Source organism: Lactuca virosa, chromosome 9 (assembly GCF_052849685.1).
Source record: "Lactuca virosa cultivar CGN04683 chromosome 9, Lactuca_virosa_CGN04683_v6, whole genome shotgun sequence".
NCBI classification, from domain to species: domain Eukaryota; kingdom Viridiplantae; phylum Streptophyta; class Magnoliopsida; order Asterales; family Asteraceae; genus Lactuca; species Lactuca virosa.
In genome coordinates, this window is record NC_136434.1 from 194,731,258 (window position 1) to 195,019,615 (window position 288,358).

The following is a 288,358-nucleotide window of genomic DNA, read 5'->3' on the forward strand; positions in this document are numbered from 1 at the left end:
ATAACACTTTGAATCAGCCTCATCTTTTCCAACTCCGCCTCCACTTCAGCCTTCTTTTCTTCCTTAGATTTTTCAACAAGAATTGATTTCCCTTTATCTTTTGAAGCAGGATTTTCAATTGCCTCTTTTGGCTTCGAACCACTCCCACCAGTTTCCAAAGGTTTACAATTACAATTCCTTTCAAAATTGGTCTTGCAGTTGGCATTGTTGTTACTACAGTAGAAGTCACCTGTTCAGCAGAAACAATAACATGCTTTGTTGATGGGATCTTCGAAGAAAATAACGTTCCCACCACTTTCGCATCTTCTTCACTTGACTTCCTTTCTCCCCCTTGCACCCCTGTGAAAACAAGAGGGGCAGTTGTTGTGGGAAGAAGACTTGATATGCGAAAAAGTGGTGCAAGTTGCTTGTTGAGGATGGCTTCGAAGTGGATAAATTTCTGAGACAAAAATTCAGGAGTTATCAATGGAGACGAAACTGGCCTTTCTGAAATCTCCTTCAACTCCTTAAGCAGCTTAAGCATCTCCTCAAAGCTTGTTTGTTCGAATGTTGAAATTTGAGTAAGTTGTGGACTCAAATTTTCATACAACTTCACAAATCGTGTGACTGCATCACAAATGATATCAACTTTCTGATGTAAAGAAGCATAATCTTTTTGAAAATTGCCAATTTCTTTCTGCATGTCTTCGCGGAGTTCACGAATTTGCATGTTGACATCTTCGCGTACCTTCTTAACTTCTTGAACAAAAAGAACATGTCGTTCTTTTGTTATGCTTTTTAGATTCTTGATCTCACCCATAAAATCAGATCGTTGAGATTTAACACGAAGTTCGTTATTCTGATCAGTGTAGTCAACCTTCTCCAAAATTCGAGATTCTGAATCATTAATCATTCCAGAGAATTTGCTAATAACTCTGGCTTCAAGCATTTTTAACAATGAATCAACCTCCAAACTTGAAACTGATGAACCACCCCCTATATCCGCTTGAGATTGAATTATAGAATTCAATTTCTGATTCAGAATTTTGAACTGCTTCATGGTCATTAGCATATGATCTGGAAAATTTTCTTCTTCTTCATTAAACTTTAGATCTTCAAAATTTCCTCCAAAACCTTCGTTATCAGTTTCATCCTCCAGCATCATTATATCATCGACAGGTGAAGTAGGTTTTGGTGGATCAGTAGATTGTGAAGAAAAGATGGAAGTGAAAGGTTGATCAGGAATATGTTCGAATGTTGGGGAATGTGTGGTTAATGTGAGAGGAATAGAAACAATATGTTCAAAAGTAGAGGTAGTATGACCTGAAGCTGCATTTTTCGAACTGTCGTCACCCATATCGACATTTGCATCCGTATCAGATACGTGTGCAGGGATGTCTGAAGTTCGAACCGCCTCAGAAACTGACTTGGTAATCGAATCTTCGGGTGGTACAATATGTGTTTGCTCAGGAGTCGAAATCTGATCATGAATAGTTGGTTCAGGAGTTTCAGAAATTCGTTCATTATCATCGTCAGTCGACTCAGTAGAAATCACCAGCTTTCGGGTCTTCTTCTTCCTTTTCTTTGACAACCTTTTGTCCATATCCTCAGCCATTCGTTTCTTGGATACTGGAGAAACCGGTGATGGCACCTCTCTAATTAACACACCTTGATGTGTAATTTGGGGTTTTCGAATCATTTGTGGTGTAGGAGACTTGCGTTTATGGGTAGACTTCATTTTGATCCTTCGAAACATTCCAGTCTTCGAAGGAATATTGACATTCTCTTGAGTTTCTGCAATGATAGGCTCAATCACTTGGGTTTCAGCAACAGATACTTCAACAACCACCGACTTCTTCTTCGGAGATTTTGAAGATTTTGATTCAGTTTCAGTATTCTTCGACTTCTTGGATTTTGTTTCATCGATATCCAGGAGTTTGCCAGTTTCAATTGTAGAATCGATTGTCTGCAAATATGCTACCAAGACAGAGTTCGAAGGATCAACTCTTTTAAGCATAGCATCTGGAATTCTAGCAACTTATGGAAAAATATCAGCATTATCAGTGACATCCTTCGGATAGTGGTATGGTTGGAAAACTGCTCTTTCTTCATCATTTGGCACCAAAATTCCTTCCTTATTGTAAAAATGTTGCAGAATCAGACTCCAGTATCTAGCACACGAAATACCGTGAGTGGCATTCATGTGTTCTACTCCTTTTTGAAATTCCTTCCATAGTTGAGTAGAATAATCTACTTGAAGATCATAATATATACCAGCTACCATGGCATACACTTCCATCCTTCCTTTATCCAGACCAGCAGAACGCCCAGTTAAACACCTTAGAAAGATCCCAAACAGGAAATTCCAGAGTCGTGGAAGACCAGACTTTTTAAAATCACTTATCTTGGACAATGATGGCTGATAACCCATCTCATTGAACATATGAACAATTTGGGGAAAAGTAACAGCAACATATGGAGGCGTATTCGGGATATCAAGAATTTGACAGAAAGTTTTCTTGGATAACCTGACCTTTTTGTCGTTCACAAGATGAAAAGTGATCGTATTAGAAGCTTTGTTGTATGTTGCAGTTGATCCTGCTTGTGAAAGCCAGGATAATGGAACCGAGAAAGAGTTAAACATCGCCTTTGACAAAACAGAATTCTTCAAAGCAACGATTAGCATCTTTATCTCTTCTGGGTATTGAGAAACTTCACCCTCCAAGTAGTAGTTTGTAGCCTGAATCTTCATGATCGGTAATGAAGAAGCATCTTCAGTGGTATGAGAATCGACATGAGCAGAAGTCACCATTGTTAGGGTTTGAGGATGATGATGAACAAAGAATTTAGAAATTTGTTTGTTTTGATCGCGTAAACTGAAAATTAACCCTTGAATCCCCTTTTATATGTAACCCTGATTTTTGAATTTGAAGCGGGATGCATTTAATGAGATCCGACGTGGCACCTTGAAAATCGGACCATTACTGCGGAAAGGTAGCCATGCGTCAAAAAGTATATGTCACATCACCTTGAAAACCGGACAGAATACCATACGTCATATGTAGACAGCCTGTATTGTTATCCCCAAGTTGATTTGTAACCGTTATGACTCTTCGTATGGAAGCAAGGCTCTTTCACTTTTGGGTTGAAAAGCGAAGTCATACGCCAGAAGTTCGAAATCATCAGCCTGAGTTGGTATTACTTAGAACCTCAAGGATTTCGTGAGTGCAGTGTTCCAAAGAATATAGACGAGAAACAAATATAAGAAAAATATGGGATAATGTGATGTCAAACCATTGACACAAAAGCAGACTAAATCCCGAGCAAAGATTACTTCATTAATCATTAAGAGAAATGATCAATTGCTTGTGTAGGTTCCCGTGAATTACAATCGAAAACTTGTAGATAAGTTTCGAAGGGCATCTTTTGTAAGGCTACATAGGTGGCTTAAAAAATTTCGTTACATATCAACCTTCACATAAGGTGATGAATTGTAACAGAAATTACTTGTTTGACCAGTGTAGTCAGTGACAAGTTGGCTTTGATAAATTTTAACATGACTCGAACATTCGAATAAAACTCACACTGAAATCATATTCAAAAAAAATTTGTGTGCTGGATCTTGTTGGGTAACAAACATCGTGGGTTTCGAATGTTTGATCAAGACCACTCATTCGAAATGAATATGATTTGGAGTTTCGAATTTGGGTACAGAAACAAAAAGTTTCGTGAATATTTGGAACTTAGTTCCCCGTCAATTCCTTAACAAGATTATGAAAATTGGGTTTCACTTTCATCACGGTGTCATGATGTCAGATCATAAACACAGATTGTTGATATGTCTAAGTCTCGATTGGTTTGATCAGAGACCTCTCGGACATATGTCTTCGTGTGTGATCGTGTAAGAACTTTTGGGTGAAAAAGATGGATTTAAGACATGAAAAGTACCTCTGTTATTGTTGGACCAAACATGAAACTCTTAACTCATTTTGAGAAGAGTCAGGTAGCTCAGAGACTAATATGAATATAAGCCTGATTGGGAAGAAATTTTCGTATGAAGAATTTCATTAAGGCTTTCGTACACACACATTGAGTCATTGGAGGCTTTTTGGACAACATGCAGCAACATGCTTCTAGGGACAACTTAACTAGTTCAAAATGCGAAAAATATTGATCAATTCATACGAAAAAATTTACCTGACCCTAGAACTGCCAACATATTCCATCTTATATCTTCATGATATTCTGCAACAAAATAAAACTGAAAATATTTATGTTGTTTTGAAGTTTTCGAAAATTTAAAATACAAAAAAAATCTTTTTGGATTTTTGATTTTTCGAAAATTTGAAAGACAAAAACAAAAGAAAATCTTTTTGTATTTTTGATTTTTCGAAAATTTGAAATACAAAACAAAAGAAAATCTTTTTGGATTTTTGATTTTTCGAAAATTTGAAATACAAAACAAAAGAAAATCTTTTTGGATTTTTGATTTTTCGAAAATTTGAAATACAAAACAAAAGAAAATCTTTTTGGATTTTTGATTTTTTGAAAATTTGAAATTATACTTGTTGCTAAACACGAAATTTTATCATCCCCTGAGTAGTGATTAATATACGAATTCGAAGGGGTCGAAGCGTTGACTATGAACAATAACCACTGACTCGATCCTTAAAATAAGTGACAAACGTGCGAATTCGAAGGGGTCGAAGCGTTGACTATGCACAGTAACCGCTGAATGCTGAATTACTTTGCGTTATTTTTTATTCAGCGCCTCTGATTCATTCTTTGTCACCCTTCATTCTTCTTTTTCGCATGGAACTGAATTTCCATCGATCATTCCAAGTCCTTCTATAATTCGCACAAGAGATTTTTCATCTAATGCCTTCGTGAAAATATCAGCTAACTGATCAGTTGTTTTCACAAAATGTACTTCAATATTCCCATCCTCCACGTGATCTTTGATAAAATGATAACAAAGAGCTATATGTTTAGTCTTCGAATGCTGCACAGGATTATGACAAATTCGTATTGCACTTTGAGAATCACAATATAATGGAATATTTTTCATATTAATTGCATAATCACGTAATTGACTTTGAATCCATATTATTTGTGAAGTGCAAGCAGCAACAGCCACATATTCAGCTTCAGCTGTTGAGATGGATACACATGTTTGCTTTTTCGATTGCCAGCTCACTAATTTGCCATCAAGAAATTGACATCCACCACTTGTACTTTTTCGATCAAGATTACAACCACCCAAGTCTGCATCCAAATATGCTTGGACGAAGAATCCAGTTTTCGAAGGATACAACAATCCTAATGAAATTGTTCGTTTAAGATAACGAAATATGTTCTTCACAGCAGTGAGATGTGGCTCTCGTGGATTAGACTGATACCTGACACAATTACACACAGAAAACATGATATCAGGTCTACTTGCTGTGAGATAAAGTAATGAACCAATCATGCTTCGATAAAGAGTTATATCAACGGCTGGTTTATCTAACGACGGTGTCAACTTTATGCCTGTTGCCATTGGAACACGTAACTTCGTGTTATTCGTAAATCCAAACTTTTCGAGCAGATTCTTCGTATATTTTTCTTGATTGATGAAAATTCCATTTCTATTTTGACGAATATTCAATCCAAGAAAATTATTGATTTTGCCCATCATGCTCATTTCGAACTTACTTTTCATCAAATCCTCGAATTCCTTAGACAAAGTAGGGTCAGTTGAGCCAAAAATAATATCATCAACATAAATTTGAACAAGCATTAGATGATTCCCAACTTTCTTTCGAAATAATGTGGGATCAACAGATCCTTGTTTAAATTTAGATTGTTTCAAAAACGAAGTTAGAGTGGCATACCATGCTCTTGGTGCTTGTTTTAAACCATAAACTGCCTTATCTAAAATATAAACATGATTTGGATATTCTTCGTTAATAAAACCTGGGGGTTGTTCCATATAAACAGTCTCTTCAAGCTCTCCATTTAAAAATGCACATTTCACATCCATTTGATAAACATCAAAATCTTTATGAGCTGCATAAGCCAGAAATATTCGAACAACCTCGAGTCTTGCGACAGGGGCGAAAGTTTCTTCATAGTCGATTCCTTCTTGTTGTGAATATCCTTTAACAACAAGTCTGGCTTTGTTTCGAACAATGTTTCCATCTTTGTCGGTTTTATTTTTGAAAATCCATTTTAACCCGACAATCGAAACATTTTCAGGTTTAGGAATTAATCTCCAAACCTTGTTTCGTTCAAATTCAGACAATTCAGATTTCATTGCAACAACCCAATCTGAGTGTTCCATTGCAACCTTAATTGTTTTTGGTTCAATTTTAGATATGAAAACATTGAACATGCAAAATTTTTGATGAGTATTCAATACCTCATTTTTTGCACGAATTTGAGCTCTTGTTAAAACTCCCTCTTGTGGATTCCCAATTACTTGATCCTTCGGATGATCCCTTGTCCATTTTTCCATTGGTGGATATGTTGGATCAAATTCCAAAGGAGCATCTTCGTATATATCATTATTCTCAGAACCTGCAATCGAACAAACATCATCAAAATCATTATTATTTGCAATATTTTCTATATGCTCCCCCTCAAATCTAGGCTCCCCCTCAACATTAGCATTCAATCTTTCTTTTTCCCCCTCGAAAGAATGCACTTCGTCATTTAAGGTATTCGAATCCAAGTTCTCCCCCTCCACTGGATTATTTTGCATACTTTCGCCTTCTTGAGGAGTTGATGTTGATTCATCAGTAAACTTCGCAAATTCTGGTATGTGATTATCAGGAGCATGAATTTCAGCATCGATTGCATGATCTGAAATTCCAAAAATCAAATCATAATCAATATCATCCATTTGTAAAGATTCAGTTTCAACTTGTATGTCTTGTAAAATTGGATGATTTGCAAATTTATGCTCATTTTGTTTAACATAGTAATCATCGAATGTGAGATTGAAAGTTTCTTCCACTTTTCGTGTTCGCTTATTTAACACACGATATGCGACAGAATTGTGCGAATATCCAAGAAAAATCCCTTCATCAGCTTTTGCTTGAAATTTCGAAAGATGATCCTTGAGATTCATAATAAAGCACCTACATCCGAAAACATGAAAGAATTTCACATTAGGTTTACGATTATTCAGAATTTCGTATGGTGTAATATTAAAACGCCTGTGTATGAAAGATCTGTTCTGAGTAAAACATGCAGTGGATATTGCCTCAGCCCAAAGATATTGAGGTAAATTCGCATATGCCAACATGGTTCTTGCTGCTTCGCACAGTGAGCGATTCCTTCGTTCTACAACACCATTTTGTTGTGGTGTGTATGGAGATGAAAAATTATGCGAAATCCCTTTATCCACCAAAAATGAATCAAGAACATTGTTCTTAAATTCAGTTCCATGATCACTCTTGATTTTTCGAACAAGCTTCTTTAATGTTGTTTCCATCTTTTTGATAAAATCAATCATGATTTGTGCAACTTCGGATTTAAGCCTGAGAAAATAAACCCACGTAAATCTGGAAAAATCATCAACAATAACTAAAATGTACTGTTTCTTGTTGAGAGTTGAAACAGTCGAAGGACCACACAAATCAATATGTAAAAGCTCCAGAGGTGCAACAATTTTCGAATCTATCGTAATTGGATGACCTTGTTTATGTTGCTTGCCAACTTCACAAGCTGCACATAAAGAATCATTATCAAATTTAAGTACAGGTAAACCTCTTACCAGATCTTGTACCACCAGTTTATTGATGTTTCGAAAGTTGAGATGTGAAAGTCTTCGATGCCATAGCCAGCTTAGATCAGATGTGGCTTTCGAAAGAAGGCATACAGCAGGTTTGCCTACAATAGGATTGATGTCCAGAGTGAACATGTCACCTTTCCTTTTGGATTTCAGTAACACTTCGTTTGTGTTGACATTCGAAATAATACTTCCTTCTTCGTTAAAGAGAACTTGATTGCCAGTGCCCACAACAAGTTGAGAAACACTTATCAAGTTATGTTGTAGACCTTCAACATATGCAACACGATTCACTGTGAATTGTCCATTTGTGATCTTTCCATATCCTTTGACTTGACATTTTTGATTGTTCCCAAATTTGACTACTCCAGCATTTCTGAGACTTCGAAAATCTCGTAAATTTTCCTTCTTCCCAGTCATATGACGAGAGCAACCACTATCAATGTACCACTTGTTATCATATTGCTCGTCACATAGTACCTACAATCAGTGGAAAATTTTAGGTACCTAAGACTTTTTGGGTCTTTGGAAATTAGATTTCAACATGGAATTAAATGAAGAATTTTTGACCCAGTCACATACTTTAGTTTTGAGACTATAAATAATGTCCACATCATCATTTGTAGGAACCGAAACATAAGATTTTGTTGATTTCGGATGTTCACTGACTTTACCCTTCGCATTTTGAGTTTGTGACTGAACTGTCTTCGCTTTTGTGACTGGTCTCCAAGCTTTGATGGAGATGTTCGAATCTTTTGAGGATGAACTTCCATTCGAAGAAGTATTGACATACTGTTCATAAGCTTCGTTGATTTGTTTTTCTAAGTATTTGTTGGATTGATAAACTTTTCCTCGTCCTTCGAGCCAGTGATCTATATTTTTCCTTGAAGTTATGCCTTTTTCCCGTGAAACCTTTAGTGTTTGTTTCTTCGTATGATTAGGAAAATTTGGCTTTTGAGGAACAAAATTAACTTTGGGATGAGCATATGATGTATCAACAGTTGATTTAAAATGTTGATTTTGAAAGACTTGTTGATTTGAATTATTTGAAAATGCTCTTGATTTGTTAGTGTCAGAAACTTTCGAAAACTTTGGTTGCTTATTCTCTTCAGACCTTGTATGCATAGATTGAGATGAATGTTGAGTTTTTGTTGAAAAAGAAGAATTTTTAGCTTTGAAAACATTTTTGGTTGATTGTGATTCAGACAATTTTTGAGACTCAATATTTTGCCAAAATATTTTCTTTCTTGCTTGTCGTTTTGAAATGTTGTTTTCCTTCGAAAATTTGTCAATTTGATCTTTAAATTCCTTAGAGTTTAGTTTGACAACCTTTTCATTTTCCTTTTCAACATGTTTTGTATTCTCTTTTTTAATTTTTGATTTTTCAACCCATTGGCTTTGTGGTTTTTGTCGTTGAAACACATACAAATTCTTTGTTAAGTTGTTTTCAACTGTGTTTTGATTTACGAAAAAGCCTTCATCAGTTGTTTTTGAATTATCCTCCTCAATTAATTTCTTTAATTCGGGTTTGATATTTTCAACATTTCCAGTAGTTACGAAAACTTGATTTGGAAAAATGATATCATCTGTACATTTGAAATTTGGATAAACCACTATATTTGTTTCAAGATAGTGTTCACCTTTTTCATTCATTACTTTTTCGAACTTTTGTGTATCTCCATACACTTGATCAACTACTATTCGAGGAGTTACCTCTTCTTTTGTAGTTTCCTTTTCATTCTCAATGTTCTTTTCTTCTTCATCATCACTATCATCTGTTTGGCTGTCTTTGACTTCCTCAAAGTCCACATCACAAACTTTCGAAGTTGAGGGTTGATCAGTGTCACTCTCAACCAACAAATCCTTACCTTTTTCTTTTCCTTTAAATGATGATGCAACATTTATAATAGACAACTGAGAACAATCAACATCCTCAATCTCACTGATTTCACTGATATTGTCAGAATTATCCTCAATATCAGCAAAATTAGATTGAGAATCAGATGTTGAATTCTCAGTCTTTTTCAAAATGTGAACTTGTTCAGACTTAGTCAAAGTGTCATTTACAATATTAACCAATTCAGTTGAATCAAGACATTCATCTACTTTGACTATTCCATATCTATACTTATCATTTGGAACTTTGTTAAAATCAGCTATTTCTTTTTCACAGTCATACGAAATGTTATCTACTGTAGCTCTTTCATAAGCTAGAAATGGCAGCAATTTTCTATGTTGTTCTTTACTGATTTCGCATGAATGATGTAGTTCAGTTAATTTCCCATACAATCTTTTAGCCGAATTACAGTAAATGTTCCTCTGGGCTAACAACAGTTTCGTTTCACTAGACAAGTTATCCCTATCCACCATGATATTAGTTATTTGAAGTTCTAAACAATCTATCTTAGTCATTTTCGAATCTAGTTTCTTCTGTGTCTCTAGCAACTGCATAGACAGCTTCTTAGCCTCATTACTAGCAGATACCACAATTGAATCAAAATAAGTAACAATTTCATCGAAAGATACTAATTCAGAATTATAAGCATGTATTGGAATATTGAAAGATTCAAGAATATTACGTACCTTTGTGGTCATCGGAGATTTGTCAGCGGCTTTTGATACGAAGCATCTCCCATGAACTTCGTATGACTCCTCAGCTGATTCTTCTTCCATCTTTGCAAACATTGATCCATGGGTAGGATTTCGCATCTCCTCATCATCTGATCCTGATGACCAAATTTGATAAGTTCCATCTTCTTCTTGTTCACCACGAGCAACTAATGAAAGATTCTTTGCCTTCGCACGCACCTCCTCCAACTTTTCCACATAGTACGCTTCATCCTTCGTCTTATTCTTTTTCTCATCTTTCTTCCTTAGCATGCAATCATTAGCTAAATGATTAGCCCCGTTGCAATAATGACAATCAATCCCAGCATCTCCCTTTAACTTCTTCTCTGTTTTTCCCTCAACAAACTTCGTATCTTTCTTCTCTTCCTTTTTCTTCTCATCCCCAGCACTTTCTCAGAAAATTCCCTTTTGTCTCAGATGACTTTGCCTTCGGATTGAATGGCTTTTAGAAGAACTTTTAATACACGATTGTTTGAATAGAAAGCAATCGCCTCATCATCTGAGTTCATGATGAACCCTTCGTCTTCGTCTGAAACATCTTTCTCAGCTTCCCTTTCAGAGATCTTCGAAACCAAAGCTAGTGGACCTCCCAAACTTGCCTTCGATTCTTCAGCAATTTCGTTCACTTCGCTTTCATGAGATTTCAGCTGATTGTACAAGTCATTCAAAGTTGACGGATCAAAGCTCTGTTGATTCTTAACCATCATACTCACACTACGCCACTCCTTACGAAGACCCATAACAAAAATTAAATTGAACTCCATGGCTGATCTGGTGATACCATATCGATTGCATCGATAGATTAATTCATTAAGACGATCATAGTAAAATTCAATCGTTTCACCATCTTTCTGTCTGAAGTCCTTCAGTTCCACTAAGCATTGCTTCATAGAGTTCACTTTTGTCTTCTCACTCCCCTGAAATTTCTCCTTGAGAATGTTCCAGATCTCCTTTGCAGTTATACAACTCCTCACATAGTTGTAAACAACTGGAGGCAAAGCACCTCTTAGTTCTCTCACGCATCTCTTCTATAGCTTTTTCAGACGATCAGACTGATTCTCAACTTCGGAACTTCCAGAAGATGATCCAATTGGTTGAACATTCATTGGTGGATTGAGATTGCCAGAAATGCAATTCCACAGTTCTTCATCCAATCCGTTGAGATAATCCTGCATACGATCAACCCATTGATCGTAATACTCAGGAATTAGCATAGGAATTTTGGTGGATGATCCTAGAAGATGAGAAAATGAAGTCATGGAATTAAGATTGAAAGACGCCATTAATGTACGGAATAATTCCTTGAGAATTTTTGAAGAAACTTTGAGAATTTGACAACAAACTATATGATTCAAATCAGAATCACTAGCAGAACACTCGATTCAATGATTCAAGTGCAGAATCGAATTACAAACTTAGATCCAATGAATTTTTCACTTTCAAAAAGTGCGGAATTTCTTAAACCAAAAAGTTGATTTAAAAACTTTTGAAAAGATGAAAATCAGATCAGAGATATGATTCCTGCTCTGATACCAATTGAAGAAGCAATGAATCGAGTATGAAATGAATTAGAGTTAAATGATCAAAGTAGGATTGCGAGATTTGAACACAGATGTAAATATGATCTTGTTTTAGCTCTATTACGCTCTCAAGTTTTACAGAGTACAAGTGATAATTCTGTAAAGACTCTCTCCTATGACTCTAGTAAACACTCCTATTTATAGGAGAGGAAAGCGTACAAAAAATATACTAAGGACTATGCGTTAAGCTTCGAATACAATTCCCTAGTAAAATAGATTACATAAGATACGAAGACTCAGTACATTCGAAGATATGAAACCCTTCGACTAATTACAACACAATTTGCCCATACAAGTAAAGTCCTAATTCACGATTTGAAAAAAAAAAATTTAAAACTTGATTTTTTTTACAAGACTTTAATGTATATATTCATTTCTTTATTTATTTTATAATTTTCCCTCTAAAATCTCATGTCTCAACGACACTCCTACCTTAACATATTTTTTCTCCCCTACCGATCATCACAAGAATCACACTTTCTCAACCACCATCATCACCATTCTCATGGATTCCAAATTCCTTCCTTTCGTCCTCCTCTTCCTCCTCCTCCTCCTTTCTTTCTCCATAATCTCCGCCGCCATTCCGGTTCCTGAAGCAGTAATTTTCGGGCAACACCTCACCTCCGAACCCACCACCACTAACGACTTCCCACCCTCCACTTTCTCTGAAGTAATGAAACCAATCCAACTCCCAAACACAAAAGCCTGCTCAACTCTTCTTCTACAACATGATTTCGGAAACAGTTATGGCAGCCCACCAGCTTCCGTCCAATATACCCGACCCTCAAATTGCTCATCAACCGATTTTACTAAAATTGTTCTCGAGTGGAATGCTACATGTAAAGGTCGTCAACTCAGTAGGATTATTGGGATTTGGCTAAGCGGTGCTGAGCTGTTCAGAAGCTACACAGCTCAACCTAGAGCCAGAGGGATTGTTTGGACTGTGAAGAAGGACATTACTAGGTATTATTCATTGCTTATGTCCAATAAAACACAAACCCTCGCTGTTTATTTGGGAAATAAGGTTGATAATCATACAAATGGTGTATACCATGTGAATGTTAGTATTCATTATTATCCCCCTGAGAAGAAAACCAAAACCAACACGAAAACGACAACTCTACATGTTAATTCAGATCATGTGTTTAAGGAATGGGCTGATTTGATTATACCCATTTCACAAAACTTACCACCATTGAACGATGCATTATGGCTCAAAATCTATTATTCAAATGATGTAAAGACAAAACAATTTGCGATTCCCCCAAATGTATATAGGGTTGTTCTTGAAGTGTATGTTTCAGTTGATGAAGCCGATCAGTTGTGGCCTAAAAACTTCCCTAATGACTATCTTTCTGCTAATAATTTAACTGGGTACCCTGGTAATGGACCTTTTAGGGAGGTTGTTGTAAGTTTAGATGGAAAAATAGTAGGTGCAGTTTGGCCTTTTACTATAGTTTCCACAGGAGCTATTAATCCGTTCTTATGGAGACCCATTAGTGGGATTCGAGCATTTGATCTCCCTTCATATGATATTGAAATCACTCCGCTTCTTGGATCGCTTTTAAATGGAAAACTCCATGATATTGCATTCAGTGTTACAAATGCTTTCAATGTTTGGTTAATTGATGCAAATTTACATGTATGGTTGGATGCAAAGAGTGAAAAGACAAAAGGGATGCTTTTGAATCAAACCATCTCTCCACTTCATAATTCTGTCAATTCCAATTTCACGGGTTTTGTTGGGACATTCGTTACTAGTGTCCAGAGGTCAATAAAGTCAACCGGATGGGTAGAAACGTCATTTGGGAAAGTAGTAACCGAGTCAACTCAGGATTTCAATTTGAGTAACATCATGGTGATGGGGCATGAGGGGGGTGCACAAACTGTGAACCAACAATTGAGTTTAACGACAGTGTGGATTCCAAGGTTGCATCTTCTGTTCATAACACTAAATCTTTAAAATATTTTTATTTTTATTTATACACAGATGCAGTGGACAATGAAGATGGAACCGATGAGGAGGTAGAGAATGTTACTTTGGGTTTCAATGAGAAAAAGATTGATAATTTCGGTTCTAAAACTTCATCAAGTGTTCTTGAAAACTTACAAAGTGGTCAAGGTTCGATGATTTTGAGGAATAATGTAATGGCTAATGGTATGGGGAATAGTCAACAAAACTATAGTTATAGTGATGATAAATTCTGCTATTTTAGGAACATAAGTCGCGCAAGTTACACAATTATTTATGATAAAGAGGGTGATACATGCGATAAACCGAAAAAATCAAGATTCGATTTTCAATGGGTAAAAGTTGGCATTTTCCTGCTTGAAAAAGTTTTCTAGCATCGAATCATCATGCAATTTAAAAAGGGTATCATCAAAATCAATATCATTATGGATTGGGTACCCCTTTATTTGTATTGTTTCCTTGTTGTGTAATAATTAGATTTATGCAATTATGACCTCTTATGCAAATCTCCACATCCATACACACATTATGAAAATGGTTCCATCTACATCAATCTTATATTAGATAAAATCATAAATTGACATTATTACCACTGTTCAAGTCCACAACAGGACTTGAACCCTCGACCTCAAGGAGAGAGGACACGACATGCTACTGTTGGGCTAGAAGCCCTTTTGGTTATTCATCTTCTAACTAGCATCCTAATTGGTAGGTATATCTCATCTTATCAAACAATCTCCCATCAAAATTTGTGCACTCGTCATCACAAATATTTCTAGCATCTTATCTTGTTAAACAATTTATGTTGGTATGATTTTTTCCTCAAAACTTAAACAACCAATATTGGATTTGGAGTTGATATAATCCGATTGACATCAAAATTTACAACTTAGATTACCATTTTACAATGTATAATGTCTCATCGTATCTAGAAGAACACTCATGTGGATATATAATGTCTCATTGTTATTCGTCAATCTGTTATAATTTGCTAAAAGTTATTGTTTTGGGCGCCAAATTCGAAGAATCCTCAACAAAATATGGCATGTTGGATATACATGCTCAGTAAACTATTCAATGGAATGTCTATGACAAGACCAATTGATCTAGAATTACATGTTTGTGTATTTGTATAACATCCGAATTTTTTTTGCTCATTGCGACTTATGTAAAAATCTCGTTAGTCATTTCTTCCTAGCTGCAAGGTTGGTTTTTCAATCCATTGAGAATGCCAGGCTCATACATCACTTTAGGATTAGTTTATTTTTAAATTACACAAAGAATTTCATGTTCGATTAAGCTTTTCAAGTATTGGAAAAGCTCATGATTTCACACTCATGAAACCTGATAGTAACACAAGTTTTAAAGGATTGTAGTAGATCTCGGTTTGCTAACATTGGTAAAATGATGCATGTGCATTTGGTAAAAAATGGGTTTTGTGGCGGATGCTGTTATACCAGTTTTTTTTTTTGTTTTTTTTGTTTTTTTTGTTTTTTTTTGTTTTTTTTGGGATGTATGCAAAATGTGGTATATTTCGTTTAGAAGTCCATGTATTCGATGAGAAATCATTGGAGTTGTTTAAAAAGATGAAAATTAAGATGATGAGTGTGAATCAGATTTTATATCATTCACAATAGCCATGTCCACTTGTTTTAAGCTTTTGAATCGTGAAACTGGTAAGGAGATTCATAAAAAGACATTAAAGGGGTATATCGGTCAACTGATAAAAAAAAAGATTTAAAATGATTGCAAAATATTTAAAAATGTTAAAAATAAGAATATGGGCAAATATGATATTTTGAAAACTTATGAAGAGTAAATATGATATTTAAAAATTAGGTTAGTTATTGTGTTAAAAAATTAGTCAATCATGGTTATATATTTCTATACATTTTCCTATTCTGCCTCCTGATTGTTAGCTTGTGGCAATCCCTTGTGAGCTTGCGACAATCGCTTGTGAGGTGTCATGGGATGTTGCAAAATTGACAAAAAATTGCTTCTGTACAATGTCTTACATGTGTCACGACTACACATAAATCTTGTTTCTATCTCTCAATTATGTGATACTAACCAAGTTTCGGTGGAATTCTTTCCATCCCATTTCTTTGTGAAGGATCTGTGCACGGGGGCGCGTCTAATGCGAGGCGAAAAAACTGAAGGGGTCTACCATACACACTTACCTTCAAAGCTCTACGTCCATGATACTATCAAGAAATCATCGCTTAACCTTCATCAACTACTTGGTCATCCATCTCTTCAACTTTTCAAATCCATCACTTCAATTAATAAAAGTCATAAATTTCCCTTTGGTCCAAATTCTTTTGTTGCAACCAAACCACTTTAACTTATTTATTCAGATGTATGGTCCTGTTCATCAATCCATATACAAATTTAGTTACTATGTCATATTTGTCAATTATTTTACCAAGTACATCTGGTTGTATCAAATGCAACATAAAATTGATGTTGCCAAAATTGTAACATCACAAAAGTTAAGGAAAAAATTTTGTTTTTCAAAACCATTTCAAATCTATATGTTTTACAAAAACAAAGTTTCTAAGAGTCACAATCATGTATCAGAGTATCCCAAAATCATAAATCATATAAAAGTCCAGGATGATGTGCACGATCAGGCCTTCGCCTTACCCCTGTCCTCTGAAGTACCTGAAACCATAAATTCAAACCGTAAGCCAAAGCTTAGTGAGTTCCCCCAAGGTATCACCACACAAACATATAACATCATGCATCTGGGCCCACAACCATCATATTGGATTACCCCTGAGCCCACAACATGAGTCTGGATTGCCCTCTCGGCCCACAACTCATGTACGGATTGCTCCCGAGCACACAACATAAGTCTGGATTGCCCTCCAGGCCCACAACTTATGTCTGGATTGGTCCCGAGCCCACATCATAAGTCTGGATTTCCCTCTCGATCCACAACTTTTGTCTCGATTGCTCCCAGGTTTATTGGCTTCCGCATTAAGCAATATTACCTCAACTCAACGACACTATGTCGACATATGCAACAGATAAAACATATAATAGTAAACAGATAATCATGCAGATCTAACAGATCACTACATCATAGCAACATCCTATATACTAGGATACATAAACTAGTGGGCCGATATTGGTGCCTTCGACCCATAAGTACAGTGAGGAAAACTCAGCTCACAGTCTGAAAGATAGCTGAACTGATCACTGCTCCAAATACTGTATCTACAGGTCACATATAAAATAAACAAGGACCCAATCTAAATATACTATTTAATTTACCCTAAATGACCTAAAGTCAAACTTGGTGAAATTCAACGGTCAATGGCCGAAAGTCAAAAGTCAATTTTCCAAGTCATGCTGAGTACGCCCTACCTACTGCATCTCTACGCATGATGTAGAAAGTTCCTGTCCAAATTACAGGGCTTCAATCTAGTACGCGTTGCGTACTCCTATGGTACGCCCTACGTACACAGTCAGACCCCAATATCCTTAGTAAGTGCGTATTCCCTTAAGTCCTTACATTCAAATCTCAGATCTAACCCCAAATAACCTCCTTAATCATAAAGTTTCCAACGTTATGACTTTACATGACTAGAAAATGTCCAAATCTAAAAACCCTAACTTATCACAAGATTCTAAGCCCCAATACTCATGCGTGGATGAAAGGAAAGGATCAAGATCACATTTTTGTGACTCCATGCACTTCAAAACATCTGAAAAGGCTATTCATAAGGTATGGAGTAGCTCATACTCAACTAAACCAAGATTATGGGACCAAAGTGCATAAGAACCTTAGAACTAACATGATCTAGTGAAGTATTTATCATGTTCAGAACTTTATACCTTCTGGAGGTTGCTAAGGAGATGAAATATACAGATCCACAAGGCTCGAAGATTCCCAAGTGCACTCAAATGATCTTCTTCTTCAAAGATGAACACAAAACAGTCAAATAGCTCAAACACTCAAATAAATATTAGGATTTACAAGGGGTCGTTTAGGATGATGGAGGCTAAAGGTTGAAGGGTTTATGTGAGTTAAGGTTGTTTAAATAGGACCCAAACCCTTAATATTTGGGTTTTCTCATCAGCCGAATATGCCCTAAATACTCATTGTGTACTGTCACACCCCAAAGCCGGAACGACGGAAACGTTCTAGGGTGGAGGACTTCATGTATAGTATCACAACAATGAATAGTAGTAAACAAGCAACAACATCATCCATTGCATTAATAATATAATTTAATACAAGTGTGTTCTGTGATAGTTATAAGACACTAAAATGTAAATCAAAATAAGAGATGGGTCTTGAACGAGCTCCATCTTCTCAAAACCTGGCATCGGTACCTGTTTACTGATGACCTGAGAATACAAGTTATTTTGAAAGAGTTTATCAGCATTAAAGATGGTAAGTTCATAAGTATTTTAGTGTCATTGTTTGTTATGAAAATGTTTGTATGTGTTTGATGTATAAGTTTGTAAATGTTTTGTCAATGTTTGCAATTGTTTGTATCTCCTAGAAAATCCTATATTTTCTACTAAACGTAGCCTTCAACCAAGGCATCAAATGAAATGTATGTTTGACTCTTGTAAGAGTGTATATTTTCCCAAGTATGACTATCATTAACTAAATATAGTTATACATTAATGAGTATGTGATAAGATCACAACGTAAATGTAATAGGGAAAATAATGTTTTACCTCAGCAGTGACACTGCTGATTATAAAGTGATAAAATACAGACTCCAGGTAGTATTAAATGTACAATACACCTCGGAGAGTCTAAAGTAATAAAATGTAGACTCCAGGTGGTATTAAATGAACAATACGCCTCAGAGAGTCTAAAGTAATGAAATGTAGACTCCAGGTGGTATTAAATGAACAATACGCCTCGGAGAGTCTAAAGTAATAAAATGTAGACTCCAGGTGGTATTAAATGAACAATACGCCTCAGAGAGTCTAAAGTAATAAAATGTAGACTCCAGGTGGTATTAAATGAACAATACGCCTCGGAGAGTCTAAAGTAATGAAATGTAGACTCCAGGTGGTATTAAATGAACAATACGCCTCAGAGAGTCTAAAGTAATGAAATGTAGACTCCATGTGGTATTAAATGAACAATACGCCTCGGAGAGTCTATTTTGCCTTTAATCTTAAGTCGGTTAATTAAAGGTTTAAATGTGAACTCGTATGTAACCATGCTGATCGACGACTGAATAAAAGATGACCCTCCGATGTCATATGTAATGAGGTAACATTTTGTCACCCCTTGGCCTTATCGGCTGGGACTTTAGCTAGCAGTCAGGGTGTGGGAGTGTCTGTCCCGTATAGATCTATACACAAGATGCCCGCTCTCCCTCCAGGAGACTCTGGTTACAAATTGATACAACACAGTGTCGTTGTATCCTTAAATGGTGTGTCACATTGTTTTATCGTATAATAGTGTTTGTATAGTAAGTCATAATGTAGAAATGTTCTTTCTGTACTAATGTATAGTATACTCTCCTAGTTTATCATAATAGTATATATTGACTCATGTATGAACTGACTCTTTGGATGTTTCGTTGTTCTAGTAATAGTATTAGTAACTCCTTAAACTATACCTATTATAGTTTACTAAAAATGTTGATTGTATGAATGAACATGTTTGTATACCTTTGCTACCCAAAGGCATTGAACTGAATGAAGGAACCTTTATATCTATATACATATACATACTATATAAGTAAGATTCAAACGACCTTCGGACAAACAATTGATACCCTAAGTCCACAACCAAACAAGGAACAGGAAGTAAGGTGAGTTATCAGTCCTAAGTCCTTTCAATCTTACTTATACAACTATATCTATATAGATATGCATTTGACATCATATAAGTTTAAAAGACAAAGACGTTTTGTAAAACCTTTTGAAGAGTTTAAATAAGTATTGAAGACTTGATGTTATTTCATAAAATGATTTGACATCAGTTTGGCATATAGAAACAAGTTTGATAAAGAGTTTAACATGTAAAAGAGTTTGATAAACATTTTGAAGTAGTTTGTTTGATAACACTGTTTGAAAAGTAGTAAAATCCATTTGTTTGATAAAACGGCTAACAGTGTAGTAAGATCCTTTTGTTTGATAAAACGGTTAACAGTGTAGTAAGATCCATTTGTTTGATAGTTATTAATCACATGTGATTGATATAATAACTAGAAGGTTTCAGCTTGTATTCCCCCATAAAAGCATTTAAAAAGCATTTAAAAGGTTGATTAAGGGGTATGAACTCACCTGTAGTGAGTGGTTTGGATGAACGGATGGTATAGGATGCTAAGTGTCAAGTGAAGACTTGAGCACACACACAGATCCTATTTAACATATAATAACACATATATGTATCCAATTAGTCAATTAACAACTAATTAATCAAGTCAAGACACCCTAGGACATGGAAACCACTTTGATTCAAGTGCTAGAAGTACCAATGGTTGCATCTAAGGGTTGTATAGCCACTTAAAGGAGTTTTCGGTCCAAGTAGTATGTTTCTTGAGGTTTTCGGCCCAAAGGGTTTTCGGTCCAAATGGTTTTCGGTCCAAAGAGTTTTCGGTCCAAATGGTTTTCGGTCCAAATGGTTGGCTTTCCACAATCAATGAAGTGTTCTAGACTCAATACTAAGTATTAGGAAAGGCTTAAAGTCATTTTGCACCCTTTATAAGGGTTTTCGGTCTAAGGAGATGCACTAGACCGAAAACACCTTTTGTTCTTGGATAAATGACGATTTCAAGGCCCTAAATCAAGAGTTTCAACTAGATAACAAGTATAGGGAAGTAATACTTACGATTTAGAGGCTAATAGAGTTGATTTTGGACCAAAACACTAGTGTGTGTTCTTGGTGTTCTTGAAGATCAAACCCAAAAGATGAAGTTAATGGATGAAATCGAAGGGTGTTACTAGTTAGGAAGATCTAATAACAAATCAAGGGGAAAGAAACACTTACATTTTCGAGAATTTGCAAGAAGACTTTATGATACTTGAGAGAGAATGGATGTTTCTAGCTTTGAAAAGGAAAGAATGATCCAAATGATCATGAAATATATATGTAGGATGGGGTTTTTGGTCACCTTGACCGAAAACTCTAAGGTCTTGACCGAAAACTCCTTTTTGAGGAGGTTTTCGGTTTGCTTCATGACTAGAACTTCAACCAATTCATCCTAACACTGATTCCTTTGATGTACTAAGTTTAGAATACTCGAATAGACTCCAAATAGGGCTAAAAGTTAAAAAACAAGACTAACTCTGATAAATTTGAATGTTTATACAAGATAGAAATTTCGGATTGTCACATGTACGCCTTGCATACTCAAAGGCACCGACACCACCTAGTAATGACCTACGCCTAGAGTACGCCCAAGTATGCCCGATGTGGGGACCATTTTTGCAACAATTTTACATATAGAGTCATGACGGAAATTACCTGATTAAGTTGGGTATTACAGTTCTCTCCCACTTGAATCAGACTTATCCTCGAAGTTCTATGCTATGAATAACTATGGGTAGTGCTCCTGCATCTCTGCCTCGGGTTCCCATGTCCATTCGGAACCCTTCCGATGCTGCCACTGAACATTGACCAATGGACCCACCTTGTTGCGCAAGGCCTTCTTCTTCATATCCAAAATTGCCAGTGGTCTCTCAACATAGTTCAGGCGCTCATCAAACTATATATCGTCCAAAGGAACCACTGCTGAATCATCAGCTACATATTTTCGTAGTTGAGAAACATGGAATGTGTTGTGAATCTGACTAAGCTCCCCAGGTAGATCCAGTCGATAGGCTACCCTACCTACCCTAGCCACTACTTGAAACGGCCCGATAAATCGGCGCCTCAACTTGTCCCTCTTCTTGAAGCGTATTAAACCATTCCAGGGTGATACCTTTAGTAAAAGCATATCACCAATATGGAATTCCAACTCAGATCGACATCTGTCAGCATAACTCTTCTGCCAACTCTGAGTTGTCTGTAACCTCTACCTAATCTACTGGATAAGCTCTGTCGTCTGAAGGACCACCTCGGTTTTCCCCATAACCCTGTGAATGACCTCTCCCCAACAAACCGATGTACAAACGAGGTTACGGAACATGCAGGGCTGTGCGACTTAGTTCATTGATCACAAGTAATTGAATACACAACACAAGTACGAAAATAAACAAACAACAGTTGTATTTCATCTTGAAGTTTGAATACTAGGTTCTTACAGATAACGATAAAATACACTAGTTCCCTTAAACAAGGTTCTTAGAGATAATGATAAAATACACTAGTTGCCTTAAACAGGTAGTCATATATAACAAACAAAAAGCTAGTAAACTAGATTGCTAGGTCACCTAAAATCCATGACTAACCTTCTGTCTGAAAGTTTTCCTACTGATATCCTAACAATACATGTAATTTTTGTCACACCCCAAAACCGGAACGGCGGAAACGTTCAGGGGTGGAGGACGTCATGTTTAGCATCACGAGATATGTATATGGTAAGCAAGTAATGAACAACCATTTCTTTCGAAAGAAAGTGTTTACAATGCGTGTGTTCACAAAACATAGAATTCATAAACAAATAACAAAACAAGACTGGAAGCTATAATGCTTCATCTTCTGAATCCCCAGCACGAGCACCTGTCTAATAGTCTCCTGAGAAAACAAGTTATTGAAAGAATTGATCAGCAATTAAGCTGGTGAGTTCATAAGATTTTAGTGATGTGAGTAAGTTGTAAAGTGTTGTTTTGAAAAGTTCACCTGTTCCTCTAGAAAATCATATATTTCCTACTTTGATGGAAGTTTTAAGTAAAATGACACTACAACCCATTCTATGGGTACTAAGTGGGTAAAAGTTATATAAGACTTAGAGTAAACAAACAATCGATTGTGCATCTGCCTCAAGCTCACAACCAAACGAGGAACAGAAATTAAGGCGGATAGCACACATTCCATTGTTTGTTAGATCGTTGTCATATATAACCCTGGTGTATTCACTTGTTACTCATGGAGTTAATTGTAATGTTTCCTTTATATCCAATGAAGAAGTTCTTTTAAGAAAACCCTTATTTCTTATAATAAAATAGTGACCACAGTGACTACTTTTATAATAGCTTAGTTTATACTGCTATATATAATCTGATATCGGATAGAAAGTTAATTGAGCGAATCTGCCCTAAGCCCACAACCAAACAAGGAACAGGAAGTAAGGCGGAAAGCACACATCCAACTACCTACTGGGTATTAGTTTTATATATAAACATGATGTATAAACTAAGGTATTATAGAGTTACTCACCTAAGGTCTTTTAACTTGAACTGGTTTAATAAAATGGATTAAACCCTTTACTGGGAGGTTTCTAGTTTTGTATACCAAAAGTACTGATTTTGGAAAGTATGTTTTGTACTAGAAAAACCGTGCTTTGACTCTGTGTCCTATAACCTGACCCATACCTGGTACCCTTATGATGACTTGATGTATACTAAACATACATATATATAGAATCGGGTAGAAAATAGATTGGGTGAATTCGTTCCAAGCCCACAACCAAACAAGGAACAGGAAGTGAAGCGGAGAGCACACATCCTATTACCTGTCGGAACCTATTAGTATATATATATATATCCTGTGGTGTATACATTAAGGAATCATAAGGCTAGCATTATGGTCCTATCTTTTAATCGTATCCTTCTACCAAGGCATCTTCTGTTATGTGCTAGACTCGACTGTTCCGTTTGTCGTTTGTAAGAATGTATATTTTCCCTAGTTTATAACTATCTTGACTCGAAAATAGTTTGAATTGGACTTTCAAGTGGTACTGTCACTTTATGAAAGAAAGGGAAGTGTAAGTACACAGTTGTCGTTTATAATGACATGCGGATGTACTAATAACCTAAAAACATATTTGTTTTATTACGGTTATAATGTGAAGGCTAGAACCCTAACTATACGCTCTCCCTGTCAGGAGATTAGGGGAACTAAACACGACCACTACAAATTCTTGCAAGCCATGTAATTCACATTAAAGTATATGATCATGTATACCCAATATAACTATCACCTTTTGTTTAAAACAATGATTTAGTGATTCATTGGTATAATTAGATCCTGTATGTGTTCTCATGCTATAGCAACCTAACTTGTTTGTTTTGTACTGTATATTGTACGTTCTCTCTGTATGGTATTGTGTGGTTCTCTTCACTATATGTTCTGTATGGTATTGTTTGATTCATGTAAGAACTGACTCTTTATGTGCTTCATTGTACTAGAAGTAATGAATAGCATTCTCCTAAACTATACCTATTATAGTTTACTAATGTTCTACTTGAACTGTTACTGGAAAGACTCGTTTATCTATTAAGTTATGTTTGTACATTAAAAACAGAGTTTTGTATAACTATAAAGTAACATAACTTTTAAAAGAGTTTTTGAAATGTTTTGACAACTTATAAATAACATAAGTAACATTTTGAAAGATGTTTATAACAAACATTTACACAATTAACATTGTGTTCAACTTGTATCCCCCCCTTAAACAGTTAAAACAGTTAAAAGATTCATTACGGGGTATGAACTCACCTATAGTGAGTGGTTTGGATGAACGGATGGCATAGGATGCTAAGTGTCAAGTGAAGACTTGAACACACATAAGGATCCTAGTTAACATATAATAACACATTAATCAAGTTAAGACACCCTAGGACATGAAAAAGACCTTGATTCAAGTGTTATAAGTACTAAGGATTGCATCTAAGGGTTGTAGGGCCTTGCATTTGAGTTTAAAGTCCAAGGGTAAACTCTTTTGGAGTTTACGGTTTTGGGACCAACTCTCATGGAGTTTACGGTCGTAAACCCATGAGTTTACGGCCGTAAACCCATGGTACTTCTACCATTTTGTGGTTTCAAGTTTCATAAGCCATAAAGAAGCATCGTACTTCAAGTCTAAGCCTTAGGAAGTGATTGTGGCATCATTTCACCCCTTTATGGAGTTTACGGCCCATGGACCATTTCTCCATGTGTTTACGGCTGTAAACTCTAATGGTTCATGGTATTTTTGATGTTTAAGGTCCTAAGCACTTCAAGGATGGGATCTAGACTAGTATCCAAGGCTTGGTAAGGGACTAGGGCACCCAATGGCCCTTTCATTAGGGTTTACGGTCCAAGAACATGTTTGGACCGTAAACACCTTTGATCTTGTGTTTCTTTGTGTTTTCTAGATGATTAAGAAGTGTAACAAGCCTTATAACAAGCCAAGGTAAGAGTACTTACTATATAGAAGCTTGTAAGGGTGTTAAAAGTCCAAGAACACTAGTGTGTGTTCTTGGTGTTCTTGGTGAAACTAAGAACACTTGAAGATCTACACAAATGGAATGATTTCACGGATGGAATCATTTAAGATCACTAGATTAAGTAAGATATCAACTTATTAGGGCAAGAAACACTTACACAGTTGAAGATCAAGAAGGAAAATCGGATGATACTTGAGAGGATCTTGAGTTCTAGTCTTGAAAAGGTGAAAAAGTGATAAAAATGACTAAGTGTCATATTTATACTCCTTAGAGTTTACGGCCGTAAACACCATGTTTAAGTCGTAAACTCCAAAATTTTGGAGTTTTGGGACTTTATTGTTGCATAATAAACCCTAGGGCATCCTCTCTCCAGTTTTCTCTTGAAGTACTAACTTTAAAACACTCAAACTGATTCCAAAAAGCTTGAAAGTTAGCAGAAATAGTTCTGACTTCTATTGAAGTGAATGGTTGTACATAATAGAAATTTCGGGTTGTCACATCATCCCCCCGTTAGAAGGAATTTCGTCCCGAAATTAGCTTTCTTAGCATTACTACTGGGGTTGCTCTATTCTGATTGGCAGAATACCCACTCGTAGACTTGGCAACTTTGCCCTTCTGTTCATGATAGGATTCGTACTTGGTCCATCTATCATTACCTCGTGTATACAAGTCGTATATAATTAGGGTTAGTAAGACGGTCGGATGTGCGACTCTGCCCCAGGTCCACAACCAAACAAGGAACAGGAGATAGGGCGGAAACACACATACTAAATCTGCGTAATCAAAATCATATACCACCCTCGTGTATACACTGAATAGTAATAGGTGGGCTGTATTCGTCCTTAGCCTCTGTGCTCGAACTTGGTCTGCTGGACGAGCGGTATTTCGTGACGGTCTGCGGATATCTGACGATAAGGCTTCGGAGGACAAAGTACTCTTCGCATGAGTACTTCGGGGTTTAGAATACGAAAGATAAAATCGAGGTTTAGGTCGGACTTTCGATACGAAGGACGAAAATTTCGAGAACTTGCCGATCGAGGCGATAGAAACATATGAACTCAGTATGGTGAGGACCACGCCAACTCATGACGAATAGAAGCAACAGACTCTTTACTGAACAAAGGTTTGGTCAAATGAAAGAAACGTCTGATATACGACGATGTATCCCTTGTATGTTCGATACTGTACTCCTAGTATGTTCGACAATGTACTCTTGTAAATGTTCCCGTGTTTCCTGTTTTCTCTTTGAAGTTAACACTCCTACGTATCGTACCGCTATGTGCGCATACATACAAACAAAAGTGCTCTACTAACTGGTGGGGATACTTTATACCATAATCCTCTTTGGTACCACTACAATCGCCTACCATATATAAGTTATGAATATTTAAGATGAACAAGGCAATCGACTGAGTAACTCTGCCTCAAATCCTCAACCAATTAAGGAATGGGGACCTAAGCGGAGTCACTCACTCTAAGTCTGCAACATCTTAGTTGTGCACAACCCTGATGTATATGGTAAGCCATAATAGCTTCTCTAAGGGATATTTTAGTTCTCTTGAATACTGTGACCTATTTCAACATGTGAGTTGTTATAGTTACTTTTAAGTGTTATCCCCAAATTTTAATCTTATATGAATATAAATTAATTTTTAAAAGTAATTACTATTTCGGAAAACGTAGCGCCACTCGTCGACGACTCCGAGGTAGATTCTCCTACGGTGATCATCAGAATGCGTCCATCCGCGCCTGAGTTCCTTATTATCGGACAGTCCCTCTGAAAATGTCCAGTCTCACCACAGCCATAGCAAGCTTGATTTTCTTCAGCTCCGAGGACTTGGGAGATCGGTTGAGCCGGTGACCTACAGAAACGGACTGTGTGTCCCTTTCTGTGGCAGTTCAGACACTGCATTTCCCGGCATACTCCGGTGTGGTGAAAGTTGCACTTTCCACACTTCGGAAGGTTTCCAGCATATCGACTGGCAGGTGCTGAAGCAATAGGCGTCGTAGCGGCGTACATAGTACTCGCTCGTTGCTCTTGCAGGGTGTCTTGTGTTGTTCGCTTCTTCTTCCTCTTGTTCCCCGACTTCTGATTATAGTCCTCGTCCCTCGATGGTTCGGGAATAGGGACTTTTACACCATGGCGGACTCCATGGTCGATGAGTCGCTGTGTCAGGCGTTTAGCACTATCGAACGTGGTTGGGTTAGAAGACAACACATTTCCTTGGGTCGGAGCAGTCAGACCCCAAATGTATCTTTCTATCTTCTTGCTCTCCGAGGTAATCATCCCGGGGCATAGAGCTGCTAGTTCGCTGAACCGGTCAGTGTAGGTCACTATGTCTGAGCCGACCATAGTGAGATCCCACAGCTCTTGTTCCAGTTTTTGAATTTCGCCTAACGGGCAGTATTCCTCCTACATTAACTCTTTTAGGTTTTCCCAGCCTATTGAATTAGCCACTGATAGGGTCAGTGACTTAACATGGCTGTTCCACTATGTTAGGGACTTGCCAGAGAAGGTGCAGGCAGCAAACTTCACCTGACTTCCTTCTGGGCATAAACGGATTTCGAATATCGACTCTGTTTTCTCGAACCATTGCATGAGGGCAATGACTCCTTCAGTCCCATTAAAGGACAATGGCTGGCATTTGGTGAAGTCCTTGTAGGAGAACTCTCTCGAGCGCACGAGGACCTCACCTCGAGTAGAATCAGTAGGCGTTCCACCTCCACTGGTACTGATGGAGTGATATTGAGCCATGACTGTTGCCACAGCCGCAACCACTGCAGCGTTTATAGCTGCCATATCGATTTGCGAAGGAGGCGGTATTGGAGTTATCGGAGTAGTGCGTCTGATAGATCTGCGAGGAGGCATCTTTGCTAAAAGAACACAAAGATGAGACAGAATAAGTCTAAAGCAATGGACACAAGCCGAAAGCTGAAAAGACAAGGTTATCCTAGTTCTGGATGTATCGGGTCCTGACTTCCACAGGGTTCTAGAAACAATTCATAGAGAGTCTATACCTAATAAACTCTATGAATTTGAAATGACTATCCTCGAATGAATATCTGTTTCCTGAATAACTGTTACCAGCTGCATGTAAGAAAATAATCTTAACAAATAATGTGAGCAGTGTTTCCACTCGCTCATTAAATTAACCAGATTATTATTTATTAGTGTGACGTGTAATACGTTTTGGGTATTTCGGTTGATCCCTCTTTGAAAACTTCTCATGAACTTGTTCTTGTTCCTCCTGGACTCTTCTGTTGTCTACTATGAGGAAGTGGTTACATCTATCTGGATTTGTCGTGCGAGAATGAAAGTGACTAAAGAATCTATGAGCATTAAGGTAACTTTATGGGGTGATCCTTAAGGATTCCTCCTATAATTATACAAGGTACACAAGTTTGTATATAATTGAAGATTAAATAGACCTTCGAATAAGTGATCCTACTCCAACACTACACCGTTAAGAGGAATGGATAGCGAAGCATAGGCCACAGATTCTAAGTCTATAAGATCTTAATTATATATAAAACTTTAGGAATATGCCTTGCAATATTATAGACTTATCCGTAAGGGTCTTTTTAGGTTATCACTTAAGTTATTTATATGGACTAAAATACTCCTATAGTATTCTAACTCTGGATGTACTTGTTCTGGGGTTCTCTTGACTGGTGTTCAGGTAAGTTTTAACACTGTTGCAACACCACATCATTCCCAAACACATGTCGGTCACATCTCGAATGAATATAGTTGATCAGGCTATATTGATCCTAGCTATGATTACATAACTGTTCAGGTTGACGACAGTGTCCAACCTTTAAATACTTTAGTTCTGTTCTCCTCGTGATACTAGTTCTATTATGTCCATGTATAAGCATGTAGGTATATTTTTATAACCTATAGTTTTATTCTAAAAATATATCATTATTCAGAGCACTTAAGCCCCATTGTATTTATAATTGTATATCTTTTATCGGTTGATATACTTAGTTCACTATAAACAATGCTCTGATACCAATCTGTCACACCCCAAAACCGGAACGGCGGAAACGTTCAGGGGTGGAGGACGTCATGTTTAGCATCACGATATATGTATATGGTAAGCAGGTAATGAACAACCATTTCTTTTCGAAAGAAAGTGTTTACAATGCGTGTGTTCACAAAACATAGAATTCATAAACAAATAACAAAACAAGACTGGAAGCTATAATGCTTCATCTTCTGAATCCCCAGCATGAGCACCTGTCTAATAGTCTCCTGAGAATACAAGTTATTGAAAGAGTTGATCAGCAATTAAGCTGGTGAGTTCATAAGATTTTAGTGATGTGAGTAAGTTGTAAAGTGTTGTTTTGAAAAGTTCGCCTATTCCTCCAGAAAATCATATATTTCCTACTTTGATGGAAGTTTTAAGTAAAATGACACTACAACCCATTCTATGGGTACTAAGTGGGTACATGTTATATAAGACTCAAAGTAAACAAACAATCGATTGTGCATCTGCCTCAAGCTCACAACCAAACGAGGAACATAAATTAAGGCGGATAGCACACATTCCATTGTTTGTTAGATCGTTGTCATATATAACCCTGGTGTATTCACTTGTTACTCATGGAGTTAATTGTAATGTTTCCTTTATATCTAATGAAGAAGTTCTTTTAAGAAAACCCTTATTTCTTATAATAAAATAGTGACCACAGTGACTACTTTTATAATAGCTTAGTTTATACTGCTATATATAATCTGATATCGGATAGAAAGTTAATTGAGCGAATCTGCCCTAAGCCCACAACCAAACAAGGAACATGAAGTAAGGCGGAAAGCACACATCCAACTACCTACTGGGTATTAGTTTTATATATAAACATGATGTATAAACTAAGGTATTATAGAGTTACTCACCTAAGGTCTTTTAACTTGAACTGCTTTAATAAAATGGATTAAACCCTTTACTGGGAGGTTTCTAGTTTTGTATACCAAAAGTACTGATTTTGGAAAGTATGTTTTGTACTAGAAAAACCGTGCTTTGACTCTATGTCCTATAACCTGACCCATACCTGGTACCCTTATGATGACTTGATGTATACTAAGCATACATATATATAGAATCGGGTAGAAAATAGATTGGGTGAATTCGTTCCAAGCCCACAACCAAACAAGGAACAGGAAGTGAAGCGGAGAGCACACATCCTATTACCTGTCGGACCCTATTAGTATATATATATCCTGTGGTGTATACATTAAGGAATCATAAGGCTAGCATTATGGTCCTATCTTTTAATCGTATCCTTCTACCAAGGCATCTTCTGTTATGTGCTAGACTCGACTGTTCCGTTTGTCGTTTGTAAGAATGTATATTTTCCCTAGTTTATAACTATCTTGACTCGAAAATAGTTTGAATTGGACTTTCAAGTGGTACTGTCACTTTATGAAAGAAAGGGAAGTGTAAGTACACAGTTGTCGTTTATAATGACATGCGGATGTACTAATAACCTAAAAACATATTTGTTTTATTACGGTTATAATGTAAAGGCTAGAACCCTAACTATACGCTCTCCCTGTCAGGAGATTAGGGGAACTAAACACGACCACTACAAATTCTTGCAAGCCATGTAATTCACATTAAAGTATATGATCATGTATACCTAATATAACTATCACCTTTTGTTTAAAACAATGATTTAGTGATTCATTGGTATAATTAGATCCTGTATGTGTTCTCATGCTATAGCAACCTAACTTGTTTGTTTTGTACTGTATATTGTACGTTCTCTCTGTATGGTATTGTTTGATTCTCTTCACTATATGTTCTGTATGGTATTGTTTGATTCATGTAAAAACTGACTCTTTATGTGCTTCATTGTACTAGAAGTAATGAATAGCATTCTCCTAAACTATACCTATTATAGTTAACTAATGTTCTACTTGAACTGTTACTGGAAAGACTCGTTTATCTATTAAGTTATGTTTGTACATTAAAAACAGAGTTTTGTATAACTATAAAGTAACATAACTTTTAAAAGAGTTTTTGAAATGTTTTGACAACTTATAAATAACATAAGTAACATTTTGAAAGATGTTTATAACAAACATTTACACAATTAACATTGTGTTCAACTTGTATCCCCCCCCCCCCCCTTAAACAGTTAAAACAGTTAAAAGATTCATTACGGGGCATGAACTCACCTGTAGTGAGTGGTTTGGATGAACGGATGGCATAGGATGCTAAGTGTCAAGTGAAGACTTGAACATACACAAGGATCCTAGTTAACATATAATAACACATTAATCAAGTTAAGACACCATAGGACATGAAAAACACCTTGATTCAAGTGTTATAAGTACTAAGGATTGCATCTAAGGGTTGTAGGGCCTTACATTTGAGTTTAAAGTCCAAGGGTAAACTCTTTTGGAGTTTACGGTTTTGGGACCAACTCTCATGGAGTTTACGGTCGTAAACCCATGAGTTTATGGCCGTAAACCCATGGTACTTCTACCATTTTGTGTTTTGAAGTTTCATAAGCCATAAAGAAGCATCCTACTTTAAGTCTAAGCCTTAGGAAGTGATTGTGGCATCATTTCACCCCTTTATGGAGTTTACGGCCCATGGACCATTTCTCCATGTGTTTACGGCTGTAAACTCTAATGGTTCATGGTATTTTTGATGTTTAAGGTCCTAAGCACTTCAAGGATGGGATCTAGACTAGTATCCAAGGCTTGGTAAGGGACTAGGGCACACAATGGCCCTTTCATTAGGGTTTACGGTCCAAGAGCATGTTTGGACTGTAAACACCTTTGATCTTGTGTTTCTTTGTGTTTTATAGATGATTAAGAAGTGTAACAAGCCTTATAACAAGCCAAGGTAAGAGTACTTACTATATAGAAGCTTGTAAGGGTGTTAAAAGTCCAAGAACACTAGTGTGTGTTCTTGGTGTTCTTGGTGAAACTAAGAACACTTGAAGATCTACACAAATGGAATGATTTCACGGATGGAATCACGTAAGATCACTAGATTAAGTAAGATATCAACTTATTAGGGCAAGAAACACTTACATAGTTGAAGATCAAGAAGGAAAATCGGATGATACTTGAGAGGATCTTGAGTTCTAGTCTTGAAAAGGTGAAAAAGTGATAAAAATGACTAAGTGTCATATTTATACTCCTTAGAGTTTACGGCCGTAAACATCATGTTTAGGCCGTAAACTCCAAACTCTTGGAGTTTTGGGACTTTATTGTTGCACAATAAACCCTAGGGCATCCTCTCTCCAGTTATCTCTTGAAGTACTAACTTTAAAACACTCAAACTGATTCCAAAAAGCTTGAAAGTTAGCAGAAACAATTCTGACTTCTATTGAAGTGAATGGTTGTACAGAATAGAAATTTCGGGTTGTCAGAATTTTGAGGGTCAACACAAGGTTGGTGAGAGTTACAGGTTTTTTGCCAACAACAGTAGTGATATTTTTAAAATGATACAAAAAACATTTGTGTTTGTAAGTAAAACCATGCTTGAAAATGAGTTTGTAAAGAGCCTTTTAATGATCTTTGAAAACCAAAAGTATTATTCCATAAGTAACCATACTTAAACTGTTTTGAAGTGAGAAAAACCAACTCCATGGTTTATATATATATATATATATATATATATATATATATATATATATATATATATATATATATATATATATATATATATATATATATATATATAGAGAGAGAGAGAGAGAGAGAGAGAGAGATCTAGTTAATGCTTATAGTAAGTCCTATAAGCGAACTATGTGACTAGATATAACCACTAGAATGCTTCATTGGACGTCATAGGTAAGGACTTAAGATATTTATACGGATAAAGTTGTATGGATGAAGTTATACAGATAAACGGATATACATACATATAGATAAAGTTATTTGCCAAGGTTGTAGTTAGCAACCGCAGATACAGAGAAAGTTGTACGGATATATGGATAAGGTTATTCCATAAACTTTGACTATAAAAGTTATTAACTAAGGTATACGGATATAAAGTTATACCTTAAAGTTTGACTATATAAGTCATTAACTAAGGTATACAGATATAATTGTACGGATAAAAGTCGAGTATGTTCGAGATGTATAAGCGTAATAGTGTATGATATTGTAACAACCCGTTATTTTCTACCTTGTAAAAGTCAACAAAAGTCAAACATATGTCAAACATATCAAATTAAAGTCAAACTTATTGATTTGTTAATTTGATAAAGTTAAATTAATAATTTATATATATATAAACATTTTAGTAAATCAGTTATAAAGTTTGGAAGTGGAATTACTCTAAACCGAGAAGTCTCGCATGAGAAGCTTCCCAACCGCAAACCTTCGCAGTTCCCTTCTTTTCGGACATCAAGCCTCGGACCGCAAACCAGTTATCGGCCGCAAACTCCTCGGACTACGAACACGTTTTCGGCCGAGAACCTTGGACCAAAAACATGCGAGACCGACTCAACAGCTTTATCTCCTCAGTTTAAGTTCCTTATCTCCTCGGTTTGAGTTCCCAACCGAAAACCCTTCCTTGGTTTGTGTTCTCGGCCGAGAACCATTAACAGCCGAAAACCCACCTTCATATATATATGAGTAAACCAAAAAACTTTCCTCATTCTTACATATTCAGCCGAAAACTCCAACATTTCTCTCAAGGAATCCAACCGAAAACACCTCTCTCCTCTCAAGAACATGTGAAGCCTCTTATTTTCTTGACCATCATACGAAAATCACTTGATTCTTCTTAGAACATTACAAGTATCAAACTATTGATCTTGTTTTCATTGCAAAAGCACTTTCCAATCTTCAAGTATTGGGCCGAAAACTCATAAAATCGCTAGCTTTCTTCAAGAACACGAAGAATACGAAAAACACCCACACCCTATTCTAAGGATTATTGTAAGTCTTTTTACAATAATTAAGTGTTGTTTAACACTTTAAACTTCATTATATTATCTAATTTATACTTAATATAATGTTAATATAAATTAGGATTCGGTTTTTATCGTGCGTTCTAACTTGTGGAATTAACGCTACTACACCGTATCTACAACCAGAAACTCACAAAAGGTGAGTTCATAACCCTGCATTTTTACTATTTTTCTCTGTTTTAGGGGGGGGGGGGGTACAAGTCTAACACAACAATATTGTGTTTACAATCAAATGATTTCTAAATATTTCCAAAACAACTTTAAATTACTGAAACTCTTTTAAATATTGTCAAACTCTTTTAAATGTTTTAAAAACTCTTTTAACTTATATTTGGCCAAAATCATATATTATATATATATATATATATATATATATATATATATATATATATATATATATATATATATATATATATATATATATATATATATATAAGATTTAAAGGGCTTAGGACTAATAATTCCCTTTATTTCCTTTTCCTTGTTTGGATGTGGGCTTAGGGTAGAATTATTTGTCCGAATGTCGTTTCAATTTTAATTATATATATATATATATATATATATATATATATATATATATATATATATATATATATATACATATATATATATATACATATATATATATATATATATATATATATATATATATATATATATATATATATATAAGTTATTTCAATCAGATTCATATTTCCTTTGTAACATGTCGAGCAAAGGGAGTACTTTCATGAATATTAACATACCGCAAACAGAACACACATATAAATTATAATAGGTATAATTTATGGAACTCTCATGCTATTTTCATTAATCAGTTATACAAAGTTTAACGGTATATTCTCGTACAAATACTTTTCATTCAAGTATACTAGAAAAAAGGACATACTATCTGTTCATTTATTTCAAAAATGACTTTTCATCATTATTATATACGTAATCGTCAATATGGTTTTTGTGAGACAATGTTCAGTTGTTGATTCATTTAGGCAATACTATTAAAGTGCTGATGTTATAACCAAAATCTCTCGACAGTGAGTGAGACAAATGTGTATAGATCTATACGGGATTGACAATCTCGCACTCAAACTGTTCGCTACAGTTGGGCTGTTATGCCTATGAGTGACAAATGTCGTTCAGGTTTGGCGCCTACAAAGCGTCATATCAGGCCATCTAGTCTTAACATGGTTATAATAACTCACAAAAACTTATGAAGAAATACAAGTAGTGTATAAATAAGTAAACCAAAGAGTACGAATACAAAGTACTGGTTTTACAATAATACCATTTACAGTATTACATTACGATTTACAATTACAGCTGGTGGAGCCAGGGATACTCACTTTTATAGGGTTTTTAAAGAGTACAATTATAGAACTTGGAAATCATAAACAATACAGAAAACATTCTTGTTATATTTTTATTGAATTAAAACTATGTTACACTACTTTATAGTACAACAATACTTATACATAACGGTTTTATAGTATTAAAAATACTTTTTAGTTATATTAGAAAATATTGGATTTTCTGGAACAATAAACATGATTACTTATTCAAGAAACAAACAGAAAACTTCTAAACATAAATACTTATGCACTCACCAACTTAAATGTTGATACACTCTTTTTCAAAACACTTGTATTCTCAGGGAACCAGTAAATAGGTACATCCTCAGGATTTTTGAGAAGACGGAGCAGTATAGAGTCATGTCTTCTAGCTTTTGTTATATAACTTTTGATATCATATGCACAATAGCTTGAAACTATGTAAAACTTATACATTATTAATGCAATGGTTGTTGTACTTTGATTACTATGATGCATGTGTTGTGATACTTAACATGAATTCATCCACCCCCGGACGTTTCCGCTGCTCCGGTTTGGGGGTGTGACAGATTGGTATCAAAGCATTGTTTATAGTGAACTCAGTATATCAAATCATAAAAGATATACAACTATAAATACATTAGGGCTAAAGGGCTCTAACTACAAGTATAATTTTAAAATATAAGTATTTTATAAGAAGTATACTAACACTCATACATACAAGAATAAACATCACTGTCGTAACAACATAAAAGTATTTGGATGTTGGACACTGCAGTTAAACCTGGACAGTTATATAATAATATCTAGGAAAATATAGCCTGATCAAATATATTTATTTGAGATACAACCAACATGTGTTTGGGAGTGATGGTAGTGTTGCGACAAGTCTAGAACTTACCAACTCTACACATATAGAAGAACTCTAAGAACATAACATAAATATTTAAATACTATAGGAGTATTTTAGGCGCTATAATACTAAGAACCAACTATGTGAAAACAAAGGACTCTTGCTGGTATATCTATAAGTACTAAGTGTATATATTATGATTATATATAAATAAGGTATTATAGACTTAGAATGTGTGGTTTAGCTTTACTTCCTTTTCCTTGTTTGGATGTGGATGTAGAGTAGGATCATTTATTCGAAGGTCTATTCGACCCAAGTTATATATAATTAGTATACACTTTGTGGTTATGGAAGGACCTAGTGTGAGTCATACTATACAGAATACATTAATTGTTAACTATAAGTTTCTTATAGAGAAACTTGAAATTGATTACTTGCTTTTAATAAGTCTATTAGATGTCTCTTACATCCCTATTTATCGTATAAACAACATGGATGGATTTCATCTACCGGGAGACCTGTACTTTCCCAATCAAGGAAACGGTGGTTGGATTGAAGCCGAACCAGAGGATGACCCTATGGTTCCAATAGAAGAAGATTTTCCTGAAGATTCTGACTCGGAATCAGAAGCTTATAACCCACCTCAAGTTGCGCAAAATCCCAATCCTCGACAGAATTTCCATGGCCTGACACCGCAGTGGGCAGTGAACTTAGACAGGTGGAGTCATGAGCAGGTTCAGGACTGTCCTTACAATGGAGACCGAAGCTTCTACGACCTTGACGAAGGAGGCTCGGCTGACAGATCCCTTCCAGTGTTAGTTCGTCGTGTTGCGCATAACGATGAACAAGGAAGAGTTGCCATCGACCGAGTCATGCAGGTTGATGCTACCACTAGAGTCAACACAGTTCGCCTTCACCACGTTATTGAAAACCATGGAAAAACCAGGAACCTCACTGAAGCCTTGCGAAGGGAACTGGCTGCAAGCCGAACTGAAGTTAGAGAACTTCGGGAACACCAAGTGTCAATGGAAAGACGCATGTTTGAAACAGAACACCAGTTGGATAAATTCAAGGCTGAAACTAGTAGGAAACCAAACAATACTCCTCGCGAGTAGAGCATACTCTACTCACTCTTTTGGATATACAGATTAAGTCTAAGTATTTACACTAGTGATGTTTTCATGTTCATAGTACGACCTCGAGATTTCATTTCTCGATAGGTCGGTATGCTGTCAAGTTTTCCGTTAAGTTGGTATATTGTAGACCTCTTACAAGGTCAAATTTTCCGAACTCTATGCATCTAATATACCAATGAAATTGACAGGCATCTCATTTCCTTTGAAAAATCACTATTCTATTTCATATAATCGCTTTGCAAGTCATTTCTTGTGGTAGACTTCTATTGTAACTTCCTACCGTCTACATGTTGAACTAGTGTATTTAGTTTAAAGACATCTGATTCATAATCACTATTGATGTCTTACCACTTTTAATCTTTTAAATCTTAAAGAAAAAGATGCCTCCAAGAAGGAATCCTAGGCGTATCAATGTCAATGCAGCACCAACACCACCACCACCGCCACCTCCACAGTTTGACGCTGCTATGTTTCAGGTAGCGGTCACTGTAGCTGTGGCATCCGCCATGTCACACATGAATTTAACCGGTGCCAGTGGATCTGGGAGTGGTGCTCATCCCTCCAATCATGGTGAAAGTCATGGACACCCACCGGAGTGTTCTTATAAGGACTTCACAAATGGAAAACCTAGAACCTTTAATGGGACTGGGGGAGTCATGGCTCTAACTCAATGGATCGAGAAAGCTGAAGCAGTCTTTGAAATTTGCTCGTGCCCTGAAGGGAGCAAGGTGAAATTTGCTACCTGCACCTTTTCTGAACGAGCTCTCACCTGGTGGAACGGTCATGTTAAGTCACTGACTCTTACAGTGGCTAATTCAATGAGCTGGGAAAATCTGAAATCGATGATGATGCAAGAGTACTACCCAAGGGGTGAAGTACAAAAGCTCGAGCAAGAGCTTTGGGGTCTTACCATGACAGGTACAGACATAGTAACTTACACCAATAGATTCGACGATCTAGCAATCCTATGTCCTGGAATGGTTCCTCTAGAGAGCAAGAAAATCGAAAGGTGTATCTGGGGACTATCACCTCATATCCAAAGAAGTGTGTTAGCTTCAAATCCTGTTACCTTCGATAGTGCCAAACAATTAGCACATTCTCTAGTAGATCATGGAGTCTGTCAAGGCTTCATGACTGTTGCTCCAGAACAACCCAAAACAAACAACAACAACAACAACAATAAGAAAAAGCCCTGGAACAAAAGGAAGGGTCAATCTTCCCAATAGCCTTCCAAGAAACAACAGATAGTGACAGTTCATGCTGCTACTGTTCCTACTGCTGTTCGTGCTACCCCTACACCAGCAAAGCAATATGCTGGTAAACTACCAAAGTCCAACAAGTGTAATTTCCTTCACAATGGAAATTTCCGTGAGATGCAATGTAGGAACTGCAACAGAAAAGGGCACACTGCCCAATTCTATAGGTCACCACCACAACCGATCACTCAAGTTCCTGGCGTTGGAGTAGGACGGGAATGTTATGAGTGTGGTGACACTGGACACTAGAAAAGGGATTGTCCAAAGGCGAGGAATGCCGGTGGAGTAGGAAGAATACTGGCTATTAGTCATGAAGAATCCGTGACAGACTCTACGGTGGTCACGAGTACGTTTCTTCTCAACAATACATATGCATGCATTCTATTTGATAGTGGTGCAGAGAAAAGCTTCGTGAGCCATAAATTCGAACACCTACTTAAACAAAATTCTCAACCACTAAAAGATAACTTTACCGTAGAAATGGCTAATGGGAAAACCGAGAACACTAACGATATATACATAGGATGTACCCTTACTCTAAATATTTTTTCCTTCCCAATAAACCTTATGCCGGTCTCCATAAAAAGTTTCGACGTCATCATTCATATGGATTGGTTAAGTCCTAATCATGCCGACATCCTATGTTACGAAAAAGCCATTCGCCTTAACCTACCCAGTAACGAAACTCTTATCGTTTACGGCGACAAATCTGGCGTGAACCTACAAATCATTTCATGTATCAAGGCGCAAAAGTATCTTCGCAAGGAGTACTGTGCTTTTCTAGCTCACTTGGTAGACAAGAAACAAGAAGTCAAGGACTTCGAGAGCATTAACAAATTCTATAATTCCCCAGTCATTTTCTGCGATGATCTTTCAGGAGTCCCACCTGAAAGACAAGTCGAATTCAGAATCGACTTAATCCCTGGAGCTACCCCCGTAGCCAAATCACCTTACCGTCTTGCACCAGTAGAAATGCAGGAACTATCCAGCCAGCTGAACGAACGTCTTAGTAAAGGTTTTATAAGACCAAGCTTCTCACCTTGGGGAGCACCAGTCTTGTTCGTCAAGAAAAACGATGGATCTTTCCGCATGTGTATAGACTATCGCGAGCTAAACAAACTTAATTACCATCAAGAACCGATACCCTTTACCTCGTATTGATGACCTGTTCGATAACCTACAAGGTGCAAGCTACTTTTCAAAGATTGACTTAAGATCCGGGTATCACCAGTTACAAGTTTTAGAGGAAGATGTTCCCAAAATGGCCTTCCGAACTCGATATGGTCACTACGAGTTTGTAATGATGCCTTTCGGATTAACCAATGCGAGTGCTGTGTTTATGGACTTAATGAACAGGGTGTGCCGTCCATACCTGGATAAATTTGTGATTGTCTTCATAGATGATATCCTTATCTACTCACGAAGTGAGGAGGAGCATAGTTAACATCTCCAACAAGTCTTGCAAACATTAAGAGCAGAGAAGCTATATGTGAAGTTCTCAAAGTGCGAATTTTGGATTAGGAAAGTAGATTTCCTAGGTCACATGGTTAGTAAAGAGGGCATACATGTGGACCCATCCAAAATAAAGGCAATCGAGAACTGGTCAACACCCAAAACGCCTACAAAAATCCGCCAATTCTTAGGTCTTGCTGGCTACTATCGCAGATTCATTCAAAATTTCTCCCGAGTTGCTAAACCGCTTACCACTCTGACTCGGAAGGGTGTAGCTTTTAGCTGGGGAGAGAAACAAGAAACAGCATTCTAAATGCTTAAGCGAGCCCTGTGTAGCGCACCTATTTTGTCTCTAGCAGAAGGGAGAGAAGACTTCGTAGTGTACTGCGATGCGTCTAACCAAGGGCTAGGTTGTGTTCTTATACAGCGAGGAAATGTCATATCCTATGCCTCGAGACAGCTTAAGACACATGAGGTCAACTATACAACGCACGATCTTGAACTGAGAGCAGTAGTATTTGCTCTGAAGATATGGAGACATTACCTCTATGACACGAAATGCACAATATTCACGGACCATAAAAGTCTTCAGCATATCTTCGGCCAGAAAGAACTAAACATGAGACAACGACGTTGGGTGGAGCTACTAAATGATTACGAATGCGAAATTTGTTATCATCCCAGTAAAGCCAATGTAGTAGTTGATGCCCTTAGCAGAAAAGAATACTCGGTACGTCGAGTAAAGTCGTTGACCATGACTATCCATTCACACATGTCTACACAGATCAGAGAGGCTCAACTTGAGGCCTTGAAACCCGAGAATGTGGCAGGTGAATCTTTAAGAGGAATGAAAAAAAATTAAGAAATCAAAGGTGATGGTGCCCGATATCTCATGAACCGAATCTGGACACCAAAGTTCGGTGGGTACAGAGAGGTTGTCATGAATGAAGCACACAAGACGCGATACTTCATACACCCAGGGTTAGATAAGTTGTATCTGGACCTTAATAAACTTTATTGGTGGCCTAACATGAAGGCTGAGATTGCTACCTTTGTGGGAAAGTGTCTTACTTGTGTCAAAGTCAAGGTAGAGTACCAAAAGCCTTTAAGTCTACTACGGCAACCGGAAATCCCAGAATGGAAATGGGAGCGGATTACGATGGATTTCATAACTATGTTACCCAAGAAAAAGGGTGGTCATGATACCATTTGGGTAATCGTCGATAGATTAACCAAATTTGTGCACTTCCTACCAATAAAGGAAACAGACAAGATGGAGAAGCTAACTAGAACATACACCAGAGAGATAGTTAGACTACACGGTATACCCATATCTATTATCTATGACCGAGATAGTAGATTCACCTCACGATTCTGACAGTCACATCAGAAATCTCTGGGAACCAGGCTGGACATGAGTACAGCCTACCATCCATAAACAGACGCACAGAGTGAGAGAACGATTCAAACGTTAGAAGACATGCTAAGAGCATGTGTGATCGACTTTGGTAAAGCATGTGATACCCATTTACCACTAGTCGAGTTCTCGTACAATAACTGTTACCATACTAGCATTAAGGTTGCTCCATTCGAAGCCCTCTATGGTCGCAAGTGTAGATCACCTGTGTGCTGGGCTGAAGTGGGTGACATGCAACTGGATAGAGGTCAACTTCCTGACAACACTCTCACTGGTCCGGAGATCATTCGAGAAACTACTGAAAAGATAGTACAAATCCGGGAGCGACTTAAAGCTTCCAGAGACAGGCAGAAAAGCTACTCGGACAAGAGAAGAAAACCCTTGGAATTCCAGGTTGGTGACCGCGTCATGTTGAAGGTCTCACCCTGGAAGAGCATGATACGCTTTGGAAAGCATAGAAAACTTAATCCAAGATACATCGGACCATTCGAGATTCTTGCTATAATCGTCCCAGTAGCTTACAAACTCAAACTACCTCAAGAACTTTGTAACATACACCCTACCTTCCACATTTCTAACCTAAAGAAACGCTTATTCGATGAGACTCTTGTTATTCCACTAGATGAAATCGAGATAAACGAGAGCCTTAACTTCGTGGAAGAACCAGTAGAAATCCTACATAGGGAAGTCAAGAGAACTAAACAAAGCCGTATCCCGATAGTGAAGGTTCGCTGGAATGCAAAGCGATGACCTGAATTCACTTGGGAGCGGGAGGATCAAATGAAACAAAAATACCCGCATCTCTTTCCCTAGTCTTACTGTATCTCTATAGTCTTAATTTCAGGACGAAATTCCCTTTAACGGGGGGGGGGGGGGGATAATGTAACAACCCGTTATTTTCTATATTGTAAAAGTCAACAAAAGTCAAACATCTGTGAAACATATCAAATTAAAGTCAAACGTATTGATTTGTTAATTTGATAAAGTTTAATTAATAATTTTGATATATATAAAAATTTTAGTAAATCAGTTATAAAGTTTGGAAGTGGAATTACTCTAAACCGAGAAGCCTCGCATGAGAAGCTTCCCAACTGCAAACCTTCGCAATTCCCTTCTTTTCGGACATCAAGCCTCGGACCACAAACCAGTTATCGTCCGCAAACTCCTCGGACATCGAACACGTTTTCAGCCGAGAACCTCGAACCGAAAACATGTTAGACCGACTCAACAACTTTATCTCGGTTTAAGTTCCTTATCTCCTCGGTTTGAGTTCCCAACCGAAAACCCTCCTCGGTTTGTGTTCTCGGCCGAGAACCATTAACAGCCGAAAACCCACCTTCATATATATGAGTAAACCGAAAATCTTCCCTCGTCCTTACACATTCAGCCGAAAACTCCAACATTTCTCTCAAGGAATCCAACTGGAAACACCTCTCTCCTCTCAAGAACATGCGAAGCCTCTTATTTTCTTGATCATCATACGAAAATCACTTGATTCTTCTTAGAATCCTACAAGTATCAAGTTGTTGATCTTGTTTTCATTGCAAAAACATTTTCCAATCTTCAAGTATTGGGCCGAAAACTCATAAAATCGCTAGCTTTCTTCAAGAACACTCGAAGAATACGAAGAACACGAAAAACACCCTATTCTAAGGATTATTGTAAGTCTTTTTACAATAATTAAGTGTTGTTTAGCACTTTAAACTTCATTAGATTATCTAATTTATACTTAATATAATGTTAACATAAATTAGGATTCGGTTTTTATCGTGGGTTCTAACTTGTGGAATTAACGCTACTACACCGTATCTACAACCATAAACTCACAAAAGGTGAGTTTATACCCCTGCATTTTTACCATTTTTCTCTATTTTAGGGGGGATACAATTCTAATGTAACACCTGGTTTAATTTGGAAAGGTTTTATGCATGGACTCAACGAGTTGGGAGACCAACTCGTCGAGTAGGGTCGTGGTATCATGGAACGCGGAGCGGGACGGACTCTGCAAGTCGGCGGGTTGACTCGGCGAGTCCGAGCTGTTTAAAGAAAACCCTAAATTTGGGGTTTGCGCCCTATATAAACAACATTATACACCTTTGTAGCCTACCTTAGCATCATAAGAGAGCGTTTACGGCCGCAAACACTTGGGTGTGTGAAGTAAGAGCTTTGGGAGCTTAAAGCTTGGGATTGTGGAAGGAATTCCAAGTTTGAAGAAGAAGTATCAAGGGAAAACACTAGATCTAGCATCTAGTTCGTCTTGGGCATTAAATTAAGGTATGAATCTGTTACCTTAAAGCTTAGATTCTATTTGAGGGTTATGACAAACTTTGAGGAAATGGAAGCAAGCTTAGATTTGGACCTATCACAAGGATATGGTTCCAGATCTGGACCTTCTTAGGTCCCAAATATCATAAAGTTGCACCTTTTATTAAGCTCATTCCCTCCCCATGCATGAAAACCTTGTTGAAGGTTAGTTTTGGGTGTTATAGCCATGTGAGGCCTTGCATGCACGTAAAGTTTGCAACTTTACGTCTAATCCACACTAGTAGAGTATAGATCTGAAGTTTGGGACCTTGAGTCCCACTAGGAGAGGTCATAAACGTAATCGACTAATAGGGACTCGGCGAGTCATGCAAGAGACTCGGCGAGTCGAGAGGTTTTACGGCCAAGGGCTTACGACCAAGGGTTTACGGCCAAGGGTGTACAGCCGTAAACATCAAGGAACTCGACGAGTCCCTCGGGTGACTCGGCGAGTCGAAGAGTTAAGCAGGGAACCCGACGAGTGACTGATTGTACTCGACGAGTCAAGGTCAATATGGACTGTTGACCTTGACTATAGACTTTGACTTTACTCCTCGGGGTATTTATGGGATTATGCTGAGTTTTTACTCATTGATTATAGACAGTTTGGGAGGAGCAGCGTGGGATATATCCGACTACAGTTTTCCTGTTCAGCCTTTGAGAGGTGAGTTTTCTCACCATACCAATGGGTCTAAGGCACAAAGGCCGACCCATTTTGTGATATTTGGTTTACTTGTTATGTAGAGGTGTGATATGTATGTGTGCATGATATGTGGTAGAGATAGCCTTCGTGGCTAACAGTAGAGATAGCCTTATGGCTAATGGTAGAGATGGACTTATGGCTAATGGTAGAGACATCCTTTATGGCTGATGGTAGAGATAGCCTTTGTGGCTAACGGTAGAGATAGCCTCATGTCTAATTGACATGTGATATGTGGTAGAGGTAGCTTTATGGATAATGTGATATGTGGTTGTGTGGGGTATGCTCTGGGGGACTCACTAAGCTTTCAACTTACCATTTGTGGATTTGTTTCAGGTACATCGGAGTCCAAGGGTAAAGGCAAGGCGTGATGACTCGGCGTGCACTCTATCTCTCTTTTCTGATTTGGTTTGGGGGACACTCTGATGTTTTGAAAATAATAATGTTGTAATGTTTGTGGTTTTGAAAACAATTATTGAAATCTTTATGTTTTATGAAAAATGGTTGACTAATTAAAAATGAAAAATTTCTTTGTAAAATTTGGGTCGTTACAAGTTGGTATTAGAGCCTTGGTTTGAGGGATTCAGGCATACCCTCGGGTGTGTCAGGACTCAAACTAAGGAAATGGTAAATTGTTTTAAAAAATGACATAAAAAGCTTTTGAAAGAAGGAAAAGATGAGAGTGCAACGCGCGTGATCAGCCGAGCCAAGTAAGTAGATCCCCAATATGCTAGTCATGCTATTCTGATTTTGAACTTGGATGATCATATGGAAATTTGCTATGTGTATGCTTTTAAAATTATATACGTTTAGGAGCTTATAGCCTTAGAATGATCGATTTGGCCTTATTTCCTGTTCCTTGTCTGGTTGTGGTCCTAGGTTAGAATCTTTTATTCGAAAGTCTATTTGATCCTATTATGTGTATAATTTGCATGCATAAATGCAACCTGTTATGATTGGTATGTTATGATTGGTCTGTTATGGTTGGTCTGTTATGATTGGTCTGTTGGATATGGGTAGAGAAATCTTAGAACAGTCTAGGATTTGGGTTATGCAGTGGTTGGTAGTATATGGTTTATTTGGGACGAATTGAAGTTATCAGGTCGAGTCTTGGGGAAAGGTACAGGTAGGTGTGGAAGGTAGTATTGGGCCCGTACTACTGGAAGCACAAGATTTGTACCCGAGCCAATGTTAGATCTGACAACTTCAAGGAGGACCGGTGTGGAGAGATCCGTTTTATGGAAATCCTGATCGTTATGATTTATGACATTCCAGTTCAGCCTGGTAGTGACACGTTTCGGAACGGGAGGATCAGGATCGGGATCTGGATCTGGATCTAGGAATGGATCGGGTGACACTACAGATGACATAGATGAGAGGCTTCGCGAGCTTATTGCAGCCGAGGTTACCAGGGATATCCTTGACGCTACCCCAGTCATTTTTGATGGGTTTTGAACACTACAACATTCCTATGGTGTACATGCAAACCCTAAAGCTTTGGATCTAGTTTGTCTAATGAACATGCAATAATCATCCAAAGCCATAAACCCTAGATCTAGCATGTGATAATCAATATAAACATAAAAATAGGGTTTAGATCTTACCTTTGATTGTTATGTAGCAATAACAATCTATTCCTTCTAGTAATAGGCTTCTAAAAGCTTAGAGTCACACATGTCACTCCTCTAATGGCTCACAAACACCAAGAGCAAGAGGATGAAGAAGGAGAAGAGGAGAGGCACTCAAAAACGTCTAGAAACCCTAAGGAATCAGTTAGCCACGTTTTTGGTGCCCTAGGGGTGCTTAAATAGTGAGGCTATTAGGGTTATCTAACAAGGAAACCCTAATCTGACTGCTTAGGCCCTAAGCAACCCATGGACTCCTCCTTTAGAGGCCTTGGACGATTTCTAATGGGTTTCCCCATAGAATTCGTCCACCCCTCTAATAAGAAGTCCATTAGCCCAATATTCAACTATCACACAATTGATAGTTCTAGTCCCCCTAAGTTTAATTAATCTCTTTTAGCCACAAAATTAATTCTTAATTAATTATTGACTAATATTAATTAAAACAATATGATTTCTCCTCTAATATATTATTCTCATAATATATTAATAAATCATAATTAATCCTCTCTCTCCATAATTCATCCTATCAAGTTGCGTTGGTGAAGGCAACCCAAAAGGACCATGCACCATCGGGTCAAGTACATACCAAAATAGTTATGGGCTTACACACTAATCCAACAGTCTCCCACTTGGATAAGTGTAATAACTATTCTGCGTATGACTTCAGATCCTGATAAGCAATCGTAGCTTTCAAAAGCCGCTGTCAACTCTGATCTTATCAGATACGCGTCCTTTAGATAAGGGATCATATATTCCTCCATTCTAGATATCGTATAGACGTGAGACATGGATTGAAATCATTCTCTCAGTCTATGTGTCGTTTCCCGATTTATTGATTTATGACAACTGACTAATTGAACAAATCAAATTAGTCCTGGCCCGGTCGAGCACTTTCCTTTGTCATCACTAAATCATCGAGGGGCCCACATATATCGCTTTTATCCCACTTTGGGTAAAAGGAACGAATAAACTTCGATTCAATGCTCGCTTGTACTCACTCACCAAATCACACACAATGATACGTTTTATAACACCAAGTTACTGGTGCGTTTACATATTATCAATGTGTAACCAACTCGCAAGATACAACTCACACATCTCGGTTTCAAGAATATAAGATATTATCGTCTCACCAATCACTCGTGATAAAATCCATGAAGCGATCCAAGTGAGCGTGGGTTTAATCCAATGCTCAAATCATATTCGTAAGCACTCATGAACGTTGTAGCAAACTTTTGCTATGTCTAATACACTTTAGACAATCTACACACCAATTCATGACAATCTTCTTTCATACTTACTCCCAAAGTATGAGCGACTATGGAACGTTCAAATAATTCGATTATTCTCAAATAACTCAATTATTTAGGAAGTCAAAACATGCAAATTGAAACACAAGAATAATACTAATCTCATATGGCCCCAAACTTTTGAGTATAAATAAGACATTTTTATTTAATCACCATATTGATTACTCATTATTTGTTGTTTCGGGTAATCAACTTCTTACTTGAATTATAACGACAATTGTCCCATGCTCTTAGCATGCACACGATGTTTACTTATGGTCCTTACTCTGTGAAATAGTATAATTGAACAACATTTTCAATCACACTCATTTTACAATTCCCAATCCTTATCACAAGTGTAAGAATATCAAATTCTTGCCACTTATAGAATATGTTAGATTCTAACACTTTATGCAACAGTCCTTTTATAATGTCATGACACAAAAGTCACCAAGACTCGGCCAATGAAATTACAAAATGCTCTATTGGAGATTGTTACAAGACAATTCCATAGACATGAAGTCTCACATTCAAAGTACATTCCTTTGAACATCCTTCTTGCATAAAAGTTTTTCTAATGTACACATAAACTCTTAACGTCCAACTCCCAATAAGGAAACATTTCCATATTTGCCATATGACAACTCATTATTAATATAATCATATCTAATAATAATAATGTCAATATGGTTCTTCCATTACTATACTTCCAACTGTTCACAAGCGACCAATCCTTGGCAAACTTTAGATTATCCTTGACAGTTGTTTAACTAATTCAGTCAAATCCGATTCTAGTCCTCTTTCCCACTTAATGCCCTAGGCATTCGGAAAATATTAGAACAGTCGAATATTACAATGACATGATACTCTCCCTTCTTCTTAGATTGGAGAAACTTTTATCTTTCTGTCTAACTGATTCTTTTTATTCGTTCTGCTATTCATTGAAACCTTTCAATGATTCAGAATTACACTTAATCTTGTAAGTATAATCGCGTTTACTAGACTTTTAGTAAATCATGACGAATAAACTTATCCTTCTTTGTGGTGGACTTGACCAGTGCATAATATTGTGTACCAGATCTCTTAGTCCTTCACTTGACTCACATACTTATGTGAACAAAGAGTTAGTTTCAATTTCCCAAATACGAAGGTTTTCATTCATCACACAATACCAGTTGCATGATTCCAAGTTTCTGTCCAATTGAAACTTGGGTGATGAGAAACTTTCCTCATTTGGTAAATTTATGACATTTCCACAAATAACATAACTAAGAATCAAATCCATTCACAATATTGCTAACAATAGAACCATTCAAACACCAATTTTTTTATAAAATCCATCGCAAGGAAACATAAATAAGATAAATCAAAATTTAATTTATTGCGGAAAAATATTGTCCTTACAACGCGATTACAAATGAAAAACTATGAAAATATTATTTAGCAATCTATCCTAACTCTAAAGTAGTAGCTAAAATAATCCGATCTTTGAATCATGCGATCAAGATCCACTTCTTCATGATCAGATTTAGCTCACTTCTTTCCTTTTAACCTTCCTTTTTCTTCAAAAACATCAAAATGCAATCTTATCACATCATGTATTAAGAATCTCCAAATAGGAACTTAATTGAGTTAGATAGTGGATTTTACCTGAAGCAGAGTCATACATCTTGACTCTCCCATCTCTTAGATCTCTCAGGTATTCAGGGAAACTTCGTAACCAATGCCCTTTCTTTTGGCAGTAGAAACACATGGATTCTTATGAAATGGTACACGGGACTATCTCAGACTCAGCCTTTCTCTTGCGTAGAGAAAATTTTTCTGGACTTTCAATGTTACCATTGCCCATAGAGGGTTGGGATATTGATTTACCAGACAAATTTGCTGACCAGTGTGCCAAATCAGTTCTGATTCAACAACAATAAGCAAATAAGTCAAATCAATAAGGGTCATGTCGTGGTCCATCATATAGTACTCTCTAACGAACTTACCATATGATTCGGGAAGTGACTGAAGAACCAAGTCAATAGCCAACTTCCTTTAAACATCAACACCTAACAATCCCAATCTATCAATATGTAACCTTTTATCCAAGACATGAGCACAAATAGACTTTCCATTTTCCTGTCTTTTGCCAATAGGGTTTGAGTGACCTTGAACTTTTCAAGTCTTCGAACACGTGGGTGAGGGAGAATTATTGGAGGAGGTGGAGGAAATGAAGCATGATTTCCATTTCCACAATACAATCGTGGAACATCATCTTCACGTGGAAAACTTTTTCCAACGGATTTAGGAAGACCATAGTTGTCAGACTTTGACATCTATGAAACGGGAGAAAATTCAAGTTTAGTTGATTGAGTCCTTAATAAAACACCCAAATGAGATATTAAGGCTAGGACCCAGCACAATATCCTACAAATTGGAAGAGGGATGCCGTAATCCAACTCGCAGAACATTTGAAGGTAGTTAAATTACGATTTACCAATTTCCACCTTGAAAAACGAAAAGAAGGTTAAGTTTTAAATGAATTGAAACTCCTATATCTTTTGAGATTCATTGAACTTTTCAATGTCATGTTTAATCTCGATTATGCCCTTCATTTGTGACTAGGATGCCGAGGATCACAAATAAGGTGTGAATAACCATGCGAATGTACGTGGTGCCCTCAATGTTACAATCACCTAATCGACGTGCCAGTTAACCACACACGCTCCATCGATCTATGACAAACATCGAGTCATCCTTCACTACCAATGCCAAACCCAACTTAGTGTGCCGGTTAACCACACACGCTCCACTAATTGTCTCGACAAGGGTACAAAGTGTAATTCCATGGAATTGCATCAATTTCACTTTTTCCTAAAGTAACTAAGATTTGGGAATTTAGTAAAAACATTTAGTTACTTTATTCATTATACTTTTAATGAGGAGAGGGGGTTGCGCTATCCTACCCGTTCGGCTAACGACCCTCCACTAGTCAAGAGTGCGGTGGGTAAGACTGGATATCCATTCAATCGCCATATTATAGGCAATTTCCTTAAACACCCCTTATAGACCAGCTTCGTGAATGAGGCCTACTAACGGTAAGACTAGCAGTTTAAGTTATATATATATAATACTAGACTTTTAATGTTATATATAGTATATGGTGTATTTTACACTTTTAAAATACTAGGTGGTTTAATTTTATAAATTACACTTTTAATTTTATTATATATAAACCATATCATTATGGATTTATTAACTCTCTTTTAATTATACTATTAATTAACTTAATAAAACCATAAGGGTGTAATTTGAACTTTTTCAAAAAACTAGGGTTTTTAGAATTTAAAATTTCAAAAAATTAAACTTTTAATTAAAAATTTAAATTCCAAAGCTTGAGGGCAAGTCTTGAAACATTTCAAAATATTAGGGTTCAACTATTTAAATTTCAAAACAAAACTTTTAAAGTTCAAATTTAAACTATAAAACCTAAAGGGAGAAAATTGAAACTTTTTCAAACTTTATCAAGAACATTCTAGATCAACAATTCAAATAAGGCAATTAACAATTAATTATGGTTATCTAATTTTGACCTAGTCCAATTACTTACAAGATAATTCACCAAATAACTAAAATAATTAAACATTATCTTATAAGGCAACAAATATTTGATTAACTGGCAATTATCTACTATTTTGGCAAGGATATTCACCCAAAATCAATAAAAATCGGATTTCACTAATTAAAAACGTTTATGGTAAGTATCCCAAGCCAAAATAGCAACAAAATCGCAAAAATCAAGCTGCCAGACGCTTTGACTCGTCGAGTCAGGCCTGGACTCGTCGAGTACAGCCGACTCGGCGAGTTCACCCAGTGACTCGGCGAGTCATGCAGTCAGAACCAAAAAAATTTCGATTTTTCAAGCATTTTTCGATCAAATAAGCATCAATTCATTAGCAAACAGCCCTAGGCTCTGATACCACTGATGGGTTTTGAACACTACAACATTCCTATGGTGTACATGCAAACCCTAAAGCTTTGGATCTAGTTTGTCTAATGAACATGCAATAATCACCCAAAGCCATAAACCCTAGATCTAGCATGTGATAATCAATATAAACATAAGAATAGGGTTTAGATCATACCTTTGATTGTTATGTAGCAATAACAATCTATTCCTTCTAGTAATAGGCTTCTAAAAGCTTAGAGTCACAAATGTCACTCCTCTAATGGCTCACAAACACCAAGAGCAAGAGGGTGAAGAAGGAGAAGAGGAGAGGCACTCAAAAACGTCTAGAAACCCTAAGGAATCAGTTAGCCACGTTTTTGGTGCCCTAGGGGTGCTTAAATAGTGAGGCTATTAGGGTTATCTAACAAGGAAACCCTAATCTGACTGCTTAGGCCCTAAGCAACCCATGGACTCCTCCTTTAGAGGCCTTGGACGACTTCTAATGGGTTTCCCCATAGAATTCGTCCACCCCTCTAATAAAGAAGTCCATTAGCCCAATATTCAACTATCACACAATTGATAGTTCCAGTCCCCTAAGTTTAATTAATCTCTTTTAGCCACAAAATTAATTCTTAATTAATTATTGAATAATATTAATTAAATAATATGATTTCTCCTCTAGTATATTATTCTCATAATATATTAATAAATCATAATTAATCCTCTCTCTCCATAATTCATCCTATCAAGTTGCTTTGGTGAAGGCAACCCAAAAGGACCATGCACCATCGGGTCAAGTACATACCAAAATAGTTATGGGCTTAGACACTAATCCAACAATTTTTGGGACAGTCAAGGAGGGCATAATGGAGATCATGGAGGAGAGACTTAGATCATTCAGGACTGAGATTGTTGCGGGCCATTTGGGGGACCGAACTCCCTCGTTCCGGGAGTTCAAGGCGTATGGGGCGCCAGAGTTTTTTGGGGTCTGGGACCCCATTGTTAGCCGACGCTGGGTGGCGGATATCGAAAACGCCTAACGCACGAGTTCTTGCCCGGATGTGGCAAAGGTTGGGTTTGCATCTTGCATGCTGAGAGACAGAGCCCGGGATTGGTGGGGAGAGGTTACTTGACAGGTGGGACCACCCGGGGTGGCTGAGATGACGTGGGTCGAGTTTGTTCGGAGATTTGATATGGAGTTTGTGCCACCCATTAAGGTGCAACGATTGGTGTGAGAGTTTCCTGATTTGCAGCAGACCATCGAGACTGTGGCGGAAATCACCGCCAAGTTTCGGGAACGAGCTTTGTTGATTCCGCAATACACTACCGATGAGGAAATGAGGCGGATCCGATATCATTCCATGATGAGGGGCGATATTCGGGAGTTTGTGAGCTTTACGGGGTGTAAGACCCTGAATGAAATGGTGGAGAAGGCCCGGGAATGGGAAATGGGGCTGCAATCCCGCACGAAGCGAAAGCCTGAGCAGGCTCAGGCAGTAGTAGGACAGGCTAAGAAGCCTAAGACGTCAGACACTTTCAGCAAGGGTCAGCAGGGTCGGGGCCGATGTGCCAAGTGTAGCCGGGTACATAGTGGAGCTTGTCGTATCGCAGGCTCAGGATGTTATGCATGTGGTCAGCAGGGCCATATGAGCAGGGACTGCCCCGCGAAGGGCTTAATCTGTTTTCACTGCAACCAGACCAGCCATAAGCAGGTCAACTATCCGAAGTTACAGGGGGGAGGAGGAGCGGTGGCGGCGCCTGTGCCCGCCACAATGAGGATTACCGATGGCCGCCCTGTTAAGGCGGATGCTCCAGCGGTAAAGAGTCGGGCATTTCAGCTGACTACCGAGGAGGCACGGGCAGCGCCATACATTATGGCTGGTACGTATTTATTCTTCTCTACTCTATGGTTATGTTTCGCTTTTGTGTACTATATGCTTGTATAGGGACCTTTTTGGTCAATGGTATGTCTGCTCACGTCTTATTTGATTCGGGTGCTACCCGATCGTTTGTATCTCTTGCACTTAGCAAGAAGTTTCGGGATGCGTCGGGAACTTTAGATTCCCCGCTCGAGGTGCAGATTGCAGATGACCGCACCATTAGTGCTGCGAGTGTGTATCGGGATTGTGTCCTGAATGTTCTTGGTGAGAGATTTTGTGTCAACCTAGTCCCGATACCATTGCTAGGGCTGAAAGTGATTATTGGAATGGATTGGTTGGGGGCCAACGGGGCCATGATTAACTGTGAGCATCAGTTGGTGAGGGTTCGAACCCCAAGTGGGGGAGAACTGTTGATACATGGTGATAGGGCATCGCAGGGGCCGATCCTCTACTCGGCTGCGAGGGCTAGGAGGTTCCTGCAGCAGGGTTGTTCGGGATTCCTGACTTATATCTCGGATACAAGGGTAGAGATCACAAAGGAGGTAGGCAGTGTGCCGGTTGCTCAGGATTTTCGGGATGTTTTCCCTGAAGAGTTACCAAGAGTTCCTCCGGAGAGGTAGGTGGAGTTTTGCATTGACTTAGTGTCCGGTGCCGCTCCGATAGCAAAGGCACCATATCGATTGGCACCACCAGAGATGCAGGAACTCTCTACGCAGCTTTAGGAGCTACTAGACCGAGGGTTCATTCGTCCGAGCAGTTCCTCGTGGGGAGCACTGATTCTTTTCGTGAAAAAGAAGGATGGATCGCATAGGATGTGCATCGATAATAGGGAGCTGAACAAGCTAACAGTGAAGAACCGTTATCCGTTGCCAAGGATGTATGATTTTTTTGATCAACTGCAGGGTACGTCTTGGTTTTCCAAGATTGACCTTCGGTCGAGATACCATGAGATGAGGATTCGGGATGAGGATATACCGAAGACGGATTTCAGGACTCGGTATGGGCATTATGAGTTTGTAGTATTGCCGTTTGGGCTCACCAATGCCCCACCAGCATTCATGGATCTTATGAACAGGGTGTGTAGACCGATGCTGGATCGGTCGGTGATCGTTTTCATTGATGATATCCTGGTCTATTCTAAGACCAGAGAGCTGCACGAACAACACTTCAGAGAAGTGTTGGAAACCCTAAGGGCGAAGAAGCTGTATGCCAAGTTCTCCAAGTGTGATTTCTGGCTGTGAGAGGTACAATTCTTGGGGTATATCGTCAACCAGGAGGGTATTTCGGTTGATCCGACCAAGGTTGAGGCTGTGATGCGGTAGGAAGTACCAAAAAATGCATCAGAGATTCGTAGCTTCTTGGGTTTAGCAGGTTATTATTGAAGATTTATCCAGGACTTCTCCAAGATTGTTGTGTCATTGACCCGACTGACCAAGAAGAATGTGACGTTTCGGTGGGGTATGGATCAGCAGTTGGCCTTCGAGACATTGAGGCGTCGATTGTGCGAGGCTCCGATCCTTGTACTGTTGGATAAGATGTCTAAGTCCATAACTATTTCTGGTATGTACTTGACCAGGTTTGGCATGATCCATTTGGGTTGCGTGGCATCATGCATTTGGATAGACTAAAATGAGAGAAATAAAACTTATGGTTTATTAATATATTATAAGTTCTAATATATTAATAATATTATTTAATTAGTATTGATCAAGAATTAATTTGTAATTAATTAAGTGATCAAAAGGAGACTAATTAAATATATGGGTTGATTGTGTAAATCATCCATACTTGTATAGTGGGCTAATGCTCCATGGATTATCAAGTTGGGCTAAAACCCATAGGATGCTCCATGGATGCTCCATGGTGTTTTTGAACCCATGGATCCAAAAAATGAAAAGCTATGACAATTAGGGTTTACATGGTGTAACCCTAATTGTAACACACTATATAAGCCTCACTTTGTTCACCAAAATCGGCCACTAAGTAAGAATTGTGAGGGCTAGCCGATTTCTAAGTGTTCTTCATTTCTCTCTAAGTTATTCCAAATGCATTTGGTGTTTTGTGAGACATTTGAGGCATCACACTTGAGGTGCTAGGCTCATAAGGTTCTCAAGGAATCCAAACAACTACAAGGTATGTTTTCTTACTTACTTTTATGTTTAAAAGTTCCCCATGTATGCTAGATAGGTTATGAACCTTGGAAAAACAATTTTGCATGTATCATATTAAAACATTTATCCAAGGTTTCTAGGGTTGCATGTACACCATAGGAGTGTTAGAATGCTCAAAACCCTTCAGTGGTATCAAAGCCTAGGCTTGTTTATTTGATACTTGATGCAAATTGTTGAAAAAACTCAAGTTTTCTGCATTCTGCAGCATGAACTCGCCGATTCCATGGGGGGACTCGACGAGTCCATGAGTAAATTCATCCTACTCGTCGAGTAGGTTCGTGCACTCGACGAGTAGGAGCCCCCGAATGCAGATTTTCAAGTTTTACTGTTGGAAATGGACTAGAAACATTACCCTAAACTGTTTTGGTGTTATAAAACTTGTTTTAGATGGCGTAATGGTTATGCTAATCCATTTTCAATGGCTATTATCAAAATTTCAAGTTTTATATGGCTTATTTATGATTCTTGAAATTGTTGATATGAACATTCATGAAGTTATGAGTTAAGAAGATCATAGGAATTATTTGTAACTGATGGGTTTTAAGCATTCTAACACTCCTAAGTGTACATGCAACCCTAAATACCTTGGATCTATGTTTTCTCTATTATACATGCAAATATGAATATTCCAAGGTATTACCCTAACTAGCTTACAAAACATTGATACTTGGGTAATAATATAGATAGAAAAACATACCTTGTTGATGTAGCTTGACTCCATGATGCTCGAGAGCCTAGTGCCCGAAGTGTGACACCTCAAATGGTTCACACAACATCATGAACTCTTGGAATAACCATGAGAAGAAGACATACATGTTCAAATCGGCTAGCCCTCAAAATATGTATCACTAGTGCCAATTTCTTGAACTAAAGGGGTTCTTATATAGTGTGGCTATTAGGGTTACACCATGTAACTCATGACTTTACCCATTCCTTATGTTCCATGGGGTTTAACCTCCATGGAGTATCCATGGATCACCACATGGGTTAAACCCAACATAAAGGAATCTTGGATCATAAGCCCACATATATAAGAATGAATGATTTACACAATCAATCCCCATATATTTAATTAGTCTCTTTTTGATCACTAAATTAAGTCCAAATTAATTCTTGATCAATACTAATTAAATAACATGATTTCATATTAATATATTAGAACTTATAATATATTAATATGTCACAAAATGTCTTTTCCTCATAAACGGTCTATCCAAATGTTCTGATGCCATGCAACCCAAATGGACCATGCCGAGTCGGGTCAAGTACATACCAATTATAGTTATGGACTTAGACACTAATCCAATAGTCTCCCACTTGGATAAGTCTAAAACTATTATTGCGTATGACTTCAGGAACCAACTGGCAATCGTAGCTCTCAAAATCCGCTGTCGAACTCTGACCTTGTAGATGAACTCTGACCTTTGTCAATGACTTGTCCATTAGATAAGGGATCATATATTCCTCCATTCTAGATATCATATGGACTGAGACATGGATTATAATCATTCTCTCTGTCCATTTGTTGTTTCCCGATTTCCGATTTATGACGACTGACTAATTGAACAAATCAAATCAGTCCTGGCTCGGCCGAGCACTTCCATTTGTCATCATTAAATCATCGAGGGGCCCACAGATATCGCTTTTATCCCGAAGGTAAAAGGAATGGATAAACTTCGACTCATATGGCTTGTTCTACTACTTGTTGAATCATACACAAAGGCACGTTTTATAACACCGAGTTACCGAATGCGTTTTCGTGCAATCAATGTACAACCAACTAGTCATGTACACTATGTTTTCTAAACACTAGTCATGCCATACACCAAGTATGCATACTATGTTTGTCTATGATCTTCACTTTGTGAATTAGATCAATTGAACATAACTCCAATGATCCTCTTTCACAGTCCCAAATCCTTACTGCAAATGCAAGAATTCCAAATTCATGCCATTTACTGAAATCTGTTAGATTCTAAACTTATATGCATTGATCCTCCTGTAATGATTATGCACAGAGTCAGAAAGACTTGAAAACAACCATTACAGAGCATTCCAAAGGAGATCAGCTCCTTGGAAATATCCTTCTTGCATTAAGTTTCCTAATCTTACACAGATTGAATAATTTCTAACTTTAAAACATTTCCAGATTCCATTTTGACTATCACTTCTGAACAAGAGTTGCCTCCTTACAGATTATGTCAATATGGTCCTTCCAGAATTAACACTATACTTCCAACTGTCCTTGAGCAACCAATCTTTGGTAAACCTTAGATTGTCCTTGACAATTGCTTAATCCTTTTAGTCATATCCAGTTCTAGACCTTTTCCCTTCTTAATGCCCCAGGCATTTGGAAAATTTTAGAAAGGATAAATATAGCACATGTAATCGATCCTATATCCGAAGCATATGGGACTCGAGTCATGATGTCTCACATAAAGACTAAACCAGTCTTTTGCTATAACATTTCCATTTCTATTTGCCAAGTTCTCATAATTCAGATTATGAAAAGGGATGCCGTAATCATAATCGAATTTTAGAACGCAAATAATGGACCCATATATAGAATTTCCTTATGTTGAGTCATTCCAACATGAAATTCATATATATATCCTTGACTAAATACGACTTAAAACCTCAATCTAAGCTTTTAGAATTGAAATGAAGTATAATTTCTTCTCCCTTAATTATAGCAAAACAACTTTTTCAACCCCTGCAGCCTCACGAATTGAAACTTTTGTTTTCTATAATTAACATTGCTAACTTGCAATCTTTATCATAATTATCATGCTCCCACTAACATGGTGATTATTAGCATAACACTCATGCTCCCACTAGCTTTGACATGTAATTTGAAATCAGCTGGACTTCTAGAAATCAATACTTTATTGACTTTCTTACCAAAGTTCAGATTTCTGATACTAGATTGCTTTGATAAAACTTTATCAATATCATACACCTTATCTTAGATAGCTCACAGGTGTGTCTAAACAATTTTAAGAACTATGAAAAGGGATGCCGTAATCATAGTCTCGATTGTTTAGACCTTTACCACTTCTCACAAGTCCATGTTAGTGTGCTGGTTAACCACACACGCTCCACTAACGACTTTGAGAATGCAAATATCACAATTGCTATCTAGCTAAAATCTACTTAGTGAAAGTGTTTCCTCACCATCATTTTCATGACTCGGAGAGAAACCTTATGACACTTAGATTTTATGGTGTATGAGTTCCTATCCATATGAATTTTTTCAAAACCATAATCACAAGACAAGGTTACTGACAAATCCACACTTATATGGATTAAACTTGTGCAATCTTAAATTCTTGCCATTTGGCAGCTCAAGGGCCTGCCATTGCTTCCAAGTAGCTGTGCAACCAATTGAGAACTCTCAGAACTCCTATGCAAAGCCAACTTGAATAGGCACAGACATGTCGACACGATAGGTTATAAACGTCAAGTCGTGTGCTAGTGAAGAACTTCAGGTTTTATTCTTGATTAGTTCTTGAGACTTTCAAGACCTTTAAGACTCCCACTGTCCTCTTGACATATAAGACTTTCTTGTCAGATATTCAAGAGATAGTGTGGATTCTAATCAAGACAAACACTTCACACAATTGGCCTTAGTTGGTTTTTGTTTTATCCAAAACATCACAACTTACCAATTTCAAATGTACAAGAGTAGAAAACTTTTACTCTTACATTTGACAAGTGTTTTAAACCTTCTTTAAGACATGTCACTCAAGTTACAATCTTAGAGTATAACTCTTAGAATTGTTTTTGGAACGAAGTATAAATCATCTTCTTGATTTAACCACTTCAACAATTCATAGCTCCTCTTCTTAGCTACCAGAATGCACTTAGAGGATGAATTGTGATAAGGTCTCTTAATCATTAAGATGATTATATAACATGATACTAAAGTACTCTCCCATCTTTTCAGATTTGAGAAACTTTTATCTTTCTGCCTAAGTTGATTCTTCTTATTCGCTCTGCCATACATTGAAACCTTTTCCAATGTCTCAGAATTACACTCAAGCTTGTAAGTATAACCATATTTACTGAATTTTAGTAAATAATGACGAATAGTCTTAACGATTATTTGTGGTGGGCTTGATCAGTGCACAAGAATGTGTACTCGATCCTTTACTTGACTCACACATCCATGTGAACAAGTAGTTAGTCTTAATTTTTCCAATGCTTGAAAGTTCTTATTCATCATGCTATACAACTTGCATGATTCCAAGTTTCTATCCAACTGAAACTTAGGTGATGAGAATCTTTCCTTATTTGGTAAATTTAGACACTACCACAAATGAAAGAATCAAATTCATATTTCCACTCTTGCTCTAAATGGAATCTTATAAGCAACAAAAGTTTTCACAAATGCCATTGTAAGGATATTTTAAAATAAATAAAATCAAAAAAAAAATTCTTTTATTTTAAAACTTTGCGGAAAAACTATCCTTACAATGCAAAAGCACATGAAAACTTTGTTGTTATTTATTCCTAAGCAATATATCATAACTCTTAAGAAGTAGCTCAAGAATCCGATCTTCAAACTATGCGATAGAAATCCATCTATGCCATCAGATTCAGCATATTCTTTCTTTAAGTTTCTTCACTTTTTCTTTGATTCTTAAAACATCAACATGTGACCCAGTCACATCATGTATCAAGAATCTCAGAATAGAAACTTAGCAGAGTTAGATAGTGGACTTTACCCGAAGTAGAGTCAAACTTATTGACTTTAATATCCTTAGGTAAATTTGGCAGCTTCGCAACCAATGCCCCTTTCTTTGGCAATAGACCCTTGATAATGGGACTATCTCAGACTTAGCCGTTCTCTTTACCATTTGGTCAACCGAGTTGACTATGGCCGATCCCTTTCCATTGGGAAGAGAGAGCTTTACTGGATATCCAATGTCATCATTGTCAATGTCCATAAAGTTTTAGGAAGTTGATCTTAGCAAATAGATAAGATCATTAAGGGTCTTGTCATAGTCTGTTTCATAGGAGTCCCAAAGGAACTCACTATGTGACTTAGAAAATAGTTGAGTCACCAACTTTCTCAAGACTTTGACACCCAACTCTCCCGGCTTGTCAATATCTGACTACATCTCCAAGATGTGATCACATATAGACCTTTGCTTGAGTGACCTTAAACTTTTCAGGAACTTGTGGATTAGGGAGAATAATTGGAGGATGTGAAAGAAGTATGATTTCCATGGGACATCATCTTCATTTAGGAAAGCTTGTTTCAAGAGATTTGGGAAGATCATCTTTTGGGAGATATTCAAGAGAGTTGATTTAAAGTCCTTAATATAACACCCAATATGAAATATCAAGGCTAGGACCCAACAACCTATTTATAACTGGAAGAGGGATGCCGTAATCCAAGTTATAAAATAGTTGAAGGTAGGTAAATGACGATTTACCAATTTCCACCATGAAAAACGAAATATAATTAAGTTTTAATTGGATTTGAAACTCCTAGATCTTTTGAGATATATTGAACTTTCAATGGCATGTTTGAATCTCGATTGTGCCCTCTCAAGTTTGTGACTGGGATGCCGAGGATCACAAACAAGGTGTGAATAACCATGCAAATTGACTTGGTACCCTTAACTTTATCACCTAATCGATGTGCCGGTTAACCACACACGCTCCACCGATCTATAATAGAGTCAAGTTACCCTTTGCCACTCTTACTAGTCCTTATTAGTGTGCCGGTTAACCACACACGCTCCACTAATGACTTGGTAAGGTACAAAGTGTAATTTCATGGGTTAGCACATTTTCACATTTTCCTAAGTAACTAGGATTGGGAATGTACAAGTGTTTAGTTACTTAGTATTTATCATTAATACTTTTAATGAAGGGAGAATTATAGTCCTTTCCTACCCGTTCGGCTAACGACCCTCCACCAGTCAAGGAAGCGGTGGGTAAGAGTGGACACCCATTAAACTGCCATTTTATAGGCAGTAACCTTATACCCCCCTTATAGACCGGCTTCGTGAATGAGGCCTACTAACGGTAAGATTGACTTTATCTTATACATATCTATATAATTAAAATTATAATAATAGTATAAGGGTTTGAATTTTAACTTTTAAAATTCTAAGGGCTAACTTGGAATTAAAGTATTCATAAGAGAAAACTTTTCAAATTCCAAAACTTGAGGGCAAGTTTTGAAACTATTCAAAACTAATTAATTCCATAACTTATGTGTTTAAAGTAGTTTTAATTAAAAAAAACTCTTCAAGTTCCATAACTTGAGGACAAGTTATGGAAGACTTTAAACTAATAAAAGAATGTAACTTTTCTTTATTTTGTAATTTATGGAATTAATTAAGGTTACACATTTTATTACTTAATGAAGTGACTCTTGAACCTCCATAACTTGAGGACAAGACTCTTTATTTTTGTAACCATTACCAACTTTTATGAGTTTTATGAAACTTAAATGTGACTTTTCATATAACTTGAGGACAAGCTACAAAAACACATTTTAGAATCAACTCTTAGATTAAAATGGATTGAAAACACATAATCAATTAACTTTTCTATTAATCTAAGCAACTCATAAGAACAAGATAATTTAATCAAACTTTTTCATGTAATTAGCCTAATCACTAAACTAATACAAAACATGAATCTATTGACAATTATCTTTGAAATTGGATTAGTATGAACATTACCACATCAAAAACAGGATTATAGGTTCAAAAACAGCTTATGGTAATGTTCCTAGTCCATTTCTAGCCAAAAAACTCGAAGATATGCTGTCAGGGGCTCCTACTCGTCGAGTGTATCAACCTACTCGCCGAGTAGGATGATTTTCTTCATGGACTCGGCGAGTTCATCAGTGGACTCGGCGAGTCCAGTGCCCAGAATGCCCGAAATTCGACTTTTTCAGCATTTTTCAGCAATTTGCATCAAGTATAATTGAAAACAAGCCTAGGCTCTGATAACACTGATGGGTTTTGAGCATTCTAACACTCCTAAGTGTACATGCAACCCTAAATACCTTGGATCTATGTTTTCTCTATTATACATGCAAATATGAATATTCCAAGGTATTACCCTAACTAGCATACAAAACATTGATACTTGGGTAATAATATAGATAGAAAAACATACCTTGTTGATGTAGCTTGACTCCATGATGCTCGTGAGCTTAGTGCCCCAAGTGTGACACCTCAAATGGTTCACACAACATCATGAACTCTTGGAATAACCATGAGAAGAAGACATACATGTTCAAATCGGCTAGCCTTCAAAATATGTATCACTAGTGCCAATTTCTTGAACTAAAGGGGTTCTTATATAGTGTGGCTATTAGGGTTACACCATGTAACTCATGACTTTACCCATTCCTTATGCTCCATGGGGTTTAACCTCCATGGAGTATCCATGGATCACCACATGGGTTAAACCCAACATAAAGGAATCTTGGATCATAAGCCCACATATATAAGAATGAATGATTTACACAATCAATCCCCATATATTTAATTAGTCTCTTTTTGATCACTAAATTAAGTCCAAATTAATTCTTGATCAATACTAATTAAATAACATGATTTCATATTAATATATTAGAACTTATAATATATTAATATGTCACAAAATGTCTTTTCCTCATAAACGGTCTATCCAAATGTTATGATGCCATGCAACCCAAATGGACCATGCCGAGTCGGGTCAAGTACATACCAATTATAGTTCTGGACTTAGACACTAATCCAACAGTAACTTGCTTGTTAGTTTAATTCTTGATCATTATGTGTTTTAATGGAATCCATAATTTGTCCTCAAGTTATGGATTACACAAATTCATTCTTTTAAAGTCCATTATTAAACACATAGGTTACATAAAATGAAAAGTCTCTCATTTTATTAACCCATTAACTCATAAGTTATGAAAGATGAAAAGTTTTGAAAGTTACAAAACTCGTCCTCAAGTTTTGGAACATGTAAAGTCACTTTAAAAACTTTAGTTCCAATCCTTAGAATTTTAAAAGTTAAAATTCAACCTTTATACTTTATAATATTATAAGTTAATAATATATATATATATATATATATATATATATATATATATATATATATATATATATATATATATATATATATGTATATATATATATGTATAATAACAAGTCGTTTTACCGTTAGTAGGCCTCATTCACGAAGCCAATCTATAAGGGGGTATAAGGTTGTTGTCTATAAAATGGCAGCTTAATGGGTGTCCACTCTCACCCACCGCTTCCTTGACTGGTGGAGGGTCGTTAGCCGAACGGGTAGGACAAGGACTTTAAATCCTCATTAAAAGTATGATGGAAAATAATGTAAGTAACTATTTTTAGAAATTCTCAATCCTAGTTACTTTAGGAAAATGTGAAAAAGGTGCTAACCCATCACTACAAGAAAAACGTGATTTTGATACGGAAGGAATCCGTTGCGAAAAGCTGAAATTCCGTTGCAAAAGAAGAATAGCGACGAAATTTGCAACGACCTATTTTTGTCCCTAAAAACGCCGTAGCGAGGGGTTTGCAACGGAAATGATAATTTCGTCGCAATTGTGACAACGAAATGAAATTCATGGTAGATGGTATTCCGTCGTGTATTCCGTAGTAGGTTTCCATCACAAATTCCGTGGTAGTTCTTCCGTCACAAATTCCGTTGTATTTAATCCCTAGCAAAATCTGTGGTGATGAATCCCTAGCTAAATCCATTGTGATGAATCCCTAGCTAAATCCGTGGTGATGAATCCCTAGCGAAATCCGTGGTGATGAATCCCTAGATAAATCTGTTGTGGTGAATCCCTAGCTAAATGGGTTGTGATGAATCCCTAGCAAAATCTGTAGTGATAAATCTCTAGCTAAACCCGTTGTAATGAATCCCTAACAAAATCCATGGTTTATATTCCATAGCAGATTCCATAGAAAATAACATAGAAATATTTTCGTTGCAAAGCTGGATAGCTACGAATGGATAATTAATTTACAAATTAAATCCTAATTATTTTGTAGTAATATATATAAACAAAAATAAAAAAAATCAAATAACATTTATATCATAAAATAAAACAATAAATATGTATTACATTGGAAAATGAAAAGGGGTTAATCTAAAATTAATACTTTGCGATAAACAAATCAACACTCTATTATCTATTATTTTTGCAGTTCTTTAAAAGACTTAACAATTTTGTTTGCCGATTGTAGTTGTCATTCAAGCTGCTTACGTTTTGTGTTGTGTTGTTGATCTTTAGCTTTCATTATTTCCATAAGTTCTTCGTTTTCCTCATTTTGTTTACTTGGAAACTCTCTCAATTCTTCTAATTCATCATTTTTTTCCGAAATATAACATAGTTCCCTTGTACCGTTAATCATCGGAATCACCTTTACAAATGAGCCAAATACAAGTAAAATACAATTAGCATGTAGCAGGAATGTAAACGGAATCAAACTAATAACAACCACCTAAAAATCAATTGACACATCTAAATTTAAGAGCAACCAAACCTACTCCATTGTAGGGACAAATAGCAAAACAACATTAACTTTTGGGGCTTCACCAAAAAAGCATCAAACCAATAAAGCAATGACCTGCATACAACAACAAACAAATTTAATATACGATCCAATCAAAACCCACAAATTTTGATGAAAACACCTGAACAAAAACATATCCAATCATCTCCAATGAAACCATTTAAGAATGATATCCCTACATGCTAATTTACAATACCATTGACCCTTTCAATGGTATTGTAAATTGTTGACTCCACCAACATTTGAAACTAAAAAAAGCAGCAAGCACCTGCATTAAGAAAAATAAATATATAAACTCCATAATTATCTCATTAACAATCATGTCTTGGATACTCATACACTATGACACCTTTCTTAATCCATTAATTTTTTTTGCCATGTCCACTGTACCCTCGCTTAGGCATTTAAAAAAACAGTTTGTATGCATATCAATGTTCCACAAGGTACATATGAAATTAGTACCTTCAATGAACCCGTGTAATTAGATGTATTCCAATCGAGCAATATAAACATGAAGTACATGAAAAATGCAAAATAGGGCAGCAAAAAAATACAACCTGTAAAACAGCAAGCAAAACATATGAAAAAGAATTTCAATAGTGAAAATAAATCAATTGAGAATATACAAGATACCCAAGAACCCTAATTTATCAATCAGCTTAGTTAGGGTTTTGAAATTACCTCGTGTTTTTTTTAAATTAGCATAACAGAGAACTGGGTAGACATATCTAGCATCAATCTCAGTCATTGATGACCAGCGCCTTCGTGAGTACCACATCTGACACCTCCCCCAACCGCATTTGTATCGCCTTCCCGAACAGCCCTGCTCCTACTCTCCAACTCTCTTCGTCTTCATATATGTGATATCTCTGATTCAGTCGATCGAACACACACAGTGTGTGTGCTGTTCGTTTCTCCCTATCGCAGAGAAAACACACACGCATATCTTTATTTGTTTCTCTTTGTTTTGCCCTCTCTTGATCGTTTTATAGGGATAGATTTAGGGAAGCGGGGTTTTAAATTATTTTTTTTTTGGTGATTTTCATTTACGAAGGAGGGAACACCGAAATATTTTAAAAATATAGGAGGGAATATCAAAATTTATAAAAATTTATCTATCTTAAATTTAGGAAAAAATTTTAATAAATAAAGTTTTTTATTATATAATTTTTATTTTATAATATTTATTATTATTTTTTATCTTATAATTAATAACTTTTTAATATAATCATTATTTTAAAACTTATATATCTATTAATATTTATAAATTTTGAATGATAATATAAATATTTTTATTTTTCTACTCATGGTAGTTGCTTATGGTGTCCATGGATGACATATGGGTCATTGGTCAACATGGTAGTTGCTTATGGTGTCCATGGATGACATATGGGTCATTTGTCAACATGGTAGTTGCTTATTGATGACATATGGATGACATATGGGTCATTGGTCAACATGGTAGCTGCTTATGGATGACATATGGATGACATATGGGTCATTTGTCAACATGGTAGTTGCTTATGGTGTCCATGGATGACATATGGGTCATTGGTCAACATGGTAGTTGCTTATGGATGACATATGGGTCATTGGTCAACATGGTAGTTGCTTATGGTGTCCATGGATGACATATGGGTCATTGGTCAACATGGTAGGTGCTTATGGATGACATATGGATGACATATGGATGACATATGGGTCATTGGTCAACATGGTAGTTACTTATGGATGACATATGGATAACATATGGGTCATTGGTCAACATGGAAGTTGCTTATGGATGAGATATGGATGACATATGGGTAATTGGTCAACATGGTAGTTGCTTATGGATGACATATGGGTCATTGGTCAACATGGTAGTTGCTTATGGATGACATATGGGTCATTGGTCAACATTGTAGTTGCTTATGGATGACATACATATGGGTCATTGGTCAACATGGCAGTTGCTTATGGATGACATATGGATGATATATGGGTCAATGGTCTACATGGTAGTTGCTTATGGTGTCCATGGATGACACATGGGTCATTGGTCAACATGGTAGTTGCCTATGGATGACATATGGATGACATATGGGTCATTGGTCAACATGGCAGTTACTTATGGATGACATAGGGGTCATTGGTCAACATGGTAGTTGCTTATGGATGACATATGGATGACATATGGGTCATTGGTCAACATGGTAGTTGCTTATGGATGACATATGGGTCATTGGTCAACATGGTAGTTGCTTATGGATGACATATGGGTCATTGGTCAACATGGTAGTTGCTTATGGATGACATACATATGGGTCATTGGTCAACATGGTAGTTGCTTATGGATGACATATGGATGACATATGGGTCATTGGTCAACCTGGTAGTTGCTTATGGTATCCATGGATGACATATGGGTCATTGGTCAACATGGTAGGTGCTTATACATGGCATATGGATGACATATGGGTCATTGGTCAACATGGTAGTTGCTTATGGATGACATATGGGTCATTGGTCAACATGGTAGTTGCTTATAGATGATATATGGATCACATATGGGTCATTGGTCAACATGGTAGTTGCTTATGGTGTCTATGGATGACATATGGGTCATTGGTCAACATGGTAGTTGCTTATGGATGACATATGGGTCATTGGTCAACATGGTACTTGCTTATGGTGTCCATGGATGACATATGGGTCATTGGTCAACATGGTAGTTGCTTATGGTGTCCATGGATTACATATGGGTCATTGGTCAACATGGTAGTTGCTTATGGATGACATATGGGTCATTGGTCAACATGGTAGTTGCTTATGGATGACATATGGGTCATTGGTCAATATGAAAGTTGCTTATGGTGTCCATGGATGACATATGGGTCATTGGTCAACATGGTAGTTGCTTATGGATGACATATGTATGACATATGGGTCATTGGTCAACATGGTAGTTGCTTATAGATGACATATGGGTCATTGGTCAACACGATAGTTGCTTATGGATGATATATGGATGACATATGGGTCATTGGTCAACATGGTAGTTGCTTATGGATGACATACAGATGACATATGGGTCATTGGTCAACATGGTAGTTGCTTATGGTGTCCATGGATGGCATATGGGTCATTGGTCAACATGGTAGTTGCTTATGGATGACATATGAGTCATTGGTCAACATGGTAGTTGCTTATGGTGTCCATGGATGACATATGGGTCATTGGTCAGCATGGTAGTTGCTTATGGATGACATATGGATGACATATGGGTCATTGGTCAACATGGTAGTTGCTTATGGTGTCCATTGATGACATATGTCTCATTAGTCAACCAGGTAGTTGCTTATGGATGACATACGGATGACATATGAGTCATTGGTCAACATGGTAGTTACTTATGGATGACATATGGATGATATATGTCTCTCTATATTTAATTAAGAATTTTATTTAACTTCATCTTTTTAAATTTAAACTGTTAATTTGTTTACAAAAATGCCCGTAGGTATTTACAAAAATACCCTAACCATTTACGTAGTAATCTTTGTTAATTACTTAAAGGGAAATTATGTAAATTCACAGTCTACATATTTAGGCACCATAATTTGTAGTCAGAGTCATGTCGTCGATTCAGTTTATCGGCGATTGATCATCTACATTCCATCCCCAACAGTCAAAATTCCAGCATGTTGATCAATAAACCCTAAATTCGTTGTTGTTATCTAATTTGAATACATTCGACGCAGTTCAACATAATGGCAGCGAGTTGTTCATCAAAAAGAATGCAAACAAGACAAAGAGGAACAAGAATTACTGCTCTGCCATCGCACTTGATCGAAAAAATAGTGATTACGGTTGGAGGAAATTCACCAATCGATGCTTTTAAGTGCCAGTTAGTGTAAGTATGATGTGTATTACTTATGTTATACTTATATACATATTTAATTTAGTGGTTAATAGATTAACTTTGTTGATTTGTGTGAATTACAGTTGCAAACTCTTTAGAGATTCTATAACATCATACACAATATATAAAATCATAGACACCAATCGACTACGGTTTCGTCGTCCCTTTAGTATTCGACAGTATGAAGTCATAAGCAGATGCAGAATGCTGAACAACCCACACGTACTCTTCAACGATGGAATGGTAATTTCTTTAAGCAATCGGATAATTGCGAATTCAATTAGTTTTCTATATTTGTATTTTTCAAATTGTATGATTACTTATTTGTATGTCAGACGAAGTATTTTACGTTAGGGGAAGAAATAGCAGGGAAACAGTTGCTTCAAAATGCAGCCGATCAAGGGCAGTTGGATGCGATCTTCGTTCTGGGAATGATGTTGATGGCCGAAGGCATTGAATGGAAGCAAGAAGCTCTGATCATGTTAAATAATGCCTACGTTAATACTAGAAGAAGTTTGAATCTAAGGCATACCTGTAACAAGGTTCAAAACCACTTGGTAAGGAAGTCAAAGCAGATAACATTCCATGGCTTACATAGAAGTTGTGCAAAGCATCCTTCTGTGAGCAGTTATGTAATAGCTTTTATGAATCAATACAGTTGGTTGTTGAATTGTGAAATTTGTTTGTTGGATGCAGTTTTTGTGAAGTTTGCTAGGATGTTTGACATTAGTTTAGAGTAGTTATATATATATATATATATATATATATATATATATATATATATATATATATATATATATATATATATATATAAGATAGTTGTTTGATTCACACAATTAGTGATGCATATTGTATGTGTATTTTGGTGTTACATTTGATATGTATGTATATATATGTTACTTTTGATATGTATGTTATTTTTGTCTTTTCCATTTTACTAACCAAAAGTTCATTGTGACCTATTTGGTTAGATTTCAAGGGCAATTTGGTCTATTTGCAATTTATAAAGTGAAGGCGGCATTTTTTTTATGGAAATAAAAAAAATTGTTTAATCAAGTCGTTATTAAGGAAAATGCTATACATATAGAATTTATATTTTAAGTAGATGTATATTTATATTTATTATGAATGTTATTTAAATTAATAATTACCCGTATACTACATGGGTTTTAACATGCTATTGAATAATATCGACCCAATAATATGACCTAGTATCCATCCAACACATTGAAATCTAGGGTTGTCGAAGGTTCCGGAATCGATACACGCTCTATTTGAATATGTGTTCTGCAAGTGTCGATCTCAATTAAAGCATTCTACTAATATTCTAAGCTATTATCCAATTACAAAAGTTGTTCAACCATTCAAATTAGAAAACTTTTAAGATTTGTTCATCATTCGGTCATTAGCTTAGTGAAACGAGTCGTTGTGAAGGTACCTTTGTGATGTTTGTATGATAAGTATATATTTAATTCAAATGTCATATATGAATTCAAATCAACATTAATGAACATACAATTAATATTGTGTTATTTACATTTATACTTTACAGATTTAAGACAATGAACAATCCAAGTAGAAAGTGGATGTATGAAAGAAAAGATAGTAGTAGTTGTATATCGCATGTTTTCGTACAATGAGTGAAAAAATTTATAGATTTTGCTACCACTCAACATAGGTTCATGGATGAAGATAAAATCAAATGCCCATGCATAAAATGTCGTAACATACCATATATAGAAGTTGATACTGTTAAGACTCATTTGTACAAGGTTGGATTTGTTGAGGAATATTGGTGTTGGGATAAACATGAGGAAAAATCAATTGATGATGACAATACGTTTTTAGGGGTGGATGATTCAAACACAAACTTTAGTGAAGGTGCTTGTTCTTATAGAGATATGGTCATAGATGCAATGGCTCCTGATTTAAATAATAGTGATCCTGAAGAGGAGCCAAATGCAATAGATAAAAAATTCTTTGATATAAAGTAACACAACTATCTGTTGTAGCTAGACTATTAAATATAAAATCAGAGTATCGCATACCTGAGCAAAGTTATGATGCTATCTGCCAGTTGATAAATGATGTGTTACCGGAGGAGAATAATAAGGTAGGTAGTTTATACGAGAGCAAAAATTTAATACAAGCACTAGGTTTGCCTGTGGAGAGGATTGACTGCTGCAGATCTGGATGTATGATATATTGGAGGCAAGACAAAGATCTTTATCGGTGCAAATTCTGCAATGCAGATAGGTACAAACGGTCAAAAAATTTGGCCAGATGTTCTCGCGTATCCTTCAAGAAAATGCATTACTTTCCTTTGACTCCAAGGTTGAAGAGACTGTATGCTTCATAAGCCACATCCGCTTTCATGCGATGACACTCCGAGAATCATGGACATGATGTTGGAGTAATGTGTCATCCATCCGATTCAGAAGCTTGGAATCACTTTGACAAAAGTCATCCTTCATTTGCAGCAGAAGTACGTAACATAAGATTAGGCCTAAGTACAGATGGGTTTGCACCACATGGAGCATTTGGAAAACAATATTCATCTTGGCCTATTATTATAACACCTTATAATTTGCCACCTTCTATGTGCATGAAAGAGCCTTACATGTTTTTGACCGCACTTGTGCCAGGACCGTCAAACCCTAAGCATAAAATAGATGTATTTTTGCAACCAGTTGTTGCAGAGTTGGAGCAATTATGGGAAGAAGGCGGAGTAACATATGATATATCTTTAAAACAAAATTTCCATCTAAGAGCAGCTTTGATGTGGACAATAAGGGACTTTCCAGCATATGCAATGTTGTCCGGATGGTCTATAGCAGGTAAGCTAGCATGTCCACACTATGGGAAACATACACAAGCATTCAGCCTAGAGAATGGTAATAAGATGTCATGGTTTGACTGCCATAGAAGATTTCTACAGGTAAATCACCCATATAGAAAGGATAAAAATAAGTTCAGGAAGAATCGTCAAGTGATAGAAGGTCCTCCTCCAAGTAAGAATGGTGAACAAACTTTAAGGGAGATTGAACAATTAGGTTTGGTAAAAGTGACTGAACTCTATGCTGATGATGTAAACAAAAGATGTGGCGATCATGGTTGGAAAAAGAAAAGCATATTTTGGGATTTACCATATTGGAAAACAAACCTCATTAGACATAATTTTGATGTTATGCATATTGTTAAAAATGTATTTGAAAACTTTTTTTACACTGTAATGGATGTCAAGGGGAAGACGAAAGACAATGTAGCAGCCAGAGGAGATCTGAAGCTCTATTGTACGAAGAGAAAAGGAGTCGAAGATAATGAAAGAGCATACTACACTCTGGACAAGAATCAAAAGAAAGCCATATGCCAATGGGTGGAGAAATTGCGTTTCCCCGATGGTTATGTTTCTAATTTGGGGAGGTGTGTTGATTTAACAGGGTGTAGACTGTTCGGAATGAAAAGCCACGATTGTCATGTTTTTATGCAAAGATTGATGCCAATTGCATTTCGTGAGATGTTGCCACAACAAGTGTGGGAAGCATTAACAGAGTTGAGTATTTTCTTCAAAACATTAACAACAACATCAATCACAACAAAAGACATGGAAATGATTGAAACCGAGATCCCAATAATATTATGTAAATTAGAGACCATCTTTGTCCGTGGTATTTTTAACTCCATGGAACATTTACCAGCACATTTGTCATACGAAGCGAAGATAGCCGGTCTTGTCCAATATCGGTGGATGTATCCATTTGAAAGGTTTGTATGGTACATCGTAATGTATGTTGCTATTTTTGTAAGCTAATTTAAATAATCTTCACTATAGGTATCTAAATCAGTTGAAAAAAGATGTGAAAAATAAAGCTCGAGTGGAAGGGTCCGTTGTTAACGCGTACTTGCTACGTGAAGCATCAATATTTTGCTCTCATTATTTCGAGACTGGTGTCCCCACACGTAATAGAAAGTTGCCTAGAAATGATGATGGAGGAGGAGATGAGCAAGCGGATGCTAACAATGACATGTTAGATATATTTTCATATCGTGGGCGTCATTATGGAAGATTCACGATTAGAATGATGTCTGATAAGGAAGTGTATGTTGACCAAACTTACATACTCCTTAACGAAGACAAGATCAAGCATTACATCAAGTTCGTACATCACTTTTAATTATAATAATCATTTGGTGTGTAACTGCTATGATCGAATAACATTTACATGCATGATTTTGTTTATTACATTCATAGTTACTTTAAAATGTTATTGAAATGTTGATATACAAAATATTTGAAGAACATTTGAATGAACTTATGGGGGATATGGATGAACAGGTCCTTGTAGCTGAAGTTGAGAAGAACTTTGCATTATGGTTTCAAAACTATGTGGGTGTTATTTTTGTATTTTTTAAAATTTATCATTTTTTGTTATGGTTATAATTAACTCTAATTAAGTGTTTTACCATTTTTCATATAGGCACGTAAGATCCCGATAAACAATAAGTATATATCTGACCTTTCCAAAATGCCATTCAAAAAAGTGAAATTATATAGTGTATACTTTGTCAATGGTTACAAGTTTCACACAGAAGCTCATAGTCTGAACAAATCAAAAAACAATAGCGGATTGTGTGTTAGTAGCCAAGGAGGTGATTATTATGGTAAGGTAGAGGAAATTTTAGAAGTCGAGTACCCTGGTTACCCAATTAAAACCACGGTTTTGTTTAAATGTCATTGGTACGATCCAACACCTAACATAGGAGTTAAGGTTCACAAACAATATAACTTGGTCGAGATAAACGTCAAAAGAAAATACAACAAGTTCGAGCCATTTATTTTAGCCATGCAAGCCACTCAAGTGTGTTACATTCCCTACCCAAGTTCGAAAAAAAACAACTCGGACTGGTGGGCTGTATTTAAAGTTAAACCTCGTGGTTGGACCGATGAAAATCATCCTCAGAAAGACGTTGCTTTCCAAGAAGATGAAGTTGAATCAAATGAAATCATTATACCAAATCTAGCCGATACAGATAATCATGATGATGATCACGAAGTGTCAAGCAACGGTTTAGATAATGAAAATAATATTGATGAAGAAGGTGAAATTCATGAGGAAGACAATGATGGTATTCCTAACAACGAGGGTAGTTATGAGTATAGTACATCGAGCAATGAAGAAGAAGAGGATGAATAAGAGGAGGAGGAAGAAGATAATGACTAGATGTTTTTGTGTGTTTAATGTTTTTTGCGATGAAGTTAATTTGTAATTTGGTTTAATATCAATACATAAATGTAAACTAGGAAGAAAGCATGGGCTTCTCCCCGGGATGTTTTTTTGTGTTTACATCATTCTGTTAAAAGGACATTTTAGTCATTTTTTCTTGCTATGTTGTTTGAGTAGGATGAAGTATTTGTAAAACCCATGTTATTTTTGTGATGAAGTATACTTAATGTAATTACAAATAAGTTTGTAATGAATTCGCTATTAAGGAAAATAATCTACATAGATTATATATACTTTAACATGCCCGGTTAATGTAATTAAAAATAACTTTGTAATGAATTTGTTGTTAATTATTCATTATGATACTATGTTTTCAATAAATTATACACAACTTGATTAGCACAACTGGCTTAACCGCGCCCTTTTCTAGCATAAGCTTAAGTTCGAGTCTTCTTGCCACCAATATCTATTCATTTTTACATTTTTTAGCCATTAGTTTATGCCACATATTACCAATTCAAAAAAATTTCATTCAAACCATATCTTACAAACTCCAATGATCATAATAATAATTCATCCATACTATAACAAAATTAATTAAGCATACAACATCCCAATAAATGCCATCACAAATTAGCTACGCGTTTTGTTCCATAGCAAAACAAGCAAACGAAATCATATTCCATAGCAGAATTTCCTAGCAAATACCTACGAATGGTACTTCCATAGCAATTCAACTATGGAATTGGTTTTCGTCACAAACTCCGTTGCATATTAACCACGATGATGAATTCCATAGCAGCAGTACAACGGAAAGTGATTTGGTAACAAATATCGTTGGAAAATTGCTACGAATTTTTGTTCCATAGAACTATCGGTAGCATAATACCAGTGGATATGGAGTCGTTAGCATTTTCCCTAGCAACTCCCACTCTCGCTACCAGAAATAAAATCCGTAGACAATGTGGTAGCAACATTGTTATGGAACGACATTCCATAGCACGATCCATTGCATATTAACAACGAAAATACGTTCCACAACAACCTTCCCTATCAAAATCGCATTTTTCTTGTAGTGCATGAAATTACACTTTGCACTTTGATTAAGTCGTTAGTGGAGCGTGCGTGGTTAACTGGCACACTAACCTGGACTTAACAAGGTAGGCAGAGGGTAACTTAATGTTTATCATAGTATCGATGGAGCGCGTGTGGTTAACCGGCACATCGATTGAGGGGTAAATATTAAGGGTACCAAGTAATTTGCATGGTTACTTCACACCTTGTTTTGTGATCCTCGGCATCCCAGTCACAAAACCTGAAGGGCACACTCGAGATTGAAACATGCCATTGAAAAGTTCAATGTATCTCAAAGAATCTAGGCGTTTCAAAACCAATTAAAACCTAATAATTTATTTCATTTTTCATTGTGGAAATTGGTGAATCGTCATTCACCTACCTTCAAATATTTTATAGCTTGGATTACGGCATCCCTCTTCTAAGTTATAAAATATTGTGTTGGGTCCTAGCCTTAATATTACATTTGGGTGACTTATTAAGGACTATCTTTATATCTAATCTAAACTTGTCTTTCTTCTTTTCAGATGTCTTCCAACAATGCTGCTTCTGGCTCAAACCCTACTGGCTCCTTCTCTCTCATGAACCTTTGTGGGAGAGTCATCTTTGATGGATCCAACTTTATGAATTGGATCAGGAACATCAGGATGGTCACTCGGTATGAGGACAAGGAATATGTCCTCGACAAGGAGCTTAAGGAACTCGATGAGTCGTCTGCTACTCCTGAGGAGATCGCTGATTATCAGGAACATGAGAGAGATGCCACCAGGGTGGCTTGTATCATGTTGGCCACTATGATAGCCGAGCTCCAAAAGTCCTATGAGGACTACTACCCTTTTGAGATGCACCAGGACTTGATGGACCGCTACCATCAGAGTTCTCGTCAAGAGCGGTATGAAATCATCTCCTCCATGATACCAACCAAGATGAAGGATGGTGAACCCATCACGGGCCACATGCAGAAAATGCAAAGGTATGTGGACTGATTGCTGAAACTGAATGTGAACATCCCAGAGGTGTTGGCAATTGATATCATTTTGCACTCCTTACCTTCGTGTTATGATCAATTCTGCATGACATACCACATGAACAAGGAGGAAGTTACACTCAGCAAACTTCAAGGACTTTTGAAGACCGCAGAAAGTGGTCTTAAAGGTAAGTTGGTTGTTACTACTCCTACTCCTACCGTGACCCCTGTCTTGGCAATCGGGCAAGGCAAAGGAAAGAAGAGGAAGAGCCATTCGAAGGGTACCAAGGGAAGTCTCTTGAGGGCTCCTCTTCAAGTGGAACCAATAAAGGTTTCGTCACTCCTTCTGCTAACCCTAAAGAGGCTGAATGCTTCTATTGCCATGAAAAGTCGCACTGGAAGCGAAACTGCCCAAAGTACCAGCAAGATGTTAAGAATGGGAAAGTAAAACCCAACCATGCAGGTATTTACACTATATTGTCTAATAACTCACCCTATTCTAATTCTTGGGTCATTGATACAGGTTGTGGTATTCACATATGTTGTGATTTGCAGGGACTAAGAAGAAGTGAGAATTGGAGCATGGGAAGATAAACTTGATCATCGGAAATAGGAAAGCTACCCCTGTCACCAAGATTGGAGTTTATTATTTATTGCTAAGTAGTGGGTTAACATTAGATTTGAATAAATGTTGTTATTCGCCTGAAATGGCAAGAAATATTATTTCCTTTCATGGTTTGTACAAACAAGGTTTTACCTTTTCATTTGATAATGATAGTGGTGGTATTAATGCTTTCTTTAATAATGTTCTTTATTTTAAAGCATTACCTTGTGATGGTGTGTATGAAACTGTGTCGGTTGTAGATAACCTAGGAAATAATGTATTGTGTATAGATTCTTCCACTAGTTTGGATAAAGCATCATTATGGCATTGTCGTCTTGGACATGTAAGTAAGAAACGCATAGGCCAACTCCAAAATGATGGAGTCTTGGAGTCATTTGATCTAAAGTCAGATGATAGTTGTGAATCTTGTTTGCTTGTGAAAATGACAAAGTCACCCTTCACTGGTACCTGTGCTAGGGGTGAAGGTTTGTTGGATCTTGTACACACTGATGTGTGTGGACCCTTCAGAACCGCCACAAGGGATGTTCACCGCTTCTATGTGACTTTTACTGGTGATTTTAGTAGATATGGATATGTTTACTTAATCAAGCATAAGTCAGAAACCTTTGAAAAGTTCAAAGAGTTTAAACAGGAAGTGGAGAATCAGTTGGGCAGGAACATTAAGATGCTTCGATCCGATCGAGGTGGTGAGTATCTTAGTACAAAGTTCCTTGACTATCTTAAGGAATGTGGGATTGTCTCACAATTGACACCTCCCAGGACACCACAGTTGAATGGTGTGGCTGAGAGGCGCAATCGAACCTTGTTGGATATGGTTCGTTCCATGATGAGTCGAGCTTCGCTACGAATCTTATTCTGGGGGTATGCCTTAGAGACTGCCGCCCATATCCTTAATCTAGTCCCTACCAAAAAGGTTGCCAAAACACCTCATGAGATGTGGACTGGAAAAGTTCCCAATCTAGACGACATCAATATTTGGGGTTGCGAGGCTTTTGTGAGGCGTGAGCCTCACGATAAGCTCGAACCTCGAAGTGAGAGGTGGATTTTCATCAGCTACCCAGAGAGATCCTTTGGATACCTCTTCTACAGACCCAGTGATAATGTGGTCTTCGTAGCAAGGAGAGGAGTCTTTCGAGAGAGAGAGAGAGAGAGAGAGAGAGAGAGTTCATAAGCCAAGGAAACAGTGGGAGGCAAATTGACCTTGAAGAAATTCAAGAGTCAAGTGGTAAAAGAACCTCAAACCCTAGCAATCAACCTGAGGAGGAAACTCCTGTTAATCTGACAGAAGAGTCTGTACCTATGAGGCGTTCCACGAGAGTTAGGAATGCACCTGAGCATTACTATGTTTTCCATATTACTGCAGAAAGTGATACACTTATCAGTGATAACACACTGGTAAGTCTGGATGAACCTAACAGCTATACGGAAGCCATGGTAGGCCCTGAGGCTGCTAAATGGAAAGAGGCTATGGACAACGAGATACAATCCATGTATGACAATCAAGTTTGGAACTTGGTTAATAATGTACCAGGTCACAAGACAGTCGAGTGTACCTCGCAGAGTACCCTAATAGAGTGTGTAAGCTTGAGATATCCATCTATGGATTGAAACAAGCACCTCGCAAATGGAATCTTTGTTTCGATGAGAAAGTCAAAGAGTTTGGCTTTCGAGGAGTGAAGATGAATCTTGTGTATACGTCAAGGCTAGTGGGAGTATAGTCAGCTTGTTGGTATTGTATGTGGATGACATACTACTCATAGGAAATGACATCCCAACTCTGCAGGAAGTAAAATCGTGGCTTGGGAAGTGTTTCGCTATGAAGGACCTTGGTGAAGCTACCTATATCCTAGGGATAAGGATTTTGAGAGACATGAGTAAAAGATTAATTGGACTTAGTCAGAGTACCTACTTGGATAAGGTGCTGAATAGGTTCAACATGCAGAATTCCAAGAAAGGAGAGTTACCGATCTAGAGTAACGCCATGCTGAGTAAGACTCAGAGCCCAAGTATAGAGGCTGAGATAGTTAAGATGAGTCGAGTACCTTATGCTTCCGCTGTAGGCTCAATCATGTATGCTATAACTTATACTCCTCCTGATGTGGCCTTTGCATTGAGCATGGTCAACAGATATCAGAGGAACCCTGGCAAGGCTCACTGGACTACGGTAAAGAACATTCTCAAGTACCTGCGGAGGACTAAGGATTGGGTCCTTACCCTCGGTGGGAGTGATGACTTGAGAGTAGTAGGGTATAGTGATGCTAGCTTTCAGACTGATAGGGATAATTTCCGCTCTCAGTCAGGCTGGGTCTTTACCTTAAACGCAGGAGCAATTTCTTGGAAAAGTTCCAAACAGGAGACAGTGGCTGATTCAGCTTGCGAATCAGAGTATATAGCGACAAGCGAGGCAGCAAAGGAGGCTATATGGCTAAAGAACTTCATTGGAGACCTTGGAGTTGTACCAGCTATAAAGGAGCCTATAGAGATTTTCTGTGATACTGAAAGTGTTGTTGCCTTAGCCAAGGAACCAAGGGATCACGGGAGATCTAGACACATCGACAGAAAATACCATTTCATCAGACATCGAATAGAAGAAGGACTCCTCGTGGCAAAGAGGGTATCATCGGATGAGAACCCGGCAGATCCCCTCACGAAGGGACTGAGCAGGGTTAAGCATCTCCAGCATGTGAGGTGCATAGGGCTGAAGGATGATATTAGTTTTAGTAGGTAGATAGCTTTGAAATGTGTAAAGTGTAATTGACATTTGATGATGAATAAAAGTTGTGTTTATTTATGAGTAAAGTGTTGCTATCTTTTGTCAATCGTTTACTATCGTTTCATTTTGCATGTTTTGACTTCCAGAATAATTATGTTATTGTATTTCATATTATTCAAATTCTCCACAGTCGGTCATATGTTGGAAGTACATATGAATCAAGACTATCATGAGTTGGCTTGTAGATGCCCAAGGTACTGGACATAGCAAAGTGTTGCTACAACACTCATGAGTGCTCATAAGTTCTGAGTATTGGATTCAACCCATGCTCGCTTGTATCACTTCATGGAATTTATCTCGAGTGATCACGAGACGGTAATATCATATAAGTATTCAAACCTAGAGATATGACTTGTTGCCTATGAGTTGGTTATACATTGATTGTACGAAACCGCATTGGTAACTCGATGTTATAAAACGTGCCTTTGTGTATAATTCAACAAGTAGTAGAACAAGCATATGAGTCGAAGTTTATCTGTTCATTCTTGGATTAGAAGCGATATCTGGGCCCCTCGATGATTTTGTGTTGAACCATGTACCAGGCCCGGTCAGAACTAAGTTGATGTGTTCAATTAAGTCCTATGTCAAACAAATCGGAAATCAGGAAATAAACTGTTGGACAATAAGTAAGACATTGTTCCATGTATTTGTCCGGCTGATATCTAGAACAGAGGATTATATGATCACTTATCTTAAATGGCGTATCATCATCATCACAGTTCCGCAAGACCTTGAAAGAGCTACGATTGCTGATCGGTTCCTGAAGTCATACTTGCAGTTATAACTATTAGACTTATCCAAGTGGGAGACTGTTGGATAAGGTGTCTAAGTCCATAACTATTTCTGGTATGTACTTGACTCGGTTTGGCATGGTCCATTTGAGTTGCATGGCATCATGCATTTTGATAGACTAAAATGAGAGAAATAACACTTATGGTTTATTAATATATTATAAGTTCTAATATATTAATAATATTATTGAATTAGTATTGATCAAGAATTAATTTGGAATTAATTAAGTGATCAAAAGGAGATTAATTAAATATATGGGTTGATTGTGTAAATCATCCATACTTGTATAGTGGGCTAATGCTCCATGGATTATCAAGTTGGGCTAAAACCCATAGGATGCTCCATGGATGCTCCATGGTGTTTTCGAACCCATGGATCCAAGAAATGAAAAGCCATGACAATTAGGGTTTACATGGTGTAACCCTAATTGTAACACACTATATAAGCATCACTTTGTTCACCAAAATCGGCCACTAAGTAAGAATTGTGAGGGATATCCGATTTCTAAGTGTTCTTCATTTCTCTCTAAGTTATTCCAAGTGCATTTGGTGTTGTGTGAGACATTTGAGGCATCACACTTGAGGTGCTAGGCTCACAAGGTTCTCAAGGAATCCAAACTACTACAAGGTATGTTTTCTTACTTACTTTTATGTTTAAAAGTTCCCCATGTATGCTGGATAGGTTATGAACCTTGGAAAAACAATTTTTCATGTATCATAGTAAAACATAGATCCATGGTTTCTAGGGTTGCATGTACACCATAGGAGTGTTAGAATGCTCAAAACCATTCATGTATTGCCAGAGGGATTAGATGATCTGGTGGTGTACTGTGACGCATCGATTTCAGGGTTAGGTGCGGTATTGATGCAGAGAGGGCACGTGATAGCATATGCCTCGCGACAGTTGAAGTTGCATGAGGCAAATTACCCTACTCATGATCTGGAATTGGGGGCAGTGGTGTTTGCCCTCAAGATTTGGAGGAATTACTTGTATGGGGTACGGTGTACCATTTACACCGACCACAGGAGTCTGAAGTATTTGATGGACCAACAGAACCTCAACATGCGACAAAGAAGGTGGTTGGACGTGCTAAAGGACTATGATTGCGAGATTCTATACCACCCAGGGAAGGCTAATGTAGTGGCCGACGCTTTGAGCCGTAAGACGGCCGGTTCCCCGGTCGGGAGTGTGTGTTTGAGGATGACGGTGATCTCTCCATTGTTGGAGATGATCAAAGAGGCTCATGTCGAGGGAGTGAAGAAAGAGAATTGGAAGGTAGAGAGGATTCGAGGACAATATCCTTTGTTTTTTAAGGATAGTCGTGGTCTCTTGACGCAGTGTGGCCGGGTGTGGGTACCGGTAACCGGGGGAGTGAGACAGAAGATATTAGAGGAAGCGCATAAGTCCAAGTTCTCTATACATCCAGGAGCTACGAAAATGTATATGGACTTGAGGCTGAGTTATTGGTGGTCCTGCATGAAGCGGGAAATTGCTTGGTTTGTAGAGCGGTGCTTGACTTGCAGGAAGGTCAAGGCCGAGTATTAGCGGCCTCATGGTAAGGTCCAGCCGCTACCCATTCCCATGTGGAAATAGGAGGAGATCACGATGGACTTCATTACGAAGTTGCCAAGGACGGCGAGGGGCGTGGATGCCATATGGGTGATTGTGGATAGACTGACGAAGAGTGTCCATTTCATTCTGATATCAGAAAGTATATCCGCAGAGAAGTTAGTGGATATTTATGTGCATGAGGTGGTGGCTAGACATGGGGTTCCTGTGTCGGTAGTCTCTAATCGTGATGTTTGGTTCACATCCAGGTTTTGGAAGAAATTCCACAAGGAGTTGGGCACTCAGCTACATTTTAGCACTACGTACCACTCCCAGACCGACGGTCAGAGTGAGAGAACGATCTAGACACTGGAGGATATCCTGCGGGCATGCGTGTTGGATTTTGTAGGGAGTTGGGATACTTATCTCCCACTGGCAGAATTTTCGTACAATAACAGTTATCATGCCAGTATCGATCGAGCTCCGTTTGAGATGTTATATGGTCGGAGGTGTAGGACCCCGGTTTGTTGGGATGAGGTTGGGCACCGGGTCATGGGGAGCACTGAGGTAGTGCTCAAGACCACCGGATTGATTCAGCAGGTGCGCGACCGGTTGCGGGTCGCGCAGAGTCGTCAGAAAAGCTATGCTGACCGACGGCGAACAAGTCTTGAGTTTCAGGTGGGGGACTTCGTGTTGCTAAAGGTGTCGCCCTAGAAAGGGATCATCAGGTTTCGGAAGAGGGGCAAGTTGGGGCCTCGGTATATAGGCCCGTTCAGGATCACGGCCCGGGTGGGCAAGGTGGCATATCGCTTGGATCTGCCAGAGGAGCTTAGCTAGATTCACAACACATTCCATGTGTCGCAACTTCGGAAGTGTGTCACAGACGAGGCTGCGGTTGTCTCGTTGGGTGATATCCAGGTGGATGACAGCTTGAACTACATCGAGAAGCCCGTTGCCATCTTGGATAGGAAGACGAAGGTTCTCCGAAATAAGGAAGTGAGATTGGTGAAAGTGTAATGGCAACATTGGAAGGGTTCCGAATGGACTTGGGAACCGGAAGAGGAGATGTAAGAACATTACCCCGATTTGTTTGAGTCAGCAGACTTCGAGGACGAAGTCTAGTTCAAGTGGGGGAGACTTGTAACACCTGGTTTAATTTGGAAAGGTTTTATGCATGGACTCGGCGAGTTGGGAGACCAACTCGTCGAGTAGCGTCGTGGTATCATGGAACGCGGAGCGGGACAGACTCGGCTAGTCGGTGGGTTGACTCGGCGAGTCCGAGCTGTTTAAAGAAAACCCTAAATTTGGGGTTTACGCCCTATATAAACAACATTATACGCCTTTGTAGCCTCCCTTAGCATCATAAGAGAGCGTTTACGGCCGCAAACACTTGGGTGTGTGAAGTAAGAGCTTTGGGAGCTTAAACCTTGGGATTGTGGAAGGAATTCCAAGTTTAAAGAAGAAGTATCAAGGGGAAAACACTAGATCTAGCATCTAGTTCGTCTTGCGCATTAAATTAAGGTATAAATCTGTTACCTTAAAGCTTAGATTCTATTTGATGGTTATGACCAACTTTGAGGAAATGGAAGCAAGCTTAGATCTGGACCTATCACAAGGATATGGTTCCAGATCTGGACCTTTTTAGGTCCCAAATATCATAAAGTTGCACCTTTTATTAAGCTCATTCCCTCCCCATGCATGGGAACCTTGTTGAAGGTTAGTTTTGGGTGTTATAGCCATGTGAGGCCTTGCATGCATGTAAAGTTTCAACTTTACGTATAATCCACACTAGTAGAGTATAGATCTGAAGTTTGGGACCTTGAGTCCCACTGGAAGAGGCCGTAAACGTAATGGACTAATAGGGACTCGACGATTCGTGCAAGAGACTCGGCGAGTCAAGAGGGTTTACGGCCAAGGGCTTACAGCCAAGGGTTTACGGCCAAGGGTGTGCGGCCGTAAACATCAAGGAACTCGATGAGTCCCTCGGGTGACTCGGCGAGTCGAAGAGTTAAGCAGGGAACCCGACGAGTGAATGATTGTACTCGACGAGTCAAGGTCAATATGGACTGTTGACCTTGACTATAGACTTTGACTTTGACCCTCGGGGTATTTATGGGATTATGCTGAGTTTTTACTCATTGATTATAGACATTTTGGGAGGAGCAGCGTGGGATATATCTGACTACAGTTTGCCAGTTCAGCCTTTGAGAGGTGAGTTTTCTCACCATACCAATGGGTCTAAGGCACCAAGGCCGACCCATTTTGTGATAGTTGGTTTACTTGTTATGTAGAGGTGTGATATGTATGTGTGCATGATATGTGGTAGAGATAGCCTTCGTGGCTAACGGTAGAGATAGTCATATGGCTAATGGTAGAGATGGCCTTATGGCTAATGGTAGAGACAACCTTTATGGGTGATGGTAGAGATAGCCTTTGTGGCTAACGGTAGAGATAGCCTCATGGATAACTGACATGTGATATATGGTAGAGGTAGCTTTATGGCTAATGTGATATGTGATTGTGTGGGGTATGCTCTGGGGGACTCACTAAGATTTCAGCTTACCATTTGTGGATTTGTTTCAGGTATATCGGAGTCCAAGGGTAAAGGCAAGGTGTGATGACGCGGCGTGCACTCTATCTCTCTTTTCCGATTTGGTTTGGGGGACACTCTGATGTTTTGAAAATAATAATGTTGTAATGTTGGTGGTTTTGAAAACAATTATTGGAATCTTTATGTTTTAAGAAAAATGGTTGACTAATTAAAAATGAAAATTTTCTTTGTAAAATTTGGGTCGTTACATCTAACAAAAGAATATTGTGTTTACAATCAAATGATTTCTAAATATTTCTAAAACGACTTTAAATTAATGAAACTCTTTTAAATATTGTCAAACTCTTTTAAATGTTTTAAAAACTCTTTTAAACTTATATTTTGCCAATATCATATATATATATATATATATATATATATATATATATATATATATATAAGATTTAAAGGGCTTACGACTAATAATTCGCTTTATTTCCTTTTCCTTGTTTGGATGTGGGCTTAGGGTAGAATTATTTGTCTGTACATATATATATATATATATATATATATATATATATAAGTTATTTCAATCAGATTCATATTTCCTTTGTAACATGTCGAGCAAAGGGAGTACTTTCATGAATATTAACATACCAAACAGAACACACATATAAATTATAATAAGTATAATTTATGGAACTCTCATACTATTTTCATTAATCAGTTATACAAAGTTTAACGGTATATTATCGTACAAATACTTTACATTCAAGTATACTAGAAAATAGGACATACTATCAGTTCATTTATTTCAAAAATGACTTTTCATCATTATTATATATAATTGTCAATATGGTTTTTGTGAAACAATGTTCAGTTGATGATTCATTTAGGCAATACTATTAAAGTCCTGATCTTATAACCAGAATCTCCCGACAGAGAGAGAGACAAATGTGTATAGACCTATACGGGATTGACAATCCCGCACTCAGACTGTTCGCTACAGTTGGGCTGGTATGCCTATGAGTGAAAAATGCCGTTACAGTTTTGGCGCCTACAAAGCGTCATATCTAGCCATCTAGTCATAGCATGGTTATAATAACTCACAAAAATATATGACAAATACGATTAGTGTATAATTAATTAAACCAAAGAGTACGAATACAAAGTATTGGTTTTACAATAATACGATTTACAGTATTACATTACGATTTACAATAACTGCTGGTGGAGCCAGACATACTCACTTTTACAGTGTTTTCAAAGAGTACAATTACGGAACTTGGAAAACATAAACACTACAGAAAACATTCTTTTTATAGTTTTATTGAATTAAAACTATGTTACACTACTTTATAGTACAACAATATTTATACAGATCGGTTTTATAGTATTAAAACTACTTTTCAGTTATATTAGAAAATATTGGATTTTCTGGAACAATAAACATGATTACTAATTCAAGAAACAAACAACAAACTTCTAAACATAAATACTTATGAACTCACCAACTTAAATGTTGATACTCTCCGTTGAATCAAGAAAGTGACCCTCTTGAACCTTAATCTGAAGTCCTCCTCTCTACCGCAATGATGCTTCTGCTACCGCAACGAGAAGCCATCCGCAACCACCTTGTCTGGAACAAAGACTTAGTTTTTTAACTTATGCTTTTACAATGATTGTCCAGTGTGCCTTGCATAGACACTTCCTTTGAATTATAGTCTTTGTTTATTCTCTTTGTAATGTTCTCGGAACTCTATAAATAGAGTGTTCCGCCTCTAATGAAAAACACATCTCTTATCACACATCTCTCTTATTACTTACTCTCTATCAGAATTCTCTCTTATCATCAAGATCTTTCTAAACTTATAATTATATATATTCAAGATCTCTCAATCTCTCCTTCGGAACAAGTCATTCTTGACTTAATCACTTTAAGCTGATCACACTTACTAACTTGGTTTGAATGTAATCCTTGTTAAGAATGAGCTTAGTGTTTACTTGATATAATACTTGTTGTCATTTATATTTCCTTACATTTTCGTCATTATATTTCCGCGTCTAATTATCTAACTTTCTAACTCTAACTTCTTATTATTGTTGAGCTTTATGATCCTTTGAGTTAAACTTATTCCGCATTATAACTTGTTCTAACGTTTGTTCAAGTGTGTTTCTCAAAAGTTCTTCTCTCAACAATTGGTATCAGAGCCGAAGTGGTTGCTTTTTGAACAAAACTATGATTTTGAAAAGCCTTCTATACCACTAAAGCTCATTTCTCTTAAAATATAAAAATAAAAATTACAAAACAAGGAAATATGGCACAAGCATTATTTCTTAACGTTTCCAACAATGTTGGAGGTTCTAATAGAGCTCCAATACTGGTGGAAAATGAGTATCATCACTGGTCCCAAAGGATGGAGAGATATCTAAGAAGACTTGGATGAGATGTGTGGAGATCTGTAGAAGAAGGACCTCATGTCCCTATTCTTACTCCAGTTCAAGCCGATGATGCTCAAGCCAGACTTGGAGGAGGCCAACCTGCCATGAATCGTCCCACTAAGGATGATCTTGATAAAGTGGAAAATGATGCAATTGCCTTTTATGAAATATCTTGCGGAGTTTCTCCTGACAACTTCTACATCATCATCAATTGCAAAGACGCGACAGAGATCTGGGATGTTCTCAAGAACCTGTATGAAGGTTCTGAGCAGGCACAAGACAAGAAGCTCACCACCGCACTCAACGACTTCAACAACTTCAAAGCTCATGCCGGTGAAAGTCTCAAGGACTCCTTCAAAAGATTCAACCTCATTGTTACCAAGTTGTCAAATGCTGGCACTGTCCGCAGCAACCATGAAACCAATCTTCAGTTTCTTAATGGTTTTGGGAAGCACTGGACTACCACAAAGATGATAATCCAAGGTGACAGGAAGATTCACTCACTCTCTCTCTCTCTTCAAACTATACGGAGAACTCCAAGCACAAGAATCAACTGTGCTGAAAGATTATACTGACTTCGGAGGGCCACTTGCTCTCATGGCCCAGACTCCGCAAAACATAACTCCTCAACCTTACTCTATCTCCTATGAAAACCCACCGCATTGTTACGAAGCTGACACAGAGTATGTTGATGAAGAGGAATTCCCGAATGCTATTGCTTTTCTTAGTCAGCAGTTCAATCGATTACCTCTAACCTCCTTTCGCAAAAATCAGCAGTTCACTATGCCTCCCTTTAACCGAAACTTAAACACTCAAAATAATCACCCTCGATACCCAAAACACCCTCACCAATCTCCGCAACCTCTGAACTTTCATCAAGCCAAGGAGATATCGCAACCTGTTAAACCAACTGACTCCGGTCCCTCGACCGAAGTTAAAGAAGATGTTGTCATTTGTCATAAGTGCAAAAAAAAGAATCATTTTGCTAAGGACTGTAAAGCAAATGTAGTAAATGACAAAGCCTTTTATCTCCGAATGGCACAGGAGATGGATGAAAAGGAAAAGGGAAGGGCATATGTGGTGTGACATCCCCATTTTCACGGCCAGAAAAGACCGATTTTGTTTATGCTTTGTTTGAAAATCAGAGTAACATTTTAAATAAAAGTGTTGTGGAATTTGTCCCAAAACAAAATATGATAAAGATTTATCAAAAGCATTTCCAAAGAAATGTATTTCATTAAAAGACTCGGGATGTCATGTTCGATACAGATCAAAAGCATAAACAGTACAATATAAGCCTTACTACATTATTTCATATCTACAGGCCTATATCCGTAATCCCTCATCCAAAATATCACATCTATGCTCGAGCGCCACTACCTGTAATACATGAAACTGAGTGGGTCAGGCTTGGGAGCCTGGTGAACACATAGGGTTTTCAACCCACAATAAATAAGTTATTTAGTTTCATCAATCAACAATAACCCGATTACCCGTTCCCGTTATCCTCACTTTACATCCCTAAACACCTATCATAAGGGACCTAGCCTAAGGATCATCATCGGGATGGACACTACTGCTAAGGGGGTTCCTCAGCAATAAATGTCCTAAAGGCAACCATGTGGGGGATGGAGTACACTGGTGAACACATCGTTCACAAACACCTACAGGTTGCGAGCCTGCTAGCGTTCCACTGGACTGTCTAGAAGAGTCTGTGGTCGTCATCCATACTCCGCTAGATGACAGAATCAACAACATCAACATCGAGGCCTCTCATCATTTTATCACACATCACTTATTGCATCTACCCATGTTTTACCCCAACATTTTCGTAGATATAAAATACGTATACAGTTTAAATCATTGAAAACATGTATAAAAACGTTCATCCAGCATAGATAGCAAGTATTCAGATAATATGCACACATAGCACGTAATTTATATAAAATACTTCATATCTATGTGTAAGCTGAAAGTTTACTATGCACTCACCTGATTAGGTGGTGACTCGGTACTCGAACAGCACTTCGTTATCTCAAAACAATTTTTCCTTGACCAAAACCTAGTATCAATACCACTAGAGTTTAGTTTTAACGTTAACCCCAACTAATTAATAGTCTAGCTATTATTATTATTATATAAGCGTTAAATAACACTCAATATAACTCATAATAATATCCCAAATAATTATTTTAAGGACCTAATAACATTACTATAATTATTTGAAAGCTATATTAAAAATTGCGTAAGCGTAGCTTACTTACAGCGGATTTTAAAGAAAACCGGGCTTTGCTTGGAGCAGCGTTTCCGAAACCGAAAGACCCTTTTTCTCGGGACTCCGGGAGCCTCGGGGCTTCCTTAGGGTGCTAGGGGATCACCTAGGCTTAGGGGAGGGTTAAAACCCTTAGAGAGAGAAAGTAATTTAGAGAGAGAAAGAGAATGGTGTGAAAAATCCGGAGATCCTCGCATCTATTTATAGGGGGGCGAAGCCTCTCGGAACGCTGGGCGTACCGAGGGTACGCTGGGCGTACGCCTCGGATAAGGATACCAGCCGAAGCCAGCTGTCTCGCACCATCGGATGGATCAGACCGGAGCTACGCGGGGCGTAACTTCTTCGGACGTGAGGCGTACTGCGAGGGCGACGTATCAAGATCCAAAGCAACTCCTGAACCAACATCGGACGGCCCAGATGCTGCCACGTCATCAAGTTCTTATCAGACTTCGCAATTTCGACTACAAACTTTAAAAATTCGTATCTTTCGCATACGAGCTCCATTTTTGACGTTCTTTATATACACGCGAAGCCGGGAACGTACTCTACAACGTTCGTTTAGACTCCGTCGGCTAATTTTGACTTTATTTTAAAAGTTATATTTTTAACAGGCCGAGACAGGATTGGTCCGTTAAAAATTCATAACTTCTTCATCCGACGTCCGTTTTCATCTGTCTTTTTATCGTTGTGCTACTATTAACGAGATCTTCGATTCTCATTTAGGTTGTGTCGGCTAAAAACCGCTCGGTCTAATATTCGAACTTCGGGTTGAACACTGTTAAGCCGAAACTTCGAAAAATCATAACTTCTTCATGCGAAGTCAGATTTGGGCGTTCTTTTTATGGACGTTCTCGGTTTAACGGTTTCTACGACTTTTGTTTAGATCGCTAAGGCTAAATCTCGCTCTATCGTAAATTCACTATTTACGCTTCCCAGTATCGTGCCGGTTCCGTCGCGAAACTTCGACGGACCATAACTTCTTCGTTATAACACGGATTTCGGCGTTCTTTATATCTCCGGAATCCTTGTTTCGACTACTACAACTTTATGTAAAGATATTGGGCTTATCTCACACTTTAATTTTGACGCTTATTTTTATTCTTTATTAATTATACATTTATAATTAAATAATAAGCACACAAATACACATAATAGTAAAATATTTCATCTTTATTACATCAAAAAGAGTTACAATAGTTGACCTAGACTATTACATCGTCTAAAAATGCTTAGCCTCAAAACCCGGGCGTTACAATTCTCTCCCCCTTAGGATGATTCCGTCCCGGAATCATGCATCAGCAAACAGATGTGGATAGCGACTCATCATGTCATCCTCTGTTTCCCAAGTGAGATTCGGCCCATTCGAATGTTTCCAACGGACTAGCACTAAGTTGACCATTTTGCGTCGTAACTTCTTAGTCTTACGGTCAACAATTGCCTCGGGCTCTTCAATCAGCCTTTTATTCTCATCCATCCTTAACTCTGAGATTGGAATTATGTCGGGAACTTCTCCCGTGAATTTCCTCAAATAACACACATGGAAGGTGTTATGAATACCATCGAGTTCTTCGGGCAATTCCAGCTTGTAAGCTTGATTCCCAATCTTCTGAAGAACTTTGAACGGTGCAATAAACCTTGGACTTAGCTTTCCTCGTTTCCCGAATCTTATAAGTCCCTTCCACGGTGAGACCTTAAGCAAAACCGAATCCTCAACTTCGAAGGTTATCGGTCGTCTTTTCTTGTCAGCATAGCTCTTCTGACGATCCTGAGCTGCTAACATCCTTTCCCTAATCACCTTCAGCTTCTCAGCAGTCTCATGGACTATCTCGGGGCCCATAAACTGCTTTTCTCCAGCCTCAAGCCAACAAGAAGGCGTACGACACTTTTGTCCGTACAAAGCTTGATAGGGTGCCATCTTGATGCTCGAGTGGAAACTGTTGTTGTAGGAAATTTCTACCAGAGGTAAGTGTTCATCCCAGTTACCTTGGAACTCGAGGGTACATGCTCTCAACATATCTTCAAGCGTTTGAATCGTTCTTTCGCTCTGACCATCAGTCTGTGGATGGTAAGCTGTACTCAGACACAACTTTATACCCAGTTCCTCTTGTAGACTTCTCCAAAACCTTGACGTGAAACGACTATCACGATCTGATACAACTGTTAGAGGAACACCGTGAAGTCTCACAATTTCCTTCACGTAAGCATTTGCAAGCTTATCCAAATACCACCTTTCGTTGGCAGCTATGAAGTGGGCACTCTTTGAGAAACGATCCACGACCACCCAAATCATGTCGTGTCCGTTCTTCGTCCTGGGTAGTTTAGTCACAAAATCCATGGTGATATTTTCCCATTTACCCATGGGTACAGGTAAAGGTTCTAAACTCCCATACGGCTTCTGATGTTGTTCCTTAACTCTTGCACAAGTTACACACTCGGCCACATACTTTACAACATCGAGCTTCATCGTCGGCCACCAGTAGTAGGGTTTTAGGTCCCTATACATTTTAGTGCTACCGGGATGAATCGAGTACATGGTCTTGTGAGCTTCTTCCATCAGAAGATCTCTTATTCCTCCCGTCTTAGGTACCCAAATCCGATCTTGGAATACCTTCAGTCCTTGACGGTTTGTACCGAATACCAACGTCCTTCCCAAACGTTCTTCCTTTCGGTCGTTCTTTTTTCGACGCTTCTTCTTGAGCTTTCTTGATCCTTTCCATAATTGTCGAGACAACTTCTATTCTCAACGCCCTTGGCCTTTTTCTTTCAAGATTGACTTTTTGACTTAGAGCATCGGCATCAACATTTGCTTTACCGGGGTGGTAAAGTATCTCACAGTCGTAGTCCTTGAGTAACTCTAGCCAGCGTCGTTGCCTCATGTTCAACTCCTTCTGATTAAAGAGATACTGGAGACTCTTATGATCAGTGAAAAGTTTTCACTTCGTGCCATAGAGGTAATGGCTCCATATCTTTAGAGCAAAAACTACCGCTGCCAACTCCAAATCGTGAGTGGGGTAGTTCTTTTCGTGCTCCTTCAATTGTCGAGATGCGTATGCTATCAACTTTTCTCTTTGGGTCAGAACACAACCCAACCCAACTCCAGATGCGTCACTATATACCGCGAAGTCTTCAAGTCCATCGGGTAGAGAAAGTATCGGTGCTCCACATAACTTCTTCTTTAGCTTCTCGAATGCCTCATCGTGTTTTTCACTCCATGTATATGTCGCTCCTTTGTGGGTCAAAGCTGTCAATGGAGAGGCTATCGAAGAAAAGCCTTGGATAAATCGTCGGTAGTATCCGGCTAATCCTAGAAAGCTTCGAATCTCCGTGGGACTCTTTGGATGTTCCCACTTCATTACAGCTTTGATTTTTGCTGGGTCAACCATTATTCCCTCCTGGTTAACCACATGACCCAAGAATTGGACTTCTCGGATCCAAAAATCACACTTGGAGAACTTTGCATACAGTTTCTCCTTCTTCAAGATTTCCAACACTTCTCGTAGATGTTGGCCATGCTCCTCCTGGATTTTCGAGTAGATGAGAATGTCATCTATGAACACTATCACGGACTTATCGAGGAATGGTTTACAAACCCAGTTCATCAAATCCATGAATGTTGTTGGAGCATTGGTTAGTCCAAACGACATAACCAAGAACTCGTAGTGTCCATATCTTGTTCTGAATGCAGTCTTCTCGATATCCTGCTCTCTCACCTTCAGCTGATGATATCCTGACCTAAGATCGATCTTTGAGAAATAGCTCGAACCTTGCAGCTGATCGAATAGGTCATCAATCATTGGCAATGGATACTTGTTCTTCACTGTTGCCTTGTTCAGCTCTCGGTAGTCTATACACATTCTCATGCTTCTGTCTTTCTTCTTCACGAATAGCACCGGAGCTCCCCAGGGTGATGAACTCGGTCTAATGAAACCATTGTCTAACAACTCCTTAAGTTGCGTCATAAGCTCCTTCATCTCCGTCGGTGCTAGTCGGTATGGTGCTTTCGCTATCGGTGTTGTTCCTGGCAACAAGTCTATTCTGAACTCCACTTGTCTATCAGGTGGTAATCCGGGAAGATCTTCGGGAAAGACTTTCGGATAATCACATACGACCGGTATGTTCTGCACCTCCTTCTTTTCCTTCTTAGCATCGATAACAAACGCCAAATATGATGCGCATCCACCAGCTCAAGACTGTCATCAGGAAGATGATCCCAGAATTTACTCAGCGTTTGTCCCCGTACACCATAAATGACTCTTTTCTGGGTGGGTTTACCCTTACTATCTTCTTTCGGCATTGAATCTCAGCATCGTTGGCGCTAAGCCAATCCATTCCCAGTACGATGTCGAAACCGTTCAATTCTATGGGTAACAACTCTTCATGGAATTCGTTTCCGTTTAGGTCGATGACGATGTTCTTAATACGATTACTAACAGGTACGAACTTGCCACTGGCAACTTCCACAATTAGGGCATTATCAAGTTTTTCTACAGGCAATGCTAATTTTCCTCCAAATCTATACGATACAAAGGAATAGTTTGCTCCTGAATCAAATAGTATATTGGCAGGCAATCCATTTACAAGAAAGGTACCTGAAGCGACGTCTGTTGCCTCCTTTGCAGCCTCGAGCGTCATCTGGAAGGCTCTTGCCTTCGGCTTCGGTGGAATGTTGGGTCTTCCTGCCTCCTTCTTCTTCGGGCAGTCCCTCGAAATGTGCCCTTCTTCATTACACCCATAACAGACCTTCTGGGTGAGGGTGCATTCATTGGCATAGTGCCCAGGCTTTCCGCATTTAAAACAAGTGACCCCTCCGTCACACTTCCCAGAGTGCTTCTTCTTGCACTTGTCACACCACTTCGCTTCTGATCCTCCTCCTCTCGAATCATATTTCGAGAATTTACTCTTCTTTCCGGACCTCGAGGATCCGTCAAATTTCCTTTTCTCACCAACCTCGGCCCTCTCCAGACCCCTTTCTTTCTGCTGGGTCTCCACATTCTTAGCCGCTCGAACAGCTGATTTCAGAGTGGTTGCCATCTTGACTGTTGGGCCATAGTCGGCTGGCAGTCCATTTGCGAACTTCTCAATTTTGGAAAGTTCGGTTGGCACTAAGTATGGAAACAAATTCATCTTTTCTGTGAATGCAGCGGCATAGTCGTCGATGCTCATTTTTCCCTTCTTCAAGTTTTGGAACTCATTGTTCAGATCAATTAGATCTATCTCTGAACAGTACTGCGCCTTCAGTTGTTCCAAGAACTCATCCCATGACATTTTCAGAGCTTCTCCTCGCGGCATTGTATCCGCCAATAGCTTCCACCAGCTCAAGACTCCAGTTTTCAATTGTCTCACAGCAGACGGTCTTCTGCTTCTCGCTGCAGTCGCAACTCTAAAACACAATCTCCATCTCAGAGATCCAATCCATAATCTCAACAGGCTTTGGGCTTCCTGAGAGACTTGGTGGTTTCGCACCCAAGAAATTCTTGTACATCCGCCCATCCTTGTTGTTTCTCCTCTCCGGTCCATCCCTTTGCTAACCTTGAGTCCCTACTTGACTCACTTGGCAGCTGTAGTTCCCTTCCTCAGATTGCTCGGGAATTGGCTCGGTCGGCTCAACATGTATGGTAGGTTCGTCCCGATTCTCTTGCATCATTCGCCTCATTTCTTCCATTTGTTCAGCTAACATAGCCCGCATCATGGCTTGTACTCCAGCCATGGTGATCGGATCAGGTGCAACTTCTACTACGACTGGTATTTGCTGTATCACTGGGGGTTGATCTCGGTTCCCATTTGCATTCACGTTTCCGCTACGGGTCCTTGCCATCTTGATCTATACACCGAATAAGGTGAATTAAGATCTTTATTTAGGATAGTCGTTTAAATCATCCTTATCACTCCGAAACGTTTACATGCTAGTTCTAATATCGTAGTCGTACGTTTAGAATCCTAAACACATAAGGTTTCCAGATCCAGTCGACAACAGACCATAGATCCGAACAAATAATAGCATGTCAGTCACAAAGCATTTAGCACATAAAAGCATTTTAGGCACAATTCCAAAAATAACCTAGTGCTCACACCTCACAATCATCGCTTAGCATTCTAAGTTTAAGTCTAGAAATCCTACAAATTCCTAGTTCGCTTAAACTAATGCTCTGATACCAACTGTGACATCCCCATTTTCACGGCCAGAAAAGACCGATTTTGTTTATGCTTTGTTTGAAAATCAGAGTAACATTTTAAATAAAAGTGTTGCGGAATTTGTCCCAAAACAAAATATGATAAAGATTTATTAAAAGCATTTCCAAAGAAATGTATTTCATTAAAAGACTCGGGATGTCATGTTCGATACAGATCAAAAGCATAAACAGTACAATATAAGCCTTACTACATTATTTCATATCTACAGGCCTATATCCGTAATCCCTCATCCAAAATATCACATCTATGCTCGAGCGCCACTACCTGTAATACATGAAACTGAGTGGGTCAGGCTTGGGAGCCTGGTGAACACATAGGGTTTTCAACCCACAATAAATAAGTTATTTAGTTTCATCAATCAACAATAACCCGATTACCCGTTCCCGTTATCCTCACTTTGCATCCCTAAACACCTATCATAAGGGACCTAGCCTAAGGATCATCATCGGGATGGACACTACTGCTAAGGGGGTTCCTCAGCAATAAATGTCCTAAAGGCAACCATGTGGGGGATGGAGTACACCCGTGAACACATCATTCACAAACACCTACAGGTTGCGAGCCTGCTAGCGTTCCACTGGACTGTCTAGAAGAGTCTGTGGTCGTCATCCATACTCCGCTAGATGACAGAATCAACAACATCAACATCGAGGCCTCTCATGATTTTATCACACATCACTTATTGCATCTACCCATGTTTTACCCCAACATTTTCGTAGATATAAAATACATATACAGTTTAAATCATTGAAAACATGTATAAAAACGTTCATCCAGCATAGATAGCAAGTATTCAGATAATATGCACACATAGCACGTAATTTATATAAAATACTTCATATCTATGTGTAAGCTGAAAGTTACTATGCACTCACCTGATTAGGTGGTGACTCGGTACTCGAACAGCACTTCGTTATCTCAAAACAATTTTTCCTTGACCAAAACCTAGTATCAATACCACTAGAGTTTAGTTTTAACGTTAACCGCGACTAATTAATAGTCTAGCTATTATTATTATTATATAAGCGTTAAATAACACTCAATATAACTCATAATAATAGCCCAAATAATTATTTTAAGGACCTAATAACATTACTATAATTATTTGAAAGCTATATTAAAAATTGCTGAAGCGTAGCTTACTTACAGCGGATTTTAAAGAAAACCGGGCTTTGTTTGGAGCAGCGTTTTTGAAACCGAAAGACCCTTTTTCTCGGGACTCCGACAGCCTCGGGGCTTCCTTAGGGTGCTAGGGGATCACCTAGGCTTAGGGGAGGGTTAAAAGCCTTAGAGAGAGAAAGTAATTTAGAGAGAGAAAGAGAATGGTGTGAAAAATCCGGAGATCCTCGCATCTATTTATAGGGGGCGAAGCCTCTCGGAACGTTGGGCGTACCGAGGGTACGCTGGGCGTACGCCTCGGATAAGGATACCAGCCGAAGCCAGCTGTCTCGCACCATCGGATGGATCAGACCGGAGCTACGCGGGGCGTAACTTCTTCGGACACAGGTCGTACTGCGAGGGCGACGTGTCAAGATCCGAAGCGACTCCTGAACCAACATCGGACGGCCCAGATGCTGCCACGTCATCAAGTTGTTATCAGACTTCGCAATTTCGACTACAAACTTTAAAAATTCGTATCTTTCGCATACGAGCTCCGTTTTTGACGTTCTTTATATACACGCGAAGGCGGGAACGTACTCTACAACTTTCGTTTACACTCCGTCGGCTAATTTTGACTTTATTTTAAAAGTTATATTTTTAACAGGCCGAGACAGGATTGGTCCGTTAAAAATTCATAACTTCTTCATCCGACGTTCGTTTTCGTCTGTCTTTTTATCGTTGTGCTACTATTAACGAGATCTTCGATTCTCGTTTAGGTTGTGTTGGCTAAAAACCGCTCGGTCTAATATTCGAACTTCGGGCTGTACACTGTTAAGCCGAAACTTCGAAAAATCATAACTTCTTCATGGGAAGTCAGATTTGGGCGTTCTTTTTATGGACGTTCTCGGTTTAACGTTTTCTACGACTTTCGTTTAGATCGCTAAGGCTAAATCTCGCTCTATCGTAAATTAACTATGTACGCTTCCCGGTATCGTGCCGGTTCCGTTGCGAAACTTCGACGGGTCATAACTTCTTCGTTATAACTCGGATTTCGGCGTTCTTTATATCTCCGGAATCCTTGTTTCGACTACTACAACTTTATGTAAAGATATTGGGCTTATCTCACACTTTAATTTTGACGCTTATTTTTATTCTTTATTAATTATACATTTATAATTAAATAATAAGCACACAAATACACATAATAGTAAAATATTTCATCTTTATTACATCAAAAATAGTTACAACAGTTGACCTAGACTATTACATCGTCTAAAAATGCTTAGCCCCGAAACCCGGGCGTTACATGTGGCCCAGGTGAAAAGAGATCATCAAGTATGGTCATCAGGGGATGAGGAGGAAGACTTCAACATCAAGGGCAAGGGTAAGATTTTCATGCTGGAAACTACTGATGAAGATGGTTCGACAAAACTGGAAAAGAACTACTGCTTCATGGCCAAAGACGGAACTCTGAGCATAGTCGAACAGGTAAAACTTATTATTCAAACTCTTCATTGTAACATGCATGACTGTCAACCATTTCTGGACAAACTTAATGACCCTTGTGTTGCCGTCCTTTCAGACTATAACAAGGCCCTAGATGAAAAAGAACATAGCGTCCCAAGAAATGTTCCATGTAAGAGGACGTCTAGAATACAAAAGACTCAAGGTGGCCATGTTAGAAAGAGACTTAATATTAGAAAAAGATGCAGAAAGGTTATGTGAAACCCAATTAGGAATAGCTTTAGATCAGAGGGATCTAGGACAAAAAAAAAATTATACGTTTGAATTTGTTAATCGAAAAATTGTTTACTGAAACTGAAGCCATTGAAAATCTTGTTAATAATGGAACCATAGACAATACGTACAATTGGGGTTGGTCCAATGGGTACTCCACTGCAAAGGATTCATCACCCCGGTTTAACAAAGACCATCCATATGTCCCTCCAGACCGAGAGTTTCACTTCCTAGTGAATGACAAAACATTTCCCGAAGACATTAGAGTTCACTTTGGTAGACTTCACAATCTGATTAATAATTGTGTCATCGAGGAGATTCTTCCTGAAACCTCGGATCATCCATGTGATCAAATACCCATCATTGGCACAATTAATCCTAACTCTCAGGCTTCATCCGTTGTCAATGAGGAAATTCTTGTGGAAGTCTCTATGAATTGTCCAACTTTGCCCTCAGACTACAGTTCCTCAAACTGCAGTCTCAAACCGCAGTTGCCATCCATAAAGTGTCCCACTAAGGAACTATCTCTGACTTACTCTGAGGTTGTTCAATCCTCTTTACCTCAGACCGAAGTCAAAATCACTATGACCATCCAGCCAATTCTTCATGAATTGCCCATAGAAAACTTTGAATATGGTCAATGCTCTTAGAGTCCTGTATCCTCTAGTTCAAATGACTCAAGTCCTCATTTTCAAAAGAAGTCAAAATTTTCCATGAAACCGCAGTTAAATCTCACTGAATGTGGTTCCCCAAAAACTCAAGCTAAACAGGCTTTCAAAGAGGAACTCAAATCTCGTAAGAAAAAGTGAGAAACACATTCAAAAACCAAAACCAAAATCTCAAAACAAAAGGGTCCTGAAAAACATATCTTCTCATATCAGATTTCAAACAACACTTAAATCGAGAAAACAAACAAAAAGGATTGTATGGTTCCAAAAGTTTTTTCGAAACCTTCTAAAAAGTCCCAAAAAGTGTCAAGTCTTTTCACAGATATCGTTTTCAAAACTATTCCTCAGATGACCCAAAATGGAAAGGAATTTTGCCAACTCCTACACTCTTAAATTCACATAAATTTGACAAAAGATCAAAACCTAGGAGAAAGTCCAATGCCCAAACTTTTTCAAATCCCAAGGGCAACTTAGTCAAATCTCATTCTCGGACTGGTCACAAGCCTCACACCACACCCTCTGGACCGCTGATGAGGTACAGTGTCTGGCTAAATGAGAAAAATCTTACCTTTGGATTTTATCATCATAAAAGACCAAATCAAGTCCAACCTCGTAATCATCCAAAACCTCGTAATCCTCCGAAACCTCGTAACTTTCAAAAACCTAGTAATTCTCAAAATACCTCAAAACACCCAGGTCTAGGTCTTAAAGTTGATACGAAACCTGTCCCCGCAACCCTTGTTCTTTCATCTAGGAAGAATTCACTTGTAACCCCGGGCTCCAAACTTGTTTGGGTGCCCAAACTAATCGTGTACTTTTCATGCTTTGTGCAAGGAGGAACAAGAAGCGGAGTGGCTGATCGATAGTGCCTCATCCTTGCACATGACCGGAAGGTTAGAATACCTTCGGGATTTCAGGCCTATCTGTAATGGAGGACATGTCACCTTTGGTAACAACGCAAATGGTATCATACAAGGTTATGGTGTATTAACAACAGGGAAATTCTCAATACAAAAGGTTGCTTACGTAGAAGGCCTCAAACACAATCTCATCAGTGTAGGCCAACTATGCAAAGAAGGTCATCGGGTTGAGTTTGATAATGAATACTGATATATCATGACAAGCAACAAAAGCACCTATTTGATCAAATCCAAATCCGAAGGGACAATGTATCCCTTGGATGTCTCGTTGATCATTGGGAAACCGCAGCTATGTTTTCTGTCCAAAGTCGTATCCGAAGTTAGTTGGTTGTGGCATCGCAAGCTAGCTCATTTAAAATTTCGATACATCAACAATCTTGTCACAGAAGAACTCGTCTGAGGCCTCCCAATTCTGAAGTACAACAATGAAACACTCTGCCCTGCTTGTGAGTGTGGAAAACAATCAAAGGGAAGTCACCCACTGGTCATTGATTCATCAATTTTTGAACCTCTAGAGCTGCTGATATTGACCTCTGCGGTCCATCTACCGTAGCCAGTCTCCATCACAAGAAGTACATATTGGTTATAGTTGATGGGTTTTGCGCATTCTAACACTCCTAAGTGTACATGCAACCCTAAATACCTTGGATCTATGTTTTCTCTATTATACATGCAATTATGAACTTTCCAAGGTATTACCCTATCTAGCATACAATACTTGATACTTCGGTAATCAAATGGATAGAATACATACCTTTGTTTGATGTAGCTTGTCTCCATGAAGCTTGAGTGCCTAGTGCCCCAAGTGTGACACCTCAAATGGTTCACACAACACCAAATGCACATGGAATGACTTGAGAGAAATGGAACACTCCTTGAAATCGTCTAGCCCTCATATTCACACATAAATGCACGATTTCTTGAGCCATGGGATTCTTTTATATGGTGGCTATTAGGGTTACACCATGTAACTCATAACTTTACCCATTCCTTATGCTCCATGGATTTTAACCTCCATGGAGTATCCATGGGTCACCCCATGGACTTAGTCCAACATAAGGAATCTTGGATCACAAGCCCACATGTATAAGAATGAATGATTTACACAATCAACCCATATATTTAATTAGTCTCCTTTTGATCACTTAATTAATTCCAAATTAATTCTTGATCAATACTAATTAAATAACCTTATTAATATATTAGAACTTATAATATATTAACCAACCTTAAGTGTTATTTCTCTCATTATAGTCTATCCAAATGCATGATGCCATGCAACCCAAATGGACCATGCCGGGTCGGGTCAAGTCTTACCAATTATAGTTATGGACTTAGACATTAATCCAACAGTCTCCCACTTGGATAAGTCTAAAACTATTATTGCGTATGACTTCAGGAACCGATCAACAATCGTAGCTCTCAAAAGCTTCTGTCGAACTCTGACCTTGTCGATGAACTCTGACCTTTGTCAATGACTTGTCCATTAGATAAGGGATCATATATTCCTCCATTCTAGATATCATATGGACTGAGACATGGATTATCAATCATTCTCTCTGTCCATTTGTTGTTTCCCGATTTCCGATTCATGATGACTGACTGATTGAACAAATCAAATCAGTCCTGGCTTGGCCAAGCACTCACATGTGTCATCGCTAAATCATCGAGGGGCCCACAGATATCGCTTTTATCCCGAAGGTAAAAGGAATGGATAAACTTCGACTCATATGGCTTGTTCTACTACTTGTTGAATCATACACAAAGGCACGTTTTATAACATCGAGTTACCAAATGTGTTTTCGTGCAATCAATGTATAACCAACTCATAGTAACAACTCATATCTCTAGGTTTGAAGAATATAAGATATTATCGTCTCATGATCACTCGTGATAAAATCCATGAAGTGATTCAAATGAGCGCGGGTTGAATCCAATACTCAGAACTTATGAGCACTCATGAGTGTTGTAGCACCACTTTGTCCACCAACTTGGACCTCTACAAACCAACCCATGACAGTCTTGATTCATATCTACTTCCAACATATGACCGACTGTGGATGGTTTGAATAACTTAATCATTCATGAAGAGCGACTTAGTTATTCTGGAAGTCAAAACATGCAAAGTGAAACACAAGAATAAATGAATCAAATATGGTATCAAACCCTATGAATATAAATGAATACTTTTATTTATCACCATACTGATTACTCATTATTCATTGTTTCGGTTTTATCAACTTTATACTTGAATTAAAAACACTAGTTGTCCCATGCTCCAAGCATGTACACTATGTTTTTCTTAAACAATAGCTTTGCCATACACCAAGTATGCACTCTATGTTTGTCTATGATCCTTACTTTGTGAAATAAACCAATTGAACATAATTTCAATGATTCTAATTTCATACTCCCAAATCCTTATCGAAAAATGTGAGAATTTCAAATTCCTATCATTTATCGAAATCTGTTTAGATTTTAAACTTATATGCACTGACCCTCCTGTAATGAATATGTACAAAGTCACAAAGACTTGTCAACAGTCATTATAAGGTATTCCAATGGAGATCAACTCCATGGAAACTAAGTCTCATATTCAAAGTACAATTCTTTGGACATGCTTCTTGCATTAAGTTTTCTAATCTTACACAGATAACCTCCACCTATGGAGACAACTCCATATTCTCATTTTGACTATCACTTCTGAATAAGAGATGCCTCTTTTCAGAATATGTCAATATGGTCCTTCCAAAATTAGCACTATACTTCCAACTGTCCCTGAGCAACCAATCTTTGGTAAACCTCAAATTGTCCTCGACAATTGCTTAATCATTTTAGTCATATCCAATTCTAGACCTTTTCCCTTCTTAATGCCTCTGGGCATTCGGAAAAATTTAGAAATGACAAATATTATAGCACATGCAATCGATCCTGTACCCAAAGCAAATGGTACACGATTCATGATGTCTCACATAAAGACATGATTCTAGACCAGTCTTTTGCTACAATATTTTTATTTGCCATGTTTTCAAAATTTGACTATGAAGAGGGATGCCGTAATCATAATCGAATTTTGAGAACGCAATATATAGAATTTCCTTAAGTTGAACCAATCTAACATGAAATTCATATATATATTCTTGACTAAAGATGATTAAGGTCTCAATCTAAGCCTTTAGAACTGAAATGAAGTATATCCTCTCCCTTAATTATAGCAAAACAACTTTTTCAATCTCTGCAGCCTCACGAATTGAAACTTTTGTTTTCTATAATTAACATTGCTAACTTGCAACACTAACAATAATTATCATGCTCCCACTAACATGATGATTATTAGCATAACACTTATGCTCCCACTAGCTTTCACATGTACTCAGAAATCAGCTGGACTTCTAGAAATCAATACTTTATTGACTTTCTTACCAAATTTCAGATTTCTGATACGAGATGCTTTGATAAAACTTTATCAAAATCATACACCTTTCCTTAGATAGCATGCATGTGTGTCTAAACAATTTCAGAACTATGAAAAGGGATGCCGTAATCATAGTCTCAATTGTTTAGACCTTTTGCCATCTGCTTCAAATCTACTTGGTGGAAGTGTTTCCTCACCATCATTTTCATGAATCGGAGAGAAACCTTATGACCCTTAGATTTTATGGTGTATGTGTTCTTATCCATGTGAATCGTCAAAACCATAGTCACAAGACAAGGATAATGACAAATCTAAACTCATATGGACTGAACTTATGCAATCTTAACTTTTTGCCACCTGGCAGTACAGGGCCTGCCATTGCTTCCAAGTTGTTATGCAACCAATTGAGAACTTTCAGAACTCCTATGCAAAGCCAACTTTAACTGGAATGGGCACGGAATATGTCAATACGATAGGTTATAAACCTCAATTCGTGTGCTAGTGAAGAACCTCAGGTTTTATTCTTGATTAGTTCTTGAAACTTTCAAGACCTTTAAGACTCCCACTGTCCTCTTGACATATAAGACTCTCTTGTCAAATATTCAAGGGATAGTGCGGATTCTTTATCAAGACAAACACATCACACAATTGGCCTAAGTTGGTCTTTGTTTTATCCATTACATCACAACTTACCAATTTCAAATGTACAAGAGTAGGACACTTTTACTCTTACATTTGACAAGTGTTTTAAACCTTTCTTTAAGATATGTCACTCAACTTACAGTCTTGGAGTATGACTCTAAGACTTGTTTTGAAACGAAGTATGACTCATCTTCTTGATTTAACCATTTCAACAATTCATGACTCCTCTTCTTAGTCATAAGAATGCACTAAGATGTCCTTAGAAGACCAATTGTGATGTGGTTCTTTAATCATTAAGATGATCACAAAACATGATACTAAAGTACTCTCCCATCTTTTCAGATTTGAGAAACTTTTATCTGTCTGCCTAATTTGATTCTTCCCATTCGTTCTGCCATACATTGAGACTTTTCCAATGTTTCAGAATTATACTTAAACTTGTAAGTATAACCATATTTACTAAACTTTAGTAAATCATGACGAATAGTCTTAACGAGCTTTGTGGTGGACATGACCAGTGCACAAGAATGTGTACTCGATCTCTTTAGTCCTTCACTTGATTCACACATCCATGTGAACAAGTCTTAATTTTCCAATGCTTGAAAGTTCTCAATCATCATACTATACAACTTGCATGATTCCAAGTTTCGGTCCAATTGAAACTTGGGTGATGAGAAACTTTCTTTATTTGGTAAATTTAGACGCTACCACAAATGAAATAATCAAAACCATTTTCCTATATTACTAGCAATGGAATCATATAAACAACAATTTTTTTCACAAATGCCATTGTAAGGATACTTAAAATAAATAAAATTAAATAATTTTCTTTTATTTTAAAACTTTGCGGAAAAACTTATCTTTACAATCGACATGGAAAATTGTTGTTATCTATTCCTTAGCAATATATCATAACTTCTTAAGCAATTGCTCAAAATTCTGATGCGATCGAAATCCACCTTCGCGATCAGAATCAACATATACTTACTTTAAGATTTCTCTCTATTCTTTGATTCTTAAAACATCAACATGTGACCCAGTCACATCATGTAATGAGGATCTCAGAATAGAACTTAACAGAGTTAGATAATGGGCTCTACCTGATGTAGAGTCAAACTTATTGACTTTAACATCCTTAGGTAAATTTGGCAGCTTTGCAATCAACGCCCCTTCCTTTGGCAAAATAAACATATGGACCCTTTGGTAATGGGACTATCTCAGACTTAGCCTTTCTCTTTACCATTTGGTCAACCGGGTTGACTATGGCCAATCCCTTTCCATTGGGAAGAGAATGCTTTTTCTGGATTTCCAGTGTCACCATTGTCACTGTCCATAAAGTTTTTTGGAAGTTGATCTTCTAATCAAATTTGCTTTACTATCGTTCCAAATCATTGCTGATTCAGCAGCACCAAGCAAATAGATATGATCATTAAGGTTCATGTCATAGTCTGTTTCATAGTAGTCCCAAAGGAACTCACTATGTGACTTAGAAAGTGGTTGAACATCCAACTTTCTCAAGACTTTGACACCCAACTCTCCCGGCTTGTCAATATGTGACTTCATCTCTAAGATGTGATCACACATAGACCTTGCTTGCCATTAGGGCTTGAGTGACCTTGAACTTGTGGGTTAGGGAGAATAATTGGAGGAGGTGGAGGAAGTAAAGTTCCAAGAGATTTGGGAAGATCAGAGATGTCTGAACTAGACATCTTTTGGGAGATATTCAAGATAGTTGATCTAAAGTCCTTAATATAACACCCAATATGAAATATTAAGGCTAGGATCCAACAACCTATTTATAACTGGAAGAGGGATGCCGTAATCCGAGTTATAAAATAGTTGAAGGTAGGTAAATGACGATTTACCAATTTCCACCATGAAAAACAAAATAATGTAATTAGGTTTTTAATTGGATTTGAAACTCCTAGATCTTTTGAGATTCATTGAACTTTTCAATGGCATGTTTCAATCTCGAGAGTGTCCTTCAGGTTTTGTGACTGGGATGCCGATGATCACAAAACAAGGTGTGAAGTAACCATGCAAATATACTTGGTACCCTTAATATTTACCCCTCAATCGATGTGCCGGTTAACCACACGAACTCCACCGATACTATGATAAATATTAAGTTACCCTTTGCCTACTTTGTTAAATCCAGGTTAGTGTGCCGGTTAACCACACACGCTCCACTAACGGTTTAAACAAAGTGCAAAGTGTAATTTCATTGATTAGCACCTTATTCACATTTTCCTAAGTAACTAAGATTGGGAATTTATAAGTGTTTAGTTACTTAGTATTTATCATTAATACTTTTAATGAAGGGATAAATATAGTCCTTGTCCTACCCGTTCGGATAACGACCCTCCACCAGTCAAGGAAGCGGTGGGTGAGAGTGGACACCCATTAAACTGCCATTTTATAGGCAGTAACCTTATACCCCCCTTATAGACCGGCTTCGTGAATGAGGCCTACTAACGGTAAGACTGACTTGCTCTTATACATATATTTATTATTAACTTATAATACTATAAAGTATAAGGGTTGAATTTTAACTTTTAAAATTCTAAGGGCTAACTTCGAATTAAAGTATTCATGGGGAAAACTTTACAAATTCCAAAACTTGAGGGCAAGTTTTGAAAATATTCAAAACTAATTAATTCCATAACTTATGTGTTTAAAGTAGTTTTAATTAAAAAAAAAAACTCTTCAAGTTCCATAACTTGATGACAAGTTATGGAAGACTTTAAACTAATAAAAGAATGTAACTTTTCTTTATTTTTGTAACTTATGGAACTAATTAAGGTTACACATTATATCATTTAATGAAGTGACTCTTGAACCTCCATAACTTGAGGACAAGTTATGGAGTCATAAAACCATTTAGTGAGGACAAGACTCTTCATTTTTGTAACCATTGCCAACTTTTTATGAGTTTTATAAAACTTAAATGTGACTTTTCATATAACTTGAGGACAAGTTACAAAAACACATTTTAGAATCAACTCTTAGATTAAAATGGATTGAAAACACATAATCAATTAACTTTTCTATTAATCTAATAAACTCATATGAACAAACATAATTCACATCAAATTTTTTTTCAAGTAATTAGCATAACTTTTAAACTAATACAATTCGATTTTTCAGCTAATTTTGCAAGTATAACAAGAAAACAAGCCTTGTCTCTGATACCACTGATGGGTTTTGCGCATTCTAACACTCCTAAGTGTACATGCAACCCTAAATACCTTGGATCTATGTTTTCTCTATTATACATGCAATTATGAACTTTCCAAGGTATTACACTATCTAGCATACAATACTTGATACTTGGGTAATCAAATGGATAGAATACATACCTTTGTTTGATGTAGCTTGTCTCCATGAAGCTTGAGTGCCTAGTGCCCCAAGTGTGACACCTCAAATGGTTCACACAACACCAAATGCACATGGAATGACTTGAGAGAAATGGAACACTCCTTGAAATCGTCTAGCCCTCATATTCACACATAAGTGCACGATTTCTTGAGCCATGGGATTCTTTTATATGGTGGCTATTAGGGTTACACCATGTAACTCATAACTTTACCCATTCCTTATGCTCCATGGATTTTAACCTCCATGGAGTATCCATGGGTCACCCCATGGACTTAGTCCAACATAAGGAATTTTGGATCACAAGCCCACATATATAAGAATGAATGATTTACACAATCAACCCATATATTTAATTAGTCTCCTTTTGATCACTTAATTAATTCCAAATTAATTCTTGATCAATACTAATTAAATAACCTTATTAATATATTAGAACTTATAATATATTAACCAACCTTAAGTGTTATTTCTCTCATTATAGTCTATCCAAATGCATGATGCCATGCAACCCAAATGGACCAATTATAGTTATGGACTTAGACATTAATCCAACAATAGTTGATGACTTTACTCGTTTCACATGGGTCTTCTTCCTGAGACTCAAATCTGAAACTCCGCAGGTCCTGATAAACTTCATCAAAGAAATTGAACTCTAAAGCAAGCTGCCAGTTCGCAGAATCCGAAATGACAACGGAACCGAGTTCACTAATCATCTCCTGGATAGTTTCTTGGTTTCCAAAGGCATTAGTCACAACTTCTCTGCTCCCTACACACCGTAGAAAAATGGAGTAGTAGAGTGAAGGAATCGTACTTTGGTAGAAGCAGCGAGTTCCATGTTTAACTTTGCAAACCTTCCTTTATACTTCTGGGCCGAAGCAGTGGCAACGGCATGCTTTGTTCAAAACAGAAGCGTTGTCTGCAAGCATCTCAACAAAACACCTTATGAAGGCCTCAACAATCGAAAACCGAACGTCCGATTATTTCACATATTCGAGTGTAGATGTTTTGTGATCAACAATAAGGATCACCTTAACAAATTTGCACCGAAGTCAGATGAAGGCATATTTCTGGGCTACTCAACAAACAAGGTGGCATACAGAGTTCTTATCAGACGCAAGCGACTAATAGTTGAAAGTTTCGATGTCAAATTTGATGACTATTATGTCCGCAACACTGCTCCTTCAAGAGAAATGAAAGAAATCCTGGAAAGTGATATCCCGGCCTCTTCGGGTCCTCTCAACATAGTTGAAGTTAACTATGATGACCTTTTCGACCCCGTAGAGACTGCTCAACTGTCCGAAATTCTTGTGTCTCCAAAAGCTCAATAACAACACGCAGAAGTTTTTGGACCCTCAATGTCTGAAGATCTGTCACTAGGAACTTCCACCTCTCCGGTTGAGGGGGAAAGCATTACTTCGGTTCTATCAACAACCATCGAGGTTACAGTTATCGAAGACGAAGTTCCCGTTTCCATCCGCAAAGTCTCTAATCCATCAAATGCTTCCTCAGACTCTGATGAAGAAGAAAATACCGACACAAGAACTGATCCAAGGGTTATCACGCATTCTTTATTCCAGGGGGAACCATCTTCGGTTCCAGAGCGACTCCCATCCGCAATCCAGGGGGAACCTCATTCTGATCCAAATCCTATAGTCCAAGTCCAAGACACTTCTGCAAGCTGCTCACTAGTCGAGGGGGAACTGCCTTCTCCTACCGCAGAATCCTCTGATGTTGTTGACATTCCTTACACCGCAGCTGCTGATCATCAATTACCTCGTTTACATGTCTGGACAAAAGAACACCCTCCGGGTCAAATCATCGGAAACCCATCCACAGGCGTACAAATTCGATCTTCGCATGATCTTATGGAGTACTGCCACTATGCATCCTTTATGTCCGCAGTCGAGCCCCGATCCATCAAGGAAGCCCTTCTGGAGCCTGAGTGGATCTCTACCATGCAAGAAGAGTTAGCAGAATTTGAAAGAAACAAAGTGTGGAAGCTCATTCCGAAGCCAAAAGGTCACACTATTGTTGGAACAAGATGGGTGTACAAAAACAAACTCGATGAATCTGATGCGGTCGTGCGAAACAAGGCAAGATTAGTTGCCAAGGGGTATAGTCAACTAGAAGGTGTTGATTATGATGGAAGCAATACGCATCTTCTTAGCGTATGTGGCACACAAAAATATCAAAGTACACCAAATGGATGTAAAAAGTGCCTTCCTGAATGGTGAATTGAAAGAAGAGGTTTACTTGCAACAACCTCCAGTCTTTGAAAGTCTAGAGTTCCCAGATTATTGTTTCAATCTTGAGAAAGCAGTTTATGGTCTTAAGCAAGCACCAAGGGCATGGTATGAGACTCTCTCTGAGTTTCTTGTCATGTGAGGATACAAAAGAGGTGTGATTGATCCCACATTATTTCGAAAGGAAAATGGAAATCACCTTATGATTGTTCAAATCTATGTGGATGATATCATATTCGGGTCAACAGATCAAGGTATGGTGGATGAATTTGCAATGCTTATGACCAACAAGTTCCAAATGAGCATGAATAGAGAGATTAACTTCTTTTTAGGACTCCAAGTGAAACAAGTCCCTCAAGGGATATTCATTCATCAAGAAAAATATACCTCTGAACTGTTGAAGAAATACGCAATGGATAATTGTTCCTCAGCCAAGGTTCCTATGGCCTTCGGATATAAGATTTCTGCTGATCCTTTTGGAGAATCAGTGGACCACAAAACTTATAGAGGAATGATTGGTTCTTTGATGTACCTCACTGCAAGCAGACTAGATATTGTCTTCGCAACAGGCTTATGTGCCAGGTACCAAGCCGACCCCAAAGTATCACACTTAACCGCAGTCAAACAGATCTTCAGATACTTGAAAGGAAGCAAAGCTCTCGGCCTATGGTATCCTCCAGGGAACGACTTCAGTCTTCAAGCCTTTACAGATGCGGATCATGTCAGATGCAGATTGGATAGGAAAAACACTTCGGTGGTTGTCAATTACTTGGAGGAAGACTGGTTAGCTGGTCTTCATGGAAACAAAGTTGTGTTTCCTTGTCTACCGCAGAAGCCGAGTACATGGCCGCAGCGAGCTGCTGTTCTTAAGTCCTATGGATGGAAACCCAACTGATGGACTACGGATACAGAATGATGTGGATACCGATTTATTGTGATTCAGAGAGTGCTATAGCGATTTCTCACAATCCTAATCACCATTCGAAGACGAAACACATTGAACTTCGGTACCATTTCATCAAGGACCACATACTTAAAGGTAACATTGAACTGATTTTTGTCTCATCTCACGAAGAGATTGCGGATGTGTTTACAAAGGCACTTGATGCAAAAACTCAACAGTTTTCTACAAATGTTAGGGATGATGAATCCGGATCAACAATTCTTTTTGAATTGATAGGTACCACAAACCACCTCTGGTCTCCGTTGCGGTCCTAGTTAAATATATCTATCATACATGATCTCGGTATACCTCGTATACCGCAACCATATATCATACTTATTTTTTTTTTGCTCCTTATTGTTTATTATTTATGACTCTCTTGTCAAGTGTTTCTCAGTTCCTACTACCGTAGTCACATTTCCATCCACCGCAATGAAGAATCAATCCGCAGTCATATTGAATGACTTCTCAACAACTTCATAAATTCCGGAACATTGTGTGCTATTTAATGATCTTCATTAATTAAGAAAAACATTCTCAAAATATTCTTTTTGTTGCATACAACGTTTCATTTTCTTTCAAAATCACCTTTTTCATGTCAGACCTATTTTAGGTTAAAAGACAAATAATTTGCTTTACCCATAAAAGAAATATTTTAAGAAATCTTTTACCTTTTCTCTATCACATCACCTTCCCGAAGCTGTCTAATCCGTTTCCACTTCCCCATTACCCAACGGTTTTTCAGCCCTCCCCCTCCACATGATCTTCAACGTGGGCTGACATTTCATTAAATGCCCTCGTTTTCTTAAAAAAATCAAAATCAATTTCTTTTAATTTATTTTATTTGTGGCTGATAATAGTTAAAACCCAAGGGTTTTTACCATTAACAGTTGTAGATAGGGTAAATTCAATAATCTTTTGAGATACGGAACTATATAACCACTTTTTCCCTCCCAAGAAAGCTTTACGCTTTCTGAACTCTTGGACGATCTTCATCTTCTTGCACTCAAAAAATTTCTGCAAGTTCTTCAAATATTTTCAAAAAGGTGAAGTCTGGTGTATCGAAGAAGCAATCCAAAGCATCAGGGTCAGTGCAACCCACTGGTTCTGAATCCACCGCAAGAAATCAATCGCAATCAATTACTTCGAGCAATTTTAGGGCAATATTTGAAGATCATCCATCTTACAACGAATCCATTCGCCTGATGATCAAGTTCATATCTTCTCACCCCCCCCCCCCCCCCGTTAGGCTCTTTTGATTCGTTCACTGATGTTGTTCCACTTTCAACCCTTTTCAAGTGTGCATTCTCTGCGTTTCGCCCAATCAACAACCTGCAAGAAGTTCATTTGAACTTAGTTGATGATTCTTTGGTCATCTTGACTAATGAAAAGTTCCTGAATGCAATCAATCTTCGTGTTCTTCCTTCCACACACTTTTACTCTCCAAGAACGAGTGACATCATCTCTACCCTATCTCAGATGGGATACCAGAAGAAACTGAAAGGCATTGGTGAATTCAAGAAAAACCAACTGCCTGCGGTCTGACAAATATATATATATATATATATATATATATATATATATATATATATATATATATATATATATATATATATATATATATATGGAAAAGTTCAATAGACAACCATAATTATTGGTTCTTCAAGGAACCAAATCTTTTTTTCAATTTCTAAAGCTTATTCTTTATCGAAAAAAAAATCTAAAAATATCTAAATTCATATATTAACATTGTGAATGTGAAAAATATTTTTCGGATTCACCGTGTGAATCCGGATTCACATTGTGAATTTTCACAGATTCACATTGTGAATTTGACGTAAAAAAAAATCGAATTTGATATCATTGGAAAAATGATAAAAAGTTATTAATTTCTGTATTTTTAGTTTTTTTTTTTTTTTTTTGATAAAAAATAAGTTCTAAAAGTTAAAAAAAAGATTGGTTCCTTGGTTTATTGGTTAATTATGGTTCTCTATTGAACCTCACCCTATATATATATATATATATATATATATATATATATATATATATATATATATATATATATATATATATATATATATATATATATATATATATATATATATATATATATATATTGGATCTTAGGCTCTTAGCCTCTTATATAAGAGAACACAATACCTACAATATCTAAAGCGGATGGTTAATGGTCGGATTAGTATTAAATAATGTAATTATGTTTTTTGTTTTTTAAATAAAACTGTTTTCAAAGTTGAAGACATAGATTTCTACGTGAGAACTAAATATATAAAAGTTTATGATACATAACAATGCCTCCAATGTTATCAGTACATAGTTGTCAATGTATTAAAAGTTACTAATAATTATACAAAATCTAATATTCAATGTTTAAAAAAATTGAGTTTTGATAAAAAAAAAAAGTGTTTATGGTGTGTGATTATTTAACATCACCGTTAATTTTTATATGCGAATATAAATACATTTTAATTTTTGTTACCAAAATATTTTTTGGTATATGTGAATATGAACACATTTTAATGTTTGTTGCCTAAATTGTTTTGGGTAACTAGAAAAATCCGATTTTGACGAACTAATGTGGGAAACGGGAATGCCGTGCTTTGTGCAAACTTATGTCCCACATAAATACGTCCCTTTTTGGGTATCACATGTTTATTTTATTTTCTTTCTTAAACGATCTTTTGATGTTTGGATATGCATTTAAATTGATGTTTCTGGATTTAAAAGTTTGGTTAAAAGTAATAAATATACTTTTATCATTTATGATTAAAATAATTAGAGTTATTTTGCATTGCTAACTATAATTCAACATCATTAGCATCCCTTTTTGGGTATCACATGTTTATTTTATTTTCTTTCTTAAACGATCTTTTGATGTTTGGATATGCATTTAAATTGATGTTTCTGGATTTAAAAGTTTGGTTAAAAGTAATAAATATACTTTTATCATTTATGATTAAAATAATTAGAGTTATTTTGCATTGCTAACTATAATTCAACATCATTAACTTGCAACTTAACTCGGGGTATCTTTTATGGACATCATTCTCATTCTCACACATTTGAAGGAAGTTTGCTTATGCAATGGTTTTGGATCAACCCTCACAGGATCAGCCTTGAAATGACTATTAAGGTTATTGGGTATGGTCAACATATTAAGACATGTTATCATACCCAAAATTTACCAACTCACATGCCATGTCATCTTTAACTGCATTTGATTTATGTAGGAAATGGTGTGCAAATGTTATAATATGTTATAACATGTTAAGAGATACAAAGAGAGTTAGAGAGAGAGAGAGAGATAATGACTTTTGATTGGTTAATTCTCACGTTACTTCCCGTGGTCATGATAACATTTGTTAACATAACACCAAATAACATGAGAGGTGGCCGATGTACAAGGCGTTATAACGCCGTTTTTTAATTGCCAAGTCTGAAAAACGCGCAAGCGCGTTCCCTGCTCCTAGCAATCTAAATGTTCATCCTTACTCTAGTACTTCATTTGCACATTTAGTTAATATTTTTAACAACCAATTTTCTTGTAGCAGAACATTCGAAAAGATCACCAGTGATCTCTATCAAGTGGTTCAGGATCCTAAGGAATTCCTCAGGGATTTTGTGAATAGGTTTGGCAGGGAAGCTCTAAGTATTCCCAACATCAATATGGCATCTGCCGTAGAAGCCTTCAAAATGGGCTTAAAGAAGGACTCTCCTTTCTACGAAGACTTTGTAATGACTCCATGCAAAATAATGGGCGAAGTAAGGAGCAGAGCACTGAGGTTCATAAGGCTCGAAGAAGACAATGAGATCCAAAAGAGGATCAACCCACCACACTCATATGATAACCCCAATAGGAAGGTCGATTCCTCGGTCCAAAGATCCTATAAATCCAAACCTGATCAGCATATGGTCAATGCCCTTGAATATGAAGGGGAAGAAGAAGAATTTCCTAAGATCGTTGACTATTGTTTTTTGGTGGATGTTCCAGGTTTAATATTTTCCATGCAGGATCTTGGCGTCAAAGTAAGATGGCCAAGAAAGGGAGAAAAATCCACCACCTTGAAAGATAAGTCCAAATGGTATGCATACCACGAAGACTTTGGTCACATTACGGAAGATTGCATAGCCCTCACGATCCTATCTTGTGGACACCAAGGTAATCAATGTGATCTCTGGAGGATTTGACATTTGTGGCACCTCTTATTCTACAACAAAAAGACATGACAAACGGAGAAAGAAGAAAGACTTCAGAAGAATACATTAATCACAAACAAGAAGGATATTACCTTCAACGAAGCGGATAGAACAGACATCTAGGATGCCCACCACGATGGACAGGTGATCACTCTTTACATCGCCAACCATTTTGTTAGAAGGATCCTTGTCGACGAAGGATCTTCGGTCAACATTATACTTCTAGACGCTTCAAAAAGGATGAACATCCCAGAATTCGAAATAATCAAAAGATCCTCAATGCTAATAGGATTCAGTGGCGAAGCAAGGCATATGATCGGTGAGATAAAGCTACCTATCTACATAGAGGGGGTAAACTCTATGCAACACTTTTGTGTAACTGATACATTATCATCCTATAATGTTATATTTATACTAGGTAGACCATGGATCCACGATATGAAGGTTGTCCCCTCAACATACCATTAGTGTGTTAAGATACCCACTCTATGGGGGATAGTAAAAGTCATAGGTTATTAGACCCCAATGAAATCTTCAACGATACCAGGAAAAGTATAGAAATTAAAGCAGTGGACACGAGGTGTGATAGAAACAAGAGAACAAGATGTAAAGGAAGTGCCCCTGAACCTCGAGGATCCTGAAGCCAAAGTCCTCATAGGATCCTCAATACCATAACAAATCAAGAAAGAACTAATAAAGTTCCTAAAAGATAGAAGCAAAACATTCGCCTTGAAGCATCAGAATATGACAGGTATAGATAAAAGTATTATAACTCATAAACTTAACATTGATCCTTCTTTCAGACCAATACGCCAAAAAAAAGGAAGTTTGTACCTGATAGAAATCACATCATCCAAGAAGAAGTAGAAAAACTTCTCAAAACAGGGATGATCAAGGAAGTAAAGTTCCCAAGATGGCTGGACAACATGGTCGTAATACAAAAGAAGAATGAAAAATGGTGAGTATGTGTGGCTTATCTTAACAAGGCTTTCCCTAAGGATCGTTTCGCCCTACCACACATAGATGCCATGATAGATGCTACGGCTAGCCATGAACTGCTAACATTCATGGATATTTCGGCAGGGTTCCAACAAATTCAAATGGAACCATCTTACTAGGAAGACACCACATTCATAACCCCAACAGGTATATATTGTTATGCTGTTATGCCCTTTTGTCTTAAAAATGCAGGTGCAACAAACCAAATGCTAGTTAACCGGATGTTCAAGAATAAACTAGGGCACACCATGGAAGTCTACATTGATGACATGGTGGTCATATCAAAGAAAGCTGAAGATCACCTCAAGGATCTTGAAGATGCCTTCAACATACTAGACGAATACAACATGAAGCTAAATCCTTCCAAATGCCACTTTGGAATGAGATCAAGCAAGTTCCTTGGATACATGGTAACTAAAAGAGGAATAGAAGCAAGTCCAGAGCAAATAAAGGCCATCATCTATTTAAGATCCCCATCCTCAACAAAGGTATTCAGAGACTAACAGGAAGAGTAGCAGCACTAAATAGGTTCATCTCAAGATCCTCAGAGAGATGTAAACCTTTCTACAACATCTTGAAAAAGAACAAAAAATTTGAGTGGACCGAAGATCACGGAAAGACTTTTCAGGAACTTAAAAATTATTTAAGTTCAACACCCTTGTTGGTGAAACCATTACATGGGGAACCATACCTCCTATACCTCTCAGTATCCTCTAACGCTATAAGTATTATTTTAGTCAAGGATCTTAACGGAGACCAACATCCCATCTACTATGTAAGTAAAAGTCTCTTGGATCCTGAGACCATGTACTCCCATCTTGAAAAACTAATACTTGCATTAGTAACTACTTCGACAAAATTAAGACACTATTTTGAAACACATACTATACATATAAGAAATAATGATGCCATTAAGAATGCTATGCGAAAGCCAGAGATGTCAGGTAGGATGACAAAGTGGTCTGTGAAGCTAAGAATATATGACATCAAATATGAACCAAGATCAGCGATAAAATCACAAGCACTAGCAGACTTTGTGGCTGATTTCAGTGATGATCTAAAACCTTAAGCAGAATTGGAAAGCAAGGAACTCCAAAAAGAAGAAAGAATGGGAGGATGAACACTCTTTACTGATGGATCTTCCAACTTTAGAGGAACAGGCTTAGGGATCATACTAAAATCACCACAGGGGGACATCATACCCCAGGCAGTCAACTATGAATTCAATGCAACCAACAACGAGGCTGAATACGAAGCATTGATCATGGGATTACAACTGGCCAAGGATCTTCAAATAAAGGTTCTTCAGGTATTCATTGATTCTTTATTATTAACTAATCATTTTAATGGATCCTATGTCATAAAGGGAAAAAGACTCGCACTATACCTCCAGATCCTCAAAAAATTGACCTCCAAATTCGAAGCTTGCAGCCTAAGCCAAGTACCCAGAGAAGAAAATGTTGAGGCAGGCGTACTGGCCAATCTAGGATCATCCCTTAGGATCTCGCTAGAAGTCAGGATCCCTATGACACATATATTGATCCCAGCGATAGAAGATCCCTCCAACAAACCAGACAATCCCAATGACCATGATCAAACAACCAACATAGTAATAAATGAAAATCCTAACCCTCAATCGCTTCTTCAAGATCCTAATCATCAGGATCCCAACATCCAGGATCCTCCGCAAATCTCGAAATCCTGGATCCAGCCTATTGCGGAGTATCTCCAAAATGACACAATTCCAAAACAAGAGAAAAGTGACAGAGCATTCAAGATGAGGGTCTCATGTTTTGTGATGGTCCAAGGAAAACTGTACAGGAAATCCATGGTAGGCCCATACCTTAGATGCTTAGAAGATCACGAGGTTGCAGAAGTCGTAAAAGATATAGATGAATGGGACTGTGGCAATCATACTGGGGGCAGATCCTTATGCTCCAAGGTGTTAAGAATGGGATACTACTTGCCAATGATGAAAAAAGATGACTTCTTATATGCACAAAAAATGTGATGCTTGCTAAAGGTATAGCAACATCCTCCATCAACCTGCAGAACCATTACACCTATCATTTCCCCTTGGTCATCAATGGAATAGGGAATGGATATAGTTGGCAAGTTACCAAAAGCTCATGGTAGAAAGGTGTTCATGCTAGTGATGATAGACTACTTCTCGAAATGGATACAGGCTAAAGCCTTTGTTTAGATACGAGACAAGGAGGTAGTCTCATTTATCAAACGTAATATCTTGACTAGGTTCAGGATCCCTACCGATATCATTTGTGATAATGGATCCCAGTTCATAAGCAAGAGGACTAAAAACTTTTGCACCAGTTGAGGAATTAAAATGATAATGTTCACTATTATTCATCCTCAAGTTAATGGTGTATCAGCCATTTAAAATAAATAAATAAAATTAAATATATAAATAAATAAATAAAACCTTAAAACCCCAAGATGTATTTTATATTTTATTTTATTTTAGCCCTTAATCCGTAATAATTTATCAATGTCAGCCATGGGGGTTAAATGAGATAAATTCCAGAATTTAGGGTCTATATGGCAACATTAGGACCTGGGACGTGAAATATTTTGTAGAGGAGGGGCTGTTGGGTAATTTCTGGATTTAAATTGAAAAGAAAAGAGAGGGAGGGGCTGAAAGTGTTAAAGTGGTCAAATGTTTGAATTGGACGGGGGCTTAAAACCCGTCATTCTCCTTCCCTCGTCCCTAACACCCTCTAAACCCTAACCCTAAAAGTCAGTCGCAACCATTATATCTCCCATCTCCAGTCGCTGCCTTATCCCCCCAAACTCCCAGCCGCCACCTCCTTGGCGCCATAGTGAACCACTGAAGCTCGGGGAGGTCATCGCGAACGAAGACACAAGTTGAAGCCGATACCGTGACTCTGGAGTTGTTCGGAAGAAGCAAACCCGTGGTTGTTGTTATTGTTGTTCGCAAGTTGGGGTCGCAATTTTCTCTTCTTCTCCGTTCTTCTGTTGCAGCGTCGTCACCGGACCACCGTTGCCGCTTTGTGTTGTTGCTCGTTCATAGGTTCTCCGGTCGTCGTCGTCCACCTCGAGTGAGGTTCAGCTACGTTGGCGGTGTTTCACTTCTGGGGTGTGTGCGTATTTCTGTAAATGTCGACGGGTGTGTGGGTGTTTGTTGGCAGCCAACCATGGTGGTTGCCGCCTTACTGCCATTTCTACCGCCACCAACCACCGTAACTGGTGGTTGTGTGTGATATGGGGTGTGTGTGTGTGTGCATTTTTTATGGTGTAAGGTTCTATATTCGGTTTTTTGGCCAGAAGTTGAAGAAAACCCACCACCACCACCACCGTGAGGTGGTGGTTGCCGCCTTCTGCCACCATCTTGGTAGCTGTATCGGGCATTTTTTGTGTTCTTTTTGGTGTTAGTGTGTTTGTGACGTAATAGCTTTTATGTGTGCTTGGATTGTTGATTTATCGCTCAAACTGCCGTCGTGTGCGAGCGGCTGCCACCACGGACCGCCGACGACCACCACTGCCGACATGGCAGTCGGTGGTGCCTGATTTATTAAGTAGATATTTAATTAATTAACTAATCATATAATTTAAGCAGTTGGAAACCTAATTAGGGTTTAGAAAACCCTAAAGTCAAGAAATGCTAGTTTTTGAAGTTGGTCGTGACCCGTATTAAACCTATTAATTAAACTTAAAATAATAATTAATAATCTTCTACAATTAACTTAATACAATATTGGAATTCATGGATTAAGTGCTTAAGGGGTTAAGTGTGGAACACTAACCCTAGTTATCATTTTATGTGAAGAACCCTAGAATTGGGGAGCTTTATTTTGGGCAATGATCGGGCGCGTATTCAGGTAGTTGATTGGATTGTTATTCGCCCGAGAATGACTAAGTCAAACCTTAATCAGTCATACCCTTAAGTGATTAGGTCCTTAATGGGTTAAGTGTCCTTACTTAGCCCTAATCGTCATTTTATGTGAAACCCTAATCGTCACTTCAAGAGAGGCGGTTACTGTTGCAAGTGACTATAACATGTGATCGGCTATTGACTCAAGTATCTTCCTGTAGGTGATTGGACGTGAGTTGAAGCTAGTAGAGTCCTTCATTGCTATAGTGGTTATCGGCATGAACATCGAGGTGAGTTTCGCCTCACAGTACCTGTGGGTCGAATGCACCAATATCGGCCCACTAGTTTTGGTTATCTGCTAGTAAAGGGATACCCTAGGGGCGGTATATATAGTCATGTAGGATAGACTGGGGACTCTTCATCTAAGCTCTCTTACCTGTTCCTTGTTTGGTTGTGGTTCTAGAGTATAATCACCTGTCCGGGTGACTATCTTACCTCTGAGTATATACGGCCACGTATTCCTTGGATTGTCAATATTTAGTATGTTCCTATGCTGTAGTGATCTATTAGATCTGTGTTCTGGTATTGGGTATGCTGCTATACTGTAGTGATCAGTTAGATCTATCTCCTAGTATTGAGTATGTTGCTTTTTGGTAATAACCTGTAGAACAATATGTTATATATGCTTGCTAGTTATCATCTGTGGAGTGCCCTTAGGGGCTGTCTGTGGTCATGTAGGATAGCCTGAGAACTCTTGGTCTAGGCTCTCTTGCATGTTCCTTGTTTGGTTTTGGCTCTAGAGTAGGACCATCTGTTCGGGTGGCTATCTCACCTCTGGTTACTTATGGTTATGTATTCTATGGGGGTTAGCTGGTAGCGGGACTGTATGTTGTGAGAGGATTAGTAGGTAGCAGTGAGTTTTATGATTACTATTTTCATGTAGTACGTGCCTACTTGATCCTAATTGTTTATATGTCAACATATTGTGTTTGGTTGGGTTGAGGCGGTCCTGCTTTGTGCGGTTAGCCAAGATACCCGGTGCGGGTCGGTTATAAGTTGTAGGCACAGAGGCTCTATAAGAGCGGTAAGGTTGACTCGGTAGGCCAACAAACCCATGGTATTCCAGCCCGATGACTGATTGGACTTGTTGTATATTGGCATTCCAACTTGGGGTATTCCATCCTGAGGATGACTGGACCCGGAAGTTGACTGAGCCTGGGGTATTCCAACCCGATGATTTACTGGACCTGACATGTTTGATTATGTATGTGATCTGTTTATATGGTGGTATTTTGGGGGAAACTCACTACGCTTTATGCTTACCCAATTGTTTATGGTTTCAAGTATCATCGGTTATTACTGGAAGGAAAAGGAGGGAGTGTACACACTCATCAGCAACATTGAGTATTACGCATTTCTACAATACTCTGATTTTTAATAAATATAATTCAGAATAAATGGTTTTCTTAATTAATGGATTAATAAATTGGGAAGTTTTATATTAATAAAAATGAAAATTTGTTGTTGTGAAAATGGGACGTTAAAAGTTGGTATCAGAGCCCTGGTTTGAGTGAATTGGAGGAACATTTGTGTAAATCCAGTCTCAAACTCGGATCCGGAAGTTTTTCCAAAATGGTTTTGAAAAAGAAATTACAATAAATGAGTTGGGTTAAGTACATGGACTCGGTCTCTTGTCATGTTCTTGTTTGATTGTTGGCTTGGAATCGGGAACGTGAACCTTGACTTAACTGTCACACCCCCAAACCGGAATGGCGGAAACGTTCGGGGGCGGAGGTCGTCATGTAGAGTATCACAACAATTGAATAATAGTAATCAAAGCAACAACAACCATTGTATTAATAGTATAATGTTTACATTGAATTCAAAACATATAACACTGACTCCTAAAAGTAAATAATAAATAAAGACTCGAAGCTACTATGCTCCATCTTCTTGAACCCGGTGTGTGTACCTGTCTACTAGTGTCCTGAGAATACAAGTAGGTTTTGGAAGAGTATTAGCATTTAAGCTGGTGAGTTTATAAGCGTTTTGTTTTAGAAAACAGGTTTTGTATTCTTTGAAAAGTGCGTTATGTTTCTCCAGAAAACCTTATATTTTCTGATGTAATGAATGTTTAGAAAATTGATTCGTACAAGTTCCTTCTGCGAGTACTTAGTGTATACAAATCATATACAATCCAGATCGAACAAACAATCGATTGTGTGGTTCTGCCTCAAGCCCACAACCAAACAAGGAACAGGAAATGAGGCGGAAGCCACACATTCCACTGGTTGTCAGATCCTCATGTACATAACCCTAAAGTATTCACTAGGTACTTAAAAGTTGACTATATTGGTCCTTTGAAATCTGTTGAAAGTGTTTCTCAAGAAAATCCAATATTTTCTTAATAAAAGTATGATAATACCAGTTCCTTCTATAACCTCTTATCTCATACTAGCTATGTATAAACCAAAATCGAACAGACAGTTAATTGTATGGATCTACCCTAAGCCCACAACCAAACAAGGAACAGGAAATGGGGCGGAAGCCACACATTCCACAGTCTATCGGATATTCTTCATACGTAAACCGGATGTATAAACTAATGGATTATAGAATTAACAATGAATATTCGATAGTTGAATGATAAACCGATTGTTTGTAAAGTACTGATTTTTGTCCTAGAAAATCCTATATTTTCCCCTAAGTGTGAGTTGTTGTCTTAAATGATCCAAAACTGAAAAGTACAAGTATTTTCCATACTTATGTTGTTAAAGCATTGTTCTGTTTGAAAACTCTGGCTACCACCAGTAATGTATTGTAGTTTTATTACTTAAAATAAAGCTAGTCGAAAACGTACTGTTATGTATACTGAAAGTGTTGTTAATACTCTCCTGTGATCACTTAGTACATACGAGTTATATAAATCTCAATCGAACAGACATTCGATTGGGTGATTCTGACCTAAGCCCACAACCAAACAAGGAACAGGAAATGGGGCGGAAACCATACATCCCACTGCATGTCAGATATTGATTTCATATCACCCTGATGTATATACTAAGTAATCACTTAAATATTAACCCTGATGACTATTAGTTAAGTATATTATTACGTTAACGAGTCTTTGTTTCCCGAGTGAGTTCTTATAACCATGCTAATGGACGATAAACACTACGACGTACTTCGGATGTCGTAAACTGAAATGACGTTTGTCACCCCAGGATGACTGTAGCTAATAGTCGGGGTCACTCCCGTATAGATCTATACACAAACTCACGCTTTCCCTCCAGGAGACTCTGGTTCCTAAGGTATAGACTTCCCAGAAGTCGTGTCTCACAATATAGTTCTCTCAACGAATTCACGAATAATACTATGAAAACCCCTTTTTGTTATTAACATGTATCCTTGTAAAAATAGTACCATTGTTCCTAGTTCATGAGTTTGTTTTCCTTGTTAGAAACCCGTGATGTGCTTGCAAACTTTGTATCTTACTTGTTTGTAAAATTGTCCGTGAGTCTAGTAGTAACAACGTTTGTCATGTTTAAAAAGTTCTACATTCAAATGTGTGTTAACGATAAGTAATATAATAAACCAAATTATATTTTTGAACACAAGCTTTCTTGTGTTTTAGTTGCATCCCCCGCCCCCTTAAAACATTAAAAAGTTAGGAAAAATATGGGGGTATGAACTCACCTTATGTAGGAGATTCGATTGAAGATATGTTATAGGATGATAAATTTCACGAGAGAAGTCTCGAAGCACAAACGAGTCCTAAATAACATATAATGATACATATAGGCATGAAATTAGTGAATCTAACCACAAATGTGTTTAGCAAACAACCTAGGATGAAAAAATAACTCACCAAAGGAGTGTTAGAAGCAAGCTAGGAGGCTGAAGGGGAGTTCACGTCTGGGCTTGATGTGTTCACGACCCTTGAAGGTTTGAAGGGTTCACGGCCCTTATGAAGGGTTCACGTCCCAAAAGATGTGAAGAACACTTGGAGATCTTGTTGATTGGTGAGCGTTTGAAGGCCTTTCGTGGTATACCAAAGAGATGTAAAAGAAAAGGAGTGTTTAAGGGAAGAAGAGGGTGTTCTTGAGTATGATACTTGAGAGAGAATGGGGTGGCTCACGGCCAAGAAAGAAGAAATGAAGGATAAACGACCCAAATATATATATATATATATATATATATATATATATATATATATATATATATATATATATATATATATATTGTTGGGTTATGAGCATTCTAACACTCCTAAGTGTACATGCAACCCTAAATACCTTGGATCTATGTTTTCTCTATTATACATACAATTATGAACATCCAAGGTATTATCCTAATCTAGCATACAAAATAATAAATATAACAAGATAGAATACATACCTCTTTGATGTAGAATGTCTTCATGAAGCTTGAGTGCCTAGTGCCCCAAGTGTGACACCTCAAATGGTTCACACAACGCCAAATACACTTGGAATAACTTGAGAGAAACTTGAACACTCCTTGAATCGTCTAGCCCTCACACTCACACATTAGTGCACGATTTCTTGAGCCATGGGATTCTTTTATATGGTGGCTATTAGGGTTACACCATGTAACTCATAACTTTACCCATTCCTTATGCTCCATGGATTTTAACCTCCATGGAGTATCCATGGGTCACCCCATGGACTTAGTCCAACATAAGGAATCTTGGATCACAAGCCCACATATATAAGAATGAATGATTTACACAATCAACCCATATATTTAATTAGTCTCCTTTTGATCACTTAATTAATTCCAAATTAATTCTTGATCAATACTAATTAAATAACCTTATTAATATATTAGAACTTATAATATATTAACCAACCTTAAGTGTTATTTCTCTCATTATAGTCTATCCAAATGCATGATGCCATGCAACCCAAATGGACCATGACGGGTCGGGTCAAGTCTTACCAATTATAGTTATGGACTTAGACATTAATCCAACAGTCTCCCACTTGGATAAGTCTAAAACTATTATTGCGTATGACTTCAAGAACCGACTGGCAATCGTAGCTCTCAAAAGCTTTCGTCGAACTCTGACCTTGCCGATGATCTCTGACCTTTGTCAATGTCTTGTCCATTAGATAAGGGATCATATATTCCTCCATTCTAGATATCATATGGACTGAGACATGGATTATCAATCATTCTCTCTGTCCATTTGTTGTTTCCCGATTTCCGATTCATGATGACTGACTGATTGAACAAATCAAATCAGTCCTGGCTTGGCCAAGCACTCACATGTATCATCTTTAAATCATCGAGGGGCCCACAGATATCGCTTTTATCCCGAAGGTAAAAGGAATGGATAAACTTCGACTCATATGGCTTGTTCTACTACTTGTTGAATCATACACAAAGGCACGTTTTATAACATCGAGTTACCAATGCGTTTTCGTGCAATCAATGTATAACCAACTCATAGTAACAACTCATATCTCTAGGTTTGAAGAATATAAGATATTATCGTCTCATGATCACTCGTGATAAAATCCATGAAGTGATTCAAATGAGCGTGGGTTGAATCCAATACTCAGAACTTATGAGCACTCATGAGTGTTGTAGCACCACTTTGTCCACCAACTTGGACCTCTACAAACCAACCCATGACAGTCTTGATTCATATCTACTTCTAACATATGACCGACTGTGGATGGTTTGAATAACTTAATCATTCAGGAAGAGCGACTTAGTTATTCTGGAAGTCAAAACATGCAAAGTGAAATACAAGAATAATTGAATCAAATATGGTATCAAACCCTATGAATATAAATAAACACTTTTATTTATCACCATACTGATTACTCATTATTCATTGTTTCGGTTTTATCAACTTTATACTTGAATTTAAAACAATAGTTGCCCCATGCTCCAAGCATGTACACTATGTTTTCTAAACACTAGTCATGCCATACACCAAGTATGCATACTATGTTTGTCTATGATCTTTACTTTGTAAAATAGATCAATTGAACATCACTCCAATGATTTTCTTTTCACAGTCCCAAATCCTTACTGCAAATGCAAGAATTCCAAATTCATGCCATTTACTGAAATCTGTTAGATTCTAAACTTATATGCATTGATCCTCTTAATGATTATGCACGAAGTCAGAAAGACTTGACAACAATCATTACAGAGCATTCCAAAGGAGATCAGCTCCTTGGAAACATCCTTCTTTCATTAAGTTTCCTAATCTTACACAGATTGAATAATTTCTAACTTTGAAACATTTCCATATTCCATTTTGACTATCACTTCTGAACAAGAGTTGCCTCCTTACAGATTATGTCAATATGGTCCTTCCAGAATTAACATTATACTTCCAACTGTCCTTGAGCAACCAATCTTTGGTAAACCTTAGATTGTCCTCGACAATTGCTTAATCATTTTAGTCATATCCAATTCTAGACCTTTTCCCTTCATAATGCCCCAGGCATTTGGAAAATTTTAGAAATGATGAATATAGCACATGTAATCGATCCTATATCCGAAGCATATGGGACACGATTCATGATGTCTCACATAAAGACTAAACCAGTCTTTTGCTATAATATTTCCATTTCAATTTGTCAAGTTCTCAAAATTCAGATTATGAAAACGGATGTCGTAATCATAATCGAATTTTAGAACGCAAATAATGGACCCATATATAGAATTTCCTTATGTTGAGCCATTCCAACATGAAATTCATATATATATCCTTGATTAAATACGATTAAAATCTCAATCTAAGCTTTTAGAATTGAAATGAAGTATAATTTCCACTCCCTTAATTATAGCAAAACAACTTTTTCAACCCCTGCAACCTCACGAATTGAAACTTTTGTTTTCTATAATTAACATTGCTAACCTGCAACCTTTGTCATAATTATCATGCTCCCACTAACATGATGATTATTAGCATAACACTTATGCTCCCACTAGCTTTTACATGTACTCAGAAATCAGCTGACTTTCTTACCAAAGTTCAGATTTCTGATACTAGATTGTTTTGATAAAACTTTATCAAAATCATACACCTCTCTTAGATAGCTCACATGTGTGTCTAAACAATTTTAGAACTATGAAAAGGGATGTCGTAATCATAGTCTCGATTGTTTAGACCTTTGCCACTTCTCACAAGTCCATGTTAGTGTGCCGGTAAACCAAAAACGCTCCACTAACGACTTTGAGAATGCAAATATCACAATTGCTATCTAGCTAAAATCTACTTAGTGAAAGTGTTTCCTCACCATCATTTTCATGAATCGGAGAGAAACCTTATGACACTTAGATTTAATAGTGTATGTGTTCTTATCCATGTGAATTTGTCAAAACCATAATCACAAGACAAGGTTAGTGACAAATCCAAACTCATATTGATTAAACTTGTGCAATCTTAAATTCTTGCCATTTGGCAGCTCAGGTGCCTGCCATTGCTTCCAAGTAGTTGTGCAACCAATTGAGAACTCTTAGAACTCCTATGCAAAGCCAACTTGAATAGGCACAAAAATTTCAACACGATAGGTTATAAACCTCAAGTCGTGTGCTAGTGAAGGACTTTAGGTTTTATTCTTGATTAAGTCTTGAAACTTTCAAGAGCTTTAAGACTCCCACTGTCCTCTTGACATATAAGACTCCCTTGTCAAATATTCAAGAGATAGTGCGGATTCTTTATCAAGACTAACACTTTACACAATTGGCCTAAGTTGGTCTCTGTTTTATCCAAAACATCACAACTTACCAATTTCAAATGTACAAGAGTAGATAACCTTTTACTCTTACATTTGACTAGTGTTAACAAACCCTCTTTAAGATATGTCACTCAAGTTACAATCTTGGAGTATGACTCTAAGAATTGTTTTGGAACGAAGTATGACTCATCTTTTTGATTTAACCATTTCAACAATTCATGACTCCTCTTCTTAGTCATAAGAATGCACTAAGATGACTTTAGAGGACCAATTGTGATATGGTATCTTAATCATTAAGATGATGATAAACATGATACTAAAGTACTCTCCCATCTTTTCATATTTGAGAAACTTTTATCTTTCTGCCATACTTTGATTCTTCTTATTCGTTCTGTCTCACATTGAAACTTCTCCAATGCTACAGACTTATACTTAAACTTATAAGTATAACCATATTTACTGAACTTAAGTAAATCATGACGAATAGTCTTCTTGATCTTTTGTGGTAGACTTGACCAGTGCACAAGAATGTGTACTCGATCCCTTAGTCCTTTCCTTATTCACATAAGGAATTAGTCTTAATTTTCCAAGCTGAAAATTCTCATTCATCATACTATACAACTTGCATGATTCCAAGTTTCGGTCCAATTGAACCTTGGGTGATGAGAATCTTTCCTTATTTGGTAATATTAGACACTACCACAACCGAAAGAATCAAATCCATTTTTCCAATATTGCTATCAATGGAATCTTATAAGCAACAACTTTTCACAAATGCCATTGTAAGGATACTTAAAATAAATAAAATCAAAACCTTTTTCTTTTATTTTAAAACTTTGCGGAAAAACTTATCCTTACAATCCATATGAAAACCTTGTTGTTATCTATTCCTAAGCAATATAAATATCATAACTCTTAAGTAATAGCCCAAAATTCTGATCACCGAACCATGCGATTGAAATCCATCTTCGCGATCAGAATCAGCATGTACTTAATAGAGTTAGACAATGGACTTTACCTGAAGTAGAGCCAAACTTATTGACTTTCACATCCTTAGGTAAATTTGGCAGCTTCGTAACCAATGCCCCTTCCTTTGGCAATAGTTACCTATGGACCCTTGATAATGGGACTATCTCAGACTTCGCCTCTCTCTTTACCATTGGGTCAACCGAGTTGACTATGGCCGATCCCTTTCCATTGGGAAGAGAGAGCTTTACTGGATATCCAATGTCATCATTGTCAATGTCCATAGCGTTTTAGGAAGTTGATCTTAGCAAATAGATAAGATCATTAAGGGTCTTGTCTTAGTCTGTTTCATAGGATTCCCAAAAGAACTCACTATGTGACTTAGAAAGTAGTTGAGCCACCAACTTTCTCAAGACTTTGACACCCAACTCTCCCGGCTTGTCAATATGTGACTACATCTCCAAGATGTGATCACACCTAGACCTTGCATTGCCAATAGGGCTTGAGTGACCTTAAACTTTTTAGGAACTTGTGGGTTAGGGAGAATAATTGGAGGAGGTGAAAGAAGTATGATATCCATGGGACATCATCTTCATTTAGGAAAGCTTGTTTCAAGAGATTTGGGAAGATCATAAATGTCTAGACCAGACATCTTTTTGGGAGATATTCAAGATAGTTGATTTAAAGTCCTTAATATGACACCCAATATGAAATATTAAGGCTAGGACCCAACAAACTATTTTATAACTTAGAAGAGGGATTCCGTAATCCAAGCTATAAAATATTTGAAGGTAGGTGAATGACGATTCACCAATTTCCACCATGAAAAACGAAATAATTTATTAGGTTTTAATTGGATTTGAAAGTCCTAGATCTTTGAGATTCATTGAACTGTTCAAAGGCATGTTTCAATCTCGAGTGTGCCCTTCAGGTTTTGTGACTGGGATGCCGAGGATCAGAAAACAAGGTGTGAATAACCATGCAAATATACTTGGTACCCTTAATATTTACCCCTTAATCAGTGTGCCGGTTAACCACACACGCTCCACCGATACTATGATAAATATTAAGTTACCCTTTGCCTACCTTGTTAAGTCCAGGTTAGTGTGCCGGTTAACCACACACGCTCCACTAACGGTTTAAACAAAGTGCAAATTGTAATTTCATGGATTAGCACCTTATTCACATTTTCCTAAGTAACTAAGATTGGGAATTTATAAGTGTTTAGTTACTTAGTATTTATCATTAATACTTTTAATGAAGGGAGAATTATATTCCTTGTCCTACCCGTTTGGCTAACGACCCTCCACCAGTCAAGGAAGCGGTGGGTGAGAGTGGACACCCATTAAACTGCCATTTTATAGGCAGTAACCTTATACCCCCCTTATAGACCGGCTTCGTGAATGAGGCCTACTAACGGTAAGACTGACTTGCTCTTATACATATATTTAAATATTATTAACTTATAATATTATAAAGTATAAGGGTTGAATTTTAACTTTTAAAATTCTAAGGGCTAACTTGGAATTAAAGTATTCATAAGTGAAAACTTTTCAAATTCCAAAACTTGAGGGCAAGTTTTGAAACTATTCAAAACTAATTAATTCCATAACTTATGTGTTTAAAGTAGTTTTAATTAAAAAAACTCTTCAAGTTCCATAACTTGAGGACAAGTTATGGAAGACTTTAAACTAATAAAAGAATGTAACTTTTCTTTATTTTTGTAACTTATGGAACTAATTAAGGTTACACATTTTATCATTTAATGAAGTGACTCTTGAACCTCCATAACTTGAGGACAAGTTATGGAGTCATAAAACCATTTAATGAGGACAAGACTCTTCATTTTTGTAACCTTTGCCAACTTTTATGAGTTTTATGATTCTTAAATGTGACTTTTCATATAACTTGAGGACAAGTTACAAAAACACACTTTGGAATCAACTCTTAGATTAAAATGGATTGACAACAACTATTTCACACAACTTTTCTATTAATCTAAGAACCTCATAAGAACAAGATAATTCAAATCATCAATCTTCAAGAAATTAGCATGAACATACAAACTAATACAAATCTTGAAATTATGACAATTATCTTAGAAATTGGATTAGCATGAACATTACCACATCAAAAACAAGTTTATAAGTCCAAAAACATCTTAGGGTAATGTTCCTAGTCCAATTCCAGCCAAAACAATCGAATATATGCATCCAACTCGATTTTTTAGCTACTTTTGCAAGTATAACAAGAAAACAAGCCTAGGCTCTGATACCACTGTTGGGTTATGAGCATTCTAACACTCCTAAGTGTACATGCAACCCTAAATACCTTGGATCTATGTTTTCTCTATTATACATACAATTATGAACATCCAAGGTATTATCCTAATCTAGCATACAAAATAATAAATATAACAAGATAGAATACATACCTCTTTGATGTAGAATGTCTTCATGAAGCTTGAGTGTCTAGTGCCCCAAGTGTGACACCTCAAATGGTTCACACAACGCCAAATACACTTGGAATAACTTGAGAGAAACTTGAACACTCCTTGAATCGTCTATCCCTCACACTCACACATTACTGCACGATTTCTTGAGCCATGGGATTCTTTTATATGGTGGATATTAGGGTTACACCATGTAACTCATAACTTTACCCATTCCTTATGCTCCATGGATTTTAACCCCCATGGAGTATCCATGGGTCACCCCATAGACTTAGTCCAACATAAGGAATCTTGGATCACAAGCCCACATATATAAGAATGAATGATTTACACAATCAACCCATATATTTAATTAGTCTCCTTTTGATCACTTAATTAATTCCAAATTAATTCTTGATCAATACTAATTAAATAACCTTATTAATATATTAGAACTTATAATATATTAACCAACCTTAAGTGTTATTTCTCTCATTATAGTCTATCCAAATGCATGATGCCATGCAACCCAAATGGACCATGCCGGGTCGGGTCAAGTCTTACCAATTATAGTTATGGACTTAGACATTAATCCAACATATATATATATATATATATATATATATATATATATATATATATATAGGGTGAGTTCACAGCCTAAGGAGGGTTCACGGCCGTGAACATGGTTTGCGGCCGTGAACCTCACTTGATGAGGTTTATGGCCCGAATGCAATACTCCTAACTCGTTTCCTTAGTGGTTCACTTTCTAACACACAACCCTGGCTTATAATAGGCTTAGAAACCTATAAATTTGACATTTGGTTGCTGTGTTTGACTTTACAGGACAGAAATTTCGGGTTGTGACATTAACTTTGAATTTTCAGGGAGATGCAGTGTGTACAGTCAGCCAGAGCCTGAACAGGAGAGTGGTTCCCAAAATACCTATACTTTTTATATTTGTTGAGTTTTGATCTTACTGATACACAATTGTTAGAAAGGCATGATAGTGATAGGCTAGGGATCTGCAGGACTTGCATGGTAGAATCGCCTGATTATATGATGCTTGATAGCCTAGGGTTCTTCTTGTATGAAATTGACATCATTACTGTAGTTGTTTAGTGTATGCAACATAGTTGTACATAACTAAGATTCTATAGCCTGAAAATGTTTGGTTTAGCCTTATTTCCTATTCTTGTTTGATGAAGGGCTTAGGGTGGAATCAGATGTTTGACTCTCTATGGGGCCCAGTGCTATGTATGATTAGCATACACAAGTGTTGCAGGGTTGGTGAGAGTTTCATGGATTAGTTGTGTAGGGTCTGTCGACTAGTTGTGTAATGTCTAGCCTTCCTCTAGGATGATAAGATAGTATTTGTATTTTGCGGGTAGTGTTAGGGTTGTTGTGATGATCTTCTGAGACAAATACGGGTAGGTGTGGAAGGTAGTATGGGCCCGTACTACTGGAAGCACATGACCCGTACGCGTCGCAGGGAAGTCACAACCTCCTAGGGTTTTGTTGGGAATTGGTTCCCCAGGTGTTATATACATATTGTCTGATATCTCCATGGTTTATTTTTAGTATGGTGATTGCGAGACGATTTGAGGTTGGATCCGGATCAGGATCAGGAGCAGATGGCCAGGATGGGCCAGCATTGACTGAGGACCATGCTAGGGAGATCATTCGTGAGGAGGTTGTTTCTTTTATCCGGGGGCTGATACCGGAGTTGGTTGAGTCTGTCAAGGCCGCGATGATGGAGTACTTTGATGACCGATATGCCACACTTTCTTAGGTTGATGTTCCTACAGCCACCGTGGCTGTTGTTGCCATTAGGGCTCGAGGAGAGAGAGATTTCCAGTATCGGGCCTTCGATCATACGAAGACCCTAGAGTTTGATGGGGTCTTGGACTCGATCATGGCGATGAGATGGTTGTCGGACGTGGTGGGTTGTTTCTTCACGTGTTCTAGTCCGGATGACCAGAAGGTCAAGTGCGCCCTGAACCTTCTCAGGTTGGGGGCAAGGGATTGGTGGAGACTGCTGATTGGTTCTTATACTCCTAAGTAGAGGGTCGCGATGACTTGGGAATAGTTCTCGGAGATGTTTCGTGCAATGTATGTTCCCCTGGTAGAGAGGGAGAGACTGGCTCGGGAATACTTGGATCTGAGACAGACGACCGATTCGGTGACGGAGATCACCAAGTTGTTCACTGAGAGGGCTTTGTTCAGTCCTGAGTTTTCTGCTTCATACCAAGCTCAGATGGATCGGTATTTAAGCATGCTTAAAACAAATATTTGACAGTTCGTGTCCATCCAGCGCTATGGTTCTCTCGCTGAGCTTCAGGATGTCGCGAGGAGGCGAGAGATTGAGATAGAGACCCAGGTGAGGGACCAGTCTCAGGCTCCAGATCAATCCCAGCTAGCAACAAAGCGGTTCAAGTCTGTCGGCCAGAGTTCAGGATCAATTGGAGGGAGGCGCAGATCGGTTGCATGTCGCAGGTGTGGCGAGGATGGTCAATTTGGAAGAGACTGTGGGTGGAGTGTATGAGTTTGTTTTCATTATGGCCAGGAAGGCCACATTAGAGCTCATTGTCCCCTTCTCAGTGAGGTGCTGGATCCTTCACCCTTAGCTTGGCAGTTACCCGATGGTCGTCAGGGGACTGCAGGGGTCCCGAGGGCCGAGATTTGAGTTGGCAGTTCTTCTATTTAGCAATTGTGGTAGTATCGGTATCTATCTGTCATTTATGTTTGTGTTTCAAGGTTCAGTTGTAATTTTGGATGATCAGTTAAATGGAATTATCTTATTTAGCTTTGTTTCAATTAATCTCTTGTTATGTATGGATTAGTCATCTTTGGCCTCAATTGTATGCGAGTTGGAATGTATGAATGTTGTGTAAACTAGATTCTCCTATGTATGTAGATATCAATGTTTGAGATCAAGTAATAGAGTTCGGGTTAGTTGGAGTATCGAAGGACTTTAAAGTTCTTAATTTCTAGCATATTTCAAGTGGGGGAGAGTAAAACCTCGCAGCAGGAAGACTCTTAGCTAAGATTCGGTTCCCTTTCAGATTTCACTAAGTTCCAAATTTCGGCGCAACTGCTAAATCTTTGGGTTTCGCATCAAATCATCGTCAGTTGTTGGATTTCCCTTTCGATTCGTAATTGTCTTAGTTATGATAACATATACAGGGCGTGCTTGTGCTTAGGCCCTAAGGTGTTAGGAGCTCAGGTTGAGGGTTTGCTTGTCTGTTATCGTCTGATCGGGGTGAGCTCGAGTGTTGATAGTGGATAGCTCAGTTGGATTATCGAAGCAAAGTAAGAGTATGGTTCAGTCCAATATGAGATTAGTTAGTTTTCATTATGGTGATGACCTTTTGGGCGGGATTAGAGTGTCGATGTTTGACCGAGAAGCTTTGGGACCAATTGATTCTGCACATTTTCTTTCAGCTTGGTTATGGTGGGGAAGTGCATCTCGAGGTAGAAGCGAGAGCTGATTTCGAGGACGAAATCTATTTTAAGTGAGGGAGAATTGTAACAGTTCATCTAAAATAAATAAATAAATAATTAAATAAATAAATAAAAGCCCTAAAACCCCGAGATGTATTTTATATTTTATTTTATTTTAACTCTAAATCCATAATAATTGATTAGTGTCAGCCATGGGGATTAAATGATATAAATTCCAGAATTTGGGGTCTATATGGTAACATTAGAACCTGGGATGTAATATATTTTGTAGATGAGGGGCTGTTGGGTAATTTTTGGATTTAAATTGAAAAGAAAAGAGAGGGAGAGGCTGAAAGTGTTAAAGTGGTCAAATGTTTGAATTGAACGGGGGCTTAAAACTAGTCATTCTCCTTTCCCTCGTCCCTAACCCTCTAAACCCTAACCCTAAAAGTCAGCCGCCACCCTTATATCTCCCATCTCCAGCCGCCGCCTTATCCCCCCAAACTCCCAGCCGCCACCTCCTTGGTGCCATAGTGAACCACCGAAGCCCGGGGAGGTCATCGCCGACGAAGACACAAATTGAAGCTGATACCATGACTCGGGAGTTGGTCGAAAGAAGAAAAGTCGTGGTTGCCGTTGCTTCTGTTCACAAGTTGGGGTCGCAATCTTCTCTTCTTCTCCGTTCTTCCGTTGCATCGTCGTCACCGGACCGCCGCCACCGCATCGTGCTGTTGCTCGTTTGTGGGTTCGCCGGTCGTCCTCCTCCACCTCGAGTGAGGTTCAACTACGTTGGGGGTGTGTGCGTATTTCTGTAAATGTCGACGGGTGTGTGGGTGTTTGTTGGCCGGAAAGCGAGATGGAGCACCATGGCAGCCAACCATGGTGGCTGCCGCCTTGCTGCCATCTTCTACCGCCTCCAGCCACCATGACTAGTTGTTGTGTGTGATATGGTGTGTGTGTGTGTGCGTTTTTTTTATGGTGTCAGGTTGTATGTTTGGTTTTTTTGGCCGAAAGTTGAAGAAAACCCACCACCACCACCGTAAGGTGGTGGCTGCCGCCTTCTGCCGCCGCTTGCCACCATCTTGGTGGCTGTATCGGACATTTTTCCATGTTCATTTGGGTGTTAGTTTGTTTTATGATGTAAAAACTTTTATGTGTGCTTGGATTGTTGATTTATCGCTCGAACCGTCGCCGTGTGCGAGCGGCTGCCGCCACAGATCGCCGTCGACCACCACTGCCCGAGGTGGCAGTGGGTGGTTCCCGATTTATTAAATAAATATTTAATTAATTTTCTAATCATATAGTTTAAGGAGTTGGAAACCCAAGTTAGGGTTTAGAAAACCCTAAAGTCAAGAAATCCTAGTTTTTGAAGTTGGTCAGGACCCGCATTAAAGCTATTAATTAAACTTAAAATAATAATTAACAATCCTCTACAATTAACTTAATGTAATATTGGAATTAATGGATTCAGTCCTTCAGGGGTTAAGTGTGGAACACTAACCCTAGTTATCATTTTGTGTGAAAACCCTAGAATTGGGGAGCTTTATTTTGGGCAATGATCAGGAGCGTATCCGGGTAGTTGATTGGATTGTTATAAGCCCGAGAGTGACTAAGTCAGACCTTAATCAGTCATACCCTTAAGTGATTAAGTCCTTAATGGGTTAAGTGTCCTTACTTAGCCCTAATCGTCATTTCCTGTGAAACCCTAATCGTCATTTCATGTGAGGCGGTTACTGTTGCAAGTGACTATGACCTATGATCGGGTATTGACTTAAGTATCTTCCTATAGGTGATTGGAAGTGAGTTGAAGCTGCTAGAGTCCTTCATTGCTACAGTGGTTATCGGCATGCACATCGAGGTGAGTTTCGCCTCACTGTACCCGTGGGTCTAAGGCACCAATGTCGACCCACTAGTTTTGCTTATCTGCTAGTAGATGGATTCCCTAGGGGCGATATATAGTCATGTATGATAGACTGAGGACTCTTGATCTAAGCTCTCTTAACTGTTCCTTGTTTGGCTGTGGTTCTAGAGTAGGATCACCTGTCCGGGTGACTATCTTACCTTTGAGTATATATGGCCACACATTCCTTGGATTGTTAATATTTAGTATGCTGCTATGCTGTAGTAATCTATTAGATCTGTGTTCTGGTATTGGGTATGCTGCTATGTTGTAGTGATATGTTAGATTTGTCTCCTGGTATTGAGTATGTTGCTTTGTGGTAATAACATGTAGAACTATATGTTATATGTGCTTGCTGCTTATCATCAATGGAGTGCCCTTAGGGACTCTTTGTGGTCATGTAGAACAGCCTGAGAACTCTTGGTCTAGGCTCTCTTGCATGTTCCTTGTTTGGTTGTGGCTCTAAAGTAGGACCATCAGTTTGGGTGGCTATCTCACCTCTGGTTACTTATGGCTACACATTCTATGGGGGTTAGCTGGTAGCGGGACTATATGTTGTGAGAGTATTAGTAGGCAACAATGATTTGTATGATTACTATTTTCCTGTATTACGTGCCTACTTGATCCTAATTGTTTATATGTCGACATATTGTGTTTGGTTGGGTTAAGGCAGTCCTGCTTTGTTCGGTAGGCCAAGTTACCCATAGGCATGGAGCCTCTGGAAGAGTGGTAAGGTTGAGGCGATAGGCCAACAAACCCTGGGTATTCCAGCCCGATGGCTGATTGGACTTGTTGTATATTGGCATTCCAACTTGGGGTATTCCATCCTGAGGATGACTGGACCCGGAAGTTGACTGGCCCTGGGGTATTCCAACCCGATGGTTGACTGGACCTGACATGTTTGATTATATATATGTGATATGTTTATATGGTGGTATTTTGGGGGAAACACACTAAGATTTATGATCACCCAGTTATTTATGGTTTCAAGTATCATCGGTTATTACTGGAAGGTGAAGGCGGGATTGTACACACTCATCAGCAACATTGAGGATTCCGTATTTCTACAATACTCTGATTTTTAACAAATGTAATTCAGAATAAATGGTTTTCTTAATTACTGGATTAATAAATTGGGAAGTTTTACCTTAATGAAAATGAAAATTTTTTGTTGTGAAAATGGGACGTTACAAGTTGGTATCAGAGCCCTGGTTTGAGTGAATTGGAGGAACATTTGTGTGAATCCAGTCTCAAACTAGGATCCGAAAGTTTTTCCAAAATGTTTTTGACAAAATAAATTACAAGAAAAGAGTTGGGTTAAGGACACGGACTCGGTCTCTTGTCATGTTCTTGTTTGATTGTTGGCTTGGGATCGGGAACGTGAACCTTGACTTAACTTTGATTTTTCAAGGAGATGCGGTGTGTACAGTCAGCCAGAGCCTGAACAGGAAAGTGGTTCCCAAAATACCTATACTTTTTATATTTGTTGATTTTTGATCTTGCTGATACATGTTTTTTAGAAAAGCATGCTAGTGATACGCTAGGGATCTTCAGGATTTGCATGGTAGAATCGCCTGATTATATGATGCTTGATAGCCTAGGGTTTTTCTTGTTTGAAATTGACATCATTACTTTAGTTGATTAGTGTATGCAGCATAGTTGTACATAACTAAGATTCTATAGCCTGAAAATGTTTGGTTTAGCCTTATTTCCTGTTCTTGTTTGATAAAGGGCTTGGGGTGGAATCAAATATTCGACTGTCTTTGGGGTCCAATGTTATGTGATCTGTTTATATGGTGGTATTTTGGCTGAAACTCACTAAGCTTTATGCTTACCCAGTTGTTTATGGTTTCAAGTATCATCAGTTATTACTGGAAGGCGAAGGCGGGACTGTACACATTCATCAACAACATTGAGGATTCCGCATTTCTACAATACTCTGATTTTCAATAAATGTAATTCGGAATAAATGGTTTTCTTAATTAATGGATTAACAAATTAGGAAGTTTTATATTAGTAAAAATGAAAATTTTTGGTTGTGAAAATGGGACGTTACAAATGGTCAAGTTGAATCCATCAACAAGATCATCATAAACAATTTAAATAAAAGGTTTGATGAGAAGAAAGGAATATGAGCAGAGTAACTTCCTTTCGTCCTATGGGTAGATAACACCACTTCGAAAATGGCAACTGGCCATACTCCATACTCCTTGGTGTTTGGAGCAGAAGCCGTAATCCCTACTAAAGTAGTGATCCCAATGGCAAGATACCATTTGTAGGATCAAGAGAACAACGATAGGATCCTAGACCAAGATTTTGACACTATCGATGAACTCAGGGATCTTACTAGGATCCACATTGTTTCTCATCAACAAAGGATCACTAAAGCATACAAAAAGAACATTAAAGTAAGAAGATTTCAAATAGGTGACTTGGTCCTTAAGAGGACATTCCAAAATACCAAGGATCCCAACACAGGCAAATTGGCACCTAAATAGGAAGGACCATATCTCATTGATTCAAAAGTGGGAAACGGGGTATATTGGCTAGCTACCCTTGAAGGGAACGTCTTACCACGATCCTGGAATGTCATTCATCTGAAAGAATATTTCATGTAAGTTGCATAAATCACTTTTGACGAATTCAAGGTACACTTTCTCTACCCTCTACTTTTATCTAATTCTTTTATTTATTCTTCTAAAAAATGTTACTGACTTAAGCATCGTAGGGGCGTTAGCCAAGCTAACGCCCACCCAAAGCTAACATTTGTTATGCGCAGAAACTCAAGGATCCTGACATTTGAAGATCCTAGCACTCAAGGACCCTAGTAGCTAGATCATTCTATGATCTTAATGATTGTAATAAACAAGTATCCTGGTAACTACAAATAGAGATTTATCACCTTTCCTACAATTAAGGGTACTTAATCTCCTCTAAGGTTTAAAGAGTTAATTACTTCTTTTACATGAGTTAAGATTTCTACACCTCGCTTGGACGCAGAAAATATTACTATGAGATGTAAATAAAAGGATCATTTCACACTGCAGTGACTTGGAAACCCTCTTATTTATGAACATATGTTAAGATCCTGACGTTTAAACCTAAGGTTTATAACACTAACGTGTTATCTTAAGCTGGGATTTTCCCCAGTAATTTGCTAAGATTTATAACACTAATGTGTTACCTTAAGTTGGGATTTTCCCCAGTAATTTTCTAAGGTTGATAACACTAATGTGTTACCTTAAGTTGGGATTTTCCCTAGTAACTTGCTAGAGTTTGTAACACTAACGTGTTATCTTAAGTTAGGATTTTCCTAAGTGATTTACTGAGGTCCATAAACATTAATTTCATAAGTTGTGATTTTCCCTGAGAAATGGCCAAGGCTTGTAGCATTTTCATGTTACAAATAGGGATCCTTCCCAGTTTTATTCTAAGTTGGATTATTCCCACTTAACTCATCAGATGGTATCCTCCCCAGATTTCTAAGTAATAATCCAATAAAGATCTCCTATGATGAACTCCTAAAGCAAGGATCCTTTCATACGCAAACTTCAGGATCATATTAAAGGAATCAAAACTTCAAAGGTTATGATCCCTAAGGAGCACCAGGTTCTATCTATCCTCTAAAAATATCTTTTATATGTAATGCTTGAAGGTATGTTATCTTAAAAGAAATTAACTATTTTGAGATCCCAGATTCATGACTAACTATTTTTAGGTTATTCAGATCTTAACGAGTTCTTGTAAGACTTGAACTTTTTAGAATCTTGATTATATAAGGATCCTCAGAAATCCTATTACTACAACCACACAAATCAACCACATAAGCAGGGAATATATAAAACAACCATGGATTAAAAAAGGAGTTGCACACCAACTCCATAAAAAAGAAAAATAATTTTCTTATACAAAACCATGAAAAATATTTCTATCTAACAGGCCTAAACCGTAGCTTGGTCATCATCGCCCAGGGTATTCTCCTCCTCATTCTCCCTTGGTTGTTGCCCTTTAGGATCCTGACTGATATTGACAACCTCACCAGTCAATTTGGCTAAGGCTGCATGCCACCCAGCTAGATTCCAGGATCCTGCATTGGCCACATCTTCAACTAATTTGATCTTGGCCTCCCAAACAGCCACGTCAACGTTGGTCTTTACCTCGACGATCACTTCCTCCATCTCCATAACGTGCTCCTCCTCTTTCTCGGCCTTCTCTTTGCTCAAGAGCTCCACCAGTTTCAAGAGATCCTTATTGGTTGCTTTCCACATTATCTCTTGCTCTTTGAGGGCTTGCTGAATCCTCTTAGCTCAGATCCTCAAATCAGCAGACATCTGGTCGGAGTCATGAAACAAAAAAAGACATCAGAAATGTAAAAAAGAAGAATGTGAAAAGTAAAACTATATTGGCACTTACAGCCTGAGAAAAGGAAACCAGCTTCTGGAGTGCGTCTTCTACTTTGAGATTCTCTAAGCTTAAGTCCATAGTCTCAACGATTTTCTCCTTTTAGATCCCGGAGTCTTTACCATTAGATCTATAGGAGTCCTTTGACAGGGAAAAAGGATTAAGCCTTCTCCTTCTTTACCACCAGTTGACCAGTGGACACGACCGTGTCAAGATCAGCCAGAGTGAAGTGAGCCCCGGCGCGTGTAACCTTGGATCCTGAGCATGACAACAAAAACCATAAGAAGTCAGGATCCTTTATGAAAAAGAAGAATGAATTAAGGATCCTTACCCTTTGACATAGAGACAGTGGCAGAGGAAATTTGTTGATGACTGAGCCTGAATGATCTATCTGACTTGGATAGGACAAAAAAAGCTCTTAATTCTTTCCTCGGTATCTTCGATAGGAGGGACGAGTTCTTCAAATTTAAAAGCTGCAAGAAATCAAGCAAAATAAGAAATGTGAATATCAGGATTCTTAGTGAAAAGATATGAACCCTACCCTTTTTAACCCAAGACTGTGGTAAAACATTTATGTCGAGAATGGAGTCACATTTCACAAAAAAAATATTTTCCTTTCCAAGCACCATCATTATGCTTGCACTTCAAGACGAAATGTGATCTATTAGTTTTGAATTGGAACGGGAAATAGGAATTCCCAAAGGTCAAAAGGTCATAGACATGAGCTAACTCATTTAAACCAATGTTGAGACCCATGGAGCAGTTCAGACGATCAATCCAGTAAAAGGATCCTCCAAACCGCTGGCATGGCTTGGATATATGAAATTTTAGTAATTTCGAAGAATTCGGAGATGATTATTTGAAAGGGATAAGAAATACCTAAGGTAAAATGATATTCTGGAAAACAAATCCACGAGGACAAAACAAAGTCTGGTTGGATCCTCGAATCAAAAGCTCTAAAGATGGTACCGGCAGGGAAAGTTCCGGCTGATTTTAAGGCTTCAATATCATCGTCATCAAAGGTACAAATTTCTTCATAAGATAAGGCTTTTTGGTCTATGAAATCGTCACCAGGAGTAGCGATAACACTTGTGCGAGAGCGAGTTGCCTTTTTGACCATATTTAAAAAAAATGAAGAAGGAGAAAAAGATACAAAAGTAGTACCTTTGATGATATTCAGTGAACATCTCGAAGAAGAGCTAAGAGAGTAAGACGAAACTGAAAGACTGAATACCCTATTTATACAACAATCACGGAAATGTAGAAGGGTGATTTGACCTATTCCAACGGCTAGAAATCTATCCGTTGAAATTTAAATTACCCTATCTGTTAGAACTTTTTACTTCATTTTTTACTTTAAAATTATACCATTAAAATATTTGCAAATTAACTTTAATATTTTGCAGGTATAACTTAGGTGAAACTGTTAAGGGTAGGATCCCATAATTATATTCAGGATCCTTAATATCCCTGAAGTCTCAGGATCCTTAAACATATCTCAGGATCCTGATTATTATCAATAATATTTCCTAACACTTATAACGACTATATTCTTCTTTCTTTTTCTCACATGTACAGACTTAGTCAATACAAGAGTCATTGTCAATGGAGAATCACTTCAACCAAGCTTAAGACCCAGGAATACCAAGTCAAAGAACGTGCAAATACTTGTTCAAGGAGTATCCCGGAAATCTCGGACTTCTTGTTGACTAGCTTAGAGAATATATAACACTTGTAAATTGCACACTACACACAATTAGCTCTACCATTACACTTGTACTCGTATTATATTCACCATATCTGTAATCTCATATTAAAATCAATAAAAAGCAACAAGGTAGGTGATCATCATTGCCTCCCAAGGTTTTATGTCGAAGATCCTACCAATGATCAAGGGCTTTCCTTGTAACTCACTTGTCTCATTTTGATAATTACTTTACATTTGTATTATTGTAACACCATGACCTCTCGTACAATTTGGTTGAATTATATGTAATCAATTTTTGAAGGGGTTCTAGAGCCTTCCTTTCCCAACTAGTAATAAATAACAAAACAGTCCCTATACTTTTAAATCATTTATTTAATCTATTATTCACATAATAAAAAATACTCTCTCTCTCTCTCTCTCAAAATTCATCTTGTCCAATTGCTAGGTTTGAGGGCAACACAAAAAGGACTGTGCTACTATCAATCCAAGTATATACCAATTATAGTTATGGGCTTAGACACCTAATCAAACATGTTTAGCACCTGCTCCTTGACTGTGTGAGAGCATTTGGATTTTGACTACATTTACGAGGTGAGTCTTCTTACTATATTGTGTAGGATGCTAGCTGTCTTTGTGACTCTTGCATTGGTATGTAGGGTTGGGCCTATTTGTATTATGGATTGGGCCCATTTTTATAATGGGATGGACCCATATATATGTTGGGTTGGGCCCGTATGTATGTAGGTATGGGCCTATTTGAATGATGGGTTGGGCCAAATTGTATGTTGGGCTGGTCGATACTATGGGTTGGGCCAAATGTGTGGGTTGGGCTTGTTGATATATATGTTACGTGGTATTTTGGGAACTCATTAAGCTTTGTGCTTCTGGTTTGTGGTTTAAACATTTTTCAGGTACTTCTAGTTCTAAAAGGAAGAGTCTGACATGATCGCGCTACATCCCCTTGATTTTATTCCGCATTGTTATCTGGTTTCATTCTAATGGCGAGAATATTTATATGATTGGTTTGAAACAATTGGCTGTATTTTTGGGTGTTTGAAAAATAAAAATTTTACTACTATTTTTTGGACATTACAAAATGCATGTACCATAGTTCCTAAATCTATGTCAATGTTATATAAAGATTCCAAAATGTTGTGCTTATCTACTCTACCGCAAGATGGGCTTGCATGCAATACGAAAAGCTACAATAATATAAAGCTATTGGTTTCACAAGTAAACTACAACTAGTGACCTGATATCATTCTCAACAACTACCATAAAACTAATGCCATGAAATTATACATCTACTCCAAGTGTTTCAATAACGGCTTTCCAAGCATCACACTTTTCATTGGACTCAATTCTTGGAACTAAAATCAGGAGGCACAACTTGGCTGGATTATCTACTTTTTCTTCAACACTAGCTGGATCCATACCAATTGATTTCCATCAGTCATGGGAGAATATCAAATAATCCATCATAATCATTCAACAGTTAACAAGTACTTATTGGAATGGAAAATGATAAGAGATATACCTATCAAGTCGTTGAGCAGAGAAATTATAAAAATCATCTGAAATCACCCGAAGGTTGCTGTCTTCCATCTTCAATAATCCATAACAGCAAATCAAATAACCCATGATCTCAAACCTACATATGAAACATACATTGATATCACATACTACATTGGAACATCACACAAAATAAAAATTCCTTGTCTAGGTAGAACACGAACAAAAACAAGATTTCAGCAGAAAAACCTTAAAGGAAAACCATTATATCAAAAAAAATGATTGTAGGGAAAGAAAGTTTTACTAGAGGATTGTTGTCACCGAATTTTGATGGCGCTGGCGGAGGAACTAGCTAAGGTGGTTTAAGGGTTGGTAGAGGCGGCGATCGGACCGGAGGGAAGAGTGTTGGCAGGTCAGAGAGAGTAGTGTAAGGGAAAAAGGGAGGCGAGAGGCGTGAATAGAAAGAGAAGAGGAAAAAAGCTATGCTATGCAACGACGACACTGGAGGTACGAAAGTGTGGCAACAGTCGGAGATGCTAGCGATGTTGTGGAGTGGAGCTTCAGCTGTACTGCGAGAAATAAAAGTAAACACACGCTTCGTTAGACCAGCGCATATTTGGAAGTGTTTTTTTTATATAGATATGATTTTACATCTGATTCTGCAAGATCTTTTTTTTGTAATTAAAAGGATAAATTAAGTGACAACCAAACAATTTGAATGTTGTAAATTCAGATGTGCCTCTTTTTAAAAGGCATTAAGAGGGTTTACCATAAAAAATATATTGTTTCATGAAGTTTTTGTTTTACATTTTATATTCTCTATATATTATAAAACCCCTTCATTTTGATTATGTAAGACCATCTCCATTTCCCTCCATAAATGAAGTAAATATGGGATAAATAGTGTTTCATATCCAACCTTACTCCATTTTCTACCATATTTTTTACCCCATATAGTATATTCCTAGAATATTGCATTTTTGTAACATGTATGTATTGTCAAATGCATCACTCTACTAATTAGATTTTAACAAATATATATTATATTTCTTCATTACAATAATATTACTAATTACATTATCATAAATAAAATGTTTATATATAATAAATTGAATTAATTATTAATTTATTATAAATAATTATTAAATAAATAAGATTATATTTATAATAAATATGTCAAAATCACGATCATATTCGATTACTATATTATGTAAAATAACGCATATAATCATTATGTCATGTAGTAGCACTGAATGTTTTATTAGAATATGTTATCGTGTTTGGAAGATATATTTAAATTATAAATTTTTATAAATCTTATTACTGTGTTTCAAGTCTTTTATATATAACATGATATTAGTATATAACATATTATGATATTAGTATATTTATGAGATCAATAACTAAATATTAAACTCTATATTTATGATTAATTAATATAAATTAGTATATATAACATGCTATTACAAATATTAAATATTACATTTAAATTATAATTAATAGATAAAAATAAATTAGAAATATATAAAAAAAAGACTAAAATCGGCAATCGAAACTTCAATTCCATTTTTTGAGATATAAATAGTATTCCGTAAATATGAGAGAATATTATTCATATCTTCAAAAATGAAAATAAAAATGAAATAAGGTTGAAGGAGAATAAAAAAAAGGAAATCTCCAAAACAAATCCTAATATTTTGGTAAAATTTTTAATAAAGTCATAAATTTTATTTTTTGAATAGAAAAGTTCCGATTTTTTAACTTTTTGAATAGAGAAACCCAAGAAACCGGGTAATTTTTTCATTTTAGCCATTTTTGACATGTTCAGCAGGTCATGTGACTAAATTGTTAATTTTTCAAAATAATTAGACTTTTCTGTAAATTTCGTCAAAATTTTTATATAATGTATAAACGTAACTTTTACGTATTTATACATATTTTTACGTATTTATGTATTTTTTAAAGTTTTTATATGTATATGTTTACATATTTTTATGTATTTTAAATGTATAAACTCATTTTTTTACGTATATGTATGTATGTGTATATATATATATATATATATATATATATATATATATATATATATATATATATATATATATATATATATATATATGAACCATTTTACATATTTTTTTTATGTATTTTTATGTGTTATTTTATATTTATTTTTACGTATGTATATACTTTTTAAGTTTTTTTATATAGATGTTTATGTATTTTAAATATATAAACGTATTTTTTACGTATTTATATGTATTTTTAAGTATTTTACATATCTACATCTACATCTGCTTATAAAAGAATAGTTGCTTGTGTCACGTGTCGTTTTTCTTGAGCTCATTTCTCTTTGTTTCCCGCTCATTTTATCCTCTTGCATTGATAATTGATACTTGAAATTGATATAAATACGTAAAAAAATGTAAATACGTAATACATACAATAGATATAAATATGTAATACATAAAAAAATAACACATAAAAATACATAAAAAATATATATATAATATTTAAAAATACATATAAATATGTAAAAAAAGTACGTTTATACATTTAAAAATACATAAAAATACGTAAACATATACATATAAAAGACTTTAAAAGATACATAAATACATAAAAATATATGTAAATAAATAAAAAATACTTTTATACAGAGCAAAAAAGCTAAAGTGGGGCCATTAAAAATAGATATAAAAAATAATAATAATAACTATCTGCCCCACTCATGAACACATTGGTCCCACTCCCCCACAAATCTAAGGGGTCGTTTGATATAGGTTCTAACTGGGTCAAAAAGGGACTCGGTCCCCCCTTTTCTATTGATGGACCGGGAACAATCCACAGTCGTGCTTTCCTTGCATCAGCGCTTCCCTCAATAGAGCAAAGCACCGGCAACGCCTCATCAGCCTCTACCGGCATCAACTTCCACAGCAGCGCATCAGGTAAGTCGATTTCTTCTTCTTCTTCTTCTTCTTCTTGATTTCAATAGAGCAAAATTTGTTTCTCATTGATGCAACACTCAAGGCCTCTACGAGTAATTGCACAGAAATTAGAGGTATCGAGAAGTCATCCAGTCATTTTTTCATCTTTGGTACCTCTTGGAGAATCGTTTGGAACAGAAGGATTCTCAAAGAAATGGAAATGGCGAGCGTAATCACATATTGCTTTTGATAATGGATGTTCGCTATTAACCACAACAACGCATCAAGCAACTTCCATATCATATTTTGGTAAATTTCAATAGAGCAAAACACTGGCGACGCCTTATCAGCCTTTAATTTTTTTGATTTTCTCCTGTTAGTGATCAATTGAACTATTGTAGTTATATGGGTGTTATCTCTAACGATTTGTGTTTAATGATTGGTGGTGTAGTTTTGTTAATTTTCTTGATTTCTCCAATGGGGCTTCATGTTATAGGAGTGGAGTTCGACAAAACAGCTGCAATTGGGTTCAACACACCTGTATTTAGGGATTGGTGGTAGAGTTTTTTATGTGTTATTGGATTAGTTTCTGGTAATGTGTGAATAAAGGGTATATGTTATTGGATTAACTTTGTTCATCTGGATATGTGTTATTTGGAGGACAAACACCCTTTCAGGCCACCCTCATCCATGCCGAGCCCCATAATTTCTGAACCTCCCCTTGTAGCAAACTTTGAATGTGTATTTGGTTGCATCAAATCCTTCCCTAAAGGAACTTCTTGCGGGAGAGATGGCTTGAGGGGTCAACACTTACTAGACGCCCTTTGTGGAGAAGGGTCTGCTATTGCCACAGATCTCATACATGCTATCACTTCATTGGTTAATTTATGGTTAGCGGGAAGATGTCCAACCATTTTGGCAGAGTTTGTTGCGTCCACTCCTCTCACGCCTCTTCTTAAACCTGACAACAGGATTCGTCCGATTGCAGCAGGCACTATATGGAGACGTCTGGTTTCCAAGGTTGCCATGAAAGGTGTGGGTAAAGAAATGGCCAAGTATCTTAATGATTTTCAGTTCGGGGTTGGTGTATCCTGCGGTGCTGAGGCTGTGTTACACAGTGCCAATAGGGTGTTGAGTGAACACCATGCTGATGGGTCTCTTGTAATGCTGACTGTGGATTTCTCGAATGCCTTTAACCTGGTGGATTGATCAGCATTGCTCCACGAGGTTAAGAAGATGTGCCCTTCCATTTTGTTTTGAGTGAATTTCTTGTACGGGCAAGCAGCGACACTTTATATCAGAGACCAACATATATGGTCTGCCACTGGGGTGTAGCAAGGTGACCCCTTGGGCCCTCTTCTTTTTGCCCTCGTTTTGCACCCGCTTGTGCACAAGATTAGAGACAATTGTAAGCTCCTTATCCATGCTTGGTATCTAGATGATGGGACTGTAATTGGGGATTCAGAGGAGGTGGCTAGAGTGTTGAACATTATTCGGTTGCATGGTCCAGCCTTGGGTTTTGTGATGGTAGGAAGCTTCGTGCCGATTTATTCCCAACGGATATAGGGAGACCTTCTTTGGGGGTGAAGCTCCTTGGGGGGCTGTTAGCAAAGACGCAGGGTTTATTAGCGGGATGGCCATGAAGAGAGCGGTCAATGCTGTTGATTTGATGGGCCTTCTTCCACAACTGTGTGACCCACAGAGTGAGCTCCTTTCGCTCCGATCATGTATGGGAATTGCAAAACTTTTCTTCGGTTTAAGGACATGACAGCCGGTACATGTAGAAGAGGCAGATTTGTTCTTTGACAAAGGATTGCGCAGGTCTATCGAGGATATGGTGTGACATCCCCATTTTTATGGCCAGAAAAGACCGATTTCGTTTATGCTTTTTAATAAAAATCAGAGTAACTTCTTAAGAAAAGTATTGCGGAATTTGTTCCCAAAACAAAATATGATATAAATTTTGTCAAAGCATTTCTTAAAGAAATGTATTTTCATTACATTACAAAAACTCGGGATGTCAATCATCGATACAGACCATAAGCATAAACCAAAAAGAAATAAACATCTTAGGCCACAAAACACTATCTGGCCTCAAACCCGTAATCTCTCGTCAAGTCATCCAACTATGCTTTTGCCACTACCTGTAATACAAGAAACTGAGTGGGTCAGGATGGGGAGCCTGGTGAGCATATAGGGTTTTCAACCCACAATAATAAGTTCATTATTTATTTTCAATAAATTACTAACCCGATTACTCGTTCCCGTTATCCTCACTTTACGTCCCTAAAGCATCTATTATAAGGGACCTGTCCTAAGGAATTTCATCGGGATGGACACTACTGCTAAGGGGATTCCTCTGCCATATGTGTCCGTAAGGAAACCATGGGGGGATGGAGTACATCTTCAAAAATACCTACAGGTTGCGAGCCTGCTAGCATTCCACTGGACTGCGTAGAAAAGTCGGTGGTCGTCATCTATACTCCGCTAGACGACTGGATCATCTTAAACATCGTAAACATCGAGGCCTCTCATCATTTTCACGCACATCATCTATTTCATCTACCCATTGTTCTACCCAACATATTTGTAGATACAAAATACATACATGGTCCAGATCTGTAAAACAAAGCTTACATCTTTCATCCAACATACATTATAAGCATAAAATATTTATACAGTCTAGATCTAAAAAATAATGTTTACATCTTTCACCCAGCATGACTTTCAAAGAATAAAATATATATACGGTCTAGATCTGAAGAAAAAGTTCAGATCCGAAGGAAAGAAGTTCAGATCTTTCGTAGATCTCAAAGTACACAGTTTAGATCTAATGAAAAAGCTTAGATCTGAGGTGAGAAAGTGTAGATCTGAAAGAAAAAGTCTCAGATCTGAAAGAAAAGTCTTAGATCTGAAAGATAAAGTGTAGATCTGAAGGTAAAAGTTTCAGATCTGAAAGAAAGAAGCATAGATCTTTCATTCAGCAACATCTCAAGTAAATAGGTAACATATACCTATACACATAACACATAAAATACTTCATATCTATGTGTAAGATGAAAGTGACTATACACTCACCTGATACGGAGTGATTTGGACAACACCTCGCTTCTAAAAATAATCTTCTTTGACGAAACTGGGAAGTTTGCTTGAAAACCGGGCTCTACGCGGGCAGAGTTTCAAACCGAAAAACTCTTTTTCTTGGAGACTCCGGGCTCTCCGAGGTTTTCTTCTATTGCTAGAAAGGTACCTAGGCTTTGGGGAGTGTTTGGGTGAGTTAGAGAGAGAAAGAGAATTGGTGTGAAAAAGGGGGCAGCCTCGGCCCTCTATTTATAGCCCAGACTTCGGACCGTACGCTGGGCGTACAACTCAACTACGCTGGGCGTAGTTCGGATAAGGTGCGAGGTGGCGGTCTCCTGGTGGTGCGACGTGGAGCTTGCTGGGCCGAGGAGTGTGAGGCGTACGCTGGGCGTACCGAACTCGGACCTGGGGCGTAGTTTGCGAGGCGACGTGTCGCAGTCCGAAGCGAGCCTCTGATTAGCGATGGATGGTCCAGATGTTGCCACGTCATCACAGTTTCGCAAATTCAAGTGCAATCTTTAAAAATTCGTAACGCTCGCGTACGAGCTCCGCTTTTGACGTTCTTTATATCCACGCGTAGGCGGGAATGTACTATACAACTTTCGTTTAGACTCCGTCGGCTAATTTTGACATTATTTTAAAAGTTATATTATTAACAGGCCGGGACAGGATTGGTCCGTTAAAATCTCATAACTTCTTCATCCGGCGTCCGTTTTCGTCTGTCTTTTCATCGTTACGCTAATATTAACGAGATCTTCGATTCTCGTTTACGTTGGGTCGGCTAAAAACCGCTCGATCTAATATTCGACCTTCAGGCTGTACACTGCTAAGCCGAAACTTCGAAAAATCATAACTTCCTCATACGAAGTCAGATTTGGGCGTTCTTTTTATGGACGCTCTCGGTTTAACATATTCTACCACTTTATGTAAAGATATCGGGTTTATCTCTCACTTTAATTTTGACGCTTATTTTTATCCTTTATTTATTATACATTTATAAATAAGTAATAAGCACATAAATGCACATAATTCACATAATACTCAAAGAATTCATCTTTATTACTTCAAAAAGTGTTACAATAGTTGACCTAGACTATTACATCACCTAAAAATGCTTAGCCCCGAAGGATGATTCACCTAGGCATTACAATTCTCTCCCCCTTAGGATGATTCCGTCCCGGAATCCTGCATCAGCAAACAGATGTGGGTAGTGCTCATCATGTCACTTTCTGTTTCCCAAGTGAGATTCGGCCCATTCGAATGTTCATATCGGACTAGCACTAAGTCGACCATCTTGCGTCGTTACTTCTTAGTCTTACGGTCAACAATTGCCTCGGGCTCTTCGATCAGCCTCTTATTATCATACATCCTTAACTCTGAGATTGGAATTATGTCGGGAACTTCTCCCGTGAACTTCCTCAAATAACACACATGGAAGGTGTTATGAATACCATCTAGTTCTTCAGGCAATTCGAGCTTGTAAGCTTGGTTCCCAATCTTCTGAAGAACTTTGAACGGTACAATAAACCTTGGACTCAACTTTCCTCGTCTTCCGAATCTTATAAGTCCCTTCCATGGTGAGACTTTAAGCAAAACCGAATCCCCAACTTCGAAGGTCATCGGTCGTCTTTTCTTGTCAGCATAGCTCTTCTGACGATCTTGAGCTGCTAACATCCTTTCCCTAATCACCTTCAACTTCTCAGCAATCTCATGGACTATCTCGGGGCCCATAAACTGCTTTTCTCCGGCCTCAAGCCAACAAGACGGCGTACGACACCTCTGTCCGTACAAAGCTTGATAGGGTGCCATCTTGATGCTCGAGTGGAAACTGTTATTGTAGGAAAATTCTACCAAAGGTAAGTGCTCGTCCCAGTTCCCTTGGAACTCGAGGGTACATGCTCTCAGCATATCTTCGAGTGTTTGTATCGTTCTTTCGCTTTGACCATCAGTCTGCGGATGGTAAGTTGTACTCAAACACAACTTCGTACCCAATTCCTCTTGTAGACTTCTCCAAAACCTCGATGTGAAACTACTATCACGATCTGATACAATTGTTAGAGGAACACCGTGAAGTCTCACAATTTCCTTCACGTAAGCATTTGCAAGCTTATCCATAGACCACCTTTCCTTGGCAGCTATGAAGTGTGCACACTTTGTGAAACGATCCACGACTACCCAAATCATGTCGTGACCGATCTTCGTCCTGGGTAGTTTAGTTACAAAATCCATGGTGATGTTGTTGGATAAGGTGTCTAAGTCCATAACTATTTCTGGTATGTACTTGACCCGACCCGGCATGGTCCATTTGGGTTGCATGGCACCATGCAATTGGATAAACTAAAATGAGAGAAATAACACTTATGGTTTATTAATATATTATAAGTTCTAATATATTAATAATATTATTTAATTAGTTTGATCAAGAATTAATTTAGAATTAATTAAGTGATCAAAAGATAACTAATTAAATATATGGGTAGATTATGTAAATCTTCCATATCTTATATAGTGGGCTAAGAGGCTCCATGGATTATCAAGTTGGGTTCCACCCATAGGATGCTCCATGGATGCTCCATGGGAGTTACAAACCCATGGGTCATGGAAATGAAGAGTCATGACACATTAGGGTTTACATGGTGTAACCCTAGATGTGTCAACACTATATAAGAAACTCATTCTCCACCAAAATCGGCTACACATAAGAAACAAGAGGGCTAGGCCGATTTTAGAAGTGTGTATTCTCTCTAAAGTCATTCCAAAAGCATTTGGTGTTGTGTGAAGCATTTGAGGCATCACACTTGGGGTGCTAGGCTCACAAGGTTTCAAGGATCATAAGCAGCAACAAGGTAAGTTATTCTATCTTTCATGCAAGTTAAAATTTGTTCCCCATGTATGCTAGATAGGAATATAACCTTGGAATTCAACTTTGCATGATAATTAGTCAAACATAGATCCAAGGTTATTAGGGTTGCATGTACACTTAGGAAGTGTTAGAATGCTCAAAACTCATCAGTGGTATCAGAGCCAGGTTCGTTTGTTGTTTTTTTTTTTTTTTTTGTGCAAACAGCTTGGAAAAAAATCGTTTTTCTGTTTTCTGCTCGTATGAAAGTTTGCACATTTGTTGCTGGAAATGGACTAGAAACATTACCCTAAACTGTTTTGATGTTTTAAAGCTTGTTTTAGATGGTGTAATGTTTATGCTAATCCATTTACAATGGCAATTATTAAAATTACAAGTTTTTTTAAGTGTAATTTTTTATTCTTGAAAGTGTTCATATTCATGTTCTTGAACTTATGAAGATTAGATGATCATAGGAATTGTTTGTAACCTTCATGTAGTTTAATTCATGATCATAATGTGTTTTAATGGAGTCCATAACTTGTCATCAAGTTATGGAAAACCAAAAGTCTCACTTTTATTAAAGCCATTAAAAGAACACAAGAGTTATAAAAATGAAGAGTCTTCATTTTTATTACTCAATTAATTCATAAGTTATAAGAAATGAAAAGTTTTGGAAGTTTAGAAAACTTGCCCTCAAGTTTTGGAACATGTAAAGTCTTGATTAAAACTTTAGTTCCAACCCTTAGAATTTTAAAAGTTAAAATTCAACCCTTATACTTTATAATATTATAAGTTACTAATATATATATATGTATAACGTCAAGTCGTCTTACCACTAGTACGCCTCATTCACGAAGCCGGTCTATAAGGGGGGTATAAGGTTGTTGCCTATAAAATGGCAACTTAATGGGTGTCCACTCTCACCCACCGCTTCCTTGATCGGTGGAGGGTCGTTAGCCGAACGGGTAGGACAAGGACTTATAAATTCTCATTAAAAGTATGATGAATATTATAAAGTAACTAAATGCTTTTATTAAATTCCCAAACTTAGTTACTTTAGGAAAATGTGAATAAGGTGCTAATCCATGAAATTACACTTTGCACTTTGTTTAAGTCGTTAGTGGAGCTCGTGTGGTTAACCGGCACATTAACTTGGACTTAACAAGGTAGGTAAAGGGTGACTTAAAGTTTATTATAGGTCGGTGGAGCTCGTGTGGTTAACCGGCACATCGATTGAGTAATAAACATTGAGTGTACCAAGTGATTTGCATGGTTACTTCACACCTCGTTTTGTGATCCTCGGTATCCCAGTCACAAAACTTGGAGGGCACACTCGAGATTGAAACATGCCTTTGAAAAGTTCATTGAATCTCAAAAGAAACTAGGAATTTCTAAGAACCAATTAAAAACCTAATATTTATATTTCGTTTTTCATGGTGGAAATTGGTGAATCGTCATTCACCTACCTTTCAAATATGTTATAGCTTGGATTACGGCATACCTCTTCTAAGTTATAATATATTGTGATTGGATCCTAGCCTTAATATTACATTTGGGTGTTTTATTAAGGACTCTCTTAATATCTAAACTAATCTTGTTCTCTTCTTTCAGATGTCTTCAAACAATGCTGCTTCTGGCTCTAATCCTAATGGCTCCTTTACCCTTATGAACTTGTGTGGGAAAGTCACTTTTGATGGATCCAACTTCAATGAATGGATCAGAAACATCAGGATGATTACCCGCTACGAGGACAAAGAATATGTCCTTGACAAGGAGCTTAAGGAGATTGATGAGACCACTGCAGCTCCCCAGGAGATCGCTGACTTTCGGGCACATGAAAGGGATGCTACAAAAGTGGCATGCATCATGTTGGCCACCATGACAGCGGAACTCCAAAAGTCCTATGAGGACTTCTACCCTTTTGAAATGCACCAAGATCTGATGGAAAGATACCATCAAAGTGCACGACAAGAGAGGTATGAAATCATATGCTCTATCATAACAACCATGATGAAGGACGGGGAATCCGTCACGAGCCACATGCAGAAAATGCAAAGGTATGTGGATCGGTTGCTGAAGGTTAATGTGAACTTCCCTGAGGAGCTTGCAATAGATATCATTTTGCACTCCTTACCATCGTGCTATGATCAATTCCGCATGACATATCACATGAATAAGGAAGAGGTCACACTCAGCAAACTTCAGGGACTCCTCAAGACAGCAGAAACAGGTCTTAAGGGTAAGTCGGTTGTTAACACTCCTACTCCAAACTCCGCCCCGGTTTTGGCAATCGGGAAAGGTAGAGGGAAGAAGAGGAAGAGCTCTTCGAAGGGTACCAAGGCTATGACCCTTGATGGCTCTTCTTCAAGTGGAACCAAGAAAGGTTTTGTCACTCCTTCTTCTGACCCTAAAGAGGCTGAATGCTTCTATTGCCATGAAAAGTCACATTGGAAGCGGAACTGCCCAAAGTACCAGCAAGATGTGAAGGATGGGAAAGTTAAACCCAACCATGCAGGTATTTACACTATCTTATCTAATAACTCACCCCATTCTAACTCTTGGTTCCTTGATACCGGTTGTGGTATTCATATCTGTTCTGATTTGCAGGGACTAAGAAGAAGTGAGAATGTGGAGCATGGAAGAATAAACTTAATCATGGGGAATAGGAAAGCTTTACCTGTCACCAAGATTGGAGTTTATACTTTATCGCTAAGTAGTGGGTTTAGTTTAGGTTTGAATAAATGTTGTTATTCTCCAGAAATGGCAAGAAATATTATTTCCTTTCATGCATTGTATAAACAAGGTTTCACCTTTTCATTTGATAATGAAGTTGGTTCGATTAATGCTTTCTTTAATAATGTTCTTTATTTTAAAGCATTACCTTGTGATGGTGTGTATGAAACTGTATATGTGGTTGATAACTTAGGAAATAATGTATTGTGTATTGATTCTGTCAATGATAATAACTTGGATAAAGCATCATTATGGCATTGTCGTCTTGGACATATAAGCAAGAAACGCATAGGCCAACTCCAAAAGGATGGAGTATTGGAGTCATTTGACCTAAAGTCAGATGATAGTTGCGAATCATGCTTACTTGGAAAAATGACAAAGTCACCCTTCACAGGCTCTTGTGAGAGGGGTGAAGGTTTGTTGGATCTTATACACACGGATGTGTGTGGGCCCTTCAAACATGCCACAAGGGATGTTAATCGTTATTATTTGACTTTTACTGATGATTACAGTAGATATGGATATGTCTACTTAATCAAGCATAAGTTAGAGACTTTTGAGAGGTTTAAAGAGTTTAAACAGGAAGTCGAGAATCAATTGGGCAGGAACATTAAGATGCTTTGATTCGATCGAGGTGGTGAGTATCTTAGTTCAGAGTTCCTCGACTATCTTAGGGAATGTGGGATTGTCTCACAATTGACACCTCCCAGGACACCGCAGTTGAATGGTGTAGCTGAGAGGCGTAATCGAACCTTGTTGGATATGGTTCGTTCCATGATGAGTCGAGCTTCGCTACCAATCTCATTTTGGGGGTATGCCTTAGAGACTGCCGCCCATATCCTTAATCTAGTTCCCACAAAGAAAGTTGCCAAAACTCCTCATGAGATGTGGACTGGTAAAGTACCCAAACTAGACCACATTAAGATTTGGGGTTGCGAGGCTTTCGTGAGACGCGAGACTCATGATAAGCTCGAACCTCGAAGTGAGAGGTATATTTTCATCGGCTACCCACAGAAATCCTTTGGTTACCTATTCTACAGACCTAGTGAGAATGTGGTCTTTGTAGCTAGGAGGGCTTTCTTTCGAGAGAGAGAGTTCATAAGCCAAGGAGACAGTGGGAGGCAAGTTGACCTTGAAGAAATTCAAGAGTCAAGTGGTGAAGGAACTTCAAACCCTAGCACTCAACTTGAGGAGGAAACTTCTGTTGAGCCAATTGACAAGTCTGTACCTCTGAGGCGTTCCACAAGGGTTAAGAATGCACCTGAGCATTACTATGGATTCCATATTACTGCGGAAGGTGATACACTTATCAGTGATGAGACACTGATAGGTCTGGATGAACCTAACAGTTACGCGGAAGCCATGGCAGGCCCTGAGTCATCCAAGTGGAAAGAGGCAATGGACAGCGAGATACAGTCCATGTATGACAATCAAGTTTGGAACTTGGTTGAGAATGTACCAGGTCGTAAGACTGTAGGGTGCAAATGGATCTTCAAGAAGAAGACCAACATGGATGGTAATGTACACACTTATAAGGCACGACTGGTTGCAAAGGGTTTCTCACAAACTCCGGGAGTTGATTATGATGAGACCTTTTCTCCAGTGGCCAAGATTAAGTCTATTAGGGTTCTGTTAGCCATAGTCGCATTTCATGACTATGAAATATGGCAAATGGATGTCAAAACCGCTTTCCTTAATGGAAAGTTGGCTGAGGATGTTTACATGAGTCAGCCAGAGGGTTTTGTCAACACAGAGTACCCTAATAGAGTGTGTAAGCTTGAGAAATCCATTTATGGGTTAAAGCAAGCACCTCGCAAATGGAATCTTTGCTTTGATGAGAAAGTCAAGGAATTTGGCTTTTCTAGGAGTGAAGATGAATCTTGTGTATATGTCAAGGCTAGTGGGAGTATAGTTAGCTTTTTGGTATTGTATGTGGATGACATACTACTCATAGGAAATGACATCCCAACTCTGCAGGAAGTTAAGTCCTGGCTTGGGAAGTGTTTCTCTATGAAGGACCTAGGAGAAGCTGCCTATATTCTAGGGATAAGGATCTTGAGAGACCGAAGTAAAAGACTAATTGGACTTAGTCAGAGTACTTACTTGGATAAGGTGTGGAAGAGATTTGGCATGCAGGACTCCAAGAAAGGAGAGTTACCCATCGAGAGTAATGCAAGATTGAGTAAGACACAAAGCCCTAGTACTGAGGCTGAGATAGCATAAATGAGTCGAATACCTTATGCTTCGGCTGTAGGATCGATCATGTATGCTATGACGTGTACTCGACCTGATGTAGCCTTTGATTTGAGCATGGTTAGCAGGTATCAGGGGAACCCTGGCAAGGCACACTGGACTGCGGTAAAGAATATCCTCAAGTACCTACGGAGGACTAAGGACTGGGTCCTTACCCTCGGTGGGAGTGAAGACTTGAGAGTTGTAGGGTATAGTGATGCTAGCTTTCAGACTGATAGGGATAATTTCCACTCTCAGTCAGGCTGGGTCTTTACCTTAAATGGAGGAGCAATTTCTTGGAAGAGTTCCAAGCAAGAGACAGTGGTTGATTCAACTTGCGAATCAGAGTATATAGCAGCTAGCGAGGCAGCAAAGGAGGCGATATGGCTGAAGAACTTCATTGGAGACCTTGGAGTTGTACCAGCTATTAAAGAGCCAATGGAAATTTTCTGTGATAGTGAAAGTGCAGTTGCCTTAGCCAAGGAACCAAGGGATCACGGGAGATCCAGACACATCGACAGAAAATACCATTTCATCAGACATCGAATAGAAGAAGGACTCCTCGTGGCAAAGAGGGTATCATCGGATGAGAATCCAGCAGATCCCCTCACGAAGGGACTGACTCGGGTTAAGCATTTCCAGCATGCTCGGAGCATAGGGCTGAAGGATGATATTAGATTTAGTAGTTAGATAACCTTGAAATTTGTAAAGTGTAATTGACATTAGATGATGAATAAAAGGTGTTTTATTTATGAGTAAAGGGTTGCTATCTCTTGTCGATCGTTTACTATATTTCTTTTGCATGTTTTGACTTCCAGAATAATTATGTTTGGTATATCATATTATTCGAACCTCCACAGTCGGTCATATGTCGGAAGTAGGTATGAATCAAGACTGTCATGATTGGTTGCAGAGGTCTAAGTTGTTGGACATGGCTACAACACTCATGAGTGCTCATAAGTTCTGAGCATTGGACTCAACCCACGCTCACTGGAATCACTTCATGGAATTTATCTCGAGTGATCGTGAGACGGTAATATCATATAAGTCTTCAAACCTAGAGATATGATTTGTTACTTATGAGTTGGTTATGCATTGATTGTACGTTAACGCATTGGTAACTCGATGTTATAAAACGTGCTTTTGTGTATAATTCAATGAGTGGTAGAACAAACATATGAGTCGAAGTTTATCTGTTCCTTCTTGGATTAGAAGCTGATATCTGGGCCCCTCGATGATTTTGTTTTGACCTATGTACCGAGCCCGGTCAGAACTAAGTTGATGTGTTCAATTAAGTTCTTTGTCAAACAAATCGGAAATCGGGAAACAAACTGCTGGACAATAAGTAAGACATTGTTCCATGTATTTGTTCGGCTGATATCTAGAACAGAGGATTATATGATCACTTATCTTAAATGGCGTATCATCATCTTCTCAGTTCCGAGAGACCTTGAAAGAGCTACGATTGCCGATCGGTTCCTGAAGTATTGCAGTTATAGTTATTAGACTTATCCAAGTGGGAGACTGTTGGATAAGGTGTCTAAGTCCATAACTATTTCTGGTATGTACTTGACCCGACCCGGCATGGTCCATTTGGGTTGCATGGCACCATGCAATTGGATAAACTAAAATGAGAGAAATAACACTTATGGTTTATTAATATATTATAAGTTCTAATATATTAATAATATTATTTAATTAGTTTGATCAAGAATTAATTTAGAATTAATTAAGTGATCAAAAGATAACTAATTAAATATATGGGTAGATTATGTAAATCTTCCATATCTTATATAGTGGGCTAAGAGGCTCCATGGATTATCAAGTTGGGTTCCACCCATAGGATGCTCCATGGATGCTCCATGGGAGTTACAAACCCATGGGTCATGGAAATGAAGAGTCATGACACATTAGGGTTTACATGGTGTAACCCTAGATGTGTCAACACTATATAAGAAACCCATTCTCCACTAAAATCGGCTACACATAAGAAACAAGAGGGCTAGGCCGATTTTAGAAGTGTGTATTCTCTCTAAAGTCATTCCAAAAGCATTTGGTGTTGTGTGAAGCATTTGAGGCATCACACTTGGGGTGCTAGGCTCACAAGGTTTCAAGGATCATAAGCAACAACAAGGTAAGTTATTCTATCTTTCATGCAAGTTAAAATTTGTTCCCCATGTATGCTAGATAGGAATATAACCTTGGAATTCAACTTTGCATGATAATTAGACAAACATAGATCCAAGGTTATTAGGGTTGCATGTACACTTAGGAAGTGTTAGAATGCTCAAAACCCATCAGATGTCTTCCCATTTACCCATGGGTACAGGTAAAGGTTCTAAACTCCTGTATGGTTTCTGATGTTGTGCCTTAACTCTCGCACATGTTACACACTCGGCCACATACTTCGCAACATCGAGCTTCATCGTCGGCCACTAGTAGTAGGGTTTTAGGTCCCTATACATTTTAGTGCTACCGGGATGAATTGAGTACATGGTCTTGTGAGCATCTTCCATAAGAAGATCTCTTATTCCTCCCGTCTTAGGTACCCAAATCTAATCTTGGAATACCTTCAGTCCTTGACAGTTTGTACCGAATACCAACGTCTTTCCCAAACGTTCTTCTTTTCGGTCATTCTTTTCTGAAGCTTCTTCTTGAGCTTTCTTGATACTTTCCATAATTTTCGAGACAACTTCAATTCTCAACGCTCTTGGCCTTTTCCTTTCAAGATTGACTTTCCGACTGAGAGCATCAGCAACAACATTTGCTTTACCGGGGTGGTAAAGTATCTCACAGTCGTAGTCCTTGAGTAATTCTAGCCAGCGTCATTGCCTCATGTTCAATTCTTTATGATTAAAGAGATACTGGAGACTCTTATGATCAGTGAAAAGCTTGCACTTCGTGCTATAGAGGTAATGCCTCCATATCTTTAAGGCGAATACTACCGCTGCCAACTCCAGATCATGAGTGGGGTAGTTCTTTTCGTGCTTTTTCAATTGTCGAGAGGCATATGCTATCACCTTTTCTCTTTGGTTCAGAACACAACCCAACCCGACTCCAGATGCATCACTGTAGACTGCGAAGTCTTCGACTCCATCGGGTAGAGAAAGAATCGGTGCTTCACATAACTTCTTCTTTAGCTTGTCGAATGCCTCATCGTGTTTCTCACTCCATGAATATGTAGCTCCTTTGTGGGTCAACGTTGTCAATGGAGCAGCTATCGAAGAAAAGCCTTGGATAAATCTTCGGTAATATCTGGCTAATCCCAGAAAGCTTCAGATCTCCGTAGGACTCTTTGGGCGCTCCCACTTCATCACAGCTTCAATCTTCGTTGGGTCAACCATGATCCCTTCTTGCTTAACCACATGACCCAAGAATTGGACTTCTCGGATCCAAAAATCACATTTGGAGAACTTTGCGTACAACTTCTCCTTCTTTAAAACTTCTAGCACCTCTCGTAGATACTTGCCATGCTCCTGCTCGCTTTTTGAGTAAACCAGAATGTCATCTATGAACACTATCACGGATTTTATCGAGGAATGGTTTACAAACCCTGTTCATCAAATCCATGAATGCTGCTGGAGCATTGGTTAGTCCAAATGACATAACCAAGAACTCATAGTGTCTGTATCTTGTTCTGAACGCGGTTTTCTCAATATCTTGTTCTCGCACCTTTAGCTGATGATATCCTGACCTAAGATCGATCTTCGAGAAATAGCTCGAACCTTGCAGCTGATCGAACAGGTCATCAATCCTCGGCAATGGGTACTTGTTCTTTACCGTTGCCTTGTTCAGCTCTCTGTAATCTATGCACATTCTCATGCTTCCATCTTTCTTCTTCACGAATAACACCGGAGCTCCCCAGGGGTGATGAACTAGGTCTAATGAAACCGTTGTCCAACAACTCCTGAAGTTGCGTTATAACCTCCTTTATCTCCTTCGGTGCTAATCGGTATGGTGCTTTTGTTATTGGTGTCGTTCCTGGTAACAAGTCTATTCGAAACTCCACTTGTCTATCAGGGGGCAATCCAGGAAGATCTTCGGGAAAGACTTCCGGATAGTCACACACCACTGGTATATTTTGCATCTCCTTCTTCTCTTTTTTTGCATCGATCACAAATGCCAAGTACATCCTTTGGATAAACATTTTCTGGCTTTCATTAGGGAAATGATTCCAAAATTCACTCTACGTTTGTCTCCGTAGACTACAAATGACTCTTTCCCAAGCGGGTTCACTCTTACCATCTTCTTCTTGCACAGAATCTCAGCATCGTTGGCTCTAAGCCAATCCATTCCCAGTACGATGTCGAAACCATTCAGCTCAATAGGTAACAGCTCCTCGTGGAATCCGTTTCCGTTCAAGTCGATGACGATATTCCTAATGCAATTGCTAATAGGTATGAATTTGCCACTAGCAACTTCTACAACTAGGGCATCATCAAGTTTTTCTATAGGCAATGCTAGTCTTTCACCAAATTTATGTGATATAAAGGAGTAATTCGCTCCAGAATCAAACAATATATTGGCAGGCAATCCATTTACAAGAAAGGTACCTGAATCGACGTCCGCTGCTTCCTTCGCGGCTTCGAGGGTCATCTAGAAAGCTCTGGCTTTTGGCTTTGGTGGGAGATTGGGCCTTGCCGCCTCCTTCTTCTTCGGGCAATCCTTAGCGATGTGTCATTCCTCATTACATCCATAGCACACCTTCTTGTTGGATGTGCACTCGTTGGCGTAATGCCCTGTCCTTCCACATTTGTAGCAAGTCACCTCCTCGCTACATTTCCCTGAGTGTTTCTTTTTACACTTTTCGCACCACTTTGCTTCGTTTCCTCCTCCTCTAGATTTCTTTGAACCAGACTTGTTCCTTTTGTTAGATTTTGACGACCCCTCAAACTTCCTCTTTTCGCCAACCTCAACCTTGCTGGCGGCTCTCCCCTTGATCATTTCCTCAACAGACTTGGCAGCCCAGATAGCTGCCTCTAGAGTAGGTGCCTGGCGGACTGGCACAACGTACTCCCATGGAAGTCCCTTTGCATACTTATCAACTTTCGTCAGCTCGTCTAGAACGATGCGCAAAGCAAACTCCATTTTGTCAGTGAAGGAATTGGTGTATTCATCAATGGACATGTTTCCCTTTTTCAATGTCAGGAATTGGTTCTCTAACTCGAGCAGATTTTGGGCTGAGCAGTACTTGCGCTTGAAGTGTACCAAAAATTCTGCCCAAGTCAGCTGCAGTGGCTCATTGGGGTTTAGGGTCTTCCCTAGGGTGTTCCACCAGCGAACAGCGCCACCTCTAAACTGACGCACTGCAAATGTGGTATGTAGCTTGCCTTTGCAACCACATGTTATGAAAGCCAATTCCATCTCCGATATCTAGTCCATGACTCCAATTGGATCCTCCTTCCCCGTGAAAGTTGATGGCTTACAGTTTGTGAAGTCCTTATACTTGCATTCGTTCCTCTTGTCTCCTTCATCATGGTTGTTCCTCCTAATCACCGGGGGTTCCACCTAATTGACAGTGCGACTGTTATTCCCTTCTTCAGACTCTCTGTTACTTTGCTCTGGTTTTTCAACAGGCATTGAAGGTTCACTTCTGTTATCCAGCAACAGTTGTCTCATTTCTTCCCTCTGTTCCGCAATCATAGCCCGAATCATGGCCTAAACTCCAGCCATTGTGACTGGCTCAGGTGCAACTTCGACTATCGGCACCTGCTCAATCACTTCGGGACGAGGCCGCTGATTCCTGTTTTCATTTGCGTTTCCAGCTCCACTTCGAGTCTTTGCCATTTCGATCTATACACCAAATTAGGTGGATTTAGATCTTTATTCAGGATAGACGTTTAAATCATCCTTATCTCTCCGAAACGTTACATGCCAATTCTAATATCGTACTCGTACGCTTAGAATCCTAAACACATAAGGTTTCCAGATCCGGTCGGCAACAGACCATAGATCCGAACAAATAATAGCACATAAGGAAAGCATAAAGCATTTAGCACATAAAAGCATTTTAGGCATCTTTCCTAAAATAAACTAGTGCTCGTGTCTAAAATATGGAAGACACTCATTTCACGATCATCGCTTAGCATTCTAAGTTTAAGTCTAGAAATCCTACAAATTCCTAGTTCGCTTTAAACTAATGCTCTGATACCAACTGTGACATCCCCATTTTTACGGCCAGAAAAGACCGATTTCGTTTATGCTTTTTAATAAAAATCAGAGTAACTTCTTAAGAAAAGTATTGCGGAATTTGTTCCCAAAACAAAATATGATATAAATTTTGTCAAAGCATTTCTTAAAGAAATGTATTTTCATTACATTACAAAAACTCGGGATGTCAATCATCGATACAGACCATAAGCATAAACCAAAAAGAAATAAACATCTTAGGCCACAAAATACTATCTGGCCTCAAACCCGTAATCTCTCGTCAAGTCATCCAACTATGCTTTTGCCACTACCTGTAATACAAGAAACTGAGTGGGTTAGGCTGGGGAGCCTGGTGAGCATATAGGGTTTTCAACCCACAATAATAAGTTCATTATTTATTTTCATCAAATTACGAACCCGATTACCCATTCCCGTTATCCTCACTTTACGTCCCTAAAGCATCTATTATAAGGGACTTATCCTAAGTAATTTCATCGGGATGGACACTACTGCTAAGGGGATTCCTCTGCCATATGTGTCCGTAAGGCAACCATGGGGGGATGGAGTACATCTTCAAAAACACCTACAGGGTGCGAGCCTGCTAGCGTTCCACTGGACTGCCTAGAAAAGTCTGTGGTCGTCATCTATACTCCGCTAGACGACTGGATCATCTTAAACATCGTAAACATCGAGGCTTCTCATCATTTTAACGCACATCATCTATTTCATCTACCCATTGTTCTACCCAACATATTTGTAGATACAAAATACATACATGGTCCAGATCTGTAAAACAAAGCTTACATCTTTCATCCAACATACTTTCAAAGCATAAAATATTTATACAGTCTAGATCTAAAAAATAATGTTTACATCTTTCACCCAGCATGACTTTCAAAGCATAAAATATATATACGGTCTAGATCTAAAGAAAAAGTTCAGATCCGAAGGAAAGAAGTTCAGATCTTTCGTAGATCTCAAAGTACACAGTTTAGATCTAAATAAAAAGCTTAGATCTGAGGTGAGAAAGTGTAGATCTGAAAGAAAAAGTCTCGGATCTGAAAGAAAAGTCTTAGATCTGAAAGATAAAGTGTAGATCTGAAGGTAAAAGTTTCAGATCTGAAATAAAGAAGCATAGATCTTTCATTCAGCAACATCTCAAGTAAATAGCTAACATATACCTATACACATAGCACATAAAATACTTCATATCTATGTGTAATATGAAAGTGACTATACACTCACCTGATACAGAGTGATTTGGACAACACCTCGCTTCTAAAAATAATCGTCTTTGACGATACTGGGAAGTTTGCTTGAAAACCGGGCTCTGCGCGGGCAGAGTTTCAAACCAAAAAACTCTTTTTCTTGGAGACTCCGGGCTCTCCGAGGTTTTCTTCTATTGCTAGAAAGGTACCTCGGCTTTAAGGAGTGTTTGGGTGAGTTAGAGAGAGAAAGAAGTAAGATAGAGAAAGAGAATTGGTGTGAAAAAGTGGGCAGCCTCCGCCCTCTATTTATAGCCCAGACTTCAAACCGTACGCTGGGCGTACAACTCAACTACGCTGGGCGTAGTACGGATAAGGTGTGAGGTGGCTGTCTCCGGGTGGTGCGACGTGGAGCTTGCTGGGCCGAGGAGTGCGAGGCGTACGTTGGGCGTACCGAACTCAGACGCGGGGCGTAGTTTGCGAGGCGACGTGTCGCACTCCGAAGCGAGCCTCTGATCAGCGATGGATAGTCCAGATGTTGCCACGTCATCACAGTTTCGTAAATTCAAGTGCAATCTTTAAAAATTCGTAACTCTCGCGTACGAGCTCCGTTTTTTACGTTCTTTATATCCACACGTAGGCAGGAATGTACTCTACAACTTTCGTTTAGACTCCGTCGGCTAATTTTGACATTATTTTAAAAGTTATATTAGTAACAGGCCGGGACAGGATTGGTTCGTTAAAATCTCATAACTTCTTCATCTGGCGTCCGTTTTCGTCTGTCTTTTCATCGTTACGCTACTATTAACGAGATCTAATATTCGGCGTCCGTTTTCGTCTGTCTTTTCATCATGAGGCGTTTTCGTCTGTCTTTTCATCGTTACTCATAACTTCTTCATCTGGCGTCCGTTTTCGTCTGATCAGTGATGGTTTACGTTGTGTCGGCTAAAAACCGCTCGATCTTATATTCGAACTTCGGGCTGTACACTGCTAAGCCGAAACTTCGAAAAATCATAACTTCCTCATACGAAGTCAGATTTGGGCATTCTTTTTATGGACGCTCTCGGTTTAACATATTCTACCACTTTATGTAAAGATATCGAGTTTATCTCACACTTTAATTTTGACGCTTATTTTTATTCTTTATTTATTATACATTTATAAATAAGTAATAAGCACATAAATGCACATAATTCACATAATACTCAAAGAATTCATCTTTATTACTTCAAAAAGGGTTACAATAGTTGACCTAGACTATTACATCGCCTAAAAATGCTTAGCCCCGAAACCCAGGCGTTACATATGGTAGTAGTGTGGAGGCCCCTTCTTTGGAGACATTCAGTGACGCCTGGCTTCCTTACCTATTCGTTTCGCTGGTTTGGGTTTGTACTCGGCATACGAGGTTTCCTCCTACGCATTTGTAGCCTCGAGGTCCCAATCTTGGGTATTACAAGACCACATCTTACGTAACAGTGGCGTATTTGGTATGGACTCGGATTACCTATGTGCTATGATTCGTCTTCGCGATACGATTCCGGGATTTGACTGTAGCGGTTTCACTAATAAGGACACCGCCCCCCCTAAATCCCAAAAAGCTTTGGCGTGTGCCCTTTTTAGCAAAATCGTCCAAGATATGGAAGTCGACTTCGACATGACTGTCAGACAGAAAGCAGTCTTTGAGTGTCTGCGGGCACCTCATGCTCAGGACTTTCTGCTAACTATCCCTATTGATGGTCTTGGCCAGCATATGTCTCCTATGGAGTACCGAACTATCCTTCGTTACCGCCTCATGATTCCCCTATTCCCAATTGATGAGATATGTCCAGTTTGCCGCAAGGCATGTTTAGATACCTTTGGGGAACACGCGGTTCATTGTAGAGAGCTCCCTAGTTTCGAGTACAGACATGATGTGGTTCGGGATGTTCTCTTTGATGTTTGTCGGTGTGCTGGTATTTCTGTGAAGAAAGAAGCGCCAATGAACTTTTTGACGGACCCGCGAGATGGAAGGTCCACACTTAGACCGGCTGACATTTTGGTCTTTGGATGGAGAGGAGGGAAGCATGCGTGCGTGGATCTTACTGGGGTCTCTCCTCTCGTTGGTTTGGGGAGCGGGGGTTTCACAGCAGGGCATGCCGCTTTGAAAGCCGCTGCGTGCAAAGTGGTAAAGCACGAGAATGCATGTATAGAAAATCAACATGTGTTTGTACCTTTTGCATTCGATACATTTGGTTTTCTCGCACCAGAGGCGGTGGAGCTCCTCAATAGAGTCCAACGGGTCATGCATTCTAATGTCATATCTCCTAGATCCACAAATGTTGTTTTCAAAAGAATTGGTTTTGCCATCCAGAAAGGGCTAGCGGCGCAGCTTGTTGCCCGTTTGCCTTCAATAGATATGTATTGAACTATTTTAATGAACAATTATATATAAAAGAACTGGGATATATATTTGGGTATGTTTTCTTACTGGATTTCGATTTTGTTTAAAAATGTAGATCAAATGTGTGAATAAAGGTTTTGTCTAGATTTATATAAGAGTTTTGCATTTTTCAACTCATTATATATACATATTAAACTTGGACCATGTTGGGGAACAGTAAACCTCATTCTTTTTTGTCACAAATGCTCATTTCTTTTACTGTCTGTTTACCTTTTCTGTTTTTGTCCGTTTTCCCTATTTTGGAGGGTGGTGTTTGACAGTTTTTATAGATTTTGTTTGCCTTTCGCCCACGTGTTTCGTTTAGGGTTCGTTCGCCGTTTTCTTATCCAATCACACTTTCCCTACTGTTATTATTATTTTTTTTTAATTTTTATTGTTTTCTTTTTGGGTTTAATGTTACCATGGTAACCGCCCCATCATCGTTCATCCACATTTACTCACCGCCTCCCTCGACCAATCAGATACACTTGCTTCCACCGCCTTTCTTTCTTTCATATGCCTCCGTCTTTCGGTCTTTTGGAGTAGATGACACCTCCAGTTTCTTCCTCACTTTACCACCGCTCAAAGGCCAGAAGATTCCTTAACATCAACCGTTGGTTTCTTGCATAACCCAGTTCGAAACAGAGTACATATCGAGCTTCCACCACGTTATCGAACTGGCACCACGTTGAACCGAACTATCGGACAAATATCGCCCAAGCACTATGTAGGGGCGGTGCAGTAGGGACACGAAAACATTAAAAAAACTTGAAATCGGGAGCTAAGAATATACTTGGCTCCTTTGTATGAGCAGAAGGAGACGAACCGTTCATTCAGGTAAAATCCACTTCAATCATTTTCTTCAAATCACTTCTTCATTCGAGTTTCTTCCCTATAGTTCACACTTTGGTTTTTCAAATCGATTGGTTTTTCCAACTCGAGGTGCTTCTAATGTATAATTGTCGATCTTTTGGCGGTGCTCCTGCTTCACTTTCGGATTTCAAGGTCTTTTTTCAGATTTGGGATTTATTTTGATTTCCAGATTGTTGTAATTTTCGACTGCTGCTTCAATTGGTTTTTATCAGGTAAACCCTTAACATTAATTTCTTTACAATACGTTTTGTTTTTGTTTTGGATGTAAATTAGTACAAATTGTTAAGTTTTTTGTGATGAAATCCATTAAACGCATGGAAAAAAAAATGTTTTGGGGAAGATGAATCGGATGGAGGTGTATGAATGAAGCTCTAAATCTACTGTGTGCTGTCGGAAAAAGGTATGAGTTTCTTTTATCAGTATTTGATCTGGTGGTGACGAGATATATAACAATTTACTTCTCTTCTGATGGGTCTATTTGTGTTTTTTTATTGGTTTTTATTTCTCTCCAGCTTTAGTCGAGGACATGATTGATATAAGAGCATCATCTTCCTTTTTATGACTTTTAAATTTTACTTTTTTTGCTCATGACACCATATTTGTTCTTATGTTGACTTTTTTTGGGTTGTTTCTATCTCAGACTGTAAATGACTTCGTTTGAAGATCACCGAGCTTAGGATTGCAGTTTGTTGATAGGGCGATACAGGTATTGGAACAATTTGGAATGGTATGCTAACTTTGATTACATGTTGAAACATTTGCCCACCAACTGTTTGTTTAAAGTTTTTACTGAATTCTCATATTTTTTAAGTAGTCTCTAACTGAAACTGATCATCTATTGGTTTATGAGATTTACTCAAACAAACTAATCAAAGAATGAAACAATGCTTTTTGTTTTTGAATCCCAGGTACAACTTTGTTCCAAACAGACAGATACAATTGGATTTTTGAAGTCAAAGATATATACTAATTCACAGGTCCTCAATGGAAATTGATCCAAATGTTACAAAAAGAAAAAAAAACTCATATTATACACCTGAATTGTTAATTAGCCTATATGAATATTGAATTTGATATACAAACAGGTAGGGCTGGCTTTTGCCCAAAACGGTATTTTTGTCGCAGTTGTTGATTTTTCTGCTGAAAGAGGAGAGGAAATTGCATCACTTTGACAAAAACAAAATCTCAAATTCCGTTTAGGATTAAAATTTCCATCTGTTATGTTTGTAAGATGTGATGTCAGTAACAAAGGTAAAAAGTAAAAAACTCTTCATTTTTCTTACTCAAATAATCTATAAATTCCATTAATCATTACTACATTCAATTCACAGGAGAAGTAGTTGCTACATTTGAAAAACACCTTCAAGTGTATGAGAATTTCGATATTTGCATAAATTCTGCAGGCATTGCAACTTCAGTCCCATTTTACAAAGAACAAACAAATTGATCAAAATCATGGAAACATGCCATTAATGTGATTCTTGTAGCAGTTATTGATTGTACCAAAGAGTTGTATGCTTACATTTTATAAATCCCAATATTTATATTTTATTTTTTTTGTTTAATTTTGGTCTTACAATTTAACTATACACAAATTAAAATAATGGAGATGGCTTAGAATTGTACCAAAGAGCTGCATGTTTACATTTTGGTCTTACATTTTATAAATCCCATTGATAAACATGCATCAATCAATCCCTTTATCCTCCCATTCTTCATTTTGTTTAGAAAAAAAATTACAGTTTACTTTCTTCTGTTATTGAAGAATTACTTGAGAAATATGTTGAATTGTTGTTCTATTATTGTTAAAATTATATAGCTGAAATTATTTATTTATTTTTTTATTTTCCTTCTAAAACACTAAAAAAAAAGTTAACGGGTTGCGCCTTGCAGTGTGAACGCGGGTCTGCTAGATGTCACCCTTTTAAGCAATTGAAGAGTTGTGCAAATCTCAGCTGGGTTCATAATTTTCTTTTCGGTTCTTGGTATTTTCATTTCCATTTTTACCCTTTTATATATTTTTTAAAGTATCATATTCCTAAACTTTTGGAACGATAATTTTATTTATAATTTAATCTATGAAAGTTAATTTTATCTTTGTTTCTTTTTGTGGTTAAATTTTAGAGGGAACTAAAAGCAAGGTTAAAGGGTGTGAATGGTAAGAAGGAATTGGTTTGATGGTTTAAAGGTTTTATCCAAATTTAAGAGGTTGTTTGAAGTTGTCAACTTGATGGTTGGAAAAGAACTTAAAAGAGGCCGGTCTATAAATTGTGTTTTTTTTTTAATTTTTTTTCTTTATTGTGTCTTTATGGAAAAGAAAGGTAGCCGGGTAAATCTTTATGCGGTTAAATTGGGTTCATGTGAGGTACTCACTTTATTTGGCAAAACATTTTACCTGTTGAAGACATCAGTACACAACACAAGAGATAGTTGTTGGATTAAATTCTGAATTTGTACTTCTTAGAGATAGATTAATATCCTCCAAAACCATCCATAAGAAGCACCAGATGCCAAAAATGATCATATCCGTTTAGATCCATCCCCGCAACGCGGGGCTCCTCATCTAGTTAGGATTAAATTTGGCCTTTGAGAGATGTTAATATCTTATGAATCTAGCATCCAATTGTCAATCATACACCTCATGTTTTGTTTGACAAGAAAATAAAAGTAATTTGTTTTTGGTTATTTAATTATCTACTTTTAGAACCATATTCTTTGGAATTTATTCTTGCAACTAATGATGTGTTATTAAATTATCTACTTTGAGGGTAATATAGTCATTTTATACAGTAAGTCAGATGCAAAATCAAACAGCAAGTTTCAATCAAAAGTTAACTCGGTTAGAACTTCTAACCTAGTCAGCTTCTACTCGGTCAGCTCTAATCCAGTTAGCAACTATCAAACGAGCCTTAACATCACTCTTCTCTCTCTTCTGCTCTTCTCTGCTCTTCTCTCGTGAATGTTGACGTAGCAACCATGAATCCATTATACCAAGTTACCAACTAACAAAAACTAGATAGAAATCGCCGGAAGTTAGCACTCCACAACCCCCACCGTCAGAACTTAGTGCAGCTGCACTGCACAACGCCGATACTCATCCAAAAAATTAACACCATCGACTGTCGCTCACCGCCTGTTGAGCGACACCAGTTGTTGCCGCACACGACCGTCGTCGGAAAGATAGTAAGCTTATTCCCTTTATTTCTAAATGACAAAACTGCAAAATTGGTCCCTGTGGTTATGCAAAAACTGTGGATAGAGTCCAAAAAGTTTTCGATTTGCATGGAAGATCCAAAATCAGGAATTTCCCGTGGTTTTGGTCCCTGGATGAATTGAAAGGACAGTTTTGCCCTTTTAGTTCTTTTTTTTCCATTTTCTTATATTGATTAATTAAGTTTTATAATTAAAAAAAATGGGCCCACCTTACAAACCAGCAAAAAAATGGGCCCACCTTACACCCATTATTCCAACTAATTTATGCTTTGTAAACTGATTTTGTTTTGATTTGTTAAGTCTCGAAGATTAATTTCTGTTAAATGGGTTTGATACATTTTGTTTTGCGTAATGGTTATGTGGACAGAAAAATGGTAATATAGCTTAATAATGGTTTTGTTTAACAGCTTTTTTGTTAATGGGGTTTTATTGATTAGGTGTAAGTTTAGTAACAGATTTAAAAAAAAAAAGTTAAAGAGTTCTGTTAACTGTCTTGCATTTCTAACTTAATTACTTTGCTCAATGTTTAAAGGTTTTGCTTAACAATTTTTATTGTTTAATGGGGTTTTATTATTTAAAGCCATGACATTAATGTAGGATTGTAGGTTAATGTAGGTTACAAAACATTAAGCTAAATGACGAAAAACCTATTAAACCGAGTATGCTAATTTTATTATTAATCTTAAAATAAATACTAAATTATCTGTGGAACCTTATCTTTAACGAATTGATTTTGTTATGATTTTTCCCTCTAAAATCTCAGATCTCAACGCTACACTCCAACCCTAACATTGTTTTTCTCCCCTACCGATCTTTACAAGAATCACACTTTCTCAACCAAAATCATCACCATTCTCATGGCTTCCAGCTTCCTTCCTTTCCTCCTCCTCCTCCTCCTCTCGTTCTCCCTAATCTCCGCCGCCAATCCCGTTCCTAAAGCCACAATCTTCCGGCAACAGCTCACCTCCGATCCCACCGCCACTAACGACATCCCACCCACCACTTTCTTTGAAGTAACGAAACCAATCCAACTCCCAAACACAAAACCCTGCTCAACCCTTCTTCTACAACATGATTTCGGATACACCTACGGCAGTCCACCAGTCTCCGCCCAATATACCCCGCCGTCAAATTGCCCATCAACCGATTTTGCAAAAATTGTTCTCGAATGGACAGCTACATGTAAAGGTCGTCAATTCGATCGGATTTTTGGGGTTTGGCTCGGCGGCGTTGAGCTGCTCAGAAGCTGCACAGCTGAACCTAGAGCCACCGGGATTGTTTGGACTGTGAAGAAGGACATTACTAGGTATTATTCATTGCTTATGTCCAATCAAACACAAACACTCGATGTTTATTTGGGAAATATTGTTGATAGTACTTACACCGGTATATACCATGTGAATGTTAGTATTCATTATTATCCCTTCGAGAAGAAACCTGTTAATTCGAATCATGCCCATAACGAATGGGCTGATTTGATTATACCCATTTCAAGAAACTTACCAGGGAACGATGGATTATGGTTCGAAATCCAGAATTCAACTGATGTAAAGTCAAAACAGTTTGCGATTCCCCAAAATGCATATCGAGCTGTTCTTGAAGTGTATGTCTCATTTCATGAAAACGATGAGTTTTGGCCTACAAATCTCCCTAACGACTATATTTCAGCTAATAATTTATCTGGGTATCCTGGTGATGGACCTTTTAGAGAGGTTATTGTAAGTTTAGATGGAAAAATAGTTGGCGCAGTTTGGCCTTTCACTGTAGTTTTCACAGGAGGTATTAATCCATTATTATGGAGACCAATAACTGCGATTGGATCATTCGATCTCCCTTCATATGATATTGAAATCACTCCGTTTCTTGGAGCACTTTTAAATGGAAAACTCCATGATTTCGGTTTTGGTGTCACAAATGCTTTGAATGTTTGGTATATTGATGCAAATTTACATGTATGGTTGGATGCAAAGAGTGAGAAGACAAAAGGGATGTTTTTGAATCAAAAAATCTCTCCACTTCATGAATCTTTGGTGTCCAATTTCACGGGTCTTAATGGGACATTCCTTACTAGTGTCCAAAGGTCAATAAAGTCAAACGGATGGGTAGAATCGTCATTTGGGAAAATAGTAACCGAGTCAACTCAAGATTTCAATTACACTAACATCATGGTGATGTCGAAAAATGGGGATTTACAAATTGTGAACCAAATAATCGAGTTTAATGACAGTGTCGATTTCAAGATTCCATCTTTTGTTCATAACACAAAATCTTTAAAATCTTTTTCTTTTTATATATACTCGGATACAGTGGACAAAGGAGGCAAAAGCTATGAGGAGGTGGCGAATGTTACTTTGGGTTTCAATGAGAAAAAGATCGATAATTTTGGTTCTAAATCTTCATCAAGTGTTCTTGAAAACATACAAAATGGTCACGGCTCGATGTTTGTGAAAGGGAATTTAGTTGTTAGTGGTTTGGGGAGTACACAAGAGATGTATAATTATAGTGATGATAAATTCTGCTATTTTAGGGACATAAGTAGCTCAAATTACACAATTATTTATGATAAAGAGGGAGATACATGCACTAAATCGAAAAAATCAAGATCCAAATTTTCAACGGGTAAAAGTTTGCATTTTCCTGCTTGAAGGACTTTTCTAGAATCAGAACATCGTGAAATTTAAAGGGTATCATCATTTCATGATCTTTATGTAAGGTGTTAAGTTGATTTGTATTGTTGTTGTTGTTGTTGTGATATGTTGTGTAAGAATTAGAATTAAGAATTAGATTTATGCAATTATGATCGTTTTGTGAAAATTTGAGCAATTAATGGAATAATTGGGTTGTGGTTTTATGGATGATTTGGTTATATTAAAAAAAAAATTAAAGAAAGTTATGTTGGAAATTATGATCAAATTTGACTATGTTTTGAATGCATGATGACATCTTCATTCCTTTTATGCATTATCGAAGTGATTATTGTGATATGAATAATATAATTAGTTGATTAAAGCTATGGGTAGCTAGGTAAGTTTACATTTACCTAAAAATATGTTTTCTTATGGAAAACTCCTTCATGTTTATGCAAATAAGATTAAGCCTTAAAATATAAAAAATTATAACATTATCAATGTCCCCAAACACTTAAGATCGCAATAATCAGTTTAAACACACATCCAAACATATCCTTTCTGCCAATATGGTGTCAAAACAGTATAATATTTTCCAAAAATGCATTAAATCGGTTGTAATAAATGTTGGTTTTGTAAAAATGAGGTGTTTTAGATAAAAACACATTGCAAACACTAGCGATAAAGTTGAAAGTGAAAAAGTAACAAGATTAAGAAGATAAATATCTTAAACTACTACTTAATTACCCTGATTTTAAGCTTGCAATTCAATTATTTCATGAAGATTGTTATGTAAGTCATGGTAATTATGATTATGATTTTGAGCGTGTTTAACGCATTACTTGATTAGAAACAACTCAAGAAGATTGTTGCGTAAGTCATGGTAATGAGATAAAACATGATTTATGATTATGATTTTCTGATTATTTAAGTTCAATAAGATTTAGAGGCATTGAGACTAAGGGTGGCAAATCGTGCTATCGTTTCGTGTTTCTGTCTGACACGACACGACACGACAAAATTTTATGTAACACGAACACGACACGACACAATGTCGTGTTCTTTTTTAATTAACACGAAAACGAACAAATTAAAAAACGACAAACACGACACGACACGACACGACAAATATAATAAAAACTAGTTTATTTAATTAATATTTTGTTAAATATAACACGACAAACACAAAAAACATGATAAAGAACTGCTAAATTGTGTCAATTTCATGTCGAATTTTGAACACGAACACGCAACGACACGACATCGTGCTTTTTTATTGTTAACACAAACACGAACACGAATTCAAATTTCAGTTTCATCCCAACTTCATTTCGTGTCGTGTATTTTTGTAATGTCGTGTCATAAATTGTCACCCCTAATTGAGACACATGCAAGAAGTTGTAAGAAAAATGATTATCTATTATTATTCAAGTCGCAATAATCAAGCTATTGAAAACGTACATCCAATACCCCCCTTTGCATCCTCACAAACAAACCATTGGTCAAAACAAAAACACTCAATTGAAAACTTATAATATGTTGTACAATGTACAACATTAAAGAATCTTTTATTTCAATCAAGAAATGGCATATTGATGTATAGCCTTATATAAGACTTACATGTGACCATGTGCTAATTTTTTCCTTCATTTTGCAACAGGATTGTAAAGTTATTTGATCCCCAAGATCGGAGTATCAGACGACTCATCCGGGCCCCCCTATTTACTTGAAACAACATCAAGATCAGATTTTTATTTGTACATTATGATTCTTTTTTATTTAAATTGCATCAAGTGTAGGTAAAGTTATTTTGGGAAATTTTCAATTGCTTTTAATGTTTGATTGATACGAGGGAATTGTACTGCATATGATTTTTGTGGACAGGGAAAGAAATAGTAGGGGGGGGGGGTAGGGGCTAGGGGCTAGGGGGGGGGATTGTTTGACATGGTTTGTCCCTATAAATTATCATGACAATCCTTTTCACCTTGTCAAGATCTTGGTAGGGACTCGAATGGATTTGATGCATGAAGGCCCTTTGTAAATGTGCATTTATGATTTTTTTGACCAATTGTTGGATGTTTGTTAGTACAATTCTTTTGAAAAATATAGAGTGAATTATAAGAATGATCCTCAAGTTTCATAATCTTTTGTAAATTGGCGACCTAAACTTTGATTAGGCAATTTTTTTTTTCTGTATAACGGATCTGTAGTTATGATAATATTATTTTTGGACAATAGGGCTTTCAATGTGGGACAGGCGAATGAAGAATCATCTTATTGATCATGAACACATCTATAATAAGAGTATTACCAATGTCTTGTTTCCGCTATAACAAGTTAGTAAATTATCCGTCTTTTGATCATTGCTTTAACCTCAACATTTATCTTTTGTTGCTCTTTGTTCTTATTTTTAGAAGGTAATGATACTAGTGGTGAACATAAAGACCTTGACCGATGCTTTTCCCGAGCTTTGAAAAGTAACTATGTAGGCCAAATATAATATGCATACCTTCACAAGCTTTTTTCCATATAAAATATTCGGGATTTATTTGGGCTCAATTGGGCTTTACATGAGCCATGCCAAAACTAGTGAGTTTGATTTCGAAAAGATTAGGCGAATTTAGTGGGGTCCTATTAGGGATGAAAGTGACTTCAAACCCGGTCCGGATGAACACGAACCCAGAAAACCTAGAACCGGTTAACAGGATTTTGTAGGACTGGAAACCAGACCGGTATATAGGAACTGGTTGCAAGTATGATATCGAGTAAAGTGGGTCTAGAACCGGAAAACTCAGAAACATCAAAGTGGGTAGGGGTGGAACCGGGTAAAGTGAGTTTAGAACCGGAAAAACCGGAGTTTTTTGGTAATTACTTACTACTTAGTGGGTTGAACTTTGAAAATTTTCATATTGATATCTCAACTTCTGGGGATTGTAAGTTGTTGAATACGAACCCAAAATTGATAAAATTATAGTCTAAAATTATGTACAGACTCTAAACTACACTCTGAAAAAAATTGTATGTCAATCCGATTTTAAACGAATGAGATGGTCTGTTTTACTAATTTCACAGAATACAAAATATAAAACCAAATAACTAAAAAGTTAAAAATTTTCAACTTTAATATCCCGACTTCGGGGGACTATAATTCATTGAATACTAGTCTAAACTCATCTACAAACTCTAAACAAGTTGGAAAAAACTGCATGTCAATCCTACTGCAAACGAATTAGATATGCATGTTTTAAAATTTTCACAAAATACAAAAAAACTGAAAAACTAGAAACTTATAGCTTTAACATCTCGACTTTGGGGGACTGTAAGTCATTAAATATAAACCTAAAATTGAAAAAATTATAGGCCAAAATCATGTACAAATTCTAAACTACACTCTGGAAAAAACCGTATGTCAATCCGACTTTAAACGAATGAGATATGTATGTTTTAACATTTTCACAGAATACAAAGTACAAAAACAAATAACTGAAAAATTAATAATTTTCAACTTTGATATCCTGACTTTGGTGGACTGTAATTCCTTGAATATCAAACCAAAAATGACAAAATTATAGTCTAAGCTCATGTCAATCCGACTTCAAACGAATTAGATATGTATGTTTTAAAATTTTCATAGAATACAAAAAAAGCTAAAAAACTAAAAACTTCCAGTTTTAATATGTTGATTTTGGGAGACTGTAAGTCAATGAATATAAAAATAAAAATGACAAATTTATATTCTAAAATCATGTACAAACTCTAAACTATACTTTGGAAAAAACGTAATATCAATTCGACTTGGAACGAATGAGATATGCATGTTAAATTTTTTTCAAAGAAACCGGTTACGACCCCTAAAAGTGGTTCCGGTTCCTAACACCAGTTCCGGTTCTTAAACCCAGTTTATCCATACCCGATTGACCGAAACCCGGATTACCTGGAACCCAGATAAAGTCATTCTCTAAACCCGAAACCGAAATTGGTTCTATATATTTCTGTTCTAACAGTTCTGGTTTCAGTCCCATTCTGGTTCCGTTCCAGTTTTCAATTTTAAATCTCATCCGTAGGTTCTACTATGTACACACCACTTTATTATATTACACTCAATTCCATGCTACTTTTTTTATTATCATTATTATCATATGATTTAGTCTAAACATTATACTCAATAATAATTATCTTACAACCTAATTATTTCATAAACTTTATTATTTAATTACTAAATTATTATTATTTTTTAATAATTTTATTATTTAATATTTATATTTTTCTTACCAATTAATTAGTTATATTTACTTTTTGTTATTTAAATATTTTTTTTCAAACTTATTTTTTTTCAAAAATAAGTTAAAAAGAACAAATATATAAAATTATTATATTTTACAAACTATATATACGACGTTAAATCATTAAATGCATCATATAGTAAATTACAATATGCATTGCAATGTATTTTGTTAGTTACTAAAAAAATACTCAAAAAGGTTTATGGGTTTATTTTATGATGTTGTAATTTATATACAATTAAAAACCGATTAAAAAATTAACTAAAAATAAAAATATTAAAAAACCGATTAAATATTTCACCGGCGATAATGCCGAAATGGGAGACATTAGGTACATCAAATAATTATACATATAACAATTAAATATTAGAAATTATACGTCGTCATCGCTTAACTGGACCACCGAAGCCACCAAGCTGCCACCGTTGAACCACCGGCTCGCCGGACCACCATGTGTTACACTGACAAATGTCTTAAATTGCAAATTATAAAAATAATTAATGGATTCTATAAGCCTTAAAAACTTATTGGACTGTTGGTAAGTGCTAACACACAAATGTCTTAAATTGCAAATCATAAAAATAATTAATGGATTCTATATATGTAATCAAATAAACAAATGTCTCACATTGCAAATCATAAAGTAATTAATCGATTTTATATATGCTATTCCAAGATTAAATAAATATAAATGTACTTTCATTTGGTGTTACTTAGGATTAAACAAATAGAAATATACTTTCGATAAATATCAATGTACTTTCATTTAGTGTTAGTTGTGATTAAACAAATAGAAATATACTTTCATTTATGATAAATATCAATGTACTTTCATTTAGGGAAGCTGATTTTTCCACTGACCATTTTTATTCATCCACGGCAAAAGAAGCGAATAGACAATTATACCCTCCTAACTTTGGAAAGTTTTAACGACGCATTGCTCCAAATACGCACGCACGAAACGAACCTGCTTCCTCTTTCGGCGTTGCTTCTTTAGCCGACATTGCATCTGGGTGTTTCTACAATCCAGTGGAGGTTTTGTGTTAATTTGATCTGCCATTTCACTAATGAATTTCTTGTTTGTAGAGAAATCGTTTGCAGAATTAGGCGATTGATGCTTTGATTTCAGTGTACATAAAATACAATCAATCTTGGCAAACTATTTATTAGTGGGATATCATGGGATACAAATGAAGAACGCCTACATCAGTAGTTTAATAGGGGCAGTGAGGTTTTGGAGTCAATGATTATGTAGGATCGAGCCACTGGTCATGCTCGTGGATTGACTTTGTAGTCTTTGCAGATCCTTCTGTTCCAAAAAGTCACCAAAGAGAATCACATCGATTGCAGAATGGTAAATTTTCCAATCATGAAGTTCATGATTCTCATTTTAAATTATACACAATAATCACTTTCTTATTTTTGTTTGAGGCAAAGAAGGCGGTTCCCAGAGATGAAAAAACCACAATGATTAGAAACATTAATAACATCAAGACTTCACCTGGGCAAACACGCGAGGTTCAGTCGATGCTCTTCAAAGGGTCAAACTATCGACTAATTTATGAAATTAAGGAATACCCAAGGAATACCCTAATATTTAACAAAACCCCATTGGAATATTGACATCCATGTAGTAAATGTGTGTACACAATTTCCACAATCCAGACGCAAAACAGAGGTGAAGGAGGAAGAACTGTTAATTCGTTTCATCGTGCGTGTTTTGTTTGAACTTTCCAAACCTAAGATATCTCTAAAACGAGGGTATAATTGTCCATCCATATTTTCTCAGTGGATGGATAAAAAAGCTCCGTGGTAAAATCATCACCCTTCATTTAGCGTTACCGCGGATTAAACATACTTTTATGAGGATTGATTTAAAATAAACTTGGTGGTGCCTATATATGTTCATAAGGATGAATGAAATAACAACGTATTATGTTTAATATTACATTGAACTAAATAAATACCAATGTAACTTTATTTTATGTTACAAGGGAGTAAACAATAATAATGTATATCACGAGGTTTGAATAGAGGAATCATCAGTGGATTCTATATGTTACCAGGTATTACAGAAATAACAATACACTTCCATTAAATATATTAAGGTGTTGAAATCCATTTTGACGATTGGTTTGTGCGGAATACTAATAACATCTTGAGAATTAAGGATAAAATATGAAGAACATAATAGATGGGTAGTTACTAGAAAGAGAGAAATAAATATTACAATACAAGAACATGGGTTGGGAGAGATTACCCCCCTTGGTAGGAGAGATCCCACCACACACACTATCTCTAGAAACAACATTTGTGTACACTTGTTACAATAATACATGACCATCTCTCTCTATTTATAGGAGAGAGATACCTTACACACAATACAATAAAAGGGAATAAAATAAACTAACTATCACTCATAATTTGTAGAGCATTTCCATGTTCCAACAATCTCTCCCTAAATGCTCGCAAATGATGAGGGATACAAATAAGTGATAAAAGGCTAAAATACACAGTAACCGACTAGTAAGTGTGGTAATAAAAATGAAACATAATGAGAACCAAATGTTGAAATGTCTCTGCAACTCTGAAGTGTCTGTGATATTTGATGTTGGCCATGAATCTCTAATCAATAAAGGTCTTCGGCTTCAAGGTCATCCCTCTCGAGCCAGAAAAATAAGATCTAAATCTTCAAACTAGTCATAACTCCAATGATCAAGTAGAAGATCCAATCAGAAAAACACTTCGGCTTCAAGAAGTATGAAAAACATCTCTAGTTCTCGAATCATAATGCACCCAAAATTCTTCAAAAGAATAACTTGCTAAAAATGTGAAGCATCCAAAAATGAAGTCCGGATAATAAATAATGTGAGTCCAAAGACATGGTCTAGCAATGCCAAAATTTTGATCGAAAGATCAAAAATAAGTGCCACGTCACATCGCCAAAATAATCTTCGTCTTCAAAAAATCACAAGGCCAAACTCGAGAAATCATAAGATCTGAACCGGATGCAAACACAAATGAATCATCCCGTGGTAGAGTCTGAATAATAAATAATCTGGAACCGGGAAACAATCTAGTGAAGCCAAAAATTTGATCTGTGAAGACCAAAAAATCAGTGCCACATCGCATCACTAAATAAATCATCGTCTTCAAAAGTTTTCAAAAATCCAAACTCAAACAATCATAAAACATATCCGGATGATAACATAATATTCTCTCCTTATTTTTGATAACCAATGATCGGATATCAAAAATAAACAAATCATTAGGATGGCGAGTGTCGGATACTAGGAGTTACACAAGCTCTCCCTAGATGTATGAAGGTTCTCGATAAAACACGAGAACGAGAGTAAAATAAATATTGTCCGGTCATATGTAGTTGGCTGATTCAGTTGCTGAAAACCGCTCGAACAAATACCAAAGCCACAAATAATAACTCTGCGTGAAAAAATCTCTGATGTGCTGAAAAGATATCGATACACCCAAACTGCAGTGCCGGAACTCCTGAAGTGGTCTTCAATCAATAAATAAAGTCCACATGCTCAAGATACATGGTTCGTCAGCCGAAGATCAAGAGCGACAAGTCATAAAAATCTCGTAGAGCGAAAATTGCGAAACAATTTTGTTGATCAGATACAACTGCGATGCAATCCTCGAGAAGAAAAATATGATGTCCGATTGCGGTATGGAGTAATCCTTATGGAAATAATTAAATTCTTCCAATACAATCAGCATGAAATAAACCAATGTGACTATCATAGGTTGGGTTGTTGCAAAAATTGGTTTAAAAAAATAATTGGTTTTAAAAAAAAAAAATGTGCGTATGAACAGTTGTAAGAAGAATAATGAAGGAGACAAAGCAGAACTGAAGAAAGTAATGAATTGGTATTCGGAGATAAGAAGAACTATGCATATGGCTGCTCAAATTCTTATGAACTAATTTCAACACTGCTTACAAAGGGGGGGATTGTAGATGTCGAATAGTGTTGTAAGGTGTCGAATGTCATAGGGTAATTTGGATAGTCTGTAATCTATTTACAATGGCATAGTTGTTTCGAAACTGTAATGTTTTAGTCCTTTGTATTTTTTGTGTGCTTTCATTTTCCTATAAATAGGGATCGATATCAGGGTTAGATAGAACTTTTGCTACACTTCTGTCTGTAACACTCTTTGTATCGTGAAAGCATAATATGAGCTGAAACAAGATTATATTTACTCTCGGTGTTCTTAATTCTGTTTTACTCTGATCTCGTTTCATTACTCGATTAAATAGCTTCTACACACGTGGTCGTTAAAAGAATAAGTTGAAAATTTATGATAATAATATTTCCGTTAAGTAATGTCATTTTAATATCACCGTTTTATATTCTATCAATATAGGACATCGTAAGAAGTAAAAAAAAAAGATAATTCTACAAACAAAAAAACTTCCATGTTCAACCGCATGGTTCCTGGAATGTTGTAGTTGATGCCTAGACCTTTTAAATTCAAGAACCTATGGAAATAAAGATATAAAAGAAAAAGTTTTAGCCTCTTTTACTTATAGAATAAAAAAAGAGTTATTAATTTTGTTTACAATTACGATGTATGATCGGATTCGCCTTTATCACGTGTCTTTTTCTGTCATGTATTTTTTTTTTATCCCTCATCGCTTTAGAAAAAAGTTGAAGTGAAAAAAATCAACTATAAGTAAAGAGGCTAACACATTTCTTATCTCATATTGTTTAAGAAACAAAACTCATGGGGAAAAACATATTTATAAGTAAAGAGACTGAAACCTTTTCTCTTATATATTTGTTAACTTACGTTCTGGATTTTGATCGATTTAGGCATCAATTGCAACATTTCAAAAATTATTTATGTTTTACATTATTAGAATTAAATCGCATGAAAATCATGTAACATTAGATTTTAGACTATTTTAAAAAATTAGTTAAACACTTAAAAATGATTAAGTTTGCATGTTCATAGTATATGATTTTTCATATTCCAATGTATAATGATACACGTAAACTTTTTTTGCTAATCATCACAACACATATACATAATTTCTTTTTAACAATGAACCTTTGAACATTGTTTAACAAAATCAAGTTGAACGTTGTATTTATATAAATGTTAAAAAATTGAACTTTTTATATAAACGTCAAGACTTAAGAGTATATACTAAAACCAATTAAAAATATTTGATATGAAAGGGAAAAATATTTTTTTCTTAAGGATTTCCATGTGGGTTAAAAAATAAGTCGAAAGTTTATAATGATAACATGCTCATTAAATAGTGTCATTTTAATATCATTATTTTATATTCTATCAATATGAGACATATTAAAAGGTAGAAAATATGATAATTCTACAAAAAAGAAAAAAAATTCCATTATTGAATGCATGGGTCCTGGAATGTTGTAGTTGATTCCTAACGCAGTCAAAATCAACAACAAAAAAGAACAAATATATAAGAAAAAAATGTTTTAGCCTCTTTACTTATGGATGTGTCTTTCCATGAGTTTTGTTTTTTAAACAATATGGAATAAGAAATGTGTTAGCCTCTATACTTATAGTTGATCATTTTCACTTCAACTTTTTTTTTTCTTAAACGATGTGAGATAAAACAACGTGACACAAAAGAACACATAATAATGACAAATTTGATACCACATTGTCATGCTAAACAAACATGATAAACTCTTTTATTCTATAAATAGAGATCTCCCTTTAAAGTTAAAATAGTTACATAATTCATTAATCATTTTTTTATTCTTAGAAACTTTTCCTGATATTAAAGTTCAAGGAAAAATATAACTAAACATTCTATTATTTAGTTATAACGATGTTGAATTTACACATTGAGTTGATTTCGAGTATAAGGTGTCCATTTTTAATAAAATAGTTTGAAAACTAGTGTCACTTAATAAACTCTTTTATTCTATAAATAAATGTTTCCTTTAAAAGTTAAAATAGTTACATAATTCATTAATCATTATTTATCCTTGGCAAAATTTCCAAATATTAAAGTTAGATTTTATATGTCAACTTAGTGTATAAATTCTTATTGCATTGAATACCAATGAATAATAATTTCCAACAACATATATTTGTACAAATTATAACTAAATAATTTTAACTTGCGCAACATATAAGATTTCGCCTAGTAAATCTTATTAAGTAGGTTATTCAAATCAATGTGGTTCAAGATAAATAATCTATCTTGAATCATATTCGTTTGAAACTTCCAAATTTTCAACTTATGTTAATTAATACATTTTTTTTCTATATAAGAAGTTTATTTTAATGTTTGGTTACTCGTAACGAAAGAAAATGTGAATGATGAAATATTTTGGGGGAAAGTAAAAGTGAATGTGATAATCACCTAAAAACTATTTATATGATTTTCTCAATTTTAATTTGTACTCACATATTTTTCATTATACTTTTTCTTTTTTAAATTTCAAGAAAATGCTCATCGTTTTATATTTGGAGTCAAAACAAAAATATATGAATCTATTTAAATTTATTTGTTACAATTAGTTTGAAGATCCATGCCCTTAATTTGCAATATCTTATATTTTTTGTTTGATTGAGTTTCGCTTTTAGATATGTAACTAATATAATTTGAAAGAAATATAATTATTCATGCATATTTCACTCGAATATATGTGATTGAAGTTTTTTATACAAATATTTATGTATTCAATTCTAATGTAATAAAAAGAAAACGTAAAGAAACAAAAAAACAATTTACTTAAAAAACAATCCACATTATTTTGTGTTTTCTATTATTATCTAATAATCTATTATCTATAATTATATTTAATAATAGAGATATTTTTTTCGAGCACTACATTCATTTGAAACTCCACTACAACTCATTAGCTTTTTAATATATATATATATATATATATATATATATATATATATATATATATATATATATATATATATATATTACTTACAACTCAAAGAGTTTTTAACTTATGGTTATTAATTAGTAATCACTAATGTCTTTTTATTCTCATTTCATTTATAACTTTGTAACTTATATTAGTAGTATAAAAGTGAGTTATGCTAAAAAAAATATTTATGTGTTTGAAGAGATTTGTGATTCAAATACGAAAATTTTAAAAATTAGTTCATAGCGTTATATATATATATATATATATATATATATATATATATATATATATATATATATAAGTTCAAATAAAAAATAGTAAATATTGTGAGAACGTAAAAACAGTATGTTTATGTTATATTTCTGTAATGAATGTTGTATATGTGTATTGTTGAAGTAGTTCTAATATGAATATTAACGTTTGATTATTCATATATCCATTAGAATGTTATTATTCTATTATAAATTTGTGTATGTGCATTTTTTTTATTAAATCCTAATTTTAGTTTTAACATGTGACTATTCATTTCTTCATTGCTGAATAATGATATAAAGTTGTGGATGCACAATTCGATGCAAAATAATATTGTTTTTATATTTTCACACTATTTACTTTTTTTATTTGAACTATCCCCTATATATATATATATATATATATATATATATATATATATATATATATATATATCAAATGTATGTTGATTTTGTATGATTTGTAAGTGTTAAATAAGTTTTTTTTAATATAAATGTTATAATAGATGTTTTTATGTTTTTATGTTATCAAAAGTAATAGTGTTTAATTTTTCATTCCTTAAAAATAGATCTTCACATGTTTGATGTATAATTATACAACTTTAAACGGTTTATAACATTATCAATGAAGGATATACATCATAAATGCTTTAAAACTATAATAACAGAGGGATATTTTGTAAACACCACATTCAGATGAAACTCTCACTACAACTCAAATGTTTTCTAATTTATATATATATATATAGTAGTTACAACTAAATAGTTTTTAACTTATAGTTATTAATTACTAATGACTAATGATTTTTTATTTTCATCTCCTTTATAACTTTATAATTTATATTATTAGTATATAAATAAGTTTTGCTAGTAAAAAACAGTGTATTTGAAGATATTTGTGATTCATATAGTAAGAGTTAAAAATAGTTTAGTTTAATCTTTGAATGATCGCGTTTCTACATATCAAATGTATGTTATTTTGTATGATTTGTAAGTGATAAATAAGTTTTTGTAATATAAATGTTATAATAATTTTTTAGTGTTTTTATGTTATTAAAAGTTGTAGTGGTTATTTTTTTCATACTTTTTGTTATTAGTTATATATAGATCTTTTTTTAATACAAATGTAATCATAGATGGTTTAACACTTTTTATATTGTTAAATGTTGTAGTTTTTATTTTTTTATATTTTTTTTATTTGTTATATATAATTCATCATACGTTTGATATATAATTTACATAACTTTAAACTATTTATAATATTATCAATTAATGGTAAACATTAAAATGATTTAAAAGTATAATGGTTAATAAAACCAATATGTTAACTATCGGTTTGCTTTAATACAAACATTATTTTTTGAAGTAAAGATATTAAATAAAAATTTGATAAGAGTTATTATTTTAATATACTTGAATTCTTCATAATCTTGTAAAAATATGGACCCCTTAAGAAATAAACCATATACAATCTCCCATCGTACACCTTTCAAGGACGTCTGTATATTTATTAGAGCGTATTTTCATAAAACTTTATTTAAAGAAATGTTGAATTGAGATTGAAACTGGTACTTATTTTGACTGGTCTGACGCTAGTTGTAGCATATGAAAAAACGTTTGAAATAAATAATATTTACATTCATCAAACACCAAGCCACACGTGCATTCATTAATACACCATTTAATATATGTGGTTGCCTATGTACTAAAACAATAACATTGGAGCAGACCACAAGTACAATGACATGTTTGATTTCTATCACGGTTTTTAAATCGGGCTTGTCTTTAAAAGAAAATAGATTTTAATCATTTCGTAAAATTATTACTTTCTCTGTTTCAAAATTATTGTCCACAGATAAAAAAACACACTGATTATGGAAAACATTAATTAACATTAACTTTATTAAATGAAATGACAATTATACACTTTTGCTTCATTTAATTTTATGATAGTTGCATTTAATTCCATTGTAGTTTAATTAATAATGAAGGGTATTTTGGTAAAAATGTGATATGTTCATATCTACATATATATCTTACATCGTATCTTAATACTTTTAGCTAAAATTATGCTTATTACAGACAAAAGGTACTTAATCTATTATATGTTGTTATGTACCGTAAAAGAAATGCTCGGAAGCTATATGGAAGCTGGAAACATGAAAATTCGAGCTTAGACAAGCCGATGATACAAAAAGAACATTGCTGGACAGTTTTACTCCTCGTCAGTATTTTGACCACATCTCATGACTCGTAACTCCAATTGACGTGATTTAAAATGATATGAAAACTAGACACAATTCATGTTTTCAAAAAATATTGATTCTCGATAACCACGATGCGGTGATCTCACCACGACGTGGTGAATGGAATCTTCGTGATTCTTGACACTGACTTGGAGAGAATACGGGATAAACACGAGGACCACGATGTGGTGGCCAGATTTTAGGCAAGTATATATATATATATATATATATATATATATATATATATATATATATATATATATATATATATATATATATATCCGAACATTAGGACGAACTGGGAGACCTGGAGGTGACTTTCTGTAGAAGTATTACAACAAAAACGCTTTGAAAAACCCTTGGAAGAGGAGGAAACAATTGGAGCTCAAGAGTTGAAGAGATGTAGAAGAAAACATCATCAATTCATTCGGTTTGATCATGTTTAGCTTTATTCCTATTGAGTTTTTGTGTTTGATTATTGCCATGAGTAGCTAATTTATTAGACTTTCGTTTGGTTAGATGAAACCTAAAACTATGAGTTAGTTTCTTACATTATGGATTATATGAATTTGGTTTATACATGTGTTTGATTATCATTACCTAGCATGTTAAAGTTTGTAACTTTGTTGCTTAAATTCAAGTTTAGTGTAGCTTAGTGACCATTAAATTACATGAACTTGATTACCTAGTGATTTAGTGACCATTAAATTTGTAGATCTAGGATCGACCAATCTCAGATAAGTAATAAAAGTAAAAAAATTAGTTGTGCTGGAAAACATAATTGTGACCATAATTGTGTTTTTTTAGAAAAATCTTACATAACCCATCTATAATGAATAAGTAATTTTGTGTTTTGCTTGTGTATGACCATTCAACGTAGTTCATGAATTGGTGAAAATATCAGTAAATTTGGACTTGAATTGCGAGTTACATAATAATTGATAACCAACTTTAATAATCCATAATTAGTAACTAACCATATGAAAATGTGGATTCAAAACTAAACGAAAGTGTTTTTAATATATTGATGACAATCGTTTTTAGTCAAGTGCTTAAGTTTTTATGGACTTATAAAATCAGATAAAAATCCCCCATTTTAGTTGTTTTTCTTAGTTTAGCTTTTAGTAGTTATTTTATTAATTAAATACCGTTCCCTGTGATCGACAACCGACTTACCTAAACTATTCTATAATTCGACTAGGTATACTACCTAGGTGCATTCCAGCTAGTTAAGTTCGTTAGGTTATAAATTTAAAACTAGTAGGTAATTTTTAGCACATCAAGCTTTTGACATCGTTGCCGGGGAACGGCTTATTTGATTATTAGTTTAATTGTTTTTAGTTATTCGATCCTTTTTGTGTGGTAAAAACCACAAAAAGTTACTTTTGTTTCATTTGTTTATTTTAGTTTTTTTCTCTGAGTTGTAACCACGTCGTGGTTATCTTCACCACGTCTTGGTCTCGATTCAGTTAGTTTTTCGTTTATTTGTTTTTTGTTCCTTTAATGTGTGCTTTTCTAGTTTTATCTTGGCAGACAAAAATGGGGGACATCACGGCCATGTCAATGGAAGAGTACAAGTGACATATGAGGAATGAAAATAGATGGGGTCATGATCCACCAAAAATCCCAACCACGACAAATTTTGAACTAGCGGGACATATTCTTAGCATGCTAAAAGATATACCTTTTTTTTTATGGAAATGAGCATGAGGACGCTTATGAGCATATAGAAGTGGTGGTGGAGATTTCACATTATTCTAATACACCAAACGTAGGTAAACATGCAGTGATGCTTCGACTTTTTCCAGTCACATTGAAGGGTGAAGCAAAAGAGTAGATAAAATCACTTCCCTTTGGAGCAAAAGAGTGGATAAAATCACGACATTGGTTGATTTTAAGACTGAGTTCATAAACTTGTTTACCCTCCTTCAAAAGTGGTGAGGCTTAAAAGAAATATCCAGAATTTTCAACAATTAGAATGGGAGCCGTTATATGAAGCTTGGGAATGTTACAATAGATTGTTACGACATTGTCTTCAATATGACGTCAATTTGCAACAAGAAATTTTGATATTTTATGATGGAGTCAATGTGTATACTCTCCAATTTATAGACTCGCAAGGGCCCATGACCAAGAAGGACCCGACAAAAAATAAAGCTTTGGTTGAAGAATTCGCTAAGCATTCAAGAGAGTATCACAACTCAAAGGGGGATGTCACCAAAGAAAAATCAAGTAAAGATGGAGGTCAAGATGCTATTAGTGCAGTTATTGGAAAGCTCGATGCAATGGAAGAAAAGATCACAACAATGGGAGGATCAATTCAAGATAGATGCGGAGCTTGTGGAGGACCCTATTCTACTAAGGATTGTGAGTTGGAGTACAAGAGAGATCATGATGCAAAAGAAATTTAAGAACTTAAGCATGATCTCTACCAATTTGAACAAGTCTAATAAGAGAAAATATCTGCTCTCGAGTCAATGTCATTAAGATTCATGGAAGCTAGCAAAAAACGACATGATGCTACAGAAGTAATACTTAGCAAACAAAAAGAATATATTTTAAGTATCTGTATGCAAGTGGGGCAATTAACAAGGCTTGTACACGTAAAGCTACCATATTCACCTTCACGAAAAATTGAGTCAATCCAAAACGCTCAAGCCATGGCCGTTTATACAGAAGAAGATGAACTGGTGTATATGAAGGACCTTGAAGAGGAGTCTAATAAGTCACTCGAAGTAAAAAATAAAGAAGAAGAAGAGTATCGGGAAGTTACCCAGTCGCCACGACGTGGAGGAAATAGTGCCACGTCGTGGGAAATAAAAGAAGATTATGATTTTTCTGTTGTTGAGACGTATCGACCACCTCTTCCTTTCCCATCTCGTGCCAAGGAAATACTGGTGAAGCAAGGAAACACAATGTTTATGGAGCATAAAGAACTTGAAGAAAAATTGTAAAAAGAAGAAAATCATTTGGAACCTCCAATGTCAACGCCAATGATTTTTGAGGTGTTTGCTTTTACAAGGCCACCAGATCAAGTCACAATGACAATTGAAGGAAAATAAGAAGAATATGATGAGCCACATTTTGAAAAGAAAAACTCGGAAAGAGACAAAACAAAAGCTAAAGACACGGGAGTGAGGAAAGGACCCAAGCGAAAGCACAAAGAAGATGTCAACCCAATAATGCAAGAAAGCTCAAGAAAGGCATTAAACAGACGGGTTTCCTACAAACATACAAGGCTCAAGATTATGGAGAAAAGGGAGCTTACACTTCCACCCAACGCAACGTAGAGTGGGAAGGAGTTCGATTGATGACTCTTCAAAAAGAAGCGCTTCTCGGGAGGCAACCCGATGTTTTTAGAGTTTGCATTTTATTTTATTTTTGATTTAGTTTTAGTTTTAGTTTTATTTTTCGTTTTTGTTTTATTTTACCTTAACTTAATGACGATGTGTTTCTCTAGTTCTTGATCTTATTTTGTAGTGTTGAATAAAAGTGAAGCAGTGAAGGAGCTTAATTTGAAGAAGCCGTGTGATTTTTGAAGATCATAAATCAAGAACAAGTTTTTGAATAAGTGTGAGGTTCCTACATAATGAAGAGAAAAGCATTTTGAAGCATATTTACTGAAAAATAGAGTGGGAATGGTCTTACACATTACAAAGAGTCGATGCCCACCTATTTCCATCTTAGAAGATTCTCTGAGAAGACACCACGACGTGGACATCATCAATACGTCGTGGCAAAATTTTTAATCGCGACTGAATGTGACTACACCATGACGTAGCATCCTTAAACCACGTCTTGGCGACATTATTTTGCTCGACCTTGATGAACATTTGCTCAACACCACGACGTGGCGTTTCTTTCCCACGTCATGGCAGCGGTTCAACACATTTTTCAAGAATGGTTCTTTGATTTCATTCGATTCGACACATTTGCATTCACAAGAAGAAGGTCCATAAGTACCGTTTCCAACAATTATACGAGAAGTCTAAGCTTTCCACACAAGTCTCAGAGTTCGATCTCGCCACTACTACCCATGGGGAGTCTGTTCCAATTATTCCTTTTTAATTTTTATGTTCTTTAATTTTTTTAGTATGCAATGGGGACATTGCATAAAATAAGTGTGGGGTAGGGGTTGATTACATTAGAGTACAAGCATTTGATTTTTACAAAAATTGCATTATCATAAAAGATTGCTAGTGTTGACAATATACATTCACATAAAATTGAAATAATAGTTTAATTTAGGAAAATCTAGCCAATTAAAAAGTTTTGCTAGTATTGCGTGGGATGATCCGATGAGAGCCCAAATGTTTACATGAGCCAATATATGTTATAGTGTATTTGTGGCTTCCCATTTCCTAGTGAAAAGTCATGAGATATGAAAGGTAATCTGGTAGTTTGTGCGATGTAATAGGTTTTGCAGCGTGTACCTGAAATCTATCCAGGAAAGCTTATGTAGTCATTGCACTTAGACTAATACCTCTAACTAATAAAGGTTGATGTTAAGATCCCTTGCTTAAGCATGTAGGAATTGAGCGAAACAAGTGAGTTATATAAAAAAGAGAGAAATTACAAAAAGTTGTAAGAATTTGGGAGATATCAAAGTATCAAGATTAAAAGATCAAAATTTCGAAGAATCAAAAAAATTGAAGATACCAAAAATCAAACAAAAAGGTGTTGAATTCGATGAAATCAAAGAGTAATTATCAAAGAAGTGGTATCAAAGTTGTAATTCTTTCTAAATCATATGTATGCTTGGGAAGCTTAATCAATGAGTGTTGCAAAAATGAGTGTCGTATAAACTAGGGGGTGAATGTTCATAGGATTGTGAGTATTTAGGATTGGGAAGTTTTTAGGAATTATAGACACAAATACATGCATTGCGGTCTTGGGATAACGGTTGGGTTTAAACAGGATTGTTTTATGCAATATTGGTAAGTTAAAAATTAATTTGCTTGGGGGCAAGCAAAGGTTAAATGTGGGGTATTTTGATAGGTTCATATCTACATATATATCTTACATCATATCTTAATACTTTTAGCTATGATTATGCTTATTATATAACAAAAGGTACTTAATCTATTATATGTTGTTATGTAGCGTAAAAGACATGCTCGGAAGAAATATGGAAGCTGGAAGCAGGAAAATGTGAGCTTAAACAAGTCGAAGACACAAAAAGAATTTTGCTGGACAGCTTGACCCCTCGTCAGTATTTTGACCATACTGCATGACTCGTAACTCTGATTGACGTGATTCAAAATGATATGAAGACTAGACACAATTTCGAACAACTTTCATGTTTTGAGAAAATGTTGATTCTCGATAACCATGACGTGGTGATCTCACCATGACGTGGTGAATAGAATCTCCGCGATTCTTGACGCTGAATTGGAGAATACGGGATAAACACGAGGACCACGACGTGGTGGCTAGATTTTAGGCAAGTATATATATATATATATATATATATATATATATATATATATATATATATATATATATATATATATATATATATATATATATATATATATATCTGAACATTAGGACGAATTGGAAGACTTGGAGGTGACTTTCTGAAGAAGTATTATGAGAAAAACCGTCTGAAAAACCTTAGAAGAGGAGGAAACAATTGGAGCTCAAGCGTTGAAGAGATCTAGAAGAAAACGTTATCAATTTATTCGGTTTGATCATGTTTAGCTTTGTTCTTATTGAGTTTTTGTGTTTGATTGCTGCCATGAGTAGCTAATTTAGTAGACTTTCGTTTAGTTAGATGAAAACTAAAACTATGAGTTAGTTTCTTACTTTATGGATTAGATGAATTTGGTTTATGCGTGTGTTTGATTATCATTACCTAGCATGTTAAAGTCTGTAACTTTTTTGCTTAAATTCAAGTTTAGTGTAGCTTGGTGACCATTAAATTACATGAACTTGATTACCTAGTGATTTAGTGACCATTATATTTCTAGAGCTAGGATCGACCAATCTTAGATAAGTAATAAAAGTAACAAATTTAGTTGTGCTGGAGAACATAATTGTGACCATAATTGTGTTTCCTTAGATAAATCTTACATAGCCCATCTATTATGAATAACTAATTCTGTGTTTTGCTTGTGTATGACCATACAAGGTAGTTCATGAATTGATGAGAATATGAGTAAATTTGGACTTGAATTGCTAGTTACATAATATTTGGTATCCAACTTTAATAATCAATAATTAATAACTAACCATAGGAAAAGGTGGATTCGAAACTAAACGAAAGTGTTTTTAATATATTGATTAAAATCATTTTTAGTTGAGTGCTTAAGTTTTTCTGAACTTGTAAAATCAGATAAAACCCCCCATTTAAGTTGTTTTTCTTAGTTTTGCTTTTAGTAGTTATTTTATTAATTAAATACCTTTCCCTGTGATCGATACCTGACTTATCTAAACTATTCTATAATTCGACTAGGTACACTGCCTATGTGCATTCTAGCTAGTTAAGTTCGTTAGGTTATAAATTTAAAGCTAGTAGGTAATTTTTAGCAGATCTAAATGATATTTGTATTTAGAAATGGACAATTATTTTCGGACAAACCAAAACGGAAACATGAACTATTAATTTGGGACGGAGGGAGTATTTTATCTAAAAACTAAGCTTAATTAAATGCCTAACCAATTATATCCAGTTATATAAAATGGTTAATATTATTCTCACACAACTTGTTATTAAATCGTATTATGTTAGATTCCTAATCGTTTTTTTGTTATCTACCTTCTTAAATTTTCAAAAACTGGTTGAAAAAGCCATTTTTGTAAATAAGATAAATAGGTTAGTGGATTACATTGTTGAATTCATATCTTTATAAGAAGTGTTTTAAAAACGGATTTTTGGTTAAACCGATATGGTTCAAAAGGTGTAAGTGATTGAAAATCTAATAAAAAACTTTTTGAATAACCTTAAGGAAGACAATGGAATAATACCACTTGTCCTATTGATGACGCCAAATTGTTTTGGTCAAAACTTGATAGATTAATTTCGCAACTAATTTAATAAGTATGGTGTGATGTTTAAAATAAGATGTGTAAAACTAAAGTGCTCGAAATTGTGACATTCCCATTTTTCATGGCCAGAAAAGTCCGATTTTTTTTATGCTTTATAAAAATCAGAGTACCTCTTTTAATTAAAATGTTGTAGAATTTGTTCCCAGAAAAACATGATAAATACGTTATCAAATCATTTCCGACGAAATGTATTTTTATCCATTTTAAAACATTTGGGATGTCATCGTCAATACAGAAACATAAGCATAAACAGATGTTACATTCATTTACACTAGTGATCTACATCTCTTTTAAATCCCTCAGTGTAAGGTAGCTTCATATCGACACATGTGATACAAATAAACTTGAGTGGGTCAGGTTGGGAAACCTGGTGAGTATATAGGGTTTTCAACCCACAATAATATAATTATTATGTTAAATATCAAACAATCAACCCAATTACCCATCCCCATTATCTTCTTTACTTGTAAGGATCTACCCTAAGATTCATCTATTCATCGTTCATTCATTCCTAAGGAGTATCCTAAGGAATCGACACTAAGTCTGCATAGTCGCCAGGGTTTATCTTGTTTGTTAACAGTATCGTTTTCGAGAGTCCACTCGTAATACCTGTCAATGGGTTTTTTTAGAGTACACCGGGTGAACACATCGTTCACAACATCTACATGTTGTGATCCTGCTAGTGTTCCACTAGACTGTCTAGAATAGTCCGTGGTTGTCATCCATACTCTGCTAGATGACGGGGACATCGCTTGGGTCATCGTTTGGCTCATCGTTTTGACTCATTGTTTTGGCTCATCGCTTTGGCTCATCGTTTTGGCTCATCGTTTTGGCTCATCGCTTTGGCTCATCGCTTCGCACCATATTTTGTCACTCATATATCATCGCTCATCATTCATCTCATCTTTCATCGCTCATCATTTATCTCATCTTTCATCGCTCATCATTTATCTCACCTTTAATCTACCCATGTTTTACCCAACACATTTTGTAGATATAAAATACATATACATTTTAGATCATTTAAACATGTATAAAACGTTTCATCCAACATAGACAACGAGTATTCAGACAATATACACACATAGCACATAATTTATATAAAATACTTCATATATATGTGTAAGATGAAAGTAACTATGCACTCACCTGATAAGGTGGTGACTCGGTACTCAGACAGCGCTTCGTTACTCTTAAAACAATTTTCCTTTGACAAAACCTAGTATCATTACCACTAGAGTTTAGTCTAATATTCACAGAGACTAATTAAAGTCTAGCTATTATTACTATTATATAAGTGTTAAACAATACTCTTCACCCACTATGTATAGACAGGGGCCAGACATGGAACACCGGAGGGCAGGATCATTTTGGCATATATCACTTCTGAATCCAGCAACCCAAGCGGCCCTCCAAACCAGATTCCCTGTACCGCGAGTGGTTAAAAAGATATTATAGCGACACTTATATAACCCATAATAATAGCCCAAATAATTATTATAAGGTCCTAATAACATTACTATATTTAAATAAAAGCTATATTAAATATAGTATAGGCGTAGCTCACTTACAACGAGTTTTTATTAAAAAAACCGGGCTTCGCTGGAGCAGCGTTTCCGAGCCGAAAGCTTTTCTTCTCGGAGTCGTCGAGCGCTCCGGGGCTTCCTTCTCATCCTAGGGAGGTTCCCTATACTTGGAAGGGGTTTAGGGAGGCTAGAGAGAAGTTAGAGAGAGAAAGAAAGGCTTATGGTGTGAAGAAAATATGAAGGATTCATCCTTTATTTATAAGAGTTTTATAGTAAAGTAGCCCCTAAGTTTCGTCTGTATCTTCTGAGTACGAGCTCCATTTTCTACGTTTTTATATCCGCCCGTTGGTATTTACGAGTACTACAACTTTCATTTAGACCCCGTCGGCTAATTCTCATTCTATCTCGGATTTACAAAACTGTATCGAATTCGCCGCGCTCGAAAAGTAGAGACTAAGTTTCGTCCATATCTTTCGCATACGAGCTCCGTTTCTGATGTTATTTATATCCATGCTTTGGTATTTACGAGTACTACAACTTTCATTTAGACCCCGTTGGCTAATTCTCATTCTATCTTGGATTTACAAAATTGTATCGGATTCGCCGCGCTCGAAAAGTAGAGACTAAGCTTCGTCCATATCTTTCGCATACGAGCTCCGTTTTTGACGTTATTTATATACACGCGTAGGTAAAAACAAGATCTACAACGTTCCTTTTGACTCCGCCGGCTAATTCTCGACCGATCTTAAATTTAACAGTATGAGGAGATTATACTGTTAAATGACCGCGTAAAATTCATAACTTCTACATACGGACTCCGTTTTCATCTGTCTTTTTGTCATTGAGTTCCTATTAATGAGATCATCAATTCTCATTTAGGTCATGTTGGCCAAAATCCGCTCGATCTAAAATTCGAGTTTCGGGTCGTGCACTGCTATGCCAAATCTTAGAAAAATCATAACTTCCTCATACGAAGTCAGATTTGGGTGTTCTTTTTATGTACACTCTCGGTTTAACGTATACTACGACTTTTGTTTAGATTGCTAAGGCTAAAAAGTCTTCTATCGTAAATTCACTATTTACATCGTATTGTGTCGTGTCGGTTTTGCCGAAAAACTTCGACGAGCCATAAGTTCTTCGTTATAACTCAGATTTCGGCGTTCTTTATATGTACAGAACGCTTGTAACATATACTATAAAATGGTTAAGATTACTCCTTCTAAATAATCTTCCATCAAAACTCATTTTTTTGATGCTCATTGTCTCTAAATTGACTAGCCCGGATCTACGGGCGTTATAGAAATCTTGAAACATGTTGAAGATGTTGGTTGTGCCCAAGATCATGGAAGATAACTATAATATTTAGGAAACAGTTTTATCAAACTAATATGTTCCTAAATGAAAATAATTGTATTTGAATTGTTTGGGACTAAAATAGTGTGAAAGTTGTTTTATAAGTAAATTCATATAACAAATCTCAAGATACTAAAACAAAAGCTGAGATACCATATAATATCTTGATCGTTTTGACAATGAGATTAAATAAACAATCAAGTAAAAAAATATGAGATACCATATAATATCTTGCAAGTGCAAGAACACAATGATATATGAGGAAAAGCCTTAATCCTTTTGGATATTCGGCACAAAACATTGGGATGTTGTGAAATCACATACCTTAGAACTTATATAAATGGAATTAAAAGTACAAATGTTAAATGATTGTGTAGTAAGTGTTAAAGTACTCAAGTGTTGAGAGAATGAGAGTGAGAGTAGAAGCAAGAATATGTGTGTGAATGTTGATCATCTAGGCTTTTATACATACTGATAATAACAAACCAATCAGATATTGTAGGGAACTTCCTTGATCTATGCTTGATCTGATTTTCTCGATCATCTCCAAAGTGCACAAGGCTTTGACCCCGTGCTTTTCACATGGTCTGCTCCTTCGTAGTAAAGATCATAATCCCTGCATAAACTATTACAAGAAACACGATGATAGTCTCCACATACTGACTAAATCCTATATCATAGGCTACTTGGGATGTCAACAAGAATTGAAGATATTAAAAGTGGTAAGATATAAATTCGACCCATAAAAAGTGTAAAACCCGAAAGTACACCAAAAAATATTCATTTTTATTACATGAATCATAACAATTTCCGTTTACATTCGTATCACAAATCTATACAAGTAGTTATCAAGAGGATCTTATAATAACCTTATGTAAGAATCCAAGATGGGCGATACTAACTCAACTTCATGCTAATAAGTTAACATGAACATGAAAGACACACACAACAAAAAGGTAAGTTGTAACGAGCTTAGTGAGTAACCATGTTGACAAGATATAAAATAGTTACAAAACTAAATATATCATCTTATTCTTGACCGTGTAATACTAATTTGTCTTCTAATCATTCAATACACAAATACAACATTACTGACACCAACTTTTCCATCTATTATTCATAACAGACTTTAAGCCAAGCAAGGTACTATGCGTTCCATTTCATCTCTCGTCAAAAAGTACTCAATTTTTCAATCAACATTTCTCTTATTGGCATTACAGTCGTACAAACTCTCATTATAATATATTCCTTTGCAAGTACAATAACCATCAAGGCTACTATTGACTTTTAATTCTCCAACGATAATAAACAATATAAAATTACTGCCACCAAGGCTACTATCATAATACAATGTTGACATATATGCATTCAACCATATTGTGTTTTAGTCCCTAAGACCAATACCAACAAGTTATCCCAATATAATGGTGTTACAATCACCAAGACCACCATAAATAACTTGTCATAGTACATTGGTGTGACAGTCACCAAGAGCACCACAAACAACTTATCCCCATATAATGGTGTTGCATTCACCAAGACCACCATAAATAACTTATCATAATACAATGGTGTTACAGTCACCTAAACCACCACAAATAACTTATAATAGAATAGTGGTGTTATAGTCACCAAGACCACTACAAACAACTAATCCCAATATAGTGGTGTTACAATCACCAAGACCATAAAAAATAACTAGTCCATAATATTACACTTACAAAGACTATCATGACTAATAATATTCCATTACAGTGATATTCCCAACATTAAGCATACCACTACAATGAATACTTGCATCGAAGATAACACCGAGGTAATTACAATACAACACCAAGCATTCAACTAACTCTTTCTAAAAAATCTACAAGTATAGTGTTACAACCACAAAGTCCATCATTGACTTGCATTCCTAAAATGATGGTATTAAAGTCACCTGCTCTACCATCTCTTTCAAACAATCATCTACAAGTATAGCGTTACAAACATCTAGTTTGCCATTGACCTGTAATTCTCAGATAATGGTATTACCTTCTCCCAGAAAACTATTAATTTTAGGTCCATGGACTCACATATTAATATTGTTCTTGTCATGATTACATCGAAGGCATACAATATCACCACACTACCTTACGGCTAAAAACGATACTTTAGTCTAACACATATTTTTACACTAACGATACACCAATATCCCATCGTACAATAAACATAAAATGTTACATCCAATATAGTGGAAAACGTCTGTCACACCATACAAGAGTTATTAACCAAACTATATTTATACATTGCACCGTAATATTCCTATATATATAATGGCTATACCAACACTCCAGTACTCACTTTCAATAGAACTAGATTATTTTTCAATCTATATAACATGGTTTATCGATAATGTAGCTAAGCCAACTCATTGTTCAACATAGCAATAACCTTCTATAAATTTCTACCGTACAAATTCACCATTTACTCTAAACTATATACGATTCTATATGTTCTAAACCGATAACATATCATTTTGTAATGATTATAATATGGTATTATTATATAAAACTATAATAATCATATATCCATAAAGAAGTGTGGTCACCTTCCTGGTTCGTTAGTGAAGACTAACTATCATTCTGGCCTTCAACTTAGCACTGCATTCCAATTCATCATTCCAATTCATCAGTTGTCCAGACCTCTTTGGATAATATTTCAATTTCATTAGAACTTGTATAAACCCACCACTATAGCAACCACAGTGATCAATTACTTGATCACTAACTATGCAGGTTAACTATTTTTCACCAAACTAGTTCAGTTTCCATATATATATATATATATATATATATATATATATATATATATATATATATATATATATATATATATATATCACTTAACGAATTAACCTCGTAAGCCGTTAGCCCAATCGATAAATCTTGTTAAATTAGGATATATATATATATATATATATATATATATATATATATATATATATATATATATATATATATATATATATATATATATACGGAAAAGTGAATATACCCTTAAGGGTATATAAGCTTAGGTACCCAAACTCACCATACTACATCGTTTTGTATCATATATATACATTGTAATTGTCCAATGTTCTTATAATTGAATTTCTAACTTGATTTACTTCCACGATTTTTATAAATTTCACATTTATCTTCCTCTTACATAATTTTCATTTTTAACTATAATATATATAGCCTAGTAGGTGTTCGGCAAAAATATGTGATGTAAGATGAAGATAATTATGAAATTTCAAAAATCTTGAAATTAAGTCAAGTTAGGGTTGAAGTTTAAGAACATTATAATGAATATTTCAAACAAAACGACGTATTATAGTGAGTTTGGGTACCTAAGCTTATATACCCATAAGGGTATATTCACTTTTCCCATATATATATATATATATATATATATATATATATATATATATATATATATATATATATATATATATATATATATATAACCCTTACCAACCAGATTAACATTCAACCCTCATACCCGGTACACTATTATAATCATCGTAAACCTCTGTAGGCCTCTAGACCTTCTCCTGATCAAAAGCAAAAAAACCTTCAAACAAACACAAAGAAGTTGTTTATACTCAAGCCTCTGCATAGGAATCGCTGTACGAGTAATAGCCCATCATCTCTAAACCAAATTCCACATGTCTGACCACCTACCACTTGTCGCCTCCCGATGCCACATGTGTCACTTGTTTGACTCGTGTCTCAACCTCTTAGCATATCTCCAAAACCAAACACCTCATCATGTCGTGACAAATCACACTTTTGTCATGACCTAGTCTTTGACTTCCATTGATGGCAACTTTGTCTTTGACCCATCACGTCATGCTATATAGTTATTTACATCGCGATGTAATAATTCACTTCGCATTGTAACTCTACTTCCCTTCGCATCGTGTTCCTCTTTATTTTCACAACACGATTCCAAATTCTGTTGCTCTCCTAGTTCACTTCAAGTTATAACACTAACAAATTATTAACCTAGTTTCTTTGGTAATGTAACTCGTAGTATTTCATGTAATAATACATGTCATGAAAATGGGTGTTACAAGCTCTCTCTTACTTAAGAAAAATTCTTCCTTAGAATCTCGCCAAAATGGCTATGACCAGGTTATAACAACCTTCATCATCATCCCCTCGCATTCATATGCAAGTATTGTTCTTTTCTCTATCAATGATTACTCTAGCATAATGTAATATGCTTTTCATCCAGTTAGAAATTCTCCAATATGCTTACAACATCTCACATACTTTTCACAATTTTTTACAGAAGAACGGTTATCAACCTATACTATTCATGACTAAGTATAGTAAATTCTACCTATACTAAACATTATTTAAGGACATAATCATGCACAAATCATACAACCTATAAGGGAGTTTCTCTTTTAATCTATATACCAATGTTCTATCTCACATATTGCTTATCTATCACTCTGTTTCCATGTTGGAAGTGTCACGACTTTCCATTATGCTTTCAGGGTATGTTTTTTTCACATGCGCTAAGAACATACTAATCAAAATCTAAAGATTGGTCATTAAATATCGTTTGGCAATTGAAAAGCATTCGTTCCTCAAGTATAATCAAAAGAAAATTCTATAATATCTTCATATATATTAAAATTAATCAAGATCATTATGTAATAAAATCACAGTAAATGGGATTACAATTTTCCATCCATAGTGGTATAGAAATTCGTATGCTACCCAAATATGAGGGTTTTAAAATTTCTTTTTATCACTCAAGCATGTTGATAAATGATATTACAGTCACTAAGACTACCATGATCACCAGTCTCCTATATATAATGGTATTTCAATCACTAAGACTACAACTAATTTTATAACTCGTATTTTGGATATTACAATCACCAAGACTACCCCGAAATACACAATCATCCAAAACCTTAGCATTATGGTCACCAAGACTTCTAGGTTTCATTCTCCATCATAGTTTGTAATGTGTATCGCATCAATAAAATTCGTATCCAAGCAATCATACTTTGTTTGCATTACCAATTAGGACGATCTTAGTTGAAGCAATCAATCATTCCCAACTGACACTAGGTAATTGACTTACGACTTATCCTTATCCATGAATAAATAACATATACAACTCATACTCTAACCAACTATGTACTAATAATCAAATTCTTCTTGATATACACAATCATAAGTTGGTCCTCTTCTTACATCCATGGGCCTCTCTTCAATCATGTCTTTTCACTAATTCATGGCCTTGGGCTGCTTAAAGGTCACCTCTTGACAATCTGCTTATCATCTCATGATGACTCGTCACATCGTGAGGATCTGATCCTCACCTCGTGGTGACGAGTTTTCACCCAAATCCACTCCAGCAAGCCCCACAATTCTATCCAATTACTTTTGACTTAAATCACATTGAATAAAATTCATTAATTCATGCAAGAAGTCTAAAACATTTTTTTTCCCATTTTACCCTTTTGTTCTAACACACAAATCTATTTCTTAGATCTCATAACCAACATTATCAACATTCAATAAGGTCTAAACTTTATTTCATTGAATCCCAAAGCCTTTAAATAATTGAATTATGGTCCACAATCGTGAATTAAGAAACATCTTGAAAACTGGGTGTTACAACTATCCCCCACTTTATTTGGATTTTGTCATCGAAATCCGTTTCGATCAAAATATTTGGAAACAATACCAACGAATTCCATAATCTCCCTCCGACTACATCGAATTTAAGGTATCCATGAAGAAACACAAGAGACCACCTGGAACCCCTCAACTGCCAACAAACAACCTAACAACTTGAAAACACTCAACTGCTCCACTATCTCTCTCTAGCTAACTGTATACCCAACTCACATTTAAAACATTCAAATTGGGGAAACTTTTAAATCTGGAACTACAAACCAAGTCCAACAGTATACTTCCCAAAACCAAGAACCCATAAGTCTAAACTATTGAAACCATACTCTGACACAGATGATCGTCCTTTCATCGTACCTACCCCTGGCCCATTACTATGATCACCACCAAACCATGTATAATGGCTATCCAAAACATCTCAATCATGAATTTCAACTAATATCAAATATTGAAATTATTCCAAAAAGATCTCATGTACACACTTGACTTCCTAACAAGTCATCACTAATCCGCCCCTCCCATAAGTGTAATAATGATCAATCCAGGAATCTCGCATTGCATCTGAAATCCCACGTCAGCTCAGATGTATAACCACTTGACAAATCCTTCAAGGCATTTACCACGAACTACATGACCTGAAGTTTCTGAATGAATACCCAACATTGGTAACCAAACTCCTAATAAACAGTCCACATGCAAACGAGGGTCCACAAATGCAACCATTCAACAAGTAACTTCTGATGCATAACTAATACTTCCAACAAAAAATCATTTATAACCATATGATCTAGCTAGTTGGCCCTTAATTCTCCCGACTCCCTAAAATGTACTAACACTCGACCACATCAATAGGACCAACAACCTGATACATATGAGTCTCAATCAAATGACTATCGGGTTCTACCCACATGAGTCATACAACCTCTGGTTCATGATACATCGTGACACAATTTAACATCTTGAACGATAAGCTCACAGTGCGATGTCGATCTTTCCATCATTCCATCACTAGCCTAAAGACTCACGACCAGCACCACATAGGCCTTAAAGTACTCAACCATCATCCCACCGACAAAAACTCAAACAACATGCCCCTCAACACTTACTAATACCATACGATCCATACAATTCTAATAACCAAGGACATCTGCCAAACCAGTGACTATAAAAACAACTATAACACAACCGAACAACCAAGGGTTTACTTACTCAGAAAATTAGATACACACCTGACTAAACTTAACCACAGTCAATGAACCAGCTAAACCTTGAATTTAACACGGTTCAAAACGTTCCAACAACCTTAGTTGCTGACGAGGAATAGAATAAGCAACTATCGAAAATGGGTCGACAAACAAGACCCAATGAGGCGACACCCTATTGAACAAAGCTTACGCGAAAATACACATACCAAGCAATGAAGTTGATTTTGGCCCCCATGATGGTCTTGCTCTACTTCTATGCCATCAATACATTTGTTTATCAGAAAAGCAATGCCTAGTTTCTTTTCTTTGATTACAGATTCTAACTGTTGCACAAAAAATCACATTTCTTTGATTACTGATCGTAACTTTACAAACTTTCCTTAATTTATTTTATTCTTCCATTTAATCATATATATTTGATTACAGATCTCAATCTCGTTTTCTATGAAATATATGATAAAATTATATTAAACAAATTAAAATTAAAGTTACTAAAACATCATTTACTTTAAAGGGAACTTGTGATTAAACAAAAGAAAAACATAATAACTCCAACTTTTAATGTGTTAATATGAACATGATAACCAAAAACCTAATCTTGGTTGAATTCAAAAAGTTTGAAGCATTTCAATTTTAATCCTTTCTTCTAAAACCTTGAAATATATCTTTTACATGTACCAACCCAAGGAAAAAAAATTGAAATTTAAAATTTAAAAAATCATTGCATATGAAGAACTTCATTTTTCCTCTAATTTCCATGAACGAAATTTGTTACTATGGGCAGAAAAAATTATTCGTCGATAGATGAAGACGACAAAGAGAAGTGGGACGATGTGTTTATCTTTTATGATGTCAAATGGCTTACTGAGTTGCCTTCTTTTAAAATACGCAAATAAATCTTATCTAACGAAATCGTGGTTAGACCTCGATGGAACCCTAGGACGGCACACGAGAAGTCCGGTGGTTGAAAACCTCGATGAATCAGTGGCACTGAATCTACATATCTCAAGAACATTATGAATTAGTGAAATCATACAATAAGCTTGTCATTTGGAGAAGATATGTTTTCTGATTTATTGGGATTTTGGTTTAAGATTATGCTTGCCGCAAGGAAACACCAATTTCAAAACCAGATAAAGATTAGAAATGAAGTACAAAAAGAAATTGAAGTATTTCAGATGCAAAACCTTCTCCGATTGGAAAATACCAATATCCCATGTATATTAATTGCAGAAAAAGCGAATGGAAATCCAAACCTATTGTGGCATTTGCTTGATTAATTTTTGTTTTGGCAATTAATCAAATGAAAGATAAATATAAAGGTGCAGAACAAAGTATATACAGAATTAGGGTTTGAGGATGAGAGATGGAGCGGGAAGGGATTTAATTTAGAATGAGATTTCATTCATATGATTTAATAAGATTAGGATGACGATTTCTTGACATAATTTTTTTTTTCCGAATTGTATCAAACTATCAATCAAGAAAATCGGAAAGGATTGAAGAGAAAAAATATTTAGCGTGAAAATTAGAAGATCGGTTAATAATAAGACGCCACGTGACATAATATTAAAATGACATATAACAAAATAAAGCTATTCTTTTATTAATCTACTCGAATAAATGAAGGTTTTTTGCCACATGTCCTCTTCTCCTTCATTTGGACACATGACATTTTTTAGAATTTTTAAATTTTCTATTTTCCACTTGTCATTTTATTGTATTTTTCATTTTATTAAATTAAAATTCCACATTTAATATGTAAGGTAATATATATGTAAGATATTTATTAGAAAGGGTTTGTATATGTAATGTATTCAATATATTAAATCCTTACTAATTTTAATAATTTAAAATTTTTCTCATTTTTCTTATAAATTCAAACTTTTTCAAATTGTTAAAATTTCATATTAAATTTTTCTTAATTAAATTCATGTAATACATGAGTCTCACACCTAGTATACAAATATACAGAGATTTAGAACCACCACCACTATCCATCTCCTATTGAAGAAGTACAACTCTCGAAATCAAAGCTTAAAGGCATAAACTGTTGGGTTAATCGGATATTAAACAAAGGGTATTTTAGGAAAGTTCCATATTTAAGTTTTATTTTATTGTTTTAGAGTTTGAGTAGGATTCTATTTCAATTACTATATATAGTTGTAATAGTTTATTTTTTAATTGAGTGAGAAACCCACGTTTTGGTGAAACCTTTGGAATCAAGTAACTATTTTTTTGTAGTGGTTTTCTTTTTTCCTTGTTGTTCGGTACCTCTTGCAACACAACACAAGAAAGTTGTATCTTGTTTCTTATCTACATTTGGTATCAGAGCGAGGTGAAGACGGTGCCGGTTTGAGAGTCGGTTTCAAGAAAACTGTAGCCTTTCGCTGTGGGGCAGACGCAGCGGGGACCGGGTTCGGTTTAAGGGGGTGTGATTCGAGGTTGATTACAAAGCAACCCCGGTTTCTTATCGGGCTTGTGAGAGACTAACCGGAGGCGCGGAGTAAACGAACGGGAAGACGTCAAAGCGGGTGACTTTGAATCGGTTCGTTTTGCGGGTGACGGAAGACGGTAAAGGTGGTCGTAACCTTGTCTTGTTGTTCGGTGGAAAAGTGCTCTCGGAACAAGTTTGATTAGGTCGGGGTTGTTAAAAAGAGAATAAGTTCTTGACCAGTTTGTTCGTGATAAGGGGATACCGACGTAGGTGCGTGAAAAGCGGGCAGGAAGGATCTGTCAAAACAGGTGGCTTTGGATTCAGTCCGTTTGGCATGATTGAAAGAAAACGGTGAAGCAGGTACCGTTGTTTTCTTCGTCGGTGGAGTTGCCTCTTTGAAGAACGGTAATCGAAACAAAGGAAGAGATTGGACAAACAATACGGTGTGAACATTATGGCGGTGGAAGTTCAAATCGGGTGGCTTTGGATGTGGCCGGGGAGAGGTCGTAAATCCTGGAAAAGTCTAGACGGTAATGAACATGTCCAACGGGATGCCATGGTATATGTCACATGTGTTGTCTCCAATTAAAAGGGGTTATTAGAAGACTTTAGATGTGACCGAGGTGAATTTCGGGTGTCCGGGAAAGATCGAGAAACGGGGGTGGTTCGAAAAGATGGTGATTAAACGATGTTGTGAACAAGTGGTATGACCAATCCGATTAAGGGGGTGATTGTTGGGTTAATCGGATATTAAACCAAGGGCATTTTAGGAAAGTTCCATATTTAAGTTTTATTTTATTGTTTTAGAATTTGAGTAGGATTCTATTTCAATTAGTATATATAGTTGTAATAGTTTGTTTTTTAATTGAGTGAGAAACCCACGTTTTGGTGAAACCTTTGGAATCAAGTAACTATTTTTTTGTAGTGGTTTTCTTTTTTCCTTGTTGTTCGGTACCTCTTGCAACACAACACAAGAAAGTTGTATCTTGTTTCTTATCTACATAAACCAGCTACAAAAATAGATCGACAAAGGAAAAATACGAAATCAAAGTTAGTTTATAAATGAAAATATCCTAATTCATGATTTTTTTAATATTAATGAAAAATTATTCGAGATTGTTACTTTTTATGGTTCTTTTCATTTCATGTTCTTAAATCGAATTAACATTAATAAAATAAACATTAAAATGGCATAAAATAGTTTTGAAGCATAAAAAATAAGTTAATAATTCATGTGGATGCCACCCAAGCACCACATAACTTTACTACACATAAGATATCAAGTAAGCATGATAACCTACATAACTCGATAAAATTGTATAATTAATACGTTACTATGTATATATTGACATAAAAACAAACAATCGATTGGGTCAGAATGACATCAATTCTATATAAAATGATAAAATACATACCTTTATTTATGTTTGAAGGTTTACATAAAATAATGAAAAAAAAAACGTGTTGCAATAAATATTTTCACAAGTTTTGAAGCTAAAATGTGTTGTAATAAATCTTTTTATGTTATATTTGAATAAACGTATTGTTTCAATGAGTTTTAATGGAATGTCATTGACAAAATCAGTCTTATTTAGACTTTTAGGTGATATGAATAAAGAATGAGATTATGGGAAGCAATTAGGATATAAGTAGAAAATGGTGTCCTCTCGAGTATCCATTAATGAATTAATTCAGAAGGAATCCAATGGTACTATAAGTGGACCTATTTATCACATCATGACATATATATATATATATATATATATATATATATATATATATATATATATATATATATATAGAGAGAGAGAGAGAGAGAGAGAGAGAGAGAGAGAGAGAGAGAGAGAGAGAGAGAGAGAGAGAGAGAGAGAGAGAGAGAGAGAGAGAGAGAGTTGAGATCGGTTGAGAACCCGAGAACTAAAAGTGGACCGTTGGATTGAATTTAAGACCATAAGGGTAAGATTGTCATTTACACTTTTTATAACTTTAATTACTTAACTACAACATCTGTACGATTTTCTTTCCAATATATCATCTTCTAACGCAAATTCATACGACGAAATTATGAAATCAACGACGAAATCATAGAAAATCTACATCGATCGAATAGTTGTCGCTGTTAACGCAAAATTCGAGATTGATTTCGAAGGAAAAATTCATACGATTCGTCATTGATTTCTTTCGAGGTTATCATCTTATCTTAAATTCATACGATTCATTCATTACGATTATATCAATGAAGGAAAAAAACAGATTACCGAATATTTTACTTTTTATTTGGATAATAAAATACAGTAGCATTCGGAATTCTAATACATTGTTTTGTTGAATATAAATTGAGTCAATTTTGTTATTAAATACAGTTGCATTCAGAAATCTAAATATGTTGTTTTGTTGAATATAAATTCAGAGTTTTTTTAGCAGTTTAATGGATTCAGAAAGAATAATTGAAGATCTGCAAAGCGATATAAATTTTATAGCAGGTAATGATTCATAATTTTTTTTTAAGAAATAACGTATGGTATTCAAATTTACTTAATTGGTATTCATATTAAAATCACATATGAATAATATATGAATCACATATGAATCATATATAAGTCATATGTTATCCATATTTGATTTGTATTTAAAATCACATGCGAATTATATGTGAATCGTACTTGATTCATATGTGAATCAAATATGAAACATATATAAGTCATGTGTTATTCATATTTGATTTGTATTTAAAATCACATATGAATTAAATGTGAATCATATTTGATTCGTGTCACAACTAGCATTTTTGGCTAGGAAATTCCGTCCTCATGGAAACAACGACCATTGCGCGAGATTTGTGCTAACACGTTAAGGTTTACATTATGGTTCCTAATGGACCATATAATGTTAATACAAAGCATTCACGTATCTCAACTCTCTCCCAAATCTCTCTATGTACCTCAAATCTCTCTCTAATCTCCGAATGTAGTTTTCCTTAGTCAAAATCAACTCAAAATGAAAGGAGAAAACTTGAAAGATCGAGCCCATTTTGGAATACACTTTTCATTTTCGGAGTCTCCTTTCTCGGTCCGGAACCCTCCTAGTTCAGAACTTCCACCTGCTTCGGAACCTCCATTTGACTCTGGAAGGTGTAGAGCGAATTCAGACCTTCTAAGAGAACCGGACAACCTCGCACTTCGGACCGGAAGCCTTCGCTGCTTCGGAAATCCCCACTGTTTCGGAAAAAGGGCTTGACTCCGGAAGTGAAGGAATTGACTCCGGAACTCCACTCCGGAACTTGAGATGAGCTTCAGAACACCTGGTTGACTCTGGAATCCCACTCCGGAACTCGAAGTGGACTTCGGAACTCATTAAGTGGTTCCGGAACTTGCTTTGTGACTTCGGATTTTTGTCCATTTCGGACCATTTCCTCATTTTAAGACATTTTGACGTCGGGAATCCCACCAAACTCGTGTTTTTCATAACTTAAACCCCTTAAATCCCCATTTTAAGACAAATTTGATCATTTAAAATAATATTAAAGATATTATTTTAAATCATAAGATGTGAATAAGATAAGGAGAAGAGGGTTGACTTTGCTGATTTGACACTTTTCCTCATTTCCCCACGTAAATCCCAGATAACCATAGTAAACAAGGCTTTGTCCAACAGTACTCCAAGCAAGTGTCAGTCACTCCTTATCCTCTCTATTTAGAAACGTAAACCAGCTCTCCTTATCCATATGCTGGGAACTCCTAAGTGTGCTCTCAAACTCCTTCAAGCTTCAAGTCTTATCCCTTCAAGGCAATTTCTAGATTCTTGTAAGTATCTCATTTTTTTGATTCTCGACATTATCCTGCAGATTTTCGTTATGTTTATACATAAAATTATGGATACATATTCCTAGGAAATTCTAAAGTTCAAAAGTTATCAAGCCCTTCAAGTTTTAGAACTTGGAAACTCCTTAGCACCTCTTCAATTCATCCATCAAACTAAACCAAGGTGAACTTCATACCCCCTACTTTTTCGAGTTTTTATTGTTTTTGGGGGAGGATACAAGTCTAAGGTCTTATGAAATCATCGAATATTTTCTTTTTTATATTTTCATGTTATGATATATGTGTTTAAACTCATGAAACTCCTTATAGAACTCCAAAATTCGAGATTTTGGTTAAGTCCCTAGAACTTAAACTATATTTCACTAACTATTGTTGATTTGAAGTAAAAATTAGTAATCATTCATAAAATCTTACGCCAAAAGTCACAAGGATTGCTCAAGGAAATTGTTTGAACAAAAGGTTGGAACTAATATTTTGAAGATATTAAATTATGGAAATATTGATATCTTGGGTTATTTTCGGTCATATATATATATATATATATATATATATATATATATATATATATATATATATATATATATATATATATATATATATATATATATATATATTTACATCATTTTTGGAACATGAAATGGATTTGAAGAATCATTGAAAATCTAAATTTCTAAAGGACCAAAAATGGAATTTTTGGATAAACAAGGACCTTTTTGAATGTTTCATAAATATAAGTCCATAATGAACAATTTAGAAGAAATGGGTCATTCTCAACAATGCACCTAGTTTTGAATTACTCATGACACATTTAAATAATATTGGGTCATTTTTGATAATTGTAATTCAGAGTGGATTACTCTCAATAAACGAAAACGATAGATCTAGTCAACGAGTATAACTATCCTTATTTATCTAATAAATAATGGATTTTAACGATTTGCTCAAAAACCAGTTGGTATTCTAGTGAAGATGAGTCTCAAAAAGTACCTAAATATAAATATATTAGTGTACGTCTAAATTCCTGTAAGGAGGTATAACCAGAGTCTCCTGGAGGGAGAGCGGGAGTTTGTGTATAGATCTATACGGGGTTGACACCCCACACCTTCGCTGTTCGCTACAGCTAGACCGGCCAGTCTAGGGTGAAAAATGTCTTTATTCGATTTGGGCGCCTGAGAAACGCCAAGACGGGTTTCTGTCATATTAATATGGTTATAGCGACTCACTAGAATATGTTTAGAAATTTATGTAAGGAAAACCTTATAATTTAAGTTTGGCACATTGTGTTGACTGCCCTATGCAAGGTAGTGATGGTCTGCATTTGTTGTGTTGACCGTCTACTCAACTTGCGTGGAATGTCCACAATCGCCTGTTTATTTTTCACACCTCTCCAGCCTTAGGATTTTTAAGACCACCATTTTATATATATATCAGAAAATATAGGATTTTCTGGGGAAAAACGATTGTATACGATTTTGAAAACGATAAACTATCACACACAAATATACAAGTATACACAATTGGAAACAGAACTTACGATTATTTTATACCAGAAAATATAGGATTTTCTGGAGTAAAGGATTTTATACGACTTCGAAAACGATCAACTAAAACGCACCAAAACAAGATTTTCAACTGTACTCCTTTTTGAAAACAGGGGAGTTTCTGGAAACTATTTGTTGCTACTACTCAAAAGAACTACTCTCAAATACAGCTCGTCTTTATGAGTTATATTACTTTTCAAAACTCACTCCTTATAAGGATGAATAATAAGTAATGACATGCATGCATATATCCATGATTTCAAAACAAGACTTCAAACGATTTTATAGAAAATATCTGATTTTCTGAAAGTACAACGAGAACGATTCTAAACAAGTGTAAAACTATATTATACAAAAATGCCTATGAACTCACCAACTTTCTAGTTGACACTTTTCAAAACGACTTGTATTCTCAGGGATCTAGTAAGCAGGTTAAAGGGACGCGGATTCAGGACTATTTGCTATAGTTTGGAGATTTATTTACTTATGTCGCTTTTGTATAATTTGAAGAACAAATACAATATGTAAACAATGTAAGTTTGTTATCTCAATGTATGATGTTTGGATTTGCTATGTTTCAATTATATTTAATTGTTATGATCCTGCACAATGAAGTCATCCGGCTCCGGATGTTTCCGCCGTCTGGTCCGGGGGTGTGACAGATTGGTATCAGAGCATTGTTTATAGTGAACTTGTATATCTAGCCATACTAGATATACAACTATAAATAAAATAAGACTAAAACACTTTGACTAAAAGTATACTTTGAAGATATAAGCATTTTATAAAAGTATACATACTTACTAGCACGGTATCGTAACGAGAAGAAAACAAAAGTAACTAAAGGTTGAACACTACAGTCAAACCTAGCCAATTATGTAATCATACCTGGGATAAATATAGCCTGATCAACTATATTTATTTGAGATATGACCAACATGTGCTTGGGAGTGATGGTGGTGTTGCAACAAACCTAAAACCTACCCACTATACATGCAAGAGAACATTAGAATCGAACATCAAGTTTAAAATACTATAGGAGTATTTTAGGAACCCATAGAACCTTCTACACCTAAATTCCCCCTACGAAGCCCTCATGCCTCCATGATCCCACATACAACACAGTTGAAATTCCTCACCAAGACCTCTACTACCCTACGGCAATAACCGACGGGTGGGTTGAGGAGAGCCTAGAGTGAATTTTAAAGAATACCAAGAAACGGACCAAGAAGGGGGAGGACTCTGGTAAAGGGCCAAACAAGGATGAAAGTGCCGAGGAAACTCATAGCAAGCTTATTCCTATTGGCAAAAGACCCTTTCACCTTTCTCTTCCCAGGTACGTAAACGCCCAATATAAGTGCCCCTGGAAGGGACGTACCTAGATACAAAACAACACCCTCACAAATCAAGCATCACCCTCGTTTGGGCTACGAGTAATCTGAATTGACTCCCGGTTTCCAACTCTCCGTCATGGAGTAATGGAGACTGTAGACAAAGTCTGGTATACAACAATGTAAATCCGATCCTCCACAAGTAACAAGAACACCATCCCTAAGTCTTACAAAACCCACAAGTAGGACTGTAAAACTATGCAGACCATCTATACTCCTTGAATAAAGAAGTGGTCATTTGAAGACCACAACTCATTGTAAACAAGGCTAGGACAGACTTAGCAGTGTAAGGAACACAAGCAGGGCACTCATAACATAAGTGAAATGGCCAAGCACTTTGTGCGCCATATCGGTATAGAAAAATCACCTCACTACTCGTCTTAGGATGATAATGCCTTTAATCACAACCAGTAGTAGTAAACCAAGAGGAGTATGCCCTCCAAGAACCCATACAACCAAATCCGCTAACGATATTGCTGACTACGTGCTACTTTGATAGACTTAACGTCGTACAATATATGTTTCCACACCCTACCATAACTACATCATGGGGATGTAGGTTAACGCAACTAGCACCATTCACCAGCACGTTAAGATTAGATGATCAGACTCAATTTGAATTAACTGTGAATACTTACAAACTCACTTTTCGCGTGCAATAGAAGCATGTCTTTTCATGGAGATAACCAGTACCCCGACGAAGCACCGGTTCTACGAATAAACTCTGCCACCTTCCAAGCCACCGTAACGGCTGTCGTGGCAGTTGTCATGGCATACTTCAATGCCAACAACACAAACGAAAATGGAAGCGGTGTCGATAATTTCAACCGTAACAACAACCAAGGAAACCAACGAAGGACAACTCACCAATGCACTCTAAAGCCTAAACCTAAGAACAAGAAACGAAAGTTCAGGAACGAAGAAGGAGGCAGTTCGACTCAGAGGCTTACCAAAAGACAACCAGCGGGAGCAGTCCATACCCCTACTAACCCTACTCCTCCCACATCAATACAATCATATCTTGGGAACATTCCACCCTGAAACATATGCAAATACCATCATCGAGGAGCCTGCCAGAAATTTCGTTGCAGAAGGTGCAACATGATGGGGCACACTTCCCGCTACTGTAGGGCCCCGACCCCATGTGTCACTCCGACCCTCAACCCTGAAGTAAGTCCAATTTGTCACAAATACGGTGCAACAGGACATTTCAAGAAAGATTTTCCAACCGAGATGAATAACGAAGGAGTTGGCAACTAGACAGGAAGAGGCGACCAGGAACCCTACCAAGATTTTGGTACGTCTCAAACAACAAACTTTAGGCATCAAATTATCAAAAAAGTTCTTGTCAATTAAAAACTTAATCAAAAACTATTTCCTCATTCGAGCAAACCCTATAAATCGCGGAGAGACTAAAGATCCATGCGAGTGAACCATGATGGTTCCATAGGAACGTTAGTATCATATATGGTTAGGATCCCAAAAACTAAGAGTGTGTGACCCCGCCTTATTTTCCTGCCCCTGGTCTGAATGTTGAACAGGGCAGAACCCCGCAGTCAACTATCTCGTTAAAATCCTAAGTATGTACAGTTAGGACACATCCATCTATAATAGAAAAATCTAACAAAATCCAGATTATGAATTCCATTGCTTTATATCAGCGCCCTCGTATTACTAAAACACCCAACAGGCAGGAACAAAATACACCCAATGGTAACAACAAAAACGAGAACTAGTAGTGATAAGAACATAAACATAGAACACCCTGTCTATCCTAACAACCATTACTTCCCAATCGACGTAACACCTATTATAACAAGGAGTCCAATCTCATCAATTGTCGCGGACTGGCTTGATTCTCACCTTACAAACTTCGAGCACTGCAAATAGACTTTCGTCTTACACAACCAGATATCAAAACTCTTTGAGCCGGTAACGACAAATCCCTAGAAACCAAACACCTAAGTCCTTACGTAAGAAATATCACGCTCTTTCCTAACCCCAATAAAGATTAAAAACAAGAAACGAAAGACATCAAGGGTATCCGAAAGGCTTCCAAACTTCCCCGAGATAATTCCCAAAATCCTTTTGGAAGCGTCAACCAGGTGCTAAGCGGAGTTAGAATCACCTCGACTCCTGGAACCACCCTAATAACCAAATCCCCGATACCACTTAGCACGGTCACAAAACAGATAGTGTCTGATCACAAAATCAACATAATAAGATAAAGAAAACATCAGACCAAGTCCCTAACCTATCTGACTCATAAGGAAGAAAGACGAATTTACCATAAGCACCACTGACTACTAATAAGACAAGCAAACCTATCCTCAAGGACCGATACTCCCTACCCTGATCCAGAAACTTGTTCAACCAACAACATGGAACTGACAGATGCCGACCTATCATTAGCTCGGAAAACCATGGGGAGAAAACTCCAAAGATAATCTATGACTCATAAGGTCAACTACATCACACGCAAAATCAACCTTGGCGACAACAGTGCAAACTCTTAAGGCCCAGAAAACTCTACTTCTAGGACACTAGGATCCCGATCCCTAGAAGACCATTAAAAAGTCCTAGCCAAGATAGGACCGATAACCTATAGCCTCCAATTAACCTAAGAACCCTGTTTCGGACATTTCACATTCCATATATTCAACGCTCATAAGTGTCGGACCACCGAAGCTCTAGTAACCTCACTTGACGAGATCGAGGTAAACAAGAATCCGCAACCCGAAGAGAAGCATGTGTAATAGACATTGACAAAGCTTGGGATACCCACCTATCTCTAATCGAGTGCTCATATAACAAAGGCCACCACTCGAGCATAAGGGTTGCACCCTTTGAGGACCTATGTGGCCGGAGGTGCAGATCATCCTCTGTTGGGCTGAGGTGGGAGACACCCAGCTGACAATGAGACAAACGCCCAATAACACACTCACTAGACCTGAGATTATTCGAAAAACAATGGAAAGGATAGTCCAAACCCGAGCACAACTCCAAGCATCGTGAGGCCAACAAAAAGGGCCATGAAGATAGTAGGACCAAAGCCTCTAGAATTCCAAGTAGGAGATCAGAGTATTATTAAAGATCTTCCCTTGGGGAGGGATGCCACGATTTGGAAGTAAAGGTAAACTAAATCCCGAATGCATCAGACCATTCGAGATCCTTGCACGGATCGGTCCGGTAGCCTGCGAACTCCAACTACTCTCGGAACTCGGTAATGTACACCCTGTAATTCATGCGTCGAACCTAAGGAAGTGTCTGTCGGACAAAACCCTCCCAGTTCCACTAGACAAGATTGAAGTGAATTAGAACCTCCTAATCATTGATCAGCCTATCGAGACTATAGATAGAGAAGTTAAGCGCACGAAACAAAGCCGTATCCCGATTGTAAAGGTTCGATTGAACGCTAAGCATAGACCGGAATTCACTTGGGAGCGCGGAGACTAGATAAAGTAAAAGTACCCTCACCTATTCTCACATTTATGATCCTACCTTTCGATAGAATTTCGGGACAAAATTCCCTCTAACGGGGGGATGATGTCACAACTAGCATTTTTGGCTAGGAAATTCCGTCCTCATGTAAACAACGACCATTGCGAGATTTGTGCTAACACGTTAAGGTATACATTATGGTTCCTAATAGACCATGTAATGTTAATACAAAGCATTGACGTATCTCAACTCTCTCCCAAATCTCTATATGTACCTCAAATCTCTCTTTAATCTTCCAATGTAGTTTTCCTTAGTCAAAATCAACTCAAAATGAAAGGAGAAAACTTGAAAGATCGAGCGCATTTTGGAATACACTTTCATTTTCGGAGTCTCCTTTCTCGATCCGGAACCCTCCTAGTTCGGAACTTCCACCTGCTTCGGAACCTCCATTTTACTCCGGAAGGTGTAGAGCGACTTCGGACCTTCTAAGAGAACCGGTCAGCCTCGCACTTCGGACCGGAAGCCTTCGCTGCTTCGGAAATCCCCACTGCTTCGGAAAAATGGCTTGACTCTGGAAGTGAAGGAATTGACTCCGGAACTCCACTCCGGAACTTGAGATGAGCTTCAGAACACCTGGTTGACTCTGGAATCCCACTCCAGAACTCGAAGTGGACTTCGGAACTCATTAAGTGGTTCCAGAACTTGCTTTGTGACTTCGGATTTTTGTCCATTTCGGACCATTTCCTCATTTTAAGACATTTTGACGTCGGGAATCCCATCAAACTCGTGTTTTTCATAACTTAAACCCCTTAAATCCCCATTTTAAACCAAATTTGATCATTTAAAATAATATTAAAGATATTATTTTAAATCATAAGATGTGAATAAGATAAGGAGATGAGGGTTGACTTTGCTGATTTGACACTTTTCCTCATTTCCCCATGCAAATCCCAGATAACCATAGTAAACAAGGCTTTGTCCAACGGTACTCCAAGCAAGTTTCAAGTCACTCCTTATCCTCTCTATTTAGAAACGTGAACCACCTCTCCTTATCCATATGCTGAGAACTCCTAAGTGTGCTCTCAAACTCCTTCAAGCTTCAAGTCTTATCCCTACAAGGCAATTTCTAGATTCTTGTAAGTATCTCATTTTCTTGATTCTGCAAATTATCCTATAGATTTTCATTATGTTTACACATAAAACTATGGATACATATTCTTAGGAAATTCTAAAGTTCAAAAAGTTATCAAGCCCTTCAAGTGTTAGAACTTGGAAACTCCTTAGAACCTCTTCAATTCATCCAACAAACTAAACCAAGGTGAGCTTCATACCCCTACCTTTTTCGAGTTTTTATTGTTTTTGGGGGAGGATACAAGTCTAAGGTCTTGTGAAATCATCGAATATTTTCTTGTTTATATTTGCATGTGATGATATATGTGTTTAAACTCATGAAACTCCTTATAGAAGTCTAAAATTCGAGATTTTGGTTAAGTCCCAAGAACCTAAACTATATTTCACTAACTATTGTTGATTTGAAGTAAAAACTAGTAATCATTCATAAAATCGTAGGCCAAAAGTCACAAGGATTGCTCAAGGAAATTGTTTGAACAAAAGGTTGGAATTAATATTTTGAAGATATGAAATTATGGAAATATTGATATCTTGGGCTATTTTCGGTCATATATATATATATATATATATATATATATATATATATATATATATATATATATATATATATATATATATATATACATACGCACACATAATTTTTGGAACATGAAATGGATTTGAAGAATCATTGAACATCTAAATTTCTAAAGGACCAAAAATGGAATTTTTGGATAAACAAGGGCCTTTTTGAATGTTTCATAAATATAAGTCCATAATGAACAATTTAAAAGAAATGGGCCATTCTCAACAATGCACCTAGTTTTGAATTACTCATGACACCTTTAACTAATATTGGGTCATTTTTGATAATTGTAATTCAAAGTGGATTACTCTCAATAAATGAAAACGATAGACCTAGTCAACGAGGATAACTATCCTTATTTATCTAATAAATAATGGATTTTAACGATTTGCTCAAAAACCAGTTGGTATTCTAGTGAAGATGAGCCTCAAAAGTACCTAAATATAAATATATTAGTGTACATCTAAATTCCTATAAGGAGTTATAACCAGAGTCTCCTGGAGGGAGAGCGGGAGTTTGTGTATAGATCTATACGGGGTTGAAACCCCACACCTTCGCTGTTCGCTACAGCTAGACCGGCCAGTCTAGGGTGACAAATGTCTTTATTCGATTTGGGCGCCTGAGAAACGCCAATGCAGGTTTTTGTCATAGTAGTTTGGTTATAGCGACTCACTAGAATATGTTTAGAAATTTATGTAAGGAAAACCTCATAATTTAATTTTGGCACATTGTGTTGACTGCCCTATGCAAGGTAGTGATGGTCCGCATTTGTTGTGTTGACCGCCTACTCAACTTGCGTGGAATGTCCATAATTGCCTGTTGATTTTTCACACCTCTCCAGCCTTAGGATTTTTAAGACCACCATTTTATATATATCAGAAAATATAGGATTTTCTGGGGAAAAACGATTTTATACAATTTTGAAAACAATAAACTATCACACACACATATGCAAGTATACACAATTGGAAACAAAACTTACGATTATTTTATACAAGAAAATATAGGATTTTCTGGGGAAAAACGATTGTATACGATTTTGAAAACGATAAACTATCACACACACATATACAAGTATACACAATTGGAAACAGAACTTACGATTATTTAATACCAGAAAATATAGGATTTTCTGGAGTAAAGGATTTTATACGACTTCGAAAACGATCAACTAAAACGCACCAAAACAAGATTCTCAACTGTACTCCTTTTTGAAAACATGGGATTTTCTGGAAACTATTTGTTGCTACTACTCAAAAGAACTACTCTCAAATACAGCTCGTCTTTATGAGTTATATTACTTTTCAAAACTCACTCCTTATAAGGATGAATAATAAGTAATGACATGCATGCAGATATCCATGATTTCAAAACAAGACTTCAAACGATTTTATAGAAAATATCTGATTTTCTGAAAGTACAACGAGAACGATTCTAAACAAGTGTAAAACTATATTATACAAAAATGCCTATGAACTCACCAACTTTCTAGTTGACACTTTTCAAAACGACTTGTATTCTCAGGGATCTAGTAAGCAGGTTAAATGGACGCGGATTCAGGACTATTTGCTATAGTTTGGAGATTTATTTACTTATGTCGCTTTTGTATAATTTGAAGAACAAATACAATATGTAAACAATGTATGTTTGTTATCTCAATGTATGATGTTTGGATTTGCTATGTTTTAATTATATTCAATTGTTATGATGCTTCACAATGAAGTCACCCGCCTCCGGATGTTTCCGCCGTCTGGTCCGGGGGTGTGACAATTCGTATGTCAATCACATGTGAATATTATTTGTTTCTATGTAAATCAAATTTTAATCAAAAGTTATTCACTTGCGATTCATTTAATTATTCATAGCGGATGTCTGATAAATCACATGTGAATCGTATTTGATATCTTGAGTAAATATATAAATCAGATCTTATTATCATGTAAATATAATTCATTTTGATTAAAGTATTATTAAATATATGAATTACATATTATTAAACTGTAACATCCCAAAAATACGGTCCGAAAATTTCATTTTTTAAATCATTATTAAAAGCCATAATTATCCACTATTTCATTCATAAACAAAAACTGTTATATCTATCAGAGTATAATCTCAAAACATATACTTTTTATCAGAGTAAAACATCCTAGGCTAAACAAACTATGGTGTGTGCCATGCGATCACCCCGAGCTCCTCCCTCCGCTATCGGAAGTACCTGAAACCAACACTGAAAACTGTAAGCACAAAGCTTAGTGAGTTCCCCAACCTACCACATACCACATACATAACCACATACTGCCCCCCGCCCGCTGCATCGGGACTCACCCGACATCAGACTAGCTCCGTCATCGGGCCCCGCCCGGTATCAGGCCCCGTCTAGTATCGAACCCCGCTCGGTATACAGATCTGCCTTTCTTAGGCCCTGCCTGTGTCCGGGCCCCGCCCGCTAAACATATACAACACATAATCATATCACATAACATGTAAGCTAAATCTACTCTACTGTAGTCCGGTACTAATGCCTCGCCTATCTTGGGCCCCACCACTGTCCTCCTATTGGTGAGTCATGGAACCCCGTCCGTGCTCCTGCTGATAGTGAGATACAGGCCCCCGCCCACACTCACCTCTCTCCTACCTCGGGCCTCACCCCTGTTCTGCTACTAATGAGATACGGAACCCCGTCCATACTCTGCTAATGATGAGATACAGGACCTCGCCCACACTCACCTCCCTACCAGGCTCATACAAGTATCACAAAGACAACAAGTATAAACTATCATGAAAACATCCCTCGGGCTCCCACCCGGCATCGGGCCTTGGTCCGGAATAACATACTAGCATATAGTGCCTAGGGCTAACCCCCAGGTCTTCCTATTCATAAACTACATGGTTCGACATTGTGGCCGTAGACCCATTCACATAGTGAGGAGACTCACCTCGCACTGCTGAAGACTAACTGAAACCTCTGGCTGCTATCCGATAATTCCCCGAACTGCTGCTCCCCTAGCCTCCCGAGCTACCAATACTAACATAACACTTAGTCCCAAAAATGCCCTTCAGAAGTCAAACTAAGTCAACTCTGGTCAAAGTCAAAGTCAACGGTCCATGGTCAAAGTCAACACTTCCAGGTTGACCTGACTCGCCGAGTTGGTCAACTAACTCGTCGAGTTCCTATTCTTTCATCTGTTCCCAACCCCGACTCTACTTGTCGAGTCTAGCAAGAACTTGATGAGTTCCCTTTCAACATAACATCGGGACTATCTTCATCTGGCTCGCCGAGTTCATCCTTGAACTCGTCGAGTCCATCTTCATCATATGAGTGTGACTAGTTTGTGACTCGCCGAGTTGTACGAGCAACTCGTCGAGTCCGTCTTCATAGGTTGGGAGATTGCCTTGGACTCGCCGAGTTCCTCTTTGAACTCGTCGAGTACGATGATCTCTAGGTCCCCTAAGAGCCCAGATTGGCCGAGCCCCTTTCCAACTCAACTCATACCCTTCAACAGAAGGGTTTTGGGGCAAGAACACATTCTGAATCGCCGAGTCCCATAAGTGACTCGCCGAGTCACTCAATGTCCAATTCTGTTCAGACGATCTCAGCCGAGCACAAGGCATCCAGGAGCTAGATCTAACCTTCAAGGGTCAAAATAACACGTTGTGACAACCCGAAATTTCCATTTGAACAAAACTCTACCGTCTAGCACTTCAATTAAAAGTCAAATTCTTTTCTGCTAATTTTTAGCTCGGGTTAAAGCCCGGTTGGGAATTTTTAATATTTATTTTTCGAGAGAAAGAATGAAGGGAAGTATTTACTAGGATTGCGGTGTAACAAATAAAGCGACTAACACCTTAATGAGGTGTTCACGGCCAAACATGTGGAGTTTGGGCCGTGAACTCCCTTTTGGCCGCAAACTCATGCTTAAGGCATGAGTTTACTCCTTTCCTCCCTCATTTCTCATCTCCATGCTCAAGAACACCCACATTCTCTCTCAAGTATCATAAGATCTTCTTCCAAATTTCCCAAAAATGTAAGTGTTTCTTTTCTTGATTTGTTGTTATAACACTTCATCTAGTAGTTATACATGATTTCATCCATGAAATCTTCTCTTTTTCATAGATTTTCTAGTGTTCTTCAAAACACCAAGAACACCAAGAACACACACTAGTGTTCTTAGCTCTTAAACACTCTTACAAGCTCCCTATATGTAAGTACACTCCTCCTAACTAGTCATTTATTTAGAATACTTGTTAAGCCCTTGAAAAACATCAAGAATACCCAAGAACACATGGGTTTACGGCCAAGGAAATCTCCTTGGGCCGTAAACACCATAAGGTGGTGCATATGTGCCACCATTACCTCCTAGAGCTTGGATACTGGACTAGAACCCTTCCTACTTGAGCTTATGACCTTAAACTACAAAATGGTGGGAATTACCATGGGTTTACGGCCGTAAACCCACTAGGGCCGTAAACCCTAGGCCGTAAACTCCATGGGGTTTGGTCCATGGGTCGTAAACTCTAATGCAAGGCCTTACACTCCTTTGATGCAACCCTATGACCCTCTAACACTTAGACCAAGGTGTTTTCCATGTTTTAGAGTGTTTATACTTGCTTAATTGGTGTTATAATCACTAATTAGATACATATATATCTTTATATTCTAAATAGGATCATTGTGTGTATTCAAGCCTTCACTTGACACCTAGCACTGTTGGATTAATGTCTAAGTCCATAACTATATTTGGTATGTACTTGACCCGACCGGGCATGGTCCATTTGGGTTGCACTTCACCGGCACAATTTATATGGATAGTCTTTTGAGAATAGTATATTTATGATTTATATTAATATATTATAAGTTCTAATATATTAATATGGAATCATATTATTTAATTAGTATTGATCAAGAATTAATTTAGAATTAATTAAGTGATCAAAAAAAGAACTAATTAAATATGGACTCTTATATATATGGAATGGGCCAAGTTCATTTAGGTTGGGCTAAGCTTTCATGGATGGTCCATGGAGCTTTTAACCCATGGATCCTATGTAAATGAAAGGTCATGGGTATTAGGGTTTACATGGATGTAACCCTAATCCTCCATAATATATAAAGGGGTCCTTGGCTCACAAAATTGGAAAAAGTGTGTGAAAATAAGAGTGGGCCGATTTTAGTGTGCATACATATTCTCTCAAGTTCTTCCAAGGTGTTTTGGTGATTTGTGATTCCATTTGAGGCTTCCACACTATTGGGGCTAAGCTCTTAAAGCTTGAAGACATCAAGCTCCATCAAAAGGTATGTCATCTAACTAGAACTTTGTAGTATAGGTGCTTCATAATATGCTAGTTAGGATGAAACCTTGGAATAGTTAATATTTGCATGTATAATAGAGAAAACATAGATCCAAGGTTTATAGGGTTGCATGTACACCATAGGAGTGTTAGAATGCTCAAAACCCAACAGTGGTATCAGAGCCAGGTTGTTTTCTGTTATATTGATGCAAATGTTTTATTTCCAAGTTGAAAAAAAAAGGAAAAAAAACATGATGTTTGTCAAATTTTAAGATAATTACTTGTTTTGTGAAAAACGAATTATTTGTAAAATTTGAATTATTTGTTATATGAGTTGAATTACGTCAAATTTAGTAAAAGATAAAATGATATGATTATTTTGTTAGTTTTAAAAGTTTGATCTAAAGAGTTTTTTGAAACCTCCATAAGTTATGGATATGAAAAGGTTTTTAAAAAAAATTGATTCAAAGTTTTTTATGGAGTTACAAAACTTGGTCTTAATGTTTTAAAGAATTCCATAACTTGTTCTTAAGTTATGGAACATGAAAAGTTTCATCATAAAACAAGTATTTAACTCCATAAGTTATGGAATCCAAAAGTTTTCAAGAGTTACAAAACTTGCCCTCAAGTTTTGGAATTTGGAAAAAGTTTTTTATGATAAAAAAAAAGAATTGAATTCTAAAACTTTTGGGTTCATAACTTAAACAATTAATTAAATGGTTTTAATTTTGAATTTAATAATTGGAATTATGATGTTTTTATTGAATAATTCAATTAACTCTTATGGACTTTATTAATAGTTAATTAAAACGTTTAATTAAAAGAGTATTATTAATCCATAAATATATGGTTTGAGTTTAATTAAATTAAAAGTCTAGTTTAATTAATAAATTAAACCACCAAGTATTTTAAATGTCTAAAATACACCCTTATACTATTATAATATTAAAAGTTTAATATATTATATGTATAAGAGCAAGTCGTCTTACCATTAGTAGGCCTCATTCACAAAGCCGGTCTATAAGGGGGGTATAAGGTTACTGCCTATAAAATGGCAGTTTAATGGGTGTCCACTCTCACTCACCGCTTCCTTGACCGGTGGAGGGTCGTTAGCCGAACAGGTAGGACAAGGACTATAATTCTCCCTTCATTATAAGTATAATGATAAATACTAAGTAACTAAACACTTATAAATTCCCAATCTTAGTTACTTAGGAAAATGTGAATAAGGTGCTAATCCATGAAATTACACTTTGCACTTTGTTTAAGCTGTTAGTGGAGCGTGTGTGGTTAACCGGCACACTAACCTGGACTTAACAAGGTAGGCAAAGGGTAAATTAATGTTTATCATAGTATCGTTGGAGCGTGTGTGGTTAACCGGCACATCGATTGAGGGGTAAATATTAAGGGTACCAAGTATATTTGCATGGTTACTTCACACCTTGTTTTGTGATCCTCGGCATCCCAGTCACAAAACCTGAAGGGCACACTCGAGATTGAAACATGCCATTGAAAAGTTCAATGAATCTCAAAAGAATCTAGGAGTTTCAAAACCAATTAAAACCTAATAATACATTTCTTTTATCTTGGTGGAAATTGGTGAATCGTCATTCACCTACCTTCAAATATTTTATAGCTTGGATTACGGCATCCCTCTTCCAAGTTATAAAATAGTTTGTTGGGTCCTAGCCTTAATATATCATATTGGGTGTTATATTAAGGACTTAAATCAACTTTACGTGAATTTCTCCCATTGTTGATGTCTTGTTTAGACAACAATGATCTTCCTAAACCAAGCTTTCCTAATGAATATGACTTCCCGAGTTTGGCTCATGGAAGTCATACTTCTCTTCCTCCACCTCCTCCAATTATTCTCCCTAACCCACAAGTTCAAGGTCACTCAAGCCCTAATGGCAAGCAAGGTCTATGTGTGATCACATCTTAGAGATGAAGTCACATATTGACAAGCCGGGAGAGTTGGGTGTCAAAGTCTTGAGAAACTTGGATGTTCAATCACTTTCTAAGTCAAATAGTGAGTTCCTTTGGGACTACTATGAAACAGACTATGACATGAACCTTAATGATCATATCTATTTGCTTGGTGCTGCTGAATCAGCAATGATTTGGAACGACAGTAAAGCAAATTTGATTAGAAGATCAACTTCCCAAAAACTTTATGGACAGTGACAATGGTGACACTGGAAATCCAGAAAAAGCATTCTCTTCCCAATGGAAAGGGATTGGCCATAGTCAACCTGGTTGACCAAATGGTAAAGAGAAAGGCTAAGTCTGAGATAGTCCCATTACCAAAGGGTCCATATGTTTATTTTGCCAAAGGAAGGGGCGTTGATTGCAAAGCTGCCAAATTTACCTAAGGATGTTAAAGTCAATAAGTTTGACTCTATATCAGGTAGAGCCCATTATCTAACTCTGTTAAGTTCTATTCTGAGATCCTCATTACATGATGTGACTGGGTCACATATTGATGTTTTAAGAATCAAAGAATAGAAAGAAATCTTAAAGGAAGTATATGCTGATTCTGATCGCGAAGGTGGATTTCGATCGCATCAGAATTTTGAGCAGTTGCTTAAGGAGTTATGATATATTGCTAAGGAATAGATAACAACAATTTTCCATGTGGATTGTAAGGATAAGTTTTTCCGCAAAGTTTTAAAATAAAAGAAAATTGTTTAATTTTATTTATTTGAGGTATCCTTACAATGGCATTTGTGGAAAATTGTTGCTTATATGATTCCACGGACAACAATATTGGAAAATGGATTTGATTCTTTCATTTGTGGTAGTGTCTAAATTTACCAAATCAGGAAAGTTCCTCATCGCCTAAGTTTCAATTGGACCGAAACTTGGAATCATGCAAGTTGAATAGTATGATGAATGAGAACTTTCAAGCATTGGAAAATCAAGACTAATTACTTGTTCACATGGATGTGTGAGTCAAGTGAAGGACTAAAGGGATCGAGTACACATTCTTGTGCACTGGTCATGTCCACCACAAAGCTCGTTAAGACTATTTGATTTACTAAAGTTTAGTAAATATGGTTATACTTACAAGTTTAAGTATAATTCTGAAACATTGGAAAAGTCTCAAGGTATGGCAGAACGAATGGGAAGAATCAAATTAGGCAGAAAGATAAAAGTTTCTCAAATCTGAAAAGATGGGAGAGTACTTTAGTATCATGTTTGTGATCATCTTAATGATTTAGAAATCATATCACAATTAGTCCTCTAAAGGTCATCTTAGTGCATTCTTATGACTAAGAAGAGGAGTCATGAATTGTTGAAATGGTTAGATCAGGAAGATGAGTCATACTTCGTTCCAAAACAATTCTTAGAGTCATACTCCAAGATTGTAACTTGAGTGACATATCTTAAAGAAAGGTTTAAAACACTTGTCAAATGTAAGAGTAAAAGTGTCCTACTCTTGTACATTTGAAATTGGTAAGTTGTGATGTTTTGGATAAAACAAAGACCAACTAAGGCCAATTGTGTGAAGTGTTTGTCTTGATAAAGAATCCGCACTATCTCTTGAATATTTGGCAAGATAGTCTTATATGTCAAGAGGATAGTGGGAGTCTTAAAGATCCTAAAAAGAATTTCAAGAACTAATCAAGAATAAAACCTGAGGTTCTTCACTAGCACACGACTTGAGGTTTATAACCTATCGTGTTGACATATTCTGTGCCCATTCCAGTTAAAGTTGGCTTTGCATAGGAGTTCTGAAAGTTCTCAATTGGTTGCATAACAACTTGGAAGCAATGGCAGGCCCTGTACTGCCAGGTGGCAAGAAGTTAAGATTGCATAAGTTCAGTCCATATGAGTTTGGATTTGTCATTATCCTTGTCTTATGACTATGGTTTTGACGATTCACATGGATAATAACACATACACCATAACATCTAAGGGTCATAAGGTTTCTCTCCGATTCATGAAAATGATGGTGAGGAAACACTTCCACCAAGTAGATTTGAAGCAGATGGCAAAAGGTCTAAACAATTGAGACTATGATTACGGCATCCCTTTTCATAGTTCTGAAATTGTTTAGACACACATGCATGCTATCTAAGGAAAGGTGTATGATTTTGATAAAGTTTTATCAAAGCATCTCATATCAGAAATCTGAACTTTGGTAAGAAAGTCAATAAAGTATTGATTTCTAGAAGTCCAGCTGATCTCTGAGTACATGTCAAAGCTAGTGGGAGCATAAGTGTTATGCTAATAATCATCATGTTAGTGGGAGCATGATAATTATTGTTATTGTTGCAAGTTAGCAATGTTAATTATAGAAAACAAAAGTTTCAATTCGTGAGGCTGCAGGGATTGAAAAAGTTGTTTTGCTATAATTAAGGGAGAGGATATACTTCATTTCAGTTCTAAAGGCTTAGATTGAGACCTTAATCATCTTTAGTCAAGAATATATATATGAATTTCATGTTGGATTGGTTCAACTTAAGGAAATTCTATATAGTGCGTTCTCAAAATTCGATTATGATTACGGCATCCCTCTTCATAGTCAAATTTTGAAAACATGACAAATAAAAATATTGTAGCAAAAGACTGGTCTAGAATCATGTCTTTATGTGAGACATCATGAATCGTGTACCATTTGCTTTGGGTACAGGATCGATTGCATGTGCTATAATATTTGTCATTTCTAAATTTTTCCAAATGCCCAGAGGCATTAAGAAGGGAAAAGGTCTAGAATTGGATATGACTAAAATGATTAAGCAATTGTCGAGGACAATTTGAGGTTTACCAAAGATTGGTTGCTCAGGGACAGTTGGAAGTATAGTGCTAATTTTGGAAGGACCATATTGACGTATTCTGAAAAGAGGCATCTCTTATTCAGAAGTGATAGTCAAAATGAGAATATGGAGTTGTCTCCATAGGTGGAAGTTATCTGTGTAAGATTAGAAAACTTAATGCAAGAAGCATGTCCAAAGCAATGTACTTTGAATATGAGACTTAGTTTCCATGGAGTTGATCTCCATTGGAATACCTTATAATGACTGTTGACAAGTCTTTGTGACTTTGTACATATTCATTACAGGAGGGTCAGTGCATATAAGTTTAAAATCTAAACAGATTTCGATAAATGACAGGAATTTGAAATTCTCACATTTTTCGATAAGGATTTGGGAGTGTGAAATTAGAATCATTGAAATTATGTTCAATTGGTTTATTTCACAAAGTAAGGATCATAGACAAACATAGAATGCATACTTGGTGTATGGCAAAGCTATTGTTTAAGAAAAACATAGTGTACATGCTTGGAGCATGGGACAACTAGTGTTTTTAATTCAAGTATAAAGTTGATAAAACCGAAACAATGAATAATGAGTAATCAGTATGGTGATAAATAAAAGTCTTTATTTATATTCATAGGGTTTGATACCATATTTGATTCATTTATTCTTGTATTTCACTTTGCATGTTTTGACTTCCAGAATAACTAAGTCGCTCTTCCTGAATGATTAAGTTATTCAAACCGTCCACAGTCGGTCATATGTTGGAAGTAGATATGAATCAAGACTGTCACGAGTTGGTTTGTAAAGGTCCAAGTTAGTGGACAAAGTGGTGCTACACCAGTCATGAGTGCTCATAAGTTCTGAGTATTGGATTCAACCCACGCTCATTTGAATCACTTCATGGATTTTATCACGAGTGATCATGAGACGATAATATATTATATTCTTAAAACCTAAAGATATGAGTTGTTACTATGAGTTGGTTATACATTGATTGCACGAAAACGCATTGGTAACTCGATGTTATAAAACGTGCCTTTGTGTATGATTCAACAAGTAGTAGAACAAGCCATATGAGTCGAAGTTTATCCATTCCTTTTACCTTCGGGATAAAAGCGATATCTGTGGGCCCCTCGATGATTTAGCGATGATACATGTGAGTGCTTGGCCAAGCCAGGACTGATTTGATTTGTTCAATCAGTCAGTCATCATGAATCGAAAATCGGGAAACAACAAATGGACAGAGAGAATGATTATAATCCATGTCTCGGTCCATATGATATCTAGAATGGAGGAATATATGATCCCTTATCTAATGGACAAGTCATTGACAAGGTCAGAGTTCGACAGCGGCTTTAAGAGCTACGATTGCCAGTTAGGTTTTGAAGTCATACTCAATAATAGTTTTAGACTTATCCAAGTGGGAGACTGTTGGATTAATGTCTAAGTCCATAACTATATTTGGTATGTACTTGACCCGACCCGGCATGGTCCATTTGGGTTGCACTTCACCGGCACAATTTATATGGATAGTCTTTTGAGAATAGTATATTTATGATTTATATTAATATATTATAAGTTCTAATATATTAATATGGAATCATATTATTTAATTAGTATTGATCAAGAATTAATTTAGAATTAATTAAGTGATAAAAAAAAGAACTAATTAAATATGGACTCTTATATATATGGAATGGGCCAAGTTCATTTAGGTTGGGCTAAGCTTTCATGGATGGTCCATGGAGCTTTTAACCCATGGATCCTATGTAAATGAAAGGTCATGGGTATTAGGGTTTACATGGATGTAACCCTAATCCTCCATAATATATAAAGGGGTCCTTGGCTCACAAAATTGGAAAAAGTGTGTGAAAATAAGAGTGGGCCGATTTTAGTGTGCATACATATTCTCTCAAGTTCTTCCAAGGTGTTTTGGTGATTTGTGATTCCATTTGAGGCTTCCACACTATTAGGGCTAAGCTCTTAAAGCTTGAAGACATCAAGCTACATCAAAAGGTATGTCATCTAACTAGAACTTTGTAGTATAGGTGCTTCATAATATGCTAGTTAGGATGAAACCTTGGAATAGTTAATATTTACATGTATAATAGAGAAAACATAGATCCAATGTTTATAGGGTTGCATGTACACCATAGGAGTGTTAGAATGCTCAAAACCCAACAAGCACCTGGTCCAACGCTTCCATCCAAACCACTCACTACAGGTGAGTTCATACCCCTTAATCAAACTTTGAAATGATTTTAAATGCTTTTATGGGGGGGGGGGGATACTAGTTGAAACATTCTAGTCATTGTTTTAATCACATGTGATTAATGACTAGAACAAGCAGAATGATTTACTATTACTTTCAAGATTGCTATCAAACTTATGGATTTCAAGCACTTCTAAAACTTTTACTAACTTTTAGAAGCTAAAACTGTTTTCAAACTCTTTTAAACTTACATTATTCTCAAACTCATGTCTATACTAATATATTTATATAAGTAAGATTTGAAGGACTTAGGACTGATGGCTCACCTTATTTCCTGTTCCTTGTTTGGTTGTGGACTTAGGGTATCCTGTTATTTTTCCGAATGTCATTGAAACCTTAGTTATATATCGTATATATGTATGGATATAAAAGCTTTCACTTCAGTCCAGTACCTTTGTGTAACAGAGGCATACAAACAACATTACTATTTAACTATAATAGGTATAGTTAAGGGTTTACTACTCTCTACTACTATTACAATGACACATACAAGAGTCAGTATGGTTATGAGTCATTTCACACTATACACTATACAAGAGAACACACTATACACTATACAAGAGAACACACTATACACTATACAAGAGAATATACTATATACTAGTACAGAGAAAACATCACTACACTATGACATACTACACGAACATTTGAATACTATAAAAAGAATGTGACATACTACTTCCGATACGACACTTCATTATGGTATCACCGTGTAACCAGAGTCTCCTGGAGGGAGAGCGAGCATTGTGTGTATAGATCTATACGGGACAGACAATCCCACACCCCGACTGCTAGCTACAGTCCCAGCCGATAAGGCCAAGGGGTGACAGAATATTACCATACTACATATGACACCAAAGGGTCATCAGTTATTCAGTCGTCGATCAGCATGGTTACATATGAGTTCACATTCAAACCTTTAATTAACCAATTAAGAATTAAAGGCAAACAGACTCTCCGAGACGTATTGTTCATTTAATACAACTTGGAGTCTGCATTTCATTTCTCTAGACTTTCTGAGGCGTATCGTTCATTTGATACCACCTGGAGTCTACATTTTATTACTTTAGACTCCCCGAGGTGTACTGTACATTTAGTACTACCTGGAGTCTGTGTTTCTCCACTTTATAATCAGCAGTGTCACTGCTGAGGTAAAACATTATATTCTTATTACATTTACTTGTGACCTGGTCACATACACATTTAAGTAAACTATATTTTTATAATGATAGTTCATTGGGGGAAAACTCTTACCCTATATAAGGAACAAACATACAAACAATTAGGTCTTGGTAGAAGACTACATTTCAGTAGAAATATAGGATTTTCTAGAGGGTTCAACTATTTACCAACATTTCAGACAGTTACAAACATTTACACTACGTTGTTGCAAACATTTTTATACAAGTAAAGACACTAAGTACTTATGAATTCACCAGCGTTAATGCTGATAAACTCTTTCAAAATAACTTGTATTCTCAGGTCATCAGTAGACAGGTACAGATGAAGCTTTTGAGAAGATGGAGCACATACAAGACTCATCTTTATTTTGATTATACATTTTTGGTGTCTTACGTACTATACAGAACACGCTTGTATTTAAAATTATTCTATTAATGCAATGGATGTTGTTGCTTGTTTACTATTATGCTTTGTTGTGATACTGTACATGACGTCCTCCACCTCAGAACGTTTCCGCCATTCCGGTTTTGAGGTGTGACACACGTAAAGCCTCCGCCTTTACATCCATGCATGACCCTTTTTGCTCAAAAGGCCATAACAACCTCTCAAACCTTGCATGAGGAGTTCTAATGGCATAAAGCTTGCACCTTTATGCCATAACATCCCTTAATGGTGTTAGATCTGAAAACACAAGCCCTTGGGACGTCCATTTCTCTCATGCTAGGGTTCTTGGACCAAAAACCCCCAAAAGTGACAAAGAAGAGATCTATGAAACCACAAGGCAAGGTAGAAACTTGATTACCAGAAAATGATGAAGATGAAACAAACTTCCTAGATCTACCACCTTCTCATTGAACCTCTAACCTCCTAATCCTTCCTCTAGTCTCCAAGAACACTCTAAATCCTTCAATAATGACTCACACACTCAAGGAGAATACTAGGGTTTCGTGGGTTAGGCTCTGGACAATGGAGGCTACAAATGAGGCTGATAGAATGAGAATGAGATGCTTAAATAGGGTAAAAAGTCCCGAGATTAGGGTTTCCCAACCCAGACCAGACTCGCCGAGTCAGTCCCCCGAATCGTCGAGTCGGTCACTTTATCTGCGACACGGAACTCGCTCCTACTCGTAGAGTTCCTCCCTGGACTCGACGAGTTGACTCCTTGACTTAGGGTTTTCCTTTCCTTTCTTGGTCTGTTGGATTAGGGGTGTTACATAAACTGTAACAAATTTCTAATTAACATATGAATCACATCTGATTCTAATGTAAAAATATAATTCACATATTTGATATTTATATGAAAAATCATATGTGAATCATACTAGATTCATATGCCAATCACATGTGAATAATATGTTTTTCTATGTAAATCAAATTGTATTCAAACATGATTTTCATTTTAATTACATACAATGATGATAAATAATATATGATTTTAATAGGTGACGTTGATGAAGAATCTAGTGAATTTAACATAAACAATGATGATATATATGTTGAAGATGCAGTTTTCAAAGATATTATTGAAGAGGATGAGCAACTTTCTTCAACATCCCAGTCAAATGATAATGAAGAAGGTAAGTTTCTATTAATATTAATCTTGATTGTAACTGAAATATTACTTTGATTTTAAATGACATGTTTTCCGATATATGATTTGATTTAATATTATTTAATTTGCAGCAAAACATTTTGAATCAGAAGATGAAGATGAATTAAGCTGCATAGAAGTAAAATCTCCTTGTGGCACAAAAACAATTGAGTGGATCCCAAGAGTTGATGAAGCATTCATGCCGAAGAAAAATATGATGTTTGAAACATTAGATCATGGAACTCAGTTTTACGAAAAATATGCAAAGAAAGCAGGATTTGATTGTAGACTTGCATCAAATAAAACAATTGATGGTATTCTACAATACAAGTATGTGATATGTAGTAGAGCTGGTGAAGCAGATAAGAAAAATGCTGACACTTTGAATGGAGTAGAAGGCAGGCAAAAAAGAAAACATCCAAGACAAATGATTTTTTGCAAAGCAAATATATGTTTCAAATTTATAAAAATAATGATCGGTTTTCCATTAATACATTTGTTGAAAAACACAACCATGAGCTCTACACAAACAGTACAGTGCATATGTCAAAGTCGAAAAGAAAGTTGGATCATTATGACAAGACAATTATAACTCAGTTAAGCACATCAAATATAGGAGCAAGAAAAGCACATAACATGGTTACTCGTTTAAAGGGTGGTTACAGTAAACAAGGTGCAAAGAAAATCGACTACAAAATTTTTTCAAGAGACTTAAACTTCTATATAGGAGATAGTGATGCAAATATGTTGATAAATCTTTTAACACTACGACGTAAAAATGTGTCTTCTTTCACTTTTCATTACTTGTTGGAAGATGATGAGCTAAGGGCACTGTTTTGGGCAGATGCAATAGCAAAAAGAAAATACAAAGAATTCTCTGATGTGGTATCATTCGATGCTACATACAAAACAAACAAGTAAGTAATAATTAATTTCTTTAATATACATATATTAAAATAATTGCATTTAGTATTTATGTTAAATATTTTAATGATTTTCAGATATAATATGATCTTTGTTCCATTTTCTGCAATTGATAACCACAAAAGATGTGTCACAATTGGTGCTGGTTTGCTAGCTAAAGAAACAACAGAATTCTATACATGGCTTCTCAAATGCTTTCCCAATTGATTTGGTAGACAACCTAATATTGTGGTAACTGATCAAGATTCAGCTATGGCTAAAGTTGTAGAAACTGTTTTTAATGAATCAACTCATCGTCTTTGCATATGGCACATTGGAAAGAAATTAACAGGTAAGGTAAAATTGTATTATAATGTTTAAATAAGTTTTCATTTATAATTTATAATTTGACTTATAGTTTGATTAAAAACTTTTTTTACTGTCCCATTTATTCAGTCATAGATGAAAGCATTGTACTTTTTGGGATCTGTTTACATAACTGTATACAGATTTGTATACATACATGTATACAGACCTGTATTTGTGACCAATTATTCACTACATACTTAATATATGACCAATTATTCATTTGTGATTTACATGTGATTCATATGTGAATCACATGTGATTTACATGTGTATCACAAAAAATTCATATGTAACTCACTTGTAATTTGCATGTGAATTACATATGATTCATATGTGAATCACACGTGATTCATATATGATTCAGTTGTGATTTACATGTGAATCACTGCATACTTGATAATGTATTAATTCATTTGTGATTTACATGTGATTCATATGTGAATCACATTTGATTTACATGTGAATCACTACATACTTGTTAATGTATTAAGGAAGAAAATCAAGTTGTATAAAAGGGACAAAAATATGAAAATAAAAAAATACTTAAGAACCAACTCTGTATTGTCACCAAAAGTAGAGTCAATCACCTATGTTATTATAATACAAAAACAACATTCACATGTGAACATTAAATATCATGTTTTACATTTATATATGAAATGTAACTTTTTATTTTGTAGGTTTCAGCAAAAATAATAAATGAGACTAACTTTAGAAAAAGACTGCAAGGTCTAATTTGGAATTCTTGTATTGATCCGGATATATTTGAAGAAAAGTGGAAGTATCTAATAAAAAGATATAAACTAGATGTGACATCCCCATTTTCACGTCCAGAAAAGACCGATTTTGTTTATGCTTTATAAAAATCAGAGTACTTCTTTTTATAAAAATGTTGCGGAATTTGTTCCCAGTTAAACATGATAAGTACGTTATCAAAGCATTTCTGAAGAAATGTATTTTTATTCATTTTAAAACATTGGGGTGTCATCGTCAATACAGAAACATAAGCATAAACAGAACTTACATTCATTATCACTAGTGATTTATGTCTCCTTAATCTCTCAGTGTAATGTAACTTCATATCGACACCTGTGATTCAAATAAACTGAGTGGTTCAGGTTGGGAAACCTGGTGAGTACATAGGGTTTTCAACCCACAATAATATAATTATTATGTTTAAACATCAAACAATCAACCCAATTGCCCATCCCCATTATCTTCTTTACTCTTAAGGATCTACCCTAAGAATCAACTATTCCTTGTTCATTTATTCCTAAGGATCATCCTAAGGAATTTGGCACGAAGTCCATCGTTACCAAGGTTTATAGATTACAACTGGTGAACACGTAGTCCAAAACATCTGGTAAACACTTAGTTCAAAAGTAACTAGTGAAGACACTTAGTTCAAAAATACATAGTGAACACACTCAGTTCAAAATACCTAGTGAACACACTTGGTTCAAAAATACCTAGTGAACACACTTAGTTCAAAAATATCTAGTGATCACCTAGTTCAAAAACACCTACAGGTTACGAGCCTGCTAGCGTTCCACTGGACTGTCACGTATAGTCCGTGGTCATCCTCTATACTCCACTAGATGACTAGATCACTGCCAACATTGATGTCTTTCATCGTGTTATCACATAGCAACTATTTCATCTACCCATGTTTTACCCAACACATTTTGTAGATATAAAATACATATACAGTTTAAATCATTTAAAACATGTATAAAAATCTTTCACTCATCATAGACAGCAAGTATTCAGACAATATGCACACATGGCATGTAATTTATATTAAAATACTTCATATCTGTGTGTAAGATGAAAGTAACTATGCACTCACCTGATAAGGTGGTCACTCGGTACTCGGAAAGCGCTTCGTTAATCTTAAAACAATTTCCGTCGGACAAAACCTAGTATCATTACCACTAGAGTTTAGTCTAACGTTAACCGCAACTAATTAATAGTCTGGCTATTATTACTATTATATAAGCGTTAAGAAACACTCTTATATAACTCATAATAATAGCCCAAATAATTATTTTAAGGTCCTCATAATGTTACTATATTAAAACATAAGCTATACTAAAGATAGGGTAGGCATAGCTCACTTACAGCGGGTTTTTCGCAAAACCGGGCTTCGCTGGAGTAGCGTTCCCGAGCCGAAAGACTCTTTTCTCGGGACTCTGGGAGCCTCGGGTCTTCCTTCGGGTGCTAGGGGGTTTACCTAGACTTTAGGGGGCTTAAGGGAGGCTAGAGAGAGAAAGTAAAAAGAGAAAGTGAATTTGGAAGGTGTGAGAAATGAGGGTGCCCCGACACTCTATTTATAGGCTGGAAATCACCAAAACTCGTCGAGTTGGCCTCCAACTCGTTGAGTTCCAGGCCAGGTGTCACCATCTGGTGGCTAGCCTTGAGGAGGAAGCAACGGCTGTGATCGTGCCACGTCACCCAAACTCGCACAACACCCTTCCGAATTAGAAAAATCATAAATCTCGCATACGAGCTCCGTTTTCGACGTTCTTTATATCCACGCGTAGGTAAAAATAGGATCTACAACTTTCATTTAGGAGGAGATTATATTGTTAAATGTCCGCGTAAAATTTATAACTTCTACATACGAACTCCGTTTCTGTCTGTCTTTTTATTGTTGAGTTCCTAGAAATGAGGTCTTCAACTCTCATTTATGTCGCATAGGCCAAAAACCGCTCGAACTAAAATTCGAGTTTCGGGCCGTGCACTGCTATGCCAAATCTTAGAAAATTCATAACTTCCTCATACAAAGTCAGATTTTGGCGTTCTTTTTTTGTACGTTCTCGGTTTAACGTATACTACAAAATTTGTGTAGATTTCTAACACTAAAAAGTCCTCATCGTAAATTCACTATTAACGTCTCCCGGTGCCATGCCGGTTTTGCCGAAAAACTTCGACGCACCATAACTTCTTCGTTATAACTCGGATTTCGGCGTTCTTTATATGTACGGAACCCTTGAGACGTATTCTACAACTTGGTTAAGATTATTTATTCTAAATAATCTTTCATAAAAAAGTCATTTTTGACGCTCATTGTCTCTAAATTGAGTAGCCCGGATCTACGGGCGTTACAATTATCTCTCCCTTAGGATGATTACGTTCCTGAATCATCAACGAAACAGGGCTGTATAATGATTCCATTTGTTATTTCTTCATACTAGGTAATAACCATAACTTCGATCTTTCACCCACTCTGTAAATTATGTTAGACTCCAAATTATGACCTTCAAGTCACAATCTTGATCCTTACCAGAGACTCCTTCTTCTTAACAACTTAAGAATAAGTTCTTTGATTTCTACAATAGATCGACGGGTCTCGTTCTAATGACCTCTCATCGTATGCTGCAATGCTTAGACTCAGGTCTCTTAGAGTCAAATTCCAGAACAGACTATGCCTTCCTTCATGTTCTAATGTGATATAATCGCATTCTAGCATGTAGCACTTCTAGATACAAGTTTCATATTTCAATAATGATCGCGATACTCTTACTGATCGCTTCGATTATCTTTCACTTCAATCGTCTGGCTTGAGTCAGATGCTACATCGATCTTTGTTCTCTAAACCATGTAACACAATCATCTTTGTCAGACTCGATATGATTTGACCTCTAGGGTCGGAATAACAATCATCTTCTTAGTCATTACCGAAACGATGGTAACGACATACTTTGAATAAAACAGAATCAATTACTAGCTTCTTCGTAACCTTATGACTTTCCCTGATCCAAGTGTGAGTCCTGTGCTTCTGGTAGTATAGGCCTCTACTACCATTCACACCTATTCATACTCGTCCCAAGTATTGTCTCGCAGCTTTCCAAGTCATCATACAAGAAAATCACATAACAACTTAACACACCAGATAACAAAACGAAGGTTTTATATTATTCCTTGAAACGATTACATAGGTGTTCAAGTTCGCCCTAGACTATGCCTCTAATAGGCTACACCATGCGATACTATCCTCACGCCTATTGCATAACTTGATGAAGTCTTCATCCTCGATTCCTCGCGTTGTTTTCTGCTTCATCGAGAATCATGTGGAATACCCTTGGCCTTGGTGGTGTGTTTGGCCTTGCTGCTTCATTCTTCTTTGGGCAATTCTTTGAAAGGTGCCCTCCTTCTTTACATTCATAACACACCCTCTTGTTGGATGTACACTCATTGGCGTATTGCCCAGACTTTCCACACTTGAAACATGTCACCTCCTCGCCGCATTTTCCAAAGTGTTTCTTCTTGCATTTATCACACTATCTTGCTTCACCTCCTCCTCCTCTAGATTTCGGGAATTTTCTCTCCTTGTTAGACCTTGAAGATCCTTCATGCTTCCTTTTCTCAACAACTTCAGCTCTCTCCAGACCCTTCTCTCTTATCTGGGTCTCCACATTCTTAGCAGCACATATGGCGGCTTTCAGAGTGGTTGCTTGCTTGACCATTGGACCAAAGTCCGCTGGTAATCCGTGGGCAAACTTGTTGACCTTGGAGAGCTCAGTTGGAACTAGATAATGAACGGGCTTCATCTTATCCGTAAAACTTGCAGCATACTCGATGACACTCATCCTCCCCTTCTTTAGATTCTAGAATTCATTGTTGATCTCCAGAAGATCCTGTTCAGAGCAGTACTGCATCTTTAATTGCACTAGGAAATCTTCCCAATATATCTTGCTTGCTTCTCCCTTGGGCATCGTGTTAGCTAGTAGCTTCCACCAGCTCAGTACTCCAGACTTTAACAGAGGGACCGCAAGGGCGGTCTTCTGTTTGTTGCTACACTCGCAACTCTCAAACATTGTCTCCATCTCGGAGATCCAGTCCATAACTTCCACCGGTGATGGGCTTCCAGAAAGACTCGGGGGGTTTGGATGCCATGAAATCCTTGTACTTGCATCCACGTCCGTCATTTCCTCCATCCTGATTGTTTCGTCTAACTATCGGTGGGTTGGCTTGACCAACCGTCCCACTGTAGTTCCCTCCTTCTGACTGTCCATCATTCAGCTCGGGCTGTTCAATAGGCATTGTAAGTTCCTCTAGATTTTGTTGAAGTAAACGCCTTGTTTCCTCCATTTAACGATCTAACATCATTTGGATCATCGCTTGTACCCCGGCTATTGTGATTGGCTCAGGTGCGGTTACTACAACATGTATTTGTTCAATCACTGGTTGTTGTTGATTCCTATTTCCATTCGCGTTCCCAACTCCACTTCGGGTTCTTTCCATTTCGATCTATACACCAAATCAGACGGTCGGTGTATAATGACGAGAATTAAGATAGGAAAGATTTTATCTATGATTGACGTATAAATCCCCTTATCTCTCCGAAAAGTTATATGCCAGTTCTAATACCGTAATTAAACGTTTAGAAACCTGAACACATAAAGTTTCCAGATCCGGTCGGCAATAGACCGTAGATCCGATCATATAATGCATATGATAAATCATTTAGCACATAAAAGCATGTTAGGCATTTTTTCCTAAAAAAGCTAGTGCTTGTGTCTATTCAGGTTTATTACCTAAATTTTATTAGACACACTCCTCACAATCATCGCTTAGCATTCTAAGTTTAAGTCTAGAAATAAATCCATATTCCTAGTTCGCTTAAACTAATGCTCTGATACCAACTATGACATCCCCATTTTCACAGCCAGAAAAGACCGATTTTGTTTATGCTTTATAAAAATCAGAGTACTTCTTTTGATAAAAATGTTGTGGAATTTGTTCCCACTAAAACATGATAAGTACATTATCAAAGCATTTCTGAAGAAATGTATTTTTATTCATTTTAAAACATTGGGGTGTCATCGTCAATACAAAAACATAAGCATAAACAGAACTTACATTCATTATCACTAGTGATTTATGTCTCCTTAATCACTCAGTGTAATGTAACATCATATCGACACCTGTGATTCAAATAAACTGAGTGGGTCAGGTTGGGAAACCTGGTGAGTACATAGGGTGTTCAACCCACAATAATATAATTATTATGTTTAAACATCAAACAATCAACCCAATTACCCATCCCCATTATCTTCTTTACTCTTAAGGATCTACCCTAAGAATAAGCTATTCCTCGTTCATTTATTCCTAAGGATCATCCTAAGGAATTTGGCATGAAGTCCATCGTTACCAAGGTTTATAGATTACAACTGGTGAACACGTAGTCCAAAACATCTGGTAAACACTTAGTTCAAAAGTAACTAGTGAACACACTTAGTTCAAAAATACCTAGTGAACACACTCAGTTCAAAATACCTAGTGAACACACTTAGTTCAAAAATATCTAGTGAGCACCTAGTTCAAAAACACCTACAGGTTACGAGCCTGCTAGCGTTCCACTGGACTGTCAAGTATAGTCCGTGGTCGTCCTTTATACTCCACTAGATGACTGGATCACTGCCAACATTGATGTCTTTCATCGTGTTATCACACAACAACTATTTCATCTACCCATGTTTTACCCAACACATTTTGTAGATATAAAATACATATACAGTTTAAATCATTTAAAACATGTATAAAAATCTTTCACTCAGCATAGACAGCAAGTATTCAGACAATTTGCACACATAGCACGTAATTTATATTAAAATACTTCATATCTATGTGTAAGATGAAAGTAACTATCCACTCACCTGATAAGGTGGTCACTCGGTACTCGGACAGCGCTTCGTTAATCTTAAAACAATTTCCCTCGGACAAAACCTAGTATCATTACCACTAGAGTTTAGTGTAACGTTAACCGCGACTAATTAATAGTCTAGCTATTATTACTATTATATAAGCGTTAAGCAACACTCTTATATAACTCATAATAATAGCCCAAATAATTATTTTAAGGTCCTAATAATGTTACTATATTAAAAGATAAGCTATACTAAAGATAGGGTAGGCATAGCTCACTTACAGCGGGTTTTTTCGCAAAACTGGGCTTCGCTGTAGCAGCGTTCCCAAGCCGAAAGGTTCTTTTCTCGGGACTCCGGGAGTCTTGCGGCTTCCTTCGGGTGCTAGGGGGTTTACCTAGACTTTAGGGGGCTTAAGGGAGGCTAGAGAGAGAAAGTAGAGAGAGAAAGTGAAGTTGGAAGGTGTGAGAAATTAGGGTGCCCCGACACTCTATTTATAGGCTGGAAATCACCAAAACTCATCGAGTTGGCCTCCAACTCATCGAGTTCCAGGCCAGGGCACCAGGTGTCACCATTTGGTGGCTAGCCTTGGGGAGGAAGCAACGGCTGTGATCGCGCCACGTCACCCAAACTCGCACAGCACCCTCCCGACTTAGAAAAACCATAACTCTCGCATACAAGCTCCGTTTTTGACGTTCTTTATATCCACGCGTAGGTAAAAACAAGATCTACAACTTTCATTTAGACTCCGTCGGTGAATTCTTGACCGATCTTAAATTTAACAGTAGGAGGAGATTATACTGTTAAATGTCCGCGTAAAATTCATAACTTCTACATACGAAGTCCGTTTTCGTCTGTCTTTTTATCGTTGAGTTCCTAGTAATGAGGCTTCAACTCTCATTTAGGTCGCGTAGGCGAAAAACCGCTCGAACTAAAATTCGAGTTTCGGGTCGTGCACTGCTGTGCCAAATCTTAGAAAATTCATAACTTCCTCATACGAAGTCAGATTTTGGCGTTCTTTTTTTGTACGTTCTCGGTTTAACGTATACTACAACTTTTGTTTAGATTTCTAAGGCTAAAAAGTCCTCCATCGTAAATTCACTATTTACGTCTCCCGGTGCCGTGCCGGTTTTGCCGAAAAACTTCGACGGACCTTAACTTCTTCATTATAACTCGGATTTCGACGTTCTTTATTTGTACGAAACCCTTGAGACGTATTCTACAACTTGGTTAAGATTATTTATTCTAAATAATATTTCATCAAAAAGTCATTTTTGACGCTCATTGTCTCTAAATTGACTAGCATGGATCTACGGGCGTTACACTAGAAGATAACAAATGGCTGAAAGAGATATATAATATTCGAATAAGTTGGGTTCCGGCTTATTTTAGAGACACTGAACTGTCAGGGCTGATGAGGACAACATCAACACCAGAGAGTGTGAATAGCTTCTTGAAAAGATTCATGTCAAATGATTCAAATCTGATTTTGTTCATGTGCAAGTTTGAATCTGCAATGGATGAGCAAAGAAATCTTCAATCAACAAATGACTTTAATTCAAAAAATAAAAACCCACCAATTCAAAAAAATCTTCAATTTGAAGTACAAGCATCAAAGTTCTGTCTGGACATGTTCAGCCACACCATATGAGAGAGTTCAAGATTATAAAACATACTTTATTATTGAGCAAATAATGGATGAAGATATAAAATCCAGAAGTGTATTTTTCAACAAAAGTTCATCTATTTTCAAAAGTCACAACAGAAAGCAATTTCAATACAAGGTATGTATGTTATTAAATAGCTTTATTTATGAATGAAATTCATATGTGAATTACATGTTATTTAATATGATATACAATGTCACACCCCCGAACCAGACGGCAGAAGCGTCCGGGGGCTTGAGTGAATTTATCTTGGAATATAATCACAGTGAATATAAATGAAACATAACATCATCATCACCACACATACCATAATACAACTATACTGAGTTTACATCATTGTAATTGTTTACAAAAGTTACATCCAAAAATAAAAGTGTATGATTGCTACAAAATACAACAAAATCCACATGTTCTCGTAGTCCACATGCTTAACGATTTCCTGAGAATACAAGTTATTTTGAAAACGTCAACATATATAATGCTGGTGAGTTCATAAGTATGTTTGAATGATAAGTTTTGTATCACTTTGTAATACCAGAAAATCCGATATTTTCTGTAAAAATGTTTTGAAAGTTTTGTGTCAAATCTTGTATTAAAGCATGTATGTTTCGTTTGAAAATGTATAAAGTGAGTATTCCAGAAAATCCTATATTTCCTGTGGTAAGTAGAAGGTATTTCATAATTGTATGTTTTCCCAGAAAATCCGATATTTTCTGTTTATGAAAGTGTCGTGGTGGTCTTAAAACCCTAAGACCGAGTACCAATGTATGTATGTTTTTGTATCATCAAGATTGTATATGTATTCCGTAAATTTATAATGGAGTTAATCTCTATGTGAGTCGTTATAACCATGCTTGATATGATTGGTCCGCCTGTCTTGACGTTTTTCAGACGCCGACTTGTTTAAGGTAAGGTTTGTCACCCTAGACTGGCCTAGTTTAAGTGTAGCGAACAGCTCAGGTGTGGGGTGTCACCCCCGTATAGATCTATACACAAACTCTTGCTCTCCCTCCAGGAGACTCTGGTTATAACTACAAGCTACGATTGTACACTCGAGAGGTGTCAACCGACATGTCTCACTAGATCCTTAACTGAATTTACGCGAATATTGTATTACACTATGTAATGTAGTAAATAATGTTTCCGTGTATGTTTTAAGTTTACAAGACCCAACAAGCATTTAATTGGACCACAAAGACCCAATTAACATGTAATGTATATTCCAGACCCAATAATCATGTAAATAGACCATTAAGGCTCAATAAACATGTAATGTATATACCAGGCCCAATAAGCATGTAAATGGACCACTAAGGCCCAATAAACATGTAATTTATATTCCAGGCCCAATAAGCATGTAAATGGACCACTAAGGACCAATAAACATGTAATGTATATTCCAGACCCAATAATCATGTAAATGGACCACTAAGGCCCAATAAACATGTAATGTATATTCTAGGCCCAATAAGCATGTAAATGGACCACTAAGGCCCAATAAACATGTAATGTATATTCCAGACCCAATAAGCATGTAAATGGACCACTAAGGCCCAATAAACATGTAATGTATATTCCAGGCCCAATAAGCATGTAAATGATGTATTTAGTTCGTTTGTTATTACGTTGTTTGTTTTAGCTCGATTGTTTACAAAAATGACATAAAAGGCCCACTTTTTGTAATAATGATATTTTTGGCCCTTTAAACCGAAAATTTACAATTTACGCATTTTTTGGGTAACACTGAGACTTTAGGTCCCTTAAGACCAAAAGTTTACATTTAAGGGCTTATTTCAAATAAAATGACATTTTAGCCCACTTTTGTTAATAATAACATTTTCGGCCCAATATTATGAAAATTGACATTTTTGGCCCAAATTCATGAAAATTGACATTTTCGGCCCAATTGTATGAAAATTGACATTTTCGGCCCAATTGTATGAAATTGACATTTTCGGCCCAAATTTAATAAAATTGGCATTTTCAGCCCTTTTTAACCGAAAATGTTAGGGTGCAAAGTCACTATTGGATGTAGTTTTATGGCTTACCTTCTTGTATGTGTAAATGGGTTGAGTCTTTCCTATAAGTAGGAAGTGAATGACTCCCATTATGAAAGGAACCATTTGGAGTGTTAAACTAGAGAGAGAAAATTTGTACAAACCCATTTGTATATCCTTTCTAGATCTAATATGAGCTTACAATGAATTATTTAGTCCTTGTGTTCTTGAGTTTGAATGATGATTCACTAGATCGTTTTTTATTCCGCACATGCCATCATAATCAACACCATTACATTTGGTATCAGAGCGGGTGTTCTTGATTTGATCAAGAATTGATCCATGGTGGCAATCTAGATTTGGTGATTCTTCACGTTCTTATTGATCTTCGTGTTTTGAGAGTGTTTTGTGTTCTAGAAGTAAAATTTTTACTTGATTTGATCCATAATTCGAATTTCTCTCTCTAGAATACTTGTTTGTACCACTTTCTCTTTCTAGAAAACCCATTCAAAATCACTTTCTCTCTCTAGAAATCTTCAAGTTCTTGTGATCATGGTGAATTTTCCGTACAATTCTTGGATTGTGATCATTGAAGATATCAAATAGAAAGTCAATAAAGATCAATATTATGGTTTGGTGTTAAACAATTTGATTAAATGGGGAACTATGGTTTCTTATGGAGGATTGAAAGATGATCATGGAAGCTTGATATTTCAACCACTTTGTGAGAATAAATGGTTGGCTGAAATTACCTAGTCCATGACAACACGTAGTTGTGATAAAAATAATGGAGAAGAAAAATATTTGTTCAATAAGAAATATGTTTCTCTTATTGAAGACCCAAATGATCTTCGTGCTCTTAAATTGGTTGAAGTTCAAGACTATGGAGTTCAAGTTGATTCTCATGATGAAAAGGTTTTTTGCTCGATTGGAGTTCAAACCGATGATATTTTGTGTTCTTGTGATTCGTTTGAAGGAATGATTCCTTATCCGAAGCCGGTGATCCAAGAAATTCACAAGTATCAAACTCCAAAATATTTGATTCAAACTCAAAATGTTCAAGTTGTGGAAAGTGGGTTTGTTCATGAAATCAAGTCTTCAAGATGCAAAAAGATGAAAAAGAAAAAGAAGAAGAAGATCATTCGCAAAAACAAGCGGGTTTATTCGAATGTTGTTGTAAATCCGAAATCCGTGAAACAAATTTGGGTTCCAAAGAAACAATCTCCAAGTGTTGCATTGAATTTGAAGTCAAAACCCAAAAATATTGGTGGTTCTTTTGAAGATGTTCTTGGATCGTTGAAGAACACGAAGAACACAAAGAACGCGTTGTACATCTCGCATAATGGGTGGTATAATGTTCAAATTGGAGATTTTCTCGTTCAAACAAAAGAACCAAGATGTTTCAAATTTGATTCGTTCGTTGAAAACGGAACTCGATTCGTCAAAAAGGTATCTCAAATTCTCAAATGGATTCCAAAACGTCCATGATTTCGATTCGTATTTTGAGCTTTTTCAATTTTTGATCGATTTGCCTCATTGGATCAAATTCGTTTCAATCTCGTTGACTGATCCAATTATTTTTTGTTTAGATCAATTACAAAAATCAAAATCAAATTGTCATTTTTTTTAACCAAATCTTTACTGTTCTTCCGAATGTTACTATTCAACCATTTATTCTTTTGAGTCCAAAGTTTTGCTTTACTAAAATTCAATCTGTGATCCGATTCATAAGCCCAAATCAAGCGTGGTTACTGTTCATCTTTAATTCAGTTAGCCCAATATAAAAACGACTCCGTTGATTCATTCTTAAAGTTAAAATCAAAGATAGAGTCAAAGTACAACATAATGAACTCTACTTCGACAGTGTTAGTTGATTGAGTTCATAAACAATGTTGGAATCAAAATCAATGTCACACCCCCAAACCAGACGGCGGAAACGTCCGGGGGTGGAGGACTTCATTTGTAGTATCACAACACATGCATCATAGTAATCAAAGTACAAACAACCATTGTATTTAAAAAGTATAAGTATTTACATGTGTTAAATCATTATATATTGAAACCAAAATAGTTATACAAAAGAAGAAGATATGACTCAAAGTAGCTCCATCTTCTCAAAAAGCTCGGGGAGTACCTGTTTATTGTTTCCCTGAGAATACAAGTAATTTGAAAAGGGAGTATCAACATAAAGTTGAGTGAGTTCATAAGTGTTTATGTTTAAAAGGTGTCTCTGTATCTTGCATATGTAAACTGTTCCAGAAAATCCTATATTTTCTGTTGTATATGAAAAGTAGTTTTATTCCCATAAAACCGTTCTCTTTGTAAATCAATGTTTTGTATTTGTATTCCTTTATGTAAAACTTGTAACTGAGAGTGTGCCTGGTTTCACCAGCTGTTATTGAAAACTGTTTTGTACTATTGTAGTTTGTATTCTGTAAACTGGTACTTTGAAGGTGTACTTACGTTTAGTTGATTATACACTAACGTATTGTTAATATCTGTTTAATGAATTATTATAACCATACTAAGACATGATGGCCTGAAACAAACGCTTTGTGGGCGTTTAAACTGTTGATAACAATTGCCACTCATTGGCGTGTATGCCTGACTGTAGCTAGCAGTCTGAGTGCGGGGTTGTCAATCCCGATATAGATCTACACACAACTTGTTTCGATCCCCTGACTGGGGACTCTGGTTATAATATCAGGACTTTACCTTGGTTGTCTAAATGAATTAAACAACCTGAATTGAATGACTCATAAAAAGCATATAAACGTTACATGTATATTAGTCATGAAAACCCAATCATTCTGAAATAAATGATTGACAGTATGTTCTTGAATGAACATGTATTTGACAAGTGTAAACCCTTGATTTGTTTTGAATCAAAACCCTTGTTTCTTGTAAAACAGTGTATTCTAGTATACTTGAATCATGAATTATTGTTCTATGTATCATAAATTATACCTATTATAATTTATATGTACTTTCTGAATCGGTATTTAACTATTTTTGCATGTAACCCCTTGCTCAACATGTTACAAAGGTATTTGAACTTATGAAATAACTTTTATATTTATATACATACACAATTCTATATATAAGTAAAATTTAAACGACACTAGGACAAATAACCGGTACTATAAGCCTACATCCAAACAAGGAAAAGGACCCAGAATGAGTTATCAGTCCTAAGCCTTTTAAATCTTATTTATATATATATATATATATATATATATATATATATATATATATATATATATATATATATACAAATATGAATTTTGGGGAAAAATATAAGTTTATAAAAAAGTTTAATGTTTTGAGTATTTTTGATGATTTAATGTCGTTTTATCATGGTTGGAAATCATGATTTTATAACACAAAGTTCTTGTGTTATACTTGTATTCCCCCCTTAAAACTGTAGAAATTATGAAAATACGGGGGTATGAACTCACTTGATAGGTGGTGATTTGGACAGCGTTTCGTTTCCTGGAAAGAAGTTTATTTGACGAAAAACCGGCTTAAATCGAACAGAGTTTCGACTGGAGAAAGTTGTTTTTCTCGGGAATCTCGGGGCTTCGAGGCTTGCTTAGGGTTTGAGATATGATACCGGGGCTTTGGGGGTTGTATGTATGTTTGTGGAAGTGAAAGAAGTGAAAAGAAATGGAAAATGGGGTGAAAAAGTGTAAAAATCCGGAGAGTCTCGCACCTCTTATATAGGCCGAAGCCTCGGATCCGAAGAAAGGGGAGGCTGCCGCATGTCCGGACAGGTGGCGAGGGGGAGGGCTCGCTTCGGACAGCTGGCTCGGTGTGTCGGATGGCCATTGGACCAGACTTCGGTCGAATCGGAAGAAGGCGCGCGTCCGAGGGGCGTGTTCCTGCGAGGGTGTCGGCTGGCTACTGGACCGCAACTTCGGTCCAATCAGAAGGTGCCACGAACAACTTCGGTCCAATCAGAAGGTGCCACGAGCTGGACACGGTGAAGCCTCGCATGCGAGGTGACGTGGCCGAAGGTACACCATGCGAATTTGCCCGGTTTTCAACATTTCTCGATTTTTGTGCCAAAAACTTGCGAAATTCATAACTTTCGCATACGAGCTCTGTTTTCGACATTCTTTATATCCACGCGTAGGAAAATGTATACTCTACGACTTTTGTTTAGAATTCATCGGATAATTTTGAATTTATTTTTAATATTATTATTTTTAACAGACCGGGACAGGAAATCCGTTAAAAATTCATAACTTCTTCATCCGACGTCCGTTTTTGTCTGTTTTTTTACCGTTTTACTATTGACGAGATCTTCAATTCTCGTTTAGGTTGTGTCGGCTAAAAATCACTCAATCTTTATTTCGAGTTTTTAGCTGTACACTGCTATACTGAAACTTAGAAAAATCATAACTTCCTTTTACGAAGTCAGATTTTGATGTTCTTTTTATGAAAGTTCTTGGTTTAATGTAATCTACAACTTTCATTTAGATTGTTATGGCTGAAAAGCCTTTTATTGAAAATTCAGGTTTTTACACTGAACAGTGTTTTGCCTGTTTTGTCTCGGATCTTCGATTGGTCATAACTTCTTCGTTATAACTCGGATTCTAGTGTTCTTTATATTTTTTGAAACCTTGTTACAATCTCTACCACTTGGTTCATCCCAATCGAGATTGTTTAATAATTTATTTTTGAGGGTCAATTATGTAAATATACACTGTATGCTAAAATTTCTCTTTATTATTTTAAAAAGAACTACATATTTACCTACATTATTACATAGGTTTGAAATAACAGTTTGTTACAATCAAGTTCTTTCGATTTTAAATTCATAGTCGATTAGCTATTGTTGAAATCGAAACTTCCTTGGAATATAGTGACATTTTTGGCTCAAATTTGTTTAAAATGACAATTTAATCCACAAAAGTCAAAAATTTTACAAATTTAGCCAATGAAACCGTGAAGGCCCAATTTGAGGCCCATTTTGTGAAACCATAAATATATTAAAGATCCATTTATATTTTAAATGACCATTTTTGGACCTTCTAAAACCGTGAGTTAACAAAAAAAACCTCACTTTTTGTTTATTTTGTCAAAAATGGCCCTTATCACGATTTTATTTAGTTTTCTAGTGTTCTTCAACATGTTTTCACCTTTCACTTCAAAGTATGTTACATGTAATGATTTTAGTTTGTAAATATCACCATGTTTAGTGAACATTTCGAGTTTTGTGATGTTTTCAATAAGTTTTCATAGTATAAGTCACAACACATAACATAAAACACACATATACATGCATAAACACATAGATCTAACACAAAGCAACTTGTATCGTCCCCAAAAAACAATATAAAACCGAAAACAAGGGGGTATGAACTCACTTTGGGGTTTGGATCAGTTTTGGTGAAGAGATGAGAGGAGGTGATGTTGTTTTCGGCCTAGCCTACTTCCTTGATGAGTTCTTCGAGTTCTAAGAGCTTCAAGATGCATGAATCACGGTTTGAAGAGTTAATGAGTAATAAGTTTAACATAAACTTGAAGTTAAACCTCTTTAGTGGAAGTAGCTTACCAAGATGAATGTATTTTGATGAAGAGATCTTGATCTCACTCAAGCACACACGAAATTTGAAGGAGAAGGATGAGGGAAATGAGATTTTCTTGAGAGCTCTAGAAAGGATTTTTGAGAGAACTTGAGAGTAAAAATGAAGGTGGTGGGGTGGTGGCTTTGGCCGAGACTAGAAGAAGAGAAGAGAGAGAAATTTTAGTTGGCTATTACATAATGGATTAGAATGCTTAAGCTTGGAAGTATGTGATATAATTAGCATGGATACCCTCCATGTAATAATGAGGTGTCACAATTATAGATTGATTAAATTTCTTTCTCTCTCTCTCTCTCTCTCTCTCTCTCTCTCTCTCTCTCTTTCTTTCTCTTTTTTTTTCAATAAAGGCTGAGGAGTGGAGAGGGGAGGAAAAGAGATAGATATTGGGCTTGATCATAGATGGAGAATATATTAGCCCAAATAGAATATTTTCGGCCCATTGGGCCCACATGTGTGTTTACGGCCCAAAAGGGATAAAAACAATGGGTTTTCGGCCCATAGCATTATTTATATGGATTTGGCCCAATAAGGCCCATGAAAATGAAGTGAGATATTCTAGGCCCATTATGGCCCATAATGCTATAGTTTAATGAATGTGGGTCCAATTAGGGCCCAAATAAGGATTCTTAGCCCAAAAAAATCATGTTAAAGGTTTATTGACTTATTAGGCCCAATAAGGGGGTTCTGGTCCAATAAGAGTTTGAACTAGACGAATTAGGGTTACAACCCAAAGTCGAGTGTATGAAATGTATTGAATTAGGTTATGGGCTTCTTGAGTGAAATTTGATTTCGAATAGTTGTTTTTGAATGAGTAATATGTAAAACATTAAAATTGAACTTACAAGATACATCAAGAATTTATTACATATAGACCTAGCCCACAGATCCACGTTGTGACATACAATTTATTCATTTGTGAATCACATATGATTTACTTGTGAATCACACATAAATCACATGTAATTCACATGTGAATGACATGTAATTCATATGATTTACATGTGTATCACATGTAAATCATATGTGAATCACATGTAAATCATATGTGAATCATATTTAAATCATATATAAAATCACAGGTAATTCACATGTGAATCACATGTAAATAATATGCGAATTACATGTGAATCACATGTAAAATCATATGATTTACATGTAAATCTGGGATATGTAAATCTGGGATACTCTTATTAATATGTGAATTACATATGATTTACATATAATTCATATGTGAATCTTATGTAAATCATATGTGAATTACATGTGATTTACATGTGAATCACATATAAAATCATATGTAAATCATATGTGGTTTATATGTGAATCACATATAAATAATATGTGAATTACCTGTAAATTAAAATCTGAATTTAATTTGATGAACAATTAATTAAGTTGTTATTAAAATCAAAAATGTTATTTGATTAAGTTATGAAATCAAATAATTAACATGTGTCTTGTATAAATATTTTCCAGATTAAGATATTTCCAAGTGAAGAAACATATAAATGTACTTGCTTGGTATTCGAACAATATGGAATTTTATGCAGGCATATACTATGTGTTATGAAATCAAATTTTCTAAAAAATATACCATCAAAGTATATGTTGAAAGATGGCAGAAAAGTATAATAAGACATGAGGAGTTGATAAAAAGTCATGGTATTGCTAACAATATTAGTGGATGTGAAAGAATGATACACGATGCATATTCTATAGTCACAGAATGTATTAATGTTATTTGCATAATGCTGAAGCAATGACTCAATTTATTCAATGGCAAAAAGAAATCCTGACAAAAGTTGAATCAAACCCACCAAAGATAGATAATCGTACAAAAAAGCAAAAGTTGGATTCAATGATTGGAGTATCAAAGCCAGATGTACCTAAAATAAAGAATAAAAAAGATATTACATACAAAGGATGGGCAACAGGAGAGAGAGTTAAGAGTCAAAGAGAAATAGCAATGGAAAATTCTGGGAAGAATTCAAGATTTTGTACTTTTTGTGTAAAGAAAATCGCTCCAAATGAAAATCATGACAGAAGAAATTGTCCAAAAAAATTCAAGATGAATTAAGAAAGAAGCAAGAAGTAGAAAAAGAAACAATATAAGATACAAGTAATACTTTTTATTCTAGTTAATATATATATATATATATATATATATATATATATATATATATATATATATATATATATATATATATATATAGGGAAGGGTTATTTGGAAAACAAAAAAATCCTAAAAATCATAAAAACGCATAAAAAATACTTAGAGATCACAAAACTTTTTTTTTAAAATTTTTTTTATAGAAAAATCGCAGCTTTTAGTACAAAATCGTTGAAAAAAAATCAATTTTTTTTATAAAAAAAAATAAAAAATCAATTTTTTTTATAAAAAAAATTGGTTTTTTTTTTTTCAAAAAAAAATTCAGCGATTTTATACTAAAAGCTGTGATTTTTTCATAAAAAAATTCAAAAAAACGTTTTGAGATCTCTAAGTATTTTTTTTAGGCATTTTTTTAATTTTTAGGGTTTTTTGTTTTCAATAGAACCTAAACCTATATATATATATATATATATATATATATATATATATATATATATATATATATATATATATATATATATATATATATATATATATATATAAACATTTTAATATATATTGATAAAAATACTATTTTATTAACATATTTTATAATTTTACTTTTAGACTAAATTCAATGCGCCAAATGGAAATTGGCCACTAGCTTTAGATATGAATTGGATGGGAAAAGGTCAAATATGGGTCAATGGAGGGGCAAATATGGAGACATTAGGCTTGAAATAGTTACACTCGAATTTATAAAGAAAACAAATGCAATTGATATTGTGGATATACATCTCAAAGGTGGTGAGAATTTTCAAATATGTTATTTTTTGTAAAGAAAACACATTGAATGTGGATATGCATCTCAAAGGTAATATTAATCACATATTTTAGTCAGATGTGAATTATATATGAATTGATTGTGGATAATATATAAATAACATGTAAATATATAAATTACATACAAAACACAAGTTAATTATATTTGATTCACATCTAAATAACATATGATCTCGTGCTAATCAGATCTGAATCACATATGAATAACGATACCAATTTACATCTGAATCACATGTGATTCTTATCTTAATTATATACTGAATAAGATGTGAATTACAAAAGAATATGAAATGAGTTACTTCTCCATAGTTATGTTTGATTCACATATGAATAATATGTGATTAAGAAGATGTAAATCATATGTAAACCTAATTATGATTTACATGTAAAAAATATTTCTAAAATAACATCTGATTCATATATAAGAAAGAATTTCCATTCTAATCACATATTTTTAGTCAGATGTGAATTAGATATGAATTAAATGTGGATAATATATAAATAACATGTGAATCTAACGCTAATGACATCTGAATCACATGTGATTCTTATCTGAATTATATACTGAATAAGATGTGAATTAAAAAAGATATATGAAATGAGTTACTTCTCCATAGTTATGTTTGATTCACATTTGAATAATATGTGATTAATATGTAAATCATATGTAAACCTAGTTATGATTTACATATAAAAAATATTTCTAAAATAACATGTGATTCAAATATAATAAAGAATTCAAATCCGAATCACATATTTCAGTCAGATGTGAATTAGATATGAATTGAATGTGAATAATATATAATTAACATGTGAAATATATAAATTACATACAAAATACATGTTAGTTATATTTGATCTAAATCACATACGATGCCAATTACATCTGAATCACATGTGATTCTTATCTGAATTATATACTGAATAATATAATATGAAAGAAATTATTAACATCTGAATCACATGTGGTTCAAATAATATTAATATGTGATTCATATGAAATTCAAAAAGTTATATATTTTGTAAATCATTTGTCATTCATAAGTAAACCATAATTTATTCATATTCACATATAAATAAAATGTTGTTGAAATATTTCAATAAATAACAAATGAATAACGTCTAATCGACATTCACATTCACATTCTTGAAGATCATAATATCTCATTCATAAAAAGTTCTGTTTAAAATACAACATTTTTGAAGATCATAATTTTCACTGCCTTCTTTTTCAACAACATATGCTCTGATCAATTCTGTATATAAGTAAAATATGTTAATGATCATATATGATTGTACAAATTTATTTTTAATAATCATAAATAATTTAGAAATACATACTCATTTTTACCTTGTTCAAGATTAAATGCTTATAAAGAAACTTAGTTTGGAGCAGAAGAATTGTGTTAAAGAAATGAGATTTAAAAGCTTATTGAAATTGGAACTTGATGAGTTGCCTTCATCACTTGGTTTATTTGTTGTTAAAAGCTTTGATATAAAGAAAATTTTTGTAAAAGTTATAAATGGAGAAATTAAGGTTGACAGACAAAGTGTGAATGAGATGCTTGGAATTCCAATGGGTGACCAAAAAGTGGAAGACCTTAGTTTTCGACCTGCAGAAGATGAATGTTACAGTAAATGGATAGCCCAATTTCATAAAGAAGAAAACATTAGATTGAATGATATCACAAATGCAATTATATCATCAAAAGAGGCTGATTTCAACTTCAAACTCAATCTCATTGTTCTGTTTTGCAACACTCTAGTTGAAAGTACAACCGCGGGTGAAATCAATGAGAATATATTAAAGAAGATTTCAAGCACCACAGATTTTTCAAAAATTGACCGGTCTACTTACACAATTAACTCATTGATTAATCACACAAGGTCATATGTATCACACAATTGTAAAGGGTACTTCTATGGTCCACTGACATACTTGCTGGTAATATTTCTTTATTTAAAACATTATTTTAATTTTTTTACTATAACATACAAATTTGACTATGTTCTTTTTATGCAGCTATTATATGTTGACCATGTTCAATTCGATGAAGAAAATGATTTACGATTACGTCCAACAATAAAAAATTGGGATTTTATCAAGATGAAAAAACGAGAAACTAGCGAAATGAAAGTTGGAATGTTTGGAATAGGAAAAATTCTTGAAATATTGCAAAATACAATAGATAAAAAGATTGAGGTAAAAATCTATAAAAACTTTATTAAAAAATAGTTAGATATAAATAAATATTAATGCAAAATATAAATACTTATATGTATTTGTTTTCATAATCAGATGTGAAATAATGCACATATATGTACATGTTTTTATTTTACACATGATTATTTGTCAACTTTGAAGAAGCAAAAGAAATTTTTCAGCAAAATGAAGATTTAAAGAAATGGGAAAAAGTGTTATATGAATTTGATTTAGTTAAAAAAGATGGAGTGCAACACAAATTTTACAAGATAGATGGAGAACCTCACAGTTTGGAAATTCCTCAAAAAGTTCAAACAACTTTGGAAAATCAACATCTTCCAAAAGCATATGTTCAGGTCGAGTAGATCATTGAAGGAGAAAGACTTTATAAAATTCTGAATGATTTGAGACAATCAAATTACAGTGAGCAAGATATCAATTCGTTTCTTAATATCACCAAAGAAAAACATAAGGAATTTGATGACTTCTTTCATAAATCAAAAGTAATTCCAAACGTATATTTTTAAAGTTCAAAGTAAATTTTAAATTCTAATAACATAACTAACATCTATTTTTTTTCTATACTAGAATATGTCAGAAGAAGGAATTAGTGAAGAACAAAAGAAGGAATATAATGAGGTGGATAACAAAGAGCAGGTGGATGACACAGACGAGGTCCATAACACAGAGGAAGGAAGATCTGCAAAAACTTCTAAAGTGATCAGAACTAGAAAAACTTCTGAAAGGATCACTGAGAACACGGTAAAAAATTGTAGTAGAAAAAAAAGGAATAGGAATGTCTAAAAACAAACCTCTTGCTATCGAGTAGAATGTTAGGATTTAATTAATTATATGGGCTATTTGGCCAAAATTGTTAGTATGCCCTTTATTTTGTAAACAATATAATGACTAAGTTTAACAACTTTTGGTAAATTGTGCAAGTTTTGGTAATATACATTGTGTTATCATCATCTTAGGTAAAAAACATCCATTTATTAATGAATATTTTACTCATTCTATTACGTAAAAAACATATATTTATGCATCCATATTGCATCACATTTACTAACACAAATTATATTCATTTGCAAAAAAAAAAAAAAACACAAATCTTCCAATTTGCACATTCACATTTTAGGTACAAATGAATATATTCATATTTTTGTTTTTTGTATAAAGAACAAAAAAATGCTACAAAATTTCAAAGCATTTTCATATCTTCACATCAATATTTCCGTATTTTCTTCAATTTATCATTTTTCACCTCTTCAATATTCACCACAATTTTCTTCCAAATCTACAAGAAAATTAAAAAAACAATTGATAAATTCAAAAATGCTCACAAAAATTCATGTGATTTACATATGAATTACATGTGATTCATATTTGAATTACATGAGATTTACTAATGAATCACAAGTGAAATGTATGTGAATTACATGTGATTTACATATAAATTCACAAGTAATTCACTTGTGATTTACATGTGAATCACATTTAATTCATATGTGATTCACTTGTGATTTACATGTGATTCACTTGTGATTTACATGTGAATCACATGTAATTCATATATGAATTACATGTTATTTAACCACCAAACTACCACCATCAAATGTTCATATACATATATAATTCTCATCAAATAAAACATATATAATATAATAAAACCACCAACATACCTATACAATCTCATTTAGGCAATATTCTCTTTGAAACACCTCACAAGCTTTTTGTCCTAATGTTGATGAAACCTGAATCAAATTTCTCATATAATGATTTCAATAATCAAAATACATATTAACAAACTACCAGATTGTTAATAGAAATCAATATTAAGAAATTAGGCCTCCTACCAGTGCTAATTAACAAAAAACATAATAAGTGAATCACATAACAATATATGCAAATTTAGTAAAGATCATAGCCAATGAATCTGAACATCGCCTTTAATCATATGATTAATGAAAACCTAAACGATAAAAAGAACATAATCAATTGCAATTGCTAACAGCTGAAATGAAACCTGAAGATCGCCTTTAATCATGGTGAAAACATTAGTAAATAGATCATTAACATACAATGGTTATGCATTTACAAAAGGATAAAGGTAAATAACAGCTAAACATCACAATAACATCAACAAGAAAACCATTTGTTGGGTTTGGTTTTACATAAAAACAATTTCCAACATCATTCTACACACTACCATTACAATGGCAGCAACACCCACACAACCGTAAAAACAAACTTAAAAAACTTTTACTACTACTACTACTTTCTTTCTTCACATCGTATGTCAGACAATCAATTCCTCAATTCCTGTTTGCATAATATATGTAAACAAACAAACAAACAAATATTCACAATAATATTTGTTGACACACCAGTCCATGTAAGTTGATAAGACAAGACGATTGCTCGAATAAATGGTGTCTAACCAACAACTCTGGTATTCCCATTGCTGAAATGCTCTCATATCCAAATAGTTCCTTCAGCTTTTCATCACACATAATCATCATTGGATTTCCAGGATCCTATCATTCAAAAAAACCAAATCAACTACACTTCATCCCTTTTTAAGACTATTATTGTTCCTTATTCTTGTGTTACCATATTTTCAGACATGCCAACAATCAATTAAATTATTAGACTAATAGCCGATGAATTTGTCGATAAAAAAAGTGTAATAATCATCTGGTAATGATCAAATTAACAAATATATTACTAAGATTTTTTGATAGAAATCACCTATTTCATGCCAATAGGACATTACCTGTATGTATGTACAACATTCAATAAGATTAACAAGTATATTACTAAGATTTCTTGATAGCAAATCAAGAAATCTAACCTATCAACTATTTTTGGCATTCAAATCATTATATGATAACTTTCAAACTTGTAATTCATCAAAACATCATCAATATAAGGATTAAATAAAGGGAAAAAACAAAAAGATCAAACATACTTACCAAAAAAGAGTCATCTGCAGTTGGATCAACTCAGGAAAATCTCCACATCTTGGAGCAGAAATCGCCTCTTTCAGGTCAAGACGACATTCCCTGTACTGTATGAAGGACAAAAATCCATAAAATTGGATAATCATGGCAATTGATAACATTAACAATAATAAATATTACTGGATTTCCAGATGAAGGATACTGATTGTTTTAAATCGGAGTACCTGATTCTTAATATCATTGGTGACTGCAACATATCCTCTCCAATTGAAATCATACGTGAAAACGTTCGTCTAAAGGATCGGAGCCTCGCTAACGTCGGCAGGGAACCTGAGATGAGATCGAGATCTCCATCTGACATGCTTTCATAATTCAGATGCATTCATGTCGGAAAATCGAATGATGTCGTGTACAAGCTGACATATCAAGCTTTTGGTGATTCTTTGACCGACGGAGGTTCGTTTTGAATTGATGCTCCTCCGTGTTCAAACGAATGGTCTCTATCTTCGACCACCTCACCGATGAAGACGTCATCTCCGACGAGGAGGAGGCGATTAGACGACAGGAGTCGAGATGAGAGAGAGAGAGAGAGAGAGAGGAAAGAGAGAGAGATAGAGAGAGAAAGGGGTCTGAATTATTTATTTACTAAATTGCCCTGATTCATAATAATTATGCTGCCCCCATGTATTTTTTTTCAAACTATTTACAAAAACGCCACCGAACATCCTAGCCTTTTATTATTTTGATCTAACAGCTCACAATCAGTTCTCAGGAAACTTTGAGTTCTCAAATGATCCTTCCTCTCTCTCTCTCTCTCTCTATATATATATATATATATATATATATATATATATATATATATATATATAGGGAAAAGTTCAATAGAGAACCATTATTAATCAAGGAACCAATGAACCAATCCAAAACGTCAAAATTTAAAGCGATCAACGGCAAAAAGGAAGGGTTGTAGATTTTTACATTGGAGGCACATGCACCAGATTATAACAAAACCCACTTCCTTTCTTTCGTTTAAAATTTTTTTACGCCATGTTTTTTATTGAAAAAAAACCGAGTATACTGTTGTTCATGATTTTTCGTCATCTTTCCAAAGAGATCCATGAAGATATATATAAAAAAAGGAACTTTTTTTTTCGAAAAAAACCCACTTCATTTTCTTTGTTAAAAAGTTAAGGTCTATTTTTTATAAAAAAAATTAATAAATATATCAAAATTCATGCTTTTTTGTACTTTTTAAACATAGATTCATATTCATGTAAAAAAAACAAACGATTTTCCCGTTTTCATTCACATTGTGAACCTGTTCAGATTCATATTGAGAACCTGTTCAGATTCACATTGCGAACCTTGTTAGATTCACAGTGTGCATAATAATAAGTCAGAATCACAATGTGAAACTGATCTGATCGAACTTTTTCACATTGTGAATGTTCAAAATTGAAATAGTTACAGTTTACATTCACAGTGTGAATCTACACAGATCGAGGTTTTTTTTTTTTTTTTTTTTTTTTTTGTGAACCTTTTCAGATTCACAGTGTGCATAATAGTTAATCAGATTCACAATGTGAATCTGAAAAGATCGAGATTTTTCATATTGTAAATGTTAAAAATTGAAATAGTTACAATTTAGATTCACAGTGTGAATCTACACTATTCGAGGTTTTTTTTAGTCGGCGTTGATGTTTATTAATATAGTACAAAATTTTAATATTTTTGGTATAATCAGTTTTTTTTTGATAAAAATAAACTTAAATATTGATAAAACTAATAAAATGAAGTGAGTTTTTTTCAAAAAAAAAAATTTTGTTTTTTATATATCAATATGGATCTCTATGGAAAGAGGACGAAAAATCGAGAACAACGATATATTCGGTTTTTTTTTTTGATAAAAAATGTGGCCTTTAAAAAATTTTAAATTAAAAAGAGATGAGTATTTTGGTAAAGGGGTGAGTTTTTTGTTATAATCCGGTGTGTGTGCGTCCAATGTAAAAGTGTACATCTATTTGCTTGGCCGTTGATCATTATGATTTCCGATGCTCACAATTGGTTCCTTGGTTCCTTGTTAATTATGGTTCTCTATTGAACCTCACACACACACACACACACACACACACACTCTCTCTCTCTCTCTCTCTCTATATATATATATATATATATATATATATATATATATATATATATATATATATATATATATATATATATATATATATACAGAGAGAGAGAGAGAGAGAGAGAGAGATTCTTTTAAGAGCCGAAAGATTTACGAGAACTCGTAATCCGCTCATGACTCCAAAAGTTATCTAGGAAATAAACTTAAATAATAAAACAATACAACAAAATGAAGTTGATTTATTCTAAAAGAAGTATGTTTTTTATATATAAATATAGATGTTTATAGTAAAAGGATAAAAATTATGAATTTTGGTATATTCGGTTTTTATTTTCGATGATATTTTATCCTAAAATTTTAAAAACAAACAAAAAGAAATGAGTCCTATACTATGATTTGGTGAATGTACGTCCAACCTCTAAATGTACAATAATTTTTTTGGTCCATGATCATTTTTCCTCTAACGGCCAAGATTGGTTTTTTAATTTCATTGTGTAAAAGGGTCCCTCATTGAACCCAACCGTGTGTGTGTGTCTATATATATATATATATATATATATATATATATATATATATATATATATATATATATATATATATATATATATCCCCTAGATGTATTTAGTAATTAAAATATTCATGAAGTTTAGTTGGAGGCTTATTTTGTTGTTAATCTTTTGCTGTGTAGGGGTTGTTTGGTCATATTTGGAATGTGTTTTTTGAAGATTAGTAGAATAAGCACAATTTTTTTAAGTTTTCAAAATTTGTGCATGTGTACACGTGATATGTATAGGCAATGGGCAATACTCGATTCTTCAATTGTCCCCTCATCGATCGATAGCAACCATCAAGAAAAACAAACCCTAATATCCATCTCTATCCTCTCTTGTTGTTGTCGCGTATAACACCTTCACCGTCGCAGCCTTGAGACACCAAGTCGCTGGAAAATTGAGTACACCGCGTAGCACCACAGGTCACCGAAATAGAGGGGTGGTTGAAGGAGGAAGTCTCAATCTAGGGCTGATTGGGCCAGATTTTCATTTAGGGGTATTCTATTTTCGTTTCATTGTTCCTTTTTGATATTCATAGCCACAGAAGACACCACAACCACCATCGAGGTGGTGTCTGCCGCCATCGGTCAGCACTGTGATGATGGTGATAGGTGGTGATGGTGTTAACTCTATATTTTGTCTTTTGTGTTTTTGGGGTTTTGATTGAATGCAAGCCTGAACCCTTAATCCATGATTTTACCATTGTAACATTGTACTTTGAAAATTTCCTTTAGACATTACACTTTAAGTGGTGGCTTGCAACTCAAATGTCATTTTTTGACTCATCACTTCTTAGTTTATGTTAAGTCATTCTGTGATTGGGGTCGTCATATGATGAATTAATGGGTTAAGAAGCCAAATTAACCCAAAAAGACAAATATGTGAATTTATGTATTTTTTCCCTTTTCTGTCCGGTTTTGCAAAAATTATAGGAAAAAGAATGGATTGTTGGATTTGATCAAAGTTATTGCCCAAATTTCTGGTTTTGAGTCTAGTAACTCCATGATTTTTTCTTTGACCTGTTGATGGCTCTAACTATGGTGAAAATTGTTATTTTCACTGACTAGTCCGAATTTAGCTACTTTTATACACTATATTTTAAAATTTATAGTAAATCATATAAAAATAATTAGAATTAGTATAATATATCCATGGAAAAGTAATGAGTTGAATTTTCGGTATATGAGATAGTAAACTGGATTAAATGGGTTTAATGAGGGGAAAAACAAGTTTTGAACAGACTACGGTTTTGGGGTTAAAAGTTGAAAATGAAACTAGTAACCAACTTGTTGAATTAAGGGCTAAAGTTACTTATTAATGATCTATAACACTTTTATAGGGAGAAAGGAAGTGCCTTGAGTTCATTGGGCTTTGGTGGTTGCTCTTTGTGTTCCACATTCGATTCGAGATAAGTTTTTCATTACATTATACTGATGTATATGTCTTTTACTTAGTCATGTGTGATTGTAATTTGCATGTTAATGGTACTAGACAACGTAGCGACTAGTATGTATATGATAATGACATGTTCTATGTGTGATGCACTTCTGTTGGTAAGTGTTAGTCTTTGTGACTTGAGCTTTAAGTGCCCCTTGTGCTAGACATTAGCTATAAGTTATGTATACTAGTTGGTTACATGTTTTGAATGCATGAATTACAATTGATGGAATGTAAGATATATCGGTGTTATAGGTATAAAGTACATATTATTGATGTATGATGTTGTGTTTAAATTCATTAAGCTTTGTGCTTACCCTTTCCCTCTAAAATCTACAATTTCAGGATCTGCAAGTCCTATTAGAGGGAAAGGCAATGCATGAAAGTACACATGCGCATGGATTGATGTTTTATTTTGGGATATTGATTTGATTAACTTTATTCCACTTCTTTAAGCCGTTGGTGTTTGAAAGATTGTTAAATTTTATTATTACGATTATTTCTGTTTAAAGATTACGGTTTTTGTTAATGGTGAAATTAGCTATATTTTATATTAAAGAAATGGATTCCTAAAAGTTTAAATTTCTTGTAACTTTTTGGACGTTACAATATATATATATATATATATATATATATATATATATATATATATATATATAGTAATGCCCGTGTTCCTGAGCTAAGCATTAGGGCAATGATGTAATAGTCAGGTCAACCGTTGTAACATATTTTAAATTAATAAAGATGAAATATTTGAGTATTATGTGAATTATGTGCTTATATATTTGTTTATAAAGAAATAATAAAAATAAGCGTCAAAAAATAAAATGTTAGATAAACCCAATATCAATACATGAAGTGGTAGAGGTCGCGATAAGGATTCCGGACATATAAAGAACGCCGAAATCCGAGTTATAACGAAGAAGTTATGACCTGTCGAAGTTTCGCGACAGAACCGACACGACACTGCGCAACATAAATCGTGAATTTACGATAGAGCGATTTTTATCCTTAGCAATCTAAACAAAAGTCGTAGAATACGTTAGACCGTGAGCATGCATAAAAAGAACGCCCAAATCTGACTTCGTATGAGGAAGTTATGATTTTTCGAAGTTTCGGCTTAGCAATATGCAGCCTAGAGTTCGAATATTAGATCGAGCGGTTTTTTAGCCGACACAACCTAAAAGAGAATCAAAGATCTCGTTAATAGTAGCATAACGATAAAAAGACAGACGAAAACGAACGTTAGATGAAGAAGTTATGGATTTTTTACGGACTAATCCTGTCCCGGCCTGTTAAAAATATAACTTTAAAAATAAATTCAAAATTAGCCGACGGAGTCTATACGGAAGTTGTAGAGTACGGTCCCGCCTACGTGTGGATATAAAGAACTTCAAAAACGGAGCTTGTATGCAAAAGTTATGAATTTTAGAAAACCAGAGGGTAAAATGTGAAGCCAGATGCGAGGGGGTACGCCCAGCGTACGAAGTACACCCTGCGTACGAGGAGACTACGCGCAACGGTCTAGAAATTCCTCGGTCCAGAAGCGTCCACGCACCACCACTGAAGTTGCGACACGTGTGCTACGGCTTCGGAGTACGCCCAACGTACTTCGGATATTACGCCCCGCGTAGTGAGGCCTCTCGGCTATAAAAGGAGGCCGAGGGCTGCCTTCTTTTTCACACCAAATTCAACCTTTTTTCTCTCTCTAAGTTCTCTCTCTAGCCATAAACCCCTCCTCCTAAAGCCTAGGTAAACCCCCTAGCACCCGAAGGAAGCCCCGAGGCTCCCGAAGGCTCCGAGAAAAGAGATTTTCGGTTCTGGAACGCTGCTCCAAGCGAAGCCCGATTTTCGAGAAAAACGCGTTGTAAGTGAGCTACGCCTTCGCTATTTTTAATATAGCTTTTTATTTAATTATAGTAATGTTATTAGGACCTTATAGTAATTATTTGGGATATTATTATGGGTTATATAAGTGTCGTTATAATATCTTTTTAACCACTCGCGGTACGGGGAATCCGGTTTGGAGGGCCGCTTGGGTTGCTGGATTCAGAAGTAATGATCCTGTCCTCCGGTGTTTCATCTCTGGCCCCTGTCTGTACATAGTGGGTGAAGAGTATTGTTTAACGCTTATATAATAGTAATAATAGCTAGACTATTAATTAGTCTCGGTGAATATAATACTAAACTCTAGTGGTAATGATACTAGGTTTTGTCAAAGAAATTGTTTTAAGATTAACGAAGTGTTGTCCGAGTGCCGAGTCACCACCTTCACAGGTGAGTGCATAGTTACTTTCATCTTACACATATATATGAAGTATTTTATATAAATTACGTGGTATGTGTGCATACTATCTGAATACTTGCTGTCTATGTTGAATGAATGATTTTATACACGTTTGAAATGATTTAAACAGTATATGTATTTTATATCTACAAAAATGTTGGGGTAAAACATGGGTAGATGTAGTAAGACGATGTGTGATAAAATGATGAGAGGCCTCGATGTTTTTGGTGATCCAGTTATCTAGCGGAGTATAGATAACGACCACAGACTCTTTTAGACAGTCCAGTGGAACGCTAGCAGGCTCGCAACCTGTAGGTGTTTATGAACGATGTGTTTACCGGTGTACTCCATCCACCTCATGGTTTCCTTAAGGGCATTTATTGCTGAGGAACCCCTTGGCAGTAGTTTCCATCCCGCTGATGATCCTTAGGCTAGGTCCCTTATGATAGGTGTTAGAGACGTAAAGTGAGGATAACGGGAACATGTAATCGGGTTATTATTGGTTGTTGAAATTAATAAACTTATTTATTGTCGGTTGAAAACCCTATGTGCTCACCAGGCTCCCAAGCCTGACCCATTCAGTTACTTGTATTACAGGTAGTGGTGCCCGAGCATAGTAATGATGTTTGGATGAGGGATTACGGATTATAAGCCTGTAGATATGAATAAATGTAGTAAGGCTTATATTGTACTGTTTATGCTTTAGATCTGTATCGAACATGACATCCCGAGGTTTTTAATGAAATACATTTCTTTGGAAATGCTTTGATAAATCTTTATCATATTTTTATTTTGGGAACAAATTCTGCAACAGTTTTATTTAAAATGTTACTCTGATTTTCAAACAAAGCATAAACAAAACCGGTCTTTTCTGGCCGTGAAAATGAGGATGTCACTGTTGGTACCAAAGCATTAGTTTAAGCGAGCTAGGAATTTGTAGGATTTCTTGACTTAAACTTAGAATGCTAAGCGATGATTGTGAAGTGAGTGTCTACTATATTTTAGACACAAGCACTAGTTTATTTTAGGAATTATGCCTAAAATGCTAAATGCTTTATGCCTGATATGCTGTTACTTTTTCGGATCTATGGTTTGTTGCGGACCGGATCTGGAAACCTTATGTGTTTAGGATTCTAAACGTACGACTACGATAGTAGAACTAACATGTAAACATTTTGGAGTGATAAGGATGATTTAAACGTCTATCTTGAATAAAGATCTAAATTCACCTTATTCGGCATATAGATCAAGATGGCAAGAACCCGAAGTGGAGTCAGGAACGCAAATGGAAACATGAATCAACCCCCAGTGATTGAGCAAATACCTGTTGTGGTAGCCGCTCCTGAGCCAATCACAATGGTCGGAGTACAAGCGATGATCCAGACGATGTTGGATTGTCAAATGGAGGAAACAAGGCGATTACTTCAACGAAACCAAGAGGAACTTACGGTACCCATTGAGCAACCTGAACTGATCCCCGAGCAATCGGAGGAAGGAAACTATAGCCGCCCTGTGAGTCAAGCTGGAACCCAAGGGGCAAGGATAAATGGCTCGGAGAGGGGAAACAACAAGGATGAGCGAATGTACAAGAATTTATTGGGTGCGACACCACCGAGTCTCTCAGGAAGCCCAAATCCTGTTGAGATTATGGACTGGATCTCCGAAATGGAGATGATGTTTGAGAGCTGCAACTATAGCGAGAAACAGAAGACCGTGTTCGCAGTAAGACAACTGAAGACCGGAGTCTTGAGCTGGTGGAAGTTATTGGCAGATACGATGTCACGAGGAGAAGCCCTGAAGATGTCATGGGAAAAGTTCTTGGAACAACTGAAGGTGCAGTACTGTTCAGAAATAGATCTGATTGATCTGAACAATGAGTTCCAAAACTTGAAGAAGGGGAGAATGAGCATTGACGACTATGCTACTGCATTCACAGAGAATATGAAGTTGTTTCTGTTGGATTAGGTGTCTAAGTTCATAACTATTTCTGGAATGTACTTGACCCGGTTGGCATGGTCTATTTGGGTTGCATGGAATTACAACACTTGGATAGACTAAATGAGAGAAAATGACACTTAAGGATTATTAATATATTATAAGTTCTAATATATTAATAATATTATTTAATTAGTATTGATCAAAGAATTAATTTGGAATTAATTAAGTGATCAAAATGAGACTAATTAAATATGTGGTTGATTGTATAAATCATCTATTCTTGTATAGTGGGCTAATGATCCATGGTTTGTATGGATTGGGTTAAAATCCAGAAGGTGCTCCATGGATAATCCATGGAGGTTACAAACCCATGGATCATGGAATATGGAAAGCCATGACAATTAGGGTTTACATGGTATAACCCTACTTGTGCCACAACTATATAAAGAACCCTATGCAAGCAAAATCGGCACTATGACTACTACTTGTACAAGAAAGATGGCAAGCCAATTTTGAGGTGTAAGTGAACTTCTCTCAAGGTCATTCCAAGTGTTGTGGTGTTGTGTGAGACATTTGAGGCATCACACTTGAGGTGCTAGGCTCACAAGGTTCTCAAGGAATCCAAACCACAAAAGGTATGTTCTTCTTCTAGCATTTATGTTTAAAAGTTCCCCATGCTATGCTAGATAGTTGAAGAACCTTGGAAAATCAATTTTGCATGTATATTAGTAAAACATAGATCCAAGGTTTCTAGGGTTGCATGTACACCATAGGGGTGTTAGAATGCTCAAAACTCAATAATGGTATCAGAGCCTAGGCTTGTTTATTTGATATTGATGCAAACTTGTTGAAAAAAGTCATTTTTCTGCATTCTGAAGCATGAACTTGCCGACTCCATGGGGGGACTCAACGAGTCCATGAGTTAGTTCATCCTACTCGTCGAGTAGGTTCATGCACTCGACGAGTAGGAGCCCGTGAATGCAGATTTTCGAGTTTTGCTGCTGGAAATGGACTAGAAACATTGCCCTAAACTGTTTTGATGTTGTAAAACTTGTTTTAGATGGTGTAATGGTTATGCTAATCCATTTTCAATAGCTATTGTACTGTTTTATATGGTTTATTTATGATTCTTGAAATTGTTGATATGAACATTCATGAACTTATGAGTTTAGAAGATCATAGGAATTATTTGTAACTTGCTTGTTAGTTTAATTCTTGATCTTGATGTGTTTTAATGGAATCCATAATTTGTCCTCAAGTTATGGATTACCAAAAGTCACTCTTTTAAGTCCATTATTGAACACATAGGTTACATAAAATGAAAAGTCTCTCATTTTATTAATCCATTAACTCATAAGTTATGAAAGATGAAAAGTTTTTGAAAGTTACAAAACATTCCCTCAAGTTTTGGAACATGTAAAGTCACTTTAAAAACTTTAGTTCCAACCCCTAGAATTTTAAAAGTTAAAATTTAACCCTTATACTTTATAGTATTATAAGTTAATAATATATATATATATATATATATATATATATATATATATATATATATATATATATATAAGAGTAAGTCAGTCTTATCGTAAGTAGGCCTCATTAACGAAGCCAGTCTATAAGGGGGGGGGGGGTATAAGGTTGTTGCCTATAAAATGACAACTTAATGGGTGTCCACTCTCACCTACCGCTTCCTTGATTGGTGGAGGGTCGTTAGCCGAACGGGTAGCACAAGGACTATAATTCTCATTAAAAGTATAATGATGAATATAATGTAACTAATGTTTTATAAAATTCCCAATCTTAGTTACTTTAGGAAAATGTGAATAAGGTGCTAACCCATGAAATTACACTTTGCACTTTGATTAAGTCGTTAGTGGAGCGTATGTGGTTAACCGGAACACTAACCTGGATTGAACAAGGTAGGCAAAGGGTAACTTAATGTTTATCATAATATCGATGGAGCACGTGTGGTTAACCAGCACATCGATTGAGGGGTAAATATTAAGGGTACCAAGTATATTTGCATGGTTATTCACACCTTGTTTTGTGATCCTCGGCATCCCAGTCACAAAACCTGAAGGGAACACTCGAGATTGAAACATGCCATTGAAAATTTCAATGAATCTCAAAGGATCTAGGAGTTTCAAATCCAATTAAAACCTAATAATTTATTTCGTTTTTCATGGTGTAAATTGGTGAATCGTCATTCGCCTACCTTCAAATATTTTATAGCTTGGATTACGACATCCCTCTTCCATGTTATAAAAGTATTGTGTTTGGTCCTAGCCTTAATATTTCATATTGGGTGTTATATTAAGGACTTTAAATGAACTATCTTGAATATCTCCCAAAAGACGTCTGGTTCATACAATTATGATCTTCCCAAAAACTCTTGAAGATGATGTCCCGAAAATCATTCTTCACTCCCTCCACCTCCTCCAATTTTTCTCCCTAACCCACAAGTTCTTGAAAAGTTCAAAGTCACTCAAGCCCTATTGGCAAGCAAGGTCTATATGTGCTCACATCATGGAGATAAAGTCACATATTGACATGCCGGGAGAGTTGGGTGTCAAAGTCTTGAGAAAGTTGGTTGTTCAATCACTCTCTAAGTCACACAGTGAGTTCCTTTGGGATTACTATGTAACAGACTATGACATGACCCTAATGATCTTATCTATTTGCTTGGTGCTGCTGAATCAGCAATGATTTGGAGCTATGGTAAAGAAAATTTGATTAGTAGATCAACTTCCCAAACTACCATGGACATTGACAATTGGTCACATTGGATATCTATAAAAGCCTTTTCTTCCCAATGGAAAGGGATCGGCCATAGTCAACTCGGTTGACCAAATGGTAAAGAGAAAGGCTAGGTCTAAGATAGTCCTGTGTGCCACTCCCAAAGGGTCCATATGCTTCTGTTGCCAAAGGAAGGGGCATTGGTTGCGAAGCTGCCTTAACTACCTGAAAGATCTGAGAGAAGGTCAAGTCAAAAGTTTGACTCTGCTTCAGGTAAGTCCACTATCTAACTCTATTAAGTTCCTATTTGAAGATTCTTATTACATAATGTGACTGGGTCACATGTTGAAGTTTTAAGAATCAAAGAAAAGAGAGGAAGCTTAAAGAAGAGTAAGTTGATTCTGATCGCGAAGATGGATTTCGATCGCATGGTTCGGTGATCAGAATTTTTGAGCTGCTGCTTAAGAGTTGTGATAGATTGCTTACGAATAGATAACAACATAGTTTTCATATGTATTTTCATTGTAAGGATAAGTTTTTCCGCAAGTTATAAAATAAAAGAAAATTTATGTTTTTATTTATTTTGAGTATCCTTACAATGGCATCTGTGGAAAATTGTTGTTTATATGATTCCAGTGATAGCAACATTGGGAAATGGATTTGATTTTGTCGTCTGTGGTAGTGTCATAATTTACCAAATAAGGAAAGATTCTCATCAACCAAGTTTCAGTTGGATAGAAACTTGGAATCATGCAACTTGTATTGTATGATGAATGAGAATTTTCATCTTTGGAAAAATTAAGACTAGTTCCTTGTTCACATGTATGTGTGAGTCAAGTGAAGGACTAAGGGATCGAGTACACATTCTTGTGCACTGGTTAAAGTCCACCACAAAAAGATCGATAAGACTATTCGTCATGATTTACTAAAGTTTAGTAAATATGGTTATACTTACCAGTTTAAGTATAATTCTGAAACATTGGAAAAGTTTCGATGTATGGCAGGACGAATGAGAAGAATCAAATTAGGCAGAAAGATAAAAGTTTCTCAAATCTGAAAAGATGGGAGAGTACTTTAGTATCATGTTTTATGATCATCTTAATGGTTTAGAAATCATATCACAATTAGTCCCCTAAGGACATCTTAGTGCACTCCTATGGCTAAGAAGAGGAATCGTGAAATGTTGAAATGGTTAAATCAAGAAGATGAGTCATACTTCGTTCCAGAACAATTCTTAGAGTCATACTCCAAGATTGTAACTTGAGTGACATATTTTAAAGAAAGGTTTATAATACTTGTCAAATGTAAGAGTAAAATGAGTCCTACTCTTGTACATTTGAAGTTGGTGAGTTGTGATGTTTTGGATAAAACAAAGACCAACTAAGGACAATTTTGTGAAGTGTTTGTCTTGATAAAGAATCCACACTATCTCTTGAATATTTGGCAAGTGAGTCTTATATGTCAAAAGGACATTGGGAGTCTTAAAGATCTTGGAAAAGCTTCAAAGATCTATTTAAGAATAAAAACCTGTAGTTTATCACTAGCACACGACGTGAGGTTTATAACCTATCATGTTGACATATTCCTGGTTCTATGCTCATTCCACTTAAAGTTGGCTTTGTATATGAGTTCTGAGAGGTCTCAATTGGTTGTATAAAAACTTGGAAGCAATGGCAGACCCTTGTGCTGCCAGGTGGCAAGAAGTTGAGACTGCACAAGTTCAATCCATACGAGTTTGGATTTGTCACTAACCTTGTCTGGTGATTATGGTTTTGACAAATTCACATGGATAAGAACACATACACCATAAAATGTAAGTGCCATAAGGTTTATCTCCGATTCATGAAAATGATGGTGAGGAAACACTTTCACTAAGTAGATTTTAAGTAGATAGCAATTGTGATATTTGCATTCTCAAAGTTGTTAGTGGAGCGTGTGTGGTTAACCGGCACACTAACATGGACTTGTGAGAAATGACAAAGGTATAAACAACTGAGACTATGAATACGACATCCCTTTTCATAGTTGTGAAATTGTTTAGACACACATGTGTGCTATCTAAGGAAAGGTGTATGATTTTGATAAAGTTTTATCAAAGCATCTCGTATCAGAAATATGAACTTTAGAAAGAAGGTCAATAAAGTATCATCATGCAAGTGGGAGCATGATAATTATAATAAGTGTTGCAAGTTAGCAATGTTAATTATAGAAAACAAAAGGTTTCAATTGGGAAAAAGTTGTTTTGCTATAACTAAGGGAGAGGAAATTATACTTAATTTCAATTCTAAAAGCTTAGATTGAGGTTTTAGTCATCTTTAGTCAAGGATATATATATATATATATATATATATATATATATATATATATATATATATATATATATATATATATATATATATATGAATTTTATGTTGGAATGGCTCAACAGAAGGAAATTCTATATATGGGTCCATTATTTGCGTTCTAAAATTCGATTTTGATTACGGCATCCCTTTTCATAATCTGAATTATGAGAACTTGGCAAACAGAAATAGAAATATTATAGCAAAAGACTGGTCCAGTATCATGTCTTTATGTGAGACATCATGAATCATGTCCCATATGCTTCGGATATAGGATCGATTGCATGTGCTATAATATTCATCTGTTCTAAATTTTTCCAAATGCCCAGAGCAATAAGAGGGAAAAGTAATAGAACTAGATATGACTAATATGATTAAGCAATTGTCGAGGAAAATCTAAGGTTTACCAAAGATTGGTTGGTCAGGCATAGTTGGAAGTATAGTGTTGATTTTGGAAGGACCATATTGACATATTTTGAAAAGTGGCAACTCTTGTTTAGGAGTGATAGTCAAAATGGGAATATGGAAATGTTCCCGTAGGTGGAAGTTATTCATTAAATATGTGTAAGATTAGGAAACTAGATGCATGAAGGATGTTCAAAGGAATGTACTTTGAATTTGAGACTTCGTTTCCATGGAGTGATCTCCATTGGAATACTCTGTAATGTCTGTTGACAGGTCTTTGTGACTAGTGTGCATAATCATTACAAGAGGATCAATGCATATAAGTTTAGAATCTAACAGATTTCAGGAAATGGTAGGAATTTGGAATTCTTACATTTAAGATAAGGATTTGGGGTTGTGAAATGAGAATCATTGGAATTATGTCCAATTGATCTAATTCACAAAGTAAAGATCATAGACAAACTTAGTGTGAATACTTGGTGTATGGCATAACTAATGTTTGGAAAAACATAGTATGCATATTTGGTGTATGGCATGACTAGTGTTTAGAAAAAACCATAGTGTATATGCTTGGAGCATGGGACAACTATTGTTTTAATTCAAGTATAAAGTTGATAGTTTGAAACAGTATGCAATGGATAATGTGTAATCAATATGGTGATAAATAAAAGATGGTTTATTTATATTCATAAGTTATGAGACCATATTTGATTCGATTATTCTTGTGTTTCACTTTGCATGTTTTGACTTCCAGAATAACTAGGTCATTCTTCACGAATGACTAAGTTATTCAAACCATCCACAGTCGGTCATATGTTGGAAGTAGATATGAATCAAGACTGTCATGAACCTGGATTGTAGATATCCAAGGTATGGGACATAGCGAGAGTTGCTGCAACACTCATGAGTGCTCATAAGTTCTGAGTATTGGATTCAATCTATGCTCACTGGTATCACTTCATGGAATTTATCTCGAGTAATCGCGAGACGGTAATATCATATAAGTCTTCAAACCTAGAGATATGACTTGTTGCCTATGAGTTGGTTATACATTGATTGTACGAAAACGCATTGGTAACTCGATGTTATAAAACGTGCCTTTGTGTATAATTCAACAAGTAGTAGAACAAGCATATGAGTCGAAGTTTATCTATTCCTTCTTGGATTAGAAGCGATATATGGGCCCCTCGATGATTTTGTGTTGACCAATGTACCGGGCCCGGTCATAACTAAGTTGATGTGTTCAAATAAGTTCTATGTAAAACAAATCGGAAATCGGGAAACAAACTGCTGGACAATAAGTAAGACATTGTTCCATGTATTTATCCGGCTGATGTGACAACCCGAAATTTATTCCGTCACTGTAACCCGTTTCCGTTAATAAAAGTTAGTTCTATTAAAATTTTCCGTTAACTTTTATTTATTAAAATAATTCATTTTGAGTTATTAAAATAATATATATTTAATGACGGAATAAAAGCATCTAAGTCGGGTTACAGTTAGTTTACCGGGTAAAAACATTTAGCTCCGTTTAAATGACAGTGTATGGTGGGTCCCCACTAGGCAGCCATATATAAAGGAGGAGTGTCCACCTTTAGAGTCTTTTCCCCACCTTGGAGCTTTCTCTCTCTACCTTCTCTCTCTAAAATCGAGTTTGGCCAAGGATCACCACTTTCAAGCCTAAAAAAAAATCAAAGGTAAACCCCCTAACTTGATTTTCTAGCTTGGTATTCATGCTATTTCGAGTTGGATCATCCAAATACCCCAACATGCATGTGTTTACGGTTTGGGGAGCCTCCCAAAACCGTAAACTCCTATGTTAGGGTTTTGAAGCCCCAAAACACTTCCAAACCTTCTCTAATGCTTAGATATAGCTTAGATACTTGCATGCATGGACTAAGGAACCCAAGATCATGAATTTTTGGCCATAAACTTGAGTTTACGGTTCTTGAACATTCAAGAACCGTAAACCCAAAACCGTAAACACCTCAAATGTTGTTTTGATGCCCCTAAACCCTTCCTTTGCTTGTTTGATGAACTAGAAACTAGTGTAGATGATCTTAGGACCCTAAAACATGAAATGGTTGAAGTGGTCAAGGGTTTACGGCCGTAAACTCTAGAGTTTACGACCGTAAACTCCCAAGGAGTGGTCCAAGGACCGTAAACTCCAAGGGAGTACCCAATTGAACCCTAATCACTTCCCAAGCCCTTGAATTGATCCTAGGAACCTTCCTTGTGATGCATGAGACCTTTAGACACACAAACTCACCATTTCCATGAGTTTACGGCCGTAAACTCATGGGGGAAATGGTCTCCCAACCGTAAACACACTTAAGTGTGGCCAAGTGAAGTGTAAACTCCATAGTGAGGCCATACACTCCTTAGATGCAACCTTTAGCACTCCTAACACTTGAAACAAAGTGTTTTCATACATTAAAGTGCCTTTACTCACTTAATTAGTGATTACACAACTAATTAGATACTTTATACATCACTACATGTTACATAGGATCCGTGTGTGTGTTCAGGTCCTCACTTGACACCTAGCATCCTACCCGACGTTTCCATCCACTTCACTCACCACATGTGAGTTCATACCCCTAAATGAACCTTTTTAAATGTTTTTAACCGTTTTATGGGGGGGAATACAAGTTGAACCAAATAAGTTATAGTAACAATCGCATGTGAATTATAACTTGCAACCAAAAGGATTTTCTACACTATTAACTGTTTTTACCACCAAAAAGGGATTTTCTATATTTTCAACTATATTGCCAATTAAACTGTTTTCAAATGCTTACCAAATTCATTTTCGTGTTAAATCACTATAAAACTATTTTCCAAAATTCGTTTAAACTAATTTTTATTCTCAAACCATATCTACACCAATATATTTATATAAGTAAGACTTGAAGGACTTAGGACTAATAGCTCACCTTATTTCCTGTTCTTGTTTGATTGTGGGCTTAGGGTATTTTGTTATTAGTCCGACTCTCGTTGAATTCTTAGTTATATATCTTATATATTTGTGTCAGATATAAAAGTTTTCATATCAGTTCAATGCCTTTGAATATCAAGGACATACAACCAACATTACTATTTAACTATAATAGGTATAGTTAAGGATTACTACTCAGTGCTGCTATTGCCATGACAACTACCAGAGTCAGTTCAGTTGTGAGTCAATATATGCTATGTACTATACAAGAGAACACTATATACTATACAAGGAGAACATTACATACTATACAAAGAGAACACTATATGCTATACAAAGAGAACAATACATACTATACAAGAGAACTTACTAAAATAGAATGTGGCATACTATTTCTCGATACGACACATCTTTGTGCTATCACCGCGTAACCAGAGTCTCCTGGAGGGAGAGCGGGCATTATGTGTATAGATCTATACGGGACAGACACTCCCACATCCCGACTGCTAGCTACAGTCCGAGCCGTCTAGGCCTAGGGGTGACAAAATGTCACATCACTACATATGACTCGGAGGGTCAAAGGGATTCGATCGTTAATCAGCATGGTTACGTACGAGTTCACATTCAAACCTTTAATTAATACTTTAAGAATTAAAGGCAACAGACTCCCTGAGGAGTATTGTACATTTAATACTACCTGGAGCCTGCATTTCATTACATATGGCCGACAGTGATACTGTTGGGGTAAAACATTTTTCTCATTACTATACATGAATAAAGTCTAAAACTATATTTTCAAACTAATAACTACTGGGAAAATTTGTACATTATCAAAGGAACAAACAAACCATCGGGTCTTGGTGAAGACTACTTTTTCTGGAAAACATAGGGTTTTCTAGGGCTCATACTATTTTCGAACACCGAAACTTTCTTTTACAATGTATAATTGTGAATATTTTTATACAGGAAATGACACCAAATACTTATGAACTCACCAGCTTTATGCTGATAAACGTTTTCAAAATAACTTGTATTCTCAGGTCATCAGTAGACACGTACGGATGCAGCTTTTGAGAAGACGGAGCACACATAAGACTCCACTTTATTTTGATTGTATTTTTGGTGTCTAACATTTGTACTGAACACGTTTGTATTTCAATTATTATCTTAATGCAATGGATGTTGTTGCTTGTATTTACTATTATGCTTTGTTATGATATTGTACATGACGTCCCCCACCCCAGAACATATTCCGCCGTTCTCGGTTTTGGGGTGTGACAGATTGGTATTAGAGCACTGTTTATAGTGAATCAAGTATATCAACCCATAAAAGATATACAAACTATAAACACATCTGGACTAAAACACTCTGAACAAGAATATATACTTTTAAATAATAAAATATTTAACTAAGTATATATATACATTCATTCATACAAAGGGTTAGTATCATACTAGAACAGAACAAAAGTATTAAGATTGTTGAACAGCACAGTTAGGCTTAGAGACATATGGCCAAAACTAGGCGGATGTAGCCTGATCAACTACATTTTCCTAGGAGTGGCTAGCATGTGCCTAGGAATGGTTGTGGTGTTGCAACAAGTCTAAAACTTACCAATACTGCTACAAGAACATCAGAACAAGAATACTATAGGAGTATTCTGCATTCTAGTTACAACATATGTGAGAACTAAAAGGGTCGTTACTAGTAGGGCAATAGTTGCTAAGTGGATACACCACGATTACATGTGACTAAGGCGTTATAGACTTAGAATCTGTGACCTTTGCTTCATTTCCTGTTCTTGTTTGATTGTGGGCTTGGAGTTAGGGTCACTTATTCGAAAGTCTATTCTGCTTCGATTACATGTAATTGGTATGCACTATGCAAATATTGGGTTGACTAATAACGATCATCTTATAAGTATCATAGATTAGCGCGCCTATCAACTTTCTTTCCCCATTCTCGCGTAAATGGCATAACCGTATCCCGAGCGGAAGTCATGGAACTCCGAGCACGTCAGAGGACGCACGAGCGACATCTTCAGGGAGTTGTGCGCCAACTGGCTGATCAGGGTTTGCCCCAAGGGATCCCCGTCGCCAGTAAAAGATGCCAACTCATCCCTCTCTTTTGATTAAGGAATAGCCTTCTTTCTATAGTCAATAGAGTACATGCCTGTAAACATTCCTAACTTTGGAAGTACTCGAGCTAGACTACTAAACTGCCAACATTTTCCCTGATGGTTTGATGTAAGACCTACTGCTAGGTCATTTTCTTTCTCGAACTCATTATACATCAGTAATATCAGTACTATTGGTAGTATCTAATCGATGGGGAAGTTGTACTTTTGGGTGTCCCTAACCTAGCAGTACATTTCCCTTTGTTTGTTAGACTAGAGAGAGTTAGTCCAAGAAACACTCTTATCACGTTTACAAATCGATTCTTACTATTGTCATCGTTTTCGTAACCTTTCAGTACAGGATGCCGCCTCGCAAGCGTCCAACCAGGAGAACTCCCGCAACTCAAGCTCCACCACCACCACCTACACCGCCGGTTCCTCCGCAGTTCGACCCGGTGTTGTTCCAAACAGCCGTGACTGCAGCCGTGACCGCCGCTCTGGCTCAAGTCAATTCTGGTGGTGCCAGTGGAGGTGGACTGGGCACTAACTCTAGCCAGGGTGAAACCCACCCCCGTGCTCGGGAATGCACCTACAAAGATTTCATCAGTTGCAAGCCTACCTACTTCAACGGGACCGGGGGAATCCTTGCCCTAACCCAATGGTTCGAAAGAACCGAAGCAGTATTCGAAATGTGCTCCTGCCCCGAAGGGAGCAAGATAAAGTTTGCTACTTGTACCCTTACCCAAAGGGCCCTAACATGGTGGAATGGCCATGTCAAAGCCCTCTCCCTGGTAGCAGCTAACGCCATGGGTTGGGATACACTGAAAGACCTAATGATGACAGAGTACTGCCCAAAGGGAGAAATTCAGAAATTGGAGGAGGAACTCTGGAGTCTCAAAATGCAGGGTTCCGATATAGTAGCTTACACAACCCGGTACTGCGAGCTGGTAGTCCTATGCCCTAACATGATCCCCTCGGAAGCCAAGAAGATTGAGCGATACATCGGGGGCCTAGTGCCTCCGTATCGTGGGAACGTTCTATCATCAAGACCAACGACCTTCGAAAGTGCCAAGGAGTTGGCCCAAATGCTTATCGATCATGAAGTTCCCCGTGCTCCATCAACAACCACAACCATCACTACTGCTCCAGCTCACGCCTCTGACAACAAGAGAAAACAGGGAGATCGAAAGAAGGGGAAATCAGTCAAATCCTCTTCCAGTAACCAGCAAATAGTGGCTGTCCATGCTGCCACTACTCCTACTGCCCCTGTGCCCACCAAAACATATGCGGGGAATCTACCCAAGTGCGATAAGTGCGCCTTCCATCATAACGGCCCATGCCATGAAATGCACTGCACCAATTGCGACCGGAAGGGCCACACCATCCGGTTCTGCAGAGCACCTCCCAAACCTATTTCCCAAATTCCCAGTTCGGGAGCGAGCCAGGCCTGCTATGGCTGTGGCGAAGTCGGACATTTCAAAAGAAATTGTCCAAAGGCTGGCAACGCGGGAGGAGCAGGTAGACTACTTGCTATTGGCCATAATGAGGCTGTAGCAGACCCCACCGTAGTCACGGGTACGTTCCTTCTCGATAACTATTATGCTTGTATTCTATTCGATAGTGGGGCAGAAAGAAGTTTCGTAAATCAAAACTTTAAACACTTACTCAAACAATCACCGCAATCACTGAAAGAAACCTTCGTCGTAGAAATGGCTAACGGCAAGACGGAAAGTTCTAACGAAATCTACATAGGTTGTACCCTCACGCTAGATAATCATTCGTTTCCTATCGATCTCATACCAGTAGCGATCAAGAGCTTTGATGTCATCATAGGCATGGACTGGTTGAGTCTCCACCGTACCGACATCCTGTGTTTCGACAAAGCCATCCGTTTGAAACTGCCCAACAATGAAACATTGATGATCTACGGAGACAAACCCAGTACGAGCCTTCGCATCATCTCGAGCATTCAAGCCCAGAAATACTTGCGCAAGGAATATCGCGCATTCCTTGCACACGTTGTCGACACGAGCCGGAAAACGAAAGAACTCAAAGATTTCCCCGTCGTGTGCGACTTCCCCGACATCTTTCCAGAGGAACTGCCAGGCCTATCTCCCAAACGTCAAGTCGAGTTCAGAATCAATTTAATTCCAGGAGCTACCCCCGTAGCTAAATCGCCCTATCGTCTAGCGCCTGCTGAGATGCAAGAACTATCCGGCCAACTTAACGAACTGCTCAGCAAGGGCTTTATAAGACCAAGCTTCTCACCCTGGGGAGCACCAGTCTTGTTCGTAAAAAAGAAAGATGGATCGTTCCGCATGTGCATCGACTGCAGAGAACTCAACAAGCTGACAATCAAGAACCGTTATCCCCTTCCTCGTATAGACGATTTATTTGATCAACTGCAGGGGGCGAGTTACTTTTCCAAAATTGATCTAAGGTCCGGGTATCACCAGTTGCGAGTGCTCGAGGAGGATGTTCCGAAGACAGCCTTCCGGACTCGTTACGGGCACTACGAGTTCGTAGTGATGCCGTTCGGACTGACCAATGCGCCCGCAGTCTTCATGGACTTGATGAATAGAGTATGCCGTCCTTACTTGGATCAGTTCGTCATCGTCTTCATTGATGATATACTTATCTACTCTAGAAGTGAGGAAGAGCATAGCGATCATCTGCGACAGGTCCTGGAAACTCTACGATCGGAGAAGCTTTACGCAAAGTTCTCAAAGTGCGAATTTTGGATCCGAAGAGTCGAATTCTTAGGACACGTGGTTAGCAAAGAAGGAATCCACGTGGACCCATCCAAGATTAAAGCTATTGAGGACTGGTCAGCACCGAAGACGCCTACAAAAATTCGCCAATTTCTAGGCCTCGCTGGCTACTACCGAAGATTCATTCAGAATTTCTCTCGGATTGCGAAGCCTCTTACGGCATTGACCCAGAAAGGCGTGGCCTTTGACTGGGAAGAAAAACAAGAGAAGGCATTTCGAACCTTGAAGCGAGCCTTGTGCACCGCGCCGATAATGTCCCTCCCCGAAGGGACAGAAGACTTCGTAGTATATTGCGATGCATCCAATCAGGGGCTCGGCTGTGTTCTGATGCAAGAAGGTAAGGTCATCGCCTACGCCTCAAGACAGCTGAAGACACACGAAGTCAACTACACCACGCACGACCTCGAGCTAGGAGCGGTCATGTTCGCCCTAAAGATATGGAGACACTATCTGTATGGTACAAAGAGCACCATCTATACCGACCACAAAAGCCTCCATCACATCTTCAACCAGAAGGAGCTCAACATGAGACAACGACGGTGGGTCGAGCTACTCAATGACTACGAATGTGAAATTCGTTACCACCCGGGTAAAGCCAATGTAGTAGCAGACGCCCTAAGTCGGAAGGAATATTCTGGGCGAAGAGTCAAGTCCCTAACCATGACTATCCATTCGCATCTACCCGCACAAATTAAGGGAGCACAGCTTGAAGCTTTGAAACCGGAAAATGTGGCGGGAGAGTCCCTGCGAGGAATGGATAAGAATCTGGCAGTCAAGATGACGGAGCTTACTACCTCATGGACCGGATCTGGACACCGCGACACGGTGGCTTCAGAGACTTGGTCATGAAAGAAGCGCACAACACTCGATATTCCATTCACCCAGGTTCAGATAAGATGTACCTGGATCTCAAGAAATCGTACTGGTGGCCTAACATGAAAGCGGAAATCGCTACCTTCGTGAATAAGTGCCTTACTTGCGCTAAGGTCAAGGTCGAATACCAGAAACCCTCGGGTCTTCTCCAACAGCCAGAGATACCTGAATGGAAGTGGGAGAGAATTACTATGGATTTCATTACCAAATTGCCCAAATCTCCGAGTGGGTACGACACCATTTGGGTAATTGTCGACCGGCTAACCAAATCCGCCCACTTCCTTCCTATCAAGGAAAATTTCAAAATGGAGAGACTTACGCGAATTTACATCCAAGAGGTAGTCCGACTGCACGGTGTACCTGTGTCCATTATTTCCGATCGGGATAACAGGTTCACCTCGAGGTTCTGGCAGTCACTACAGAAGACTCTTGGAACTAAGCTGGATATGAGCACAGCATACCATCCTCAAACCGATGGACAAAGTGAGAGAACTATTCAAACCTTGGAGGATATGCTGCGAGCCTGTGTAATCGACTTTGGTAAGGCGTGGGATACCCACTTACCCCTAGTCGAGTTTTCCTACAACAACAATTATCACACAAGCATCAAAGCTGCCCCATTCGAAGCCCTATACGGCCGGAAGTGCAGATCCCCTCTGTGCTGGGCCGAGGTAGGCGACACTCAATTAGCTAAGGGACGAGTTCCTAACAGCACTCTCACCGGTCCAGAAATCATCCGCGAAACCACCGAAAAGATCGTACAAATCCGAGCACGACTTAAAGCCTCAAGAGACCGACAGAAAAGCTACACAGACAAACGGAGGAAACCCTTGGAATTCCAGGTGGGAGACCGAGTCCTTTTGAAAGTCTCACCCTGGAAAGGCTTGATACGCTTCGGAAAGCGCGGAAAGCTGAATCCAAGATACATAGGGCCTTTTGAGATTCTCGCTAGAATCGGCCCCGTAGCTTACAAACTCAATCTACCCCGCGAACTTAGTAATGTGCATCCTACCTTCCACGTCTCGAACTTGAAAAAGTGCCTATCCGAAGAGACTCTCATAATTCCACTCGATGAAATCGAGTTCAATGAGAGCCTTAACTTCGTGGAAGAACCTGTGGAGATCATGGACCGAGAGGTCAAACGAACGAAGCAAAGCCGCATCCCGATTGTGAAGGTTCGTTGGAACGCCAAACGAGGACTAGAGTTCACTTGGGAGCGCGAGGATCAAATGAAACTTAACTATCCTCATCTCTTTGCTTAGTTGTGTTGTAATAATGTAACTACTTGAATTCTGAATTTCGGGACGAAATTCCCTCTAACGGGGGGATGATGTGACAACCCGAAATTTACTCCGTCACTGTAACCCGTTTCCGTTAATAAAAGTTAGTTCTATTAAAATTTTCCGTTAACTTTTATTTATTAAAATAATTCATTTTGAGTTATTAAAATAATATATATTTAATGACGGAATAAAAGCATCTAAGTCGGGTTACAGTTAGTTTACCGGGTAAAAACATTTAGCTCCGTTTAAACGACAGTGTATGGTGGGTCCCCACTAGGCAGCCATATATAAAGGAGGAGTGTCCACCTTTAGAGTCTTTTCCCCACCTTGGAGCTTTCTCTCTCTACCTTCTCTCTCTAAAATCGAGTTTGGCCAAGGATCACCACTTTCAAGCCTAAAAAAAAAATCAAAGGTAAACCCCCTAACTTGATTTTCTAGCTTGGTATTCATCCTATTTCGAGTTGGATCATCCAAATACCCCAACATGCATGTGTTTACGGTTTGGGGAGCCTCCCAAAACCGTAAACTCCTATGTGAGGGTTTTGAAGCCCCAAAACACTTCCAAACCTTCTCTAATGCTTAGATATAGCTTAGATACTTGCATGCATGGACTAAGGAACCCAAGATCATGACTTTTTGGCCATAAACTTGAGTTTACGGTTCTTGAACATTCAAGAACCGTAAACCCAAAACCATAAACACCTCAAATGGTGTTTTGATGCCCCTAAACCCTTCCTTAGCTTGTTTGATGAACTAGAAACTAGTGTAGATGAGCTTAGGACCCTAAAACATGAAATGGTTGAAGTGGTCAAGGGTTTACGGCCGTAAACCCTAGAGTTTACGACCGTAAACTCCCAAGGAGTGGTCCAAGGACCGTAAACTCCAAGGGAGTACCCAATTGAACCCTAATCACTTCCCAAGCCCTTGAATTGATCCTAGGAACCTTCCTTGTGATGCATGAGACCTTTAGACACACAAACTCACCATTTCCATGAGTTTACGGCCGTAAACTCATGGGGGAAATGGTCTCCCAACCGTAAACACACTTAAGTGTGGCCAAGTGAAGTGTAAACTCCATAGTGAGGCCATACACTCCTTAGATGCAACCTTTAGCACTCCTAACACTTGAAACAAAGTGTTTTCATACATCAAAGTGCCTTTACTCACTTAATTAGTGATTACACAACTAATTAGATACTTTATACATCACTACATGTTACATAGGATCCATGTGTGTGTTCAAGTCCTCACTTGACACCTAGCATCCTACCCGGCGTTTCCATCCACTTCACTCACTACAGGTGAGTTCATACCCCTAAATGAACCTTTTTAAATGTTTTTAACCGTTTTATGGAGGGGAATACAAGTTGAACCAAATAAGTTATAGTAACAATCGCATGTGAATTATAACTTGCAACCAAAAGGATTTTCTACACTATTAACTGTTTTTACCACCAAAAAGGGATTTTCTATATTTTCAACTATATTGCCAATTAAACTGTTTTCAAATGCTTACCAAATTCATTTTCGTGTTAAATCACTATAAAACTATTTTCCAAAATTCGTTTAAACTAATTTTTATTCTCAAACCATATCTACACCAATATATTTATATAAGTAAGACTTGAAGGACTTAGGACTAATAGCTCACCTTATTTCCTGTTCTTGTTTGATTGTGGGCTTAGGGTATTTTGTTATTAGTCCGACTCTCGTTGAATTCTTAGTTATATATCTTATATATTTGTGTCAGATATAAAAGTTTTCATATCAGTTCAATGCCTTTGAATATCAAGGACATACAACCAACATTACTATTTAACTATAATAGGTATAGTTAAGGATTACTACTCAGTGCTGCTATAGCCATGACAACTACCAGAGTCAGTTCAGTTGTGAGTCAATATATGCTATGTACTATACAAGAGAACACTATATACTATACAAGGAGAACATTACATACTATACAAAGAGAACACTATATGCTATACAAAGAGAACAATACATACTATACAAGAGAACTTACTAAAATAGAATGTGGCATACTATTTCTCGATACGACACATCTTTGTGCTATCACCGCGTAACCAGAGTCTCCTGGAGGGAGAGCGGGCATTATGTGTATAGATCTATACGGGACAGACACTCCCACATCCCGACTGCTAGCTACAGTCCGAGCCGTCTAGGCCCAGGGGTGACAAAATGTCACATCACTACATATGACTCGGAGGGTCAAAGGGATTCGATCGTCAATCAGCATGGTTACGTACGAGTTCACATTCAAACCTTTAATTAATACTTTAAGAATTAAAGGCAACAGACTCCATGAGGAGTATTGTACATTTAATACTACCTGGAGCCTGCATTTCATTACATATGGCCGACAGTGATACTGTTGGGGTAAAACATTTTTCTCATTACTATACATGAATAAAGTCTAAAACTATATTTTCAAACTAATAACTACTGGGAAAACTTGTACATTATTAAAGGAACAAACAAACCATCGGGTCTTGGTGAAGACTACTTTTTCTGGAAAACATAGGGTTTTCTAGGGCTCATACTATTTTCGAACACCGAAACTTTCTTTTACAATGTATAATTGTGAATATTTTTATACAGGAAATGACACCAAATACTTATGAACTCACCAGCTTTATGCTGATAAACGTTTTCAAAATAACTTGTATTCTCAGGTCATCAGTAGACAGGTACGGATGCAGCTTTTGAGAAGACGGAGCACACATAAGACTCCACTTTATTTTGATTGTATTTTTGGTGTCTAACATTTGTACTGAACACGTTTGTATTTCAATTATTATCTTAATGCAATGGATGTTGTTGCTTGTCTTTACTATTATGCTTTGTTATGATACTGTACATGACGTCCCCCACCCCAGAACGTATTCCGCCGTTCTCGGTTTTGGGGTGTGACAACTGATATCTAGAACAGAGGATTATATGATCACTTATCTTAAATGGCGTATCATCATCATCTCAGTTCCGCGAGACCTTGAAAGAGCTACGATTGCTGATCGGTTCCTGAAGTCATTCTTGCAGTTATAGTTATTAGACTTATCCAAGTGGGAGACTGTTGGATTAGGTGTCTAAGTTCATAACTATTCCTAGAATGTACTTTACCCGGTTGACATGGTCCATTTGGGTTGCATGGCATTGCAACACTTGGATAGACTAAATGAGAGAAAAGGACACTTAAGGATTATTAATATATTATAAGGTCTAATATATTAATAATATTATTTAATTAGTATTGATCAAAGAATTAATTTGGAATTAATTAAGTGATCAAAAGGAGACTAATTAAATATATGGGGTTTATTGTGTAAATCATCTATTCTTGTATAGTGGGCTAATGATCCATGGTTGGTATGGATTGGGTTAAAACCCATAAGGTGCTCCATGGATAATCCATAGAGGTTACAAACCCATGGATCATGGAATATGGAAAGCCATGAAAATTAGGGTTTACATGGTGTAACCCTACTTGTGCCACAACTATATAAAGAACCCTATGCAAGCAAAATCGGCACTGTGACTACTACTTGTACAAGAAAGAGGGCAAGCCGATTTTGAGGTGTAAGTGAACTTCTCTCAAGGTCATTCCAAGTGTTGTGGTGTTGTGTGAGACATTTGAGGCATCACACTTGAGGTGCTAGGCTCACAAGGTTCTCAAGGAATCCAAACCACATAAGGTATGTTCTTCTTCTAGCATTTATGTTTAAAAGTTCCCCATGCTATGCTAGATAGTTGAAGAACCTTGGAAAATCAATTTTGCATGTATCTTAATAAAACGTAGATCCAAGGTTTCTAGGGTTACATGTACACCATAAGGGTGATAGAATGCTCAAAACCCAACAGTTTCCATACCTAGTGCCAACCGAAGTCTCAAAAATTGAGAAGTTCGCAAACGGAGTGGCAGCCGACTTTGGCCCAACGGTCAAGATGGAAACCACTCTGAAAGCAGTTGTTCGAGCAGCTAAGAATGTAGAGACCCAGCAGAAGGAAAAGGGTATGGAGAGGGCCGAGGTTGGTGAGAAAAGGAAGTTCGATGGATTTTCAAGGTCCAACAAGAAAAGTAAATTGTCGAAGTCTAGTTCGAGAGGAGGAGGAGCAGAAGAAAAGTGGTGCGACATGTGCAAGAAGAAACACTCTGGGAAATGTGACGGAGAAGTCACCTGTTTTAAGTGTGGAAAGTCCGGGCACTATGCCAATGAATTCACCCTCACAAAGAAAGTCTGTTATGGGTGTAACGAGGAGGGGCACAACTCCACGGACTGCCCGAAGAAGAAGGAGGCAGGAAGACCCAACATCACACTGAAGCCGAAGGCGAGAGCCTTCCCGATGACGCTCGAAGCTGCGAAGGAGGCAGCAGATGTTGCTTCAGGTACCTTTATTGTAAATGGATTACCTGCCAATATACTATTTGATTCGAGAGCAAACTACTCCTTTGTTGGACAATAGTTTGATTAGACCTACTCCTTTGAAGGAGCTGATGACGTAACTTCAGGAGTTGTTGGACAACGGTTTCATTAGACCTAGTTCATCACCCTGGGGAGTTCCAGTGCTATTCGTGAAGAAGAAAGATGGAAGCATGAGGATGTGTATAGATTATAGGGAGCTGAACAAGGGAACAGTAAAAAACAAGTACCCATTGCCAAGGATTGATGACCTATTCGATCAGTTGCAAGGTTCAAGCTATTTCTCAAAGATCGATCTTAGGCCAGGATTGATGGGTATTGACCATTCTAACACTCCTTAGGTGTACATGCAACCCTAAATACCTTGGATCTATGTTTTCTTTATTATACATGCAAATATGAAGTTTCCAAGGTATTACCCTAACTAGCATACAATCATAAGTAATAACATAACAAAAACTAGATAGAATACATACCTTTTGTTGTAGCTTGATTCCATGGAGCTTAAGAGCCTAGCGTCTCAAGTGTGACACCTCAAATGGTTCACACAACATCATAAACATCTTGGAATAACTTGAGAGAAGAGTTCTTATGCTCCAAATCGGCTAGCCCTCTCATATAATCCTTAGGGCCGATTTCTTGAGCTTATGGGGTCTTTATATAGTGTGCACATTAGGGTTACACCATGTGACTCATGACTTTACCCATTCCTTATGCTCCAGGGATTTTAACCTCCATGGAGTATCCATGGGTCACCCCATGGATTTAGTCCAACATAAGGAATCATGGATCACAAGCCTACATATATAAGAATGAATGATTTACATAATCAATCCCCACATATTTAATTAGTTTCTTTTGATCACAAAATTAATTCCAAATTAGTGCTTGATCAATACTAATTAAATAATATGATTTCATATTAATATATTAGAAATTATAATATATTAATATAAATCATAAATAACCTCTTTTCAAAAAAAGTCT

General features: G+C 36.6%; 1 pseudogene; it reads left to right on the forward strand.

Moving 5' to 3' along the window:
- Positions 1-12,453: 12,453 nt before the first annotated feature.
- On the forward strand, positions 12,454-174,152 carry LOC145137792 (uncharacterized; annotated as a pseudogene).
- The last annotated feature ends 114,206 nt before the right edge of the window (positions 174,153-288,358 follow it).